The following is a 288,358-nucleotide window of genomic DNA, read 5'->3' as shown; positions in this document are numbered from 1 at the left end:
GGCTGCAAACGTATTCGCCTTTATTTGGTCAATTTTAGACTTTAGATCATCATATAGCTCCAATACAAATTCCTTAATTTCTTGTTTAAAATCATTAAGCATTTGAAAGAAAAATTCCTGTGTTAAAAATTCTCCAGTAGAGGGCGTAGGAGACAAGGGCTGCGATTCCAGTATAGATTCTTTAGATTCTTTAGGCACATTTGTAGAGAGACGCTTCGATTTTGACCTGGGTGCCATTATAATTAAACAAATAAACAGCGCTTTCGCTCCCCTCTGTTTCCAAAAAAAAAAAAAAAATTATTTTGTTAAGGAGCGGTCTGCAGGAAGGTAAAACCGGCTAAGTACATCACCAACGGAGAGAAATCGCCATTTTGAAATCCATTTAAACAAAGAAGCCTCTAAGACGAATGGTGCTGGTATTTACGATAGTAATAAAAGCATAAATCTCACAGGAGTGGGACCCGCCCGTATTAATCCTAGCTTCAAACAACTTTGCTTTGTCCTGGGGGGGGGCTCGCCTGTCTGGGGCTGCAAAAAAGGCAGCTGAGAAGAACTGGCTGGAGATAAAAGCTCCGCTCACGCTGGATCTAATCTCTATCCACAGCCAAAAAAGGGAGAAAGGCTGTGAATTACGAATAGATCCTAGCACACAGAGCTACTTCCTGCCCCTTTCTTAGCCAAAAAGGGGTGATATCTATGATCTTAATTAGATATACAGACCAGATCTCTGAGAGGAGCTCGATTGAGCTCTCCTCGGCAACAGCTCCGCCCCCCGGCTCCCCTTTTTTTACTACCGGTTCTGTGGGCATGGCTTGGTGGGCATGGCTGGGGGGTCATGTGACTGGGCAGTTTGCACGATAGAAGGAAGATAGTAACTAAAATTCAAAACTGTAACAATTAATTGCACATTTATTCAAAATCCAATTTAAAAACCTTTTAAATTAATGTTAATTCAACAAAATTGTTGAATATGATCCAGTGATACCAGGTTTTCAAAGTCTGATAGTCATTTATCAAGAACCTTAGTAACTAGTAACTTAGTAAATTCAGTAAAATTTAGTAACTACTTCACTGTTCAGTAAATTCTTAATGTGATGGATGGGCTTGATGAAGTGATACCAATTTCCCAATGTCTGGTTTTAAGTCACTTAGCAGACTGCTATATTTCCCAACCTTGGCAACTTGAAGATGTCAGGACTTCAACTCCCAGAATTCCCCAGCCAGGGAATACTGGCTGGGGAATTCTGGGAGTGGAAGTCCAGACATCTTCAAGTTGCCAAGGTTGAGAGACACTGCTCTACAAGCATCAGAACTGTTTTCCTCTCCTCTCCTATTATGGTATCAGAGGAGCCTTTTCGATGGCATTAACTCCTGGCTCTAGTTTCCAGTAGTTTTGGGTGATGGTTTGTCTTAAAATACACTTTTAAAAAGTGGCCCGTTTTCTACCAGTTTGCCCCTGGAGTTCATGCAAAACTTGCTTCGTCATCGCCCATTTCGAAATTCCCTTTGGCCATTGCCCCGCTGCCCCCTTCCCACCCAAGGAACACCACCCACCGCCCCCTTTTTTGAGTCGCCAGAGGATTTTAGTTGCCACACGGACATATGGGGATCCCTGGTCCTGGGATCACCCTTCGCCCGCCCACAGAAAAGAGGGCTCCCTGCCTGCGGAACACGGTACTGCCACCTTGGTGCACAGTGCGCGGATCGACGGAGGATGCACTGACTGACTGGCTACTCCGAGGAATGTGTGGTATGCAAGAGGCCAGAAGCAACCATTCGACGGTGCGGGGAGGGGGGAGGACGGGAGCAACCCATGTCTGTGGCGGGCTCAGGGAGCACGCGCAATCCGAGCTGTCGTGATTGGTCCGGGGGGGGGGGGAGAATCCCTGAGCGGCGTGTGCCTAGCCACTGCATGGGAGCGGCTCGGTGTCTTCTGATTTAGTTGTTTCAACTCCCCCCCCCTCTGCTTGGTTGCGCGCTTTCTGTATGTTCTCTCTCTCCCTCCCCCCCTCTCTCGCTGGCGGTGGTTGAGGCTGCTGGTAGTTAGGATCGATTCTGCTGTTGCTTAAGTCACCGTGGTGGACAGCAGCAGCAGCGAGAAGCAGCAGTGGTAGTATTGAGTAGATCAACGAAGAAGGGGCATTTATGGCAGGCTGGCTAGCTGAAGCTGTAGGCTTAGTGTGGCTCCTTCTGTGCCGCCCCCCCTTGCCTCTTAGCGTCCCCCTGCCACCAGCCTTGCCTCTTAGCACCCCCCTAAGTCATCCCACCGCCCTCCCCAGGGGGCGGTACTGCCCACTTTGGGAACCACTGGTTTAGGGCAAGTGATACACGTTTTAAAGATTGGGTGGATGGAAACGCAGGAGCCATGGAAGTGCAAGGAACAAGATATTTATTCAGAAGAAAGATGACAGCGATTCAAAAAGGAGCCGATCGTGCCAAGGAATTTATAGTAAATGTAACACTTGTAGTAACCAATCAAGGGGCCAAGTACTGCACAGCAATTGCTGATGCAGTACCTCGGCCAATCAGGACCCACTGGCTGGTTAGCAACAGTCTATGCTGCGTCCCAGCCAATCAGGGCACAGCATAGACTGTTGCTGGCCCTTTAGGGTAGATTAGAATTAGTCTGGATATACAACACCCCTTCCCCCCAGTTCTGCGCATGCGTCCCTAGTGGAGCATGCGTAGTAGTCCTTAGACCAGGCCTCGTCGTTGTAGAAAGTTGGCGAGCTGGTGAGTCTACTTGGTGGGGGGGGGGGAAAGTCCGACAAGAGTCCAGGCGGCCTTGCTCGGCCCAGGTCAGGAATCTTGTGCCTGTGGGGAGGCTCTCCCTGGGCGGCTGGGTAGATGGCAAGGCAATGAGTGGCTTGGAGGAGTAAAGGCGGTGCGGCCGGAGCTGGACGCGCAGGGGGCGAGGCTTCGGAATGGACAGGCAGCAGGCGGCAAGGGTTTGGGAGGAAACGGCTTCTCGGCTGCTCGAGGCTTCGGAAGCAGCAAGGCTTCGGAGGAAGCGGCGGGTAGAGGCAGACAGCATCAGAAGGCTCTCGCGAAACGGAGCTGGCTTTGGAGCAGAGGCAGGACCCCGTGCGAAGGGAAACTCTCACCGGCGCGCAAAGCAGCGAGGCTGTGAAGGCAGCAGCGGGTAGAGATGTGGCAGGAGAGGATGGGCAGGGGCATGCCGCTGCCCTTCTCCCGAGGAGCCTGTCCCGTCAGCAGTGCCTTCTTTCCCCCCTCTCTCCTGGGGCAGGCAGGCGGTGGCCAGGTGGAGAAGCAGTTGACTCCGGCAGGCTGAGCAGGTAGAACCAGCTTCGGAGGCTCCTGGGTAGGCAGGCAGCTTCGCAGGAAGGCGGGCGGCTGGGTGTTTGTCGGTCTTGTCATCCGTGAGGTGAACGGAAGGCAGCGAGTGAGATGAACGGAAAGGCAGCGACTGCAGGCAGACTTCACAAGAAGGCAGGCAGCGGCGGCAGGCAGCTCTTCGGGAGGCAGAGAGGCTTTGCAGGCAGGCTGGCAGGCAGACTCCACAGCAGAGAGGCAGGCAGACTTCGCAGGCAGGCTGAGTGGCCAGATAGAGAAGCAGTTTGTGCTATAGGAACAGCTGGCTGGATCCGTGAGGTGCACGGAAGGCCCAGCGGCTGCAGGCCCAGGCAGTTCCAGCCGAGGTTGGCTTCCGCAGTCTGTGGCTCGTCCTCGGAGTAGGCGTAGACCGGGGGTCTGTTGCTCGTCCTCCAAGTTGGCGTAGATTGAAGCTTCTCAGTGGCTGGATACTGCTGCAGCTGAGCGCATGCTGGCCTTGGGTTCCGGCAGGTCCTTCACGAGCTCTTCTAACTGTAGGTAGTTCTGGTTGTGCGAGGTAGACCGGGTAGCCTCCCGGAGTTCAGCCAAAGAAAAGTGTTCGCGTGGCTGCGACTGGCTGTTTTTTCTTGTTCCCGGCCCTGCGGGAATCGCGTATCCCATCCTCGTCGCCAGTTTTAAAGATTGGGTGGATGGAAACGCAGGAGCCATGGAAGTGCAAGGAACAAGATATTTATTTAGAAGAAAGATGACAGCGATTCAAAAAGGAGCCGATCGCGCCAAGGAATTTATAGTAAATGTAACACTTGTAGTAACCAATCAAGGGGCCGAGTACTGCACAGCAACTGCTGATGCAGTACCTCGGCCAATCAGGACCCACTGGCTGGTTAGCAACAGTCTATGCTGCATCCCAGCCAATCAGGGTGCAGCATAGACTGTTGCTGGCCCTTTAGGGTAGATTAGAATTAGTCTGGATATACAACACGTAAACAGTCATAGACCCTGTTTGTGCCCTCAATGCTTTACTGGAGGCCTCAAAATTGGCTGCTGTACTAATTAATTGGCACATGTTTAATGTGATGATGAGAGATCAGGTAAAGGATTAAGCCTCAAACTAAATTCACCCATGTTTTAAATACCCGTATTTTTTGGAGTATAAGATCACCTTTTTTTCCTCAAAAAAGAGGCTGAAAATCTGGGTGCGTCTTATACATCAAATACAGCATTTTTTTGCCTCCAGACGCCCCGCCCCTTCACCAAAATGGCTGTGTATAGCCTTATGGAGGCTTTATTTATGGAGGCCCTCTATCTACCTACCTACCTGCCTACTCTCTCTCTCTCCCTTCCTACCTACTGTATTTCTCTCTCTCTATCCCTCTACCTACCTACCTACCTACCTACCTACCTACTCTTTCTCCCTACCTACCTACTGTATTTCTCTCTATATATATCCCTCTACCTATCTACCTACCTACCTACCTACTCTCTCTCTCTCCTTACCTACCTACTGTATTTCTCTCTCTCCCTCTATCTACGTACCTACTCTTCCTGCCTCTTCAAAACCTTGGTGGGTCTTATACTTCGGTGCATCTTATACTCCAAAAAATATGGTACTCCAATGAATGAAAAGAGTAAAAATTAGTTAAGTCAGTATGATACCACCTTGCTGCTTTTGATTTTCAAGTACCTCCCAAACACTTTATAAAAGTACAGCTTATTCCTTGTTTTAGGCAAAGTGAGAGTGATTATAGTTATGATTCAAAACAAAATAGTGGAAAATATATTACTTTTTTATGTTTATTAAACATTTTAGGGAAGGTACATTAACGACACAGCTTAAAAACAGATAAAATTAAAAAACACTGTAAAGCACAAGTATGTAAAGCACAAGTAAACGTGTCTAATATGACATTAATTATAAATAATTGAATATAAAATATCTCTTAAGCTAAAAAATCAAACCTCTAAGGATAAATATCAAGAACCATTGTCAGTATGAATCACCAAATAAAGCTGTATAATAAATTGAATCAAACTGAAAATCTGTTCTGTCTTTAATATCCCATGAAAGTGAAGCATAGACTCTACATTAAAAAAAAACAACACCAAAATTTGGATGGGGCACAAACTGGAATGAATCTGAGTATGTATCACGTTACTTTGAAGATATGAAGTTACTGTGGACATCAAAGCATTTCCCCACAACTTCCTTAATCAAAGACGGAATCAGATCATATTTCCAAAAGAGGCATAAAATATCCTTGCAGCAATTAACATATACACAAAGCTAATTCAATGTTCTTTGCTTTAGTAAAATTTATGTAAAATATATGCTTTAGTAAAATTTATTTATTTATTTAGTAAAATATATGCTTTAGTAAAATTTAATAAGAATATCAAAGGTTGAAATGGGAAATTCAACTTTTAAAATTTGTTTCATTCTAAGTTGACTCATTTCCAAAACTGTTAAGCTTGACAACATTGCCAGTAAACATAAAGAATCCAATCTGCTTATTACATTTCGAGCAACTTTTAGGAAATAATTTACCCTTCTTAACAATCAAATCTGAAATGATAAACCTTTCCAATTTTCTCTAAGAACAATATTTGGAGAAAATTTAATATTCTGCTACCCTTGAAATTCCCACTGGAGTTTTTATTACTTTTTTCCCTTCCATTTACACACTGCCAGGCTTAAAACTCTCAAGGAATCTTTTCCATGTTGCTAAGATCTTTATGGATCTGGAAGATTGGTCTTCCATCTGAATTTGATAAAAAAAAAGGCAAGCATTGCTCAGGGGTGTCCATGGTTCAAAAAGTCAACAGTGTGATTAATGCACTGAGCATTGCCTGGGGTCACTTTATATATTTTACTTGTCTTATGACATATATATGAAGCCCAGTTAAAATTGCAGTAAAAATGATGGAATGCAACAATTTGCCTCCCATTAAGACTGGAACTTCCAATCTTGAATAAAATGTCACTGAATCAGCAAATATATAGAAATAGCTCTGGGTGCAAAAGAGGCAAAATGTTCCCACCTTAGAGGGGGGAATGCTGGACCTACAGTCCCTTCCACCTCCAGCCAGTAAAAGGAAGCAGCAGATGCCATATCCAGAAAATAGTAGTTGCTTTGTCAAAGAAGTCAATAAAGTTTGCCTGGCATGATTTGTTTTTAACAAACGCAGGTTGGCTTCTAATAGCAATAGCACTTAGAGTTATGTATATACTGCTTCACGGTGCTTTTACAGCCCTGTCTAAGTGGTTTACAGAGTCAGCCTATTGCCCACAACAATCTGGCTCCTCATTTTGCCAATGCTACCATTTACCAAGGTATCATTTTACCTTGGAAGGATGGAAGGCTGAGTCAACCTTGACCCGGTGAGGATCAAATTCCTGGCAATGAGCAGAGTCAGCCTGCAGTATGCATTCCACTGTGTCATCACAGCTCTAATAATTCTTCTTCATTTCTGGGTGCTCCAAATCTGCTTGATTATCTTTTCCAGGATTTCCCCAGGTATTGATGTTAGATTGCTTAGTCTGTAGTTTACTGGATCTGCTTTTTCCCCTTCTTGAAGACTGGAACCACATCAGCTTTTTCCAGTCCTCTGGTAGTTTTCCATCTGCCAGCTCCTTCAGAACCTTGAGATGTAATCTATCTGGTCTTGGCAATTTTAACTTGTCTAAAGTGGATAGGTGTTTTCTTATCAGTTCCTTGCATATTTTGCATATCTGTTATAACTCCCACAGTGTTGCTTTTGTAGGTTGGATTATTTTTTCCCTTTGTGTGAAGACTGCTGCAAAACAGAGTGAGGGAAAGAGAATATAAAGTCCCTGGTGTGCAGGGAATAGGAAGAGGAGGAGAAAGTAACCAACAGGCAAGTGTAAGAAATGAATAATCATGGCACTGAGAGCTCCCACCGTCCATCTCAGAGCTGGGGTCAATAGAAAATGGAAGCGCATGAAAAAGGGTGCTTTGCATGGTGGGCTGTGCAGCCCAAGTCCAAAGACGACACAGCAAAATTGAATCATTTTCAGTCCTTTATTATTTTACAACCACTGGATAGAATTTGGTTAAACTAAACCCATCACCTTCTAATCTGCTAGATATATTCTGAGAAATTCTAGGGTGTGGCTCCTAGAAACCTCTTCCTCCCAATCTAGCTCCCAACTGTGCAGTCTCTTAATCTGGGCCTCTCTCTGGGAAAGCTTTGTTGCCAAAACTCAGATCCACTGATGCTGTTGCTGAGCATTCCATCACAGGTGCTCACTCTGAGCACTGGTGCTGATCTTTGGAAGTCACGCATGCCCATGGAATATCTGTCCCTTTGCTTTCTCAGAAGCCATCTGTGGTCTTTTGTTTACTAATGTGCAGGTTGCTCAAGCAGGGAAAGAGCTGGCCTGTAAAACCAAGGTTTTACACTTAGGCAGGAAAAACCAAAGGTAAAAGTACAGGTTAGGCGAAACCTGGCTCAAAAGCAGTCACTGTGAGAGGGGCCTTGGAGTCCTAGTGGATGGTCCTAGTGGATGATCCCTTAAACAGGAGCCAGCAGTGTGTGCCAGCAGCCAAAAAAGCTAATAAAATCCTTGTTGTATAAACAGAGCTATAGAATCAAAATCACATGAAATATTAATATCGTTTTATACATCCTTAGAAAGGTCAACCTGGAATTAAGGGTGAAACTTTCTAACAATGAGGACAATTAACTAGTGGAAAAGCTTGCCTTTAGAATTTGTGGGAGTGCCATCATTGGTGGTTTTAAAGAAAAAAACTGAATAGCCACTATCTGAAATGGTATAGGGTCTTCTGCTTAAGCAGGGGTTGGACTAGAAGACCTCCAAGATCCCTTCCAGCTCTATTCTGATTATATTTAGATGGGATAGTGTCCCCATTCCAACACTAATATCTGTACTAAAATGGCTCAGTGAGCTGAATCCTAAGATTGTGCTGTAGGACTTCTTCTGGTTAAATCTACAATCCTTCCGAATTATCTTTATTTCTCCTGTTGCCATTCAAAGTTACAATGTTGCTGAAAAAAGTGATTTGCAACCAGTCCTCACATTTATAACTGTTACGGTATCCCCACAGTGACATGATCAAAATTTGAGCACTTGGCAACTGGAATGTGTTTATGGTGGTTGCAATGTGCTGGGGTTGGTTGATTGCCATTTGTAACTTTCCCAAGCAAAGTCGACAGAGGAAATCAGATTCTCTTAAACAATTATGTGAGTCACCTAACAATTGCAGCAAAAAAGGTGATAAAATCGATTGCGACTCACTTAACAACTGTCTCACTTAGTGATGGAAGTTCTGGTCCCAATTGTTATCATAAGTCGAGGACTACCAGTCCCTTCATCCTGCCTTAACACAGTCTAATGAGAGATTTTGGTTTTTAACTTGTGATGCTCCTGTTCCTTTCCTCAAGGCTGGCCTTCCTTCCGGGTCTCATTTCCAAAGGAGAAACCAGCTGCAGTGACTTCGCACCCATCTCAGTGTGGCTCCTCCAACCTAAGGTTTGGGGGTTATGGCCACAGATTCCCCACTGCAAAACATCCTCAGTTTCAGCATGACATTGAACTCAAAAATTCAACTCCTTTACAACACACTTTTATCCATGCCAAATTGGCTTTATGGGGAAACCCAACTTTGAAACTTGAGAGAAAGACGGTGATATGGAAAAACTGGGCTATTGACTTTGTTAAAAGATAAATATCATCTATTCTATCAGAGTATAATCCAATGGCAATATTTACAATTACAACATTTATTTTGACTAGAAGCATTTTCAGCTTCAGAGACATCCGAGATACTAGAATAACATTAAATTCTTTAAAAGTTAAAAAATCTATTTGTTTTATAGATATTTGTTATCAATAAACCAATCTAATATGCAAATGTTAAGAAATGGATCAGATAAAGAATTAGAGGTTCCTATATGTGAGTGTCTTAATTTCTATAGCAAGAATGCTAATGCACTCAAATTATGACTTGTACAACAAAAAAAATATTTAAAATTTATTGAACTATATGTCAGGTGTGTCTCAACTTGGTTCCTTAGGAAATAAAAACAACTCAACTCCATTGGTGAAGGGAAGGTTCAGTTTTACTAAGTTCAAGGGGTAATATGAAAGAAATATGAAATATAAAAAAATAAATCTAAATTAAAAAATAAAAATAATCACCATACGAGTTGGGCAGGGCAAATTGTCCCCTTCCTTTCTTTAAGAATGACTTACATAAGAATCCTCCTAAGGTCTCTTCTAAAGTGAGCTGCATATTTATTCATTTATAATTTATTTTTATTTTTTAATTTAGATTTATGTTTTTATATTTCATATTTCTTAACTGCCCATCTCCCTCAGAAAGAGGCTTGACTTCTCCAGACTCCCCACCTGCCATGCTCCAGTTCTCTGCTGCAGCCATAACGCATATGCGAATGAGCCATAACTCGTTACAGAAAAATGTAAATCAGGCTTTCGGAGCCTGAAAAGTATCTGTCTGGTCCTGGCATAAAAAAAGACAATTAATGGTAGTGGAGCTACCTATGGAGCTGAGATGGTGCCGTGGTTAGAATGCAGTGTACAAGATTCAAATTGGATAAAAAGTGTTATGGATTTGACTTTGTTAAAAATTGGAACTGGAAATTTCACTATATGGTAACAATGAACATATTATCATTAAGATTTATAAAATGTTATTGAAATTGAATTTGGAAAATGAACGTGTGAAATATTGTATGATTCACTGAGCAAGGAATTTTGGATATAATGTGATGCTCAAACAATGGGTAAATATGTAGATGAAGGGTCTAAAATTTACATTAAATTATAATTTAAAAGAGAATTTCTATAAGATGATATATTGCTGGTATTTAACACCAGATAAGTTATCTAAAACTTACCTGGTGTTACTTGTCTGGTGATGTACAAAGGTATGTCAAAAGGTATGTATGTTGGAAGTGTAAAAACAAAGAATGGACTTTTTAGCACCTATAGTGGACATGTAATAAAGCAAAAAATAATTGGATTATGGTCCACATTTTAATACAGAAAATCCTGAAAATAGAGATAAAAATGAAACCAGATTTTTCCTCTTGGGTCTAATGGAAAAAAAATTGGAGAAAAAATTTGGAACTTTGTTATTATATGCATTGACAGCAGCAAGACTATTGTATGTGCAAAAATGGAAGGACACTTCGATTCCCACCATGGAATAATGGTTGCAGAAGTTGATTGAGTTGGCAAAACTGATTACCTTGACCAAAGAATCAAGGTAGATACATAACTACTTTTGTTTCCACATGGAAACTACTTCTGAACTTTGTGGTTGATTGGAAAATAATGAAATTTTGATTTTGGGTTTTACAGATTTAATTGATAGATCTTTATAGAAATGACTTGTTCATAATATTATGGAAAAGCAAAAAACTGTGATTTGTTGTTAATGTCTTATTCTTCTATAAGAGACAGAGTTGGAAGTCAATGCTTCTTTTTCTTTCCTTATCCCTCCTCACTTTTCTTCCCCCTTCACCTTCATTGTCCTCTTATTTACTTTTGTATTTTGTATTTTACAATACCTTATAACTTAATAAAATGTGTTTAACAGAATGCAATATTGCAGGCTAACTCACTGCCCACAGCCACAGTTCAATCCTGACCAGCTCAAGGTTGACTCAGCCTTCCATCCTTCTGAGTTCATTCATTTTTTAAAAAATGAAATAATCCCAACACTATTAAACTGTTATTGAATATTTGGATAGAAAGGGAACTCATCAAGTTTGCAGATGACACAAAGTTGGGGGGAATAATCAACACTCCAGAAGATAGACATAAAATGCAGAAGGATCTTGATAGATTTGAACACCGCCTTTATCCAACAAAATGCAATTCAGGAATTAGCGATTACAGTTATTATTTTTTTGAATCAAATAAAGTGGTGCATTATATACACTTCCAGAACATCAGAGAGGAGAAAGGAGAAGACCTGCCAGATACTAAAAGTGAAAGCACTTGGAACAGAAAAGGAGGAAATACTAACAGAAATAGATAAGACCTATAGAATACATACAAGTTACGCGAGGAGACACAATCTACCAAAAGAAGTACATGTTAAGTTAGTGAAGAAATCAATGCGGGATGAAGTATTGCATAGGACAAGGGATGAGGCACTTGGCCTTATTTTGGGGGAAGTCTTATTATTTTTGAGATGCAAGAGGTGGTGAGGGTGGTCACCTCAAGGCTGCTGCTGTGTTGCAATATTTTCAGGGGTGGGCTTATTTTAGCGCATGCTCTCTCACAGCCAGCAATTCAATCCTGATCAGCTCAAGGTTGACTCAGCCTTCCACCCTTCAGAGGTCAGTAAAATGAGGAACCAGATTGTTGGGGAAAATAGGCTGACTCTTTAAACAGCTTAGAGAGGGCTGTAAAGCCCCGTGAAGCAGTACATGTCTAAGTGCTATTGTTATCTTGCAGCTGCATCCCTGCAATGTGCCTATACATTCATAGAGAGCCAGGAGTAGGGACTTTTAGTCTCAGGGAGGAACCCAATGGATGGCAACCTAGGCTCCATCTGCTGAATCTATTAGGTGAAAGGACCTCTCCCCGTCCCCTCTCTGCTCTGCTGGGAAACAGGCACCCCTACTCAGCCTCTTGGTATGGACGATTTTCATGGAAGCAAAGATGTGTTTTCAGTAGCTTCCCTGTGAATGTTCACAGTGATCCAGAGTCTGCAGGCTTCCAGATCAGCCTTTTAAAATCTGGCAGTGGCTTTATCGGACCTGATTTTACTTGCCTTCGTGGTCCTTTAATAAGACTGGCTTGAAGCCTGAAGCTGTCATTTCATAACTGAGCACAAGAAATTATTCTTGCTAAATTCTGAGCTTCACCTTTTGTAGCTGCTGGAAAATGCAGAAGTTCAACAATTCCAAATGGTTAAATTTGTAATGACACATTTTGCTATTAATATTGGATTTATACTTCACTGCAAAGGAAAGCAACAGGCAGGAATGTTTTTGTTAAGGGTATCATGGAAAGTGTTTTGTTCAGCAACCAAAATTGGCTTTAAAGCTTAATCTGCAGCTCTACATACTGGCAATTTGGGATTTGCTCAGTTAACTTCATGCTGTTTTTGGTTTTCTAACCAAATGTTGCGCAATCATGATTAGGCTCCCTTAAAGAATGCATTTTCCCACTTGGTCATTAGGGCTGCAAGCTTCAATTGCTTTAATAGCAGATTAATCAACCAATGACTTTAGTTGATTAATCAGCAGAGGCCATCTTTAATTAAGGCGGTCTAGAACTGTTTTAGCACTGTGTGCTTAGATTAATAGGAGAGGAAACAAATATGAAAAAAAGCCTTTTGTTCAGAAATATAGGCTAGTTTTTGCTTAGGTTGTTTATGATTAATGATTGTAACTATGATTTACATACCTATCACTTTGCTGTTTGCATGTACATTGAGAGCTTCTGTATCAGAGACAAATTCCTTGTGTGTCCAATCACACTTGCCCAATAAAGAATTCTATTCTATTCTATTCCATCTAGAGGATCTGCTTCTTCCTTCCAATTATTAATGGTACACAGGGAGGAAAACTGAATTTAAAATGTGGAAGTTGGACTTTTCAGGCAGAGGTTTTGGGTGATGTTAACCCGATGGGATTCGGGGGAGCAGAGACAGTCTTGTCTGAAATGGTAGAGATTCTCCTGCTTAAGCAGGGGGCTGGACTAGAAGACCCCCAAGGTGCCTTCCAGCTTCTATTCTATTCTATTCTATTCTATTCTGTTCTGTTCTGTTCTGTTCTGTCCTGTCCTGTCCTGTCCTGTCCTATCCTATCCTATCCTATCCTATCCTATTCTATTCCTCTCCACTCCACTCCACCTATTCTATTCTATTCTATTCTATTCTATTCTATTCTATTCTATTCTATTCTACTCTACTCTACTCTACTCTACTCTACTCTACTCCACTCCACTCCTCCACTCCATTCTATATTCTATATTCTATATTCTATATTCTATATTCTATATTCTATATTCTATATTCTATATTCTATATTCTATATTCTATATTCTATATTCTATATTCTATATTCTATATTCTATATTCTATATTCTATATTCTATATTCTATATTCTATTTCATTCTCTATTCCATTCCATTCCATTCCATTCCACTCCACTCCACTCTCTATTCTATTCTATTCTATTCTATTCTATTCTATTCTATTCTATTCTATTCTATTCTATTCTATTCTATTCTATCCCATTCCATTCCATTTCATTCCTTCTATTCTATTCTATTTTATTCCATTCTCTACATTCTCTATTCTATTCTCAGAGAAATCAAACATTGTTGTGATATCCATTAGAACTGCCATATTCCTCCAGGCCTGAGAGCTTTAAAAACAAGGCCTGGGAAGAGCATTACTGAACCAGCCTCCTTGGGTATTTAGTGGAGTTTCTGACGGAGATACTTATGTGGAGATGCCTAATAAATTCTTGGAATTGTCAAGAAATGTCTTGAGTCCGCTTTCTTCAGCATGTCCAATCGAGGCTGGGCTCACAGTTGGCTGGGTCTTATGCTGTAACCACCATAAACAGGGACTCCCTTGGGGAGCCAGTCAAAGCCTCCAAGGAGAACGACTGGGGCTCCACTGTCCTTGACTCACCCCTTCACACACACACACAAACACACTTTGCCAGTTTGTGAGTTTCCTCTGAGCTCAAAGGAGCTGCCTATGGCAAGCCTCTAGGGGTGGGAATCTTTATTTTAATCCTACAAAAACACATTTAGACACACACATTTATTGAAAGCACAGCAAGAACTGGGCAAGTGCTGCCTTGAACAAGGAGGGAGGCAGGATAAAACAGTAGCAACTGCAGTTGGAGTTTCTTCAAGAAAGAGTCCCAAGAGTCAGGGGGGTGGGCATGGCACTTGAAGCTCTTCTGCCACAGATTCTGTAGGTCTACTGCGAGTCCCAGCTCCTCCCATTCTCTTGATAAGAGAAGGCTGCCCACCACAAGCCACCTGGGCTCTGGCAGGATTGGGCACCCAGGCAGTGCCTGTTTAGGCCTGAGAAGCCCACTTCCAGACCAGCCAAGAGGGTGCAGCCTCCTTCTCCAGACTTCTCTGCCCCCATCAGCCCTGCTGTTCTTCCACTGGGGTCCCTTTTGAGCTGAGTCCCTGCTTGGCTTTAGTGCAGCCCTGGAGAGAAGGCTCTGTGCAGGCTGTGCGGTGGGCCGCCTGCTTTTCCTCTCTCAGGAGAACATGGGACCAGCCAGATCCCAGGCTCTCTTCTTCTGTCTCCCCTGCTGCCAAGGCTGCTTCTCTGCTGCCCACGCCCAGTCAGGGGCCAGCATTTCTCCTTCAGTGACCTGCTGTGAGATGGATGGCTCATGTCCGAGATGGGGAAAACAGCTTCTGTTCTTATCAAGCAGTTAATATAAATCTGGCCACTGCCAATTTAATTCATCTAAATGTGCATTAATTCCAAGTCTTATACTCACATAATTCTACATTTGCAATATAGATTTCTGCCCTAGGCACATTCATCCTTCTTGATAGAATAGAGCCATATCGAAGTAAGTAAGTATTACGGTCAAAGACCAGCAATATACATTTGTTTTTACACTATATTAAAAATACTAACATTAAAATATAATTAAAAGTATTTACATTAAAAATGGATAATAACATTATGGACCAAAGATTATTAAAGGTATGTCCAGATAATTGGTACAAGATGGTACTATACTGTAGCCAATTTTTTTCTTATGGACATTGCAGCAGCACAGAACTTTGCCACTGCATACGTGGTAACCAGGTTAGTGTCCTGGAGGAGAAAGCCTAGATAAAAATTGTCTGCCCTTCCTGGCAATCTCTCTAATAAGGGGAGAATATATGCAGACCTACAAGCTCTGTATAGCTCACAGTGTAATAGTACATGTGAATTATCTTCTACTTCTCCTTTACCACATATACAAACGCGTTCGGCTATAGGTGTTCTCTTATACCTGCCCTGGAGGACTGCTGAAGGAAGAATGTTAAATCTGACTCTAAAGAAAGCTATTCTTTGTTTTGGAGAGATCAGGTCATTTAGATATCTTGCCGATTCCCACACACCCTGTTTGATTCTGTCCCTACTGTGGAAAGGCAACCTATTTAGTTCTTCTTGGAACTCCATGTCCCTCATTCTATTGATTACTACTTGCTTTGCTTGCTCAAAGCCTAGGGACATTAAGAATAATGGTGAAAGTCTATAAGAGCCCAGCTTGTGATCAATGGTTCCACCACAAAACCGCGGTAGACTAAAGCGCGCTCGACGAAAGTGCGTACCTGACGTCATCACAGCGCGACGAAAACATTACGCTGTGAGCGGTAAAGTTAAAATTAACGCGAAAACCTTACCCTAACCCCCCCAAACCTAACCCTAACCCTAACCCTAAACTTAACCCTTAACCTAACCCTAAACCTAACCCTAAACCTAAACCTAACCCTTAACCTAACGCCAAACCTAACGCTAACCCTTAACCTAACCCTAACCCTAAACCTAACCCTAACGCTTAACGTAACCCTAAACCTAACCCTAACCCTTAACCTAACCCTAACCCTAACCCTAACCCTAAACCTAATCCTAACCCTTACCTTTACGTGAATCGGCTTGCTTTAAAAGCGCTTTTTAAAGCGCCCTTTTTTCTCCGCGGTCGTATTTGTTGCACTGCTGATGACATCAGGTACGCGCTTTAATTGGGCGCGCTTTAGTGGACCGCGGTTTTGTCATGCCACGGTGATCAATTGCTTGTTTCCAGGGGGAAGGGAAATTGTCAGTCAACACTAGTGGGGACAGTCCTTCTGGAAAGAAATGCATTTTAAGCCAATAAATGACCATCATCTTCCAGGCTCTTATTTGAATTTGAGGCATGCCTGTCTCAATTCTTAACTGGGCATTTGGAGTTCCATTGGGAGCAGCTAAGATGGCTCACAGGAATTTTCTTTGTGCCAATGTTTTGACCTCAAAAAGTTTTAAGGCAGCAGGTACTAACTGACCTCCACCTGTATAAAAGAAATGTTTGATTGCATTTGAGGACCTAATAGCTACTTGCAATGTGTGATCCAGGTGTGCCTTCCATGTCCCTAGTGAGTGGAAAGGTATCTAAATGTTCTAACCTGTTCCAAACTATATCCTTCTATTTGCCAGGAGTATTGGCTTGGTCTTTTAGCAAAAGCTAAAATTTTTGATTTATCGAAGTTAAGGACCAGCTTGTTTTGCCTGCAATAGCCGAGTGTTGCCCTAATTGCTCTCTTCAGTCCTATGGGGGTTTGTGAAATGATAGCGGCATCATCAGCATATAAGAGAATTGGCACTTTGCGTTGTGCTAGGTTAGGAGGATGGAAATCAGGGTTCTGTAAAAGATCAATCAAGGGATTAATATAGAAGTTGAAGAGGGAGGGGGACAGGATGCAACCCTGCCGTACCCCCATTCATATAGAAGAAAATGAATGGTCATTTGACCCCAGAAATATATCCGTGCGCACTCACACTTTCAGTTAGAAGTTGAAACATGTAATGAGACATATGCAGTTTGATATATGTGGTGGGAAATGGGCCTTGTAAACTGCCATTCCTCTGTAAAAGGCTTTGGCGTCCCTTCCTACTGTGTTCATCTAAAATTTTGTTTGTTGCATTTATATTCCACTGCAAATCAATTTTACCGCTGGCAACTGTTATAAGAAAGCAATTTAAAACATCTAAGCTAAAATAAAAATAAACATAAAATCAAATTTCAGTGACAATAGCAATAGCAACCCAAATCATAAAGCCGAAGTCGCCCAGTCTAGTTAGAGCGAAACAGCTTTTGCTTCTTCCTGAATGCAACGGAGGCCTCTGATCAAGAAGCCAGGGCTCCATGACAGTTCAAGAGCCATTTCTTCCTCGATGCTCTAATGGGAGGGTGGCTTTGATCGGAGCAGGTGGGCCTATAGGTGCCGGACTTTTGTAGGTCAAAATCAGCACTTGGGAGCCATGGATAGCCAGTCCCTAGAGCACAAGAGGTTTCCAGAAATAAGTATCGGCACTTGGGCCTTTGCAGCTCCCGAGTGGTTTTCAAAGGAACAAACTGCAGCTTCCAGGTGGCCTCTAAGGGGAACCCAGGCAAAGCCTATGGCATTAGTTTAATTGGGTGGTAATGAAGGCCTCGGTTGTTTCCCACCAGCCAAAGGTAGGCAAGGGCCCCTCTAGCCCAGCTTCCTGCTACTGTGCTGGCAGGAGCCATGACTCCAGAGGGCCCCTGGATTCTAACCCTGCTTTCTGAGGGGCAATGCTTGCCCATCTAGAGTCAACAGAGAAGCCCAATGAACAAAGAGCAATTCAGTCTTTCTTGGGTTCAGATCAATCTGGTCTGCTCCGCTAAGACCAGGACAGCCTCCAACCTTCCCTCTAGCCCAATGGGAAGATGTAAAGTTGTGTGATATCAGGGAACTAATGATACATTCCCCAAACTGTCAGATAACCTGATATGGTGGAATGTAGTCTGGATTTCCAGGAGGGAGGGGTTGCTTTCCAGAAGGCAAAGAGGCAGCAAAGCATGGAAAGTTTGGTAGGGAAGAAGAGACTTAAAATGGCTCCTTCCTGGTGATTCTCAGAGTATATCTGTAGTTATACAAATAGTTTTTTTAGTTTGGCAAGGTTCTGTTTATAGATGAGAAACAATATAGGCAATTACCCAGAAGTAACCCCTTCTTCTTTCCTGGAGGGGGACGACTGACACCTCACTTCGTATAAACCTGAAGGGGTAGGTGAGAGAGGATCAGCCCTTGACCCAGTAAGATGTCATGGCTAAGGGTATCAAAAGCTGCTTAAAGATCTAAAAGCACCAAGAGGGGTGCCCTATCCCATCCAGGTCCAGGAAAAGGTCCTCAGTAAGAGCCACCAGTACTTATACCTGCTTGATCCACTAGAGCAGGTCTTTCCTAAGTTTCTTCCTCTGACCATTAATCCATTAGGGATTCATCCCGCTCTTGCCTATTTCCCAGGCAGCATTTCTTCCCCTGAAGTCATCCACACATCCCATTGTATGTTTAGGCTTAAGACCACTGGATGAGTCTTCTGATGGGGAACACACATGATGAGGCTGCCCAAATATGGGCATGCACCCTGCTCAATCAGGACCCCTCTTCCTCTTTCTCTCATTGTTTCTCTCTCTGCATTTGTTGGAGGCTCTTGCAAACTAAGGAGCCAACTAGAACTGACGAGGAGGAGGAGAGAAATGATCCCACCCAACACTAGTCTTCATTGCCAGGGCCTCATCAGGCATTGGAGAACAGCTAAATTGGCTACATTGTTTAAGTGGCCTCTGGAAACCATTCAGATCCCAAAGGTGCCTGGGACATCTAAATGGTCCATCTGTCCTGCAGAGCTCAAAGGCAGCAGTTGACCTCATGTTTGTCCCACCACTTTTCCAGTATCCTGATTCTCTACTAGAGGCATTGACGCAGAAGCTGAGAAGCCACATGGCTGGAAAGCTGAAGAATTCTCTTGTGCTGAGTAGCCACTGAGCTAGACAACCACCTCCAACCTGGAGCTCTTCAGAGGATTTGGCACTTCAGTTGTCCTAACTACCATCCAGTGTGACCACTTCTCTCCCCCCATTCCATGGGAAATTCTAGGTATTAGAGGGGCCATATTTGGGGAGCACCACTTTGGAGAAAATCTGGCTTAGTCACCTCCAGATCTCTTTCAGTGAACTGATCCCAGGGGATGTCAAAACAAAGAAATAGAAGCGCAAAAGAGACCCCTGTTAGAAACAATGACAAGGGTTGCATTTTTGAGAGAAGAAGAATCAAGCTAAAAGAGAAATCCATCTTCTTGGCCTTCCTTCCAAGCTCATGAGAAACAGAAAGATAAATAATCTGAGGGCCAAAACCAGCAAGGGGAGAAATGAGGGACAGGGCACTAAGTGTGGCCACTTTGTAATCACAGGGCAGGTCCAACCTGCAAAATCAGAATGAAGAAGCAGAATGTTACATAAACTGGGCAAGAGGAAGGACATTAACTTTGAGGTTTTTGCATATATAGCACCAGATTCTAAATCTATGGCATTCCTAGAAGCTGATTGTCTTCCAAATAAGGATTCTTTGGGCCTGCAGTGAAGCATCTTCCTTCCTCAGATCCATTCTATCTCCTTTGAGAGTGCAGAGTTTGAGAGAAGGAATAATTTTGGAGCAACCCGCTTAAAGAGTCAAAATGTACATCATCTAACCATTTATCTACAGAGACCACCCCCACCCCCAGTGCATTTTCCTGGCATCACAACCTTGAACATTTGCCCAGATTCATTCTCATTCCCTTGGTTATGGGCCTTTGGAAAGAAGGGTGGGCTCCTGGGTGGAATTTTGTCAGGAGGGAAATGCAAAAACAGCCAATTCTTTCCAGAAATGTCAACCTCTGCAAAACAGAAGAACAGATCATCATCAGGTCAGAAGAGAAATCAGCTCTGGGAGGAGTGGAGCAGAAGGAGCCGAGGAAGCTTTTTGGGGAAACCTTCCCTTCATGAGGAGAGGCTGAAAGAGCAGGAAATTGCCAAAAGGAATGTATCTGGAAGCTAGAAGGAAGAGTGTGTGTGTTTGAACAGAAGAGCAGCCCCCCATGGATGAAATGATATTTTCAGGAAGGGAGTCATAGCAACTGATCTACATAGTTTCAACAAGAAATGGAAAAAGAATAGATCCCTTGGATCCTTTTGGCCACAGGGTGCTGAGCAGCAGGTGACTAATGAGAGAGCTGCACCTCCCTCGGTCCTCTCTGTCCACTGTAGCAGCTCCAGGAACCTTTGTTCTTCCGTGCTGGTGGGGATGGGGGGAGAGTAGGCTTTGCTGCATTGGAAGTCACAGCAAGCGAAAGGGATCTCCAAGCCCTTCTGGGGTGGCAAAAGCCAAGGGAGGGGGCCATCCTTATATGGAAGGAAGGGGATCTGTGTGGGAGGGGTCTCACATTGCCTCCCCATGCCCAGGGACAGAGCTCTGATGTTCATGTGGAGCTGGGAGACCAATCAATTCAATGGTCCACTTGCAGCAGATGGGCCAGAGATGTGCAAAATGATCCCAGCTTGGAGATGTTAAAGAAGAAATTGAAACTAAAAGTCACCCTCCCAGCATCCTTATGCTGCTCCGTGCTATAATGGCTTCAACAGACAATTATCTAACCTAATATGAAGGCATCAGGTAGAGACCAGAAGATAGTCACTTCTAGTCCCGCCTTAGGCATGAAAAACAGCTAGGTGACTTTGGGCCAGTCCTTCTCTGGAGAAAATAGGAGGAGAATTAGGCATTAGGTAAGTTCACCACCTTCAGTTACTTAAAGAAATAATAAGATAAGATTAAACAGACAAAGAGATAATATTCTAGAACCAGCAAATTACCAACAAATCAAATTTTAAAGGGGCTGGAATTCTCATCAGGAAAAGTGAGAAAAATTCCTTTCCAAAAAAGATGAGGAAGTGTACGTGATAGGAAGAAATATAATGAAAATGTAAATAATACATGTTAGAAAGTAGAGAAAAACCTTTTCTTCTTTCTTTTCTTCTTTCATAGTTGAGAGAAGCTGAATGATGGGAGATTTATGACAGATTGTTTTGATTAGTTGCTTTTAAAATGCTGTTAGTTGCTTTCCTGTGCTTTTGTGGTGCATGTTAGGATAATTTTTACAGACATTTATTCTTCGGGGAATAGGCAAAAAATAAATATTTTAAAAGAAAAGAGAAAAAGGAAAGATGCAGCCTTTCCACATGGCATCTAGCTAAATTTTATTCAATTCACTGTCAGCCTGAAAAGGATATTAGCCAAACTTATTTTTGATGCCATGAGTCATGGTGGAGAGAGAGGGCCCTTCCATCTCTTTGAGAACATTGGCCGGGGAGCCCAGAGGACACTTGCAACTTCTGTCCCACAGTCGACAGCTGGTGGCCTCTCAGGAGGCAAAAGAGTGAACTTGCTGGGCCTTTGGTGTGGTCCAGCAGAGCTCACCCCATATTTTCCTAGTCTGTCAGCTTCTGCTTCGCTTGCTTACTATCAGCTGCCATAGAAACAGGGTGGGTGGGGGCATGGTATTTGGGATGGGAATTATATGGTACTGGAGGAGATATGGAAAAGGGAGTTTTCTTCTCACCATCTTCTGCGTATGCTGGTGGCCGGTGTTTGGATCTGGTCAAGGCCAACCATCCTGCATACCAACCTGATGATGTCTTTTGGAGATGCAACCCACATGATACCTTAGGGAGTTCAGATTGGTCATTGGGGTAGGGTCATTGGAGGGAGGCGGCTGGGTTATCATTTGATATGTACTTGTTTGCACCTTTCTGGCTCAGATCTTGCTTTTCTTTCACTGCTATCTTTTCATAGTTAGTAAAAGTATTTTAATTTTCACGAACAATGGAATTGAGAGTTTTCTTTCTTGGTTATTGATGGAGGCACACCTGACACAGTCAGTAATATCAGCGATACATGCTTAAGAGAAAGTGAGCTTTGGTTTTTTTTTTTCTGTGCCAGTCAGAGCTGTTATTTAAAGATGGCACAAATAGCTTATATAATTTGATCTAGCTGTATCAAAGTAGATAAAACTTTGGATTTTGGCCTAATTCCTACTCAGAGGGAGATGTTTCTTGAATTCAGAGCAAGCAATAGATGAAGCCCTGGTTCTGTCTGTACGACTCTTCCTGGATTCCTGCTCCCAGGATTGCATGACAAACCATCCAGTGGGCGCATGCCCCTCCCGGTCTCCTTTGAGGATGATATTTGCTTCTCTCTGTTGCATGTGGCCTAGTCACTTGGCACATTTGAGAAAGAAGCTGCTTACAAGAGGATGCCATATTTTATTACAGCTTTGCTGTACTTTTCAAGGCCCTGGCATCTCCCTTATCATCAGAAGCTCCATACAGCCAGGCTAGCTTCATACAGACATGGCAACTGAGACGGTTAAATCTCTCCCACCCACCAACCTTGGGATCTGGGGGGGGGGAGGAATTGACAGTTCAGCATGGCAAGATTGAACTTATCAAGCCCTCAACATGTGACAAATTTGAGCCTGTCTGGCCCCATCTTCCTCCCTGCAATGCCTTTCACATCTTCTTCTTGGGCTGGTCGATGAGCCCAGCTTTTAATTTCTATACAGATTCCTCCAAATGAGAGCCCTTGCCCTCCTCTTCCTCTCCTGGTGCAAATTGGGAGAAACCTTGCAAGAGATTGTGCTGCTGAGAGGACCTGCTCTTTCTCTTGGGAGGCTGTTGTCTATCATAGCACTCAATCCCTTTGGATTTATTCCTGCTCAAATGCCCGGGCTACCCATGTGCGCTGCTGCCCTGGGCACTGGCAGGGTCTCCCAAAGGGTCGGGGGGTGTCCAGGAGGGCTCTCTTCACCAGGAAGGGGGGGCTGAGTTCCCCTACCCAGCCGGGCTCCCTCCTCCTCCACCTGGCTCTCCTTCCGCCTCCAGCCAGCCAAGAGCCAAGCGGGGGAGCGTCTGCCGAGGGGCTCACAGGCATCCAGCGCTTTCTTCCGTGGCGCGCAAAGGCTCCGCGTCCCCTTCAAAGCCTGTCGCTCTCCGGCTCCTTAACGAGGGAGGGGCCGTCTGAGGACTCCCCACACCCTCTGCGCGTTCGGCGCACACATCTCCACGCCAGGCGAGGGCGGTGTGACTGGGCCGGGGATGGTGGGAGGAAGCCGGAGTCGGCTTGGCGGGGAGGGAGGGGGGCGCCGCGTTGTTGCCAGACTTCGGGGCTCCCCCCCTCACCCTCTCGCGCCCATGAATGGAGCCGCCTGACTGATGGGGAAGGAGGAGGAGGCACGTTGGCAGCTTGCAGAGACCCAGCGCCGCCGCCGATCGGCCGCCTCTCGCTAGCTCTGCCTCCCCGGAGCCCAGCCAGAAACTTTCCTTGGGCCCAGCGAGAAGACACCCCCGGGGCCCTCCGACCTGCCGCCCTTCCTCGCCGGGGAGACGGCGGCGGCGGCGGGAGCTCTCCGCGGTGCTGGAATGTCCGCGCGGGTCCTCGGCGGCTGGGCGTTCGGAGCGCGGGGCCGGCTGGCGTCGTTCTGATCCGCGGCGCCCCGGGGCCCAGGGCTCCCTCGGCTCCCCCCCCGTCCCATGCGGGGTCTGGAGCTGCGGGGCTGACGGGGCCCCTCTTTCCATGTGGCTGCATCATGGGGTCGCGCCGGAGGAGGATGGCAGATCTGCTCCTGTACATCAACGCCGCCCTCCTGGCTTATTTCAGCTGTGCCAGCCTGTCCTGGGCAGATGCAGGTAAGAGGGCGGGGGGGGGGGAAGCGGGGTCCGCGACCCATGACGGGGAGGGAGGGAGGTCGGCCGGCGGTGGAAAGCAGGTTTCGTTCTGTTCTCGGTGGTTTAATTGCCCAGAACCTCTGGGGCTGCTCCGTCTTTCAACATCTCTCAGCCAACTGCTTCCCTCGCTGGGGCTCCATCTATCTGATCAGTTGAGCGGAGGAGACTCAACAAAGAAGTATTTGTGGGGAGACAGTTGCCGTAGTGAGACAGGACAACACGTTTCACTTGTGGCACTCGCTGCTGCATGTTTCTGGAACAATGAATAATACTCTATTGGGAGTGTACTATTTAAAGATTTTTTTGTAAAAAAAAAGGAAGCAATTTGTGTAATATAGTTTAAGAAGACCTCTTAAGAGTGCACGGAGCCCAAGAAGACGTTACTGGTTGCTGATTGCCGTGAGATTTGGCCTCTGTGCTGAATTCTGTTTATTCAACTGGGCTTGAGAGAAAGGAGCCAATCAGTGGCCCCGGTGACTGTCCTTCTAGTCAGCCAAGTGATTCATTGAGAGATCATATGATGCCATCTCATGTGAAGAAAATCAACTCCCTCGCCTCTCTCAGGAAGGAATTGCCACTCACTGGACCTTCATGGGGCTCAAGTTGTCAGAAAAACCTCAGGTCTAAACAGGATTCCTAAGATGTGGGAGAGACGTGACAGATATAACTGTTAACAGTGATTTCCTCAGAACCAAACAACTTTGGACAGCAGGTAATCGAACCAGAACTAGTGAAGTCGGCATCAGCAGCTGGAGTCAAAGCAGTCTCCCATCACATAAGTGGTTTTCCAGATTATTAGCAACACAGGTCTGTAGCTGGGAAACCCCCTCTGGTCCCCCATCTTTCTCAAAAATGTACCTGTTCTCTATGGGGAGGAGTTATGAAACCAATACAAACATGTAGGTCTTAATAAAATAGGAGCTCCAATTGTTTAAGGAAGTCCTGGGAAGATTGGTGGGGGGCATCCAGCACTAAGAGATCAGAGATGAAGACAAGAAAGAAAGAAAGAAAGAAAGAAAGAAAGAAAGGAAGGAAGGAAGGAAGGAAGGAAGGAAGGAAGGAAGGAAGGAAGGAGTGGAGTGGAGTGGAGTGGAGTTTGGACTCCGGTGACTGGGCACACATTGCAAGGGCTGCTTCACATGGTCACATTGATAACGGACTCAGTGAAAATATGTAAAATGATAAAGCATAATGTTTATTCAAAAATCTGTTAAAAGGAGCCACAGAATTTACCAAGAATATTTACAATATTGGAAACTCAACCATTATTATTCTAGCATTTTCATTGTTGATCTATTGCTATTTGTCAAGCTAAAAAAATCTCTGAGGAAAACAGACATTGTTAAAAAACAATGAACATAGGGTCACATTAAAATTATCAGGATCTCCGAAATCCACAAGTAAATTTGTCCTCACTTTAAAAGCAGATCGACTAGAAATGAAGTTTAACAGACTATGAACTTCCCAGAAAGAGTAATTAAAAGTTGGGGAAGAGAGATGAGGAAAAAAATAAGCTGAAATCCAAGGAGGTTCTGACTTATCAGCCCAGCCAAGAACAGGCTTTCATTTGAGACACAGCAAAGCAGATGGCTCAGGCAGCAGATTCTGGAGCCACAGATAGAAATTCTTTAATTGTTGAACTTATACTACTGATTATTAAGATCTTCTGTCAGTTATTGAAAAAATACTGTCTTTAATCTAGCTTCAAAAACAAAGCTATAAAATTAATGGATTGTAGTTACAATGAACTGATTTCAGTAGACTGGGTTTTTTTTAATGACTAAGTCCAGATCCAATGCATTGACTCAATACACTCAATCCTAAACCTGAAAAGCCCAATTCTTTTCTCCATCGAGCCTTCCAATAAACTATATGAGGTCTCAGTGAGCTGACTTACTTTATACAATATGCTAATATAATGTTAGGCCTCCACAATGGATAGTAAGTTGTGGTTTGATCCATTGAAACCCCATTTTCGACTAGGTAGGAAGATGCAAAGTGTTTGAGGCCAGGCCAGGGTGGGAGAAGGTCATCCCTGAGGTCAGCTGGTTTCAAGCCAAGAAATTTCAACAAGTTAGAACCTCAAATGAAGCCTAGAAATTAACAAAATCAATGTGGTTTCAGAGGAGTCATTTATTGCATTGAAATGAAGAAAATGCTGAGAAATGCCTTACGTCCTTAACATGCTTGCTCAATGGTTCCCCACTAGCCAGATTCATCTCTTGAAAGATGTGGACTGGATCCTCATGGCTCCATGAAGTGAACCCCATGGCTTCCCCTCTGTTTCACTTAGATGCTGCTTTGCTTAAAGCCATGGCAAGATTGATTGTCTTCAAGCTGATTCTGCAGCTGTCGTTTCGATTGCACGTAAAATGCTAATCCATCTGTTCTCTAAGAGAGCCTCTCCTGCTCCTGAGTATGCCTGTTGTGACAATGCAATGTGAGAATTCTAGGATCTAAAGTCTAGCAAAAGTGGAGAGCCTCAGGTTGGAGAAGGTTAGAGTCTGTCTTGTCAGTAGATACAAGCATGCCAATGTGTGGCAATAACATGCAACCGTGCCAGAGGCAAACAATTGATCCTAGAGAGGCACACAAAGAATCTCCAAACCTGACCAAAGAGTTCATAAATGTGACTTGCTCTGGCACTGGCTGGAACTGGGATTCTAAAGCAAGCACGGGATTTGTAGGACTAGCTTTGTGAGGATGAGAGGAGAGACACGAGCCTTCCTGGTTCTCAAGAAAGCCTGAGAAGGGCCCCCTAGCTCCTCAGAGGATCTGCTGCCTCTTTGCCAACTCTGAGAAGCCTCAGTCTAGCTTCTCTCTTCTTGCAATTGATGCAAAGAATGCCAATCCCTTCCAACTCGGCTGTCATACAGACTCTCCTAGTGTGAACTTGCTAGTGGCTTGTAATCATCTGGGCACTGCCTTTAGCCCTGGGCATGTTCACTCACAGACGTTTCCCCCCAATGAGACCTGCAGATTCCATTTAGAGCAGGGCCAGCAGCTGCCCTGGCTGTTTGTTTAACCTTTGCTCCATTTGCTCTGCCCTTAGCTCCCCTCCAGCAGTTTGGAGGCAAAGCTCTCTCAGAGGCTCCTGGACGTCTGAGCCATTGGGGTTCCCTGCGAATTGGCGAAATAGTGCTCCCACAAGACCCTGAAACTTGTGCAGACTTGGGTTACAGATCAATTTATTAACAGGAATTCTTAGTAGCAAACATACAGTTCAATATTAAGATACATCTGACCTTGATCTGTCCATTGTGCGATGTGAAAAAACTATGCTTTTCCATTCCTCTGATGAAGCGGAAGAGAGGATACATGTGTTTAGCCCATTGTTCTCAATTAACACAGAAAACTCTTCAAGGAGTGTCCGGTAATAAATCACTTTTCCCGGGCAGAGTACCCCACTGCCCAATCAGGGAACACAGATGTGTTCACATGTTATGGAACTATATTTCCTACAAGGCAGTTCTGTCTACATTTCCCATAAGGTAGTTGTATCTCCCGTGAGGTACTTTCTTAAAGGAGACAGATGGTAATTCTTACACTAGCTATATACTGTTGGGACAGCAATAATCCCACCTGGGATTATTAATTCCACTACCACTAACTTTAACTAAAGGAAAACAAAGATATGACATAAACAATGCAAACTTGATTATCTAGCTAACTAAGATAAACTTAAGGCGTAGCATAAACAATGCAAACTTGACTATCTACTTAACTAAGAAAATAAAGGCTTAATATCAACATGCAAATTAGATAACTGGGTAGCTGAGTTACACAAAGCTTAATATCAAACATGCAAACAATGATGTAAACACAAGGCATACAAAGCTTGAGGTTCAATCTTCTGGTTCAGTCTTCCGCAGCAACAACACTAGGTCGCTGATTGGTCTGGTATAGAATCTTTTGTTGGAAGTCTGCTGGTTGCGGCCTGGCTCCGACGGCTTCACGATTTGAACTTCCACCTGACGCAGTCCATCGGGGCCGAGTGCACGAGGCTTGGTGCACAAGTCCCATTGGCCATGAGTTCCAGGGCGTGTCCTTGTCTTTTAACAGGACAAGGTCTCCTTCTTCAAGGTTGGGCTCTTTGCACTGCCACTTGTTGCGAACTTGCAGGGAAGGTAAGTACTCTTGCTTCCATTGCTTCCAGAATGTGTTAGCGAGCAGTTGGACTTGCCTCCAGTGTTATCTGTACATGTCTTTGGACACGAAATTCCCTGCCGGTGGCAGCCAGTTGCCTATCTTCTGGGTCAGTAGGGTGGCTGGGGTGAGGATAATTGGATTTTCCGGGTCTGAAAAAACTGGACCCCAAAGGTCAAGAGTTGATGATGGCTGCTACCTCTGCCATGAGGGTGGTGAGAATCTTGTGTATTAGTGTGGGTGTCTTTGCCAACATTGAGTTCATGATTCTGTGGGCTATACCTATCCGTTATTCCCACACTCCCCCCATGTGGGATGCATGGGGAGGATTGAATGTCCATACACAGTTGCGGGTCTTCAGGTAGCCCTCAATTGCTGGGTCTAGGCGTTTGTCTTCTCCTATCTTCAGCTTTTTGCACACCCCTACGAAGTTTGTACCACGTCAGATCTAAACACCTTGATTGATCCTCTGTGTGCTAGAAACCATCTTAGTGCATTGATGAAACAAGAGCTGTTCATAGATTCAATAACTTTGATGTGTATGGCCCTAATGCTGAGACATGTGAAAAGTACTGCCCAACGCTTGTTGTTCGCTTGCCCTTCCCTGGTCCGACGGGCAGACACAAACCAGGGGCCGAAAACGTCTAACCCTACGTTGGTGAAAGGAGTCTCGGTGCTAAGACATTCAGGCTGCAAATCGGCCATCAACTGGCATGGTGCTCCATCTCTTTGTTTACGGCAGCGCAAGCACCTGTGTAAGATGTTAGCTACGAGTCTTTTGGCGCCTACGATCCAGAATCCGACGGCTCTAACGGCTCCTTCTGTGAAGTGCCTACCTTGATGTTGGATGTTTTCGTGGTGATACTGGACTAGCAGCTTAGTTACATGTTGGCAGGCAGGAAGGATGACTGGATGCTTGTGATTTGACATTATTTCAGCTTTGTCTAATCACCCTCCTACCCGCAGTAAGCCGTTGTGGTCAAGAAACGGGTTCAGTTTTAGAAGTGAGCTGGATTTCAGGAGGGGCTTCTTAGCTTGTATGTACTCAAATTCTGGTGATTATGCAACTCGTTGCACACTCCATAGAATGGATCTCTCGGCTTGAACGCGGTTGGCCGGAGAATGAATCTTGTGATGCAGGAAACGGATGATCACTGCCACTCCTGATACGAGAGATTTCCACGTGAAGAAGCACTCGAAGCGAGATAGAGCAAGGGGGCGATTGATGACTAATTTCCACGTCTCTTTTACTGCTGTCGACATACATGTGGCTAGGACGGTGGGCTTCTTGCCCGGTTTGATGAATTTGTCGGGTATATCTGGTCGTACGTTGGTGTCACCATCTGGGTCTTGGAGCTCGTATCGTTCTGGTCCTTGTGGCATTGGAGTGTTAGGCCAAGCCAGGAACTCTGGGCCTCTCCACCAGGTTGAACCTGCCAATTGAGATGCAAGGACAGATCACGTGGTGTGGTCGGCTGGATTCTGATCTGACGGTACATGCCGCCACTGCTCTGGGTTAGAGGAATTTCTGATCCTATCCACTCTATTACTGACATAGACATAGAAGCGTCTATTTCGATTGTGGATGTAACAAAGCACCACTTTGCTGTCTGTGTAGAAGGTGATGGTTTGCAGCTCCAGGTCTATTTCCTTTGTAATTAGATCTGCAACCTCCATGACCAGCATGGCTCCACAGAGTTCCAACCATAGCACGATGTGACCTTGCAATGGTGTTAGTTTCGCCTTTCCCATGATGAAACCAATGTGAACTTCATTCTCCCCACCATAAACCCTGATGTATGCTACGGCTGCTATAACCTTTGTTGATGCGTCTGAGAATATATGCAGTTCTTTCTTCATTGCTGCTGAAGGCGAAATGGGGATGTACATGCGCTGCACCTGTGTACTTTGAAGACAACTCAGGGGGTCATGCCATGTCTCCCATTCTTGTTTCTGCTCTGGCGGAAGTGGCTCATCCCAATCTTTGGTGTTTTGGGTGAGTGCGCGCAGCAGGAACCTCCCCGAATTGTTACGGGTACGGTGAGGCCTAGGGGGTCAAACAGGCTGTTCACAGTTGACAAGACTCCTCTTCTTGTATAAGGGGTCTTCTGGGCGGGGGATTTGAAGGTGAAAATATCCTTCAAGTTCCAACAGAGACTGGGACTACGTTGGATAAAGGGAATGTCCGTGCCGGAGTCAAGTTCTTGCAACCCTTTGGCATGGTCTTCGGGATCGAAGGCTGCTAATACTTCCTCACTGTTGGATGCAATTTTATGCAGTTTAAGATTGTTAGAGCCTAGCACTTGACGTGTTCTTTTCAATAAGTCTGTGGCCTCTGCTGGGGTGGGTACGGATTTTAGGCCGTCATTAACATAAAAGTCCCGTTCTTCGAATCTTTTGGCGTCTGCGCCGTATTGGGCCTCACCTACGCGAGCAGTATGTTGCAGCCCATAGTTGGTGATTGCTGGGGAAGAGCCATTTCCAAAAACGTGCACTCGCATCCTGTATTCCATTACCTGCCATTTGTGTTGTTCATCGCTGAACCATAGGAAACGTAAGTAATTTTGATGGTCTTCCTTGACGAGGAACAAGTAGAACATCTGCTGGATGTCGGCCATGATGGCTGTGGCTTCCTTCCTAAAGCTGATAAGCATGCTGAGTAAACTGTTGACGAGGTCGGGCCCTGTGAGCAGGACTTTGTTCAGAGAGAGGCCTTGGAACTGTGCGCTGGCATTGAAAACTACTCGGATCTGACCTGGCTTTTGTGGGTGGTACAGTCCAAAGAACGGCAGGTACCAGCATTCTTCACCATTCCTCAGGGGTGGAGCACATTCTGCATGTCCGTTCTGGACCATTTTGTTCATGAACTCTACTAAATGGACTTTCATTGCAGGCTTCCTATTCATGAGTCGTCTCAGACTGAAGAGGCGAGAGAGCGCTTGCTCATGGTTGTTTGGGAGCCATTGCCTTGGCATGCGGAAGGGTAGTGGAGCCACCCAACTCTTGGTAGTGTCTTGTTGAAACTCCTTGTTCATGAGCCTCAGAAATTCCTTGTCCTCTATCGACAAGGCCAAATCCTTCTCTTCTTTGCTGGTCTGGAACACTGTTGTTCCTAAAACTGGTTTGATTGAGGAAGTCATGAAGTGGCATGGTTTCAACTGAGATGCTCTCCCATTACTAAGAATGGAGGTCGTGAAGACACTCGCCTAGGTTGGGACCCGTAGCCTATCTACACACACTGTTCCAAAGATGACCCAACCGAGTCTTGTCTTCTGGGCGAATGGGGCACCCATTGGGCTCGCGACTACTTCCTTCAGAAGAAAGGCTGCAGAGGCATCTGCTCCCAGCAGGAGCAGGATTTTGGCTTCAGGATCGGGGGGGGGGAATTGGTTGGCTATGAGTTTCAGGTGAGGTATGTTGTTCGCTAACTCTGGTTGTGATCATTTGTTAGGTCGACCCATTCTAGTAATGGTGGCAATGGGAACTGTCCGCTTCTGTCTAATGCTTCTATGCAGAATTCATTAATTTCCCACCGTGTGCTGGGACCCAGTGCACCCTGATATTGTGAATTCTATCTCTTCGCTTTGGACGTCGAAGAGATAAAAAAATGCTGATCTTGCTAACAACCTGGTGCTTTGCCCGTCCAGAATTACGTACATCTTCACGGTCTGTTCTGGGTGTGTCGCAGGATAGACTTTGGCTAGGCAGATCTTATGGCATGTGCGAGCAGTGGAGGAACCACTACATACTGCGGTACACCTGGCACTTCCACCTGTGTTAGCTTCTGGGTGCGTTTCAGCGTCTTGTGGAGAATTATTGTTTGGAGGAGGGTCAGCCGTTGTTCGATGCATCATCACTGTGGAGTTTGGATGCAGGGTGCGAGGGTGCCTATAACTCTTGCAAAGGTGACATTGCACCTTGGCTGTGCACATTTTGGCTATGTGCTCTGTGGAATTACAACATTTAAAGCATATTTGGCACTCCCTGATTAGAGCTTTGCTCTCTTCCATGGGCTTCATTCGGAACTCTCTACATTCATTCAAAGGGTGGGAAGTTTCATGGAATGGACAGAATGGGACTTGTTGGAGATAATGTTTTTTATTTTCCATTTTTTCATTTTCATACACTCACATATATACTGTGCATAGCCAACGCCATACAACATTAAACAATAATCGCAGCAATTCCTCTTGTCAACAATACCCCCCAAAATAGAAACCCAATATACCTCTTCCACTCTCCATACACCTCTTTCTTCCACCCTCCTCCAACTTTCTATCTTCCCTCCATCATCCCCCTCTAGCCTACTTCCCCTCCCCCTCTACCACTCCTCTCTCCCGATCCACTCCCTCCCTTCCTTCTCACCTTCCCTCCCGCCCTCTCTCCCATCCCTCTCTACCCATCTTTCTTCTATCCCACTCCTCCTCCCCTTGGTGTATTTCCACTATATGTCAATGTACTTAACTTATCCTATTTTTACAGAGAAATTAAAGAAAAACAGTATACATGTGAAGTCACATTACATTGAAATCTAACACATCGTATCTAACCTAGTATATATCCCTCCCTCCCCCCAGCCTCACCCCCAACCCCCCACCTCCTTTCCCCCCCCCCGACTTCCCAGAGCCCGTACACGGTATAGATTTTTAACAAACACAGTCTAAAATATATTGAGAAAAAAGAAATTAAAAAAAAGTTAATATCATCTCTACATTGATCTTAGCTTCTTGCTAAGCTAACTTTGAACAATTTAAACCATTCCTGATCTTAAGCATAGGCTATCTGGAATTTATTAGTCCCGTATTTGTTTTGTATATAGTCAATTCTTTTTTCCAGTCTCGTTTATATCTCTCATTTGAATGATCTTTAAGATATGCCGATATTTTAGCCATCTCGGCTAAATTTGTAACTTTCAATGTCCATTGTTGAGTTGTAGGCAAGTCTTCCTTCTTCCAGTATTGCGCCACCAACAGTCTTGCTGCCGTTATTAGGTGCAGAATCAAGTTAGTCTCTACCACTGTAAAGTCAGTACTTATACCTAGTAAAAATAACTGAGGAGTAAACTTTATCCTTCTTTTAAAGATATTTTGCATAATCCACCATATTTTTATCCAAAATGCCTTAACCTTTTGGCAAGTCCACCATATATGAAAATATGTAGCATCGAGAGAACCACATCTCCAACATTTAGGCTGTAAATTCAGATACATAGAAGCCAGCTTTTTAGGATCTAAATGCCATCTATAGAACATCTTATAAAAATTTTCTCTCAGATTTTGAACTTGTGTAAATTTCACATTTCTTACCCAGATTCTTTCCCATGTATCCAACATTATTGGTTCTTCAACATTTTGAGCCCACTTTATCATGCAATCTTTAACTAATTCTGTTTCCGAATCCATCTGTATTAATACATTATATATCCTCTTTATATGCATTAAGCTTTGATCTCTTATTTGTTTAAACAAATTATCCTCAACTTGGATGAAACCAATTTTTTGATCTATTTTCCACCTGGCCTGTAATTGCCCATACTGGAATCATGTTTGAACTGCCTTCTCCTCTTTTAATACCTCTAAGGATTTTAGTTGTAGTACCCCCCTTTCCAAAATGAGAAGCTGTCTGTAAGTAATTCTATCCTGTTTTTGTGCTATATTCATATTTTCAATTGCATGTCTAGGAATTGCCCACATGGGTATCTTGTCATTTAGTTTATATTGGTATTTTTTCCAGACCCGCAGTAAAGCATTTCTTAAAGTATGACTTTTAAATTTCTTGTCCAATTTTTTGTTGAATAACAGATAAGCATGCCAACGATATACCAGATCGTGTCCCTCAATATTCAATATTCTATCATTAGTTAAATGAGTCCAATCACTAATTACAGATAGCGCCACTGCATCATAATATAGTTTTAGGTTAGGTAGTTTCAAGCCTCCTCTCTCGCGTGCATCTTGCATTATTTTCAGCTTTACCCTCGGCTTCTTTCCTGCCCATACAAATTTGTTGATACCCTTCTGCCATTCTAAAAGATTCGCATCTTTTTTAAGTATAGGTAACATTTGGAAAAGAAATAAAAATTTTGGTAAGATGTTCATTTTCACTGCCGCTATTCTACCCAGCAAAGATAAGTGCAATTTCTCCCATTTTTTCATCTCTACCTGTATACTATGCCAAAGTGGTTCATAATTATACTTATATAGTTTCCCATTTGAAGTTAAAATATTAACTCCAAGATATTTGACCTTTTTTTATTATTATTAAAAAAATTTAATTTTTAATTTGAAACAAGTACAACATCTTTCTTTACATGCTATAAAAAGTGTATCAGTCGGTCACAAATAAACTTTGGTACATCTCCTCCACAGTCAACAAACATAACTCAAGCATTTTAACTCAGATATTCATACATATCACCATCATCATATATCCATTTTCATTTGACTGTAATTATTATTTAAAGATATTGATAATAATAATATTCTTAAACAATACATACCCACACCAGTGGGAAAAGAAAAAATCACAAAAAAAAAAAAAAGAAAACACACACAAAAAAGAGCAAAAAAGACAAAAAGAACAAAAGACAAGGCAGGGAATAAAAAACAAAAAAAACAAAAAACAAAAAAAAGAGAAAAAAAACCGAACACCTTTTTGACTACCTCACATCCTAACATTCCTCCTAATTCTTCCTTTTGTTTAGTATTCATATTTATAGCTAATATTTTTGTTTTTCCTAAGTTTGTTTTAAAACCAGACACTTGACCATATTGATTAATCGTATTCATTAAAACCATACTGGATTCCTGCGGTTGTTCCAATATTATGACCAAATCATCCGCAAAAGCACGCACTCTGTATTCTTGCTGCCTAATCTTAATCCCTTTTAGACCATCCAAGCCCTGTATTTTATTCAACAATACATCCAAAGTTATAATAAACAATAGTGGGGACAAAGGACAGCCCTGTCTTGTACCTTTTCCAATTTGAAAAGGGTCTGTTAAACTTCCATTGACTATGCTTTGTGCTGTTTGCTGTTGGTATATTGCTTTAATTGACCTATCTGCATTTTTTGCAATATCTTCAACAGAAATTGCCAATTAACTCGATCAAAGGCTTTCTCAGCATCCAAAAATATGAACGCAGCAGGAATTTGGTTATTCTTTCCCAAATATTCTAATGCATTAATAATTAATCTAACATTACTTTTCATCTGTCTCCCCTGTATAAAACCTGTTTGGTCAGTGTGTATCAATTGTTGAATAACCAGCATTAACCTATTTGCTAGTATTTTAGTAAAAATTTTATAATCTACATTAAGTAATGAGATAGGTCTATAATTTTTTGGTTGGGTAGTATCTTGATCTTCTTTGGGTATCAAGGATATAAACGCTGTCTTCCAAGATGGAGGCACCTTACCTTCCATTTGAATCTTATTAAATAATTCTCTAAGAGGTTCTACCATTTCTAACTTTAAATTTTTATAGTAAACCGCTGTCAAACCATCTGTACCTAGTGCCTTCCCTAACTTTAACTGCTTAATTACCTGTAAAATTTCCCCTTAGATTATTGGTTGGTTCAATTTTTGCCTGTGCTCTTCTTTAACTTGAGGGTATTTTCTCTTTATCTAAATATCTGTCTATATCTAAACCATTAATTTTATCCCCTTTATACAACTCTGTAAAAAATTCCCGAAATGCCTTTTGAATCTCATCCTGTTGAAACACCTCCTTCCCTCTGTAAGTCAGTTTAGATATATTTCGAGTTTTCCTTTTTTTCCTAATCTGATAAGCTAACCATCTGCCAGGTTTGTTTGCGTTACAAAAAGTATTGTGTTTTGCATATAACAAATTAGTGGCTACCTGGTCAGAGATCAACATGTCAAATTGAGATTTTAACATGGTGATTGCTTCCTTAACCTTTGTATCGCCTGGATTCATTGTTAACTCCAGCTCTTTCCTCTTAATTTCCTCTTTCAATTCTGTTCGTTTTATCCCTTGTTTATATCTATGTGTTTTATTTATATTCATCAGCACTCCTCTCATATATGCTTTGCTTGCATCCCATACGAATTCCATAGGTGTACCCTTATTCATATTAAAAACAAAGTATTCAGATAACAATTTTTTACAATCATTAATATACTTTTCATATTTAAATAAGTTTTCATTCAATCTCCAAGACCTTCTTGCCTGCACTATCCTTCCTAATTCCATCCAAACTGGGTTATGATCCGAAAGGACCCTAGCCGAAATCTTTGTCTTCGTCACCCTAGAAAGCAAATCCCCCCCCTTCCCTTTTTGAGTTGTGAGCCGCCCTGAGTCCCCTTAGGGAAAAGGGCGGCATACAAATGAAATAAAACTCTTAAAACTCTTTAAAAAAAATAATTAGTGATTAGTATAAAATCAATCCTTGAAAGGGATTGATGTCTATCAGAAAAGAAAGTGAAATCATATTCCTCTGCGTTTCTTTCTCGCCAAATATCTCTCAGTTCAAAGTCGTCCATCATGTCAAAAAAAGGTTTGGGTAGCTTTGCTCGCATCTTGGTATTTGGGCGAGAAGTCTTCTTATCTCTCTTAGTGTCTATCACGCCATTCCAGTCACCCAATAGTATACAAGACCTATAGTCCCACTGTACTAATTTGGCATCAAGATTTCTATAGAATCCGTCTTGCTGTTGATTAGGAGCATAAATTCCCAAAAGTAATGTCTTTTTCCCTTCTAGGATTAGATCTAACACGATATATCTTCCAAGGGGATCTGCTTCAATTAGTTCAGCTTTCATGTCTTTTCTTAAGTATACAACTATACCATTTTTCTTTTCCATAGCAGAAGCTACAAAATGTTGACCAAGTTTTGAGTTAATCAGATATTTTTGATCAGTTGATTTGATATGACTTTCTTGCAAACAAATTATATCATTCTTAAACTGTTTAAGATAGTGAAATATTTTCTTTCTCTTCTGTGGAGAATTCAATCCATTGACATTCCATGTTAAGATCTTAGTTGTCATCTTTGGTTAGCTGAAGCTTTTTTAGAGCTTCCTGCATGGCCTGTTCAATCTTTGGCCTAGCTCCTCCCAGTGCTTCCGGACTTGTTGCTGTAGCTCCTTGATCGATGGCCGGTGATTGTTGAGGTTGTTGCCTTTTAGCTTGTTTCTCCATTCGTCTAGTAATCATACGGCTAGGTCTTTGTTCCATAACACCTTGTGCTTCTAGGAGAGAGAGATGCTCCATCTTATCTGATAGTTGTGTAGTTTGCTGTCTGTCCTGTCCTTCTTGTGGTCTTTCTCCAGGTCCAGATGATGCAGGATGTCCAACCTTCAAAATATTATGGTAAAAATCTCGGGCTTTCCATACAGAGTTGAGACAATATCTTTGCCTATCAAATGTAAGTATAATACCAAATGGTGCATCCCATCTGTACTGTATCTGACGGTTTCTAAGTTCTTCGACTAAAAAAGCGTAGTCTCTCCTGGCTCTTAACATTTGAGGTGGTATCTCTTTCAAAACAGTCAGGTCTTGACCGCCAATTTGGAGCTTAGTGTTATAAGACTCTTGTAGTATCATGTTTCTGAGCTCTCTTGTAGTGAAGTATATAACGATGTCTCAAGGAAGCTGTTTCTGCTTTGCCACCCAGGAGTTAACGCGATAAACTTTGTCGATTTGCCAGTCGAGCTTAGTCCCCGGTCTTCCCACCAGACGGTCAAAAGCTTCTGATAGAATCTGTTTCAGGTTCTCCTGTTTCTCTTCACGCAGCCCCCTTACTCTTAATGCCAGTTCCATTTGTCTATACTGTATCATAACAATTTCTTTTTCAGCATTTTCAACTTTTTGTTGCACCACCTCTGTTTTCGATGTCAAGTTGTTATTAGCTTCATTAAGATCCTCTAGACTATCTTCAATTCCGGAAACATGTTCTGTCAATACAGTTACAAGTCCCAGCATTTCAACTTTAATTTTAACAACCCTGGCATCAATTTTATCATACAACTCCTGTTTAAGTTCTTTTATTTCCTCTTTTATTTCTTTTATTTCTTCTTTTCCCTCCTGTTTTATCTCCTGTTTTATCTCCTCTTTAAAGTCTCTAAGTTTATCTTCCATTTTAATTGTCTGAGCGTTGAGAGCCTTGCTTAATTCCCTCAAGAAGAATTCTTTCGTTAGCAAGTCTCCAGCAGGGGGCGTAGGGAGCGGAGGCTGCGACTTTGTGCTAGGTATTGGAGATGTGCTTCTGGGGGTAGAGGGGGGGGGGTTCAAATTAGGATTTGGTTTTGAGGCCATTCCAAGTTTTATCTTCAAGCAGTTAATAAAACTTTACTGGCCGACTGTGCAGCTATGGGAAGAGATGCTGAATTTCTCCCTTTGTTTTGAAGTTTGAGACTTGGCAAGGCTTTACCAAGGATTTCAGAAACTAAGCATTGTGACAAGACAGTTCAGCAGATTCATCACCATTTAAGTATCTCCAGATAAGCAAAATTAATGAGAGAAAGGAAGTCTTGTAAAAATGAAACTAATTAATAAGTTTCTGCTGGCCGATTATGAGGCAGGGTAATAAATCACTCCTCTCTCTTTGAAGTTTTAAAGTTCTGTAGAGTTTAACTAGGAAATTAAGAAAATAATCATTGTTACAGAAGAATCCAGCCGGCTCAGCGCCATTTTAAAAGCCTCTAAGTAATAGATTTTCAGAAGAAGATCTTGTAAAAAAAAAATGAAGCTAGGATTTGGATAAACAATTAATGTCCTCGTAAACGGGCTCAGCTCGTATTAAAATCAAATAAATCAAACTGTGAACTGAGTGGGAGAAATCTTACTTTGCACTGTGCAAGGCAGTTTGAAGTTCCCAGCACGGACGCCGTTCTGCCTCGGGCTGGCCCCCCTCTCTCCGCAGACACAGAAGCTGCAAAAATCGAAGGGCATTTGCCAGCAAAACTGTATCTTCTTCCCTTCTTGCCTGAAGGATAAGAAACCTGTTAGACATCGGGTAGATGATCATCTAAACAGATACGTAACCAGGAATTCGGGAGCAGCTGTGTTAAGCTGCTACCATCAGTAAGCTCCGCCCAGGAAGTCTATGGGACTTTGTTTGTTGTTGATGGTTTAATCGGAGCTGCCCTTGGTAGGAGCACGTCTGGCGTGCTCCTGGTGGAGGTGAAGACTTGGGTTTTGTAGGCCGACGCAAAGGTTCTTTCCCTTGTGTCTTGTGTGGGACTGTTAATCGGTCCATGGTTCGGAACACGTTTTTTGCTCCCTGGGGACACTGGCCTTCCAAAGGCATGAGCTTGGGAATCGGTATACGTCATTGTTTGCTCATGGACAAAATCTGCAAGGACAGCAAAGGGGGGGATCTTGTCTTTGATTGTTCGCCTTGTAACGCGAATAAACTTTGATCCATTCCTCAATTAACGGTTCTGGTAACTTTCGAACGATATGCAGCTGCATCACATACTGGTCGAGGTGTAACATACCATTTAGTTCAGGGTCCTGCTGAGCTAACCTTAGTTGCTTAATGAGTGTGGAGAATGACCACAACTAGTCATGGTTTTGCCAACTGATATTAGGGAAATTGTTGATCTGCTTCAAGAGTGTGCCTTCGGTCATCACAGATGCACCATACCACCTATCAAGTTCTTCCCAAGCCTCTTTACAGACTGTGACTGGATCCTTCAGATAGGTGCGGTAGATACTTGTAACCATTTTTGCAGACTTTGGGCCTAGCCAGGCCATCATATGTATGATCTCTCTGTCTGGCTGCACATTCTCGGCATGAACAGCCCGTAGGAAGATGTGCTTCCATATTCGATAGGGTTGGCCTGGTGTGTCAGAGAACTTCTGTGTTCCTTGAGATCCTAAGTCCACCTTCCTCCGGCAGGACTGCCATTCTACTCCAGTCTTGTCTGCTGGGGGAGATGGTACGGTGTGCTCCAGGACTTTGGTGGGTTCAGGACCAGCGGTCTCCTGTTGGCTGTTGCGATCTGTGGGTGTAGACACGGTTGCCAACAACAGCTGATATTTTCCTTCGGAAAGATTCTGAGTGGCTTCATTTTGCCACGCCGTGGGCAGAGGTTGTTTTTGATGTTGCTTACTCTGTTCATCAATGTTCAAATTGCCTTGCAGTATTGGCTGGAAATCCTTTGCTTCGGCGTTGAGGTTGCTAATTGCGGCTACTTGGTTGAAGATTATTCGCTGTCACTGGGGAATTGTTGTGGGCGCCTTGTGTGCCTGGATTTGTCAGGGTAAATTCTCCCACTCCAAGGGAGGGGTCGAGTGATGCAACTTGAAGAACGTGATCCACCTCATTAGTTTGTTGAAAAGCATAGTTTTTTCACTGTTCTGGATCCGGCGTGCATCCATGCCAGGGCCCAGTCAGCTTTAAACTTCACGCTTTAGGATTGGTGTCTCTCAGATCAATTTATTAACAGGAATTCTTAGTAGCAAACATACAGTTCAATATTAAGATACATCTGACCTTGATCTGTCCATTGTGTGATGTGAAAAAACTATGCTTTTCCATTCCTCTGATGAAGCGGAGGTGAGGATACATGCGTTTAGCCCATTGTTCTCAATTAACATGGAAAACTCTTCAAGGAGCGTCTGGTAATAAATCACTTTTCCCAGGCAGAGTACCCCGCTACCCAATCCGGGAACACAGATGTGGTCACATGTTATGGAACTACATTTCCTACAAGGCAGTTCTGCCTACATTTCCCATAAGGTAGTTGTATCTCCTGTGAGGTACTTTCTTAAAGGAGACAGATCTTAATTCTTACACTAGCTATATACTGTTGGGACAGCACAATAATGGTGATCAAACACATTGAAACATAGATTGGAGAGCAAGAATCCAAAATAGCTATGCAAATTAGAATACATTTGGAATTGAATACAGCAGCATAACTAATTGGTTGTCCTGTAATCCAGTGAAATCAGGATAATGAGGCAAGGCGAATGGGACTCCAAAGACCTTGGTCCCCTAAATTGGGCAAAGGCTGTGCTCTTGGATGTGCTCCTTCCTCTACTAGGTCCACTCTCCTGGGAACTTGTCCTCCTCAGCTGTTCCTGTCTCTTGATATCCCAGGCAACATCCTTGTCTCTTAAATGTTTCTTTGACTTTCATATGGGTAGTTTATGTTCCCAGGGAAAGGGGATTGGGAAAGGGGCGATTTTACTTGTCCAAATGAACACAATTTATCTGCTTCATTTACAATATCTTGTTGAGGCAGATGCCTGCAATTCACACAACTGTAGATAGGCAGATGAGCCCTGAGGCTGCAGATGTATGAAGCTGCCCTTTCAATGGGAAAGGTCTTGCTCTGTTTCTAGGCCTGATTGAGGCAATCAGTCCGATGTCATACCGGACTTTGACATCAGTCCTTCCCATGGTCCTTGTGAAAATAAAATAACCCACATTATTAACTCCTCCTGCTAATTAGCTTATATAATTTGCAACCCAGAGGTCTTGGATGGTCCCATTGCTACAAAGAAATGCTTTATTAATAACAGAGGTCATGGGGTTTTAAGAAATTGCAGATATCCTCCCACCCCCAACCTAAAAGTACCCTGGATGTCCAACTTTTTCCGTCAATTGTGGCCTCCAGTTTAATGAGGTGACGTGGTCTGCCTCTCCAGGCATAGCACATTTCTCTCCCTGGGCCAGACCATATGCTCCGTTTCTTCCTGTTTGCATTAGGAGTCAACACACACACAGCACAATCACCAAAATTAAAGGTGCTCTTGCATTTCACACAACTGTCCTTGAGGATTCAGATTGTGAAACAATGTGGGACTCTGGAAGTGCCAGTGTCTAGGAGACACTGTGGAAGATTTATGAAGGTGCCTTTAATATGGTTGTACATGCCAGTGGGGGGGGGGGCAGAGGAGAGACATGGTACATGCTCAGCTCACACACCAAAGGTGTTTCAAATCACCTGCCTGCTTTCTTTCCTGCTCCTCCCTTCTCCCCCCCCCATTATCCTCAGCTCACCCCAGACAAAGAAGAAATCATGAAAGGAGGCCGGGAGGGAGAGTCTCTGCTTTGTCCTGGTTTTCTTTCTTACATTCCTGGCCCTGTTCCCCCCTGGTTAACCTTCCCCCTCTCCCCTTAGCCATCCTAGATGGGAGAAATGGGAACAGCAGTCCAGCCATGGGGGAGGGCATCCTCTTGAGGGAGGATCCTGAGCCTTATAGATTCGGGCCATTCAAGAGAGTTCAGCAGCCGAAGCACAAGGCCCAGCAGGCATCCCCTCTGTGAAGCCTTCAGAGGTTTACCTGCATAGGCCCTTCCAAAGGCCAGGTCCTGCCTCCCTTCACTGCTTGGTAAGGCTGTTCCAAATGCTCTTGGGAGCGGGGGAGGAAATAGCTTCCACTTGGGAAAGGCCAAGAGGTGCAAGGGGGTCACCTGTCAAGGAGTGAAAATAGGGAGGCTCAGGGACAGCTAGTCCCCCACTTCTTCCTCTTACAGGAGTTTCCCTTCCCACCCCATTCTGTAGTGAAGAGGAGGCAAAAACAGGGCAGGGTCACCTCCCGCCCGGAGCACCTCAGCTGGGCTCTGGGTTACCCCTGCTGCCGCCTCCACCTCCGCCGCTTTGCTACTAGCTCCCGCGGCCTCATGGCTCCTCAAAAGCACGGCAGAGGAGGAAGGGGGAGGGATAACGCGGGGGTCAGCTCAGGTGCTCCGCGTGGAGGGAGAGGCACCACTGCCACGGGCGGCTCATCAAAACAAGTCTGGGGAGGTCCTTTGCGGGTGGCCAGTTCTAACCGCCTGCAAAGGACTTCCCCAGGTTTGCTTTGGTAGAAATCTCTGCGCGGCAGTTAGAAACTGCTGCGCGGGGGTTTCTTGCCACGTGTGCAGCCGCGCAGCCGCACACCTTAGAGGGAACAGTGGTCCAGAGAATCCATATATCCTGGGTGGGCCATTTGTAGAGATCCTGGGTGGCTCTTCATCTCATCCTGGATTAGAAAATGTACTGACCAATGGTAAAGGGCTACAAGAGATGCCTCCCATATCCAGATCACCCCAAAACTGACCTGAAGTATAGATGAGCTCTAACCTACGAACATTTGTATGTTGTCACCACAGAGACCATTCTTTCACAGCTATCCCACACATGGCAACCAGGGCATGGGAACTGAAGCCACTCAGTTGGAAAACTGCCAGCTAGGCCGGAAGGAAAGGTCAAGCTTGTGCCTCTTGAAACTGTGCAAGGACTCTAAGCTAGGCCCGCTCTTGACCCCTCCTTCTAGCTTAGCTGGCAGTTTCCCAACAGCACCCCAAAGTAAGGGGAATCAAGATCAGTCCTGAGCTCAGGCCTAGATCTCAGGCAGCCACTCCAACAGACAGCAGATTGTCAAGTACGCAAACAAAATGCCCACTTTGTACCTACAACTTAGCATTCAGACACTCACACTTCCTCACCTGGAGAGGAGCCAGGTGAGGCTCCTAAGCAAAAGCACTTTGGACACTCTCCATCTCACATTCAATCCCACAAATTTTAGCTGCCATGTCCCGAATATAAATCAATTTGGAACCACCATGCAGGAGATCTTAAAGACCCGGGGGAGGGACTTTTGTCTCCTGGGCTCCCCAGCAAATTGTGCAATAGTCTGAAATCTTAATATACTGTCCTACCTCCTCCTGACTGCATCCCTGTCTATGCATCTCCCTGGACCTCCTGGGACCAACCAAGGTAGAAAGGGAGCCGGAAGTCAAGTTAGTTGAAGGAAAGCATTTCCTATCACCGCAGCTGCTCCTGACAACAATAAGTAATAAAAAGCATATAAGGACTACATCACTCACCTGCTGAACAAGGGAAGGGATTTGTTTTTTAATTATGACGGAATCTTGACACCGTTCTTGGCTAAGGTGACCAGACGTCCCTCTTTTGGCGGGATAGGCATGCTTTGGCACAATTTTTCCCGTGTCCCGTGACGTTTTAAAAAAGTCCCGATCATTTGAGTGGACGAAAGGGCATCGGCAGTGCAGCCAGGACCTGCTGTGCGAGGGCGAGGGAAGAGCAGGGCGGGGCCTGAGGGAAGCCAGAGGGAGGAGGCTCAGAGGGAGGGGAGCCAATATGACGGTGGCTGAGGAGGAGGAGGTCTCACGGCCGCCGCTGCCACCGACGCCAAGGAATTGCAGAATGATAGTGGCTGTGCGCTGGGAGGACAGCCTGCGGGGCTGGAGGCTGCGTGGCAGGTACACGCTGCACACTAACAGGAGTCGCGGGGCGGGCAGCCTCTTCTGAAGCCTGAAGAGGGCAGCCTCTTCCCTCTTCAGGCTTCAGAATTTAAGGAAAGAGAGAGGGAGAGGGAGAGGGAGGGAGGGAGAGAGAGAGAGAGAGAGAGAGAGAGGGAGGGAGTGTGTGCACGGAGGGGAGATTTTCTAAACCCCATTGAATCCAGAGGAGTGGAGAGAGAGAGAAAGAGGGAGTGTGTGCACAGGAGTGGGGATTTTCTAAAAGTCCCATTGAATCCAGAGAAGGGGGGAGAGAGGGGGGGGAGTGTGTGCACAGGAGTGGGGATTTTCTAAAAGTCCCATTGAATCCAGAGGAGGGGAGAGAGAGAGTGGGGGAAGGAGGGAGAGAAAGAGGGAGTGTGTGCACAGGAGTGGGGATTTTCTAAAAGTCACATTGAATCCAGAGGAGGGGAGAGAGAGAGAGAGAGAAAGAGGGAGTGTGTGCACAGGAGTGGGGATTTTCTAAAAGTCCCATTGAATCCAGAGGAGGGGAGAGAGAGAGAGAGAAAGAGGGAGTGTGTGCACAGGAGTGGGGATTTTCTAAACCCCATTGAATCCAGAGAAGGGGAGAGAGAGAGAGAAAGAGGGAGTGTGTGCACAGGAGTGGGGATTTTCTAAAAGTCCCATTGAATCCAGAGGAGGAGTGTGTTTATGTGTGTGTTTGTGTGTGTGTGAGAGACCCGGTTGAGGTGTTTGGGTAATTGTAAATGAACAGAGACAGGATTGATGACCTTTACTATGGGGAACGGCCCCACATATTTGGGTCCCAACTTCTTTGACCTCTGCGTTGTGTGCAGGAACTTTGTCGACAAATAAACCAAATCACCAGTCCGGTATTCTTAGGACTGAGAGCGTTTCTTATCCGCCTGTTTCTTATGGGCCCGATGCGCAGCGTCCAAAGTGGAGAGGGTCAATGGCCAAACACGACTGAGACGCTCACTCCAGTCCGCGACTGACGGAACTTGCGGCTGGTCCTGAGGCAATTCAGGAATAGGAACAAAATCTTGACCGTAAACGACCCGGAAAGGGGTGAAACCCGTGCTGGAATGGACAGAGTTGTTGTAGGCCACCTCAGCGTGTGGTAACAAGTCTACCCAATCATCCTGTTGATAATTGATGAAACAACGTAAATATTGTTCAAGAACAGAATTAGTCCGTTCACAGCCGCCATTAGTCTGAGGATGGTAGGCGGAGCTAAGGCCCTGGGCGGAGCCAATATGTTTGAGAAATTCTTTCCAGAAAACTGATGTGAATTGGACACCTCGATCGGAGATGATACGATCGGGCACTCCATGGCACACTAACAGGAGTCGCGGGGCGGGCTGGGCGAGCAGCCTCGGGTACGCAGCTCGCCTCGCTGCCTGATGGAGGCTGCCCTGCTGCTGGCGCTGCTGCGCCTCTGCTCCGCAGCAAAGATGCCACCGCCACCCCCGCCGGCTCTTCCCGCCTGGACACCCACCGCCTAGGAGCTGCCCGAAAACCTTCCTGCCCACCACTGGCTGCACCGCAGCTGACTCGCCCCGGGTGGGCTGGAAGGCTTTGGGCATCCGGGCGGGAAGACTCCAGGATGACTGAGAATCCCCCCTCGAAATTATTCCGTGTTATTCCAGATAGGATAGAATATTGCCTTTTCCACTTTCTCCACTCCCCCCAATGGCGGTTAAGAATCGGCAAAAATTTGGGGTTTGTGTCTGTGGGAGAAAGAAAAGAAAAGAAAGGAAAAGGAAAGAAAGGAAAAGAAAGGAAAAAAAGAGAAGAAAAGGTCTTTTTCTCTCCCACAGTTGTTTCTGTGGGGCCGCTTGGAGGCGTTTTCCCCACGGCGCGCACGCACGCGCTCCTTTAAAGTTGCGGGGAGAAAGCGAGAGGCAAACCCCACTTCTCTCCAACGTGTCTGAAGCATGTAGGAGAATCGCTGCCCCGTTCAGGTTTCAACTTCGGGGGAGTGACCGAGTGAAGGAGGGGAGGGGAGGGGAGAAAAAGGGGTTTGTTGTAGAGTTGATAAAGCTTTAAGAGTTTGGTGGCGAGAGGATTCTGAATGGATCCCGAATGATCAGGACTCGAAACAGCTCTATTACGTCCTGCTTTTTGTGGGGGAAAGAGAGAGAAAGAGGGAGAGGAAAAAAGTTTTGGGAACAGCCGTAGCCTTCCTCATCTGGATTCTGGAGCGAACCGCGGAGAACAACACAAAAAAAGTGTTGGGTTGGGGTTTTTTTTGGATACTCTGATTTTTGTCTCTCTCGTTACTGTTTTCAATTCAATTCTTTTTTCCCCCAGTTTTTTTTTAAAAACTGAACGCTTCTACCTCTACCCCTCCTTCGCTGTCTGCCCCGAGGAGTTTTGGAGTGGAGGGGAGGAAGAGGGTTTGAGGCCCGGGGATGGAGGTGGTCGCCGCCGAGTCCCCCCGCCCGGGTTCCGGTGGAGAAAAGAGGACGGGGGTGGGGTGGGTGGGTGGGGGGATCGGTTGGCCAAGACGGCATAATCCCCCACTTTCCAAGCTCGCAAAGAGCACAGATCTCTCCAACTCTTTCTTGCTCTAAGTATTTTACACTGAGGTTTTTAGCTCCAGCATCCCTGTTTTTAAAATGCTGAAGATCCATCCTGATCCCTCCAATGATGTTCCAGATAATGAAATATGCACGGCATGTTGTAGTAAAAAAAAAAAGTTGCCAATTATCATGGTTGAAACAGGATCTGAATTGTAGAACTCCAATTTGCTTGGCATAATGTTTAAAGGACTTTGATTTGAAGAAAAGAGATTTCTGAGGAAGAAATGGCTGTGGCTTCAGAGGAACAAGTGGCAGCCTCAAGTTACATGAGCTCGCCATGAGTCATACCTACATGCTTGCAAATTCTTTTACTTATTGCACCAAAGACCCAGCTAGGAAAAATGATAACACATGGAATCCTTTAGTGAATGCTATGCAGCAGTAAGTGTATCAAAAGCATAGATTTACAGGAGCTTAGTAGAAACGTGCTGTAGTACTAATGCAAATCAAAAGCAGAAGAATTTATCCTTGAGGTTCTTTACTATTTTCAGCCTCTTCCCTCTTCAGGCTTCAGAATTTAAGGAAAGAGAGAGGGAGAGGGAGAGGGAGGGAGGGAGAGAGAGAGAGAGAGAGAGAGAGAGGGAGGGAGTGTGTGCACGGAGGGGAGATTTTCTAAACCCCATTGAATCCAGAGGAGTGGAGAGAGAGAGAAAGAGGGAGTGTGTGCACAGGAGTGGGGATTTTCTAAAAGTCCCATTGAATCCAGAGAAGGGGGGAGAGAGGGGGGGAGTGTGTGCACAGGAGTGGGGATTTTCTAAAAGTCCCATTGAATCCAGAGAAGCGGAGAGAGAGAGTGGGGGAAGGAGGGAGAGAAAGAGGGAGTGTGTGCACAGGAGTGGGGATTTTCTAAAAGTCACATTGAATCCAGAGGAGGGGAGAGAGAGAGAGAGAGAAAGAGGGAGTGTGTGCACAGGAGTGGGGATTTTCTAAAAGTCCCATTGAATCCAGAGGAGGGGAGAGGGAGAGAGAGAAAGAGGGAGTGTGTGCACAGGAGTGGGGATTTTCTAAACCCCATTGAATCCAGAGAAGGGGAGAGAGAGAGAGAAAGAGGGAGTGTGTGCACAGGAGTGGGGATTTTCTAAAAGTCCCATTGAATCCAGAGGAGGAGTGTGTTTATGTGTGTGTTTGTGTGTGTGTGAGAGAGAGAGAAAGAGAGAGAGACTATCACTAAGTGTTGTAGCTTATGATTCTTGATGAATGTATTCTATTTTATTTTTTTTATGTACACCGAAGACAAATTCCTTGTGTATCCAATCACACTTGGCTAATAAACTATTCTACTCTACTCTACTCTACTCATTTCTATTTCAATTCTAATAAGGAGTTTAGCTTCTCTCTCTTGAAAATGTAAGCTAGCATAATGCAAGCTAGCTTACATTTTTTTCAAACAGTTCATTTAGTGACCAAAGTTACAATGGCATTGAAAAAAGTGACTGATGACCATTTTTCACACTTAGCTACCATTTTTCACACTTAGCGACCGTTGAAGCATACTCATGGTCACGTGATCAAAATTTTGATGTTTGGCAACAGATTCATATTTATGATGCTTTCAGTGTCCTGGGGTCATGTCTTGTGTGACCTTTTGACAAAATATAAAATTTTTAATCAAGCCGCCCCCCCCCGGTCAATGGTGTCCCTCTTTACCAATCTGAAAATCTGGTCACTTTATTCTTGGCTTCACTCCAGAAATCATTCTCCACTCCAGAAAGCAAGCTTAGGGTAGACCACTGTTCTTATACGCTCTCCTGGGATACATTGTTCACTTTGGGCATGCAGTAAAGCAGTGTCTGAAGCTTGTAGAGTTCCTGTTAATCACTTTTCCATCCTTCCTTCCTCCCTCCCCCCCTCCCTTCCTTCCCCAATTTAGTGTTCTCCCTGTCCAATGGACTTCAGCTCCCTTAAATTGGAGCGAAACCTATGGAACTGCAGGGCAACACATCTGTAGACCCCAGGAGGTTGTAGAAGCTGGCCTGTGGCACAAGGATACACTTTTCTGCTTTGATGGTTTCAACAATAAGGAGTGAGAAGCAGAAGCAGGGAAAGAGAAGCTCTCCCTCCTCCCTTTCTCTGGGCACCTTTTGGCAAAAGGCAGCCAGCTAATTAGGTCGCTTTATTTGCCTGCTTGGAAAATGAAAGTAAAGGAGAGAAAGAAGAACCTCGTTTTGGTAGAGAGGAGGAGGAAGCAGAAAAGGGGGGGGAGTTAATTGGGCAGTTGCTCCTCAGGCAGTCAATGGGGGTGGGCAATCACTGCCCTTGCAGGGACTCCATTAGCAACTCTCTCCGCCACCCACTGCCTCTCATTTCTATTGCCACCTGCTCAAGGCAATTGCCCACATCATCTTTTAGACATTTTTAGAGTTTGGAAATACGATTAAGTTTTGCAATAATACTAGCCCCAAGGCTTTGGTGACCAGTCCTGGCTCTGTTCCCTGAGCCACTATAGAGTTCTGGTGGAATGGAGCGCATTACTCAAAGGTTAATAAAAGGAGAGAGTGAACTATGTGGATTATTTTTAAAAGTGCATCAAGATGTTCTGGAGGAGCAAGACACAAATGGGACTCTGGGGGGTGCAGAGGAGGAGGAAGTGCAATTGCGTTGGGCTAAAGCAACTTTCAAATTCTCAGAGCCCTTTCTCTCTGCTTTGGTCCCTCTGAGAGGCATTTCGCTTAACATTCAGCTGGAATTGTGGCCAAAGACTTGCCACATTTACAAAGAGGCTCAGGAGAGGAGCCTTCTCTATCTGGAGAGTAGGAGTCTTTACTGAAGTTGGATGTTATGAGAGCGACCTTAATTCTGACTTGTTGACTCTCGCAGCTGAGCCACAAAAGGGCCATTCAAGGGCTGTGGTGAAGGGCTTGACCAAGAAAGGGGCAACAGCAGAAAGTTTCTCCTAAATTATTAGACTGTTTAAAAAAATGAAATAATCCCAACATTATTAAACTATTATTGAAAATTTGGATAAAAAGGGAACTCATCAAATTTGCAGATTACTCAAAGCTGGGGGGAATAATCAATACTCTAGAAGACAGATGTAAGATGCAGAAGGATCTTGACAGATCCGAACACGACCTCCATCCAATAAAATGCAATTCAGTGGCAAGAAGAGTAGGGCTTGGAGGAGCTGTGGTGCAGCATTGCATCCTGACTCTGCTCACAGCCAGCAATTCAATCCTAACCAGCTCAAGGTTGACTCAGCCTTCCATCCTTTCGAGTTCAGTAAAATGAGGACCCAGATTGTTGGCTGTCTCTGTAAACCACTTAGAGGGGGCTGTAAAGTACCGTGAAGCGGTATATAAGTCTTAAGTGCTATTGGTATTTACACTTGGGCAAGAAACACCAAATGCACAGGTACAGAATAGGTGATACTCAGAGGCAGTGAGCAGCAGATCCCTGTGAGAGTGGACAACCACTTAAATATGAGCCAACAATGAGCTGCAGTTGCCAAACAAAGCCAATGTAGCCCTAGGCTGAATCAACCAAGGGACAGCATCAAGGCAATGAGAAGTGTAGTACCACTTTACAGCATGCTGAGAAGCCACACTGGGAATATGGTATCAAATTCTGGTCACCTTGATAGAAAAAAGATGTTTAGACCCTGGAAAGTGTCCAGAGAAAAGAAACAAGGATGATAAAGAGTCTAAATGATATGACAAATGGTGGAGCGAACTAGGTATGTGTAGCCTTTTAAAAAGGACTAGGGGTGACAAGATAGCAGTGTTCCAATATTTGAGGGGCTGCCACAAAGAGGACGGGTTCAATCTACTTTCCAAAGCACCAGGCGACAAGATAAGAAACAATGGATGGAAACTCATCAAGGAGAGAAGCAACCTAGAACTAAGGAGGAATTTCCCAATAGTGAGAACAATAAACCAGTGGAATGCTTGTCTCCAGAAGCATTGTGGATGCTCCATCACTGGAAATTTTTAAGAAGAGACTGGACACCACTTGTCTGGAATAGTATGGGGTCTTCTGCTTGGGCTGGGGGTTGGACTAGAGGACCTCCAACTCCAACCCTAACCCAACTGTTATACTGTTATTGTTACTATTTTATTAATCATTAAGGCAAAAAAGCCAGCTGGGCAACTCTGGGCCAATCACCAGGAGACAATGAGTTCTACTCCCACCTTAGGCATGAAAAGTGATTGATGACTTTGAGCCAATCACAAACAGCGGTGAGTTCTAGGCCTGCCTTAAAGCTAAGTGGTGGGCAAGTCATTTTCTCTCAGCCCACCCCACCCCACAGGACTATTGCAGGAAAAATAGGAGGAAGGCGGATGAAGTATTTGGCACTTTGAGCTAAAACAATAAAGACTAGGTATAAATAAATAAGTAAAATATGCATAATCTTGTAGTGATTTTCTGCTTACATTCCTGGGCTCCATGGCAGAAAGCATGTAAGATCCCATCCCAGGGATTTTCTTTGGGAACCTGCACCCAGCTCTTACACAATTGTGTGTGGGTCTGGGAAAAATTCTCCTATCTTTCATGCTTGGGTCTTGTCTCTTGCAAATACATTTCCTGCTCTCTTCCTTGGATAGTTCAGGCTTTGCTCCTTTCCTTTCTCAGAAAGATCCATAGTGGAGATTTCCTCTTGTGGGTTTTGCAAAATGAGGCAACCACTTCAGGCAGGATATTTTGAATGGGTGACCAATGATTGGTTAGATCATGACAGGGATGTGCAGTCAGGGGAGGCAGGGGAGGCAGAGCCTCACCACTGTCATCATGAAAAGAAAAAAAAATGTAAAAGGAAAAAGGCTGAGCTAGTTGCTGCCAGAATCACCATGGCTGACTCTGCTTAGTGCTTAACTGTTTAAAAAAGCCTCTAAAAAAGTGCCCTCTACAGGAGGCGGCAGGAGAACGAGGTGCCTCATCTAGCCTGACTTTATGATCACTCGAGCAGAGCTAAGCAAGGGTTAAAAGCCGAAAAATTCCTGACGTAGATGAGGCACATCATTCTCCTGCCTCCTGTCGAGGGTGTTTTAGAGGGTTTTTAGAGGCTCTGGCAGCAACTAGCTCAAGCTGACCTCAGCTCATGCCTTTTTCCTTTTACATTTTTTTTCCTTTTCATGATGGCAGGCAAGAGCAGAGTTGAAATCCTCTCTGAAACAGCTGGAAAAGGTATGTGTGTGGGTTGAAGGGAGGGGGAGGAATTCAAAAAGTTTGATTGCATGCAGAGCCATGTTGCCTTTTCAAACACACACACACACACACACACACAAACACACACACACCTGGATAAAAGTATATAAGCCCAGCTTCACTGATTACAAGTTTGAAAAGGCAATGTGGCTCCACCTGCAATCAAAGGCTCGGATCGGAAGGCAGCAGGGGAATGGGGGTAGGGTATGGCAGAGGAGCTGCTTTCAAGCCATTGGAAAATATATCCTATCCAACTTCTGTGTTTGTTTGAGAGTGAGTGAGTGAGAGAGGGATCCAACTTCTCTGTGTGCGTGTGTCTATTTGAGAGAGGGGGTGTCAGCATCCCTCCATTATATAATTAGGAAAGAAAGACCAAGAGATTCCATGTGTTGGAAATCAAAAGTACTTTTACTAATTACAAATGGTTAGCGAGCAGTTGCGAAGCGAAGTCTGTTTAATTAGGCGCGAAAGCAATTGATATATAGAATAGTCCATTCCCCACCCCTTGGGATCATAGCCTCAGGCCAATCATAAGTCCTTCAAGTGTCAGGTGTGAGATAACTTCAAAAGGCATCACGAAGATGGAATGTCGGGGCCGTTGGTCCAGGCGGGAAGCACCCACGCATGCGTAGTCCAACCATCCAGTAAATACTAGAACATTCCTCCAGCACATCGAATAACCCCTCCCAAATACCAAACCCTCCCTCCCCGTTTCATGGCAGCTGAAGCAGTAGCAAAGCAGAAGCTGACATCCGGCCGTCCCCCGGAAAAAGGCTGTCAGGCCTATAAAAAAAAAAACGAACAGACAAACAACAAAACAGAAAAAGAAGAAGGGAGGGGGTGAGAGAAAGTTAAGGCTTGTCAGGGTAGGCAGCATAAAACTTCTGAAGCAGCCTGGGAGCACGAACATGGGATTTATCAACCCATTCCGTGTGGGAGGGAGGAAAATGCTTCCAAGCCACCAGGTATTGGATGCGATTACGGCGCTTGCGGGAGTCAAGAATTTCACGAACTTCAAAGTGACGTTCCCCATCGACGAGCAAAGGAGCAGGCGGAGGGTCATCAGGGGGACGCAAGTGGGAAACACGAACAGGTTTTATGAGGTTAATGTGGAACACCGGGTGGACCCGGTTGAGGTGTTTGGGTAATTGTAAATGAACAGAGACAGGATTGATGACCTTTACTATGGGGAACGGCCCCACATATTTGGGTCCCAACTTCTTTGACCTCTGCGTTGTGTGCAGGAACTTTGTCGACAAATAAACCAAATCACCAGTCCGGTATTCTTAGGACTGAGAGCGTTTCTTATCCGCCTGTTTCTTATGGGCCCGATGCGCAGCGTCCAAAGTGGAGAGGGTCAATGGCCAAACACGACTGAGACGCTCACTCCAGTCCGCGACTGACGGAACTTGCGGCTGGTCCTGAGGCAATTCAGGAATAGGAACAAAATCTTGACCGTAAACGACCCGGAAAGGGGTGAAACCCGTGCTGGAATGGACAGAGTTGTTGTAGGCCACCTCAGCGTGTGGTAACAAGTCTACCCAATCATCCTGTTGATAATTGATGAAACAACGTAAATATTGTTCAAGAACAGAATTAGTCCGTTCACAGCCGCCATTAGTCTGAGGATGGTAGGCGGAGCTAAGGCCCTGGGCGGAGCCAATATGTTTGAGAAATTCTTTCCAGAAAACTGATGTGAATTGGACACCTCGATCGGAGATGATACGATCGGGCACTCCATGCAAGCGGTAAATGTGGGAAATGAAGAGTTTAGCCAGCGCCTTAGCAGAAGGAATTTTGTGGCAAGGCACGAAATGAACTTGCTTGGAAAACAAATCTGTGACCACCCAGATGACAGTGTGCCCCTGGCTTTCAGGGAGCTCAACAATAAAGTCCATAGAAATCTCCTTCCAAGGGGCAACTGGGCGAGCGACAGACTGGAGCAGCCCTTGCGGTTTCCCCGGTGGCCGTTTAGCGGTCGCACAAACCGGGCAACTGGCCACATAAAGTTCAATGTCCTTCTTTAAAGAGGGCCACCAGAACTGCCTCTTCACTAGATGCAAAGTTTTCACGAATCCAAAATGACCCGCCAATCTGGAGTCATGTGCGCGACGAAGGACCACCAGGCGTAGGGAGGCGGGGATGTACAATTTGGCGCCGATCCACGGCAGATCGTCCCTCATAGTGCACTCGTCCCGATGGTTCAGGAACCAGTCGTCTTGAGGAAGTGCCAGCTTGAGGTCAGAAAGAAGATCTTGAGGCACATCACTTTTCCCGCGGGCCTGTTGGCGCGTGACCACTGGAGCCGCTAGGAGCGGTTGGACGATGCTCAGTTTAGAGCAATTATATTGAGGCAGTCTGGACAAGGCATCTGCCATGAAATTCTTTCCACCTGGGATATATTTAAGTGTGAAATTAAAACGGTTGAAATATTGGACCCACCGCATTTGTTTGGGGGAGAGACGGCGTGGCGTTCTCAAAGCTTCCAAATTCTTGTGGTCAGTCCACACCTCAAACGGGTGCTTAGCACCCTCCAGGAAATGGCGCCATGTGGTCAGGGCCCAACGGACCGCGAAAGCCTCCTTCTCCCAAACCGCCCAACGTCTCTCTGTGTCTGTGAGCTTCCGGGAGGTGTACGCGCAAGGTTGTAGGTTACCTTGGTCGTTGGCTTGCAACAAGACGGCCCCAATGGCGACGTCGCTGGCGTCAGCCTGGACGAAGAAAGGCCTGTCCAGGTCAGGATGCTTTAGCACCGGCTCAGCGGCAAACAGACGTTTAAGCTTCTCGAAAGCTGCCTGGCATTCCATGGTCCAGTCCAGAGGCTTGTTAGGCTTAGGTTTAGGCTCCCCCTTGGATTTGAGCAAATTAGTTATAGGAAGCACAATTTTAGCAAAAGAAGGAATGAACTGACGGTAGAAATTAGCAAAGCCCAAAATTTTTTGTAATTGTTTACGAGTTTTGGGCGCGTCCCATTCAGTGACCGCCCTTACCTTCTCAGGGTCCATCTCAATGCCGGCAGGAGAGATGCGATATCCAAGGTAGTCAATTTTAGTTTGGTGAAATTCACACTTAGACAATTTGGCATAAAGATCAGCGGCTCGGAGTTTTTTCAAAACAGTGCGCACAAGAGCGACGTGTTGGTCATAAGTGCGAGTATAGATAAGGATATCGTCCAAATATACGATAACTCCTTTGTAGAGGTGGTCATGCAAGATCTCATTGATTAATTGCATGAAGACTGCAGGGGCCCCCTGCAGGCCAAAAGGCATGACCCGGAACTGGAAGCAACCAAGAGGGCAGTTGAAAGCAGTCTTCCATTCGCCTCCCTCCTTTATGCGGACCCTATAATAAGCTTCCCTGAGGTCCAATTTAGTAAAAATGCGGCCCTTCCCCAACTGGGCCAACATGTCCTTCATCAACGGAAGTGGGTAGACATTCTGAGCCGATATCCCGTTCAAGTTTTTAAAATTAACACATAATCTAAGAGAGCCATCTTTCTTTTCACGGAAAAGCACAGGGGCAGCCACTTTGGGGCGAGCTGGTTCAATGAATCCACGTTCCAAATTTTTATCAATGAAAGTCCGCATTTCCTCCATCTCCCTGGGTGACATGGAATATATTTGGGGTTTTGGTAGCTTAACCCCGGGTAAAATGTCAATGGAGCAGTCAGTAGGCCTGTGGGGTGGCAGTTTGTCAGAAGATTTTTCGCTGAAAACCTCCTTAAGGTCCCAATACTCTTTAGGAATTTTTTCCTCTCCATCAATCCTCTCCTGCCCTCTAGCGGCCAGTTCAGGAGTGTCAGTCATAGTTTGCCCAGGAGTGCCCTCCCCCTCCGGAGGCTCCTTTGTGCGAATGCGCAAGCGGCCTGTTCGCCAATTTATGTTTGGGTTCCACTTCCGGAGCCAAGGGAGGCCTAAAATCAGTGGCCTGTCCATGCCAGGCGCAACTACAAAAGAAATTAGTTCAGTGTGGGAACCCATCTTCATCTCCAAGGGTTCCGTAAAAAAATGGGCAGCCCCCCCCCCCCCCGCAATGGATCCATCAATCTGGCAAAACACAATGGGGGTTTTCAAAGTACGCAATTTGAGACCCAATTTTTCCACCATAGCCGGGTTGATCATGGACCGGGAGCAACCCGAATCGAGCAAGGCGTGAAAGGGCGCTGCTTGCCCCTCAGGGGGAACTTTTAACTCTATGGGGATTAGCAGGGGGCCTTTGTTTGAACTCACCCAGTGAGGCGATGTTTCGTCATCGGATTCCTCAGAAGAGGAGGAGTGGGCGGCTGCGTCTGCGTCTCCCTCCAAGGCCTGGCCGAAAAGGGGGGGCCTGGAGTCCACAGAGAAGGCAGCTTCTTTCTTCCTCTTGTCGGAGGCTCTGCCAGACTTCTCCTCTCGTTTGGGTGGGGGTTGGGCGGTGGTGGGCAATTTAGCACGGCAGTCGGGGGCGCGATGCCCCAATTTTCCACAACGGAAGCATGTTACGGGTCTGGAATTCACTGAGGGGGCCCCTCTCCCATCGCCCCTCCCTCTGAACTGGGCTTTGCGGCCTGGAGGGGGGGTGCTTTTTGCAGCTTTCTCCTTCTTCTTTTGTCTTTCCTCCTTGGCACAACGAAGCCTGTTTAAGTCGAGTTCAACGTCAGCTGCGTGTTCAAACCAAGTGGTCAAACGTCTGGGCAGATTGCGATTGACACACTGCTGATAAATGTCTTCATCTAAGCCCAAAGCAAATTTGTCCAAAAGGGCTTCCTCGCCCCACCCTCTCATGAATTGGGAAAGGCGCTGAAAGTCCTGGATATATTGGGCTACAGGCCTATCGTCCTGCTCGAGGGTTATAAATTTCAATTTGCTTCGCTTCTCAGTCAAGGGGTCATCAAAGCGCCGTTTGAAAGCCTCCATAAACCGATTGAAATTCCTTAGGAGGGGGGAAGCAGACATATGCAATGCAGTGGACCAGGCAGCCGCTTCGCCGTCCAAGGATAGGAGAATCATCCTCACCCTCATAGTGTCTGTCTCAAAATCATGGCCATAAATCTCCATGTAATTGAAGACTTGCATAATAAAAGAGGCCAGGTTGGCAGAATCTCCATTGTATCTCACAGGCAGGGGAGGGATTTTGGCCATTCTGTGCCTTCGGGGAGGTGGGGCCCCAGGTCCGGCAAAACCCCCAGCCGCAGGGGGTGAAGCAGGCCGAGGGGGGGGTGAAGCAGCACGTGGGTACTCTCGCTCCCAGCCCCTCCAGTCTTCCTCATCTTCCCCACCTCTTTCCCCAAAGTACCTTTGTCCCCCGTAATCAGGCAAATCTCTCCTCTGGGGTTTTCTTACGGCTCCTGTCTCCAGCGGTTGTTGTCAGGGTTGCCTTCGGGTAACCCCTGCATCCCAGCTTGCCCCTTCCTCTCTTTGCCCTACCAAAGTGGACCATCGTGGGGGTGGGTGGGTCAGGTTGGCTTGATATCTGCAGTTGAAACAAATCTTCATGAAGCGAGAGGTCGGGAGGTCCGGCCTCGTGAAGCGAAAGTTCGGGGGGGCCGGCCTCGCTGGGATCCACATCACAAGCGGCCTCCTCGTCTTCTCTGACCGGCGAAGACATTTACTCCCTTCACGGTAGATGTAGATCTCCTGGAAAGGGTTTTGTGAGACTTCGCTTCTTGTCAGCATCCCTCCATTATATAATTAGGAAAGAAAGACCAAGAGATTCCATGTGTTGGAAATCAAAAGTACTTTTACTAATTACAAATGGTTAGCGAGCAGTTGCGAAGCGAAGTCTGTTTAATTAGGCGCGAAAGCAATTGATATATAGAATAGTCCATTCCCCACCCCTTGGGATCATAGCCTCAAGCCAATCATAAGTCCTTCAAGTGTCAGGTGTGAGATAACTTCAAAAGGCATCACGAAGATGGAATGTCGGGGCCGTTGGTCCAGGCGGGAAGCACCCACGCATGCGTAGTCCAACCATCCAGTAAATACTAGAACATTCCTCCAGCACATCGAATAACCCCTCCCAAATACCAAACCCTCCCTCCCCGTTTCATGGCAGCTGAAGCAGTAGCAAAGCAGAAGCTGACAGGGGGGAGGGAGGGAGAGAGGGGGGAGGGAGGGAGAGAGGGGGGAAGGAGGGGGAGGGAGAAGAAAAAGAATGAAGGAAAACTTTTTCGCAAAGGAGGAAAAACAAATGCTGTCACTTTAAATCGGAACTGAGCATGCCTGGCTGTGGAATTCTGGGAGTTGAAGTCCACAATTTGAAACCCCTGTATCAGTGCCTCACCAGCCATAAACCTCACCACACATCACTGGATCATGAATAGGTTGAAGGATGGCATCAGAGACACAGCCTTTGTGCATGCAATCACAATAGTTGGACCCAATACTTGGTGACATTTTATGAATATTCCTGGCCAGAAGGAGGAGCATTTTCTGGGGTAGTTTGTGCTTTAAACATCCAAATATGACATCTCTGAGTGCTATGAAGCTGGACTAGGCAAGGAGAATCAATGTAATAAATAACTTTGTAGTTGGAAGGGATAACATGAGACTAGTTTTCAGTACTTGCAACATGACATGGGTTTTGTTAGAGCTTCTGTGTAAATGAACCTAGAGAGGCAGATCTCTTCCTGAACAGGTATTTCAGATCCTTTGCAATTAGTTTACATCTACATCAGGACTGTCAAACTCGCAGCCCACAGGCCAGATGTGTCACGCACCAACCACGCCCATGCCCAGTTTAGCAAAGGGGGGAGTCCTGATACATCACGTAATGCCGTGATAACATGGGTATCAAACCTTGATCTACATGGTATTTTAAAAAAAGAATTAAAAGCAAGGGCAGGGCTGACGTCGCTATGACACAACATGCAATCATGGAGCTCCAGGATTCCTGTCGCTCTCTCTGCTTCTGGATGGTTCTTTTTGGACCTAAACCATCCTGTAGCGATGGTGATAGAGAAGGGCCCGTCCTGCTGCTCTCAGGGGCATCGCAAAGCCCCTGATCGATCCAGGAGAAGCTCTTTTTTTCAGATACAAGAGAAGCAGCCACTGAAGCTGCCGAAGGTTGGGATAGACCCCTGAAACGGAAGCAGAACAGGGGAGAGAGAGTGTCGAAATGGTGAGAAAAAATTTACTATTAGGGAAGAGAATACCCAAAAAGACAGAGTTAAATTAAAATTGAACACAGAAGAAAGCAAGCGGCGAATTAAGTCTGGATTAGAACTATTATGTTATCTTTTTCTCTTTAATTTTGTTTCTTTTTATGGATGAATTTTTTACAAATGCCTCTTACTTTTAAATTGGACTGGTCTTTTTTCCCCTTCTTCTATTTTTCCCCATTTTTTGTATTTGTGGATTAAAAATCTCTGTCCTCTTAAGGCTCAGCTGGATCGTAACTTTTAAGCATTTTTTTCTCTTCTTGAGTTCGGAGCTTAAAGCGAGAAGTAAAAGCATGGGGAAAAGAAGTAGCACTGCCATCTAGAGGCTTGGCAACATCTGATATTACAAGGCTATTAGCTTTGTTTACTGAAAGGGACAGTGGGAAAGCACATTTTGTTTACACAGGTGTTTCTTTGAAGCAAAGAGAAATCCTTGACTTGAAAGATTACACTGAATTTGTTTGAAACCTAGCAAAAAGTCTTGGATGTCTTAGTGGCAGTGTTTACAACCTGGAAAAATGGCACAACATGAAGAAGAAAAGGAATTAACATTGCAAATCATTATGCTAGAAATTCAAAAAGTACTAATAAGCACAGAGGGAATTGAAAAGAGACTTGAGATTATAGAACAAAATACAGAAAGAATGGAGGGAAGAGTTGAGAATACTTACAAAATAATGATGAAATTTGAGGACAGAGTTCAAAAAATTGCAGAAAAATATGAACAAAGTGATAAGAAAATTGTTGATACTGACAGCAAATCGAGAGTGGAGAGAAATGATATGTGTAAAATATTGAAAGGAGAGATTGACAAACTGGAACTCTTATCTCAGACTTCAAAACATAGATGAAGAAAGGGGAGAAAATTTGGCAGAAACAATGAGAGTAATTTTGGCAGAAGCACCAGTGGTAACTAAGGGCAAGCTGATGGAAGGAACAGATGGAGGGTTTCAAGTCTTTATAAGATATGCAATGAACAACAAGTTGCCAAGAGAAGTCCACATAAGACTTATCAAGAATACACTTAGAATACAGATTCTACAAATGGCAAGAGATATTGGACTGCACTACTACTGGAAGGATACAGGATGATGAAATGAAATGTAACAATAAAATTAAGTTAAATGTAGTTAAACTTTGAGTATTATGTATAAGACAAAGTAATAATAGTTATAGTCAAATAAATGATTAACAATGACAATAATGCATTTATATATACTAGATTGATAAAATGAAATTTTATATAAACTGCAAGTGAGGACTACGGAGATGATGTTGAAAAGCTTTTTTATAAAAGATAAACAATTCTATGTAGAATGGAATATAAAGATGTAATACCATTGTATGATTTTAGGATGATATAATGAAATGCCATAATATAGATTTACTTTAAACTTCACATAAAAAGGATGTAATAATAGTTATACTCAATGAATGTTTAATGATCATAATAATTGTATACATATATATTAGATGATACTAATAATGGAATGGAATGTGCTGAAATGAGTAAGTTGACATATGAAATTAGAGATCAAGAAGATAAACAATTTTATAGGATGTGGGATTTATTTTACCAACAGTTAGATAAAAAACAAACAAACATGAAACTGAAAATTATTAGAGAATGTTACCAATACTAAAATAATAGAATGACTTAGAATAGGATATAAAAATACTTTATTATTGGATATATTGAAGATGATATAATGAATTATTATAATATAAATGAATCCATATTTAGAATACCTTGTTCAAAATGAAGAAACAATAGTGATAGTTAAATAAATGAAGTACTATAATAATAATAATGTATTCAAATATATTTGATTGACAATATGTGACTTTAGATAAAGTTTAAGTGATGACTATGGAAAGGACACACAAAAACGTTGTAACCAATCGACACACTGTACGTAATTGAAGATGTTTTTATGTTACATGTCTTGTTTATTTATGTTTGTTTAAAAATAAAATTTTTATTTTAAAAAAAGAATTAAAAGCAGTCTCTGAGGCAGAAATATGGATGATAGGTAGGCAGACAGATGTCTAGAAAACACTCTCTGTCTGTCCGTCCGTCTGTCCATCCATCATCAAGGCATTTGAATTTCAGCTAAATGAATGGTTTTTGCCAATATGTCTTAGAGGAACAACCTGATTCCTTGATTAAGGCAAGACATGCAATTTGATGAAAAGCTCAATACCATGGGTGGATTGAGGGGCTCGAGTTCATAGTCTGAGTCTCCACTGAAGAGGAGACTATCGAAAGGGATCTGGTGTCATCTGTTTTGAATCCAGAACTGGAATCCTGTGGGGAAAGGTTGCAAGTAGCCACACTAAGCAAGCAAGAGGCTCCGGGTTAATTGCAGTTTTCTGCTATGCCGACTGTGTCTATTCTGGGTGGAATAAGGGGCTCGAGTTCATAGTCTGAGTCTCCACTGAAGAGGAGACTATCGAAAGGGATCTGGTGTCATCTGATCATAGCTCCATGTAGATGATCTACATTTCCATAAAGGATGATGTTTCATCTCTCTCAACCTCTTCAAGAGCACAAGGGTCTTCCATTCTGCTCAGGCTGCTTGGAGTTGGCTTGCTTCTCTCTTCAGTGGCCCTTCCCCAAGGTGTGCATTTGAGAAGGTACCAAAAAGGTCCTGTTCCCATTCTGTCATCTCACATGAGGAAGAGTGGCAGTGGCGGATTAAGGCTCCCTGGTGCCTTAAGCACTGACAAATCTTGGTGCTTTGCACATACTGTACAAATCTTCATTGGTTTTTTTTTCTTTCTCAACTTTGTGGTGCCCCCTTTGGGCCTAGTGCCCATATCAGGTGCTTCGTCTGCTTAATGGTTAACACACCACTGAAGAATGGGCCCTGTCGTTAATGGAAGCAGGAGGAGAGGGAAGGGGTGGGGTGGGGGGAAATCAGGGGGAGGAACTCAGAGAAAGAAGTTGAGGAAGAGTGAGGTGTGTGTGTAATCATCTGGCCTTGAACCCAGCAAACCCAAGCTCTGAGGGAGTCAGCCCCCCCCCCACTTTGGATCCTAAGAAAATGAACCATATAAGAGATGTAAAGCATAAGGAAAAAACAGACCTAACAAATCTCTCTCTCTCTCTCTCTCTCTCTCTCTCACACACACACACACACACACACACAGAGAGAGAGAGAGAGAGAGAGAGAGAGCTCTGCCTACTTAGGCTCTACTTTTGGGGAAGGGGTTGTCTCGGAAGTGTCCTCTCCCCAAACCTAAGAGTCCTTGAGTCCTTCAGGCTCGATCTGTTAAGGCTGCTTTACGGGGGATCAGCAGTTGGGCAGAGGGCGAGGGCGGTGCCTTTGAACACCCCCCTCCTTCGTTTTCCCTTCCCCCCTCCGTCCAGCAGTGATTCGGGGCCCAAATGTAAGGTGACCAGATGTCCCACTTTCAGTGTGACAGGCATGCTTTTCTACAATTTGTCCCACACCCCACGCAGTTTTCAAAAAGTCCCACTTTTATAGCTCACTCGCTCTCCCCCTCTGCTATCGCTCGCTCCCCCGCCCATCCACACTAAGTCTAAGGCAGCGCTTTCAGTGGGGTGCTTGCTGGGAGGAATCTCTCCTGTCCTCCCAGCTCCCTTTCACCCGCAGCAGAGATCGGGCGGGCGAGAGGAAGCGCTCTAGGCAGGGAGGTGCATGCCAGGAGGAGAGGAGAGATTCCTCCCAGCATGCACCCGACTGATTAAAGCGCTTTCAGTGGGGTGCGTGCTGAGAGGAATCTCTCCTGTCCTCCCAGCTCCCTTTCGCCCGCAGCAGAGATCGGGCAGGCAAGAGGAAGCGCTTTAGGCAGGGAGGTGTGTGCCAGGAGGAGAGGAGAGATTCCTCCCAGCACGTACCCCACTGAAAGCGCTATAATCAGTTTTCCTAAACCCCATTGAATCTAGAGGAGGGAAGAGAGAGAGAGAGAGAGAGAAAGAGGGAGTGTGTGAGGAGGGGGGATTTTCTAAACCCCATTGAATCCAGAGGAGGGAAGAGAGAGAGAGAGAGAGAGAGAGAGAGAGAGGGAGTGTGTGAGGAGGGGGGATTTCCTAAACCCCATTGAATCTAGAGGAGGGAAGAGAGAGAGAGAGAAAGAGGGAGTGTGTGAGGAGGGGGGATTTCCTAAACCCCATTGAACCTAGAGGAGGGAAGAGAGAGATAGTTTGAGTTTGAGTTTATTGGTCTTGTATGCCGCCCACTCCCGAAGGACTCCGGGCGGCTCCGAAGGACTCCGGGTGGCGAGAGAGAGAGAGGGGGGGGAGTGTGTGAGGAGGGGGGATTTCCTAAACCCCATTGAATCTAGAGGAGGGAAGAGAGAGAGAGAGAGAGAGAGAGAGAGAGAGAGAGAGAGAGAGAGAGTGAGGAGGGGGTGCAGCATTGCCACGCTGGCAGGCCGCTCATGTTTCTTGGCCGAATAGCAATTCCTGACCGTTAGGCCAGAGAGTCCCTGGTATGATGTTTCTCCATCCTTGTGTATGTGTTCCAGGCAGCCGAAACTGCCCTGCACACACACACGGTGATGGATTCCAACATCTTCTCTGTTTTTGTTTTAAAAGGCATCGTCTCCCTCTTCGTCACTGGGCATGCAGAAGGGATCTTTTCCCATGAAAGGGGTTGACTGTTCATGTGGCTCCATGTGGTTGACGATGTGAATTTCCTTCTGTGAGGCCAACCTAGAGGGTACACATAGCTAATAAAGAGGGTACACATTGAATACAGCAACACAACAGTACCAGCAGAGCAATAAGGGTTATAATGGTCTTGACAACATTTCCCAACCAGCTAAAATTAGGTAGCCAAGAGGTCAGCCAATCCCACCAAGAGTCCGAGGCCTTATAAGTTTGTCTAGCTATTTTAACAATATCATGTAATTTTTCCACACTGGTTTCAATTTCTCCGGACTGGTTCAAATAATGACAACAAGTAGCATTCAACCAAATGCATAGGCCTCCTTCCTTGCTTAACAAGTAATCCAAAGCTAATCTATGTTGAGTTAAAATCCCGGCTAAAGAGTCAACTTCCGCCTGCAGGGCTTGTAGTCCAGATATCGTGGTGTTAGCTAGGACTTCCATTTGGGCAGATAAAATACGCAATTGTTTAACGTTCCATGCGACACCCAAGAGTGGTAGGGCTATAGCGGCAAACCTTTCACCTTCTGTCAGATAGGTATTGTTAGGATCATAACCTAAAGCTGCATCGATTGCTTTCTTCTGTCTGGCCCATCCAAATTGTTTTTCCCAGGCACTATCGGGTTGTGACATGGGATGTGCTGATATTCCAGCAGGTGCCAGAGTTCCAATAGTGCAAGTACCATTCCATACAGGGGGCAACACTTTCCCGGCCCAGTGACCACAAACCCAATACAGGCCAGGTGGTAACCCATACAAATAATACCCATTATGGCCCCAGATTTGTTCCTGTATTCTGTTAAAGGCAACCATACCTCTTTTGTTAGAGTATAAGTCTATAATTATACTATCTTCTTTTCTACACTTAAAATGCTCAGGTAATGATAAATTTGAGCAATTGTAGCCAGTTTCCGCAATTTTAAAGGTAGCATTGCAGTGGGGATAATCCCCGACAGAAAAGCGTGTAAAAGGGATTTTGCTTGTTGATACCTCCAATAGTTACTGCTTGGTAGCCTTCATGCAAAACATTCCACCATGTAATACAAATGGGGGCAAGAGGGGGCAAAACCCGATGAGTCAAAATATACTGGGCAGAATCGTAAGGAATATGTGCATGATCACTTGGTGTATCATAAAGCACAGTGACATTCCAGCCTGTGAGGTTTAAGGTTCCAGTAACTAGAATGGGCCAGCCCTGTGCATTAGAGGAAGGGCCGTGTGTACAAACCCAGCAATCAGACAGATTATTAATATGGGTAAGATTATGTATAAGGAGATGAAACTCATTTACATGCCAATCCACCGTGCGTTTGGGCCGACGATGTGGGGTGGAGGCATCCTCTGCCCCAGCAGGAACTGCCCCACATTCCCCAGCTCAAATAAGCAAAAACAAAATGACCATCAATAAAGCAAATATAACCATGTGATATGAAAACGCTCTGCAGTCCACGGGCTTGGAAACTTCCTCCCACCATGATCGATAGTGGGGGGACTTGCAGCGAAACACAGGGCAGCCAGTTGGAGGAGAATAGGGTGGAGGGTGCCCTGCCCTGTTTTCCAGGTCAGAGACAGAGACAGCCTCAAGCTGTGGTTCCTGCTGGTTGGTCATGATCAGGCTGCTCCAGCGCTTGTGTTGGTGGTTTGGGCAAATATGGTCTTACGTGCCTTCCTGGGACCCAAAGTACTTTGTCTTTTAGTTGGACTGCGGCGTAGTCCCTTCCCCAGGTAATCAGGTCAGCAGGTCCTCGCCACGTCAAGTCAGGCAAGCAGCGATAGTAGACAGGTGGTTGAGGAGTGTCCGCAGAAGGTGGAGCTGCAAAATGAGGAGTTGCTGCTGAGGAAGGTGGCTGACCGGTGAGATTTAAAAAGTTTAATGTATATAGACAAAGATTAAGAATGTTTTGCAAAGCCGGGAGGCTAGGGCGTCCTTTCCCCTTTGTTTCAATGTAGCGATCAAGGGCATGCTTAAGAGTCTGATTGGCGCGCTCAACCATAGCCTGTCCTTGGCTGTTATATGGAATGCCGAATTTATGCACAATGTCCCATTGTTTACAAAAGGCAGCAAAGGCCGCACTAGTGTAAGCGGGCCCATTGTCTGTTTTTATTTCTGTTGGGCGTCCCAGCGATGCAAAGGTTCGAATGCAGTGATTGATGACATGTTTTGTGGCTTCGCCCCTTTGTGGGGTAGCAAACAGGAAGCCAGAGTACGTATCTATAATTACATGTAGATACTTCCATGGAGCAAAGGATGGATATTGAGTAACATCCATTTGCCAGATTTGACAACATTCCGTCCCTCTGGAGTTAACTCCCATTGGGAGGGAATGTGACTGCCGGCTAAAAGTAGGGCACTGTTGAATGATTGCAGATGCCTCAGCCGATGTAAGGCCAAATTGTTTTATGAGCGCTTTTTTATTCTGATGAAAGTATGAGTGGCTGTCCCAAGGGGAGACAGCAGAACAAACATCGACATGGGGCGGGGGAGCTGATGCCGCAGTGTCAGCAACATCATTGCCCTCCTGGAGAGGCCCAGGGAAAGGCTGATGACTTCGGATATGGGAGACATGAAAAAAATGACAGCGAGAGGAAACAAGACCTTGTAAAGTGAGGAACAAAGACAAAAGTTGTGAATCAATAGAAGGAGAGAGATATGATTCGTACAAAGAGGTGATAATCTGAGCCACGTAGAGGCTATCAAGAATTAAATTAAACGGTTGTTTGTCAAATAATTGAAAGGCCAAGATGGAAGCAGCTAATTCAGCTCTCTGAGCAGATTTTTGTGGCTCTGTTAGCTCATTTCCCCTTTAGCAACTGCGTCCCGGAGGGAAGCCGCGACTGCACCAGGTTGCGGGGGGGTTACGCCCATCGGCTCCTCCGGTGAGGCCAGCGTGGGTGCAGAGGCTACCAAAACAGTAGTATCTTCTGACAAGGACAATTTGGGGTTCGTTTGATATGGTGGCGGCGGGCCTGGTCAACCTGTGATGGCTTTCTCATGAATTTGCAAACATTCCATAACAATCCGCCATGTGGCGAGGAGTTTCGCCGGAGCCCTTGGGGGCTCGTGCATATAAGTGCCTAATTTAATCCATGTGGACGTCCGAATTGAACCCTTTTCCGGATAAGCCGGGCAGTGTTCATAAATATATTTTAGTAAAGCAATTAATTCAGTTTTTGTTGGCAGGGGCAAATTTTTTCCATTATTTTTAAGTACAAAATTTGAGGACTTGGCTAATTCTCTAAGTTTGTGGAGGTGCGCAACCTGAGGCTTAGAAAATCCTGTCCCCATACTCACGAATGAGGGAGGGTGCTTCGTCCGCGGACGACTGGCCCTGGTTTGCAGAGACTTCTTCCAGTCGAGTGAGTAAGGGGGTGCCAAGAGACGTGTTCGATCCACAAATCACGTCGGGGTCACCAGTTGCGGCGTTGCCACGCTGGTGGGTCGCTCATGTTTCTTGGCCAAATTGAAAGGAAAACACCAGGCTGAGTTCCTTGGCATGAGGGGCCTCGAATGTGCTTCTGGGGCCTCTTTTATTGAAAAAGTTAGTTACAGCGTCATCAAAAGGGGCGTATCAAAAAGCATATATAATCACATGGTACAAATAATCCAATAGAAAGTCACAGCATTTTACAAACCAATGAATAGAAAGTTACAGCATGGCATAGGGTGGGGAGAGGGAGGAGAAGGGGCAGGTATGGGCATAGCTTGCTCACATAGTTCACGTTACATGAGTTTGCATAGCAATTCCTGACCGTTAGGCCAGAGAGTCCCTGGTACGATGTTTCTCCATCCTTGTGTATGTGTTCCAGGCAGCCAAAACTGCCCTGCACACACACACGGTGATGGATTCCAACAAGGGGGGATTTCCTAAACCCCATTGAATCCAGAGGAGGGAAGAGAGAGAGAGAGAGGGAGTGTGTGAGGAGGGGGGATTTCCTAAACCCCATTGAATCTAGAGGAGGGAAGAGAGAGGGGGGAGTATGTGAGGAGGGGGATTTCCTAAACCCCATTGAATCCAGAGGAGGGAAGAGAGAGAGAGAGAAAGAGGGAGTGTGTGAGGAGGGGGGATTTCCTAAACCCCATTGAATCTAGAGGAGGAAAGAGAGAGAGAGAGAGAGAAAGAGGGAGTGTGTGAGGAGGAGGGATTTCCTAAATCCCATTGAATCCAGAGGAGGGGAGAGAGAGGGGGGGATTTTCTAAACCCCATTGAATCCAGAGAAGGGGAGAGAGAGAGAAAGAGAAAGATGGAGTGTGTGCACAGGAGGGGGGATTTTCTAAAAGTCCCATTGAATCCAGAGGAGGATTGTGTGTATGTTTGTGTGTGTGTGAGAGAGAGAGAGACTATCTCTAAGTGTTGTAGCTTATGATTCTTGATGAATGTATTCTATTTCTTTTTATGTACACCGAAGACAAATTCCTTGTGTGTCCAATCACACTTGGCTAATAAACTATTCTACTCTACTCTACTCTACTCTACTCTACTCTACTCTACTCTACTCTACTCATTTTTATTTCAATTCTAATAAGGAGTTTAGCTTCTCTCTCTTGAAAATGTAAGCTAGCATAATGCAAGCTAGCTTTAGCTTTCAAACAGTTCATTTAGTGACCAAAGTTACAATGGCATTGAAAAAAGTGACTGATGACCATTTTTCACACTTAGCGGCCATTTTTCACATTTAGCGACCGTTGAAGCGTCCTCATGGTCACGTGATCAAAATTTTGATGTTTGGCAACAGATTCATATTTATGATGCTTTCAATGTCCTGGGGTCATGTAATCGCCTTGTGTGACCTTTTGACAAAATATAAAATTTTTAATCAAGCCCCCCCCCACCCCCGGTCAATGGTGTCCCTCTTTACCAATCTGAAAATCTGGTCACCTTACCCAAATGGCGCGGTGTGTTTTTAAAACAGGTGAGGGGAATCGGAGCGAGCGAGTGCAAAGAAAAGAGCGGAGGGTGAGGGGAGAAGCCGCCTTTCAGGTGCCTGCTGCTCCAGGGCAGAGTCGGGGGCTCTTCCGCGCTGGAGGAGGGAAGGCAGCGAGGAGGAGGCCTTGGAAGGGCCATGGGGGGGGGGTGTCTGCTCACCCTCCCACGTGGTCTCTTCCGCCCCAAAGGTCCGGGGCAGCAAGCGGTGGCCTGGGCGGCCTCTTCCTGTGCCCGGTCCTTCGAGCCGATGTTCTTTGCCCGTGAAACTCCCTGCGACCTACTGCTGTCTCTCAACCTCGGCCGCTTGAGGATGTGCGGCCTTCAACTCCCAGAATTGCCCAGCCGGGATGGTTTCCAGATGGACCCGCTCCAGGGGGAGGAGAGGGAGCCTGCGATGATTGCTCCTTGGGGGACCCGGCCTGCCACAGTCAGTGGCCTCCCTTTGCGGCGCTAAAGGGCTGGCGGTGGGGAGCTGGGAGTCGAGTCAAAGGATGCTCTGAAGGAGGGAGGGAGATGTTAAATGATGACCTCTGGGCCACACAATCGGTAGACAAAGGGCTTTTCTCCCTATAGGAAAGATTTCCAAGAATGTGATTCATACTCCCAAGGGATTGACTGGCTGGCTTCTCTCAAGTGCTCCTACCTAAAATATATATATGAATTGGGGAATTCCTATTGCAAATAGAAGCGTCCTTGGCTTACAACCACAACTGGGTCAAGTGCTTCCATTGCTAAGCAAGGCAGCTGTTAAATGAGTCATGCCTGATTTTACAACCTTTTTTGACAGGATTGTTAAGTGAATCATGTGGCTGCTAACTAAACCAGGCTCTCCCCATTGACTTGGCTTGTTGGAAGCTGTCTGGGAAGGTCAGAAACAGTGATCACTTGACCCTGGGACCAGTGGTGAAATTCAATTTTTTTTACTATTGGTTCTGTGGGCATGGCTTGGTGGGAGTGGCAGGGGAAGGATACTGCAAAATCCCCATTCCCTCCCCACTCTGGGGCCAGCCTGAGGTTGTATTTGCCAGTTCTCTGAACTACTCAAAATTTCCACTACTGGTTCTCCAGAACCTGTCAGAACCTGTTGAATTTTACCCCTGCCTGGGACCCTGCAACCATCCTAAATACATATCTGTTGCCAAGTGCCCAAATTTTGATCACATTATTATGAGGAATACTGTGATGGTCATAAGTGTGAGGACTGGTTGTAAGTCACATTTTTCAGTGCTGTTGTAGCTCTGAAAGGTTGCTAAATGAATAATTGTAAGTCAAGGATTTACAAGATTTGAAGCTTTAGGACAGGAAAAATCTGAACTGTTTAGGATTAATGCAAATGTCAGAAGTCTTAGTAATGTTGTCAAGGGCAAACTGCCACCACCTGGACTCTGCCTTCAGAGCCTGATAATTTGTCTCTGTCTGAAGGCTGCAATCCTATGTCAGCTGATTATCACCTCAAATCATATACCCTGACATCCAGGAGAAGTTTTCTTTATCATTTTAGTTCTGAAGCAGAATTGAGAAAGCTGTAGTTGAAGAGGATCACTGGAGTCACAGAGCAATCCCCACTCAGGGCAAGGATCCCTGGGAAGGCCCTCCAGGTCTGCCCATCTGGTTTGCCCATCGGGTGCGCATTCTGGTTTGAATGTGCACCATTTCTTTTGGGAGTTGGCTCCCTTGTCAAGCTGCTCGCCTGCTTAACAAGCATTTTCTAACATACAAGCAAGACATGATAAAAGTCACATGCTTTACTACTTTTCAGAATTTTTCCCCTCTGCCTCCTCTAATAAATATCCATTACTATGATATTTTTCTTGCATAGACCAGAATAATTGAGTTGGAAGGGACCTTGGAGGTCTTCTATTCCATCTCTGCACAAGCTGGAGACCTCATACCATTCCAGACAAGTGGTGTCCAATCTTTTCTTAAAAATCTCCACTGATGAAACACCCACAACTTCTGGTGGCAAGATGTTCCACTGGCTGATTCTCACTGTCAGAAAATTTCTCCTTAGTTCTAGGTTGATTAGTTTACAGGCATTGCTTCGTGTTCTGCCTTCTGGAAAATTGGAAAATAAGTTGGAAAATAGGTCAACCCTGTTCTTTGTGGCAGCCCCTCAAATATTGAAAGGCTCTCATTTGGTTTGGTTGGCTTTGGTTGGTTGGTTTATTAGATTTATATGCCGCCCTTCTCCCAAGGTTTCAGGGCGGCGTACAACATTTAAAAAAACACATATTACAAAAGTTAAAAAGAATTAAATAGAATATCCCAAACAAACCCAATTAGAATTAACAATGACATTTTTAAGAAAATTCAATTAAAATTAACAATGATCAATAATTTATTTTGTTTTGTTCAGGCCAGGCTGGCATGTTGGAAGGACCGGAGGTCGGGGATTATACGAAGCTCCGGGGGCAGCTCATTCCAGAGGGAAGACGCTCCCACAGAGAAGGCTCTCCCCCTGGGGGTCGCTAGCCGACACTGTCTGGCCGACGGCACCCTGAGGAGGCCAACCCTGTGGGATCGCACTGGATGGTGGGAGGCAGTAGGTGGTCTCGCAGGTATCATGGGCCTAAGCCATCGAGCGCTTTAAAGGTCATAATTAGTACCTTGAATCGCACCCGGAAGACAACTGGCAACCAGTGCAGGCTGCCTAAAAGGGGTGTAACATGGGAGCACCTAGGTGCCACCATGATAACCCACGCAGCCGCATTCTGGATCAGTTGAAGCCTCCGGGTGCTCTTCAAGGGCAGCCCCATGTAGAGAGCGTTACAGTAGTCCAGGCGAGAAAGGACGAGGGCATGAATGACTGTGCACAGAGCATCCTGATCCAGGAAGGGGCGCAACTGACATACCAGGCGAACCTGGTAAAAGGCTCCTCTGGTCACGGCCGTCAGGTGTTCTTCTAAACTAAGCCGCGTATCCAGGAGGACGCCCAGATTGCTAAAATTTCTCCCCCTATCATCAAAGATGGAACAAGATGTACAAACGGGATGACGGAAACCACAGCAACTCCGTCTTGGAGGGATTGAGTTTGAGCCTGTTCCTCCCCATCCAGATCCGCACAGCCTCCAGGCATCGGGACATCATGTCGAGGGCATTGTTTGGGTAGTTTGGGGTAGAGATGAAAAGTTGGGTATCATCAGCATATTGATGATACCGTACCCCAAAACCACGGATGATCTCACCCAGTGGTTTCATATATACGTTGAACAGGAGGGGTGAGAGAACCGACCCCTGGGACACACCACAAGTGACGCGCCTCAGGGTCGATCCCTGCCCTCCAGTCAACACAAACTGCGACCGATCCAACAGGTAGGAGGAGAACCACCGTAAAATGGTGCTCCCCACTCCCAACCTCCCCAAGTCGTCGCAGTAGGATACCATGGTCGATGGTATCGAAAGCCTCTGAGAGGTATAATAGGACCAGGACAGAGGAGCAGCCCCTTGTTTTGCCTTGAGACTGGAGGTTCAGCAGCGGGAGGGGCTCTTCTCTGACATGCACCAAGTGCTCTCAGGGTGTAGCGCTATAAGAACACAACAGTGACATCCTTGAGGAAGTGGACAGGATCCTAGGGAATAGGCATGCAAGCACCTGTGTTTTAGCCATGTCCCTCCTGGCTTCTGAAAGTTTCCTGGGAGGCAACAAGTTGGTGGACTCCAGTGGTGATTAATGCTTCCCTACAGGGCCATTGCTGGATTCCAGTCTCTTGGATAATTGTCTCCAACCTTCCCTTGTTGGGGAAGGTCCAGGAGTTTCTGGATGAAACAGATTATCGAGACCCCTACCAGTCAGGATTCAGGCCTGGATATGGGACAGAAACGGCATTGGTTGCGGGATGGATATTGCATCCATCCTTGCTGTATTTGACCTCTTCGCAGCTTTCAATACCATCGACCATGGTATCCTTCTGGAGCAGTTTTGGGGGATGGGGGTGGGGGGGCTCTGTGCTATCCTGGTTTACTCCTTCTTCTGTGGCCGCTCTCACTCGGTGTTAATAGGAGGCAAGAGATCAAGCCCGTGCCCACTGCTTTGTGGTGTCCTGCTGGGCTCGGTACTCTCTTCACTCCTATTCAACATCTACATGAAGCTGTTGGGTGAGATCATCTGTCACCATGGACTGAGGTTTCACCAATATGCTATAAAACTCAGTTGTATATCTCAGCTGTGGTGAATTAAGCAATGTTGTGTCCTTCCTCTTGCAGTGCCTGGAGGCTGTTAGGGGCTGGATTGTTAGAGGCAACGGGTTGAAACGAAACCCTTCAAGACCAAGTGGCTCTGGGTTTGGGGTTCTTTGGCCCATGGACAATTGCCACCTTTGATCTTGGATGGGGTGGCACTACCCCAAACAGACCCTCTGCATAATCTGGGGGTTCTCCTGGACTCACGACTCCTGCTCAAAGAGCAGGTTGCAGTCTTGGCCAGGAGGGCCTTTGCACAACTGCAGGTTGTGCGCCAATTACAGCCTTTCCTGGACCAACAGTCCCTGCTCACAGTCACTCATGCCCTAGTCACTTCCCATCTTGACTATTGCAATGTGCTCTACATGAGGCTGCCCCTGAAAAGCATGAAACTCCAGTTGATGCAAAATTCAGCAGCCTGCATGGCTTTGGGCAGACTTTGGTGTGCACATATATTGCATCTCCTCCGGGATCTGCATTGGTTGCCTGTTTGCTTCTGGGTGCAATTCAAGGTGCTGGCTGTCACCTTTAAAGCCCTTCATGGGACGAGGGACCAGGTGATCTGAGGGACCGCCTCTTGCCGGTCACATCTACCTGACCCATCAGAGTGGGGAGGCAGGGAATGTTGTGGGTCCCATCCCTGAGGGAGATGCACCTGGTGGGATCCAGAAGGAGGGTCTTCTCCATGATAGCTCCTTCTCTCTGTGTGAAACATCATCCCTCCAGAAATTAGATTCTTTTGGAAGGCCCTGAAGATATGGCTCTGCCAGGGGGTCTGGGGAACCCAAAGTGAGATGGAGCCTATTAAATGAATGGTATGAATATGTGTTGTCACTGTGGTGGGGGTTATTTTTTATTATTTTTATTTTCTATTATTTTTATTTTTAGTTCTTTTATATTGTTCTTTTATGTCCTGTAAGCCACCTTGCGTTGCCATGTGTGAGTAGGCAGCAAATATACATTTTCCAAATAAATAAAAAATTTCACTAACCAACATTGAGGCTGAGTGAATGTGGCCTTAAGGACTCTGGTAAGGAGGTGGTTGAAACAATGCATGAGCTCCTTTAGAAAAATCATTGTTCATGTCTGCAACCATAACATATTCAAAAATTACATAAATCTAATATTTTGCAAGAAGACAAAAGGTGGCCATCTGTCTTGGGTTACAGAATCTAGAATAACAAATTGGAAGAAACTGTGGAGGTCTTCTAGTCCAACCCCTGCATATGGCATGAGACTTTATAATATTCTAGACAAATGGCTGTCCAATCTCTCCTTGAAAACTTCCCACAAGTTCTGAAGGCAAAGTCCTTCCACTGGTTTATTATTCTGGCAGTGTCAGATCCCTAAAAGTGATACTGCCATTCAATTGGGAGGAGGGGAGCCTTGGAGTTAAATCATTAGCTACATCTGAAACAACTGAGTTTTACAACTTTACAACTGGTTTCCTGTCACCGGGAAACTGAAGGTCCCAGCATCTCTGGAGGGATGTTTATGAGATAACTTATTTTGATGTCTAACTAGAGACAACCATGGGAACGTGTGTTTTATTGACTCCCAGGGCAGAAAAGGAAGCATCTTCACACTTGTGTATTGGTCAGAATCTGAATTCGGACAAAGGGGAGGGGTCATTATCAACTTAATTCCATTTGCATGGCCTAAAGGTTTCCAGATGCTGCTTTGCTTCTAATGGTTTCCATCCTGCTTGATTAAAGGTTCCTTTTGAAATAATCTGTTTCAAGAGTCTTTACTTTCTCAAGTTAGGAGAGGAGCCATTACAGGCAGGAAACTTCTTAGTTCTAGGTCGCTTCTCTCCTTGATTAGTTTCTAACCAGGGCTGCTTGTGAGCATGATGGCTCCTGTTCTGTGCTTATGGAATGGGGATTCAGCCACCAGGAAGAGCTTTTGGTTGGCAAAGGTGAGAGGCAACGTGATAGAAGCCACGGATTAGCTGGAGGCAGGGATGCCCCGGCTTACTCTAAATACCAAGGAAGATATTAGCTTCCAAATCGCAAATAGCTTTTCTTTAAACCATCTTAGTGAGTGATCATCCTGGATTCCTATACAACAGCAGCAGCAGCTATATATATATATTCTCTTGCTAAACAAAGTAATTGTTAAGTGAATTGCATCACATTTTGCAAGACAAAATAGTTGCAAACCTATTTTGCCATGGCTGTTAAGCATATCACTGCAGTTATTAAGTGAATCACATGGTCACTAAGTAGATCTGGCTGCCCCCATTGACTTGCTTGTCAGAAGCCAGCTAGGAAGGTTGGGATTCCGGGGGAGATATTAAGCCATTCCATTGGGGGGTCCACCATTTCTACTGTTTGTGGGAGAGGAAGATATGGTGGGGGCCGAGGGCCAAATTATGTTTGGGGGATGCGGGTCTGCTGTTTAAGAGCGATCGCGCATTCCAACCCTCATCACCCTTCTCACACCCCTGGGTGCTCGGGATTACAGGACCCTGGTCTCCGGCTGGTGTCGCTTAACGCCAGCTCCGTGGTACATAAGGCTCCCCTCATTTACAATCTCATACAAGAGGGTGGAGCGGACCTGGCGTGCATTACGGAGACCTGGTTGGGCCATGAGGGGGGTGTTCCCCTTAGTGAATTATGCCCACCAGGCTTCCGGGCATTTCACCAGCCAAGAGCCCAGGACAGGGGTGGAGGGGTGGCGGTGGTTATTAGGGAAAGTCTCAGACCTCAGGAGGTCACTGTGCCTCAGATAGATGGGTGTGAGTCCCTTTTTGTGAAATGGGGCCTTGGCGTTCAGGTGGGCCTTTTTGTTACATACCTGTCTCCCTGCTACGTTTCATCGGCCCTGCCGGAGCTGCTGAATGTGTTAGCTGGATTGGCGGTTGATTTCCCCAGGCTTATGATCCTGGGGGATTTCAATCTGCCTTCCATTGGCGAGACATCTGAGTCAGCTGGTTTCCATGACGGCTATGGACCTAACTCAGTTAATTCAAGACCCCACCCATAATGGGGGGACGCATGCTCGACCTGATTTTTGTCTCTGGGCAGTGGATGAATGATCTAGATTTAGGGGATATTTCTATCCAACCTTTGTCATGGTCGGATCATTTCCTCATCAGGCTTGACTTCCATACTGCTACCCTTCACCGCAGGGAGGCGGAACCGACTAGATGGTTCCATCCCAGGCGACTGATGGACACTGAAAGGTTCCTGATGGAGCTTGGGACTTTTCCTGAATCCCTTGCTCACAACTTGACCGAAGCCCTAGTTGAAGCCTGGGATAGAGCGGCCACGGGGGCTTTGGATTGTGTTGTGCCTTTGCGGCCTCTGACCCGGTGTCAATCCCGGGTAGCTCCCTGGTTTACCGAAGAGCTCCGGGAGATGACACGCCGGAAAAGACGCCTAGAGAGTGGTTGGAGGGCCAGCTTTGTAGCGAAGGTTGTTGAGAATGCGGTAGCACGTCAGCTTCCCCAGTCCCTGGATGAAGCTGTCTACCTGGATCCATTTCAGTCGGGTTTCAGGCCCGGATACAGCACGGAGACAGCATTGGTCACATTGGTCGATGATCTCTGGCGGGCCCGGGACAGGGGCTGTCCTGGTCCTATTAGACCTCTCAGAGGCTTTTGATACCATCGACCATGGTATCCTACTGCCACGACTCGAGGGGTTAGGAGTGGGGGGCACTGTTTTACAGTGGTTCTCCTCCTACCTGTCGGATCGGCGCAGTTTGTGTTGACTGGAGGGCATGGATCGACCCCGAGGCGCGTCACTTGTGGTGTGCCCCAGGGGTCGGTTCTCTCACCCCTCCTGTTCAACATATATATGAAACCACTGGGTGAGATCATCCGTGGTTTTGGGGTACGGTATCATCAATATGCTGATGATACCCAACTTTTCATCTCTACCCCAAACCACCCAAACGATGCCCTCGACGTGACATCCCGATGTCTGGAGGTTGTGCGGATCTAGATGGGGAGGAACAGGCTCAAGCTCAATCCCTCCAAGACGGAGTGGCTGTGGTTTCCGTCATCCCGATTTGTGTATCTTGTTCCATCTTTGATGATAGGGGGAGAAATTTTAGCCCCCTCAGAGAGGGCCCGCAATCTGGGCGTCCTCCTGGATACGCGGCTTAGTTTAGAAGAACACCTGACGGCCGTGACCAGGGGGGCTTTTTACCAGGTTCGCCTGGTACATCAGTTGTGCCCCTTTCTGGATCGGGATGCTCTGTGCACAGTCACCCATGCCCTCGTCCTTTCTCGCCTGGACTATACTGTAATGCTCTCTACATGGGGCTGCCCTTCAAGAGCACCCGGAAGCTTCAACTGGTCCAGAATGCGGCTGCACGGGTTGTCATGGGGGCACCCAGGTACTCCCATGTTACACCCCTTTTAGGCGGCCTGCACTGGTTGCCGGTTGTCTTCCGGGTGTGATTCAAGGTACTAATTATGACCTTTAAAGCACTCCATGGCTTAGGCCCAGGGTACCTGCGAGACCACCTACTGCCACCGGTAGCCTCCCATCATCCAGTGCGATCCCACAGAGTTGGCCTCCTCAGGGTGCCATCGGCCAGACAGTGTCGACTGGTGACCCCTAGGGGGAGAGCCTTCTCTGTGGGAGCGCCTTCCCTCTGGAATGAGCTGCCCCCGGAGCTTCGTATAATCCCCGACCTCCGGTCCTTCCGACGTGCCCTAAAAAGTTGGCTTTTCCAGTAAGCCAGCCTGGCCTGAACAAAACAAATCAAAGTATTGATTATTGTTAATTTTAATTTGAATTCTTTCAAAAAATGTGTCATTGTTAATTTTAATTGGGTTTGGGGATATCCTATTTAATTTCTTTTTAACTTTTGTAGTATGTGTTTCTTTTAAAGTTGTACGCTGCCCTGAGTCCTTGGGAGAAGGGCGGCATATAAATCGAATAAACCTCAAACCTCAAACCTCAAATGGCGATCACAGGTGGCCCCCGTGGACTCTGCAGCTGTCAGACGTTCATGTGGGTTGCCAAGTGCCCAATCTTGCTCCGGTGGCTGTGGGGAAACTGCAAAGGTTGCCGGTGGAAGGAGCAGCCCTAGGAACATTTTCTGTGCAACTGTATCTCGGAATGGTTGCTAATGTGATTCAATGTAAGCCGAGGGCTGCCTGTTCCCTATCCTCACCCTGCCTCCTTGCAGACAGCCCCTCCGCTCCGGTCAACGTCACAGTGAAGCTCCTGAAGGCCAACTCAGCTGTGGTGACCTGGGATGTTTTGGAAGAAGAAGTGGTCATCGGCTTTGCAATTTCGCAGCAGGTAAGCTTCTCCCGAGTTTCCTCTTCGTTCTTGGGATGAATTTGGAATTCACCTTAACTGTCTTCAGCAGTCCTCACAAGATGATGGGAAAGGAGGATAGGCCAAGAAGTCCCAGATCTCTGATGGTGGAAGTACTGTTTGTTACGGCTCATGCTAGTTCAAAGGGCCATATTGATTTTTAGGTTTTTATCTGTATTAAAGGAAGTTGAAAGTTATTTTTTTTCTTTTGCTCTGCACTCCTGAATTTTGCTTTTTCCTTACTCTTCCACCTTTCTTTTTAATTCTCCTTTCTTTGCTTTTTTTGTATTTTATACTTTGGAAGTTTAATAATATTTTTCAGAGAAAGGAAAAGGAAAAGCCAGATTTCTCATTGAACATAATTAGGTTGAGGCAGTTCTTCTTGTGCCTGAAAAGCAATATACCCAAGGATCTGGGAGATCCTTGGGGCTCTCTGAGCTTGGTTGCTTTCTTGTAGATGCTTCATTACCCAACTAGGTAACATCTATAGAGCACTGGTGATGTTATCTGGTTGGTAATGAAATGTCTGCAAGAAAATGACCAACCTTAGAGAGCACTGTTTGTTTCAGAGCCTTTCTCTCATCGTTTAGGTCTGGGGACAAATTTTGGAGCTACGACTTCTAGGGCAGTGTTTCTCAACCTTGACTAAAACATGTGGACTTCAATTCCTAAAATTCCCATGGGTGGCTGGAGAATTCTGGGAATTGAAGTCCACAAGTCTTAAAGCTGACAAGATGAAGAATCCCTGCTGTAGGCACGAGAGGAAAGACATCTTCTCTCTGGCTCCTTACATGGGATTGGGAGATGCAACCAGCCATCAGTTGGGAATCTTTCCCACCCTTTCCACAGCCTGTTTGTCATCTTCTCTCTGCAGAAGAAGGATGTACGGATGCTGCGTTTCATCCAGGAAGTGAACACTACCACCCGCTCGTGCTCCCTCTGGGACCTGGAGGAGGACACCGAGTACATTGTGCACGTCCAGTCCATCAGCATCCAAGGCCAGAGTCCAGCCAGTGAGCCCATCCACTTCAAGACCCCACGAGAGGCAGAGAAATTGGCTTCAAAGAATAAAGGCAAGCAGAAGTGGGGCTGAGGTAGGGCAAGCTTGGCAAAGTTGTGGTCAACCAAGAGGAAGCCAGGAGGAGCCTCAAGCAATACACACCTCACTTTTGTTCATCTTCTTAAGAATTCTGCATGTGTCCATATTTCATATATTTTGACCTATATTTAATGATCTTTCCATTAGCATATTCAATCAGTTAGCAACTCAGATTAATTATCATGTAAAAGAGTAAATCACATATCTCTACTTTATATTCTCCGCATAACAATTTCTAAATATCTGATTTCTTCCTAGTAAGACTTTTATCCCAAATTCTAAATTGCTTTTTCTTTCTACTGGGTTTTTTCTTCTTCTCCACCCACTGCTGCATCTTTTGGCATATCCTCTGTCTCCCTGCCTTCTCTTCCTCTTTCATCTTATCACTCCTTTTTTCTTCTCTTTCTTCTCTATTCCTGTCTCTTCCCTTTTCTTAAGGTGACCAGATTTTCAGATTGGTAAAGAGGGACACCTTTGACCGGGGGGGGGGGGCTTGATTAAAAATTTTATACGGAGAAACAATATAACACAAAATAGTATTGTAATATTTTTTTTATTTCAACATAACTACAATTTACAAATATAAATTGTAACTGTTGCCAAACATCAAAATTTTGATCGCGTGACCATGAAGATGCTGCAACGGTCGCTAAGTGTGATAATGGTCGCTAAGTGTGAAAATGGTCATCAGTCACTTTTTCAATGCCATTGTAATTTTGGTCACTAAGCCCATTATACAACCTTTCTTGCCACCGTTCTTAAGTGAATAACTGCAGCTGATAAGTTAGTAACATAAGTGAATCTGGTTTCCCCATTTGACTTTGTCAAAAGGTGATTACATGACCCCAGGACACTGAAACCATCATAAATACGAATCTGTTGCCAAACATCAAAATTTTGATCGTGTGACCATGAGGATGCTGCAACAGTCGCTAAGTGTGAAAATGGTTGCTAAGTGTGAAAAATGGTCATCAGTCACTTTTTTCAATGCCATTGTAACGTTGGTCACTAAGCCCATTATACCACCTTTCTTGCCACAGTTCTTAAGTGAATAACTGTAGCTGGTATTTTGTATTTTGGATAGAATCTTTTTTTAAATAGCCTAAGACAATTTAAAAAAAGAATCCACACAGAATAAATTGAAGTAAAACATTTCAAACTATTCTTTCTATGCACAATATATTTCAAAGTATTGTGCATAGAATTTTTAAAAATGGTTTCACTTCAATTTATTTTGGATAGAATCTTTTTTTAAATAGTCTAAGACAATTTAAAAAAAGAATCCACACAGAATAAATTATTAAAAATCCTAGGCACAATAAATATTATTTTAAAATACATTAAAAAATAAAAGAAAAAACCCAGCTCACTTACCAGCAGGCACAAGTGAGCACCCCAAGTCAATCCAGAATGATGTAGATGTTTATACAAAGAACTGAGCAAATTAAAATTGTGAAATTAGTCAGGGAAATATTTTTCAAAGAAACTTTGCCACCATTTTTTCCACACGAGCCGCCTCCAACCTCCGTGCCCCTCCACTCTGGAAAATCCAGGAAGGAACACTCGCTATCTCTCTAGCCAAGTATTTCCTGGAGCTCTATGGTACTTGGTCATTTTTTCTTATAAAATGAGGTAAAAGGGGCCGGGGGGGGGGTCCATTTTCTTGCTTTAATGTTTTAATATCTTCAATGAAAGTACTGAGACAGAGAGAGGGATTAGACAGGGTGTCTTTTGTCTTGCCCCGGTTAGGATTTTTAAGCAAATTCACTGGGCTTTCAACATGAAGCCAGAAAATCGGGACTTTTTAAAAACGCCCTGGGACACGGGACAAATTCTTAGAAATCGGGACTGTCCCGCTGAAATCGGGACGTCTGGCCACCTTATTGTTGGGACATATCCCCCCTTTTCAATTTTCCCTATGCCACTGTCAAATCCAGTCTGCTTTTTATTTTTCTTTGTTTCTACCATTTAATTACCGTGCCCCTCTTCTTCCCTCATTTCCTGCCTCTCCTCAGTTTCTAACTTCAAGATTCTATTTAGACTTAATTTTAATGATTTATGCAAGGAGGGGCTGCATTCCACAGGAGCAATTGACGGCCAAGTGGGTTGGTTAGGAGAAAGAGAGCCAAGATGGCGCCTCCCCATGCTCAGATTATATCTTATATGCTTTAGTTTGGCAAAATTGATGTTGCGCCCCAGAACCAAGAAAAATACCTATTTCCAAGCACTTTCCTTTATTGTTTCTCACCTATAGACAGAAATATCACTAAACTAAAGCAACTACTCGCATCATTATTTAAATATACTCTGACATTTTCTAGGGAGGGTCTATCGCAACCCTCTTTTTCCCAACCAAACTTCAACTTCACTGGGCCTCTGAAATGTAGTCCCTTCCTCCTGGCAATCCAGACTATATTTCACCACAGCTGTCCACATGTAGCCCTCATCATTCCCTGCCAAGTAAATAATTATGGATGTTGTAGTCTTCTGCATGATCTGAATGGTTAATATGACTGGAGAATTCTGGGAATTGACATCCATGCATCTTAAAATTGCCAAGGTTGGGAACTCCTGGAATTCCAGGAGAACAAAAAGCATCAAGCGCAGAGATGGAGTGAACATCTCTGAAGGGTCTCCCTCTCTCCCTGGCTAGGCTGCATCCACAAACTTCCTGCAACTACCCTAGAAGGTTTTGAGGCCTACATTTATTTTCTCAACAGCCCTTGGCTTAGCCCTTGTTTAGGGGAGATGAGAGGCATGGTAGCCTCTCAGAGGCATGGTAGCCCCAGAGAAAGTCAACAAATCCAGGACTTCAAGCCCTAGGTGTGGGCTGAGCTGCTGTCACTCGCCTCAGCTCCTGTCCACTTAGAATGCAAATGTAAGTAGATAAACAGGTACCATTCTGGTGCGACTAATGGCAGAAGCAAGAAATCTGCCCAGATGCAAGGCGAAAACTGGTGGAGAAAGAAGCCCTGGAAAACAATGATGCCCCCACAGAACCCCCTTAGCTCTGTGTGTGAAACTAGGTGCACTCTTGATAACGTGCAAGTGGAAACTGAACCAACTAATAGTCTTAGGCAGCCAAACCATTACTCTGTATAATGTTGTAGATTCCTGGCTTAATGTATCAACACCGCACACTCAATCAATCAATCAAGACAAAATCCCTGTGGGTAAATGACCTTCTCCTCTGCTCTGCTTTCTTCCTCTCTATGCAGATGAAGTAACGATGAAGGAAATGGGAGACAAAAATCAACAGCTGCGAGCCGGCGAAATCCTGATTATCGTGGTCGTCTTGTTCATGTGGGCAGGTTGGTGGGAATCCCTGCAAGCATGTGAAAGGCGAGGCAGAGGGACTCTGGGTCTCAGTCGGGGGCAGCTGGGCATGGTCTGGTCCTGAAGATACGTAGTGATGTGCAGATGTGATGACCATCTGAATGGGTTAGAAAAAGTTCTACATGCTCTTCTGTTCCAAAGGAAGCAGAGTAGAACATAACCAGGGATGTAGTGAACTCATGCAAAATATCATTTTTCATAAATGTGAAGCACTTATGAATATCAATAAAAAATTTCCACAGAAAATGGGCAAAGGAAAGGATTCAGATAATGATAAGGTGGCTCTGACTGCTGGATTCACCTTGCTAGACCGAAGCAGAGCATCATCTGGAGGTCCTGCTAGACTCACAATTCCTGCCTGAGATGTAGGTGACAGTTGTGGCTAGAGGGGCCTCTCAACAGCATTATGTGGTGCACCCGTTGCCACCCTTTTTGGGCTGTGAGGCTACTCACAGCCACTCCTGCTCTGGTCACCTCCAGGATGGACAACTGTGACATGCCATACTTGGGCTGCCCAGAAGCATCAGCCGGTACAGAATGTGGCAATTATGTGTGACCCCTTAGAGGGTGCACATTACACCTCTGTTCCATGAGCCTCATTGGTTGCCAGGTTGCTTCTGGGTCCCATTCAAGGTGATGGATGTCATCTTTAAAGCTCTACATGGAATGGGACTTAATTGAGAGCAATCTCCCCGGTGACTGCAACCTTCTGCCACCAGGTCCAGTTAATGGGGAAGGCTGTAGGTCCCATCCCCAAAGGAGCTTCATATGCGGGGATCTAGGTGGCATGTTTTTGTGCTGTGGCTCTTTGCCCCTTCATTGCCCCCCTCCCCAAGCTGAGTTTCTCAATTAGTCTTCCAGAAGGATCTTAATGTTTTTTTTCATCGGCCGTCTGGATCCCACAGGGAGGCTTCTACGCCACCAGAGTCACATCTTTGTAATTTTTATTAAAGAAGTTTTTTTACAAGGTTAAAAGATAAATAGAAAACAATATAGGAAAAAATAAAATATACAAATGGATAAGTTTTGAAAACAATAGAAAGTGAAAAGAAAGAACTTATTATAATGATATTTCGCTGCTGATAAGCAATTCTAATAGGGGAACAAATGAAAACTGGTATATATAGGCAGCAATGTTTTGTTGAACAATGAAGGAATAAGATCTCTGTTTGAAGGTATGAAATGCAAGGTTAACAATGAATAGAAGTATACTCTCTGGGGAAAAATAATGCTAATGTTAACTGAATATATATTGTAGAATGAAAATGAGGCCTTTAGTTATATTAGATGAAATATTTGAGACGGTAAATATTATTTGAAGATGCAGATCTTAAAACACTTGTAACCAAACGACATGCTGTATGTGATGGTTTTTTTTTTCTTTTTCTTTTTTTTTCTTTTTCCCCTTTTTGGGTTTTTTCGCCTTTTTTTTTAAAACCCTAGGTTATTGTGGTGTCTATTAAATATATAACAGAGAGATACGGGGTGTGTGTATGGGGGGAAACGTAGTAGGGATGCACCTGTGATCAAATGACATACTGTATGGGATGATGTTGTTTTTTTTCCCCTTTTTTTTGTGTGTGGGTTTTTTCCCCCCTCTGCCTTTCTTTTTCCGTTGTTGTGTGATTGTGTTGTCTATGTAACAAAAATAAAAAATAAATAAATAAATAAAAAGTGAAAAGAAAGAAAATGAAAAAAATAAGCTACTTCCGATATTTTTCACAGCAGTTATAGACCTTCTTGAAACAGTTGCTTCCCTTCTGAATCACATAACATTGTAACTTCTCCCCATATTCAACCTTATTAATTGGCAAATCCAGAAATCCAGGTCATTTTTATCATTTTCAGCAAAAAGTTTATAAAGCATTTCCAGTCTTTTATAAAAGTAGCTGTTATACCCTCCCAGAGTCACATCCTTGCAAGATAGGTAGATGTATAAATATGCTACATAAATAATGTGTTTAGTTTTTGGTTGGTATCACTTTCTGCCACTGCTAAGTTAATAACAAAAGAGGAAGACTAAAGGGGATGAAGTAATAATTGGGATCCTAAGAGCCGCTGGGACCAGGCGTTCTGGGTGGAAATGGGTGGACTCTCTGACTGGGTTGACCCTCCTGCTCCTGCTCACTTCCAGTGCATGAGGCTACCAGTTTTAATAGGAAACAAATGCTCTCTGGTAACCAATGTAAGTAAAAACACCACACAGGATATGAAACTTAGAAAAATTAGAGAAATTTTGCTCCCACCTCAGGGGAAGTCATGTAAAATTTTGCACGCAGCAAAGTGATACAAAGTAAATGTAATACGGCATACATCTCAATTATCAAGGTTCTACTTTTAGGCAAGATAAACCAAATACACAGGCATAGAGTAGATGGTACCTGGCTCAATAGTAGTAACTTTGAGAGGGATCTTGGAGTCCTTATGGACAACCACTTAAATATGAGCCAGCCGTGTGCTGCAGCTGCCAAAAAAGCCAATGCAATCCTAGGCTGCATCAACACAGGGATGGAATCAAGATCACGTGAAGTGTTAATACTGTTTTACAAGGCCTTGGTAGGCCCACACCTGGGACACTGCATCCAGTTTTGGTCACCACCATTGCAGAGAAGAGCAACAAAGATGATTAGTAGAGTCTAGGACAATTCAAATAGAAATAGAACAGAGTTGGAAGGGGCCTTGGAGGTCAACTAGTCCAACCCCCTGCTTAGGCAGGAGACCCTATACCACTTCAGACAAATGGTTTCCAATCCCTTCTTAAAAACTTCCAGTGTTGGAGCATTCACAACTTCTGGAGGCAAGTTGTTCCACTGATTGATTGTTCTCACTGTCAGGAAATTTCTTCTTAGTTCTAGGTTGCTTCTCTCCTTGATTAGTTTCCATCCATTATTTCTTGTCTTGCCTTCTGGTGCTTTAGAGACTCTTCTTTGTGGCAACCGCTGAGATATAAGAGCACTGCTATCATGTCTCCCCTAGTCCTTCTTTTCATTAAACTAGATATACCCAATTTCTGTTACCGTTTTTTATATGTTTTAGCCTCCAGTTCCCTAATCATCCTTGTTGCTCTTCTCTGCACTCTTTCTAGAGTCTTAACATCTTTTTTACATTGTGGCAACCAAAACTGATGCAGTGTTCCAAGTGTAGCCTTATCAAGGCCTTATAAAGTGGTATTCATACTTCACGTGATCTTGATTCTCTCCCTCTATTTATGCAGCCTAGGGTTGTATTGGCTTTTTTGATGGCTGCAGCACACTGCTGGGCCATATTTAAGTGGTGCTCCAGAAGGACTCCAAGATCCCTCTTGCAGTTACCACTATTACTACTATTGACTGAGGTACAACATACAGTGTACCTGTGCATTTTGTTTTTTCTGCCTAAATGTAGAACCTTACTTTTTTCACCATTGAATTTCATGTTGTTAGATAGCATCCAATATTCAAGTTTGTCATGATCCTTCTGTATCTTAAGCCTGTCTGCTGAAGTGTTGGCTATTCCTGCTATCTTGGTGTCATCTGCAAATCTGATGAGTTCCCCACCTATCCCTTGATCCAAATTATTGATGAAGATGTCTTCCTAAAACAGAGCCTTGGGGTACTCCACTGCATACTTCTCTCCATGTAGATGCAGTTCCATTGAGGACTACATGCTGAGTGCGGTTGGTCAAGCAGTTACGAATCCATCTGGTAGTGATGCTGTCTAACCCACATTTTTCTATCTTATCAAATAGTAGATTATGGTCTACTTTATCAAATGCCTTACGCACTCACAAACTCACTTCAGCTAACTCGCTGCAGCCAACTCACCATGGACAATTCACTGTGGGACATCCACATGGGATAATTCCACATGATAAATGTTATCCCCCACTGTTTCTTCTACATTATTTTCATTTTTGTCAATGAAAATATTGTCAAAGAAACAGTGGCAGATAATATTTATTGTGTTGAGCTATCCAGCGTGGAATTGTCCCATGGCGAGTTATCCTATGGCAAGTTGGAAATAGCAAGCTGCCCCACAGGAAGTTGGATGCAGCAAGATAACACCAACAAGTTGGCTGTGGCAAGTTGTCCCATTCCAGATTAAGGGACTAGTTGCTAAAACAAAGAACAAACAGTTGCAGGAACTGAGTATGTCTAATTTAACTAAGAGAAGGACCAGCAGGGCGATAGGATATCAGTGTTCCAATATTTCGGGGGTTACCACAAAGAAGAGGGAGGAGGGTCAACCTATTTTGCAAAGCACCAGAAGGCAAGATAAGCAATGGATGGAAACTAATCAAGGTAAGAACTAATCTAGAATTGAACAGGAATTTACTGACAGTGAGCACAATCAATTGGTGGAAAGGCTTGCCTTCAGAAGTTGTGGGTGTGCCATCAACGGAGGTTTTCAAGAAAAGATTAGACAGCAATTTCTCCAGAATGGTACAGGGTCTTCTGGTCAAACAGGGGGTTGGACTAGAAGACTTCCAACATTCCTTCTAACTGTTATTCTCTTATTAAGCAAGTTCCACAACAGTTAAGCAAATTCATTGTCAGGAACGGGCATTTTTTGCCAGAAACTGGCAAAAAAATAAGTCATGGAAAATGGGGCCCAGTATGATCATGTGGTCATGGGGGGAGGGGCAACTATCCAAACTTTGAATCCAGGTTGTAAGTAGCAAGTGGTGGGATTCAAATAATTTAACAACTGGTTCTCTGCCCAAATGACAATAATACAAGAGACTCCTGTCCCAAAGGTGATTTTTCAAGAGGCAACTAGACTCTCTGGAAACCAAGAAAGTCCAGTTGCCTCTTGAAAAAAGGACCTTTGGGACAACATGACCTGGATGACTGAAGAATCCTCATAGACAAGAGATTCTTGTGCTCAGTGAGCTGACAAAGCATCCAGGAAACAATCCTTAGATCCATTTGCACTACTTAAAGATACCAGCTGGTCTCACTGACCTCACAAAATATCCTAAGGAAATCATCCAAATTTAAGGAAAGATCACATGCCCCTAGAAAGGCAGTAAAAAAATCAGTGCCAAGCTTGCATCCTGCCTCTTGGAAGTACACCCCAAATGGATGGTACCAGGAACAACTAAAGCAGTGTAAAAAGCTTAAAACAACCCTTCCCCTTCAAGTCCTTAAAACCAGCAAAGAAAAAAAACAAAACTCTGGAGAAGCAACAGAAAGCCTGGGCATACTGCCAAGAACCATTAGCTGTTACAATGTAATAAGGCAGTTTCTGTAAGCAGGACAATAAAGATAAGGATTATGTTAGAAACACCACTATAATGTTTCCTTCCTACCTTCCTGACAGTTGCCCTGTAAAGTGGGGGAAAACCAATGTCCGAACTGCTCAAAAAGTTAGCAAATGGTTCTCCCAAATAGATGCGAACCGGCTGAATCCCACCACTATAGTCCTTATACTAAAACACTTGCTTAAATAAGATTTAGAAACAAACCACAATTGTTGGGCCCACAGAACATCCTTCCAGGGTGAAGTGCAGCTTAGAAGTATGATATTTGGACTGACTAATTGGATTCACATTAAAAAATACAGTATTTTGCATAGTCTCTGACCATGGCTGCTTGTTTTATAGCATCTCCACTTGATTGCTCTAGTTCTGTGATGGGGTTAGCAGCTTTGTTGCCAGGATTATGCAAAGCCATCCCACCTCTCGAGGGAACAGGGCTGTCAGAATATCTCACAAACTTTCTGTTGAAGCCTCAGCATCTCTCCTGGGTCAATAGCCAGAGGACTAGGAAGAGTGAGGCTAACTCAATGAATTGAGGCTTTCTACATCTTTTTGCTGCATCTAAGGATCATTCAGATTTCTGCAGCCCAGATACAGCTGCTCTAAGGAGGAAGGGAACTCTGAGATCCCAAGCCAAAGAGGCTGAAGGACAACACAGAGTAGAAGGAGGGACTCTTGCTAACCCAGTAACACATCCTTTGGCATCAAATAGGCTCCCACTCGGCCTGATTTTAATATTTTTTAGCATTCTACAAAACAAAAATAAACTTCTCCCCCTAGAACATCTGACCCCCACCCCCAGAACATTTATAGAAGAGAAACATGGCCAGCTACAGTTCAATGCTTGCCATGGAGACATACTCCCCTGTACAGAAAAAGGAAAAAATAAAGGTAAACCAAGGTGACATCGTACGTCTAAAGAAAGTGCCAAGCAGCAACTCACTGTTTTCCTTCTGGCCATGCCATGCCAGAAGGAAAACAGTTTTGTGTGCGTTTTTGTGACATTTGTGGATTACAAAGAGTTTTCACAGTATTTGGCTAAAGCAGGCTTTGCAATTTGTGATCCAGAGTCTTGTGGAATTTGCCGGTGTCACAGCATTCTCTGTGAACAAAAGCCTCCTCTGAAGCCATAATATGGTTTATTATATTACAACATATAGAACAGACCAGTTGTGTTGCTGCTAACCTGTATTTAGCACATGGTGTGAATTCCATCATAAGAACAAGGAGCCAAAGCTGCTAGCCACATATTGTAGCTTAGTGTCAGGCTAGGGACATCATCTTCCTCAACTACTAAGAGGATCAGGGGAAAATCAATGGGCCTTGCTGATTGTGTGTGTGTGTGTGTGTGTGTGTGTGTGTGTGTGTGAGAGAGAGAGAGAGAGAGAGAGAGAGAGAGAGAGAGAGAGAGAGAGAGAGAGATACCTATTCTTCTCTTTGAGTTTTATTAAACATTTCTATGCAGTTTCTTGAGAGACCCTGTGGGGAAAGCAAAGAAAATCCATCTTGGGACGGTTTTTGTTCCACTGGAAAATTGACCAGAAGATATTATACAATAGAGGATACCTGGCTAAGACTAAGTTGTGAACATGACAACAGAAAGAATTAAAGGGGACAAAGAAAAGACCAACCCCACTCCCATCCTGCCTTTCTGCAAAGCAGTGAGCAGCAAAAAGGAATCGGTGTCTTTTGTGAAGGAACGTTGCTTCCAACCGATTTGATTCCCAACAGAAGCCTGGAGTAAAGAATAAGCATTGCGCTAACGGACAATGTAGGGCTTGATTTTGGCCATTAAAAGAGTTCCTTGCAGCTATGAGGCTGTGCCTTGTGTCCAAGTTTTAAAGTGTCCAAATCCAAAAAGGAGATTCCGAATGGAGTCCATCTGCCTCCCATGTGGGAAAAGCATTGGCCATGCATGGCAGTGACCGCTGTGGGTAAGCAGGAGGCTGCCTGTGGAACTGGGCAGGGCAACTGAAACCAGCTTGATCGGATTATTAGAAGAGGTGTTAAAGAGGCTTTACCCTAGTCAGCACAGATCATTATAGTCCAGTTGATCCTGACACATAGGCTCCTAACCAGGGCTTCTCAATCTTGGCTGCTTGAAGATGTGTGAACTTGACTCCCAGAATTTTCCAGCCAGCATGGTTGGCTGAGGAATTCTGGGAGTTGAAGTCCACACATCTTCAAGTGGCCAAGGTTGAGAAACATTGCTCTTGATATTAGATCCTTCCTCAGGTGCTACGACAAACTGGTCAAGAGGATTAAAACCAATGAGGTGAAAGGCTCAGCCACTCAAAAGCTGGCCTAAGACCACAAAAGACTTGTGAATAGACAAGCGATGTGTCAATGCTAAAGACGCAGAGCAATGTTCCCTCTAATTTTTTTTTCAGTGTGAGCAGAAAAGTATAGTGTTTGAGCGGCATATTTTCATGCCTGAGCACCTGAATTTTTTTCACAGATGTCACCTAAGACAACAACGAAATCAGTATTATTTGAAACTCAAAGTTATGTTTATTCAAGGTACCCGCTTAATTAAAAGTGTTATATAATATCAGTATCACTTAACAACGCTCCTGCTTAGCAACCAAAATGCTGGCTCACAAAGTCTGGCATTTGAAGCACGCAAGTCTTAAAGCTATTGTTACAAGATCCTTGCACCCCTAACCCTTTAGAAAAAAAATCCCAGGGGTCTTCAAACCTGACAGCTTTAAGACTTGTGGACTTCAACTCCCAGAATTCCTCCTCCAGTCATGTTGTGGTGACGTCATCTGCGTGGATCTGCTCCATCTTTGGGTTTTTTCACAGGGGGCAGGGCTGCCGCTGAAGATGCTGACGAGCCCCCGCCGCCACTAGAATAACTGCTGTTGCCTCCTCCTCCTCCTCCAACAGTGCCACCACATTTGCTGCCCAGCGCTGCAGCTGAGGTGAAGCTGCCAAAGTTCCCGCTAGTGCCCCCGCCCATTGCAGTGGCGGCGGTGCCTCCCCCTCCACTCGGAGCACTTCAGCTGGGCTCCAGGTTACCCCTGCCACTGCCTCCACCTCCGCCGCCTTCCTACTAGCCCCCGCGGCCTCATGGCTCCTCAAAAGCATGGCAGAGGAGGAAGGGGGAGGGATAACGCGGGGGCCAGGTCAGGTGCTCCGCGTGGAGGGAGAGGCACCACTGCCACGGGCGGGGGTGCTGACGGGAGCTTTGGCGGCTTCACCTCAGCCGCAGCGTTGGGCAGCAAATCTGGCAGTGCTGCTGGAGGAGGAGGCGGCAGCAGATATTCTGGTGGCGGCGGGGGCTTTGGGGGTTCACTTCAGCCACAGAGTTGGGCGCAAGCGGCTAGGATTTGCCACCCACAAAGGATCTCCCCGGGCTTGCTTTGCTGAACACGGGGCGACTGATGCTAGTTTGAGTGGCTGCGGCCAGCGCAAACTACCGTCAGTCACTCCGTGCTCATCAAAACAAGCCCGGGGAGATCCTTTGTGGGTGGCAAATCCTAGCCGCTTGCGCCCAACTCTGTGGCTGAAGTGAACCCCCAAAGCCCCCGCCGCCACCAGAATATCTGCTGCCGCCTCCTCCTCCTCCAGCAGCACTGCCAGATTTGCTGCCCAACGCTGGGGGAGGAGCCTGTCACCGACGGGAGCTCAACGGAGCTCCTCTCAGAGATCTGGTCTGTATATCTAAATAAGATCAAAGATATCACCCCTTTTTGGCAAGAAAGGGGCAGGGAGAAGCCCAGTGGCTAGGGTCTATTCGTAGTTCACAGCCTTCTTCCTTTTTTTTTGGCTGTGGATGGAGATTAGATCCAGCGTTAGCTGAGCCCTTATCTCCAGCCAGTTCTTCTCAGCTGCCTTTTTTGCAGCCCTAGACAGGAGACTCCCCCCCTCAGGACAAAGCAAAGTTGTTTGAAGTTATGATTAATACGAGCGGGTCCCACCCCTGAGAGGTTTTACTTTTATTACTATCTTAAACACCAGCCTCGTTTGTCCTAGAGGCTTCTTTGTTTAAACGCATTACAAAATGGCGATTTTTCTCCGTTGGTGACTGATAGGGGATGTACTCAGCCGGCTTTACCTTCCTGCAGACTATTCCTCATTAACTACCCAAAATCTACAAACAAAATTTTTTTTGGGAAATTGAGGGGAGCGAGAGCGCTGTTTATTTGTTTATCTCTTTACTCATGATGGCTCCCAGGTCAAAGCCGAAGCGTTTTTCTACGAATGTGCTTAAAGAATCTGTTACAAAATCGCTGCCCTTGTCTCCTACGCCCTCTACTGGAGATTTCTTAACACAGGAATTTTTTTTTCAAATGCTTAATGACTTTAAACAGGAAATTAAAGAATTTGTATTGGAGTTATATGATAACTTAAAGACTAAGATTGCCCAAATGAAGGCGAATACGTTTGTAGCCGTGTCTGCTCTGACAGATTACACCGCTGAAATGGAGAATAAATTGGAAAGTTTGGAGGAGGCTAATTCTAATTTGACTACTAACATGCAAACATTACAACAAAAAATTAGAGATACTCAAGAACAGCTCGTTATGATAAATTTTAACAGGAAGGCATTTGCAATAAGAGTCAGAGGATTGCGTGAAAAGGAGCGAGAGAATTTGAAACAGACTTTTGTTGAGGCCTTCAGCCATGCGGTGGGAAGTCAGGGATTTAATTTTGATTGGCAGATTCGGAAAATCTATCGCCAGAATTCGTTGGTAGCAGAACAGCGACAGCTCCCGAGGGACATAATCATATATTTCTCCGCAAAAGAATCCAGAAATGCGATCATACAAAAGTTTTACAACAATAGGTTGCGAGTTGATGGGCAGGATTTGATTGTCTTCAAAGAAATACCATCCCAGATGTTAAAAGCAAGAAGAGACTATACTTTTCTAACTGAAGAGCTTAGAAAACACCAGATTCAGTATAAATGGGAAGCACCAGCTGGAATCACGGTCACATTTGAGAATCAAAGATTTCGTCTCAATTCTGTTTCGGAAGCTCAAGATTTCTACTATAAGACTTTGAAGGCGGGACTTCCTGACTCACTCGGAAAAGAGGAAAGACAAGGCGGAGGGGAAGGCAAGCAGCAGACCACATGGCTGCAAGACAGAGGGTGTAGCTCTCCCCCTCCTGGAGAAGCAGAAGAGCGGAGATCGAGGATTTAGCTATGTCTTCAAAATATTTGTTTGGTTTAAGATACGGTAATCCTGTTTAGACCCAACAATTTGCAAGATATTCAGTCTCTAGACTACTATGTTTTCCTGTTAGACATTTCAAAATATTTCTCAAAGTTGTGGATTAAATGGGGGTTTGCGATCTCTCTCCGGTTGAAAAAGTGGAATTGGATACAGGTGGTGTGATATTGGGACTGAATTACGTGGAGCGGATGTTGAACACACTTCACGGGACTTATATGTTTGAACTTTAACTTAAATTGTCCAGGACTTTAAAGTGAAGAGAGTGGAGATGGTAATTTTACTGAATTCTGGTTTGGGAGGAAGGGAGCCGGGTAACGCGGGGTAGGTGGAGGGGTAGCGAAAGCTTGATCAGATTACTTTGAGTTAAAAGGCAAACTGACTCTTGTGTAAATTATTATTCGAAAATAAGGTTAAGAAAGATTAGTTGGAGTGACTACAGGAAGTTGTGGTAAATATCAGAGAAGCAAGGGATGAGGGTAAAATTCATGCGGAATAATCTACGTTGTTTAAACTCTATTAGAAGGGAAAGCTTGGTGAGATTATCTCGAGACAGAATGTAAACTGATTCTTGGGTAAATTATTATTTGAATAGGTGGAATGATCCACGCTGTTTAAATCCTACTAGAAAGGAAAGTTTGGTGAGATCATTTTGAGCTAGATCGAAAACTGATGTCTGCATAAATTTGCATAAATTTTTATTTGAATATAAGGTTAAGGAAGATGAACTGGGGAGTCTACAGGAAGTTCGGGTAAATAACAAAGAAGCAAGAGACGAGAATAAAATATATATAGAATGATTTATACTGCTTAAACATTAATAAAGATGGGGGGCTGAGCTTAATACAAAAAGTTTTTTCTTTTTTCTTTTTTCTTTTTTTTTTCTTTTCTTTTCCTTTTTATAATTTGTAATTTTTTTTGTATCAATTTTTTTCTTATATTACTTTTATTCTTAATTCATAGGATCACAAGATACTTTAGAAGGGGTTTGACAGAGGACAATGCCAGGTGTGGGCCCTGGGAAGTCGGGGGGGACTAGGGAGGGGGACTTATGGGGGGTGGGTGGGTGGGTGGTAATATAGTTTCAATAAGAAGAAGAATGCACTTGTATACGGTTGTCTTTTCTTTTTTTTCTTTCTTTATATTTTTTTCCTTGGTTTTTTTTTTCTTTCTCTTTTTATCATATTTTGTTTCCTATTTTCTATCTTTATAGTTCAATATTAATAAATAAGAGTTGAATAAAGGAATACACCAAGGGGAGAGGTAGAAGGAAAGAAGAGGGAGGAGCAAGGAGGGAGTGAGAGGGGAATGTAAGGAGGGTGTAAGAAGGAAGGTTTGAGGGGAAAGGGAAGTAGGAAAGGGGAGTGTTAGAGGGAGGAAAGGAAAGTTGGAGGGGGAAGATGGGGTGTATGGAGGTTGGAAGTGTCAGGTGGGGTTTTGTCTTATGCTGAATGATGATGAATCGTGTTTTCTTTTTTCTTTTTTCTTTTCTTTTATTTCTTTTCTTATAGCAAATATCCAGTATATAAGTGATTGTAAAATTGAATGTGAAAATGAATAAAAAATATATTAAAAAAAAAAAAAAACAAGTCTGGGGAGGTCTTTTGCGGGCGGCCAGTTCTAGCCGCCTGCAAAGGACTTCCCCGCGTTTGCTTTGCTGAACACGGAGCGACTGACAGTAATGAGCAGTGCAGCTGGCGCCTAGGAGGTCCTAGGAGACCAGCTGTGCCGCATAAGCTCCTGCCGCCGTCCCCGCGCCTGTGCTAACCCTAGATTTTTTGAGGCCCCTGCGCAGCAGTTAGAAACTGCTGCACGGGGTTTTCTTGCCAAGTGCATGGCCCCGCACCCACACACCTTAGAGGCAACAGTGACGCAGGGGGCTTGAGAAGGTTAGTTTGAGTGCTATATGGTATGGAAAAAGAAATGGAAAATCTACATTTATGGAATGGACCTACGAGGACACATCTGACTGATCTGGGAACTCAACTGGCCTAATTAATTCTGAATCCTAATGCAAGAAGAAGAGTACAGCACAGATCAGAACAACCTAACCAGGACACAAATCATGAAGCTACACTAGTACTGTCAACATATCTTCTTCATGTTCAAAAGGAAAATGCATGAGCAAATAAAAGGGATGCCCATTGGATCCCCACTATCAGGAGTCATTGTAGAAACTGTCCTGCATGAACTAGAACATCATACATTTCAAAATCATACTACTAAGTGTTGGTGCCACTATATGGATAACACATTTGTCTTCAAAAGAAATGCTCTGAAAGACAATGCAATTGCCATTTGTAGATGTGCTTGTCAACAGGCAGGAAGACAGAAGCCTAGAAACCATGGTTTATTACAAGGCCACCAACATTTCAAAATCTGCCTCTGCCTCCCAGCATCCCAGAGTCCTCTGGGATTGGGCGGCCTAGAAATTTTACAAACAAACAAACAAATAAATCCATCTGGTATTCATCTGGCTAATGTCCTTGCAGCAAACAGAAAACAGCCTGGTCAATTTCAGGATGTTATCGGAACCCCAAGACGTGGCTTGTCAGGGCTCTGCTCCATTGCGCCCACCACTGACCAACTGAGCTGAGCTGCTGCTGCCGCCAGGGAACTCTGGAGCCTTCGCTGCCGAGCAGCTGATTGGTGATTGGATTTGCCTCCTGGAATACTGCCGATCAGCTGTTCTTGAGGGTGGGGATCACCCTGACTGCGGCCCATTTGCCGCTGCCACAGCCTGTTCGCTGCTGTGGCCTGTTCACCGTGGCCTGTTCACCATGGCCCATTCACTGCCGCCGTGACCTGTTTGCCACAGCCCATTTGCCGCCATCATGGCCTGTTCACCGTAGCCCGTTCATAGTTGCTGTGACCCATTTGATGTGGCACATTCGCCAATTGGTGGCGAACAGGCAGTGACACATGGGCTGTGGCGGCAGGGATAGGCGGCAGCGATCCCAGCCATCTAGAACAGCAATATTCACTATATAAGACGCATACACATTTACCACCAAGGTTGAGGAAGACTGCTCCAAGAGCTCACTTTATCCTTGGTGATTTCTTCCTTTTATTTCCAGAGCAATTGCTCACAAGGTAGATGGGGTTGAGAATGAGAGAATGACCCATAATCAGCCAATGAGGCTCCATGACTGAAGGTGGGATTCCACCTGCCTCTTTCCAATAAACCATGTTATCCCCTTGGCCCTCAGTTCGTCCAGTTCTCTAGATTTTGACACTAAAAGAGAAGGAAAGCAGCTCTGTTTAAATGCATGAGTGGACCTGCCCCATTCTCAGTTGCTTTTGTGGCCCTGCAGAACCTGTGACGTTTAGAGAGTGCAAAGCAGCACTCTGCAGAGAAGTCACCCGGGGCAGTTCTCCCTCCTTCCCTCCCTCCCCCAGGAGGATGGTTGGAGGTGCTTGTGGGACCTTCAGGAAATGCTGATCTGTGACCTCTTTTCTTCCCTCAGGGGTGATTGCCCTGTTCTGCAGGCAGTACGACATCATCAAAGACAACGAACCAAACAACAATAAGGAGAAAGCCAAGAACACATCAGAAAACAGCACCCCAGAACACCAGAGTGGGGGCCTCCTGCGTAGTAAGGTGAGGAGGAGGGTGGGGAGGGAAGGGCATAAGCAAGGCAACTGGCATTTCCCAATAGAGCCTCTGGAAAACTCAATTTCCATCCTCCTGCCCTCCATCATCCTTCATAGAAAGAGGGCTGGAGCCAGGCGTGGGCTACAGCCAAAGGCAACATTTATAGGGGAAGAGTCCCAAAGCACCCCGAGGCTTTCCCCACTGGCATCCTGAGCAGCCTTTGCTGTGGCCATAAGAAGAACCTCCAGCATACGGAAGTATTTCCTTTCTGAATTCTTCTCTGTGGCTTGTTTTGCAGGCCAGAAAGGTGGCATAAATCATAAAGTGAGGCTAGGCCAATTCCATTGGAGACATGTGTGAGTCACTAATCATGAAAAGCTCCCATTCTGCTGTATTATACACCCCATGAAACCCTTTTTATAGTATACAATTAATATTTTAATAAATGCAAGATGTCCAAATGCTGCTCCTAACCATTGCAATTATCCAAGAAAACAGAACAACAAAATGTGTCGCCTGGAGAACCATCCTAACTGTTCTAGAAAATCTTAGCCTCTTGTTTAATTATCCCAGGGAAAAGCTGGTCCCATGATAACTCAATTTCCTTTTTTGTTTAAATAAAATTTTTATTTTCAAACAAACACAAACACATAAGACATATAACATAAAAACCTATTCAACTGCATACAGTGTATCAATTGGTTACAAGGTCTTTCCGCGTCCTTTCCATAGTCATCACTTGAGCTTTATCAAAATTCACATATTGTCAATCAAATATCTTTGTATACATTATGATTATACTTCATTTGTTTGCTTATCACTATTGTTTCTCCATTTTAAACAAGGTATTCTAAATATGTATCAATTTATATTATAATGATTCATTATATCATCTTCAATATATCCAATAATAAATAATTTTATATCCTATTCTAAATCATTCTATTATTTTAGCATTGATAACATTCTCTAATAATTTTCAATTCCATGTTTTTTCCATTATTAGTATCATCAATTCAATATACATGTATACAAATTGTTATAATTGTTAAACATCCATTGTTAAACATCCATTAAGCATAGCTATTATAACATTCTTTATATATGAAACATGTTAAATTTGAAGCAAATTTATATTATGGCATTTCATTACATCATCCTGAAATCATCCAATGATTTATATTCTATTCTATATAGAATTATTTATCTTTTATAAAAAGGTTTTTCAACATCATCTCCATCATCCTCACTTACAGTTTGTATAAAATTTCATATTATCAATCTAGTATATGTAAATGCTTTATTATCATTATTAATCATTTATTTGGCTATAGCTATTATTACTTTGTCTTATACATAGTACTCAAAATTTAAATACATTTAACTAAATTTTATTGTGACATTTCATTTCATCATCCTGTATCCTTCCAGAAATAGTGCAGTCCAATATCTCTTGACATTTGTAGAATCTGTATTCTAAGTGTATTCTTGATAAGTCTTATGTGGACTTCTCTTGACAACTTGTTATTTATTGCATATCTTATAAAGATTCGAAACCCTCTATCTGTTCCTTTCATCAGCTTGACTTTTGTTATCGCTGGTGCTTCTGCTGAAATTACTCTTATTGTTTCTGCCAAAATTTCTCCCCTTTCTTCATCTATATTTTGACATCTGAGATAGAGTTCCAGTTCATCGAACTCTCCTTTCCGTATTTCGCACTTATCATTTCCATCCACTCTTGATTTGCTGTCAGTGTCAACAATGTTCTTATCACTTTCATATGTCTCTGTGGTTTTTTGAACTCTGTCCTCAAATTTCATCATTGTTTTCTAAGTATTCTCAACTCTTCCCTCTGTACTTTCTATATTTTGATCTATAATTTCAAGTCTCTTTTCAATTCTCTCTGTGATTATTAAGACTTTTTGACTTTCTAGTATAATTCTTTGCAATATTAGTCCCTTTTTCTTCTTCATATTGGGCCATTTTTCCAGGGTATAGACACTGCCACTAAAACATCCAAGGCTTTTGCTAGGTTTCAAACAAATTGAGTAAAGTTTTTCAGGTCAACGCTTTCTCTTTCCTTCAAAGAAACACCTGTATAGCCACTGACCCTTTCAGTAAACAAAGCCAATAGTTTTGTATTATCAGATGTTACCAAGCCTCTAGCCTCTAGATGGCAATGTTACATTCTTTCCCTCTGTTTTTGCCTCTCTTTCTAAACTCCGAACTCCGGAACAGAAGAAAAAAAAGTTTGAAGATTACGATCCGGCCGAGCCTTGTAAAGAAAGAAACTTTTAATCCACAAATACAAAAAATGGAAGAAGTATAGAGGAAGAAGGGAAAAATAGGACCAATCCAGTTTAAAAGTAAGAGGCATTTGTAAAAAGTCCATCCATAGAAAACAAAAAAATTAAAGTGAAAAAGATAACACGATAGTTTCAAACCAGTGTTAATTCGCCGCTTACTTCCATTTTCTTCAATTTTATTTTAACTAAGTCTTTTGGGTTTTCTCTTCTCTAATAAGGACTTTTCTCACCATTTCGACACAGTCCCTCCTGTTCTGCTTCTGTTTCAGGGGACTGTTCCAACCTTCTACAGCCATTTTGACTGCTTCTCTTGTAGCCGGCAAAAACAGCTTTCTCCTGGATTGATCAGGGACTTTGTGATTTCCCTGAGATCAGCAGGACCTGCTCTTCTCTATCACCATTCCTTCAGAATGGTTTAGATTCAAAAGGATCATCCAGCAGCAGAGATATTGACAGCAATCCTGAAGCCCCAAGATTGCATGTCGTGTCATTGCGACATCAAGACCCACCCTCCGATAACTCCATTTCCAAAGTGGGACTTATGTCAACTTACCCTCTGCCATGTGCACCAGCTTTCTCTGCCCCACCCAGCCATGAAAGGCTGCACAGGGGATGAAGAAAGGACGATGTGCCCGCTACTGCTGGGTTCCCTCGTGGCAGTTCCTGGCCAGGCCCTGGCAGGAGACCCTTGGTTGCAGGGCAGCAGATTCTGCAATGCTAAGAGAGAAGAAGGGGGCTTTGGCCTTCTGGCCTGAGCAAGCGGTGGTAGCAGTTCAGCAGGCCTGGTTGGGCACTGGTGTAACTGCGAGAAAGAAACCACTGGTCCACAGCACCCATTATAAAGTCTTGAGGAAGGAGGATAGGAGCAGGAGGTACATTTTTACAAATAAATCCACCTATGGTGTGACAATAAGTAAGCACATGTTGGCTGTGCATTCACCAAAATAGGCATTATCTACCAGCTGCAGCTCAGCAGCATTTTGAAGACTGCAGAAATATTTGACTTAAAAACTACAGAACTGAAGTGACTTACAACCAGTCCTCATACTTACGACATTCCCAATTGCAGTTGCTAAACAAGGACATCTTGTGCAAATGTCCTGCATTTTTCTATCTAGGCAACCCTCTCAATAAAAGGAATCAGCTGCACTAAAAGCTCTTCAGTTTGGCAGTTAAAAATGAATAAATAAAATGTCAGGTGTTCCAAGGTTCACTACAAAGTTTAATATGGGGGAGCTGATTCATTTTGATTCCTCCTTTGATATTGGAGGAGCTGGAGTTTCCCATAGCAGGAAGGCCAACAACCTGGCACTGAGCCAAGCCAAACATTAAATGATGGGGGACCCAATTCAGGAAGTTGCACTCTGGATTGGCAGAGGCCATCTACTTCATCCCTGGATGGCCTGATCCAGCCATCTGGGACAGAGACTGCTAGATCCAAGTCAGGGGACCTCTGTGAGTGTTCTTTATGCACACTCAAGACATCTCCCTAAGCGTCTAGCTTTAAGGTGTATTCAGGTACCTGGATATAGCCCTTACACTAAATCCTCCCATCAATCTATTTTGGAAGAAGAGACCCTGAACAATGAGAGTTGGGCCTCTTTCTAGCCATGCATTCAACTGACGTAACACTTTTGGTAGACACGTTCTAGTTCAGGAGTGTCCAACACTGGCAACTTTAAGACCTGGACTTCAACTCCCAGAATTCCCCAGCAAGTCTTAAAGTTGCTGAGGTTGGATACCCCTGAGCTAGACTGTCCTAAGGCACAATGTCTTGACATTCATCATTGTATTTCTTTTCTCTCTTCCAGTTTCCAAAAAACAAGCCCTCAGTGAACATCATTGAAGCATGACTGCTGATGGAAAGGGCTGCACTTCTTTTCACCTTCTTCTCTTCATTTTCTCCAAGATCTGGCAGCCAAGAGGTGAAATACTATTAGACTTCCTGCTCAACTGGCTCAGTTAGAACCTCCCCATTTTTGTAGTGGGAAAAAGAAAGTCTGACAAAACTTTGCAAAATGAAGAAAAAGACTCTGCAAGGAAAATAGCCTAATGGGAATGTTTCCATGAAACTGTCCAAAAACCCAGGGCCAGTCTTCAATAAGGACTAGCTTAGATCCCCAACTCCATGCCTTTCAGATGTACTGAGTGATAACTCCCCTAATCTCCAGCAGGTATATGACCTTTGTGGCTGGGGATTATGGGAGATGAAATCCACACATTTGAAGGGGACCTGAATAGGGAAAACTGAATTACCTTTGCTGCTGGAGAGAATAAGATGTTATATGTCTTTTCCTTGTCCTACATCCAACTCCTGGAAAATAGTTCATCTTGTTGCTATTTTGCTTTTTGGCTACTGAGGTTAAATTTTTAAGGAGGACATGCTATCCTGTATTTCAGGCATCACTGCCTTAGTCTCTCCTTCTGGTGGTAATATTGGAGACACTTTTCCTTGGACTAAACAAAACATTTGGCTTCACGATGAGTTCCATTGCAGGCATCTTGTTCTTTGTACATCAAGCACTTATAATCGTTTGGAGGCATTCAATGTTCTTTCTTTAAAACAAAACAAAAGCAAATCAGAAGCACATGACATTTTCCACCTGGGTTCTCAGGGCTCCATTAGCTGCTGTTGCTGCTTTCAGATTATTTGAGCAGTTGTGTAAATCATTTTATTCTCACAATTTGTGGGATAATCAACAAAGAATGCAAAAAAGATAAAGATAAAAATGTTCCAGGTTTACAGAACAATGAAGTTTGACAGCACCATAGAGAAGAACTGAACACATGCTGTTTTGCCTCTTAAATAGGGAAAGTATAATACCCCACCTCTGTTGCAAATATATGGATTTTATATCCCCTTAATTTTTTCAAAAATGTCTTTAGAATTATAGTATAGTGTAGTTCTGAAAATTATACAATCTGATGATCCACCAAATCAGGTTAAAGAGAGGAGGGTCTCATTTACCATTGTGTTTCTTAGGAGAATAGCCAAAGGGGTGTTTCATGGGAATCCATAATAAGCACTTCCTGTTTGGCCCCAACAGTTAATACTCTATTTTGCACACTCAGAGTATCAGTTAGCAGTTTTATGAAACAATCCAAGATAAGGGCAGTAAGTGTCTGCCATTAAATGTTTTAATATCCCCTTTGGGGGAGGGTCATGATCACAATTCATGCCCTATTAATTGTCCTTTTGAAAAACAAAGCATTTGCATTTACCTGTTTTAAACTTACTGTTTTCTTGGCTGGACCTTAATTTTAGGGCAAGTAAAAAAAGTAATCAATTACTTGGTCAGAAAACTGGAACTGAGGCCTTACCAGTGATGTGTGGTGAGGTTTATGGCTGGTGAGGCAGCCCTCTCCCCCAATATCCCACAGTCTGAAGCGTTTTCTTTCTTTCGCTTGCCTGAGCTCTGACAGGCGGGTGAAAGAAAGTGCTTTAGACAGTGGGGTGTCGGTGGAGAGAAGAGAGCATTCTCTGCTCTCCCCCGATACCCCACTGTCTAAAGTGCTTTCTTTCTTTTGCCCGCCTGAGCTCTGACAGGCGGGCGAAAGAAAGCAGCAGCTGGGCAAAAGAAAGTGGCAGCCAGGCAAAAGAAAGCGGCAGCCCGCCAGCTCAGGCAGGATAGCTGGTGGGCTGCCACTTTCTTTTGCCCGGCTGCCGCTTTCTTTTGTCCGCCTCTGTGTCTGTGGCTGCTGCCTCTGTGTCCACAGCAAAAGACCCGCCTCTGCTGACGGGCTGCTGTGGACACAGAGACCGGCAAAAGAAAGTGGCAGCCGGGCAAAAGAAAGCGGCAGCCAACCAGCAGAGGCAGGCAAAAGACCCGCCTCTGCTGGCGGGCTGCTGCGGACATAGAGGCGAGCGAGCTGGCGTGCTGCCCTCCCTGCCTCTCCTACCCCCTTCCCTCTCTTTACTCAAACAAACTCTCTCTCAAATTGAGAGTTTGTTTGAGTGAAGAAACACACACACATACACACACACACACACACAAAGTTGCACCAGGAGGATTAATTTTGAATTCCTCCCCCTCCCTCTGACTCACATACCTTTTCCAGCTGTTTCACAGAGGATTTCAACTCTGCTCTTGCCTGCCATCATGAAAATGTAAAAATGTAAAAGGAAAAAGGCAAGAGCTGCTGAGGTCAGGCTGGGCTAGTTGCCAGAGTCCCCATGGATAACTCTGCTTAACTGTTTAAAAAAGCCTCTAAAAAACGCCCTCTACAGGAGGAGGCAAGAGAACTACGTGCCTCATCTACATAACGTTATCATTATAGTTTATTAAACTTGTATGCAACCCTATTCCCGGGGGGACTCAGGGCAGCTAACAACCATAAGGAATGGGGACAATATAAAGAAAACAGCAAGACAAAAAACAAAATACAGAAAACAGCATTAAAAACTCGCAACAGCCATGCAATTCGAGTGGGGCTGGGAACTCATCAGCCCCAGGCCTGTTGGAACAGCCAGGTCTTAACGGCTTTGCGGAAAGCCTGAAGGGTGGTGAGGGTACGAATCTCCACGGGGAGATTGTTCCAGAGGGCCGGAGCTGCCACAGAGAAGGCCCTCCTCCGGGTGGTCGACAGTCGACATTGGCTAGCTGATGGAACCCGGAGGAGGCCTAATCTGTGGGATCTAATTGGTCATAGGGAGGTAATTGGCAGGAGGCGGTCTCTCAAGTACCCAAGTCCGATACCATGTAGGGCTTTAAAAGTAACGACTAGCACCTTGAAGCGCGTCCGGAGTCCAATAAGCAGCCAGGGCAGCTCGCGGAGGATAGGTGTAACGTGGGTGTACCGGGGTGCACCCACAATCGCTCACGCGGCTGCATTCTGGACAATCTGTAGTCTCCGAATGCTCTTAAAGGGCTGCCCCATGTAGAGCGCATTACAGTAGTCATAAGGAATTTTTCAGCTTTTAACCCTTGCTTAACTCTGCTCGAGTGATCATAAAGTCAGACTAGATGAGGCCCATGGTTCTCCTGCCTCCTCCTGTAGAGGGCACTTTTTAGAGGCTTTTTTAAACAGTTAAGCACTAAGCAGAGTCATCCATTGTGATTCTGGCAGCAACTACCTCAGCCTTTTTCCTTTTACATTTTTTTTCTTTTCATGATGACAGTGGTGAGGCTCTGCCTCCCCTGCCTGCACGTCACTGGGCCTTACCTAGCCAGTTCCCTGATTCCTCAGACAGATCCCCCTTTCTAGTGAGATCTGATGCGAAGCATCCATAATTGTGTGCCAAGCAGTTGCAATCTGGTCCATGAAAAGGGTTAGCCCTTGCAGGATCTCCAATTTAATATTAAGAGCATTGCATCTGAGTAGCTGGCACCAATAAGAGTTCTTGCATTCCTGAAATCATTCCCCAACTGTGTTTGAATGCTCAGTTGGGGGAAGAAAAGATCCCAGTTTAAGGGCCTCTGACAACTCACCACAGCCATCTCACCATGGGACAACTCGCTGTGGGACAAGAATTACATTCATATCAAAGATATGGTGAAACAGAATCATTAAATAAAGGATGCACAAGGAGGGACAGAATGAAATATGAATGGCAAAAATTAAAATAATTTTTATTTATTTTAAAATAATTAAATAGAATTGTTAAATTATCCCACAGCGTATTGGCGGTGGCAAGTTGTTCTATTCCCCTGATTAATGCAGGGTGAGAAGGAGACTTTATAACTGGGAGGTCACTGTATTGTACTGCATTGTATTCCTTCGTTTTACTTCCAACAATGCTAATCTTTATTTCATCAAATAATGTTATAGAGTTTGATTTCTATTTTTTTCCCCTTTTAAATTTTTTTTTTCAAAATGTTAACAAACCTCTTTTGTAAATCTAAAATAAGAAAATAATCCAGAAAATTTTTCCAATAAACCCCTTAGTTTATTGTTTGTACTTGCCTTTTAATTATTACATCAGCCAGTTTCTTTTGTATGATCAGTATATCTTATTCCATATCATTCTTGTAGCCTGTCATTTGTTACATTGACTTTCAACTCAGCCTTGATCTTGTCAGGTAAAACTTGTTCTTCTTCTATAACATCTTTTAGATAGCTTTCCATAGAGGCAGGTGTCACTGGTGACACTATTAATCTATGAATCCATTCTTCAAAAATATCCTTCAGTGTCTCTAATGTTAGCATGTGGCTCTAGTCTGTAATTATTAGTTGAGTTTATGTGTTCTTTAATTGTAATATTTAGTTCCCTCTAATGCCTAATTATATAATATATATTTATATTCACAAATAAAAAGCATTTCCCCACAATTTTAATTCCAAAATGTCAAATTTATCTGGACCCTTAGCCTATTTATAACTTTCTAAAATCAACATTTAATCTCCTGTTTGCTGTTTATCATCCTTCCCAAAATACATTCTTAAATTTGTGCTTAAAAATCTCTTTTGCCCATAATTTATTTAGTATCATCTATTAAATTTCTACACAGTCCATTTAATCATCTAAGTGACTTTAGGGGGGTTACAACAATTGCAGGGAAACTTAGTAGGTGCTGTCAAACTAGTCAATGCAAAGGTTCTTAATAGCTGAAAAGTAGGTAGATTTAGTGTCCTTTCAAAGGTGGCAACCATGGTTTGAACAGGTTGGCTCATATCTCCGGGCTCTAGGGAAGGGACGGCTATCTTGTGATCTCCTCACAAGCATTTGTGGACAATCCCAGGTCCAGAGGATCCTTTTTTAGAGAGATACATAGAGCTGGCCCACTCAGGGCTCTCTGTTCCTCATGGTGGTCGTGTCAACACCACGTTTCATGGATCTCTCTTCAGTCTCCCATTTCTTTCTCTGGATGTCCCAACGTGGCTCTTTTTAGGCTTCTCTAATCTTTCCTTTGAACTTTCTTATATGGATTTCCCCAAGTAAATTGCTCCGATACACCACACAGAAGAGGGTATAGTGCTAGATAGTCATCAGTAGAGATGGTTTCATGATAACCTTTGAAATATCTTCATCATGACAGCATTTCAGCTATGGGAGTTACATCCAAAGGGTCCTAATGAGCCTCTTCAAAGCAGCATCACTTTTGTAGGTAACTAAAATAGAGAGTCAAGCTTGAGACATAGCTTTCCCTACTCCTCATGCTCCTATGCTGGCCATGTTGGATGGCCCTTCAGAGTTGCAATTCCAAGATGCCTGGAGAGCACCAGATTGAGGGAGTTCCCTTTGAAAGGAGGTCCTACTATATCAAATTCCAAACAAGGTACCAGCATTTACGGGGCAACCCATTACAGCTATTTGCAAGATAAGATCCCACTCCACGCTTTGCTCTGTTCAGCACTCACCAAAAAGGAGGCTTGGAACAAGATGTTTGGCTTGGGACATAGTTGTTACCTGTGATAACAATTTAAGCAATAAACCATATTTTTAAAAATACATTGAAAGGGTGATATCATTTGAATGGAAATGTGTATCAGTTATTAAAAAGATCACTTATCTGCAAGCTGGACTTTGGAAAGCATATTATAGCAGGGCTTAAATAACTATAGGGGAAGGAATTATTCTTAGCAATTATTCTAAACCTAATGTCTGAATTAATAATATGCATCAAAATGCTACTTTTGAGCCCTTTTTCACATATGGCATGTATAATGGAGTTCTTGTACCATTTCAGCTGGCAGATCAGGTGGGGAAGGAAATTAATGTCAATGAAGAACCTACAGGGTTAGCTGCATGTTAATTGGGGCACTTCCTTGAGTAGCTCAGGCCTCACAAGCTTGGAATTGTTTCCATTAGGCTACAATATCCTCTTTCCCTCCCTCCCTCTCCCGCCCTCTCTCTCACCCCCCCCCTCTCCACCTCAACTATGGACAAGCAACAACCAAAGAGATCCAAGAGGGCAGATTCATAGATTGCACTAAGCTGCAAATCATTTAGCTGGCTTCACTTAGTTTTGGAAGGACAGGATAGGATAGGAGATAGGATAGGAAATAGGATAGGAGATAGGATAGGACAGGACAGCTTAGCTTTATTGGCCAAGTGTGATTGAAGACACAAGGAATTTGTCTCCAGTGCATGAGCTCTCAGTGTACAGATAATCCTCAACTTATGAACACAATTGAGCCCAAAATTTATGTTGCTAAGTGAAACATTTATTAAGTGAGTTTTGCCCAGTTTTAAGATCTTTCTTGCCACAGTTGTTAAATGAATCACTGCAATTAAGTTAGTAACCCATCTGGCTTCCCCATTGATTTTGCCCGTCAGAAGGTCAGAAAAGATCATTTTTAGTGCCATTGTAACTTTGAATGGTCATTAAATGAACCATTGTAAGTCGAGGACTGTATCAGTTGGAGCAGCATTAAGGCCCAATAAAGAGGTCCATTTATTTCCAGTTCAAGGCAGTCTGTATCCCCATGCAACACTCACAGGATATGCTAATCAAGAACATTCCTGCCATTTTTTCCAGGTGCAAATCAACAGATGCATGTGTGGTTATAAGCAGGAAATCTTTTCCCCCCAGGCCAGAGAGAAACAAGGGTTTGGTTTTCTCCTTATAGCTACACAAATAACTTTTTTGGCACCATTGTAACTTCAAACAGTCATTAAATGAACTGTTGTAAGTTGAGGACTACCTGTACATACAAACAAGTATGTAATATAATCCAATAGTAGAAGGTAGTAGGAAAGATGAGAATGGCAGTTGGATTTATCTGAACTGCATGTTTAGAAGAAAGGTGTGGGAGGAGTAACCAATGGGTATTAACCCAGCCCTCTTGCCTAGGAGACTGAGGTAATCTTTTGAGGCCACACCTACGGTCCTCCTCTGACCTCCCCAGATTAACCGATGTATCGTAGCAGAACACCTGAAAGGATGGACAGACAAGAACAGCACAACACACATCCTTCCTATCTGCTATAGCTTGACCCTGGAACTCACTCTGGCCCCCTAGGCACTGGGCGCCCTGCATGGGGGGGGGGGAAGTGACTGCTCCCACACCTTTCTTCTAAACATGCAGTTCAGGTAAGTCCAACTGCCAGTTTCTGCAGTGAAGGTATGGGAGGAGTAACCAATGGGACATACCAAAGCTAGATGTCCTGGGAGGGATTAGATAGGCCTGAGCCCCCCGGAGAGTCCAGGACTCCCTGTAATACCCTCCTGCCGAAGGCGGCCTCCGCGGAGGCGTAAGCATCTAGCCGGTAATGCCTAATGAAAGGTGAGGGAGAAGACGAGGCGGCAGCCCGGCAGATCTCCTATTTGGGTGCCTAGGTGGACCAGATTGCTGAGGTGGCCGCACTTCTGGTGGAGTGCGCTGTGATGCCCTCTGGGACCTGGAGTCCCCGTGCCCTGTAGGCCTGAGAAATGGCCGCTCTAATCCACCTGCTGATGGTGGCCGGAGATACCTTGGCCCCCCGGGTGGACAGCTGGTAGGACACGAAGAGGGCCTCCGAACGCCTGAAGGGGGCCGTGCGCTTCAGGTAAATGCGCAAAGCTCTGCTGACGTCCAATTTCTGCCAGGATCTCTCCCTCTCCCCGGAGGGTTGGGGACAGAAATCCGGCAGAACTATCTCTAGGGCCCTGTGAAACGGGGAGTTGACCTTGGGCATGAACGCGGGGTCCAGTCTGAGGATGACCCGGTTCTCTAGGAAGGTGCAGAGATCCGCTCTGCTGGAGAGAGCGTTGATCTCAGACACTCTCCTGGCTGAGGTGATGGCAACCAGGAAAACAACCTTAAGAGTCAGAAACTGAAGGGAAACCACCCTCAAAGGTTCAAACAGTGCCTTCGTCAAGGCCTGGAGGACCGTGGGCAGGTCCCAGGTGGGGAATCGATGGACCACTGGGGGTTTCAGATTCGATGCCCCCTTGAGGAAGCACCTTAGGACCGGATGCTGGGACAAGGGGGGGAGCGTTCACCCCCCCTCCCCCCAGGAGCGTAGATAGGGCGGAGACCTGTCTTCTGAGGGTGCTGGTTGCCAGATCCTTCTCGTGTCCCTCTTGGAGGAAATCCAGAACCTGTGGGACAGAGGCCGAAGCTGGGCGGAGACCTTTAGCTTGGCACCAGTCCACGAAGGCCACCCAGGAGGCATTGTAAATGCAAGTGGTGGACTGTCTCCACTGTTCTGATGACGCTCTCGGAAAATTGGGCCTCTCTTAGTTGCTCCCGCTCAATCACCAGACGGTCAGATGAAGCCACTCCGGATCTGGATGCTCCAGGGACCTCTGGTGCAGAGACACCTCCCCCGCTGGGATCCTCCAATGAGGAGCTGCGGACAGATCCACTAGGTCTGCCAGCCAGGGGCGGCGCGGCCAGAAGGGAGCCACCAGGATCACCTCCGCTCCCTCTTTCACCACCCTCCTCAGGACCCCGGGGATGAGGGGAAGGGGAGGAAAGGCGTAGAGAAGACCTGGTGGCCATCTGCATCGAAGGGCGTCCGTGTCCATGGCTCCCTTGGTCGGGAACCTCGCTATGAATTCTGGCAGCTGGGCGTTCTGTGGGGTCGCGAAGAGATCCACCGTCGGATGTCCAAACCTCTCACAGATCTGTTGGAAGATTGAGGGATGGAGCTGCCACTCCCCGTTGTCGATCGTCTCCCTGCTGAACCAATCTGCCTGTTGGTTCTCTGTTCCGGAGATGTGCTCCGCTCTGATGGATTGCAGATGTCTTTCTGCCCAGTTCCCCAGTCGCAGGGCCTCGTCGCGAAGGGCCTTGGAATGGGTGCCGCCCTGTCTGTTCACATGGGCCTTGGTCGCCACGTTGTCCGTCAGGACTAGGACGTGATGCCTGGTCACCATGTTCTTGAAGTGATGAAGGGCCAGGTGGATGGCCCTGAGCTCCAACCAGTTGATGTTGTTGCGCAGGTCTGTTGGAGTCCAGCGGCCCTGGGCAATCTGGTTCTCCAGGTGGGCCCCCCAGCTGAAGAGACTTGCGTCTGTGGTGAGGATTCTTCTTGCTGGTTCCCTGAAGAGGCATCCCCTGTTCAAGGCTGGGGACAGCCACCAACGAAACGATAGCAGCACTTGGGGTGAAACCCGAATCTTGAAGCTGGCATCGCTCGTCCCGGCTCTCTGGTGAGGGAGTAGGAACCACTGGAGCTCCCTGGTGTGTAGTCGAGCCCACGGCACGATCCTTATGCATGAGATGAATTTCCCCAGGAGCCTGGAAAGAAGAACTACAGGGACAGAGCGTAACTTGCGAACTTCATGGACCATTTTAATAATGCTGTCCTTTCGATCTTGGGACAGGAAGACCTCCCCAGCCACTGAATCTATAATGGAACCTAGGTGCTGGAGCCTGGTGGAAGGGACCAGGTGGCTCTTCTCCAGATTAATGGAGAATCCCAGGGCCGTGAGGGTGTCAATGGTGGTCCCCAAGTCCTGTTTGGCAGACTCTGGAGACCTAGCTAGGACGAGGATGTCGTCTAAATAACAGAACAAAAGGACGGGGGGGGAGCGCAGGTGGCCTGCGGCTGCAGCTAGCACCTTGGTGAATGTCCTGGGGGTTGAGGCCAGCCCAAAGGGGAGAGCCCTGTACTGAAAGTGGTTGCCCTCGTGGGAAAATCTAAGGAATTTGCGGTGTTCCGGGGCGATTCTGATGTGCAGGTATGCTCTGTGAAATCAATAGAGGCTAGGAAGTCACCCGGACGGATGCCGTCCAAGATGGACTTTAAGGAGGCCATCTTAAACTTGCAGTAGACCACCCTGGAATTGAGGAGTTTAAGATCCAGGATGGCTCTCCACCCCCCTGAACTCTTGGGGACAAGGAAGAGGTTTGAGTAGAATCCGGAGCCCTGCTCCCCCTCTGGGACCCTTTCAATGGCCCTGATGTCTAGCAGATGCTTGATGGCCTTGGCCTTAAGGGCCCCTTTGGTCGGATCTGTCGAGGAGGCGAAGGTGCGGAACCTACTAGGGGAGAGAGAGCGAAACTCCAGCTGCAGCCCGAGCCTTACAATCTGGAGGACCCACTCATCTGAGGTGACATGTTCCCAAGCATCCGCGAAAAGGGAGAGGCGACCGCCAATAGGGTGATCCGGGGATGGATCACTTGAACCTGCGGAAGGGGCGACCGCCTCCTCCTCGAAACGTCCGCTTGCCCTGCTGCTGGCCTCTGAACCTGTCTCTATGGAATTGCCTATCCCCCTGCCTGTGGAACCTGGGGTTCTGGTACCTCTGGTTCTGGTTCTCCACGTCAGGCGGCCTGTACGAGGTTCTCCTGGGATATGGCGCATGACGGAAGTCTGAGCATCTGGTCATCGTTGGAAAGACCTTCCACTTGTTCTTATCCTCCACCAGGATAGGATCCAGCGCCATTCCAAACAGCTTCTCCCCGGTGTAGTCTGCCCCTGTTAGGTGCCACTTCATCTGGGACTCTGCCTGCCAGTGGCGTAACCACAGCAGGCGCCTAGATGCCACTGAGGAAGACATTGCCCAGGACGCATACTTAACTGCGTCCAGAGTGGCATCTGCCGAGAACTGCGTGGCTGCTAGAATCTTGGAGATGTCCTGCAGCAAACGAACTTCTGAGGCCGGAGTCCTGTCCCTCAGCTGCTCCAACCGCAGCACCGTGGACCTGTTGAAGAAAGAAGCCGAAGTGGCTGCCCTAATGGCCCAGGTTATAGCCTGGAATGTCTTGCGCAGAACGATGTCTGCCTTCTTGTCCTCTGCCTTGAGGCAGCTGGCGGTGTCTCCTGTGATCACTGCTGACGCTGAGGCTAGGGTGGCCACCGGATTGTTCACCTCAGGTACCTGGAGAGCTTGAGCAAAGATCTGGTTAAGGTTATAGAATTTCCTCTCATTTCCCCCTGGAGTGGGAAATGACCCTGGCTTCACCCACTCGGACTTGAGCACCTCCAGAAACATCTCTGGCGTGGGAATCTCCTCCTTAGCCACGGGAGGTCTATGGAAGGGCCCCTTCTTCTTTTTACTCTTACCAGTGCCAGTCATTTCAGCCACAGGCTTAGGATCTGTGGGAGGGTCAAGATCTGCTGTGCCAGTTGCCTTGCGGAGCAGGGAACTAAATAAGGAGGGGGGGAAAAGGCCTGCAACGGTGGATTCGTCCTCTGCCTGGGGTTCTTCATCCTCAGAGACCCCACCTCCTTCAACTCTCCCTCCTCCAAGTCGGAAGCCTAGCTAGCAGTGGAGGGGGAGGGAGACCTGGCTTCTCTGGCAGCCAAAGTGCTGGGGCGCTCCTGATGGCCCCTGGGAGGCTCCTGGGGGGCCCTGCTCCTGGAGTTCTGAGGCTGCTGGTTTAACCCAGAAGGGGTTAAACCAGCAGCCTCAGAAGGGGCCAAAGCCCTAGCTAGCAGGCCCTGAAAGCTATTGGTGAGCTCAGGTAAGGCAGGCTGGAGCTCTGGAGGCTGGGGATATTCCCTGGGTTCAAGGGATAGAGGAGCCAAGCGAGGCCTGGCTGGACTGGGAGCCCTGCGCCCAAATGGATCCGCCCTCGACTCCGCTGGGAGTGCAGGCAAAAGGGGAGGGGGCGATAGGGAACTGTGCCCTCTAGCTGAGCCCCTTGGGGGACCAGTGGATGCTGCCCGGCCCTCAACACAGGCTGGAGGCCTGCAGGGAGATCGGGATCTGGAGAGGGAAGGGCTGATGGTCACCCTGAAACTTCTGGCTGAGGCCCTGGTCATCCTGGCCTCCTTCCTGAGGGCTGCCTTCTTAGAGGCCCTGGCTTTGTCCCTTCTCGCTGGGGATCTCCCCCTGGGAACCGGGGAAATTCCCCCAGAGGTCCCCTTGTCTGGATCCACACCCCCTGGGGCTCTGGGCCTAGCATCCCTGCTCCAAGTCACCTCCGCCATTACTCACAGTTGCGGTGATCACCAACCTCCACCTTTCTGCAGCCTGCTTTAAAAGGTCGGATACAGTCTTCTGGGCTTGAATCCGTTTTCCTCGTTCTTCTGCCGCTGATCTGCGGCCTGGACTGCTGGCAGGCACCGCTCTGGAGCACTCCCTGGATCACCGGCGGAGTAGATCCTAAAGGAAGCCTCTTCTGGCTTCACTGGTGCCTTTTGAGCACTTTCGGCGTCCGTAGGAGAACACCGATCACACGCTCACCCACGTGCTCAAGATGGCGGCGGCAAGATGGCGACCGCCGACCTGCGGTCCGAGCCTCCTCCTGGAGCTGGGGAGCGTTGGGGCGATCTCCGAGGGATCCTCTGGCCTCGCTGGTCCTCTTCTGCCCCTTCTGAGGCCGCGCGGTCGCTCCTATCGCCTCTGCGGAGTAGAGGCTTCCTCCCCCTCTTACGCGACTGTACGGTTGCTTGGGGCACACGCACGCACACTGAGTCTTCAAAGTGAAGGGAGAGTCAGAGTAACGCTTCTTTCAGGCCGGAGACTGAGGTTAATCTGGGGAGGTCAGAGGAAGACCATAGGTGTGGCCTCAAAAGATTACCTCAGTCTCCTAGGCAAGAGGGCTGGGTTAATACCCATTGATTACTCCTCCCACACCTTCACTTCGGAAATGGATAACGGTAATATAGCCCTACTACATGGGTAAATATCTTTAGACGGTGAGAATTAGGTGTTCAACAGAATGATGGCAGAAGGGGGGAAACTGTCAGGGTTCCAGATAGCATCCTCAATCAAATAAGAATCCGAAGCTAGATATTCCTCAAAGTTCCAATTTATTAAAGAAGCCATGCTGGCACATCTGGGAAAACCCGAATCTGAAAGCTTCCAGGTTTTCCCCACCCAGTTGAAAGTTCAAGACCCTGCCCAGCACCAACATGTCCATCACATGGCCCAATCAGTCACTGTCACAAAGGAAGATTGCTCCCATCCATGTCAGTCCAGGTGCAGGGACAAAACGACCTTGACTCTCTGAGAAAGAATGTTATTATGGCTACATATCTCCCATGCTCCATACAATCTCCCCTCCCAGATTCCCACAGTAGAACCTTTGAATATGTAGCAGGCTTGAGGCACAAAAGGAAAAGATGGCTTCTGTCAGGCCAAGCCTAACACTGTCTTTGTATCTGGTTGTTTTGGCAGGCCATGCCCTGTAGCGGGGAAGTTGAGCCAGTTTATGTCCAGGAGGTGAGGGGTCTGCAGATATTTCCTCAGCCTTTTTTTTTTTGATCCATGCAGATCCTCAATGGAAAGCAGGCTAAGTGCATCAGTTGTGGTTTCTATATCCATTTATGACTTAGTTTGACCATGAAGATACCTAATTAGCACTGAATTAACACTGAATATAAGGGCACATTTTTTTTTGGGGGGGGGGCTAAATTCTAGGCTCTGGGTTGCTCCTGGAAATATCTGAGACGTGCCTACTTTCATTGTCAAATCCTGAGTAGCAAGAACCTGGACATTTGGCCCTAATTTCTTCAGGGTGATTCAGTGGCACTTCCTTTAAAGGAAGAAGCCTTTTTTTAGATAATTAAGGCTGAGGGATTTTGGGAGGTGAAGTCTACACATCTTAAAGTGGCTGAGATTGAGAAACACTGATCTAGATATCTCCCCAAGCTTTCCCAATACTTCTCCTTGGCTCAGAATTCCTCCACCCATTTCCCACTTTTATCTTAGCTTAACCCTTAAACATGTTCTCTTGATTAAACAACAAGCAAATGAAAGCTAAGTTAAAACTTCATTGCTGCATAGAAACATTTTTTCAGAAGTAGCCAATAATAAAGAGAGGATAACAACCATTTCATAATGTTGTAAAACTTCCCTTCCCCAGATACCTTTACCCTTAAAGGAGGATTCATTTTTAATTGCAAATATTCAGCATTTGCTAAGCCTAGAATCCTGAGATGTCCTCCAGCCAACTGTGCAGCCATTTTCAATTTGGGTTGGGTTCAAAGTTAGAAGCAAGGAGCAAAAAGAGGCATGGAAAAACAGCTGGATGTGTATATAATCCTTGTGGTTTTCTTGGCATGGTTTTCCAGAAACGGTTTGCCATTACATTCTTCCTAGAGCTGAGAGAGAATGACTGGCTCAATGTCCTTCAGCTGAGCTTGCACTTAAAAGAGAAGTGAAACTCAGAATGTCTTCGTTTCTAGCTTGGGTCCTTTAACCACTACACCAAACTAGCTCTCAGATGTACCTTTACTCTTAAGAAACTACAGTAATAGCACTGGATTTGTTAAAATGTGGAGAGGTTTGGAGGCAGAATACTCAACACTGGATTAAACTATGATTAATATTAAGCCTGATTAGATCAGATTCAGTTTCTTAGGTTACATGGAAAAAGTGCAAAGGAGAGCCATTAAAGGCCTGGAGACAAAACCATATGAACAGTAGTTGCAGAAATTGAGTATGGCAAGCAAGTCTAGAGAAAAGGAAGACTAGGGATAACATGATAGCAGTATTCCAGGATTTGAGGGGGCTACCATAAAGAAGAGGGGATCAACTTGTTTTCCAAAGTCTCTGAAGGCAAGACAAGAAGCAATGGATGGAAACTAATCAAGGAGAGAAGCAATCTGGAATTAAGGGTGAAACTTCCTAACAATGAGGACAATTAACCAGTGGAACAGCTTGCCTCCAGAAGTTATGGGAGCTCCATCACTGGAGGTTTTTAAGAAGAGACTAGGCAGCCACTTATCTGAAATGGTCTAGGCTCTAGGGTCTTCTGCTTGAGCAGTGAGTTGGACTAGAAGACCTTCAAAGTCCCTTCCAGCTCTATTCTGATTGAGTACCCTTCACTTGGCCATTTCAAGTTTGAAACCTTACCACAAATTAGAGTTCTGTTCTATGTTTTACATTCTATTCTCTCCAAAGATTTTTAGCTTCTACTAAGAAGGACTGCAATAGAAAGGGACCCTCTGTCAATTGTTCTCCCAGCCCCCTCCCCCTTTGAACAGGAGCAGGATTTCCAGGGCCTCATGCAGCCAATGCAGAGGTGTAGAGAAATAACAAAATGGAGTTTGCAAAATCCCTGCCCACACTTAGCAGCACCCCCCCCCCACTTTTCCCAGCCTCATTGGAAGAGAAAATGGGGAGGCAAAGTCTTTGCAGCTCGGTCAGCCTCCACACAGGCCTCCTGCCAGCATCAAGGGGAAAGAAGCTAGTGCTGCACTTTCTGTCATTAGCTCCTGTAATTGCACATTTCAAGGAGCCTTACATGCTATTAGAGAACAACAACCAGGGATAAATAATGCTAGCCCAAAGCAACTCCTGGGCTTCCAAGCTATAAAAAACCTGCCCCCGGACTCACTAGGGCAACCAATCTAAAGAAGCAGTTATGCATTATGAGCACACACTAGTAAAGAAAGAGCCATATATTACATAACTGGGAAGGAAGGTTTTGGAGGGTCAGATCAAAATACAAGAGGGCTGCAACCAGCCTCTGCATTATTTAAAAAAGGTCTATGCTGAACTGCATTAAATAAGCTTTTATAAGGTCAGCAGGCAAAACATTTAGCTCACGACAAAAATACACTCACAAAATGGGAATATTTTTCCTCCTCTAAAATACTTGTAACAATTGAATGGCTTCAAAAAGTTGATACACCGAACTGGTAAAATAATTTCACAAGTGAGAAATCAAATATTTCAACCTTGAATGATTTTCCAATTAGGCATAACAACTAATCCTACATTAAAATTGTGCTGCTACTTGTAAATGTAACAAATATAAAACAAGAAATGTACTTGAACAATAGAACAACAGAGTTGGAGGTCTTTAGTCCAATCACCTGCTCAGGAAACCCTACACCATTCTGGACAAATGGTTGTTCAGTGTCTCTACTTTAAAGCCTCTGATGATGATGCACCCACAACTTTTGGAGGCAAGCCATTCCACAGATTTATTGTTCTGTCAGGAAATTTCTCCTTAATTCTAGCTTGCTTCTCTCCTTGATTAGTTTCCATCCATTGCTTGAAAACTCCATTGCTTGGCTCACAAAGTACCCTAGCAGCAACATCTACAAACAGGATTATTTTCAAATTTCAGATACTTGGTCATTGGTGCTCAGTTGGACAAAGAGACAACATTTAAGTTCCTGCTTCAAAAAAGCCGATCCACAGGTTCTTGATGGCCAAACTGTACTTACAAGGACAGAGAGAACATGAATACCACACATTACACTATAATGACGTTGCCTGGTTTACAAGTTAGAGATTTGTGTAAAACCAGACAATTCTAATTTATTTATGTCAGTGTGCTATGTGAACAGAGTTATTATGTGATTCTGGTTTTGGCATTCAAACATCAAACCCTAACTGTGCTTAACTTATAATTAGAACACTTATTTCCCACAGTTGATGCCACATTGATTGCAGCACCACTGTTTCATAAATTATTTTTCAAGTTGATGCTTATCCACAGAGGATTAAAACATCCATGACACTATCTAAACTGCTTCATAGGAGAGACCTGTGGAAAAGGATGTATGCAGCCCTAGGCAAGCAACATTTGTTTACAAAAAATTCCAATATTAGCAAGAATAAAAACAAACAAAAACTTACTATCCTTTAATAAAATCAGTTGCTGCAATTATCTTATTCATCTGCAAAGTCCAACTGGTTTATACTTCGTTTCATCTTATGTTGTAAGAAGCCAAGTTTTAGTATCTGCTCTCTTGCAGTTCAGCTTTATCTACCAGCAAATTCTTTTAGCAAGTCCAGTACAAAAGAAAGGGCCAGTCATCAATTGAAAGTCACATGGAAATTTCCATGTGACTTTCTGAAGCTATGAATAATGAACCTTCAGTGGACTTTGTAGATCAGAGGCTGAATGAAAAGTAATGCCATCAAAAGTTGCCAACAGATGGCAGCATTGATGCACTAGCAGCTCTGACATGTTCTTTAGCAACTGTTTTTTTTTTTTTCATTTTACCTCATAGGAAGTTGTGAGAAAAGAGTGTTTTGCTGTTGTTTGTAAAGTAAAAGTAGTGAACTCAGTGCACTTTCAGCAACACACCACGACAGAATTTTTGATTGACAAAAAAGTCCCTACCCTTGAATCTCAACACTGAATGCAACTTATGGTAATGACATGAGTACTGCATGTCCCTCGGGTAAAAAAAATGTAACAATGGTGAATCTGGAACACTGGATTTGTGAGATTGTTAGTTGGTCCTACCTGAACTGCATGTGTCAAGGGTGGGCATGGGAGCAGTCACTGTGTGGGGTATTGTTACGGCCCAATTGCCTGGAGACTGAGGAAATCTGAGGTCACATCCCCTGTTCCTCCTGGAGACTCCCCAGATTAACCGATGGTTCGGAAGAAAGACCTGGAAGGGAAGAGAAGAAAACAAAACCAACGGCAGCTTCTCTTCCTGAAACGTGAATGATCTGTGAATGCCACTCAGGCCCGGCGCTGGCACCTGACGGGCAGGAAGTAACTGCTCCCACACCCACCCTTGAGACATGCAGTTCAGGTAGGACCAACTGACAGTCTCCAACGTGGGGCGTGGGAGGAGTCACTGTGTGGGACATACCCAAGCTAGATGTCCATGGGAGGGATTATTGGGCCTCAGTTTCCCGAGTGTCCAGGACACCCTGAAGAACCCACCTCCCGAAGGATGCCTCGGCCGAGGCATAGGTATCTAGCCGGTAATGTTTGATGAATGGTGATGGAGATGGCCAGCCTAATCCACCTGCTGATGGTGGTAGGCGAGACCTTGGCGCCTTTGGCAGACGTGTGGTAGGAGACAAAGAGTGCCTCCGACCATCTGAAGGGGGCTGTGCGCTTTAGGTAAATGCCCAGGGCCCTTCTTACGTCTAGGCGATGCCAGGACTTCTCCCTCTCAGAGAAAGGGTGAGGGCAGAAGTCTGGGAGAATGATCTCTTGTCCCCTGTGGAAGGGGGAATTGACCTTGGGCATGAAAGCCGGGTCAAGTCTGAGGACGACTCTGTTATTGTGGAAAGTACAGAGGTCAGCCCTAGAAGAAAGAGCGTTAAGCTCAGAAACCGTCCTGGCCAAGGTGATGGCCACAAGGAAGACAACCTTGAGGGTGAGAAGTTGAAGGGTAACTTCCCTAAGGGGTTCAAAGGGTGGTTCCAGGAGTGCCTGGAGAACCGTGGGAACTTCCCAGGTGGGAAACCGGTGGACCACCGGAGGCCAGAGGTTGGCCGCTGCCCTAAGGAATCTCTTGATGACTGGAACCTGGGAGAGGGACTGTGAGCCCTCCAATCAGAGGATGGTGGCTAGAGCCAATACCTGTCTGTGTAGGGTGTTGTGAGCCAAACCTTTATCCAAGCCATCCTGGAGGAAGTCCAGGACCTGAGGGACGGAGGCTGATGAAGGCTCTACCTGCCTGGGTTGGCACCAGACGGCGAAGGCGGCCCATGTCGCATCGTAGATACAGGTAGTGGATCTCCTTCTGGAAGCCTCCAGGGTGCTGATGACTCTAGAAGAGATCTGGGACACCCTCAATTGTTCCCGCTCAAGCGCCAGGCGGTTAGATTGAGCCACTCCGGGTCTGGGTGGATCAGACTCCCCTGGTGCAGCTCTACCCTCTCCTGTGGGAGACGCCAAGGGGGAAGGACTGACAACTCCACCAGATCCGCGAACCAGGGTCGCCGTGGCCAGTGAGGGGCTACCAGGATGATATCTGCCCTCTCTGCCACTAGCTTCCTCACGACCCCTGGTATGAGAGGGAGCGGGGGGAAGGCATACAGGAGGCCTGCTGGCCACCTGCAACGTAGTGAGTCGGTGTCCACCGCCCCCCGTGTAGGAAACCGGGATATGAACTTCGGAACCTGTGTGTTCGATGGAGTGGCGAAGAGGTCCACCATCGGATGACCGAGCCTCTGGCTGATCTGGGCAAAGGTTCTGGGATAAAGTTGCCACTCCCCGTGGTCCACCGTCTCCCTGCTGAGCCAGTCTGCCTGTTGGTTGTCCACTCCGGAGATGTGCTCTGCTCAAATCGACAGGAGGTTCTGCTCCGTCCAGCACCCCAGGCGTTTTGCCTCATCGCAAAGAGCCACGGAGTGAGTGCCCCCTTGCTTGTTGATGTGAGCTTTTGCCGCCACGTTGTCTGTGAGAACCAGTACGTGCTTCCCGGTGACCATCAGCTTGAACCGGTGCAGGGCTAGGTGGATTGCCCTTAGCTCCAGCCAGTTGATGTTCCTCCACAAGTCCGTCGGTGTCCACCAGCCCTGGGCCAGCTGGGACTGTAGGTGGGCACCCCAGCCGAACAGACTTGCGTCCGTGGTGAGGACCAGCCTGTCCGGTTCCCTGAACAGAGACCCCTTCTCCAGAGAGGAAGGCTTCCACCAGCGAAGGGAGAGCAGTACCTGTGGGGTCACTAGGACCTTGAAGCTGGCGTCGGATGTTCCGTTCCTCTGGTGGGGAAGTAGGAACCACTGCAGGTCTCTGGCGTGGAGGCGAGCCCAGGGGACGATCCCGATGCAGGAGATGAGCTTCCCGAGGAGCCTGGAGAGAAGTGCTACGGGAACAGATCGGAGCCTGCGAATCTCCTGGACCAATTCCATGATGCTGTCCCCGCGCTCCTGGGATAGGAAGACCCTACCCTCCAGTGAATCTATAATGGTACCCAGATGTTGGAGCCTGGTGGAGGGAGTTAGGTGGCTCTTCTCGAAATTAATCAAGAACCCCAGGGATGACAAGGTACTGATGGTGGTAGCTAAATCCCTCTCTGCACGGGGAGCTGAGGGGGCTAGGACTAGGATGTCATCTTGATGCAGCATGCACCCACCAGTGGTTGGCCAGGTTAGGTGGTCTTAATAGAATGGACCTTATAAATTCATTTTAGTTTGGCTTTTATTCTAGTGCCCTGGAGTCCCAAAGTTGACTTTTAGCTGGAGTGAACTTTTCTCTCCAACTTCCTCATAAGTATTACAAATAGGGCTGAACAGTGTGGCAAGACCCTGTAAAGGAGGGGCACAGGAAGCCAGACGTGGGGGAGAGATAGAACAGAGAAGTTGCAGAAAACTGTTGGTACGAAATCAGCTTTCCTGTTTTTGATACTTTTGTATGAATATCTGCTTTTGTATTTTTCCAAGATGTACTTCCCTGTTCTGAACAGGGGCTTTTACGTTTTGTATGAATACGCCTCTTTAAACGCCTTCTGATTGACAAAGTTTGATTAAAGCTATAAAATCACTGCCCTGGGCGTAGCCCGGACAGTTCAGATTTTGGTGTGTGAACACGCTGAACTCGATGCATCCAATAAACCTGTTTCTCTTCCTTCGTGGTATCAAGTCCTGGTCTTTCATAAGTAGATTACAAACCTCAATTTGCTGCAACATTTTTGGCGAGCCAGCCAGGAGTTGAGGGGTCTTTGGGACCCTCTGGAACGTCCACCCCGGTGTCAGAGCTCATCTTGTCAGGGGGAACCTCCCTGGCGCCAACGGACCCTTGATCCGAGGGACTTCCCAGCGACAGAGGGCTCTGGCAGCAGCGGTTGGCAATTCCAAGAACCACCAGAGAAGGACCAGAGACCAGGCATCTAAAGGCATCAAAAGGCATCTAAAGGCTGGCCAGAGTCGCAGGAGGGAAGCCAAGTACATGAGGCAAGTACTGTGGAAACCCTATTTAGGCCCGGACTCCTTGTTGAGCCGGAGGTGAGGCCTGATCTCCCTCACTAGGTGGAAGGTTTTGGGGAGGATTGTCTAGTGTATGTTTGTGTGTGTGTGTGATTGAGGGGGGGCTACTGCATTTCCCTACGATAGCCGTGTCCATCCGGTATCTTGGGTCAGAAGCCTATGTGGGGTGATTGCTAAATCTTTGTTGTCTGGTACCCTGGGAGGAGTTGGGGGGGCAGCAGTGTTCCCTTGACCCCCTTACAATGTATGTAAAATCATTTTAAAGAAGGGTATATGACTCAGGACTATGGCATTGAGTGGAGCAGGCATGAGCTTAAAAAGTGAATCTGAATGGCCCATTTTTGGTTTTGGGTGGCCCAACAAAGGCACTTTTGATCTCAACATAGCTTTGAATGTCCATAGGTTAGTGTTTGATCCTGATCAAACAGGATCCGTATATTGATGTGTAGTACAATTTGTTGAGGAGACAGCTTGGCTAAAAATTAAAACAAAAACAAAAACAAATGCAAAGACCAACAGTGTATTCTTATGGTTGTTCGGGTTGCACACCCCAAATGTCCCAAGCAGAGACCACCAATCCTAGCTAGTGCCCCAGAAGAGTTGCCAGAAGAGGAAGAGGATCATCACGACCCTCACTCCGACCATGCCAAGGGGGGGGCTACACCTAGTAACTCAAGAGACTTGAGGGCATCAACAAGCCGAGCATCTGTGGAGTGGATAGAATGAGGGCTGGACTTTGTGACCTCTATGATGTAAGAAGAAAGTCCTGACAGAGGAACAGGGGATGGGGACCCTCTGAGCTCACCAGAATTTTTGGAGAAGAAGGAAGAGGAGATAGAGCAGTCTGAAGAGAGGGAGAAGATTAGAATTGTAGTGTCTAACATTCTAAAACCTGATTTCCCTGCTCACACCAATCTGGCTGACTTTACTGAGCAATGCTTCCCTTCAAGGGACCTGAGATGGAGCCCCTATGACCCCCACCAGCTGACTCGGCTACGTAATCATCAACAGTTAATTGTAAGGGCTGTCCAGCTGGAAGGAAAGCCAGCCACCAATATGTCTAAACTCTGTCGAAAGCCCCGAGGTTTTTTTTATGCTAACCACTAACCTTCCTGAAAATGCTCGGATGCTGGCTATGGCCTTTATTTCTCAGTCAGCCCCTGACATCCGACACAAGCTGCAGAAGCTGGAAGGGGCACTGGGGAAGCCCCTCAAAGAGCTTATGGAAGTAGCTAGAAAAACTTTCGTCAATAGGGACTTGTTGGAGGAAAAGAAAAAAAATCAAAAGATGCAGAAAAAAAGCAGAAGTGCTCGCGGCAGCAATTAGGGAGGGGGACAGGGCCCCACCCTTGGGACAGAACCGATGTGCCATCTGTTACGAACATGGCCACTGGAAAAGGGGAGTGCCCCAACTGGAATTGGGCTCCACCCCCTGAGGAAAGGGAAGATGACCACCCTAGGATCCCCCCCCCTACCAAGCTGCCCTAGGAGACGTGAATCTCACAGGAGACCCTTCAATGGCATGCAGAGGTGAAATGGTTTTCAGTCATTGATTCGAAGGATGCTTTCTTTGAAATCCCCATCCATCAGAAAAGTCAGCATTTGTTTGCCTTCGAATGCCCAGTCACAGGCAGATAGCAGCAATATGCTTGGACAAGTTTGCATCAAGGCTTTGAAAAAACTCCCCCACCTTATTTGGAACTGCATTAGCCATGGATTTGGAACTTTTAGACATTGCCCCACCTGATGTGGTTTTGCAAGATGTAGCTGACTTGTTGGTCACAGGCCGGATGGAGGAAACCTGTCATGCCAATGCAGCAGCCCTACTGCTCCTCCTAAAGGAGAAAGGCTACGAGGCCTCTCGGACCAAAGCCCAATTAGTCCAATTGGAAGTTAGGTATTTGGGCTACGACATCCAGCAGGGACAAAGAACTTTGGGCCATGAGAGGAAGGAAGCCATTTGCCAATTGCCAGCCCCACGAAATAGGAAGGAATTAAGGAGCTTTTGGGGGGCAGCAGAATTTTGTCGCATTTGGATTCTCAATTTCACATTGTTAGCAAAGCCACTCTATGAAGCTACCAAGGGGAATGGAAAAGGAACCCTTGAGGTGGGAGGAAGAGGAACAGAATAGCTTTTTGGAATTGAAGCATGCTGTGACTCAGGCTCCTAGTTTCCTGACTTGACAGGCCTTTTCAGTTGTTTGTGGACACTAAGCAGAATATGGCCTTGGGGTACTGACCCAAAAGTTGGGAACATGGTATCGTCCGGTTGCATATTTGTCCAAGCAGCTGGATCAGGTGGCCAAAGGGTGGCCAGCCTGTCTCAAGGCTGTGACAGGAACTGCCCTACTTACCCAGGAAGCCAATAAGCTCATCTTTGGACAACAATTAGACATCTACACCCCGCATGCTCTTCGGGCTGTCCTAGACCAGAAAGGTCATTTGTGGCTTACCAATCCACGAATGTTGAAATACCAGGGGCTTATTACACATAACCCCCTCATCAAGTTTGTCCAATCTATGCTTTGAATCCAGCAACCTTATTGCCTGAACCAGACTCTGAAATCACCCATGATTGTTTACAAACAATTGAAGAAACCTATGCCAGTCGCCCAGATTTGAGGGATGAGCCCCTGTCCAACCCAGATGCAACTCTTTTTACAGATGGAACCAGCTTTCTACAAGAGGGCATGCGGAAAAGCAGCTTATGCTGTAGTCACCCTTGATGATGTGTGGGAAGCCATGCCCCTACCACCAGAAACCAGTGCCCACTTGGCAGGACTACATGCCCTCACAAGGCTTTGGAATTGGCACGAGATCTACGAGTCATCATTTACACAGACTCCAAATAGGCCTTCCTAACCGTCCACGCCCATGGAGCTTTATATAAGGAAAAAGGCACAGCTGGAGGAAAGGACATCAGATATGACCCCAAATTATGTGTTTGTTGGACAGTGTGTGGGCCCCCAAGCAAGTTGCCATTATGCATGTATGGTGTCATCAGAAAGGGGTTTCAACAGCTGAAAAAGGAAACAACAAAGCTGATCAAGTTGCCAGAGCAGCAGCCTTGGATCCCCCTTCTCTACAAGCCACATGCCTCACTCTGTGGACAACGGCCTGGGAAGAACAACCCCCATCGTATAGTCACTCAGGAACCCAACAAGCTGAAGCAATAGGGGTGGAACTACTAGATGGGTGGTGGGTTCTGCCGGACAAAAAAAGGTGTTTGTTTCCCAGCAGTTGGCATGGGATGCTGTCTCCTCCCTGCATAAGCATTTGCACTTAGGAAAAAACGGCTTTTAAAAAAAAAAAGGCCTTGGCTCAGGTAGGTCTATATCTACAATTTGTCTAGCCTGGCAGCTGCTGTTTGCTCTCAATGTCAGGTATGTGCTGCTAATAACCCACGTCAAGGCCCAGTTCAGGTGGGAGGGTCAAGAGGGTAGATCACACCATAAGCGATAAGTTGGCCAAAATTTGTCAGGAAACCCATCTCAAATGGCCGGATGCCCACAGCATGGCGTTGCTGGCAAAGAGGTGCGCTCCCACCAAGGAGTTGGGTGTCTCGCCATTTGAGTTGTTGTATAGGAGGGTTCCTAATTTGCTTGGCCCACAGGTGTTGCTCACCCCCAAGTTGCAGACATGGTGAAGCTCAAACAGTTACAAGCCCTGAATGCCATAGTCCATCAATTACAAAAATATGTTCTGTCTTGTCGTTCTCATGGAATTGTAACTCCAGTCCACAACTTCCACCCAGGACAAGAAGTCTGGGTGAAGGACTGGTAGAAGGAACTATTGGGCCCCAAATGGTGTGGGCCATATGCTGTTGTTGTTTTTTCTCCCCTTGTTGTTAAGGTAGCTGAAATTAGGCCTTGGATTCACTGGACCCGTTTTAAATTGGCTGCGAAAGCTTATTGGAAGGCCTCCAGTGACCCCGCGGAGCCTCTGTGCCTCATGTTCCAGAAGCACCAGGAGGAACGCCACCTCTTCTGCGGACACACGGGAAGCTGTCGCTTTACGAACAGGTGAAGAACCAGCGCCCTCTGCAGGTGTCGCTCCAGGTGCTGTCGACACCCATCGCACAGGCAACGTACCGCGTCTACTGTGGAAACTCCGCCCCGTCCAACGCCCAGGCACAACCATGGAGACTGACTAGCGCCTACGCCAAGCTGCGTGCATTAGGAGAGACCTGATGCCAGCAGTTCTGATCATGGTTTTTCTCCTATTCATTTCTCTTCTCATTGACTCTCTTTATCTCTATCAGGCAATCCTGGCCAGAGCAAAGGGCGAGGCCGATTGGGGGTGTGGGAGGTTCCGAATGATTACGAGGACCCAACCCCCTCTCCTGCTCCATCCTTTCCTATAGAGGGGAATGAGGATAATGAGGGTACTCCCCAACAAACGGAAGGTAGGCCCCTCACCTCTACAAATGACTCCCCTGCACTGGTAACTTCTGAGCCAATGCTAGAGGAAATGGTTCAGGGCCTTTCCCCCTTTGCAAAGACTGTTTTTATCAGGGTGAACAGGGACTGCATTTTGTGTATAATGAACGCTGGTTATTAAATTGCCATCCGGAGGAGGGGCTATCCCCCTGTTCAGAGGAGACAGGGAACTATTGGCAGTGCCGAGTGAACCCCAACTTGGGCACCAAACAAACGATACAATTTGACCATTAGGTGCCATCGCAAAAAAGCCCATTCAGAGACCCTTCCCAGACCCCTTTCCAGAAAGGACAAGGGCTCAGGTGAAGTGCCCCCCCCCTTGATTTCAGTCTGAAAAATGGAATATGACATAACTTATGATCAGATTCCCATAATAGTGGAGATAACTTGTCAGCTTATTGGGGATGTAGGGAATCAGTGGTTTCTACAATGGTGGTCAGAGGATGAGAACCTGTCAAGCATGATTGCACAAGATCTGAGTAAGTACTGGCGCATAGGTATAACGTGCAACACTAGTGCTAAAGCCAGTTGCCTGGAGGTCTGGATAACCCAATCAAACTACTTGGAAACATATCAATGCCATGCGGGGACACTTGACAAGAACCTCAGCAGAACAGCTATAGCCACCCTAAACACACAGGGAAAGGGAATGGTGGTTCTGGAGCCACTACTACAACAGGGTAGGAACCCCCGTCCCACACGCACCCCTCAGGAGGGTGGGAGGGGCGGCCCACAAGGGAAGGAAAAGGGAGCCCCAAGCGAACCCAGGGCCACAAGGGAGGCCATTGCCCCCTCTCCATTGGAATGCACTCAATGTCTGCAGGGTCCACAGAAGGACAAAATGGGAAAAAAGCCACAAACCCTATCTGGCACTTGGGAAGCCCCGGAGAACATGTATTGGATTCGTGGCACATTGGCCTACCAAGTCCTCCCTGTGTTCTTGGATGGATAAAACTTTCGTTCTTTCTGTTGCCCATCCAATCACGACAGGTGCTAGGGGTCCTGGTGTATGACTCAGTAGGCCCCATCCGTCAGAAGAGGGAGGTGGACACAGCCTTCTCTAACTTTCCCTGTAAGGAACTGGCTGAATACGAGAAATCCGACATGTGGAGCTCAGAGAGAATCGTATGCACCTATGGGAGGGCCACTTGGGCAGAGGATGGATCTTGGGGTTACTGCACCCCAATCTACATGATCAATCAATCATGCACTTGCAGGCAGTATTGGACCTGGCTGGGGAGAGGATTGACAAATCTTTAAATATCCTCTCCACTGCCACTGACAAACTCTGTACTGCAGTGTACCAAAATCGATTGGCTCTTGATTACTTCCACGCAAGGGAAGGAGGGTCTGTGGGCCCCACTAGTGTTGGGAGTGGGGATCTGGCTAGCCTCTGGAGGAGGCTCCAGATCTGCTGTGGCCCTAGCCTTGCACAGAAGGGAACTGAATGACGAGAGGGAAAACAACCCTTCTGAGGGAGATGGATCCTCATGTTCTGAAAACCCCAAATCCTTCTGCTCCTCCCCCGCTGACTGGCAGTGGAAGGTGATGAGGCTCGGGGGTCCCTGGGGGGTGGAGAGTCTGGCCTGGCTGTGTGATCCCGTGGGTCCCCACGGGTAGACCAGGGACTGGCTACCTGAAACTGGTGCTGCATGCCTGAGGAAATGCCATCTGCAATCGCCTTAGCCAGCACAATCTGGAATCCCTCTGGCAGTTCTGGATAGGCAGGGGAAAGGGTAGGAGGTTCCCTGTAGTCCCTGCGTTCTGGGGCCTGAGGGGCCAAATGGTGCCTGGAAGAGCCCCCTGTCCTGCGCCCAAAGGGGTCCCCCATTGGTCCTGGAGACTGGGAAAGAGATAGAGGGGGAGACAAGGGGCTGTGTTCCTTTGAGTGCCTCGCTGGACCTGGGGATCCAGGTTCTGGGGAGAGAGAAGGGGGCCTGCAGAGAGAGCGAGATCTAGCTGGGGAGGGGCTGATGCAATCCCTAGCCCTCCTGCTGGTCGCCCTGGTAGATGGGGCCTCCTGCCTAGGCCTCTCCCTTCCAGAGGATTTGGAAGAACACTTCCTAGGGGGTGATCTCCCCCTGGGCCTGGGGCCTACCCCCTTGGAGGTTCCCTCGCCCGGATCAGCAGGCCCTAGAGAGCTGGGAGCCCTAGCTCCCTTGCTCCTTCTTTCTTCGATGTAAGCTGCCCGGAGTCCTCTGGGATTGGGCGGCCTATAAATCAATTTAATAAATAAATAAATACATAAATCCACCATCGCAGTACTCACTGTGAATCTTTCTCTCTCTCTCTACCTCCACAAGGCCTCTGCTTGCCGATCCGGTGCTCCTCTGGGTCAATCAGAGGCTGCTGCACCACCTGCGCTGGGCCTCTACCGATGGACGAAGGAATCGGGCCCAAAGAAATTTTCCTCTGCGGTGCTGGTGAGCTGGGAGACTGCAACAGTCTCCTTAGTGCTCTGCGCGCGTGCGCCCACAAATCCAAGATGGCGACCGCCGACCATGCAGTCCGTGCCTAGAGCGGTTCCTGCTGAGCTGCTCCTTCCTCTTCTCGCTGCCCTCAGTTTTCGTAGCTCCGATGGCTTCCTCTTCACCTCTGGAGGGCAGCTGCTGCCAGGCCTGGCTTCTTGCACCCCCCCCTTCACCGGGAGCCGGTGCTGCAGGGCCTGCAAATCTGCACGAGTGCAGATTGCGCCTAGGCAGGCAGGAAAGGGTGCGAAATTCGAGGTAGGAGAGATGGAAAAAATATTTAAAAGTAGAATAAGGCTGTAGGAAAATCCTGTGGATGCTGCAAAAGGGGGAAAAAGTCTACAAAAAAATCCTAACTAACACTATTCACTGGACAGTCACTGAATAGCTCCTGTTAGGCTGAAGACTGAGGTTAATCTGGGGAGTCTCCAGGAGGAACAGGGAGTGTGACCTCAGATTTCCTCAGTCTCCAGGCAATTGGGCCGTAACAATACCCCACACAGTGACTCCTCCCACGCCCCACCTTGGAGACCAGAAATTATCTGTGAGAGCAACTGATGAGTTTCACATGAAAAAGGTTGATAAACTGATTATAAATAATCAGACCATGCTAAAAGAAATTATCAAGTCTGGTGTTCTACAAAAATATGTAGGTGACATTAGTGATGTTCTTTGATAATGGAAGGTTGTGCAAAATGAGTTCTTCATATGCTGACAGGACAAATAAAAGCTGCAAGTGTTTAAATTTTCCAAAAATCATTACACAAAACGAAAGGTCTTTGCAGTAATGTGACATCATCATTATGAGCTAGAAACAAAGCATCAGCCTGTGGGATAGTATCACAAAACTTTACCTGCAAAAAACAATCGATTTTGGCTTTAGCAGGAAGGCTAATAATTAACCTTTTGAGACACAAATGGATTTATTTGGATTTCTCTGAACCTGGCACCACTATTAGAAAGCTACATTCCAACTCTCAAAAGCTGGAAACCCAATTAAGCAGAGCTTTGAAGCACAAGAAGGGAATTTGCTACTAAGTAATACCAGGGCCCTCAGACCTCACAAGCCACCCAGGAAGTAATTGTGAAGTTGGATCCCACCATCCAGACTGGGCACCATGTGAATTCCACCTTCTATTTGAAGAAATACTGAAGAGATGTTTGTGTCAAGTTTCCCAAAGATGCCCTAATTGATTCATGAGTCTCGAGCCAAATTTCAAAAGAAAAACTAGTCATTTATTAGAAGCATTTATTTTGGCAAGACCTTTTGTTCAGTCAGATCTGAGCCTTATTTAAATTATAGCTGAACTTTACCCGTTCCTGCCCTCCCCTCAGTCTGTGTCATAAATCACATTCCCTAATGAGGTGCACCCCTCCCAGGCCTGCTGTGGTAACTAAGATCTAGACAAAAGTATGTGTGGAATGTGCTCCCCCCCACTTCCTCATCATGGCAACTTTATGAGTTGACAGTTTGACTCAAATGAAGACATGGAAAAGACTGACAGGAAGTGGCTGAAGAGATCAAGTTTGTTCTTTCATGATGGCTTAGAAGCTTGTCCACTGTTTGCAAATGTGTAACAAATGATGGTAATCAAGTGGAAACAGGTGACCAAAGGACTCAGTTCAAGGATTATTTTCCTGATTTATTTATCAAAATATTCCTATTAAATTTCTGAAGGTAGAGGTATTACTTTTCATTCAGCTGTTGTTTTTGCATCCTCAAGGCTTTTGGTAATAAAAGCTGATCTCCGCCTGAGCCTTTTTATCCGCGTGACATGATGGCAGCAGAGGAGGTTTTAATTTGTTGACTTCTGGATTGTGGCCCCAGCATTATTTCAGTTAGGTGTATCCCACCTTTCTTATTTTTTACAAAGGACTCAAGATGGTGAACATATTCAACATACCTTCCTTCTATTATTTTCACCACAGCAACAACTCTGGGAGGTGGGCTGGGCTGAGAAAGAGTAATTGGTCAAAAGTCAACCAGTTGGTTTTTCTGCCTGAAGCAGGATTGGAACTCATGGATTAAGTCTACTCAGTTTACCTATAATGAGTACTTGATTCATAACTCAGGGCCATATGATTCAGAAGCAGCTTGCAACAAAGATGTTAAAACAAAATTGTAAGGTACTTTTCTCTGTTAACAAAAAAGAAATAGTAACAAAAACTAAGAAAAGACAATTACCAACCAATCAATGTTCATCTTCCGTTTCACTTTCATGAAAGTGTTTCACTGTTCTAATGGCTTTAATCCTAATACGCAATAAAGATTATTATTTAACCTATCTCCCAGATAGACTAGCAATTTCAAGCCGAGCCATGAATCCGGAGCTGACAATTCACCAGAATATCTATGGAGATTCTCAGTCATCCAGATCGTGGTTGTCCCAAGTGTTTTTTTTCAAGAGGCAACTGAACTTTCTGGTTTCTCTTTGGAGACTTTTTATTTCTCATCCAAGAAGCTTCTTCATTTATTATTTATTATTCATCAGGATAATAAATTGTTTACTATCATAAAATAAGAAGCAAATATAATTTCAGGGAGATTCAATAGAAAAGTTGCATTCTCAAATTTTTAACTTGTAGTGGTTAAGGATTCAGTTGGACTGTTGGAGAGAGATTCTGAGTCAATACAAGTTTTACTTTTTAAAATTATTATTGCATTTCCGGGAGTGTAATGAAACTGCTATCCCCAGTCCCCCTACTCTATTCAACCATTACCGGTTGTTATAATAACCTTCTGTTTCTGATGATGGTTGCCATCATCAGAGAAGGATCTGATGCAGCAGATTTGAAATACTGACATCCTTCAGTCTAGCTGACGGATTTTCACTTGTCCCCACCTCCCCCACTTTGCCTCCGCAACATCCACAGGATGAGCTGCCTGCTTGTAATCCGTACTGTGCAGAGACCTCCTCCGCTCTGTTTGGAATACTTGGAGGTACCTGCCTGCCTAGAAATACCCTCTGAACCTCTGGCTACACTTGAGAGGAAGTGCCCCAATCAAGGACCCACCTCCACTCAGTGCCTACTTGTACTGTGCTGGAGTTGGACTACATGAACTCCAAGGTTCCTTGGGGGCATTTCTCCTTTAGGACAATTGGTGGTGGCCCAGCCTTCTTGCTTCCCTATGCCTAGGAGTTTCCCACATGCTCCAGGGTCTTGTCGCTGAGCAGGCCTTGGAGAAATTAGGAGGGAAGCTATGCAAATGCGGCAGTCCTTGGGAAAAGGCCAAACAGATTCCCTGCCTTTTGCAGAAGGGAGACCCACATCTGAAATTAAAAGGGATTCTCTATCCAAATGATGAGAAGTGGAACAGCCGGTCTCCTGGAGTCATGAAGGCTCCATCCCTGGAGGGTTTCAAATGTCTCAGATAGTCACCTGGTAGTTGGGGTGGGCAGCAAATATGTTTAATAAATAAAAATAGTGAGAGCTGGGCAGGGGGTTGGACTCGATGGTCTTGAAGTCATTTCCAACCCTAGGATGCTGTAAGGAAAATGGATCCTCCTTGCCTCCCTCAGAGTTGGAGCTTCTAAGCAGTTAGAGGGCAAGTGTAGTTAACCTTGGATAATCTGAAACAAGCAGCTTGTTAAGCTTCTTAAAGAGAATAATCAAGAAAACCTGAAGATTTTTTCAGAAGCCTTTGATCAATTAGTAGGTCATCCAAGAAGGGCCTATGACTGGCAAATAGACAAAATATACCGCGTTAACTCATGGATTGCCAGACAGAAACAACTCCCAAGAGACATTGTAGTCTACTTTGCCAGAAGGAATATGAGGAACCTGATACTACAAGAGTCCTATAAAACCAAGTTGCAGATTGTGGGCCAGGAGGTGATAGTTTTGAAGGAAATCCCACCCAAAATGCTGAGATCCAGGAAAGACTATGCATTCCTAGTGGACGAACTCAAAAACCGCCAGCTACAATACAGATGGGAAGCTCCAGCCAGATTAGTGGTCAATTACCTGGGACAAAGACACCGTCTTAACTCAGTTTGGATGGCCAGAGATTTTTACAGCAATGTACTAAAGGCTGGTCATCCCTCATCTCCAGGATCTAGAGAAAGGGAGCAAGCAGGAGAGGCCAGACAGCAAGGTACCCAAGGATCATTGGAGGTGGCCCAAGTTCTGAATCCTCTGGCGGAGTTAGAAGGAGCCAAGGAGCAAAGACAAACCCGAGAGGCTACCAGATGTAAGGAACAAGAACTTAAGATGCAACAAGCCCAGCCAACGGCTCAAGAAACCATAAATATTAGCTCAGAAGTGGTGGGAGGAGCCAGGCCGAAAATCAAATTACAGGATTTCCAGGTGGCTCTTAAAAAGCTTCAGGGTGCTAAAGATGACAATTAAATTTTTAACTTGGAATGTTAATGGCTTAAATTCACCACAGAAAAGGAAAAACAATAAACCACTATTTGAAACAATTCAAAAATGATGTAATTTGCCTGCAAGAAACACATATTACAACAAATGGCCAGAAATATTTGATGAATGCAAGACTTGGACAACATTTTGTGGCCTCCACCTCGCAGAAGAAAAATGGTATACATATCTAAGAAAGGACATGAAGGCTGAACTAATTGAAGCAGACTCTCAAGGAAGATATATTGCAATAGAACTATTATTAGAAGGGAAAAAGATACTCTTAATGGGAGTATATGCCCCTAATCAACAACAAGACAAATTCTACAAGATGCTCCATACCAAGTTAATACAATGGGACAATAGATCCTGCATATTAATGGGTGACTGGGAGTTTTGGATACCAAGAAAAATAAGAAGGGTCTTTTGCAAAATATCCAAGCACATGCAAAATTACCTAAGTCTTTCTTCGATATGATGGATGATTTGGAGCTAAGAGATATTTGGCGAGAAAGGAATGCTAAAGAACAGGACTTTACATTCTTTTCTGATAGACATCAATCTTTTTCTAGGATTGACTTTATACTAACTACAAATGATTTGCTTTCTAAGATAAAGAAGACGAAGATATGTTCCAGAGCCTTAACAGATCATAACCCGGACTGGATGGAATTGGAATATGGGAAGGAATCTAGAAGGTATTGGAAGTTAAATGAAAATTTATTTAGATATGAGAAAAATGTCAATGAATGTAAAAAATTGCTGAGAGAATATTTTGTTTTTAATATGAATAAGGATACATCTATGGAAATGGTGTGGGATGCAAGCAAAGCGTATATGAGAGGAGTCCTAATAAATTTAAATGTTACATAGACGTAGACGGGGGGGGGGGGAGAAAGGAACTAGAGGAAGAGATAAAGAAGAAAGAGCAGAAGTTAATATCCAACCCAGATGACAAGAAGACAAAAAAGGCAATTACCATATTACGATTTAATATGTTGATCAGGTGGCTACTAATTTATATGCTAAACATAATACTTTTTGCAATGCAAACAAACCAGGCAGATGGTTAGCATATATGATGAGGCAGAAACAAAAATCCCGTACTATACAAAAAATATATTATAAAGGCAAAGAAGTTCATCAACAGGATATGATCCAAAAGGCCTTCTTAGAATTTTACACAGGACTGTACATGGGTGATAAAATACAAGGTTTAGATATAGATAGATACTTGGACAAAGAAAACATACCTATAGTTAAAGATGAACAAAGGGACAGATTGAACCAACCAATAACTTCGGAGGAAATCCTCCAGGTAATTAAACACTTAAAAGCTGGGAAAGCACCCGACACAGATGGCTTGACAGCGGTTTACTATAAAAATTTACAATTAGAAATGGTAGAACCTCTTAAGGAATTATTTAACAGAATCCAAATGGAAGGAAAGGTACCTCCATCTTGGAGAACAGCTTTTATATCCTTGATTCCCAAAGAAGATCAAGATCTTAGCCAGCCAAAAAATTATAGGCCTATATCATTACTCAACACAGATTACAATTTTTTTGCTAAAATATTAGCAAACAGGTTGATGTTAGCTATACAGCAACTGATTCACAAAGATCAAACTGGTTTCATACAAGGGAGACAAATGAGAAGTAATGTAAGACAAATTGTTAATATAGTGGAGTATCTGGGAAAGAATAACCAAGTCCTCGCAGCACTTATATTTCTGGATGCAGAGAAAGCATTTGATCGAGTGAATTGGCAATTTCTAATGAAAATAATGCAAAAGATGCAAATTGGAGAGTATTTTATACAATCTATCAAGGCAATATACCAGGAACAAACAGCAAAAATTATAGTTAATGGAAGCTTAACAGAATCTTTTAAAATTGAAAAAGGTACAAGACAGGGTTGCCCCCTATCGCCATTACTGTTTATTTTAACCCTGGAGTTATTGCTGAATAAAATACAGGGGTCAGATGATTTACAGGGAATTAAGATTAGGCATCACGAATATAGATTACGAGCATTTGCGGACAACTCGGTTGTAACTTTAACCCAACCAGGGAAATCTACTAAGGCCTTAATGAATATGATTAATCAATATGGTCAAGTATCTGGGTTTAAAATAAATCTAGGGAAAACAAAGATGTTAGTTAAAAATATGAACACTAACCAAAGAGAAGAATTAGAAAGAGTAACAGGATGGAGATAGTAAAAAAGGTTAAATATCTAGGAGTTATATTACAACTTCAAATGGGAAATTATATAAGTACAATTATGAACCATTATGGCACAGAATACAGGTAGAGATGAAAAATTGGGAAAAACTACAATTGCCTTTGTTGGGTAGGATAGCAGCAGTAAAAATGAATGTTCTGCCCAAGTTTTTATTTCTTTTTCAAATGATACCAATACTTTAAAAAGATGCAAATTTGTTTGAATGGCAGAAGGGTATTAATAAATTTGTCTGGGCAGGGAAGAAACCGAGAATAAAACTTAAAATAATGCAAGATGTAAGTGAGAGGAGGCTTGAAAATGCCAAATTTAAAATTATATTACAAAGCAGTAGTTTTATCAATAATTAGTGATTGGATGAACTCAACAGAGGATAGAATACTGAACATCGAAGGGCATGATTTGGTATACGGTTGGCATGCTTATTTGATATATAATAAGAAGGTGGATAAGACTTTCAAAAGTCGTATTTTAAGGAATGCCCTATTGCGTGTCTGGAAAAAATATCAACATAAATTAATGATAAGATCCCTATGTGGGCAATTCCCAGACATGCAATAGAGCAGTGTTTTTCAACCTTTTTTGTGCAAAGGCACACTTTTTCATGGAAAAAATCACGAGGCACACCACCATTAGAAAATGTTAAAAAAATTTAACTCTGTGCCTATATTGACTATATATAAAGTAATTCTCCCACGGCACACCTTACACTATGTCACGGCACACTAGTGTGCCACGGCACAGTGGTTGAAAAACAATGCAATAGAGAATATAAGCATAGCACAAAATCAGGATGTAATCACATACATACAGCTTCTTACTATAGAAAGAGGTGTATTACAGCTAAAACCTCTGAATGTATTAAAAGAGGAAAAGGTAATCCAAACATGGTTTCAGTATGGACAGCTATAGGCCAGATGGAAAAAAAGACCAGAAAATTAGTATTACGCAAAATGAGGACAATCTAGTAAAACAAATTAGCGATCAAAGTCAAATGCATATAAAAAGGTTATATAATATATTGATAGAAATAGATTCTGAAACAGAATTAGTTAAAGACTGTATGATAAAGTGGGCACAAAATTTTGAAGAACCAATAATGATGGATACCTGGGGAAAGATATGGGTAAGAAATGTAAAATTTACGCAAGCCCAAAATCTGAGGGAGAATTTCTACAAGATGTTTTATAGATGGCATTTAGATCCCAAAAAATTGGCTTGTATGTATCTGAACCTACAACCTAAATGCTGGAGATGTGATTGTGCTGATGCTACATATTATCATATATGGTGTACTTGTAAAAAGGTCAAAGCATTTTGGATAAAAATATGGTGGATTATGCAAGATATATTTAAAAAGAAGATAAAGTTTACCGCTCAGTTATTCTTGTTAGGTATAACTACTGATTGTACGATTATAGAGACTAATTTGATTCTGAACCTAACAACGGCAGCAAGACTGTTGGTGGCACAATACTGGAAGAAGGAAGATTTGCCTACTATTCAAGAATGGATGTTAAAAGTAACAAACTTAGCAGAGATCGCTAAAATATCAGCATATCTCAAGGATCACTCAGACGAGAAATATAAGATGGAGTGGAGAAGATGGATTGATTATATTCAAAATAAATATGAGACTAAGAAACTCCAGATAGCTTATGACTGAATGAGCAAGGAATGATATAAGTTGTTTAGAGTTAGATTAACAATAGGGGAGTTAAAGTACAAGTGAGGGATGATGCTAAAGTCTGTTAGTTTATTTTAGAATATGGTTATTAAAGATTTATACCCTGTATTTGCTCTGGGAGATTGCAGGGGGGAGGAGGTGGGTTCTGGGGGGGGGGGGGGGGAGGGGAGATAAATATTTGTAAAACCTTTTTAAAACTTTTAATTAAAAAGAAAAAAGAAATGGGTCCAGTTAGAGCCATCTCTTCCGTCCAGCATTAGGATCACATTAGCTGGACATTAGCATCAGTCCAGCATCAGTGATGACAGTAGGGACCCCCTAAAGGTGCCTGGCTGCAGGCACTCCTCCGCAGAGGTGCTCCTCAGAGCCAGCCTGTGGCTCACAGATGCGCCTCTCTGGGTCATTCACCAACCAAGATCAACAACACAAGTTAAAAATAAGACCCATTCCTTTTAACTTGATTCTATATGTAAATCAGAACTTGGGATGTGGAGAAGTAACTTTTACTTACAAATGAACTGCCTAAAAATGGTGATGTTCTCCTTTCTCAAGTTGACAAACGCTGAAGCTGCGCGATGTTCTCAGGAGCAACGAAAACAGCTGGGTAGTAGAAACGTGTGGCTCCAGCCATCCGACACTAAAGAATGCCATTCAACATTTTTAGCAACAGCCGTCTGGTCTATAAGTCTGAGTCGTCCCTAAGTCGGACATTCTTAACCAAGGACAACCTGTAGTGCAAGGATGCAGCATCATCCCTCCCCACCCCAGAAAGGCAGCTTGCCTTCTTGGCGTGCAGAGCCTGAGGGGAAGGCCCTGGGCCCTCCAGGAGAGAAGGGAGTTCCATTTGGCCCCCCAGGAATCCGCTGCTGCCAAGGGGCAAGCTTTCTGGTCTCCCATCATTTTGAAAAATGCAAAACAGCAGATACCTCAAGCACATGCCTTGAAAGCCACTGTTTAGGAACAAAAAAACGTGACCGCCAGCAAGGCACTTCCATATGTCCTCCTCCTGGATTCTCACCTCCATCAGGAACAGAAACAAGTCGATCATCAGCTGGATCTGTTGCAACTGGGACTGCAACAGTATTAGTCTCCCTGCTGAGATGCCTTAAAAGTTCCTAAGGAAAAGGGCGTTGGTACTTACCTGATACGCCTCTTCTCATAGTGGGGGGAGGAGTATCCAGAATGGGTTTGACTTTGTCCTCTCATGATTGGGTGAGTCAGATAAGCTCTTTGGCTAACGCCCCCTGGGCAGCAGGTCTCCCAGATTTGACGAAGAGCTCCATCCGACTCGTTGCACCATTCACTCCAGACTCTTAATTCAGTTCTTAGCTTTTATCGTCTTCAACATCCATATTTATATTTCATAAAACTGTGAACATAAAACTTAGTCATACAAACATAGTCAGGGGGGGACTGGATACTCCTCTCCCCACTATGAGAAGAGGCGTATCAGGTAAGTACCAACGCCCTTTCTCCATAGTGAGGGGGGAGGAGTATCCAGAATGGGACGTACCAAAGCCTGCACGTCCCTAGGGAGGGAGACCCAAGAGGCCCCATGTCACCCGCTCATGCCAGTTGAGGCGTGGGCCCCGCCCTGTGAACCGCCTGCAATGCCCTGCGCCCAAAGAGGCTTCTGCTGAGGCAAAAGAGTCCAGTTTATAGTTCCTAGCAAAGGGAGAGGGGAAAGCCCACGTGGCTGCCCTGCAGATTCCGGCCAGGGGTGTCTGCGTCGCCCAGGCCCTGGCTGCGCTCCGCGTGGTGAGCTGTGATGTGATTGGTGTCTGTAAGCCCTGCGATTGGTATGCAGTGGCAACGCAGGCTCGCAACCACCTACCTAATGTGGTGGAAGTCACCCTGTTACCCAGGCCCCTATTTGGAAGGAGACAAACAGGGCTTCGGATTTCCTGTCTGGCCTGGTTCTCCTGAGGTAATCTTCAGAGCCCTCCTTATGCCCAGAGAGAACCACTTCTTTCCTAACAGGTGGGAAGTGTCTGGACAGAGGTTGGGCAAATCAGTTCCTGGGTTTGATGAAAGCAGGGGCCCACCCTGGGGATGAAGGACGTAACCCCACTCTGTCTTGGTGGAAGAAGCAGAGATCCTCCCCGGAGGACAGAGCTTGCAGTTCGTATATCTGCCTGGCGGAGGGGATGGCCACCAGAAAGGCCACCGTGAGAATAAGGAACTTAAGGGAAATTGTTCATAACGGCTCAAATGGAGCGCCTATTGGAGCGTTCCCTACCCTGTGTAAGTCCCAGGAATGGAACCTGAATGCTGTGTGCGGATTGGGGTTGGAAGCTCCCTTGAGGAATTGCCTGACCATAGGATGGTAAGTCAGGCTCTGGTTCCTGCCACGCAGGAGAACTGGTGAGATGGCTGAAACCTGTCTCCTAATTGTGTTAGAAGCTAACCCTCTATCCCGGCCTGCCTGGAGGAGGTCCAGAATCTGAGGCACTGAGGCCTGGCTAGGATTGTGCCCCAGGAGATTACACCATGAGGCAGAGGCCTGCCACATGGAGTCATAGATACGCTCTGTGAAGAGTATGCGGGCAGTCTGGATAGTCTGGATAGTCTGCATCACCCTGGGGGGAAGAGGTCTTTCCCCAGGGTGCTCCGCTCACGAGCTAAGCAGTCAGCTGGAGCCATTGAAGGTCTGGGTGCTCCAGCGACTCCTGGTTAAGGGATATCCCCTCCTGGGGGATTATCCATGGCCTCTCCGCTGAAGCAACTGGAGATCTGTAACCACAGCCTCCGGGGCCAGTGAGGCGCCAAAAGAACCCCTTCCGCCCCCTCCCGAAGGGTTTCCCATATGACTCTGGGAATCCAACAAGGTATACCGACAACCCCTGGTCCGGGGGCTTTGCAGATCATCCGCCCCTTCTGCCCCCCCCCATGTCTGGTACCTGGAGAAGACCCTCAGGAGCTGAGCGTTGAGGGGCGTGGCGAATAAGTCAATCTCCGGGTGTCCGAAGCACTCTGCCAGCTCCTTGAAGATTGCTGGCTGCAGCTTCCGCTCCAAATTGTCCCCTTGGTCCGGTTGAGCCAGACGGCTCTGATGAACCCACCCCTGCTATATGTTCTGCCCTCAGCGAATGTTGTCTAAATTCATAGGCTATCTGAGGTGCTTCTGCGATCTCTCATAGTCGGGCATCCCATTCTGAGTTTGTGGTGGGTTCTGGCATGGGGACCAGCCTGTCTGACCCTTTTTTTTCCCCCGGCCATAAGGGTGCTATGATTCTATGGCTAGGATTAGCGCAGAGATATTCAGAATGTAAACACAGACGGAGTTTAATGGGCGGCCATTAGAGTGTGTGTAAAGATGGAGTGAGGGGAGCTAAGGCTCACAATAAAGGCCTGCCACAAAGGTAAATTAATAATAATAACAACAAGAACCACAACCACAATAATAATAATGAAATAGAATAAAATACAAAGGGGGGCATCTTCCCGCCTGATAAAACCAAGAAAGATTAAGGAAACGATTGGTCCCTTGCTGGGAGAAGTGGCCCGAAGGTGACAAGCAGCAGGGGTAAAGCCGAACTATTTAACTCGTGCTTGGCATCTGTCTTTACCCGAAGGGATAAACAATCCAACCTATCAAGAACAGCATCCCAAATTCAGATTAGGAACCCAAGATGAGATAGGGAAGAAATGGTAGCCTGTCTATCTTAGGCAAGGTCCAATTCCCAGGACCGGGTGGGTTACACCCAGGGGACTGAAGGAGCTGGCGGACAAACTCTCCAAACAACTGAAACTATATCTATCAGAGATCCTGGAGTACCGGAGAGCCACTATAGAATTGCTGATGTGATTCCCCCCCTTCAGAAAGGAAGAAAAACCGTCTCGAGAGCCCAAGGCCAACATGGGTTTGTCAAAAACAGATCATACCAGACTGGCCATATTGCCTTCTTAGATTACGGTGACAACCCTAGTGGACCATAGGAATGCCATTGATATAGTTAACTTGGACTTCAGCAAGTCCTGATAAGGTAGGCCATAACCTACTATTAGATAAAGTAGAAGAATGTGGGTTAGACCTAGTCACCCCAGGTGCCTTGGTAACTGGTGCACCCACCTGTACTCCTCAATGGAACTGCCTCTTCATGGAGGGAAGAGTGCAGGGAGTCTCCCAAGGTTCAGTGTTGAGCCCAGTACTCTTCAACATCTTCATCAGTGATTTGAATGAGGGTGTTAGGTGTGTAAGCTAACATTTGGGATAGCAAACTATATGCCATGATAGTAGTACTGTTTCTTTAAGAACTGCTGTTATCTCAAGCGGTCATAAGAAGGAGCCGGAATGACTGTTAGCTCTCTGTTTGTTAAAGGCTGATTTGGGGGGGGGGGTGTCATCAGGTTAGCAGATGACCCCAGGCTGGCCGGAATAGCCAACACTTCAGAATACAGGCTAAAGATACAGAAGGATCTTGATACCCTTGAACATTGGGCACTACCTAGGAAAATGGGATTCAATGAAGTAAGGTTCTACCTTTAGGCAATGAAGGTGAAGTGCACAGGTACAGGATACCTTGCTCCACAGTAGTAACTGTGAAGGGGATCTTGGGAGTCCTAGTGGACAACCCTTTTAATGTGAGTCAGCAGTGTGCAACAGCTGCCAGAAGAGCAACCCAGTTTTTGGCATCATAAACAGAGGAATAGAATCAAGCTCCCATGAAGTGTTAATCCCACTTTATAAGGTCTTGGGAGGCCACACTTGGGATTCTGCACTCAGTTTGGTCCCCATGATGTAGAAGAGATGTGGAGACTCTTAAGGAGAGTGCAGAGAAGGCAACAGGGGATCAGGGTACTGGAGACTAAAGCCTATGAAGAACGGTTGCAGGAACTGGGTAGGTCTAGTCTACTGGAAGGACGGACTAGGGGAGACGTGATAGCAGTGTTCCAATATCTCTGGGATTGCCACAGAGAAGAGGCTGCCCGACTATCCTCTAAGGCACTTGAGTGCAGAACAAGAAGCAATGGGTGGAAACTAAACCAGGAGAGAAGCAACTTAGAGCTGAGGAGAAATTTCATGACAGTTAGAACAATTAATCAGTGGAACAACCTGCCTCCAGACATTGTGAGAGCCCCAACAGTGGAAGTTTTTTAAGGAGCTGTTGGGTGGCAATGACAATAGCAATAGCAGTTAGATTTATATACCGCTTCATAGGGCTTTCAGCCCTCTCTAGGTGGTTTACAGAGTCAGCCTAATCAACCATAGGAAGCCATTTGTCTGAAATGGTATAGGATATCCTGCCTGGGCAGGGGATTGGGCTAGAAAGCCTGCAGGTCCCTTCCCATTCTGCTATTGTATTGCATAGTATTGTATTGTATTGCATTAGCCGTTTGCCTAGTCACCCCCACCCTTGGAAGGTCTTCAGTAACCTGATTGGGGGCTCCATTGGGAGTTGCACTTTAGCAGCTGGGCTGAATATTCCTCCCCCCCCCCCTGCGTTTTTCCAGGCTGCAGGGGGCTGCTGGCTTGGGATTAACAAAACAAAACACAGCTTGCTACTGATGCCCATCAGTCTCTTGCCCCTCCCGTTCTGTCTCCTAATTAAAGGAGAGTTTTCTTAAGGGGGAATCAAGAAATAACCACGACAAACACAGCTTGCTACTGATGCCCATCAGTCTCTTGCCCCTCCCGCTCTGTCTCCTAATTAAAGGAGAGTTTTCTTAAGGGGGAATCAAGAATTAACCACGACAAACACAGCTTGCTACTGATGCCCATCAGTCTCTTGCCCCTCCCGCTCTGTCTCTTAATTAAAGGAGAATGTTCTTATGGAGGAAGCCTTCTCCTGTTACTTGGCAGCCAGAAAGGGTGGGGGGGGGTTCTTCCTGCAAGCCTTGTGGCAGCTGCCTCTGTGATTCAACAAGGAGGTAGGCTTGGGGGGGATTGATCCACCGCCTGCCTCTTTAACTCCTTGATAGGCCTCCTTTTGGCCCTTGCTGCCTCCCTCGCTCTTGGCTAATGCCTCTGCGATCGTCTCTCACCTTTCTAAGGTCTCCTCAAGTGGTGGTTGTTGTCCTGCCGGCCTCCTGAGCTGCTGGGGGCCGCCATCTTGGACCACGTGGCTTCAAGATGGCCCCCGGCTCCAAATTCAAAAGGCTCCTCTTTGCTGGAGCACATGGAAATGGCTTTTGCCTTTGCAGGCTTGCCATGCGGCTGCCGCTCATCTCCCGCAGCTGTTTTAGAGCCTTTCCAGCTCTCCCCTTGTCCACTGGTGATAGCTGCCAGCACAGGTTTTCCTTTTTAAAAACCCTCGTGGCTGAGGGGAGCGGGGGAGCGCTTCTGCTCCTGAGGAGCCTTTGCATCAAGGGCTGCCTCTAGGAGGCATGTGTGCCCGGTTCTCCTGCTTGCCCGGCAACGGTCCTCACAGAGTGACTCCATCTCACTCAATGGCCAGGGCAGCGTGCCGCCCCAGAGGGCTTGTGGCAATCCAGTCGTTGCAGGAGGAGGCTGTGTGCGATGAAGGGAGGCAGGATTCGCCGGGTCCAAGTTTATTTTCTTTAATCCTTTGTAAATTACTGGAGGTCTAGAGAGGTGCAACCTTTCCCTTGATTGGGATGAGTCAAATCTGGGAGACCTGCTGGCCAGGGGGCGTTACCCAAAGAGCTTATCTGACTCACCCAATCATGAGAGGACAAAGTCAAACCCATTCTGGATACTCCTCCCCCCTCACTATGGAGAATGGGAGAAGCTGCTTCCTCAGAGGTCGCAGCTCTGAGTTGTGGGCTATCCCTATGAAGTAGTCCTGGAAGCGTCTAGTGGAAGGAAGGGCTGTGCTTTTTTACAACCCCAACTCTTGACCTTGATCGTGGTCGTAAGTCGATGACTACCTGCACTGATTCAGAGTTGCTCACAACATTGCCCATTAGTAACAGAACCAAGCAGGTGGTGGTTCCCCAGAGTTAGACAAACAGCGGTTAGGATTTTCCCACTCAATGTTTTATGGCCATGCTGGGAAAGAAAACCTTGGGAAACTGGTGGCTTATTTATAGCTTGGCTAAGATGCAGCTTAGCAATACAACCATGTATTTCTTATTATCATGATCCAGAAAAGAAAAGGAAGTCACTTGTGCAGAATAATTGGAAATATAGCATTATAGGATACATGGGATTGAAAAGCCACACCGTCCTCAAAATAGACTATTTCAGTGTTGATTTCCAAATAATAATGCAAATTAAATCTAGACAGTCTTTATCCATTCTTCATAACCAGCTTAACCCCAATATTTTTGCATATACAGGACACATTCAAACAGGCCATTTCCCCAAAATTTTGCTGAAATGTGAGAAAAGTAAGGCCAAAAGCTGTTTACTTTTTAAATTCTTCTGAACTCTACGAGAGAATGGTGAAGCCAACTAGTTTGGCCTAGTGTTTAGTAAGGAATGAGGCTCAAACCTCTGAGACTGTAATTTCTAATTCCACCTTAGGCCAAAAAGGAGCTGAGGACCTTAGGCCAGGGCCTCTTGCAGCCTCCGAAGGCAAATCACTTCTGAAAAAGGTAGCCAAAAAATCTTCAGTGATTAGTGTCCAGACAGTCACCAGGAGTCAACAATGACTCAAGGTAAAAAGCAAAAAGAAAGGAAGGCGGTTTTCTTCTGCCAAGTGCCATGAGCTGCAGAACAAGAGAGCTCTTGGTCCCCACAGAGTGGTGGATTAGAGCCACAGCAGGGACTCTCCATCAAAGGCTTAGTTTAGAAAGAGGATCCTCCACTTTTGAAAGACAGAAGCAGAAAGCTAAATCTTATGTCACAAGATGCTGCCATTTTTGCTGTTTTTTTCTAGAACCAGAGCAAAGAATTGTTTTCCCGAAGGCTCTGTGCTTGTTTTTTCTCATCTATATCAACCTGGAGAACAGATATGGAGGACTTCTGTTATTTCTGTCCTTCACTAATGTTTCCTATAAGAGCACAAGGGTTTAAGAAAGGACAGGGTTTGGCCTCAGTTGTACAGATGGCTAAAGCACAGAAAAACAAGAAATGCCTGGTTTTTTAATGCAAAATACCGCATTATTGTATATAAGCATCTGCCCAAGGCTGCTGAGCCTCTGTTTCTACGTAACAATAACATTCAAAACTGCCCTAAATATATATTAATCATTACTTTGATTTAGGACATGTTCATCTCACTTGCAATAGCTGGCTTTTGCTATTAAAGGGAATGATGAAGGCTTCTACATTTTAAGCAATCCTCTAAAGCCTACCGTGTTTCCCAAAAAAATAAAACAAGGTCTTATTTTCTTTTGACTCCCGAAGTAAGCTCTTGGCCTTATTTTCGGGGAGGTCTGATTATTTTTGAGGTGCAGGAGGCAGAGAGCGTGGTCACCTCATGGCTGCTGTTGTGCTGTAATATTTTTGGGGAGGGCTTATTTTAGATCATGAGCTCAAAAGCCTGATTGGGCTTATTATCCGGGGAGGTCTTATTTTCGTGGAAGCAGGGTATTATACATACGAGCATTTCAAGAAGGGGTGAATAATTTTCCAATTCATCAAATGCTGCTTCCTTCCTTTATTGGTAGCCTCAAACCTTAGCAGCTGAATGTGTGAGTGGCCTCCATTATGTATCTGAAGGAATATGAGATATTTGCCCATGGAATCTGAATTGGTATCATTGTTCTTCATTGTCAATGTGTAACGATAAAGTCAGAGTGCCTAGACTTTCCATCAAATTTTAAAAACAGAATAGTAGACAATTAATCTGGACACAATCACGCAGTAAGCACAGAAGGGGAAAAAGGATAATAGGTCCCAGAATTTTAAAACAAGCAAAACATATACAAGGTGCAATATGAAATAGAGTAGTAAAAACACAACATTTCTAAAATATTCAGCAGTGAAAAAGATCTAGGACAAAGTGAACAAATATTTGTAATAAAAATAAATACATTAAATTGGCCTTCATATTAATAACACACACAAACACTAATTAAATTGAATTGCCAGTACGAACAACTTTGAATAAAATCTCCCCTAGCTTAGGATTGGGCTGCGCTCAAAGTGATCAGGAATGCCATCAAACCGGCCAAAGTTGCTCCTGCTGTGCTCAACCCACTGGTTGAGACTGAATCTCTGAGTTTTGCTGTGACTCCGTTTGCTGTAGTTCCTGTTTAGGGAGGGCATTTTACAAAAAAAGGAAGAAAGAAAAAAACATCAGTGCAAAACTTGGAGACAAAAAAGCAGCAACCCAATCCTGGAAACAGTCCCACCTCCCCTTTTCTTGATGAAGCTTTCCACACAAATACTGGGAGCCCCGTCCTCACTTTTCAACCTGGGACACTGATAAACGGAGCATGGAAACTATGGACCGGATCCCCTTCCTAGCCTGCCTTCTGTTTCCTTTTAGGCCTTAGAGCGTCTGCTTTCTCTTTCTTGACCTGACCCAGTCCCATTTCAGAAACTGCAGCCTCCACGCCACAGCCATTGTCAAACCCACGGAGGCACATTTCTCAAGAAATTTGTATTATTTTATTAGAAATGTGTTAGATTATCTTTCAACAAAACTACCATGTTGAGCAGAATTCAAAGAACTATCATTGCTTTAGAAAGGTTTTCTTTGCTGTTCTGAGTCTTCATGACTGATAGAACTAATGCTCAACTTATGACCGGTTCCTTAGTGACTATACAAAATTATAGTGAATCCTCCCCAAAGGTATTTACAACCTGGTTCTGAAGTTATGGCACACACACCACGGTCATATGACTGCATTTTGGACCCTTGGCAATAAGCCTACATTTTATGGCTGTCTGCATGTGAATGCAATTTACAAAGTTTTTGCTGAAAACTGGTGTTTGCTTCCAGTTTTTGGATGAATTTGCTTAATGACTGCCACATTCACCTAACCATCACCGCAAAAAGGTCGTAATCAGGTCAATCAGGAGGGTGACCTACTTTATGACCGTCATGACATACAACTGTAATGGGCAGCTTCATTACAATCATAAGTCAAGGACTGCTTGTCCTGTAGTTCAGGAGAGGAGAAGAATGTTCAGGCAGATCAAATTCTGCTGCCTGTTTCTAAAGATGTTTAGCTAGCATGTCAAGGAATTGTTCTACCCTGGGCATTAACCTTCCTCTTCCTCCCCTGGATTTTTTTCAGATTTAAAGGCAACGCTTAGAGTCAAATAGATGCTTCAAGACATTATCTTTTTAAAATAATTACTTTTATAATGATTTCTCACATTATAAAAATATTCTTTTTTCAGTTCTATAATTTTATCCCCAATTTGTTTTATTCAATTATTGTTCACCTCAGCGAAATAAATGCTCAAAAAGAGCATTTGTATCTTTAATCAATACACATCCAGAAATCTCACTGTTATTCAACTACACTGTGATCTTTGTCACCCAAATATCAGTACGTGTAAGTAAGGATATTTTGCCAACCTGATAAGATAGTAAATTCTAGTTCCTCAAAATTGAAATAATACCTATTTTTACATGCTATGAGATCTGCAAAGCTGCTTCCCAGGAAAACTTGCCACTGAGTTCTGCCTGTTCTCTCAGAGGCATCGTACCTTACGGTCAAGTCTGTTGGGTGGTTGTAACTGGATTCAGACGCGACTGTATTTACCAGCGTGTGCAACTCCTGGACGGGGTCTGAAATTCAGTAGAACAGAACATTAATCAAAACATCACAGTTAGGAGGAAGATTCTGATACTAACAACATTTTGGAATCTATTTTTCGCTAATGAAAGAAAGAAAGAAAGAAAGAAAGAAAGAAAGAAGGAAGGAAGGAAGGAAGGAAGGAAGGAAGGAAGGAAGGAGGGAAGGAAGGAAGGAAACGAAACAGCATACAGCAAAAGATACCGAGGCTTTGGGGACTGCATTTGCTCAGTGCCAAGAAAATTCCAAGTGCTAATTGATAAAGGAGAGATTCTTAATATCAGTTTTTTTCCTGTCCACTTTATCCTTTAACCAGCAGTCCAACACTATTTAACCTTAATCAGTCCAACATTTTCTAAGCTACCATTTTTCACTAACTAGCTAGACCAAAACAATTCATCTAACAGGATATTTTAAGAAAGGTCAATCCTCTAGTCATAGAGACTAAAAGAATCTCAAATCAGCATCTCAAGACAACTAGCAATAGTCCATAGAACTGTGGTGGCACAGTGGGTAGAATGCAGTACTGCAGGCTAACTCACTGCCAAGAGTTTGATCCTGACCAGCTCAAGGTTGACTCAGCCCTCCATCTTTTTGAGGTCAGTAAAATGAGGGCCCAGATTATTGGGGCAAAAGGGTGACTCTGTAAACCACTTAGAGAGGGCTGTAAAGCACTGTGAAGTGGTATATAAGTGCTATTGCTAATAGGTTGCAGCAGCTGTTTTTGAAAAACCTTTACTAATGGTAAGTAAGTAAGAGGCAGGGAAATGAAGAAGCAAACAATTTTTCTGTTCCCTAGAATAGACATTATGTTGGCTAGGAAATATGGGACCTGTTGTGACTCAGCAGAAACCTGTGAGTTGTTTCGGGATGCAGGATAATGAGCAGCTGTTGCTCGTTAGGGTCTTCTCTTGCAGATAAAAGACTGATGGTGCCACGCCTTAGTTGCAGAAGTCAACGTCATTCGTCTGTTCGTGAGTTCAGTTCCGTGATTCAAAGAGGCACTTGGATAACTGATTTGCTTTCTGTAAACCTGGTTTGCTGTAAGAGTTTTGTTTTTGCATTTGCTGTGTAACTTTTTGCCAGAGACTTTATCTATGTTTATTTTGGGCTCGCAGCCAGCTTGAGCCGGGACTGATAAAGATATTTCCTTTGAAGTTCTGTCTGACTGTCATTTGTGAACGAGCGAAGAGGGGGGGTCAGAACAGGGACCATAGCTCAACATCAACATATCTGGAAAACAAAACCCGTTCCTGGATCATTTCTCTTAATTCTCTGCTCAATTATTCATTCTGCGAATAAAAGGTTCCAAAGACCTTTGGAAGCCTAATTTGCAGGTCTTAGAGCATTCCTTTCCTTTCAGCCATATTTAAACTTAGCAAGAATATTATTATTCAGAAAGAGAAAGGGAGGGGGGAAACAGAAAATGTATTTTATTGAAAACTTTAAAAAATATGTGGGAAATTTCACCCATCATAAAGAAGGTACCATTAGCATCACCTGGCAAGCTAATGGCTGGGATGGATCCATATTTCCGGCCTGTCTCAAAATAGATTTGCTAAATGCCGCTGCTAGCCAGCCTTTATTTGTACTATGCCACTTTATGAAACTACACTGAGCTTGCACAGCTGGTGTCAAGGCTCCTTCACTTAATAACCAAGAAAGAAACCACTCAACTCCATTTTGTAGAATTAAGAGTACTTTTACTGATTATAAGTAATGAGAAGTTAAGCAAAGCTGGATCTGAGCAAAAACGCGCGAAAGCATTAGATATCAATACATGATTCATCCCCCCCCCCCTTGGTACCCCAGTCCATAGTCCAATCGTATATCTCCACAGCTGTCAGGTGGGAGACATCTTCAAAACTCATCATCAGGTTGGTATGCCAGACAGTTGGCCTTGGCGGGAAACTCCCCTCCTTCCACATGCGCCAACGAATGGTGTGAGCAACTCCCAATTAACAGTCCTCCTGTATAGATTATTTCCCCACCCAATTACCATGCCCTCCCTCCCCGTTTCAATGGCAGCCGAAAAGCAAGCAGCAAAACAGAGGCTGACAGTTGGATTGCTATCTGACCCCCTCTTCCCTTGTTTTGCTTGGTTAGGATGCTGGCTTATCTAAGTGAAATAGGAACAAAAACCCATGAAATGTTTGTTATTTTTAAAAATGGATTGACACAACAGACTAGCCAGCCATGTTTTGTCCAAGCATATATGTATGTATGTATGTATGTATGTATGTATGTATGTATGTATGTATGTATATGTGTGTGTATATGTATATATATATACGTATGTATAAGTGTGTGTGTGTGTGTGTGTGTGTGTGTGTGTGTGTGTTGTATTTGTGCTGATAAATATTAGGGCATACCGGGGGTTGTAACTCTAAATATTTCTGAGGTTTTCGCGGGTGTTAGTATGTAGGTCTTTGGTTATTCGGGTTTTCTCCCGCGTAAAATTGGAGGTGTCTTGGCGACGTTTCGGTGAAGTCTCATTTGTCATCTTCAGGTTTCGTGCTTCCAGGAGCAATGTGAGATCTGCACACACTCTCACACCACCACCCAGCCCAGATCAACTCCGTAGCCAAGACACTCATCTCCAGAACAAAACGCTTAGCTGATGAACAACACCTAAAAACCGAACTACACACTCTCACTAACGTACTGACATCCAATGGATTCCAAAGAAATAAGATCACCAACCTAATCCAAAAAGAAACCCCCACTAAAATCCAAGACAGAGAACAAGAAAACGGAAAAGCCCTCCTCCCATACATAAAAGGCACCACAGACAGAATCAGCAAAATCCTCCACAAACACAACATCAAGACAGCATTCTGCACAAACTGAGAAGTATCCACCATCCTAAGAAACCCCAAAGACAAAATTGAGTTAGAAAACCAAAGCGTATATGAAATCCCATGCCCCACCTGCCCCACCACATACATCGGACAAACTAACAGAAGAATAAGTGCACGCACTGAAGAACACAAAAATGCAATAAGAAAAGAGGAACCAACTTCTTCCCTGGTCCAACAACTTAAAGCCACAGGACATAAAATTGACTTTAAAAAGACCAGAACTATTGCCAAGGCTGAACATTTTAACAACAGAATAATCAGAGAAGCCATCGAGATAGAAAAACGGCCACATAGCATGAACAGGCGGGACGATACCTCCCGCCCACCAGCCATTTGGAAGCCTGCCCTTATTGATAAATGAGTCCCTAACATGATGAATGACACCAGGCCCACACTCAGAAGGACCAGAAGCCAGACTGCAACTGCACCATCAGCCACTTTAAACCCCCTTCTATCCTTTTTTTTTTCGAAGAGAACTTTTTTATTTTTCTTTTAAAAAAAAACACAAATATGTCATCATTTGTCAATCATTAAGACATTGAAGTACAATTTTTTTTGTTGTGTGTACCCCTCCCTCCCTCCACCCCCCCACCCCCCCTCCTCCTTCCCCCCCCCGACTTCCCAGAACCCGTACACGGTATGGATTTTTAACTAACACGGTCTAAAATCTATTGAGAAAAAAGAAATAAAGAAATTAATGACATTCTAGATTGACCTTAGCTTCTTCTTACTGAACTGACTTTTAACAGTTTAAATCATTTCTGATCTTAAGCATAGGCTAACTGGAATTTCTTAGTCCCGTATTTATTTGTATATAGTCAATCCATTTTTTCCAGTCTCGTTTATATATCTCATTTGAATGATCTTTGAGATATGCCGATATTTTAGCCATTTCAGCTAAGTTTGTTACTTTCAATGTCCATTCTTGGATTGTAGGCAAGTCTTCCTTCTTCCAATATTGCGCCACCAACAGTCTTGCTGCAGTTATCAGGTGCAGAATCAAATTGGTCTCTACCACTGTAAAGTCAGTACATATACCTAGTAAAAATAACTGAGGACTAAACTTTATCCTTCTTTTAAAAACATTTTGCATGACCCACCATATTTTTATCCAAAATGCCTTAACCTTTTGGCAGGTCCACCATATATGATAATATGTAGCATCGAGAGAGCCACACCTCCAACATTTAGGCTGTACATTCGGATACATAGAAGCCAACTTTTTAGGATCTAAATGCCATCTATAGAACATCTTGTAAAAATTTTCTCTCAGATTTTGAGCTTGTGTAAATTTCACATTTCTTACCCAGATTCTTTCCCATGTATCCAACATTATTGGTTCCTCAATATTTTGAGCCCATTTTATCATACAATCTTTAACTAATTCTGTTTCCGAATCCATCTGTATTAATACATTATATATCCTCTTTATATGCATTAAGCTTTGATCTCTTATTTGTTTAAACAGATTATCCTCAACTTGAATAAAACCAATTTTTTGATCTATTTTCCACCTAGCCTGTAATTGCCCATACTGGAACCATGTTTGAACTACCTTCTCCTCTTTTAATACCTCTAAAGATTTTAATTGTAATACCCCCCTTTCCGAGGTAAGAAGCTGTCTGTAAGTAATTCTGTCCTGTTTTTGTGCTGTATTCATATTTTCAATTGCATGTCTAGGAATTGCCCACATGGGTATCTTGTCATTTAATTTATATTGGTATTTCTTCCAAACCCGCAATAAAGCATTTCTTAAAATATGACTTTTAAAGTTCTTATCCAATTTTTTGTTGAATAACAGGTAAGCATGCCAACCAAATACCAGATCGTGTCCCTCAATGTTCAATATTCTATCATTGGTTAAATGAATCCAATCACTAACTGCACCATCAGCCACTTTAAACCCCCTTCTATCCTTACATGAAACACAAACCCCCAACCAATCAGAACACACCTCCACCCAATCAGAACACAGCCAAACTCCCACCCAATCAGCTCAAACCCCCACTGGCAGTTAAAAGGAAGAAACAGCCGAGATCTCACATTGCTCCTGGAAGCACGAAGCCTGAAGATGACGAATGAGACTTCGTCGAAACGTCGCCAAGACACCTCCAATTTTACGCGGGAGAAAACCCGAATAACCAAAGATAGACAGACACAGACACACAGACAGACATATAAACTGAGTCAATGTAATAACACTGATCATCTCTTTCAAATGCAACTAAGTGCTGAAAAGGAGCTTACAGAAAACAGTATTAAATAGATGTAAATAAACATTAACGTGTGAAAATTCTCAGTTGGCAGTAGAAAAAGTGGAAAATCAAAATGTAATTAAACAACAGTCCAAACAGTGACCAAAATGCTACAAGTCTGATACCGTCTCCCTAAAGATAAGCCTAGCACTCTACACAAAGTCACTCCTTCTCACCCAAATGGAAGAGCATCTTCTCCCACCCACCAAGATTGAAATGGCCGTAATCCTGTCTGCATTTTGTAGGGCTCTGCAACGACCATTCTGGGTGGGAGAGAAGGTTTACCTCTCCACAAAATATTTGAGATTAAAACTGCCTAGCAAGAAACTGGGGCCAAAGTTTATGGGACCATTCCCCATAGTAAAGATCATCAACCCAGTCACAGTGCAATTGAAACTGCCTCAATTGCTGGGGAAGATACACCTGGCGTTTAATAGTAGCCTCTTAAAACCGGTGATCAGATCCACTCTGAGACCACTAGCAATAGCAATAGCAGTTAGACTTATATACCGCTTCATCCCCTCTAAGCGGTTTACAGAGTCAGCATATTGCCCCCAACAACAATCCGGGTCCTCATTTTACCCACCTCGGAAGGATGGAAGCCTGAGTCAACCCTGAGCCAGTGAGATTTGAACAGCCGAACTGCAGAACTGCAGTCAGCTGAAGTAGCCTGCAGTGCTGCATTTAACCACTGCGCTACCTCGGCTCTCACTACCCCGGGAGCCCCTGGTCCTGTGGTCATAGGAGGCCAAACCCATTATGAAGTTCAACGAGTCCTTGATTCGAGGTGGCACAGGAGATAACTCCAATACTTAATCGTGGAAGGGCTAAAATTCCATGCAGAAAATCCTGTATGCGCCTTGCGCGGAAGCACTGAAGGGTTTAAAGACAGGTAAGAAGCGCGGGCAGGTGGGTGGGCCCTCTGGAGCACCATACTGGAATGGTACCCGGTGCTCCAGGCAGGCTTCAGAATGCCCGTACCAGGGCATACCGCCTGCAATCCACCTGTCAACTTGTAAAGCGTTGCCATGACTATTATCATGTTGGCATTGGAGGAAGGATTCCATGCATACCTTCGGCCAGAGTCAGATCTCATATTTCTACAACCTTGTTGGTGAATGTGATTTATGACACAGAGGGGAGGGGACATAGGGGTAAAGTTCAAACGCAATTAAGCGGATATCAGTTTTGGCTCCACAGAACAACATGCCAGAATGTTGATCCTCATCAATGAATGGATTTCTAGACAAGCTGACAGTCAGCTGACCCAGCAAGCCAAGGATGCACCCCGACAAAGGGACAGATTGAATGCCAAAACTAAAATTGGGCTCACCATGTGCCCGCTCCCCCTGCAGAAGCCAGCTGCTAGCTAGTCCAAGCAAAATCTGAAGCAAAGCCAGAGTCTGGCCTGATGGTTTAGACACACAAAGTTCTTGGCATTACCGTCTCCTATTCTGCGGGACAAACTGGCAGTTGCTTTAAGCCAAATAAAGCTTAAAAGGGTTCTGACAAGACTCCAGATAATTTGCACAAGTTTCAGATCATGTGCACCATCACTGTAAGGTGCTCCTGTGGCACATGGACAAGCCAGCAGTAAAATTCTGCTGAAGCTATTATTGGCATATATTGATCCATAATAAACCTGTAATGAGAAATTAAGAGTGGCCAACTTAAAACTAGAGCCCAAGCATTTTGAAAATCCTTTCAAACTATGCATTATTTAAAATTATGAATAACTGTTTTATTTCCAATGAAAAGGCTTTATTTTATAAAGTTGAAATGTTGTATCATAGCTTTATATGATAAATTAAAATGTAATCATTTAAAATGTGGTATATTTCTTCTGTACAATTAACTCCAATGAAATCATTAAGTTTTATTCGTGGTAATTAGGGTCACACAAATTCATCTATCATTTTAGGGTTTCATCAAAGCTTGAGAATTCTTAAGATTAAGGTAAAAAGTATACACCAATGAAAAAAATATTCTCAAAGGAAAACTTAGAATATGGAATTCATAGTGTAAAATATCTCCATTTTGACGAGATAAACGTTTCCTCTCCAGTCATACCGAACTCTGAGAAAAGCCACCTTAGCTAATACATTAGGGTGTACCTGCAAGCATCACATAAACTGCTCGTGAGCGGTTTGGTGGCACAATGGTTAAACTGCAGTATTGCAGGCAAACTCTGCCCACAGCCAGGAGGTCGATCCTGACCGGTTCAACATTGACTCAGCCTTCCATCCTTCTGAGGTGGGTAAAATAAGGACCCAGATTGTTGGGGGCAAAAGGCTGACACTGTAAACTGTTTAGAGAAGGCTGTAAAGCGGTATATAAGTCTAAGTGCTATTGCTATGAGCAACTCTGACACGGAAGTATTAGTGCGCCCCATATTAGACAGAAATACACAATGGAAAAACAGAATCCTTTTTCTTTCACTTACACCAGTTTTCTCAATATATACCTGGCAAATATTCCAGGAGTGATACATCTGTTAGTACTACATGTGTGAAAAATTGGAAAAATTAAAAGTACTGTATTGTTATTTTCCTGAAAGGACCACAACCACTTGCAAATAAGCCATTACAATAAACTCAACTTCTTCCATTGAAACTCAAGTTCTTAGGCACTCAGGAGAAGCAAACTGCTATCCCCAACATGAGACACACCCTTTATGCCCTCCCCTCGTTCTTAAGCCACGATCGTAACCTGGCCTGTATTGTAACAAATCAGCTGGCACAGGGCATGCGTTAGACAGTGTGTTCAACCAGCACCCTGCCTTAAGACCCCAACGTCCAATGCTTATTCAGCCTTAGGACCCAAACTCCTGCCTGTTTCCACAAATTTAGCACACCATTTTGAGACCTTTGGGATTGAAGCAATAATTATACAACGTATAACAATTATTATTTATAAAAGTAAAATAAATAATAATTATACCAATTTTGTAAACTATGCTCTACAATAATTGTCTACAATAATATGCAGTCAAATCATGTGGTAGTTTTGTATGCTGTCAACCTGAACTACGTTTTACCAATAGATCAAACTTCAAACTTCAATAGATTTTGTAACAAAGCTCTTGTTTGGATGACAAAGTAATCTAAAGCAGATCACCAACCGGTGGTCTGTGAGAAAATTTTGGTGGTCCGCAGTGCACCCAGGTGGAGGAGCTGCTCTGGGATAACCAATGGGCCAGTCCTGTGACTAGAGCTCTGAAATATGTGACTGGCCAGGCAGCCTGTGGTGGAGTTGAAAATCTCCACCTCTACGTGCAACTTGCAACTTTGCAGGTGGTGGACAAGCAAGGAGTAGTGCTGTTGTGGCAAGTGGGGTGGCGGCACAGGCAGACCGAAGCAATGGGTATCGACAACCTGCAGTTCTTTGGTCCCTCGCTGTGGCTTCCTGTTAGCTAAACCCATCCCTGGCTGGCCCAGCCCGTCGAACTCCCCTCCCAGTCACTACTCGCCTGGCCTGAGAAGGGAAGGGAAAAGGGGGCGGGGATGGAGATTTACTCCATATTCCAGAATGAGAGCCAAGTTTCATCTCTTGCTGGGTCTCGTGGGCATTTCTTCCAGCCCTTGTTGGTGCTCCGTGCACCTTGGTGGCACAGGGAGACACGCGACTTCCCCTCAGCCCCAAGACACTGGCCTGACCCAGCCATTTCTCTTTGCTGCTGCTGGCACCTCCATAGCCTGTCCATTGCTCTTACAGCACAGTTACAGTATAGGTGGTACCTTGCTCAACAGTAGTAACTGTGAAAGGGATCTTGGAGTCCTAATGGACAACCATTTAAATATGAGCCAGCCATGTGCAGCAGCTGCCAAAAAAGCCAACACAGTTCTAAACTGCATAAACAGAGGGATAGAATCAAGATCACATGAAGTGTTAATACCACTTTATAATGCCTTGGTAAGGCCACACTTGGAATACTGCATCTAGTTTTGGTCACCACGATGTAGAAAAGATGTGGAGACTCTAGAAAGAGTGCCGAGAAGAGCAACAATGATGATAAGGGTACTGGAGACTAAAACATATGAAGAACAGTTGCAGGAACTGGGTATGTCTAGTTTGATGAAAAGAAGGACTAGGGGAGACATGATAGCAGTGTTCCAATATCTCAGGGGTGGCCACAAAGAAGAGGGGGGTCAAACTATTCTCCAAGGCACCTGAGGGTAGAACAAGAAGCAATGGGTGGAAATTAATCAAGGAGAGAAGCAACTTAGAACTGAAGAGAAATTTCCTGACAGTTAGAACAATTAATCAGTGGAACAGCTTGCCTCCAGAAGTTGTGAATGCCCCAACACTGGAAGTCTTTAAGAAGAAGTTGGATAGCCATTTGTCTGAAACGGTATAGGATTTCCTGCCTAGACAGGGGGTTGGACTAGAGGACCTCCAAGGTTCCTTCCAACTCTGCTATTGTATTGTATAGTTAAATTTAGCGCACTTCAGTGGGGAAACAGCATCCCCTCCTCCTCCTGGAGCCCATTATGACGTGGAGCGTGAGCTGCAGCCGGATGGGGTCAGTGTCTCAGGGCGGAGAGCAGGTCATGCGATTCCCCGAGGCATGAAGGTGCATCCAGCACCAACAAAGGCTGAAGAAGCACCCGCGAGACCCAGAGAGCACCGGAGAATCAGAATGAGAGATATGACAGAGACAGACAAGACAGACAGAGGGGGAGTGATTAGAGAGAGAGAGGAGAGAAAGAGAGATGACCGAGAGAGGGGGGAGTGATTGGAGAGAGATGAAAGAGAGAGACAGTGGGGAAGAGATGAGAGTGAGAGAGCAAGAAACAGATGAGTTCTGTTTTCTGTGGGAAATGGGTCCAAATTGAGTATTTAAGGTTACAGAAACAGGTGGCGAAGCTAAGTGCCTGAAGGATCCCATCCCATCACTGGGAGTCCAAGCGCTTCCATGGCACACTAGGTTCATATTAATGGCTTGTGGGATTTAAAATTAAAATTATGAATTTAGTGGTCCCTGAGATCTGAAAGGTTGCTGACCCCTGATATAAAGACTAAATGACTGTACTCTCACACAACATGCTGAAACTTGGTCGGAACAAACTTTGGTGTATTGCATGAATCCAGCATGTTGCTTAGTTTACATTTCAATGTATGTTGCAAGTTAATTCATTTATAAAGCTAGGTATGTTCTGCGAATTCAAATTAAAAGGAAAATTCCTTCTGGAACTCTATTAGAAGATTTCTAAGCTTCCACACAAACCTCCATGCACCTGACCCTCATCTCTGGCCTGGATGAAATGGAAGCAAGAAAGGAAGGCTTTTCTGGAACAAATCCCACTCATCCCAGTGGAAAGGATAGCCAAGAAGCCTGGAATGTGCCCATCTCCATAATAACGTTATGATGTTTCCACCACCCACAACTCACCTTTTACCTTTGCACTTACCTATGAGAGACGGGACAGAGGTAGCATGGTTAAGTACGGCATTAACGTATCTTGCTTTTCTTGACTCAAGGTCTGCTTCTTGAATTAATATCCGTTTAGGCTTTACAGGACTAGAAGAGGAGGGAAAAAATAACAATCTGCAATTGTACCACAAATGATCTTCTAGGAAAGAGCAAATTACTAGGAAAGTTTTGAAAGCTAAAGCAAGATATAATTGTACAGAAGATGTTTTCTGCTACTTTCAGACAAGCAAAAATAAAGATTTTACTTCCAAATTTTAAAAATTTGTACAATGTCACAAGACATTGCATTAAACATATTTCTAGATAACAAATAATGGAGTGAATGCCTACTCCATTTTCAGTCAAAAATTCAATTTTAACATTTGCTCCCAGTGTAACTTGTCAATAAACTATAAAATGGGGAAAGGAAACATACCAATATACCATCTGCTCAATGAAGAAAGGAAAATGATAACAGACAATAAAGAAAGGCAGTAGCAATGCTTTGTTCAAGCTTCTGCAACAAAAGCTCTGTGTTCCACCATGAAATTGTGAAGCATCAGGATTAAAGCTCAAGTTTGACAGAAACATGGTCAGGAAATATATCTTTACTTGAATTTAATAGTCCAGGATATGAACAGCATTCCTGCCTGGATACTAACTGATATAGTTTATTTAAAAAAAAAAACACTGCCAATTCCAAAAGGACAAAAGATGGTGTACAAAAAAATGAAAATGAAGTAACAGTAATATAGAAATAAAAAACAATCTTTAGAACGGCCCAAATACACCATATTTTTTACAAAATAAGACCCTTTTTCTGTTGACTGTTTTTAAGAATTCTCAAGTTCAGTAGTGACACAGCCATCCACATTTCTAGTGGAGCTTGTTCCATAGGATAAAGTGATGCTGACTCTGTAAACTGCTTAGAGGCTGTCTAAGCACTATTGCTATTTCCTGCTTTCCCATGAAGCTTATATCCCTATTGAATCTATGTGCAATAGATGGGAAAGATCTATACGTATATCATGCAGTAGATGTTGGATGCCAAGCTACTCAGATGTTGGTAACCTCAACTAATGACTGGTCATTTTAAGTTACGAAGGCTTGGAAAGACTGCTTTACACTCTGTAAAGCAATTCTGGATTCTGTAAAACATTGTGTAGGTCACATACACACACCATCGATCACAAGATCATGATCTGGATGCTGGGCAACCTATTCACACTGAAGATCGGTTGCCAAGGACCCTGAGATCATGTGATCACAATCTTCTCTGCCAGCTTCCCTGGAAAATCAGTAGGGAAATCAACAGGGAAGATTGCAAGCTGCTGCCGGCTGCCAAAAGATTTCCCTTCCACCTCATGAGTGAGGGGCAGGAATAAGTGAAGCTGCAAAAAGATACAATCTTGAGATCGGAGCTTTGTTTCTCCAGCCCATACATGGTGGGAACCTCCTGCCCTTTAGGCAGGGACCTCACTTCAGCTCCATTTGCCTAACAACCAGCATGGTTACTTAAGAACTGTAACTGGGAGAACCAGGACTGGAGTCAGAGAAAAATGGTCTCGTGGGTATCTTGCTTGAGAACCACTTTGCTAAACAACTGTGATTCCAGTCCCAATTGTGGATTTAAGTTGAGGTCTTCCGTATTTGAATCACCAAACCCTTGTATTTGTTAATTACTAGAAGTTAACATGGATTTTCAAGAACAAATCTTATCAAACTATTCTTAATTCCTCTTTTGAATGGTTAATTGCCTTGATTATAGAATGCTGAATAATTTAGCCTGACTTCAGCAAAATATCTGATAAAAATACATCATGAGATTTTGATTATTTAGTTAAAAATAGGCAACAGCATGACATTTCATCCATCATCATCATTCTATCCACTGCAAGATGAGGGCCTCTTCCGCCTGTTTCCAACCAATGTGATCCTGAGCTTTCTTTTGCCAATTGGGCTCACAATACTTGCTGATATTGTCGATCCATCTCGTTTTAGGTCTCTTTCATGGATGCTTTTGATCAAGTGGGATCCATTCTATGACTGCCTTGGTCCACCTGCCATCTGTTCTTCTTGCTAGGCGACCAGCCCGTTTCCATTTCAATTCTTTGACTCTATTGACGATATCATACACTTTGGTTTGTTCTCTAATCCATGTGCAGGACTTTTTATCTTGTCTTGTGATGCTGAGCATCTATCCTTCTTTACGCCACTCATAGGTTTTGTATCAATTGTGAGATTAGTGTCCATGTTTCACTGGCATGTTAGAGCAGGTAGTACATACTGATCAAAAACTTTTATCTTCAAGCATAGGGGGAGGTTGTTCTTGAAAATTATGTTAAACATTTAACACACCATTCAATTTCCTTTATTGTATCACCTTTTATTGAGATCCATTGGTCAAGGTATATGTAGTGGTCTACTACATTTAGTTTCTACAGGTATAAAAAAATTATTTCTTTGGTGAATTTGTTAAACATAATCTGGCTCTTTTTTCAATTTCTCCTGCTTTGTGCAGATCTTGCATGTGTCTTTGTAGTCTTCTCTGTCATGTGAAAACACTAAAGAGTCTAATTTGTCTCCATTGTTGAATAGAACTGGAAGGGACCTGAGGTCTTCTAGTCCAGCCCCCTGCTTAAGCAGGAGATCCTATGCCATTTCAGACAAGTAACTGTCCAGTCTCTTCTTAGGAACCTCCAATTGCTGAAGGCAAGCTGTTCCACTGGTTAATTGTTCTGTAAGAAAGTTTCTCCTTAATTCCAGGTTGCTCCTCTCCTTGATTAGTTTCCACCTATTGCTTTTGTCCTGCCTTCTGCAGCTTTGGAAAAAAAGTTGACACCCTCTTCTTTGTGGCAACCCCTCAAATACTGGAAGACTGCTATCATGTCCCACCTAATCCTTTCATTTTTCTAGACTAGCCAAACCCAAATCCAGTAAGTGTTCTTCATATATTTTTGTCTCCAGGCCTTTAACCATCTTTGTTGCACTTCTTTGCAACTTTTTTCAAAGTCTCAACATCTTTTTTGTAATGTGGTGACCAAAACTGGATGCAGTATTTCAGGTGTGGCCTTACTAAGGTTTTATAAACCGCTATTAATATTTCACATGATTTTGATTGTATGCCTCTGTTTATATAACAAAGGATGGTATTCGTTTTGGCTGCCACTGCACACTGCTGACTCATGCTTAAGTGATAGTCTACTAGGACTCCAAGGTCCCTCTCAGCGTTATTGTTTTTGAGACAGGTTTTACCTAATCTGTACTTGTACCTGTTTTTCCTGTCTAGGTGTAAAACCTTGCTTTTCTCCACATTAAATTTCATTTTGTTGGATAGGGCCCATTGTTCAAGTCCGTCAAGATCATTTTGGATCCTGAGCTTGTCTTCTGGGGTGTTGGCTATTCCTGCCAGCTTAGTGTCATCTGCAAATTTGATGAGTTCCTCTTCTATTCCCTCATCTAAGTCATTTATGAAGATATTGAAGAGTACTGGGCCCAAAACAAAACCTTGTGGTACCTCACTGCTTACTTACTTCCATGTAGATGTAGCACCATTGACTACTCGTTGAGTACGGTTTGTCAGCCAATTACAAATCCATCTGGTGCTGCTGGTGATGGTCTAACCTACATTTTTTTAGCTTACCAAGAAGTAGGTTGTTGTATAGTCAAATGCCTTGCTGAAGTCTAAATATTCTATGTACACATCAGTTCGCTGATCTACTAATTTAATCACTTCGTTAAAAAATGAAATATGATTGGTTTGGCATGATCTGTTTTTTAAAAATCCGTGCTGGCTTTTAGTTATTATTTTGTTTCTAGATATTTGCAGATCTGTTTTTTGATTATTTTTCGAGTATCTTCTCAGGTATTGATGTTAGGCTGATTGGTCTGTAGTTTTCTGGGTGTGTTTCCTTTGCCATCACCATCCATCTCTTAGTTCTTCTCCTAGTCTTCACATGCTCAATTCTGTATCAGTTCAAAACAACCAGAGCTGAGGGCAAGGATTTTTCTTATCTGATCACTTGTCTGAATAGCGTCTTCCCCAAGACCGACTTTCACTTGGCATCCATCTCCAATGCATGAAGCCACCAGTGACCTCCCCCTTGTTCACAGGGATTGGTGAGCACTTCTCTATTTAGAACTGATTCTGAAAGTTAGGATTGCTACCACATGAGGCATTCCTTGGTAGAAGAAACATGACAGCTAGTAGTACCTCCGTTACTCACTACGGTTATATTGATAAGGAAACACAGCAGTTGGGCTCTGACATCCATGGTGAGTAATGTACCAAAAAACCCCACACCCTATTCTCCATTGGGATTCTTCAAATATTGTCTACAGAATTGTTAAGGCCCAGATTACATGTTTTATCTTTTTTTTTAAAAAGGTCAATATTGAACAGGTTCTGATATATATTATACAGATAGAGCAGGGATCCCCAACTCCTGGTCCATGGACTGGCACCAGTCCATGGCATGCCAGCAACCGGGCCATGCAAAAAAACCCAAAGCCTCATCCACAGGATGAAGGCAGCATGTAAAACCACACCCACTCTGGTCCACAGAAAAAGCTCTCTCCAAGGAACCAGTCTCTGGTGCCCAGAAGATATGGGGCCACTAAGCTAGAGGATAACATTATGCAGTCTGATATTTTCCTTGGACTGAAGCTCTTGAAGAATGGCTGTTGTGGGCTGTACCTTGACTTCACACAGAAAATGGAGTCTTCCACGTTGCTCAGAGGTTGACAAACTGAAGGGTGTAGCTTCCTCTTTGCTTCTTTAGCCACTTCCTGCCTGTGAATAGGCAGAAATAGGGAGGAACAAAATCCGTTAGATGGACTTGTGGAAGAAGTTACTAACTCCTTACGAACAAAGTAGGTTGTTTTTTTTGCATCACTCTGATCATGTATGGTTTCGCTTTGGAACAAACGTAATGGTGGAGGGAGTAAAATGACTGCCTCGTTTGCACGTTTACATAATAAGGGTGCAACCAAACCCGTCCTGTTTCTCAACTGCCCATTGGGCATCATTGGGCCAGTTCATATCGTCTTAAACATATCTTGAGGCTGTGCCAAAAATATCAAAATACCTGCACATCCAACTTCCTCAAACCCTCCTGCCACCATTCCATTGAGAGCAAAAGCAGACATGGTGGGTTTGTCCCCATTGAGACCTTGGGAGTTCAGCGTTTCCAGGTCAGTCCTCCAAACTTCCATCCTGGAACCGCTGATGGCTAATAGCCACTTGGCTGTTGTGTATTACCTTACCAGCCACTTGGATGAGTGACCTCTTCTATCACTTTGGCAGCATTTGCCCCACCACCAATTTGTCTCTCTTTTCTGTCATCATCATCACATCTCAATGCATGAATAAATATTCTTTCAGTCTGCTGAGCAGAAGCCACTTGATATTACTCAATGCCTAGCTTGACAAGGTCCAGGCAGGCGAGATTAGCATCATATACTCTAGAAGACCGCATGTAAGACTGAAGAGAAGGGCTTCCCTCTGACAAAGGAATATACCAGTAAAGGAAGCCAGGCGTGTCCAACCCCTGGCCTGCATGCGACCCTGGACAGCTAGTAGTATGCTCCAAGATCCTAAACTTTTAACATCATAATTAATATACATAAAATATGTTATATATTTTATAGGTAGTTCAAGAGAATTCCTTTTCACTCAATGAGGCTCAGGCTACCCAAAAGATTGTATACTCCTGCTTTCTAGCTAGAAGAGATGGAGCTATCTCCTTCTATTCCCTTCCATTTCTGGTGACAGAGAACAGCCTTATCGCTGATCTAAGCAGATTATCTACAGCAGCATCAGATGGCCAACAATGCACTTTCATACCATCCACAATTTGTAAAAAATAACAATCCGTGCTATGAGTAAGTAACACTGCCTAGCATCAGATATATGCCAGTTATCTTGAATAGCTTAAATGTTGGTTTTGAGAAAGTACCAGCTTTTAGCCCTCTGCAGGATGAAGACGCTCAACTGTTAAAGAAAAATCTTGTGCCATATTTCAAACAGTAAACATTGTTATATCCATGGAAAAGAAAACTGGCATTTTGGGGAGTATGGGGAAAAGGAAAATAAGGAAAATGAAATTTAAAAGAAAACAAAAATATGTTAACTGCTTCCAAATCACAGGAAAAGAAGGACATTAACCTGGACATGGAATCTGTCTTCCACAGTAAACGTTTAGTGCCTGCTACCATCTAGTGGGAAGCAAAGGGATAGAAAACAAGCCCATCGTATATCACGCATACAAGATTCCCAAATGAATTTCCACGTTCTGAAGATTAATCCGCTCAATTCATAACCTGCAGAAAGCAGGGAAAACAATATACCGTACATGCCAAACTCCACATGATTTGAGAAAGCACGCCTAACAGCAGATCACTGGAAGAAGGGGAAGGTATTCTGACCTATTTGTTTTTTTAACATCAGGAGCTTCCACACAATCCTTTCTTTGGCCATTGACACGAGTGGACACTGCATGCAAGTCAATGGTATCTAATTCTTTTTCAGGTAGTGGGTTGCTTGTATTCTTGCCTCTGAGCTGCTTGTAACTTAGGGAAGTCTGTCTCTCTAAGGAGGACTGTTCAACCACTGCACCAAATGATTCATGTTCAGCCACTAGTTGGCTTCCTACTGGCAAATCATTTGCCACTGTCTTTATTGTGTCATTATCTATTTTTCCAGGCAGACCTCTCTCCGGATTCAAAGAAGCTGTTACGTCTGAATCAACTTCTGGAATCCTAAAACCATTGTATTTTGCACCAAACTCTGCTTGATTTTGAGAGCTCTTATTCAAGTATTTTTCCAAATCATTTGTGAAAAGAGCCACCTCACTTGAGCTGGCTGAAGAACCGGTCTGAGGAAGAGGTTTTGTGCTTTCAACCTCATCCAGAGCCCTTGGAGGCTGTGCAGATTCAGGACAAGCTAAAAGGCTACCACTCTTCACATCCTCACATCTATTTACTTCAATTGCTACAAAACAGGGGGAGGTTTCCCGATCCTCTGCTATAAGCTCATCCTCAGCTTCACGAGAGAGTCCAGTGGGAGAATCTGGCTTTTCCTCATCAGAACGAGCCAGGATGGCATCATCCAAGTCATTATCCAAGTATCCACTGCTGCTCAGGAAAGAGCCTGGAGAAGCTGCTCTTCCATTGCTGAGAGAATGTGCCTGAGAGGATGAGCACCTGCAGGTCATACGGCATTGTCTTTTCGTGTCTCCTGCGCCGCCTTCTTCACACTCCTCTTCTAAATGCCTCTTGCTCCTGGAACCTAAAGCATCGGAGAAAACAACTTTAAGAAACTACTACTGAAGCACAGAATGCTACTTGATCCAGTTCTGCTTTTCTGACCACTATATTTTAAGGATCCCACCCTCCGCTCTCCAGGTTAAAAACTAAGGAAGGATAACCTTATAACCAAAGCCCTGTTTCAATCAAAGTAGTCTTGAACTGCCTGGAATCTCAGTTTTAAGAAAGTTCAAGCATCGCTTTCCTCCACTTCCCCCGAGACTGCACACACTTGGAAGGAGGCTTCATCATGCAAATTAAAAGTCAAGCCAATTGCCCATGGCTTATAATTCTTGCACTAGAGCTGGGGTGGTCTAGTGCAAGCACCCCTGCTCTAGGGCTGGACCAGCATTGTAGTTCTCCTCCATGGGCCGGTGAGGAAGATGAGACAGACACCCCCTGCAGCATCCTGCTGGCCAAATCAGGTGCTGCCAGGAGAGACCCCGCAGGCTGGTCCTTTGCTATTTCCAGGCCGGCCCCACAGGCCACATTTAAGCCCCCCTGCACTACAGTAAGCTAACCTCACTGAGCTGCAGACTTCCTTTACCATTTCAATGAACAGCTAGCCCAACAGGGAGTGGAGATGACTTCCTTAGGCTTCACCTGCAGCTCAGATTCTGATAATGACAGTACCAAGATTTAGGAAAACAGAATAAAGCAGCCCACTGACACAAAGATTAAGTTGTAAGGGGTAAGGAAACTGCTACTTTAACCCTTCATATATCAGGACTTCCTGTATTTTTTAAAAGAAGTGTAACACTTCGCTGTATTTAAAGGAGAACCAGTTTGGGGTAGTGGTTAAGGCACCAGGCTAGAAACAGGAGAATGAGTCCCAGCTGGGTTACTTTGGGAAAGCCATTCCTCATCATAGCCTGAGGAAGGAGGCAACGGGAGCCACTTCTGAAAAATCTCGTTAAGAAAACTGCATAGTCACATCCAGGCACTCATCAGGAGTTGATATTAATTCAAAGGTATAAAGAAGTTTTAAAAAATAGAGCTATATTTTTTAAAGTTCTTTTGAAAGAAGAAATTTTATATGATTTATTGATATTAGCAACAATTTAATACCATATGGATATTTTAAAGGCTGTATTGGTACAAGTATGCTAATCATGTTTAATCTTAGTTTTGCAAATAACCAAGTTATATGAACCCTGATATTGTGGCTACATTATGGCTTACTGTGCTGTATTAACCTCTACATTATTTGTGATATATTCAATTACAGATAGTTCTCGATTTATGACTACAATTGAGCCCAAAATTTCTGTTAAGCAATGTTGTTAATTTTGCCCCATTTTACCACCTTTCTCGCCACAGTTAAGTGAATCACTTCGATTGTTAAAGTTGGTAACACGGTTCTATCCAGGGAAGTTCTTTTAATAATGGGGTAGGAGTGTGCACTTAAAAGACCTGGAAATTGGACAAGATTGGGCTGCTCTTCCCAAGAATGTTTATTTGAGTAATCAAAATCCCCCCTTTAAAGCAGCAAAATATTATATTCCTCCACCACCACCACCCCCACCACCCCCCAAAGGGTCCAAATGGCACTAACCTTAGCAACGCACTTCCCAGTTTTGGAGGGCCAATGCAAAAAAAATACTGTATGAGCTGAGACTGTGTCTCTGTGGACAAGAGACCAGTGAAACTATACTTCACGTCTTGCTATACTGAATCTTCTATAAGGACTCACAGATTCAATTTATAACACATCACCTAACAAAATACCCAGAAAATACTGATATTTTTTGTGTGCAACTACTGCTATTGTATCATTATAGTTTCTTTGAATGTGACCAAATTTTCCATGTTGTATGTAAAATTAGACTAACTTTAATTGCCCATTGATAATCCACCACCAATTGCAATACATTATTCTGCCTGCCTCTTATTTTTGTTTTTAATATTTTTAATGCTTTTGTTTGTGATATTGCTCCATGATCAATAAAAAAGATTGTTGTTGCAGTAAATACAGTTGTTTAATGAATCTGGCTTCCCCATTGACTTTGCTCGTCATAAGTTTGCAAAGAGTGATCACATGACTCTATGACACTGCAGCCATCATAACTATGAGTCAGTTGCCAAGCAGCTGAATTTTGATCAGTTGAGCATGGGGATGCTGCAAGTTATGTGAAAAATGGTCATCAGTTATGGTTAACATAACAGAATAACAGAGTTGGAAGGGACCTTGGAGGTCTTCTAATTCCACCCACTGCTCAGGCAGAAAATCCTATACCTCTGATGGTGAACCGGAAGTGGCACGCAGTCATCTCTCCGGACACACCAGCAGTCGCCCATTGCTCTTCCAGGTTCTGGTATGCACATGTGTGCCTGTTGGTCTTCGCGCATGCGGGAGCGCTGGAAACTGGAAGAGCAGCTCCCTGGCATGCATGCGCACATCGGGAAGTTGAGCTTCCGTTTCCAGCACACACACGTCCCAGCCAGCTGGTCTTCGCATGCGCATGCATGCCAGAAACTGGAACACCGGGTGACCAGTGCGTGCACACACGAACATTGTAACCTCTCTCCATATTCAATCTTATTAATTGGCAAATCCAGAAATCCAGGTCATTTTTATCATTTTCAGCAAAATGTTTATAAAGCATTTCCAGTCTTTTATAAAAGTAGCTGTTATACCCTCCCAGAGTCACATCCTTGCAAGATAGGTAGATGCATAAATATGCTAAATAAATAAAATGTTTAGTTTTTGCTTGGCATCACTTTCTGCCACTGCTAAGTTAATAACAAAAGAGGAAGACTAAAGGGGATGAAGTATATGGGCAAAAATAATTGGGATCCTAAGAGCCGCTGGGACCAGGCGTTCTGGGTGGAAATGGTTGGACCCTCTGACTGGGTTGACCCTCCTGCTCCTGCTCACTTCCAGTGCATGAGGCTACCAGTTTTAATAGGAAACAAATGCTCTCTGGTAACCAATGTAAGTAAAAACACCACACAGGATATGAAACTTGGAAAAATTAGAGAATTTTTGCTTCCACCTCAGGGGAAGTCATGTAAAACTTTGCACGCAGCAAAGTAATACAAAGTAAATATAATACGGCATGCATACTTCTCAATTATCAAGGTTCTACTTTTAGGCAAGATAAACCAAATACACAGGCATAGAGTAGATGGTACCTGGCTCAATAGTAGTAACTTTGAGAGAGATCTTGGAGTCCTTATGGACAACCATTTAAATATGAGCCAGCCGTGTGCTGCAGCTGCCAAAAAAGCCAATGCAATCCTAGGCTGCATCAACAGGGATGAAATCAAGATCATGTGAAGTGTTAATACTGTTTTATAAGGCCTTGGTAGGCCCACACCTGGAACACTGCATCCAGTTTTGGTCACTATCATTGCAGAGAAGAGCAACAAAGATGATTAGGAGAGTCTAGGACAACTCAAATAGAAATAGAACAGAGTTGGAAGGGGCCTTGGACGTCAAGTAGTCTAACCCCCTGCTTAGACAGGAGACCCTATACCACTTCAGACAAATGGTTTCCAATCTCTTCTTAAAAACTTCCAGTGTTGGAGCATTCACAACTTCTGGAGGCAAGTTGTTCCACTGGTTTCTCAGTCAGGAAATTTCTCGGTTGGTTTTCTCTTTTAGAGTTTGTATCCATTGCTTCTTGTCCTGTCTTCTGGTGTCTTGAAGAATAGTTTGACTCCATCTTCTTTGTGGCAACCTCTGAGATAGCGGAACACTGCTATCATGTCACCCCAGTCCTTCTTTTCACTAGCAACCGTTCTTTATATGTTTCGTCCAAAGTCCCCTATTAAAAAATTCCTTTTTCCGGTGCTGTTGTAACCTCAAATGGTCACTAAATGAACTGTTGTAAGTCAAAGACTACTTGTAATGTGATCCATAAAATAGGAAAAGTATTCTCAGCATCAAAGTCCTTATTTTCTGGGAGTTATAACTATTCTAAAGGGAAGATAGTTTCTATTCAACAGTGACTTGTTTGCACCAACAAGTTTCAAAACCAACATTCAATAAAATAAACTGTTTATGTCATCAAGTTATGCTTCTAACAAAACAAGACACTTTCAGGGTCTACTTGGAGAGTTAAGATATTGTGAATTGCCATTGGGTGGTTAGGTAATAATATAATGGCAGCCATAGTGGGCATAGTTAACACCTCTGTAAGCCAAAAAGCAAATGAGCCTGATCACCATTGTAGCTTCCTGGGATGCTGTCTACATTGTAGCCATTTGCTTCTGGTATACTTTCAAAAATGCTGCCACCATCTTCTAGGAACATCAGGGAATATGCCAGAGATATTTGTGATACCAGAAGTTCAAATTTTCCTGAATGAATTCATATTTAATCTTTGGAAATTTATGTATGTATGTACCTATCTAATATACATATACATATATACTGAAACAGTATATATGTATATGTACATACTGAAACAGTATGTATGTATGTATGTATGTATGTATGTATGTATGTATGTATGTATGTATGGATAGATAGCTTTCTGTCCATTCACAAGTGGGCTATTTTAAATTTTACTGATCTTTTTAAAGTTACTATGTTTATAATTTTCCTTTTGATTATCTGATTAGGGAAATATAATTGTGGCAGAACAAATGCTAGGCATAAACTTTTAAAAGTAAAGACATCTGTTAAAAAAAGTAGGTGAGGTGAATTTATAGTGACGCTGAAGATAATTCCTCCTTAAGGAGAACCTCAACTCTTAGCTCATGGGGGATCTAAATCAATGACCTCCACATCTCTTCTATCAAGAACCTAAAGCTCTGTAAAAAAAAACTTGAAAAATGCATTTTGATATTTAAAAGGCAGGTTCAGTAATGCTCGAATAAACGATTTTTTCTGAGTTTGTTAATAAATATCCTCATTTAAATATTTTAACCCATAGATGGCGCCCCCGCCCCCATTACGGAACCGATTTAAGAGGCCACTCAAAGGCCTCCTCGTCCCAGTCCGTTTCTTCTGCAGACTCTTCCCTTCCGCTCATTCCCCGGGAACAGTCGGGCCCCAAATCAGAAAAATCCGCCGCTCCTACACTCCCCCCGCCCCCTTCCTTTCGCTTTCTCTTTCGGCCTCCCGTGTTACTATGGTTACCCCCCCATCGCGCGCTTTCCGCGACGGCCCCCTCCGGCCATCCCAAAAACCCCGGAAGCCCCTCCCCAGGCAGGGCCCTCCCCTCCTGCAAGGGGAAAGGCCGCAGGAAAGCTGCTCCCACCGAGCCCAACCCCATAGCGAGCCACCACGAAGCCCTCCCGGCCGACGGCCGCATCGCCCGCAACCCGGCTGCTCTGTACAAGAGGCGGCAGAGGCCCAGGCGCGGCCCCCTTCCGTCGCCCCCAACAGCAGCCGCTCCAGGGACTCACCCGCCGCCATCTTCGCTGGAGAGGCGCTGGCCACGCCCCCTCGCCACGCCGCGCCGATCCGCCTTTGAGTGTCGCGCGGAAGAGGCGCCGGGCCGAGGGGAGGATCGCCGAGCGACCCAGGCGCCAGGCCGAGCGGAGGAGCGCCGAGTGGCAGCCGGTGTGACGCGTGGAGAGTCGCCCGGCGGGAACGCAGCTCGCAGACCGGCCAGCGCCAGGTGCGCTGCCTTCCCTGTCGGCCTCACCAGGCGTCCGGCGTCCCACCTGCTTTCCCCGAAGGCGCCCGTGTCACCCCGCGTCTCGCTGGCGAGAGTTAGAGGGAGGGAGGGGGGTTGTGGGGCGCGGAGTGTGCCCCGGGCTCCCCTGGCCTCGCCTGCTTCCCTCTCTGGTCTTCCCGCTTGAGAAAGGCGCCGGGCGGGCGGGGGCTGCGCTGTGGCTGCGGGGAGGGGCTCCCCTTCCTCCCCCGGTCCCTTCCTGGCAATCAGGGCCGCTTCGTTGGGTTTCAGGCTCGGGAGGCCGCCGAGTGAATCAGCAGCTGGCGGGGAGTCACCATGGGGGACGAGCTGACAGCCCAGGAGAAGCTTCACCTCATCACCCGGAATTTGCAGGTATTTGGCTGGGGGATTGGGTGAATGGAGAAGGGGCGGAGGAAATCAGCCCTTGGACTGGATTCCCTCTCGGCCCTGAGCATGGAGAGGCCCCAAGCGCTGCCCTGGTAGAAGCTCAAGTCGTCCGTTCCTTCCTTCGATTTCTATAGCCGCCCATCTAGTCAATGGCTCTGGGTGGCCGGTTTCAAAAGTATAAAAACTAAACAATAAAAACGGCCAAAATAAATATGCACGGCAGCCAAGGTATTTAGCCACTTAACAGTAACTGTTAACGTGATCCTATGGTAGTGATTTCATTTGGAAATATAGATACACCAAATACTGTTGGTGTAATGTTTTAATTTTTTGAAGCTTCTGAAAAATAGATAATAGGCAGGATGGGACCTCCTCTTTCAGCTACAATTTTGAATTCCCAGGGGAACAAAATTTGAAGTGATTTAGGTAGACACAAAATGAGGGAAACTGCAGCCTCAAAGGATTAGCCATATTGTTAGATTCTTTTATTGTGCCTTTCCCCCCTAAACACTATTTCAACTATAGACTTGCAACCACAATTGAGAACAGAATTTCGCTTTAAGTGAGGCCATTGGTTTTTTTTATAAAGATTTTTTATTTTTGTTACATAGACAACATATACACACAACAATAGAGAAACAAAAACAAAAAAGAAAGAAGAAAAAAACACACACACACAAAAAAAAAACCCCATTATCGCATACAGCATGTCGTCTGGTTACAGGTGTTTTAACATTTATCATTCTTATACATTTATTATTTCATTTAATAGGTTATAATTTAGTATCATTTCTTATTCCCCTACCTGTGGCAATCCATCCCAACTACATTTCCCCCCCCACACACACACACCGTATCTCTCTGTTATATATATATTTAATATACACAACAATAATAAAACACACACACACACAAAAGAAAAAAAAACACAAAAAGAAAAAAAAACCATCATTACATATAGCATGTCGTTTGGTTACAGGTGTTTTAACATCCACATCCTCGAATAATATTTACCATCTCAGACTTTTCATCTAGTATAACTAAATACCTCACTTTCATTCTACAATATATATTCAGTTACCATTAGTATTATTTTTTCCCAGAAAATATACTTATGTTCATTATTATCCTTGTACTTCATACTTTAAGTGAGGCCATTGTTAAGTGACTCGTGTCCAATTTTACAACCTTTTTTACTATGGCTTAAGTGAATCATGGTAGTTATTAAGTGAATTGTGGAGTCATGTCAATCAGACTTTCCCCCTTGACTTTGCTTGCTGGAAGCCAACTGAAAAGGTCAGAAATGGTGATCACGTGATTTCAGGACACTACAGTTGTTGTAAATACTTGCTGATTGCCAAGCACCAAAATTTGAATCTCACGACTGTGGGGGTGCTGCATTGGTTAAAACCAACAAGGACTGGTTATAAGTCACATTTTTCAATTGAGACCATTTTTGTGGTTGTTAAGCAGAGTGATTGATAAATGAGTCACATCCAATCTTATGACTTTTTGGCCATGATTGTTATGAATCTAGCTTTTCCTATTGACTTTGCTTGCCAGATGCCAGCTGGGAAGGCCAGAAATGGCAATCATATGACCCCAGGATGCTGCAACTGTCAGAAATACATGCTGGATGCCAAGCAACCAAATTTTGATTATGTGACTTTGGGAATGCTGGGTCGCTTGTAAGTGTGAAGATTGATTATAAGGTCACATTTTTCAGTGCTGTTGTAACTTTAGTCAATAAATAAATAAAGGACTACTTGTACAAATCAGTATTTTAACAGTTGGGATGGGGATGAGGAAGCATTTTTGTTTGTGATGGTGTTTGGCATTTGGGAAGTTGAAAAGCCAGGTTGGATCATCCAGCGATCTTCAGTATGTCCTCCTAAGTCACTCTGTGGTGGTCAGTTATTCCTCTGTAAGAATATTGTCCTGACAGCAGTTTCCCAGGCATTCAGGGAGCCTCCATCCTATCCAAGGGCTCCATAACAGAGAAATAGAGGCATTCCTCAACAAACAAGCTGCTTTGGAAAAGTGGTATAAATAGCATTTTGAAATTGACCAAGAAGCCATCTGTGTAAGGAAGGACATGCAGGGAAAATGTGGTGCAGGATAGAGGGGAAGAAGAAGTTGGAGAATGTTGATGAGGGCCAGGAGTGTTTGGTAGAAGATGCCAAAGCAGCTAAAGGTTCAGTGGCTAACTAGAGCAGCTTTGGCTGGAGATTTTGGGAGGGGGGGGGGAGGATCAAGATCAGAACTTTCAGGTGGATGCAGCAGCAGCTGGAGAAGATCAGACAGAGCCCATAGGAAAGACTCGGGAGAATATATGTAGTCCTTGACTGACAACAGTTCATTTAGTGACCATTCAAAGTTCAAAGTTACAATGATACTGAAAAAAGTGATATGATTTTTCATACTTAGAATCATTGCAGCATCCCCAGAGTCACATGATCTAAGTTCGGCGCTTGGCAACTGGCATGTATTATGATGATTGCAGTGTCCTAGGATCATGTGATCACCTGTGACTTTCTGACAAAACCAATGGAGAAGCTAGATTCATTTAACAACCCTCTTACTAACTGAACAATGCAATGATTCACTTAACCAGGGTGGCAACAAAGGTTGTAAAGTGGGGGAAAACTTAAACGTCTCACTTAGCAACAGACATTTTGGGTTCAATTGTGGTCGTAAGTCAAAGACTGCCTGTAAAGTCACAGTGTGAGCTTAAGGCTCCTCCTCTTTTTCCCTCTCCTTCCTGTGTTTTGAAAATGCTTAGAGCATTGGCAAGATTCACGCTTCTGAATTACATGAGACTCATTTTCAGGTAGGTTATCAGAAAGACTATATTACTCAGCCAGCACTGTAAATATTTGAGGACAGACCCTCTCAGTCACACTAGAAATCTGTGTTGTAATCGAAAAAAGATGAGTGCAGAATGCAGAAATGGACAGTGTCAGGGCAGCCTCCCTCAGTAACCAAGAAAGAAACCACTCAACTCCATTTTGCAGAATTAAGAGTACTTTTACTGGTTATGAGTAGATAGCAGCTAAGCAAAGCAAGATCTGAGGCAAAAGCACACGTAATCATAGATATCAATATGTGACCCAACTCCCTCCCCCTGGTGACCCCATCCCATAGTCCAATCCGCACACCTCACAGGTGTCATGTGGATTTCATCTTCAAAAAGCATCATCAGGTTGGTATGCTGGACAGTTGGCCTTGGCAGCAAATCCACTATCCGCAGCATGCGCAGTAGATGGTGAGAACAAACTCCCTTTTTACAATCACTCCTGTACAGAAAACTTCCCCTCCCAAATACCATACCTCCCCCTCCCCGTTTCAATGGCAGCCGAAAGCAAGTAGCGAAGCAGAGGCTGACAGACAGTCTTTCCTGATATTGCTGCTTGTCTGCGGCAGGGCTGATCAGATAATGGCTGCAGTGATGAGGTCTCACTTCTTGCTCTCTGCAGGGGCCAGAGAAGGTGGTGGGAACTCTGGCTGAAGTGGGGAGGTGAAGTAAATAATGGCTAGCTATGAAGCCCGGAAGGGGAGGAAACAATGGAGACCTGAACTCCTTCCCAAATCTCTGAAGTGCTTATCTCAAGAGAGAGCATTTAATTTGTCAAGACTGGCAGCAACAAAGAAACTTCTCTGAGGAGCTCAAGATGTCCCTCTGCTTCCTTGTGCCTGGCAGGCAAGAGCCACCACCGGATCCCTTGGGCTTCCACAGGGAGCTTTAGTTATTTCTTGTGCAAGTCTTGGGGTTTTGTGGATGCTGGCCTTGGGAAGACTTCTGCTGCAGTCAAGGCATTTAATCTTGACTTTTGCAGTAGACCTTCTGAACAATCCTTTTGTTTGCAGGAGGTTCTTGGAGAGGATAAATTGAAAGCCATCCTGAGAGAGCGAGAGCTGAAGATTTACTGGGGAACAGCCACGACGGGCAAGCCTCACATCGCCTACTTTGTGCCCATGTCCAAGATCGCAGACTTCCTCAAGGCTGGCTGTGAGGTTGAGCCAACTCTGCCTTTGTTTTGGATCCTTAGCGGGGAGTCCCGTGGTTGCTGCCGCCACACCTTGAAGGGCCTGGGGAATATTGGTGACCCCTCGAGAGGGAGAAATGTGCAAAGCTGGCTGGGGAATTCTGGGAGTTGAAGTCCATCCACTTTAAAGCTGCCAAGATTAAAAAAACACTGCCCCATGTGACTCTTAAGTCACTAGATAAATCACACCAGGATGTATCTCTAGGGTGGAAAGGGAAGAAGAGGCAGAAGATAAAGGAATGTCTTCTGACTCCCATTGACTTAGTGGGCACAGTCATTTCATTTCCTTCAACCAAACTATTTAAACTGTGGCCCAAAACTCACAACTGCATGGGAATCCTACATTCTAGGGAATTAACTCCGAAATCACTTCCTGTCCTCAGGATTTTTATTCATTAGGTAGAATTTGCTGCAGTTGGTAATGATAGTGATCATTGGGTGGCTATATAGGGTAGATGGGATTGTGATTTTTTTAGGTTCTGGGAAAGGTTGAGCCTTTAAAAATTCTCAGTCCAGTTGGTGGCAGTGGAAGTGGCACTCTGCAGTGGGAGGTTGGTAGACTCTGCAGGGCTTTGAAGGTGAACAGTCCTCAACTCTGAATCCTCTCTGTTTTCTCTCTGGGGATTTGGACGAAAGAAGAAGGTTAGCCTTCCCTCAATTTTTCAGTACAAGGGAATCGTGTGAAAACCAGAACTGCCCAGAGTGGGTGGGATCTTTACCTACTTTGGGGGGTAGTTTAAGAAAGATGCCTCAGAGTTGTGCAGCTCTCTTCAAATCCTCGCATCCTCCAATCAGGCTGCGTTTTCATTCTGGCTTTGGCTTTAAGGGTAGGGGGATTTTCTAACTTCACAGACTCCCCCTCCCCCCCCCCCACACACAGACATGACCCGGGCAAGGGAAGAGGCATCATCTCCCCTTGCCTCACCAAAAAGACAGCAGCCATATGACACCCACCCACCCCTTCTCTCAGGTGACCATTCTGTTCGCTGATCTCCATGCCTACCTAGACAACATGAAGGCTCCTTGGGAACTTCTGGAATTGCGTACTCAGTATTACGAGGGGGTCATTAAGGCAATGCTGGAGAGCATCGGTGTGCCTCTGGAGAAGCTCCGTTTCGTCCGAGGGACTGACTACCAGCTCAGCAAGTAAGTTGAGTGGGCCGTGTTCACCCTCTTTCTGTCCTGGGAAAGATAGAATCTGATGCCAAAGGCAGATTTTTTTAAATTACTATTTAATATACTTGTATGCCCCTTGGCTCCCAATGACTCTGAACTATTTATAACAAAAATCAATAAAGCCTAAAAGGTGGAAGAAAGATACCAAGTGTGACAGAGAGGTGGCCTGGATTGGGAAGAGTCTTTCCCCCTCACCAAGGGCCTGGGTGGGGCCATCCAGTTGAGGGGAAACTCATTTCGGAGGGCAGGTGCTTCAACATGCTTCAGCAGGTGTTTCACCAGCTGCTTCAAAGGCGCATTTCAGGTTCCCAACAGATGATATTGTTTGATGAAATCCAGATGTGGCAACCCTGTTGGACCAACTGGCTGGGTTGATATGATGGGAAACAGGCGGGGTCCCTCAGGCAGAAGGCTCCCTGCCACTGTTTAGGGGACAACTGGCATCTTGGATCTCACCCAGAAGAAACTGGTAGCCTGTGCAGTTGGTGAAGCAGAGAGGCGTGCCCTGTACTGCTTATGGCACTCCAATGGTTTTTTGTTCTTGTTACTATATTCTTTTTGTTACTACAGTTCTATTTTAATTATACTTTATTTTTTTAAATTATTGATAGTTCTTTCTTGTTCTTTTAATGGTGTGCACTGCCCTAAGTCAAAACTATGAGATGGCAACTGTATAAAGTTATTTAATTAATATTGGACCTGTTGAGACTTCTGAATAGTCTTCAAGAGCAGCCCCACATACTTTACATTTGAGTAGTCAAATTGACCTCAGGAGATGGACTGGAGCTCTACCCCAGATTTCAAAGTATAGAAGAAGAAAAGACTATTACTGTAACGCGCTCTACATGGGGCTGCCCTTGAAGAGTGTTCGAAGACTTCAGTTAGTCCAGAATGCAGCCGCGCGAGCAATTGTGGGTGCACCCAGGTACACCCACGTCACACCTATCCTCCGCAAGCTGCACTGGCTACCCATTAGTCTCCGGACCCGCTTCAAGGTGCTGGTCGTTACCTATAAAGCCCTACATGGCATCGGACCTGGGTACCTGAGAGACGATTAGATCTCACAGGTTAGGTCTCCTCCGGATTCCATCTGCCAGCCAATGTCGGCTGGCGACTCCCTGGGGGAGAGCCTTCTCTGTTGCAGCTCCAGCCATCTGGAATGATCTCCCCGTGGAGATCCGGACCCTTACTACCCTCCCGGCCTTCCGCAAAGCCACCAAGTCCTGGCTGCTCCAGCAGGTGGGGGGGCTTGTGAAACATCCAGCCCCACGGAAACTGTGAATGTTGCATTTTTTAAAGTGTTGTCTCTGTCTATTTATCCCCCTTCCCTTGTCTATTGTGAGCCGCCCGGAGTCCTTCGGGAGTAGGCGGCATACAAGACAAATAAACTAAACTAAACTAAACTAAGAGAGAAGAATTGATGGAACTAAGGAGAGAAATCTTGTCAGAAGCACTAGTGATAACCAAAGATAAGCTGATCGAAGAAGCAGATGGAGGGTTTTGAGCTTATACAAGATATGCAATAAGCAATAAGTTGCGAACAGAAGTCCGTACAAAACTTACTAAGGAAATAACCAGAATACTAATACCACAAATGTCAAGAGACATAAAACTGCACTATTACTGGAAAGACACAGGTTGATGTAATGAAAGCTTATAATAAGAAAATTAAGTCAAATTAAATTTAGAGCGTTATGTATAAAATGAAGTGACAATGGATATAGTTACATGATTGATAATGATAATGCATATATATGTATTGATTTGATATAAATTACAAATGGTGACTACGAAAGGAGGTTTAGAAACTCTGTTATTGAATATAACCAATTTTTATTGAGAACATGTTATAAAGATGTAATGTTACTGGATGATATTGGGAAGAGCTAATGGAATGCCATTATGTAGTTTTGCTTTAAATCTGGAATATTTTATATAAAAGGATGTAAAAACAATTATAATCAAATAAAGGCTGAGATATGATGATAGTAATATATATAAATATATTTGATTTAAAATATGATTTGATATGAATTGTAGGTGATGACTGTGGAAGGGATGCAGGGAAGTTTTTGTAACCAATCAACACACTCTCTACAACTTGTAATGGAAGATGGTTTTGTGGGGTTTTGTGTGTGTGTGTTTGTCCGTTTGTGTTTATTCAAAAATAAAAACAATTCTTTATAAAAAAAATAATTATTATTTGCCTAGTATGAATCTGGACCATAATAGCATTTTTTTAAAAAAAATCAATCTTTGTAAATGTTGCTACATATTTCAGTTGATCTACATTGATAAGAAATTCAATATAAAACTATGTGATTCTTATCAGGCTAAAATAATATAGTGTGTAATTTTCCATGTCATTTTGTAAATTTTATAATTAAGATGAGATCATTTTTTGATCTACATTTATTGTAGCATTTTATTGATCTACAAACAGATTGATTATGTGATGGACTGTTTTTACATTGATGTTAAATATTCTCATTTCCCCCCAACATTCTGCTAATTTTTCAAGAGCGAAGAGGGAACAACAGGTGCACAGGGGCATCCTTGTTGGTGCCTTTGCTTGTTTGAAGAATTAAATTCAGGTATCCTCAACTTACAGCCATTCATTTAGCAGCCATTTGAAGTTGCAACAACATTGAAAAGGTGACTTACAATGGTCCTTGCACTTATGACCGTTGCAGCATGCCCACAGTCACCTGACCAAAACGCAGCCACTTGGCAACTGGCATGTATTTCTGATGGTTGCAGCATCCCGGGATCACGTGATCATCATTGGCAACCTTCCCAGGTGGCTTCTAACAAGCAGAGTTAATGGGGGAAGCCAGATTCGCTTAATGACCATTTGATTCGCTTATCATCTTGCAGTGATTCTCTAAACAGTCATGGCCAAAAAGGTGGTAAAATTATTCGCTTAACCACCACCTTGCTTAAGAGTGGCAATTCTGGTCTCAGTTGTAGTTGTAAGTTGAGGACTACCTGCATGCTATTTCTTATGCCAATGAATGTAAGGATTAGCTGCCCATTCAATAAAGGTCAATGTATCCTATACTAACTTCTGCAGTCCCAAGACCATTTGCAAAGGAAGAGCATTTTATCCCGCTTATGGCTTACCTTCTTTCTACCTAGGGAATACACTCTGGATGTCTATCGACTGTCCTCTGTGGTCACCCAGCATGATGCCAAGAAAGCTGGCGCAGAAGTGGTGAAACAAGTGGAACATCCTCTCCTCAGTGGTCTTCTCTACCCTGGGCTGCAGGTAGAGAGACATCCATAAGTTTTTATCTTTAGTCAAGTGTTTATCTTTTTTTAAAAAACACAATCTGAGTTTATTATAGTAGGTGTGCAGGGCCAAGTTTGTGTGGAACAATAGGAGGAGCGGAAGCACTCTGGTTTTAAGTTATTAGAAGTGATTTAGCCTTGGATTCCCCCAATCTCAATGTTTGAGGAGCCACACACCTTTTTGAGGTATATTTGCAAATTAATTCCCAAGCTGAGTTTCATTTGCAAACGTTCCACAGACTAAAAACAACAGGCTGCAGAAAAACTAGGACGTTAATTGTGGCTGAACAAAGAAACATGTTCCTTTGTGGTTAGCTTCTGGAGCTCGTTGCCTCTCAGTTATGACCCTTGCACATGTTACCTTCTGAAGGAAAAATGGGGGACACTCTTGTTAGTCAGTAGGTTCCTAAGAAGTCCTTTTTTCTTGCTCTTGCTGCAGGCACTGGATGAAGAGTACCTGAAAGTTGACGCACAGTTTGGAGGAGTGGATCAGAGAAAAATCTTCACTTTTGCAGAAAAGGTGAAAGCAGAGGCCTGCCTCTTCCCAAATACGCTAGCCAAGACTCTGTTGCCTTTGGTTGTAACCATGCGGTATCCCATGGCTGGACCGAGATATTTTCCAGGAGCTCTTGCCTCCAAGTAAGGGATGATCACAACTCCTGGGATACTCTTCCTGCCCAGGGAGAGACTGAATGTGGCCCACCAGAGGTGCCAGTTTCAGTCAGAAAGGGACACTTCTCTCCAGGTGTGGTGGAACCACTGGCTGAAGGGGAGGGAGCCCCTCGAGTGGGAGGAAAGAGACAATCCAGCTTAGACTGTTCAGGGGATGAAACCTCTGAGGTCAGACCCTTCGGTCTCCATTGGCCATTTCTCCTGCCAGGAAAGGCAGGCCGTCTTCTAAGATAGGTGCTCACTTGGACCGATCCGCAAGCGTTTCTCGTTGCTTGGCCTGTGACGCCACTTCAACCCCCTTCTTGGAGGAGTCGTTTGTATCTCTTCATCCACTAAGCCATGTCTCTTCCTCTCAGCCCCCTGAATTGTTTATGTGTGACACGTGTGTGTGTTTTTTTCTCTCTGCTGTAGTATCTCCCATCCCTGGGCTACACAAAACGCATCCACCTGATGAACCCCATGGTGCCTGGATTGACGGGCAGCAAAATGAGCTCTTCGGAAGAGGTGGGTCCCCAACACCCATGCCTGTGGGTGAGAGAGAGCTCCACTTTCAGGCATTGGAGTTGTGCTCATAGAATAGGTGATTAATCAAGCTGGGTGTACAGGAAGGGGATTCATAAATCAGATAACATTAGATAAGTATATTAAAGAAACAAAATGGAGAAAAGAATATAACAAGGCCGAGAGTGGGCCTTGATCGGATTTCTTGGAGCGAGTTCCAGCCTGTTACTCCTGAGGAAGTGGACAAGGCCATGGGAACTGTGAGTACCTCCACCTGTTTACTGGACCCGTGTCCCTCCTGGCTGGTTTCGACCAGCAGGGAGGTGACACGAGGCTGGCTCCAGAGGATTGTTAATATCTCTCTTCAGGAGGGATCTTTCCCACTGCCCCTAAAGGATGCGGTGGTAAGACCCCTCCTTAAGAAGCCTTCTCTGGATCCAGCTATTCTTAAAAACCACCGTCCAGTCTCCAACCTTCCTTTCGTAGGGAAGGTTGTTGAGAAGGTGGTGGCCTTTCAGCTCTGACGGACCTTGGATGAAGCTGATTATCTAGATCCCTTTTAGTCGGGTTTCAGGCCTGGTTACTCCACCGAAACTGCTTTGGTCGCGCTGACCGATGATCGCTGGCGGTCCAGGGATAGAGGACATTCCTCTATCCTGGTGCTTCTTGACCTCTCAGCAGCCTTGGATACCATCGACCATGGTATCCTTCTGCGATGATTGGGAGAGGTGGGAGTGGGAGGCACCGTGTTACGGTGGTTCTCCTCTTACCTCTCGGATAGGTCGCAGTCAGTGTTGGTTGGAGGACAGAGGTCGGCCCCTAAAATATGGGGTGCCGCAGGGCTCGGTCCTGTCTCCCCTCCTATTTAACATCTACATGAAGCCGCGGGGTGAGATCATTCGTCGGCACGGGATCAAATATCATCAATACGCGTACGATCCCCAGTTGTATCTGTCCACCCCGTGCCAACTCAGCGAAGCAGTAGAAGTGATGTGCCAGTGCCTGGAGGCTGTTAGGGTCTGGATGGGAATGAACAAGCTGGCACTCAATCCAGACAAGACCGAGTGGCTATTGATGTTGCCCCCCAAGAATGGACCAGATATTCCATCTCTTAGCCTGGGGGGGGGGGCGAAACCCTTCGCCCCTCAGAGAGGATCCGCAACTTGGGCGTCCTCCTGGATCCTCAGCTGACATTAGAATACCACCTGTCGGCTGTGACCAGGGGGGCTTTTGCCCAGGTTCGCCTGGTGCACCAGTTGCGGCCCTATCTGGACTGGGAGGCACTTCAAATGGTCACTCATGCTCTCGTCACCTCTAGGCTTGATTACTGTAATGCGCTTTACTTGGGGCTGCCCCTGAAGAGTGTTCGGAGACTACAATTGGTCCAGAATGCGGCCGCGCGAGCGATATCGGGTGTACCTAGGTACACCCATGTTACACCTATCCTCCGCAAGCTGCACTGGCTTCCCATCGGTCTCCGAACGCGATTCAAGGTGCTGGTCGTTACCTTTAAAGCCCTACATGGCTTGGGACCTGGATACCTACGGGATCACCTCCTGCCACATACTTCCCAATGACCTATAAGATCTCACAGATTGAGCCTCCTTCGGGTACCGTCGACCGGGCAATGCCGGTTAGCGACTACTCGGGGGAGGTCTTTCTCTGTAGCTGCCCCGACCCTGTGGAATGATCTTCCCGCAGAGATCCGGACCCTTCCCACTCTCTCGGCCTTCCGTAAATCCACTAAAACCTGGCTGTTCCGGCAGGACTGGGGCTGTTGACGCCACAATACGGTCCAGCGCCACTTAGAATGGAGTGCATGGTGTGTTTTTAAATCTATCTTTTTTTCTCTTCTTTTTTATTTATTTTTATTGTTAGCTGCCCGGAGTCCTACGGGATTGGGCAGCATACAAATGTTATTAAACTTAAACTTAAACTATAACACTTGAAAGAATGAAGAAGAAACCAATGTCCAAAACCATGTTTCAGCAAAAGGGGGAGATGATTTTGTTAATCTCAAATGAAGAGCCTCAATTTTCCAAGGCAAAGAAAAGTTAACCTCTTGGCATGAATACATTTGATGAATTTTAGGTAGCAGTGGAATCCACCTGGTTCAATGGCTGCTTTTTAAATCCATTGTATCAACTCTGTGGCAGGAATAGACCTGCAGCACAACCTGGCAGGAAGATGCTTGGGATTCTAGCCGATTATTTTCCAGGGCGCTGCTCAGGAGAGTCCAAGCAAGGGTTAAATACAGCCAAACTACCCAGAGCTGAATTGAAACTTTAAGCCACGCGTCTGGTGCTGATTATCCCCAGATTTTTCAATTCAGCTAGACCAGTAGGATGCACTTTAAGTTTCTCTGCATTTAGTTTATTTGCTTGGACTCTCTTGAACATTTATTGTGAGTATTTTCAGTTTAGGGGGTGATCAGGCTGAGTGAGTGTAATTAGATTTCTTTAATTCATTTCTAATTCGCTCTTCAGTTCTCCGGTGTCCTGCTTAACTCTGGCACCATGGGGAACGCAGGCAGCTGTGGACCCTCGCTGGGGAGGGGGAAAAGCCCTGCTGAGGCTCCTGTGGTTGGCGTCGGTGCCTTTGGTGGCCGGCGTGCAGGTGCAGTGCCTCAGCGCTCTGGATGGTTTGGTGGCTACTTTTAAAGTAATTCGATCTTCCGGTCGCCATTTTGGGAGCTATTTGCAGTTTCAGTTTCTGATTTCAACCTTGTGGCAGCTGTCTGCAGCCTGATTCACAGCAGGTGCTGCGAGGAGCCACTCTGTGTCTGGCCTGGCTGGCAATTAGGTGTATCCTTTTCACCTGAGCGGCAAGGATTGGGGCCGCTGGTCACAAGGCTCATTCCTGCAGTGCTGGAAGGTGTTAACGCTCACACTTTATTCCACCTGCTGGATATTGCTGCTGCGATCCCTTCACGTCTCTTCAGAGCGTCTGTTGGTTTGCAGGGCTTTTGCAAGGTGGTGAGTGGAGGTAGTCCCTGGTTATCTTGGCCCACAGTTACTAATGGCTGAGCAGGCTCCCGAGGATTCCACCCAGGCAGGGGGTTCCTCCAGGGTTTTCTCCAGGCAGGCTCGTGTGGCTGCCAGGGAGGCCATCAGGGGCTCCAAACCATACTCCAGGCCAGCCCCTAAGCAGGGATCAGGGCCAGGCAAGGATGCATTACGCCGTCAAAAGGCCCTTGAAAAGCAATTCTCCAAGGCCCAGCACCAAACGCAGTCCTCCCAATTGGTGTCTCCTGAGGAGCCCACCATGGAGGTTCCTCCGGCCCAGCCAAAGCCTGTTTCATACAGCGAGGATTAGGGCCGGGAGTTTTCCCCCACAGCTTCCATGTCTAGGGCAGTATCTCCAGGGGCCTCGATGGTAGATCAGGCTAGCCCTAACCTCTCCATTAGATAATTAGGAAAGAAGACCACGAGACTCCGTGGGTAGAAATCAAGTGTACTTTTACTAATTATAAATGATTAAAGGCATAGCGAAGCGAAGACTGATTATTTAGGCGCGAAAGCGATTGATATATAAAATAACCCATTCCCTACCCCTTGGCATCACAGTTACAGTCCAGTCATAATTCTCCCAAGTGTCAGGTGTGAGATAACTTCAAAAGGCATCATGAAGATGGAATGTCGGTGCCGTTAGTCCTGGCGGGAATCTCCTACGCATCCGTAGTCCGACAGGCAGCCGAGCTCCAGAACCTTCCTCCAGCACAATTAGTAACCCCTCCCAAATACCATGCCCTCCCTCCCTGTTTCATGGCAGCCAAAGCAACAGCAAAGCAGAGGTTGACATCCGGCCGTCCTCCGGAAAAAGGCGTTCAGGCCTGGAAAACGAGAAAACACAAACAAACAGACGAACAACAAAAACAGAAGAGAAAAAGAGGGCGGGGGAGAGAAAGTCAAGGCTTGTCAGGATAAGCAGAATAAAACTGTCGAAGCAGTCGGGGAGCACGGACATGGGACTTGTCCACCCACTTGGTATGAGATGGAGGAAAATGCTTCCAAGCCACTAGGTACTGTATCAGATTCCGCCGCCGTCGAGAGTCTAATATTTCTCGGACCTCAAAATGTTGTTCACCATCAATCAACAGGGGGGCAGGCGGTGGGTCCACAGGCGGACGTAAAGATGAGAAACGAACGGGTTTAATGAGGTTAACGTGGAAAACTGGATAAACCCGGTTGAGATGCTTGGGTAGCTGCAAACGAACCGAAACAGGATTGATGACTTTGATGATGGGAAATGGCCCCACGTACTTAGGCCCCAACTTCTTAGACTTTTGTGTAGTTTGAAGGAACTTCGTGGATAAATAAACCTGGTCACCCACTTTGTACTGATAAGGTTGCGCACGCTTCTTATCAGCCTGTTTCTTATGAGTGCGATGTGCAGCATCCAAAGTACTGTGCCAAAGGCCAAATATGGCTCAATCGCTCACTCCACTCAGACAGAAGAAACTTGTGGTTGCTCAAGGGGAACCTCAGGAATAGGAACAAAGTCCTGATCAAAAACAACACGAAAAGGAGTGAATCCAGTGCTGCTATGGACAGAATTATTATAAGCCACTTCAGCGTGCGGCAACAAGTCCACCCAATCATCTTGCTGATAATTGATGAAACAACGTAAATATTGTTCCAGAACAGAATTAGTCCTCTCACAAGCCCCATTAGTCTGAGGGTGGTGGGCGGAGCTTAGGCCCTGGGCGGAGCCAATGCGCTTAAGAAACTCCTTCCAGAAAACAGAAGTGAATTGGACACCTCTATCAGAAACTATGCGATCAGGTACCCCATGCAAACGGTAAATGTGAGAAATGAAGAGCTTAGCAAGTGCCTTCGCAGAAGGAATCTTGTGACACGGAATTAAATGAACTTGTTTGGAAAATAAGTCAGTAACCACCCATATGACAGTGTGCCCCTGGCTCTCAGGAAGTTCGACAATAAAGTCCATAGAAATTTCCTTCCAAGGGGCGACAGGGCGGGCTACAGATTGGAGTAGACCTTGCGGCTTCCCTGGTGGTCGTTTAGCAGCTGCACAGACCGGACAACTGGCAACATAAAGTTCAATGTCTTTCTTCAAAGAGGGCCACCAAAACTGCCTCTTCACCAAATGCAGCGTCTTCACAAAGCCAAAGTGACCCGCCAACTTGGAATCATGAGCCCGTTGGAGAACAATGAGACGAAGAGAGGCAGGGACGTAAAGCTTCGCCCCAATCCACGGTAAATCGTCCCTCATTGTGCATTCACCCCGATGCTTTTGGAACCAGTCATCCTGGGGAAGGGCCTGCTTGAGGTCAGAAAGGAAATCTTGAGGCACTTCTACTTTCGAGCACGCCTGCTGCCGAGTGACAACCAGAGCAGCAAGGCTGGATGCAGGAACCACAGGTTGAACAATACTCAGCTTAGAGCAGTTGTACTGAGGGAGTCTGGACAAAGCATCAGCCATGAAATTCTTCCCTCCTGGGATGTACTTGAGTGTGAAATTGAATCGATTGAAATGCTGAGCCCAGCGCATCTGCTTAGGGGAGAGGCGCCTCGGAGTCCTCAAAGCTTCTAAGTTCTTATGGTCAGTCCACACCTCAAAGGGGTGCTTAGCGCCCTCCAGAAAGTGGCATCACGTGGCCAAAGCCCAACGCACAGCAAATGCTTCTTTCTCCCAGATTGCCCAACGCCTTTCTGTGTCCGTGAGCTTACGGGAGGTGTATGCGCACAGTTGTAAATTACCTTGGTCGTTGGTCTGAAGCAAGACGGCCCCAACTGCCACGTCGCTGGCATCAGCTTGAACGACAAAAGGCTTGTCCATGTCCGGATGCTTCAGAACCGGTTCCACAGCAAAGAGGCATTTCAACTTCTCAAAAGCAGCCTGGCACTCCATGGTCCAATCCAGCGGCTTGCTAGGCTTAGGCTTAGGCCCACCTTTGGACTTCAACAAATTAGTGATGGGAAGCGCAATTTTGGCAAAAGAAGGGATGAACTGACGATAGAAATTGGCAAAACCCAAAAATTTCTGCAATTGTCTACGTGTACGGGGCGCCTCCCACTCAGTGACCGCCTTCACCTTAGCGGGGTCCATCTCAATACCAGCGGGGGAGATACGATACCCAAGGTAATCAATCTTCTCCTGGTGAAATTCACACTTGGACAACTTGGCATAAAGCTAAGCGGCCCGGAGCTTTTTCAGGACAGTGCGGACCAACGTGACGTGTTCGTCATAAGTTTGAGTGTAAATAAGGATATCATCTAAATACACGATAACGCCCTTGTAAAGGTGGTCATGCAAAATTTCATTAATTAATTGCATGAAGACTGCAGGTGCCCCCTGCAGGCCAAAGGGCATCACCCAAAACTGGAAACAACCGAGGGGGCAGTTGAAAGCCGTCTTCCACTCATCCCCCTCCTTTATGCGGACCCTATAGTACGCTTCCCTGAGGTCCAATTTAGTGAAAATGCGGCCCTTTCCCAGTTGGGCCAGCATGTCCTTCATCAGTGGCAATGGGTATAGGTTTTGAGCTGAGATACAATTCAGGTTTTTGAAATTAACACACAATCTCAGGGAGCCATCTTTCTTCTCTCTGAACAACACGGGTGCAGCCACCTTGGGTCGTGCTGGCTCAATGAAACCCCTTTTCAGGTTTTTATCAATGAATTTCCTCATTTCCTCCATTTCCCTTGGAGACATTGAATATATTTGGGGCTTTGGAAGCTTTACCCCCGGCAAAATATCGATGGAGCAATCAATAGGTCTGTGGGGTGGAAGCTTATCTGAAGATTTTTCACTAAAAACTCCTTTCAGGTCCCAATACACTTTCGGAATCTTTTCTTCCCCCTCAATTCTCTCCTGGCCCCTGGCGGCCAACGCGGGGCTGGAGCCAGCAGGCTCTGGGGTATCGCCCTCCCCGTTTGGAGCTGTGCTGGTGCGAATGCGCAGCCACCCCTCCCTCCAATTAATGCGAGGGTTCCATTTACGAAGGCAGGGGAGTCCCAAAATAAGGGGTCTGTCCATTCCAGGAGCCACAATAAAAGAGATCAATTCTACATGGGTTCCCATTTTCATATCTAGAGGTTCAGTGTAGAAATGGGCTGGGCCACCCCCTGCAATGGATCCATCGATTTGGCAAAACACTATAGGGGTTTTCAAAGTCCTTAATTTCAGGCCCAGTTTTTCAACCATTGCAGGATTAATCATACATCTCGAACAGCCCGAGTCAAGGAGGGCAGGAAGCTGTTCTGTCTCCCCATCAGGAGGTACTCTTAGTTCTATTGGGATCAACATGGGGCCTTTATTTGAACTCACCCAACGAGGCGAGGCGTCGTCATCGGAGTCATCAGAGGAGCTGGGGGTGTCGTCAGCTTCTTCCTCCACCTCCTGCCTGAAGCTCTGGGGATTGTTGTCAGCAGCGAAAGTAGCCTCTTTCTTCCTCCCAGGGGCCTTGCTCGTCTTCCCCTCCCTCTTGGCAGGGGGCGGGGCGGTTGCAGGAAGTTTAACGCGACAATCTGTGGCATGGTGGCCCCCCCATCCACAACAGAAGCACGTGAACGGCTTGGCCTTGCCGGCGGAGCTTCCCTTTCCTTCACCCCTGATGCGGAACGGGGCCTTTTGAGCTGGGGGGGGGGGTGATCTCTTTGCTCTCTCCTCTCTCGCTCGTTGAAGTCTAATCAAGTCAAGCTCAACATCTGCTCCATTTTCATACCAAGCTGTAAGTCGCTTGGGAAGGTGTCTGTTAACGCATTGTTGGTAAATGTCCTCATTTAATCCTAACGCAAACTGATCAAGAAGCACATCTTCAGACCAGCCTCTCATATAACAAGAAAGCTGTTGAAACTCCTGAATATATTCAGCCACCGGTCTATCTCCCTGTTTGAGGGCCATAAATTTCACCTTCCCCCGTTTCTCAATTAGGGGGTCATCAAATCTCCTTTTGAACGCAGTCATAAAGGCATCAAAATTCCTCAGGAGGGGGGAATTGCTTTGGTGTAAGCTGACCATCCATTCGGCCGCCTCTTCCTCCAAAGAAAGTAAAACCATTTGCACTTTCATCTCATCTGTTTCTAAATTGGGCCCATAAATTTCCATATAGTTCCAAATTTGTATAACAAAGAGACCCAGTTTCTTGGAATTCCTGTCATATTTTACAGGCAAGGGAGGGACTTTTGCCATTCTGCGTCTTAGGGGGGGGGGGCTGCTCTGGCAGCAGCCCTGGCTGGGGGGGGGGAAGCTGTTTCTGGGTTTGTTTGGTCCCATCCTCCCTCGGCCTCTTCACCCTCCCTAAATTTTTGCATAGAGTACCTTTGTTCAAACTCTTCCATTTGTTCTCTTTCCCGGGGCTTCCGTTCGGTCAAAGTTTCTTCCCAGTCGGCTGCTTTTCTTTTTTGTTTTCTCCTAGCAACTCCAGCATCCAAACTTTCGCTATCTTCTTTTTGCCCCACACCTAGGGACCATCGAGGGGGAACCGCAGGGTCCGCTATTCCTAGGCCAGCCATCCTCCCAGGTAAAGATGGGTTAGGTCTCAGGACCGTCAGTCCTTTCGGGACGGGTTGCCAACCGTATTACTCCAGACGCCCCTTTCGGGGGGGGGGGGAATCTGGCTCCTGCCCTTTCAGAAAGTATAAGTGACTATCGGGAATCAGCTCCCATAGGAGGGCGGCTCCAATTATTTCACGCCCAGTGGGAGCAGGTCACGTCAGACCAGTGGGTATTACAAATGATCCGATTGGGTCTCACCCTAGAATTCCTCTCTCTTCCTTCTTGTCATTTCATCAGGTGTCCCGTTCCCTCGTGCCCTGTCAAAAGATCCCTCATGGAACAGGAAATAAGACATCTCAGGGAGATCAGGACTATAGAGCCGGTACCTCCTGATCAGGAGGGGACAGGATTCTATTCCATCCTGTTTCTGATCCCCAAAAACTCCAGAGGGTGGAGGGGGATCCTAGATTTAAAACAGCTAAATTATCATGTCACCTATCGGAGGTTCAAGATACAGTCCCTCTAGTCAATCCTGGGCTGTATCAGGCCGGGAGACATCTTAACCTCCATAGACCTAAAAGAGGCCTACCTCCACGTACCCATCCGCAAAGCCCACCGCAGATACCTGAGGTTCACTTACGCCGATCAGCACTACCAGTATCGGGCCATGCCGTTCGGCCTGTCATCAGCCCCCAGGATGTTCACCAAGGTCCTCGCAGCAGTGGCGGCGTTCCTCAGGTTGCGACCAGTAAGGCTGCACTGCTATTTAGACGATGTGCTCATCCAGTCATCATCCCCCCAGCAGGCGGTCGAGGATCTGCAGTACACTATGCAGGTTCTCCGGAGTCACGGCTTTTCCATCAACTTGGAAAAGAGCCATCTTCGCCCCACCACCAGGCTTCAGCATCTAGGGGCCATCATCAACACCGTCGCCTGCCAAGTCATCCTATCACCAGAGAGGGTGGAAAGCCTCAGGGAGATGGCCATACAGGTACGGCGGTCTCCTCGTGCCAAGATCATGTGCTGTCACAGCTCCTGGGCAAGATGATATCGTGCCTATCCATCATTCCGTGGGCACGTCTTCACTCTCATCTCCTCCAGTGGCTCCTGCTGCCCTATCAAAGGACCAATGAGAGCAGCTCACCGAGGCTCGTTCCGGTCTCCGTGGAGGTGCGTCACTCGCTCAGATGGTGGTTGTCTCCTGCCCTGAAGAAGGGGTCTCCGTTCAAGGAGCCGACCCGGCTCACCATTACGACAGATGCCAGTCTGTACGGTTGGGGGGGGCACTTCTGCAACCAGATAGCTCGGGGCAGGTGGTCCTTGACTGAGGCATCGCACAGCATCAACTGGTTGGAGCTGAGGTCGGTCCAGTTGGCCCTGCTTCAATTTCAGACAGGCATTCAGGGTCATCACGTGCGGGTGCTGACGGACAACATCGCGACGAAGGAGCACATCAACCACCAGGGGGGCACGCAGTCCAGGTCCTTGATGTTGGAACCAGACGACCTAGGTCAGTGGGTGGAGCTTCATCTGCTGTCCGTACAGGCGGAGCACTCTGGCACTGTGAACACCCAGGCGGACTGGCTAAGCAGGGCGACTGTCGATCACTTGGAGTAGTGCCTGCACCCGCAGCTGTTCCACAGCATAGTTCAGAGGTTCGGTTGCCCCCAGGTGGACCTGTTCGCAACAGCGGCCAACTCTCATCTTCCCAGGTTCTTCATGGTTCCACGACCCAAGGGCCGAGGAGGTAAACGCTCTTCACTGCCCTTGGCCGAAGGAACTACTCTACGCCTTTCCCCCATTGCCTCTTCTTCCCAGTCATCAGGAAGATCCTGGCGGAGGCAGCTGAGATCCTTCTGGTGGCCCCCTTTCGGCCCAGTAGGACCTGGTTTGCCCATCTGGTGAGTCTGTCCGTCCAAGATCTGTGGCGGATTCCTCCACACGAAAGATCTCTCTGCCAGGGGGCCCTTCTTCATCCAGAGCCCCAGTGGCTACAACTAGCCATTTGGCACGTGAGAGGGATCCATGACTCGGATTTACGACGCCACCTGGAGGGCCTTTGTTTCCTGGTGTTCTTCCAGGGGTGCTACAGCTTCTTCCGCTTCGATTCCTGTCATTCTGGACTTTCTGCAGGACAGCCTTCATAAGGGTTTGGCGCATAACACTCTTCGTCATCAGGTTGCCGCACTCTCCACCATCCTGGCCCCTGAGGGTCACCTTTCTCTCGGCCGTCACCCCACCATTTGCAGTTTTCTCAGGGGGGCGACTAACCTGAGTCCCCCGATGGTTCACAGATACCCGACTTGGGACCTTAATGTGGTCTTGTGGACTCTGGTCGAACCACAGTTCGAGCCCCTCCGTTTGGCCAGCTTGAAACATCTGACCTTTAAGACTGTTTTTCTCATTGCCATCACCTCGGCTAGACGTATCTCTGAGCTGGCTGCCTTGTCTGTCCGTGAGGATTTATGCTTGTTTCACCAAGACAGGGTGATCCTTTGGCTGGACCCTTCTTTCATGCCTAAAATTAATTCCTGGTTCCACCGGGCCCAAGAAGTCATCCTCCCTGACTTCTGCCCACATCCGAGGCATCCTCGCGAGGAGCGCTGGCACAAGCTGGATGTTCGCAGGACGCCACGCAGATACATCAAGCGTACGGCCAGTTTTTGATGCTCTGAGTTGTTGTTTGTATCCTTCCAGCTGTCATCTCAGGGCAAGAAGGTCTCCTCGTCTACGATTGGCAGTTGGCTTAGGGCCTGCACAGCTCTCACCCATGTTCTGCAGTCTCGACCGGTAGCCAGTCGCATCATGGCGCATTCAACCAGAAGTGCTGCCACCACCAAGGCCTGGGCGACGCGGGCTCCCATTAAGGAGATTTGCAGAGCGGCCACATGGACTTCCTTATCTCCGTTTTTGCGGAATTATAAGTTAGACAAGTTTGCTTCAGCGGAAGGGGCTTTTGGGAGGCATGTTCTGCAGAGTATTCATTCCAGCGAAGAGACCCTGTCTGCTTCTGCTTCCCGCCCTAGTAACAGTTAGCTTGGGCATGTCCCTTGCTTGGACTCTCCTGAGCAGCGCCCAGGAAAAGGACCATTGACTTACCTGAAGGGTCATTTTCAGGGTGCTGCGAAGGAGAGACCACCCTATCCTGGGGTCTGGCTCCGCTGTTATTGCATTTGTTTCCTTGGATGTTCCAGTTGGACTTGTTCCAGTTGTGTTTCTTGTTGATCCAATGTTGAACTTCTCTGCGCGCAACAGTTCCACGTCTTCATTGAAAAATCTGAGGATAATCAGCACCAGAGGCATGGCTTAAAGTTTCAATTCAGCTCTGGGCAGTTTGGCTGTATTTAACCCTTGCTTGGACTCTCCTTTGCAGCACCCTGAAAATGACCCTTCAGGTAAGTCAATGGTCCTTCTCATGCTCAGTGAAACTTTAACAAAAAGAAAAGGTTGGGGAGTGATATTCAAGAATTCAATGAATATCAAGGGGTAGACATTATACATGTGGTATTAACTCCAATCCAGGGTTTCTAATCCTTGGGAATTTTAAAATGGGAGGACCCAGAATTCCCAGGCCAGCATGCATTCATGTTGGGGAATGCATTAATGATGGCTGCAGAAGTCTGGGAGTTAAAGTCCATCCATCTTAAAGTTGCCAAGGTTGAGAAATATACCCTATTGAAACCCTATCATGGTTCCTCTTTATTTAAAATAATCCTTCAAGTTGTGTCTGAACAGTAATGTCTGACCATCTTCTCTTTTTCTTCCTTCTAGGAGTCTAAGATTGATCTCTTGGATCGAAAAGAGGATGTGAAAAAGAAGCTTAAGAAGGCTTTTTGCGAGCCAGGGAATGTGGAGAACAATGGGGTCTTGTCCTTCATCAAGCACGTGCTCTTCCCCCTTAGATCAGGTGAGGCTCCCAAGTGGCCAAAGGCAAGAGGGTTAGCACTGGCCTTGTAGGGGAAGGAGGAGACAAGGGAACTCAGAGGCTGTTTTCCTCCTACCCAATTCATGCCTTTCTACCAGCTGAAATAGGAATCCTAAGCAGTGGGGAAAATGGATGGATGTGCCTGGCAGGATCCTGAAGCCAGGGTGATGGGGGTGTTCTTTACAGTGGCAAAAGAAGTCAGTGGTGGGCCAAGCAAGGGAACTCTGTGGGAGAGTCCATCTGCCATGTCGCTAATTCAGTCAAAATCTACCTTCTTGTCATTTGGGCTCTTAGTATAGTTCTTACTGTGGGCATAACAGAAATGAAGGATCAATAGGAGAGAATGTTTGTTGTCCAGGGCTGAGCTGTGGGGTCCTTGGTGCTCCCTGAGCTTGATGGTTTTCTTGCAGAATTCATGACCAAATTAGGTAACCTCCTGAGTGCTGATGAAGTTACCTAGTTTGGGTAATGAAACATCTATAAGAAAACAAATTCAGGGAACACCAAGGACCCCACGGGAAGGTGAGTCTTCTTGCTCTTCTAGTGCTTCAGGAAGTGCTGTTACAGGCTAATTGTAGCTCCTCTGTCCAGGCCAAACAGGTTCTTCCCTCCTACCCCACTGAAATTATTTTCCATTCCACTGTCTGTCTTGGTTCCTTTTGTGATTTGTGATTTTGATCTTCATCAAAAGTGAACAGCCTAGATTGGTCCCAGTCCTCCAGGTGAAGTTTGACCTAATTCCCAGGGCTCTAAAATGAACTTTGAACCTGGATGAAGAACCTGTTTGGCCTGGAGTCAGGTGGGCATCAAGTGAGATCTTTGTAGGTCGTTGTGATGCCTTATCCTAGCCAAAAGAATATTTGAGGATGCTCGGTACTAAATGTGGCCTGATATGTATGGCTGTGCTCTTGTTTAACAGACATCTTCACTTTTTTGCAGAGTTTGTGATCCTTAGAGATGAGAAGTGGGGAGGCATTAAAACTTACACAAGCTATGGAGATCTCGAGAAGGATTTTGCTCAGCAGGTAATATGTCGAATGGCTCCTCCAGGGTCCGAAAGGCTGGGGCTGCTTGCTTTGCTTTTGCAAACCCCGGGTTCCTCCCTTGCCTTCGGGCAGAAAAGTTGTGTAATTTCCTAGCTGTAATTTACTCTCAGGCAATTGGAGAAAAACTTTATGTCATTCTTCATACGTAGTAGAGCTGGACCCAACTCACAGAGATGGATGACTTAAAATTATATTTCATCTCCTTTATATACTAAGAATATATGCAAGGCAGATTAACACCAACCCTGATGTTTTCTTATAGTTTTCATCAGGTTGGTGTAGAACAACATGGGGCCAGTTTGCATCTAATAAATTGAAATCCTTTAGAATTCTATCTTATCAGAAATAAGCAGATAAATTATGCATATTGCTCAGTATCCCCATCTCAATAAATCAGGGGGAATCTGGTTTATTCAGTTGCAAATCATTCTGGCCCCTTCATTCTCCAATTTCCTATTACAAAAAGTGGGAGAAAGATTGAAAGTCTGGAATCTGATTTTGGACACACAAAAACAGTTCAGTGGAGTGGAGCGGAGCGTCTACTAATCAAGGATCTCTGTTGAGTTAAAGTTGGGTTTCTTGCAGATTTATGTACTTTGTACTTTCCCTCGGGAATAGGGCGGCATACAAATGGAATAAACATTTTAAACATTTCAAACATCACCACATAAATGACATTATGGAAACAGTGGAAACCTGCAGCAAAGAAATGTGAACTGCTGCACCCAGAGTCCCTTGTACCCAGTTTTTATAAGTTCTCTGTGTTTCTCAATATTACTATGTTGCAATAAAGATAATCCTCACTTAATAACTACTCACTTAGCAACTATTGCAACAGATCTCTTGCTGTTCACAGCCAGATTTCAGAGTTCAGACAAGCCTCCCGTCCCCCCAAATCTCGTGATTGCATTTTAGGTTTTTGCTAACTGGCTCGCATTTATGACCACTTGCAGTGTCTCATGGTCATAAGACTGTGATTTTTGGTGCGCTTTGCCAGTTACTTCCAGTTTCCTGCAAAAAATGCCAGTTGTGGAAAATGGGTTTGCTTAATGATCGCCACAAAAAAAGTTTGTAAAATTCCAGCTTCAATTATGGTCATAACTTGAGGACTATCTGTGAAACTATTAACTAATCATTTTGAGTCCTGAACATTCTGCAGTGAGCTCCTTCGTGAGTGCAGGGAGTTGAGTAACTGAAGAAGAGCCAAGGAGTGTTCCCTATCTGGCTTACTCAGTCCCAGCAAGCCATAATTCCAAAGTAGTAGTAGGAGTAGGAGTAGCGGTGGTGCAGTGGTTAGAGTGCAGTACTGCAGGGTTATTTTTGCTGACTGCCAGCTGCCAGCAATTTGGCAGTTCAGATCTCACCAGGCTCAAGGTAGACTCAGCCTTCCAAGGTCAATAAAATAAGGACTCAGATTGTTGAGGGCAAGAGGCTGACTGTAAAACTGCTTAGAGAGGGCTGTAAAGTGGTATATAAGTCTTAAGTGCTATTGCTATTATTGCTGAATCAGATAAATACTTTTCCTGTGGAATACTCTACTTTTTAAATTCTTCTCTATATTATTATCATTAAGCTGACAACGGGGTTCAAGACCTGTGTGCTATGTATGGGGTGAGCTCCCGTTCCTTGCCTCAGCTCTTGCCCAATAGCAGTTCGAAAGCAGGGAAATGTGATTAGAGCGTTAGAGTGTCTCGTCATGCTGGCCCCTATTAGAGGCATGGAAGTGTCTCCAGACAACGCTGCTCCTTGGGCTAAGTAATAGTGGAGCCTTGGCATCCGAGTGTCTGCCACCCTTAGTTCAGGATGGGTTCTTCCCCCCCGCTCCCATCAGGCCCAGTTTGCAACCTAGGGGTTCTCCTGGAGTCACTGTCAGGCATGGCCCGGAGGGCTTTTGCACAGCTGCAACCTTTCCTGCATCAGGACTCCCTGCGCTCAGTTACTCAAGCCTTGGTCATCCCTCCTCTGGACTGCTCCAGTGGGCTCTACATGGCGCAACCCTCGAAGTCCGTTGGGGAGCTCCAGCCAGTGCAAAGGGCGGCAGTGAGCACATGCGAGAGTGAGCTTGCATTGATGATACAAGCATTCTCACAATCCGATGGACCACTTCACGAATCTCTAATTCCTAGGCTGCTTTGGCAATGAGACACACACACACTGCAGACTGGGTGAAAATGGCAAGTCTCTATTCTTTTAGAGCGCCCCTTTATTAGGAAAGTTCAAAGAAAGCTAGTCAGCAGTTTAATACAAACAAAGGATCTCACAGTATGTTACAAATCACTTCTTGATTACACATTCTGGCAGAAAGGGCAGGGAGGAGGGACAAAAGGTACTCTTTGATAAGGGAGGTAGGAATTGTAAATCATACAGAGAGCTACATTAGGCATATGGGAATGACTGATTTGTTACACGAGGCGGCAAGAGGATGCAAGGCTAATTCTGTGTGTTTATATCTCAGATAATAGAGGCCTCTCATTTCTGTGTGTATCTGTGTATTGCTATTCACATAGACACTCGAAATGAATTCGGCTTCCTTATCTAAAAGCTTTCCCAGGACTGTTTTCTCCATATGGCTTTTGGCAAATGTTCACTGGGATCAATTGATCCAGATAGATATTGATCCAGATAGATATTGAGATATTCTATCCTATCCTATTGATCCCAGCTAATTTCACCCAGCCAATTATGGGATAATTTCCCACATCTCCTCCTTTTTTATTTTTTAAATGGAAGCAATTGCCATGGGTTGTTTCTTTCTCACAAATCCCCCTTCCATTGGATATCCAGGGATTATTAATTCTGATGTATTGACACTTATTAATAATGCGTGATGCTTCTGGATAGTCGCGTCCGCAATACTCTGCATAGTGGATCTCAATAACGGTATTATGCATGGCAACATAGTTAATCCCAAAAATATCATCCCAATAAAAAATAAACCTTGCTTCCAATTGTTAAAAATACCTCCAAGCCAACCGTCAGTGTCCAATATGCCTTTCCAAGTTTGTACAGGAACATGTGCAGTTTGTATCATAGTTCGAGTTATTTTTTCTATCACAATTCCAGAATCATCAATTTGTATACAACAATTACTAAGATTAAATTTACCACACACTCCGCCTTCGGCAGCGAGCAAATAGTCTAAGGCTAAACGATTTTGCATAATATAAGTTCTTGACAATACACTTTCTTTTGCAAGCTTAGTTAATGCCAATGCAGTTTCATTTGTAATTATTTCTAATACAGCTTGTAATCTAATAATGCGATTTATCATATATATCGGCGTTCTATATCCCCACGATCCATCTTGTGCCCATGTCGCAGGATCATAGTATGCAATAATTCTCTCAGGGGGCCACTCATCATCCTTCCAGTTACCTATTTTTATCCCTTTAGCAAGATCTATTGTACGTTTACGTCTTTCAAGAGTATCATATACAGGGACTCCCAATTTTTGTTTTTTCTCTATAGGCATTAGGAAGAATGAAGGTTGAATCGCCCCCAAGATGCATGACCCATACCACCCCGCGGGTAACATATTATAGGCAAAATTACCACATATCCAATATAACCCATCAGGTGAATTCCACACAATAGTATCATTTTCAGGGTCTGAAAGTCCTCGTAACTTAGTTACTTCCAGCAATGAGTTTTCAGGTTTGGTCATATTAGTTTGTGAAACCCAAGTGTTATTTTCCCACTCATTAGAACATTTTAAAAATCCCATAGGTTTATTTCTTTTAGTCTGATTATTTTTATTTCTAGTATAACATATGTGACCTATTATATGAGAGGTAACTTGCCAGGTTTCATTGAAGTTGTTATTAAAGGTGAAGTTCCCTTTCCATACATGCCATGGCCAGCGATCTCCCATAGTGGTTCCTCCACATACAAAACAATTTTTTAACATAAGTTCTGTAGCAACTTCTTGAGCCAAATTAATAAACATATTTTTTGCTTTTGGAGGTGTAGGTAGATCGTTAAGTTTAGCAATCTCCTGCTCATAACTCCAAAAAAACTTTACAGGTTGATTTGTCAATTTTGTTGCTTCAGTCTTTACAATAATATATCCATAAGGATCCTTTCCTGCTTTATCTATACCAATACCATAATGATAGTATCGGGTACCTAAAGTACCTGCTACCTGCGCAGAAAGGCAGAGTGGTGTGCAGTGATGGGATTGACAATCAGTAGTGACTGGAGTAATAGAAAGATAGAAATTGTTAGGTCCATAGCCACTTGTATACCAATATACACTCGGTTGGGTATAGCCTCCATGTGCTGAAAGTGTCGAGCGAGTGAATAAATATCTATGGTTTTGGATGTATGATTGTTCCCACGACTGTCCTCCACAGGTTACCCCTGCGGATCCTGTTCCTTGCCCTATATCAATTGCTAAACATGTATCAAAACAAACAGTAATGGGTGCCATTCCCTTTGAAACATTATGGGCTATGTACCCTGATAATCTTTGTGCTGTAAGAAATTGATGTTTTAAACTAGATCCTCCTTTATAGCCATAAACATAGATGCTACTTATTATAGGTCATAACATTGTATCCCATTTGGTGTATAGCACTGATTGTATTGTGTATTGTTATGTGTGCATGGTGGTATTAAGGTTCCATTGCATTCAGGTTTCATAGTATAATATATTAAGGTCATGGAAATTGTTTTGCCTTGTTTGGTTTTTTGTAAACAGGCTGTGCAAATGTCCTCTTTTATCTCTCTTTTTGTAAGGTGGCGAGAGCTGTCTCCTCCTATCTCTTGTTGATAACTCAATAACGTTAAGAACCACTCACTAACTGGGGGAAATTTTATACTTGCTCTTGAAGTTACTTCTGTTTTTATCATTTTATTAGGTAACCCTTTTTGGTATTGTGTGCATTGATACCAACCTATAGAATTCTCTGTGATTCTTACTTTAATGTGTGATAAACAGCCGTTCTCTTTCGGGTGTGAAATACCTCTCACATTTTGGATTGCCTTTTTGAATTTTGCAGGCAAAAATTGCCATGTAATTAAACACGCTGCAGCTGGATTTTTCAAATAACAAGTTAAGGTAACTTGTGTATTGGCTTCTCCGTATGTATTGTGAGGGTAGATGCATATCCCTTGAGAATTGCAGTTTTCCCCATTGGAGTATGGAATGATCGCTCTTTTTGAGTGGTTGTGTGTGAAAGGAATTTCTTGAATATCCTCCACTATTCCCTTCTTATTTTTGCGTTCATATTCACATGCCCCCCATATAATTAAAAGCACAATTCCCATCCCCAACATCATTAGCAAAAGGTGCAACAGAAAATGCTTACAAGACATCGGAGGAGCCCAAAAATCCCAAAATCCCATTTCCTGTCCAGGCGAAGGTCCTCTGAAAAATGGGCATCGGGGCTGATGTACTCTGGGAACATATGACCGGCCAACGACCTGTTCCGGACGGATTTTCATCTTGAGTACTAGATATCAAAAGAGGGGTCAATAGATCTTACGTGATAATCGTTAGAAAAGGGATTGTCAATAGTTAGTTGTACTGTTGGTGTGATACGGAGTTCAGTGTGAGAAGGATTGGTATAGGAAAAATTTTCCTCAAGATACTGTTCAATTATCACAATGTCACACGGGATCCTGCAGTCAACGCACAGCTCACAGGAATAACAGTGGGAGCAGCAGCAATTCTAGTCGTCTGTTGTTTGAAACAAAAGGGATAGGCTTGCTTCGGGATCCTTTTTATCATCTGTCTTCACTGGTCTCTCATGAAACGGTCGTATGCATCTTCCAGGAACCCACAACACTCTGTCCGGGAGTTGCACAGCAGCGTATCCACGTCCCCAAGTAACGAGCTCCACTGGGCCCTTCCACTGAGGGTCTGGTAATTGTCTGTAATAAACAAGAGGGCGGGGAGAGACTACGCTATGCTGAAAATGTCTTTCCCCGGCTGTGGAAGCTATGGGTGAGCCTGTAAGATTTAAAAAATTCTGTGTGTATAAGGCTTTACTCAAACGGTTTTGGATTTCAGGCAGCCCTATCTTAAAGGGGCCTTGCTGTTTATCAAGCATCATTTTTAGTGTTAAATTTGCTCTTTCTACAATTCCTTGTCCTTGGGAATTGTATGGGATGCCAAATTTATGGACAATTTTCCATTGATCACAAAAGGTAGCGAATGCAGCGCTACTGTATGCGGGTCCATTATCTGTTTTAATCTCCAGGGGGCTTCCTAAAACTGAAAAAGAGCGCATACAATGGTTGATCACTTGTTTGGTTGTTTCCCCCCGCTGTGGGCTTGCAAAAATAAAACCTGAAAAGGTATCCACTGTGACATGAATATATTTCCAGGGTGCGAAAGAAGGGTATTGTGTAACGTCCATTTGCCATATCTCACATCGTTTAATTCCTCGGGGGTTAACTCCCATAGGAATTGCGTTACCTTGCCTGCTACAGGTTGAGCACTGCTGGATAATCGCTACAGCCTCAGTTTTTGAAATTCCAAACATCTTCACTAAGGCTTTTGCATTTTGATGAAAATACTCATGGCTTTCCCATGGAGTTGCAAATCCAACAAAACTTTCCCTAGCGGCTTTGTCTGCATAATCATTTCCCTCTGTTAGTATTCCAGGAAGTGACTGGTGACTCCTAATATGAGCCACAAAATATTGAAATTTTCTATCCATAATTAATTGCTGTAACTGTAAAAACATATCTAACAATTGCTTATCTAGGGCTGGTGAAAGATAGGCATCAAACAAATTATTAATCACTTGGTAAACATACAATGAATCCACAATTAAATTAAATGTTTGGTCTTTTAATTTCTCAAATGCTAATATGGATGCAGCCAACTCAGAACGCTGTGCTGAACTCTGAGGGTGCGTGTGGTAAGTTATCCACTGTCCTGAGATTTGATACACACATGCACCCCTGTTCTTAGTTCCGTCAGCAAAAACTGTAACTGCATTTTTAATTGGCAGTTTACTTTGTAAGGAAGTCAATTGTAAATGTTGTAGATTCAGTAACAAAAACCTATAATCTGTGGGATAGTGGTATTTAATTGTCCCTAAATAGTCACTTAAGGCCAATTGAAGTGCATCTGATATTTGAAAATATTTTTCCCACCAAGGTAGTGGATATGGAACGTAAAAAGTTTCTGGATCCGTAAAAAGTTTCTGGATCCGTTCCCAGTACAGCTCGAGCTCTCTCTCTTAACTTTATAATTATCTGGGATAACAATAGAGGTTTTGTTGAAACTGTTCTCCCCGGGCTGTTTGCTAAGTGTATCCATTCAATCACTAACACTTTTTTCTGTTGTGTTTGCAACAAACACCCTGTGGGCAAGTTTTTGGTATTGAAAATAGCAGCTGAGATAGGAACGTGTGAAACCATCCTGTCCACCCAAGTCTTTGTTAGGGCTGCCTCAATGACCTGAATACACAGTTTTTCTTTGTCCCCTATGGTTAGTATAACAGCAGGCTCCTTTCCTCCTGCCAGCAATGCAAATAAGGGTTGTAATTGACTCGTAGTTAATCCCATGTAGGGACGTGCCCAGTTAATTGAACCCAAATATTGTTGTAACTGCACCAAACTACATTTATCCATTTCAGGTAGTTTTGGAATTACTGGTGAGGCATGAGATGTCATGATTCTATGTCCCAAATATAAATATGGTGGCATAGTTTGAATTTTTTCTGAAGCAATTTTAAATCCTTTATCATTAAATACTTGTGAATGTGCATCCTGTGCATTCTTTTCTATTGCTAGCAAGATATCATCCATGTAGTGGTAGAATAGGATACCTTTATACTTGGCTCTAAAATGTTTTAAAATATTATTAATGTAATATTGACAAAGCGTTGGGCTATTTAGCATTCCCTGGGGTAAAACTTTCCACTGATACCTTACTGTTGGCTCACTATAATTTAGTACAGGAATTGTAAATGCAAATAATCTTAAAGCATAATTTTGAGGAATGATATTAGGATTTGGTAATCCGCATTGCAGGGGTCCCATGGGACAAATCACTTCATTTATCTTTCTTAAATCTTGAAGCATTCTCCACTTCCCTGATTTTTTCTTAATTAAAAATACAGGAGTATTATAAGGGTTATTTGACAATTCTATTTTTTTATCTAATAACAACTGTTGCACAATTTCTTTTAAGGCTTCTAATTTAACAATGGGGAGGGGCCACTGTTCAATCCAAATTGGGTCATTGTTTTTTAATGTTAGCTTCATTAAAGGGTCCATTTCATTTATTCTTAATACAAAACATTCATTACCATCAGTTCAAAAAGCTATATGTAAGCCAATGAGCTCTATTTTCTTACTGTCTCTCTCCCTCTAGGTCTGAAAGCAGTTACACACACACGCTTCTCTCTCCCCCCTTCTCCTGTTTCCTTCCAAGGAAAGACTCAGGGGGAAAAAGGGGGGGGGAGAATGGCTGGGCTAACCTCTCACAAACTCTCCTTTGTTCTCACTCTGCCTTCTCTCAACAAGCTTGGAAATGATAACACGCAAACATACACACATACCATTAAACAATCTTTGCAACTTACTGTTTCTTTATATGAAAGAAATCAAAGTACGTGCATACCAACTTTTACCATTTAACATGTATTAACACTGCAATCAAACTGCTTGTGTAAATTAACTTCACATGCAAAATCCTTTGTCATGCATTCTTCAAACAGCGAGGAATTTCAGAGAGCAGTTTAAATCCTAACTACTCTTCTCACTCTCACGGCTTTAAGCCAAAGCCCATTTACAAACTTCAAACATCAATTTAATTCAATTCTCCTCTTTCTCTTTACCTCTGTTCACTTTCTTTTTCTTTCTCTATCTCTCTCTCACTCTTTTTTCACTCTTTCTCTACCTTACTCCAAAGTTAGGGTTGCCCCAAACTGAGACAACAAATCTCTCCCCCACAAATTAACATGCAATTTTAAAACAACCGGTACGTGCCTTAATTACAGAACCTGGGATGGACACCTAAGAATTTTTTTAACAGACATTACATAAAAGTAATCAAGTCCAATTACCTAGGTCTTCCCATTCAGTCAGGCTTTACCTCATTACTTACTAAATTTCTTACTTTTCTTTTAAAAGACAACTATTACAGCTGCAACAATTTTCATCTGATGGTGGCCAGAAAGTCAGCAAATTTGTTACAAAATTGAACACTTTAAATTCCCTGTCTTTTGGATTGAAAATATCTTATCTACAATTACCTTGAGGGTGCACAAAAACTTAGGCACACATTCATGCACTCACAAAAACATTTTTTTTTTTCCATTCCAATTCAGATCTGACACGGGCTTTTGTAATTAGAGCTGCAAAGAGTGCAGGTTTCTGAGAAATGAAACATCTGTGAAAAAGTTTCAGGTGCTCAGGCAGAAAAGTGTGCTTAAAGCAATCAGAAGAAAAATTAGATGAGTAAGTAAGAAAGGGAGTAACAAGAACTCCTTGAGACATGAAATGAAATAGAGGTAGCCGGAATCACCGGAAGAAATAGGAAGAGCCAGGCAGATTCACTTGCCAAGAGATTGAAATAAGAAGGAAAATAAGAAGCAGCCTTTTGTGTGGGGCTAGCCGAATGCCCCAAAATTAATCTCCCGAAGTGTAATGTTGAGGAACTTCAAAGGCTAAAGATAACAAAGGCATGCATACAAGGGAAAAGAAAGCCTTGGATTCAGAGTGAGAGTGTGAATTTAGCAAAGAGGTTTTCAAATATAGCAGGGGGGTGTCTGTTCCCCCCATCACGGCTTGTTCATGAGTTTTTAAACATTCCGCGACGATCTGCCAAGTGGAAAGTATTTTTGCTGCTGAGTACCATTCATTTGGCAATAAAACATAATTTTCAGACAAACTCTGCAATAAACCTTGCACATATGGAGACAAATCTTTTAAAACACTAGATGGCAAGGGAGTGAACACAGGGTTTTGTCCTGCAAAATCAACAGGAAAGGTGGCTAACATTTTCAAGTCGTCCAACTTCACATCGTCCCCACTTCTCTTTTTTTGCATTCCTGCAGTGAGGGGACCGAGTGAGTACTCAGTACTTTTTAAAACTGGATAAATATTAGATTTTTCTTCCTGAGGAGCCTGTTGTTTGATCTCCTCTTTTATCTTTTCTACAATCTCTGATGTGATTTCCTCTTTTACCTTTTCTACAATCTCTGTTGTTACTTCTTCATATTTAGGAGGGATATCAGATTTTTCTGGGGTGTTGGATTTTTCTTCTTGAGGAGTTTGCTTTAAAATCTCCTCTTTGCTTTCCCTTTTCTCTCCCCCTATAGCCTTTGTTGTTATTTCCTCATACTTGGGAGGGGCAGTGGGGTTTAAAGATGCTAATTCATCTGCCTGCTTTTTGGAAAGCGTGAATGTGTCTCCGTTATCCTTTAATATAATTTTGTGAGCTCCAACTATTTGTCTAATTTCCTTAAGGTGAGCGATCTGCTCTTTAGACAAATGTCCAATTTCCTTAAGGCGAACCACCTGTTCTTTAGATAAATCTGTCCCCATACTTACGGATTGGCCTGGGTAAGAGATGGGGGTGTTGGGCACGCGATGAGTCCGTTCGACCTGTCCGGGCCTCCCTGCGTCGCACCTCGACTGATTCCTGGCGTTGTGAAATGGATCACGTCGGAGGTCACCACTTGCGAGAGTGAGCTTGCATTGATGATACAAGCATTCTCACAATCCGATGGACCACTTCACGAATCTCTAATTCCTAGGCTGCTTTGGCAATGAGACACACACACACTGCAGACTGGGTGAAAATGGCAAGTCTCTATTCTTTTAGAGCGCCCCTTTATTAGGAAAGTTCAAAGAAAGCTAGTCAGCAGTTTAATACAAACAAAGGATCTCACAGTATGTTACAAATCACTTCTTGATTACACATTCTGGCAGAAAGGGCAGGGAGGAGGGACAAAAGGTACTCTTTGATAAGGGAGGTAGGAATTGTAAATCATACAGAGAGCTACATTAGGCATATGGGAATGACTGATTTGTTACACGAGGCGGCAAGAGGATGCAAGGCTAATTCTGTGTGTTTATATCTCAGATAATAGAGGCCTCTCATTTCTGTGTGTATCTGTGTATTGCTATTCACATAGACACTCGAAATGAATTCGGCTTCCTTATCTAAAAGCTTTCCCAGGACTGTTTTCTCCATATGGCTTTTGGCAAATGTTCACTGGGATCAATTGATCCAGATAGATATTGATCCAGATAGATATTGAGATATTCTATCCTATCCTATTGATCCCAGCTAATTTCACCCAGCCAATTATGGGATAATTTCCCACAAGCACAACCTTTGGGGCCCCTAGGATGGCCATCTCCCACCTCTGCTCCATGAACCCCACTGGCTCCCGGTCTGCTTCCAGGGGCAGTTCAGACTGTGGCTTCTGACCTTTCAAGCCCTCAAGGGTAAAATCAGAACCACTCGGCCCCCTAAGACAAGCCCGTCCCACTTGTGCCAGCAGAGAACGCCTACTTTGGATCCTGCCAGTCAAAGAAGTCTGACTAGCGGGATCCAGAAGAAGAGCCTTCCCTGCCACAGCGCCGCCCTGTGGAACATCCTGCCCTCTAAAGCAAGACCCCTCCTCCTCTCCTTCCGCAACAGCCTGAAGACCTGGCCCTGCCAGTTGGCCTGGGGACCCAGGAAGGCGTTCCATGCTGGAGGGGGCTGCTGGGTTGATGACAGAATCCACCTCCTCCTCTCCCCACCCCCCCGGCTCTCTGCTCTCCACCCGTCCATCTTTTGGTGCTATTATTATACTTCTGTTTACATGCCTTTCATTTTTCTTCCTTTTTATTAATGTAAGCCACCTATATTTAACAAATAAATAAAATTACTAGACTTCTGGCAGGGGCCCTTGAATATGAAGATGCCCATTTCTCTTTTGTCAAGTGAATTCTTCATGGTCTGTGCTGTTCAGAAGGGAGGCAACCCTACTCAGGGGCAGTAGGGGTGGCACACATCTGGGTGTGGCTCAGGGAGACGGGGTCCAAGAAAGACTAATACATCCTGCTGCTTTGATCTTGTGGTCAGGTTGTCCATCCGGGAGACTTGAAGAACTCCATAGAGGTGGCCTTGAATAAGCTCCTGGATCCTATCAGAGAGAAGTTCAGCAGCTCACAAATGAAGAAACTCGCCAGCTGCGCATATCCTGATCCCTCCACAGCAAGTAAGGGCCATGGGAAGGGGGGGGCACACTCCATCTGGGCTGGCCTGCCATGTGCCTAGTGGGCAAGATACAAACTGAGGTTGGGGCTTAGAGGCACCTCTCAAACCTCCCACATTTTCTCTATTTTTCTGTGCATTCTCCATTTCTTTGCATACACAATTTGCACACACACACCAGTCTGCATGGAACAGCTCATCTGCTTTTGCCCTGAACTACATTGCTTGCATTTTGCATCTCTGGCCTTTGCTGGCTGGGATTGTACAACATATGTGAACAATAATAAGATAGCTGTATATAATAATAGCTTTATTTATTTATTGCTCATTTGAAATCAGAAAATCAAAAGCAAGAATGAAAGCAAATCAAGGAAAAGCAACTGAGATTAAAAATAATTTGCATTTATCCTTAATCTTAGGTCTTTTGAAGTTCTTTACTGTGTTCATTTTTCAGACAAAGGTGTCCTCCACTGACCCAAAGCAAGATGTGCTTACAGTTTTGCAATAATAAACTTAATGGCAACAGGAATTCAATCAATTTATATATTGTGTCAGTGTATAGATGTTGGGAATAATGTACAATGTACCAACGTCAGGGTTCATAGTAGAATATTATTCATTGGATAGAATCTCCCTTTTTTCCAAAGCTTTTGGTCAAAAGAATGTTTCTGCCAAAGATTGTAAGATGTGCCAATTTTCTGCAAACCTTCCAGCTCAAGCCAACAGGGTTACAGATTAAAGTAGCATGCTATAAGAGAGCAAAAATTATATATTTAAACCTGGCTCTAATATCTAGGTATTCTATTAACCCAAGCTTTGTGGAAAAGATTAGGAAATTTGCTAGGAAAAGTTGTCATTTAGAAAATGATTCATTTCAATCATTATTTTGCACCAAATCTTTAAATTCTTGAATCAACTAGAATTGCACAACTTGGTAAACTAGAAAAATGTGGGGTAGGCAGCATCAGCACCAGATAGATTTGTAGCTGGCTGACAAACCATACTCAATGAGTAGTTCTTTTCTTTGGAAAAGTTTTATTGTTTTAATTAAACAAAAAAAGAATAATCTTTCGTTACATCTTGTAGAAAGCGTGTCGATTGGTTACAAATACATTTTGTGTGTTTCTTCCACAATCATTACATATACTTCATTCAAATTGAATTGTACATTTTAAATCAATTTTTTTAATGTATTTTGCTATCACTGTACCATAATTCTCATTTAATTACAATTATTTAAACGTGCTTTTTATTTAAAATCATTTGTATTTAAAGACACAACCACCTATTGGCATTCATTCGCAATTTCAATAAACCTCCAGTAACATTACACCTTTATAACATATTCTGGAACAAAGTCAGTTAGTAAGATATCTAAGCATTCCCCCCCTTCCCCCTCCCCCCAACTCACAGTTTAAAGCTTATATCCAATTTGCTTTCACTAGTACATATGTATGTATGTATGTATGTATGTATGTACTAGCGAACATAGTGAACACACTCATATATATCATTAAACATCTATTAACATTTCCTTGTTATTGTAGTTAACTAAAAATTATTTACTATTTATATCATCTCTCCTCTCATCAGGCCCAAAAGAAATTATGCCTTTATAGCAAGCTCTAAACAAGAATTTATTAATAAAGTTTATAGGACTTTTCCCTAAGTCCCAAATTACAATTTATATCCAAGTTATTTTTAGTAATTAAGGTTATCATTTCATTATTATTATCGTAGTTAATTATATGTTAACAAGATGAACATTTAATAAGAATCTAAAACAATCTACAAAATGCTAACATTCCTACTTATTAATTACCAAAAATATCCATTAACATTTCCTTGTTATTGTGGTTAACGAAATAATTATTTACTATTTATATTACATCTCCTCTCTTCAGACCCAAATTAATTATATCTTTATAACAAGATCTAAACAAAAATTCATTAATAAAATTTATAGGTCTTTTCACCAAGTCCCAATTTACAATTTATAGCCAGGTACTAATCAAGGTTATCATTTCATTATTGTTGTCGTAGTTAATTATATGTTAATGAATAAACATTCAATGATAATCTAAAACAGTCTACAAAATACTGAAATCCCTACTTATTAATCATCAAAAATTAGCTAACTTTTTGTCGTCAACTTTCATCATCAACCTGTATCTTTCCAGTAGCAAAACAGTCTTATCTCTCTTGCCAGTTGTGTCAATTCTCTTTTCAGCTCCTTTATAAAGTTTTTATAAACTTCTCTCTGCACTTTATTGCTTAAAAGATCTCTCAAATAGTCTCGTTGCCCTTGAATTGTTATTAACATTAGCTTGTCTTTGGTTGTCAAACTTATTTCGGAATAGGTTTCTCTTCTTAACTCCATCATTATCACCCCTTTTTTTCTCCTGTATCTTGAAATCTGGGATAAAGCTCCAAATTGTCAAGTTCCTTTCTTTCCGCTTTCACCCATATTCGTTCCATTAAGAAGTTCATCTATTGTCTTGTTTTTATCTTCTATATTTTCATTCTCTTCTTTAATTTTTGGGGCTCCAACCCCATCATCTTTTGCTGTGATAAACAATAGTCTATCCAACTTCTTCTCAAATCTCCCAAATCCTTCTAAAATATTTTGAATTCCAGCCAGGATGTTTTGAAATTTTAAGGTTTCCTCATCGGGATATTGATCCATTTCCCCCCCAAAAAAAATGAAGTAGAAAAAAAGAGTTTGATAGCCACTGCCACTCTAGCCTTCCAAGCTTCTTTTGTGCATATATACATATTTTTATTTTAAGTCTTAAGCACAAGTTCTTTTATACTCTTCAAATGAGAATGGTTCTTATCTTTTTCTTTCCTTTTCCTTCTCTTGCCAAAATATTTTCCAAGAGCACCTGCAAAAAGCAATTCATGCCCTTGACTCTTTATCAGCTTTTGTAAGCAAGTTGCAAACCCTTCAGTTACAAAGTCAGTAAGATCAAATAGGAATGAACAAAGGGTACATTGTTTCAAAGAAAGAACTTCAAACTCTGGCTTCTGAATGGCAGATTACACTTTTTCATACTTTTCTCAATTTTATGGAAAACAAAAATCTTTAATTGTCTTTGGTGGAATTTAATAACAAATAGAAGGGAGAATTTGTTAAAATAAAAAAGAGAGTTTTAATTTAAGCCAAAGAATAAGGTGGTAAAAAATAAAGGAAAAAAAATCAATCCATTCACTTCAAGCGGAGAAACAGGAAACGTTACAATCACTTCAATCAACAAAATAACGTTACAAGAAAGAACAAAAACTTTCCAAGACAGTCCAATAAGAATTAAATTCACCGCTTTATTCTTTTACTTAGAGGACTAATTTATCTTTTTTAAAAAAAGTTTCTTTGGGCAATCTTTCTCAGAGTAAAAAAAAAAATCTCACCTGATAGACTCACTTTCACTTCCTTTCGGAGCCGTCTCCAATTTCGTCAGCCTGGGAGCTGCCTGTTTGCCACCGGCTTGAAGCGCTTCCCTTGGGTCAATCAGGGACTTTGCGGTGTCCCTGAGACCAGCAAGGCTTTGTCCTCCTAATCACTGTCTCTCTTGGGACGGTTTAGGTCCTGCTGGACCGTCCAGTGGCAAAAGTGTCAATGGCGGTCTCGGACAGTCGAGACCTCATGTTGGTTGTCGCGACGTTGGCTCCTCCTTCACTCAATGAGTAGTTCTTAATGGTACTACATCCACATGGAGACAAGTAAGCAGTGAGGTACCACAAGGTTTTGTTTTGGGCCCAGTACTCTTCAATATCTTCATAAATGACTTAGATGAGGGAATAGGGGAACTCGTCAAATTAGCAGATGACACTAAGCTGGCAGGAATAGCCAACACCCCAAAAGACCAACTCAGGATCCAAAATGATCTTGACAGACTTGAACAATGAGCCCTATCCAACAAAATGAAATTTAATGTGGAGAAAAGCAAGATTTTACACCTAGGCAGGAAAAACAGGTACAAGTACAGATTAGACGAAACCTGGCTCAAAAGCAGTCACTGTGAGAGGGACCCTAGTGGATGATCCCTTAAGCAGGAGCCAGCCGTGTATGGCAAAAGCCAAAAAAGCTAATGCAATCCTTGGCTGTATAAGCAGTGTCATAGAACCAAAATCACGTGAAGTATTAGAACCACTTTATAAAGCCTTAGTAAAGCCTCACCTCCACTTTCTCCTGCCTGCTATTTACTTACAGAATCTGCCGTGAAAGGCTCCACAAAGAACTCTGACTCTGAGGAAGTCGTCCCATCCCGAGTGGATCTCCGGGTTGGCAAAGTGCTCAGTGTGGAAAAGGTAAGGTGCTTTTGGTGCCCCCCTTTATGGGTGCTGTTAGAGTTACGTCTGTCCCACTGGGAGCCCTTGTTTAAACCCCCTCGGCTGGTCCCTGATGCTCCTGTCTGATGCTTACAGCATCCCGATGCCGATGCTCTGTACGTGGAGAAGATTGACCTGGGGGAGGCTGAACCTCGTACAGTGGTTAGTGGTCTGGTGGCATTTGTGCCCAAAGAAGAGCTGCAGGACAGGCTGGTGGTGCTGGTGTGCAATATGAAGCCCCAGAAGATGCGGGGAGTTGAGTCCCAGGCCATGCTGCTCTGCGCTTTCAGGTGGGCAAAGGAAGACGGGGGGCCAGGTGGAAGAGCTGGGGCGTAGGTGGCGCCTCTTCCCAGAAGCCTCTTGCTCATGTTCTCCCATGGATGCCTTCTTTCTCCATCACCACCTCAGTTCTGGAGATCCCTGCCAAGTGGAACCCTTGGACCCCCCAGCCGGCTCCTGTCCTGGACAACGAGTGTTTGTAGAAGGCTTTGAGAATGGCCAACCGGACGATGAGCTGAAGCCCAAGAAGAAAGTATTTGAGAAGTTGCAGGTAAGTGGAGAAGCTCCGTCTTGCTGCAGGTATGGCCAGAGTCCTAAGCAGCATCCAACTTGGGGCTCAGCAACTCAAATGACCCCCCTTGCCCAGGTGTGCAGCTGCTAAAAAAGCCAACACAGTCCTAGGATGCATCAACAGAGAGACAGAATCAAGATCAGCTGAAGTGTTAGGGTTTATACTGCACTTGTAAGACTACAGCTGGAATATTGCATCCAGGTTTGGTCCCCACAATATAACAAAGATGTTGACACCCTGGAAAGTGTGCAGAGAAGAGCAACAAAGATGATGATGGGGCTGGAAGCTAAGTTACACAATAAACGGTTAAGGGAACTAGATGTATCTAGCCCAACATGGAGAAAGACTAAGGGCGACATGATAAGGGTCTTCCAGTTCTTGAGGACAGTCACAGAGAAGAAGAGGTCAACTTATTCTCCAAGGCACCTGAAGGCAGGACAGGAAGCCATGGGTGGAAGCTGGTCAGAGGGAGATCCAACCTGGAACTCAGGAGAAATTTCCTGCTCTGAGAACAATTAATCAGTGGGAAAACTTGCTTCCTGGAGTGGTGGGTGCTCCATTGCTGGAGGTCTTCAAGAAAAGATTGGACTGTTCATTTTTCTGAAATAGAATAAGGTGTCCTGCCTTGGGCAGAGGTCTCAACTTGAAGACCTCCAAAATCCCTTCTAGTCCTAGGATTATGTGATTATATATATATATTCACTCCATGCTAGGTGCTTTGCTGATTCTTTACTTAAGGAAATTTAGGAGAATAGCTGCATGCATCACAGCAGCTTAGAAGGCCTCTCCGGCTTAATGTGGCCTCTGGAGTCCTTCCAGCAGCTGCCATCAATATGCAGCTTTAATGGAATTGTAGAAGAGAAGGAAGATGACCTTGGTGAAGTTATGCCTCCTCCACCACCAAGGCAACAAGCGGGAAACAATTTAAGTCTCGATGAATATTTGGAAGGTCAGACAGACCCTAAAGAAAGTTATTTTGAGTTTCTTTCTCACAGCTGCTTAAATCTCTGGACCACAGTCACTTCTCTAGGCCCCTCCTTAAATGGCTCTTTTCCCGCCTTCCCCAAGATCTCCTGGAATTCTTTGGCGCATTTCTGCAATCGATTTTCCCCAAAAGTTGGGCCAAGACAAGCCCACTTGCCTCCATCACTCCATGGGCTTCAAGGGCCGAGGGGGATTTTGAGCTTAATCCTCCCATCCTAACCAAACGATACACCACCCACAGGTTGCAACTTGGTGTTTTTGCCAGGACAGGCTGCCTACACGATGGCCGGCCCTTGTGCTGCTGTTGCTGGCCCTTTTTAGGCCTCTCCCTCCCCAGCACAGCATCCAGTGGCTACAAAAGCTGAGCAGAGGCAGCCAGCTGTGGTGGGGAGTCTTCCTCTCTGAAAATAAGCAGCCTAAAGAAGATAGAAGGAGACTGTTCTCCGGCAGGAGGAGGAGGAGTAGCAATGGGAAAGAGTGGAGAGGAGCGCAGTGAGCACTAGCCTATGGGTGCTTGTGTGTGTTGCCTAGGGATTTCTGTTGTTGTGCTGGATTTTTTATTCCGGAGCCCACTGACTTAGTAAAAGACTCAGGTAGAAAGAAGTCTGTAGAGATTATATTCCTTGCAGACAGCTGGTCATTTGCATCCTTTTAGAGTGTCGTTGATGCACTTGGGGGTAATATAAATCCTTCCATTCCCCACTGTGTTGTCAGAGCTGAAGAAGCTTCTTGGATGAGAAGCAAAATGTCTTCAAAAGACAAAACAAGAAAGTCCAGTTGCCACCTGAAAAAAAGCACCTTTGGGGCGACCCAGGTAGAAGAACCCCTGGCAGCCCTGGACCTTTTAAGCAAACGTACTTCGGAACAGCCAGCCTTTGATGATGAAGCTTCTCTCTTTCTCCCCAGGCCGACCTCCAGATTTCTGAGAACTTTGTGGCCCAGTGGAAGGGGAAGAACCTTATGACTACTCTGGGGAACCTGACGTGCAAATCTCTGAAAGGGGGCATCATTCGCTAGAGCCCCAGCCTGCCCCTCTCCTGTCCCCCCCACACCCCCCATCTCCTGCCCATCTCTCTTCTTCCTCTGTGCTTCCATCCGTGATCTTTTTGCAGCTGCACTTGACCCAAGAAATCAGGAACTGGTTGGGCCTCCGGACTTCTGTCCCCTGGAGAAGAAACGCCTTTCCAGCTGTGACAGGGCCTTGGGATCCCTTCTCTCCCAACGCCCTCGAGATCGGTCTGAGTTGCTTCTGTTCACTGACTGGTGAAGGTGACCAAAGCTGCTTCTTGTCAAATCCGGCAGAACGAGACCCTTCCCCAACCCCCCCTCGAGTCTGATCTTCCCCCCCAACGGCCACAACAGCCTTCCGTCCAGGTGAACGGGGAGGCCTCGCTGCTTCTCCTCTGCTGCTTCCCTTGAGTTCGGATGGGGGCTGGGGAAGAAGGGCTCCCTCGGAGGAGCAGACCAGTTAGGCCTGTCCTGTCCTGCCACATTGTTGTGATTGCCTCGAAATACAGTGCTCCCTTTTCTTGGCTGCTTCTGTAAAACTGGTTGCCAGACCTGGGCATCCCCGGCTGTCAACGATCAGTGGTGCTCCAGAAATTAAAACTTGATTTGGTTTCTGGGCAAAAGACAGAAAAGGATTTTGTTTCTTCTAAAATGTTTGCACAAACCGTACTAAGAAAATAATTTTGTTAGCCACACAAGGTCAAATCCAGAAATAAGCCAGAAGCGGTTTGCAGAAACAGGCAGGCCAAAGGCCTGAGTATTTGGGACCTGACAGGTGGGTTCTCACCAGTTCAGCTGAACACGCACCCAAACAGGTTCTATCTCCAGGGCAGCCATCTTGATTTTCTGTTCTGCACGTGCACAGAACAATCTTCATTGAAAAAATGTAATTTTCCCCCTCTTTTAACGTGCACATGCACAGACCTTTTTAGTGCGCGTCTGGCGTGGGTGCTTGCTTCACTCATGCACGCAAAAATTTTTGGGTGCCGAACTGGTGGTAATGCCAGCAGGAACCCACCCTTGGGACCCAGCATCAGTGATACTTAAAGCATTTGAATACCGGTAGTCCTCAACTTACGACTCTAATAGGGGCCTGCTCATTACCATTTGCAAACCATGACGGTTATAACCTGGTTACTTTTTTTTTTTGCAATTCCGGTTTTCAACAAAAACAATTGCAGTCATGTGACTGCGGGACGAAACACATGGCAATAAATGTGGCCTAGTTGCCTGGTACCTGAAATGCGGTCACAGGGCTGTTGGAAATGGATGGTAAGTACCTTGGGAGGGGGGGGGGAATCTCTTGTAGCTTTGAATGGCCACTAAGCGTCTGGTCATAAGTCAAGGACTACCTGTATGTGCTTCCCTTTTTGTGGAAAGCAATGCTCCCCACAGCTGGGAAGGTGAATAAGCTGAAGCCATAAGAGGGAGGAACTTATGCCCACCTCTTCGCTTCTCTGCTGTTTTCTGCCTGTGCAGCCAGCCTTCCTTCACCCCTCGCACGGACCAACTGGATCCATTCCCTAGCCCACTTTACTGGCTCACTTTTTTATACCCACAGGCAGGTAAACGCTCTTGCACTCGTAACTTCTGTAAAAAGGTGTTCCTCCTCCGCCTACTCATCCTAAGAGAAAGGCTGTTACTTCAGGGGGAAGGAGCAGCCTCAGCAAGCGGCAGTCTCAGCCCATGCAGGCCATCCCCTAGTTTAGCCCACCCCCGGTTTCACTCTGTCCACCCGTGGCCTTGCCATTTTTCCAGAGCTTCTGCCACCTCAGCCTGCAGCAACTCCTTTCTAGTGCACTGGAGTGCCTAGAGGCCCATAGCCTCGATTGGCCCTTTGGCCAGGCCTACCTTGCGTGCAGCCGTCTCTGCCAACACACTGGTCAGTTTTGGCATTTTTGGACAGGGCCGCAAGCATCTTTTAACTCAGTGTGCTAAAATATTTTCCTGGCAGACCAACCTGCTGTCCATGTTCTGCCACTAAGAAGTCTAGTGGAGGGTTGTCAAACTCAAGGCCCACAGGCCAAAGGTGGGTTGCTACCGGTTCACACTGGTTTGGGAGAACCAGTAGTGGAAATTGCAACTGGGTTGCCAAACCGGTAGGGATGGCAGGCTGGCCACACCCCCAAACCAGTTCCCTGGTCACTGCCGCATGTTTTTGTGACATTTTTAATGTTCTGCGCATGCGTAGACCTATTTACAGGCAACTGCGCATGCACTCAGAGTGCATGTCAGGTGCGAACCAAACCAGCAGTAACATTGGCAGAAACCCACCCCTGCAGCAGGCCACATCTGGCCCGCAGGGTGTTTAATTCTGGCCTGCAGAGCAGTTGTGGAAACCGTGAAGGACCATCCCACAGTGCCACTGCCAGCAAAAATGGAGGTTCGGAGGCCACACACCACCACAGGCCCCGTTTTCAGCCTGGACAGCCTCCAGCCCTCTGTCAGCAAAAATGGAAGCTGAAGGGCCATGTCCCCCCCAGCTCAATTTTCGCTGGCAGAGGGTTTTGGGAGGCCCTCTTCATCCCGTCTGAAAATGAGGCTTGGGGGGGGGGCGAGCACATGCCCCCAGCTCTGTTTTCAGTGGCAAACGGTTAGCAGAACAAAAAACAAAACAAGGAGAAATGTTTCCCCATTGCACTTGCACATCAAAGAAGGGACAAGAAAGAGAAAGAAAAAGAAGGAAAGTGGGAAGAGAGCAAGGAAGGAAAAATAAGGAAGGGAAAAAGGGGGAAGGAAGGAAGTCCTGTCTTAGCACTTGGCCACCAGCAGACGTTGAGGCTCCTCTGGAGGAGAAGGGTTTGGCGCTCCATGGTCTTGCCTTCCTCCGCTGGAGACAGTCGCCCAGCCCCACCCAGGCCACCACAGGCGCCCCTGACATGAGTAATGTTGAGCTGGCCACGCCCATCCCAGCCATGTCACACCTCCCCCCCCCTTCCCCATGTCAAAGTCAACCTTGATTAGGGCTGAAATTGAGTTTGACACCCCTTGTCTAACATACAGCTACGGAAACTGCATATTAAAAAAGAGAAAGGCTCAAAGCTTTTGAACCGTGATTTGAAATTCGTTGTTTGGACTGTTATGCTCTGCAGCAGGTATTCTTAGAGCAGCGTTTCTCAACTTTAAAACTGAGTTTTAAGACTTGGGAGTTGTGGACTTCACCTCCCAGCATTCCCTAACCAGCGCATCCTAGAATAGAGGTCTTCAAACAGAGTTTGAGCAGAGCTGCCTGGAGAATGCTGGGAGTTGAAGTCCACAACTCCCAAGTCTTAAAATTTCCAAGTTTGAAGACCACAGTCCTAAAGCAATTTAGGCTGCTGGGTCCTATGAGGGGATTCTCAGGAAGGGGAAGGTGGGGGCTGTGGGTGAGTGGGATGCTCAGTCGGAGAAGAACCTGGCTGAAGTGGATAGATGGTGAGGAGGATATCAGGAAATCCAGAGTTCTCCCTTCGGACTCCTACTCGGCTCGGCATTTATCCAGAGACACCAGGAGTTGAGACTTGAGTCAATGATACGTAATCCTTTTGTTTTGAGGAAATGCAGAGCTTTCTTGTTAATCTCGAATTGGTATAAACCTTTTGAGTTTTCAGTATATTGGGATGAATTATATTCATTCTGTTAAGTAATTCGAGTGGCTGTGATCCCTAACTATCGGAGCCGGAACACATGGCTCTTTTGGTACAGGCAATCATCAACTTATGATTATAACAGAGCCCAGTTTCTGTTGCTAAGCAAGACAGTTACGTGAATTTTGCCTCATTTTACAACCTTTCTTGCCATAGCTGTTAAGTAGATTTTTTTAAAGTAGCTGTTAACCAATTTCCTTGTACACGTGATGTATAATGACGATCGCTGCACTTTAGTAGCACATTTGTTAAGGGAATCCGTCTTCCCCACTAACCTTGCTGGTCAGAAGATTGCAAAAGGAGATCCCATAACCCCGAGGACACTGCAATGGTCGTAAATAGGAGTCAGTTGCCAAGCGCCTGAACTTTGATTACATGACCACAGGGATGCGGCAACTCTTATGAAAGTCATAAATCCCCTTTTCAGCACCTTTGTAACTTCAGTCACTAAATGAACTATTTGTAAGTCAAGGACTAGCCGCCCTGAGGCAGTTTGCATTTCCTTCCAAGTGAAGGAACTCTGACTCCATTTGTCCTTGCCTTCTCGGGAGAGAGGAACCGACCAAAGGTCACCCAGGCAGGGCTGGACCTGCAGCTCTCTCTTGGTCTTCAGGGCCTAAATTCTGCCTTTGCTGGTGCAACAATGAAAAGCCCACATCAGGAGTCCTTCTGCAGAGGTGGAAAGGCTTAAGTTGGTGACAGGTATTTTAACCCACGTTTCCAAGTATGCAAAAGTTGACATCATCGATCATTAGAGGTTTTGCTATGATGGGTAGTACTTTGCAGTTGATCTGTTGAAACAGCATGATTATGCCGTGTCCCTTGGAAGCCCCTTACCCATTAATTTTCAGAATGTCGCCCTTCTCAAAAAAAGGCTTCAGCAAGGCTTGCGTCCCCCAGATCAGGCTGAGGTTTGGGGAAGAAGGGCCCTTTGCAAACACACATTAGCCTTAAAATTAAACCCTCCAAAACTGGCAATTGTGTCCATTTTGGGGAGTTTCTAAGCAGCAAGATGGCTGTCTTGAGCCTTTGAAACTAAGACAGCTCCCTGTTCAGTTAAAATAACCATTGTTCAGAAAAGACCAAACAGAGATTCAGTGCTCTCTGGCATCCTTCAAAGGGGCTGGAAGGAAACTGGGCCTGGAGGAGCCGCTTGAGCCCATTTTGCCTGCGGGGCCCCTCCAGTAGCCTTTGGTGGGGGAGGGAAGCGTCCAAAAGTCCCAACCACACTTGGGCCCTGCCCTTCTGCAGGAATGGCACACACAACGGGTTTTTAAAAGAGCAGCATTTGTACCATAATGCCCACCATCTTCACTTTTTTGATCCCCTTCCTCTCACAGCCTTGCAACCTGATGGTGCTGGCATCTCGTGGCCCTTGGCACCCACTCTTCCTTTCTCCCCATCCGAGGTACCCAACATGCCCTTCCTCCCCTCACATCACAGGAAAGAAGAGTCAGCAAGCAAGCTTTTAATCAGTCATTTTACAAATGCACATTAATCTTTTTTTAAAACAGAATTGACCATTTTTTTTTAAAAAAGCAACCTGTCCATTTCCCCACCACAGTGAAAATCAAATCAACAGACTCCAAGGTTTTCCAAGGTGGAGAGAGTAGCTCCGGCTGTCCAAGAAGAGAAAAAGCAAAGCCAAAGGGGAGGGGGATTGGGTGGGTGGGTGGGTGAGAGACAAAACCAGGCAGAGCTTTTTGGTCTCCTTTGAGGCTGTAAGCCCCTTCCCCCTGCTGGCTCTCCAGAGAGCAGCCAAAGGCAAGATGGTGCTGCAACCACCTTCTCCATCTTTCTCCCCTCTGCCCTTGGCATGTCGGCCGAAGAAGAGAGCTCCGGATTTGCACCAGCAACGTCCCTGGTGCAAACTTAAAACCCTGACCTCCTTGAGGATGGTGGCAAGCCTCCCACAGGGTGCCCCGGGAATGAGGGCCTGGGGGGGAGCATTTGCCACTGCAGGCACGTGTGGTTGTTTGGGAAGGAAAGGAGGGCACTAGTCTCGGTGCCCCCTTCGCCCTTCTACAAAGGGTCCCCCCGAGTCAGCACCATTTGCTACCATCTCAGTTGACCAGGTTGACTCTTGATGCAGCTAATCATTACTTAGAAAACTATGCCCAGCCGTTCCTGACATTCTGGCAGGAGGTCACAAAACAACCCTGGTCCAGAGCTGCTTCTGCCGAGCTCTCCGTAATTCCCATCCTCCCCAGTCAGTATGGCTCAACCATGGGCGTTGCAAGTGATCTGGATGCTGGAGGGCTCCTGGGATGCTGGAGCTGTCCTCAGTACCACAAAGACCTCCAGAATCAGCCACTGCTGGCCATGCTTGGTGGAGGAGAGAAGCCCCAAGGACACCGCAGACCCTCCTGGCCAGATCAGGACACCCTGAGTCACACACACACCCGAGGGTTTCTGCATCCAGGTTTCCCCTTCAGTCTGGATGGAATCCCCCCGCCACCACCTCCCCAGCTCCTAGGAAGAGCTGCCTGTCTACATGCCCAACCCAGCCCCTCCACAGAAGGGTGTGTAAATCAGATCCAATGACTCTGCAGCTCTGTGCCCATTGGGGGGGGGGCAAGTTCACCACAAATAAAACACAAGTGGAGGCGCCCTGTGACATTATCCCTTGGATTTCTTGGTGGGAGGGCCTAACGTGGTCCCCCACCCAAATTTTCCAGTGGATCCTGTCATCATGACTGGAATGTTTTGGTGCAAAATGCAGTGGTTTTTTTTTGCTCTTTTGGCAGTGGAGAGCTACATTCTAGACAGTTGCCAGTGCCTGCCAAGCCTCAACTGTGTGCCTCACTTGTGTCAGGTGCCTGCTAACTACTCCTGTCCCTTGCAAGACAACTCTGAGATTCTCCCACTGCCACTGGGGGTGGGTGGGTATGAGGAGGCGCTTCCCTAAGGCGGCATTCATGGCACAGTTAGGGACAGGGAGAAAATGCATGTCTTTTGGTGGTTGCACCATCTTCCAGGCTGTCATTTGTGCTTTAGTGTGTAGGCAAGAGGGGTTCCCTATAGGCACCCCCTACCCGGAATCAGCCACTTACAGCAGCCAGAATCTGCCCACAGGAGCCCAGAGCAAAAGTACCAGCAGGGCCTCTCCTGGGACCCGGCACCATCCAGGAAGACTCAGCAGGAATTTCCCACCATGGCTGTCCTCCTCAGATCCCTCTGTGATCTGAGCAAGTGCTTCCATGCCACACGGGGGTGCAAGCGCAGGCCACATTCTCTCTCCTCCACTCCCCAAATGCACACTCAACAGCAACAACAATGCAACCCATTAAAAAGGCATCTTCGGGGGGAGGAGGGGGGACTGCAACAAGCTGATCCAGTTTTGATCGTCTTCCCTGCAGATACTGAGGTGTCCTCATCTTATGCTACCTTAAGCTGTTTTCTCACACCAAACCGGGGAGAGGGAGGAATTCAACATCACCAAACCAAGCAGGACCAAAGCAAGGTTTGAATCCCAGGAGAGACAGGAGGGTGGAAAGGGATGTGCCCCTTTGTCCCCAGGTTTAAAAGAGCCACATTGCTGAGGACATCCAAGCCAATCCCACTGTTGCATAAATATCAAGGCCAAGGGAGACGAAGGTGTTGTTTTCTTCGGCGCCATCAAAGCTTCTCTTCTGGCCCCAAGAGGTCCCTGAGAATATTTTTCTTTTTAAATCCCTGTATCTTATGGGCAAATGCACCTCGCAGGGTCCTCCTTCAGACCACCTCCTCTTTTGTTTCTGCAATGAGAAAGTTGGGTTACTTTCATTTCCCAGACGTTGCATGAGAGTTTGCAGCAGAGTTCAAGAGCCCTGAACCAAGCCTGCCCCTCCCAATTTTTGTTACTGTTATTGTTGGTGACTGACATAGCTGCCCATTTCACGTAAAACAAGGACACGCCTGGCAGCTGGTGGGCACCAGGGCAGGGGCTGTGATGGTCCAGACCAAATGGCAGTTGAGGTACCTGCAAGGAGCTTTAGGGACGTCCTATGTAAGCTCTGCAATGGGCAGGAAAGGCAGTCAAACCCCCAGGAGAGGCTGCTGCCTTGAGATGGAATCCCTTCTCCTCCTCCACTCTTCTGCGGATTTTATCATCAGGAAGATTTGCCTGATACAGGGAGTCCCTACTTCATGATGGCAACTGACACCCACATTTCCACCTCTAGCTGGTCATAAAAGCACAACCTTGTGTGATCAGGCTTAAGTGACGGCAGTTCAAGTAGCCCCCGATTACTGTCACAACTTGAGACTTCCATTAACTTTGCTTGGGGAAGGTTGCAAAAAGAGATTGAATTGCTGCAGAACACTGCAACTGTCAGAACTTAGAGGACCGGTTGTAAGGACCACTTTGTTCAGCAAGTCTGGACCACCTTTATTGAAACAAAGTCTAAGAGCTGCAAGTTGCTACTCAGGATTTAATTGTGAGAGGGACCTTGGAGTCCTAATGGACGATCACTTAAACATGAGCCAGCCGTGGGCAGCAGCTGCCAAAAAAGCTAATGCAATCCTTGGTAGTATAAACAGGCATAGAATCAAAATCATGAGAAGTATTAGTACCACTTTATAAAGCCTTAGTAAGGCCACACCTGGAATCCTGCATCCAGTTTTGGTCACCAGATTACAAAAAAGGTGGTGATACTTTGGAAAAAGTGCAAAGAAGAGCAAGAAGATGATTAAAGGCCCCGAGACAAAAACATATGTAGAACAGTTGTGGATTTGGGTCTGGCTAGCCTAGAGAAAAGAGAAGCTACAGCTGGATATGAATCAAGGAGAGAAGCAACCTGGAATTAAGGAGAAACTTCCTGACAGTGAGGACAATTAACCAGTGGAACAGCCTGCCTCCAAGTGTGGGTGCTTCATCCTTTGAGATTTTTTTTAAAAGGACGGGACAGCCACTTGTCTGACCTCCAGGGTCCCTTCCAGCTCTATTCTGATTCTAATTTCTGTGGACATGTGGAAAAAGACTTGACTCTCTGAGTCCCATTCATGGACCTGGATGCTGACCTCAGTCTGTGTCTGAAAGTGTTTTGGCTACTGTGCAAAGCCCCAAAGTGGCTTCTTTGGACTACATGGGAATTCCTCAGTTGACTCCAGTCCTTATGGCCAAGCAGCCATTCCATGCTTGGACCAACCCACAGCGTAGCAGGGCCTGTGGGACTCAGGCGTCCTGGGGAGGGACAATCTGTGGCTGTGGAACCATCTGCTCAGCCTCTTTTAACAGCCACTTTTGGTTGTTCTTGGTCTGGATGTAGAGACAACCCCCTTGGCTTCCTGACTGAGGGGCAAATGGCTCCAAGGAAGGTGACCTTCTGCTTGATCCTTCCCTCAACCCAGACCCCACCCTGACTCTGCAAGCATCATTGGTGCAGGGGTCTGAATTGGGGGGGGGGTGCTTCACTCCTATGATGCATTACAGACAAACCCACGTATTTTCTTGGCAGCAATAGGGTTTGCCACTGCCTTATTCTGGGATCTTTTCCCAACCGACTTACACTCTTGGCAACTCTTGATGGCATCTTCTCCAAATTATGAGGAGCCTCCACTGGGCTTCCCAAGTCCTCTTTGGCAGTGAATTTCAAGGGATATAAAGTCTCCAATTGGACAAGTGACAGGAAAGCCTTTGAGGAGACCTTCCTGGGCGTGAGAGGGCTCCTGTCTCCCCTAGGCGTTTCCCTCCCTTTTCGAGTTGTAAGCCGCCCTGAGTCCCCCCAGGGAAAAGGGCGGCATATAAATAAATTACTCTAAACTCTAAACTCTCTAGGCAGCCCACGGGCAGCACAAAATGACTGGGGATGGTGCCGGAGTAGACAATACCCACCTCCAGGGCCATTTCAACAGGAAGGGAGGAAAGCCCAATCCCCCAAAGCCTGGCATGCCCTGAAGCAACGGCAGCCAGTTCCCAAATCCCAGGAGCAACTGGCTTAAAGTTGGCAGGAGAGCTGCCACATGGACCCTGAGGCCTTCTGAAGAAGCAGAAGTCCCACTGCAAATCCCGGGGAAAGGCCTCCCTCTAGCCTCTGGGACTGCTGCTCCACCCAACCCCCCTCCCCCCTGCAACGGGAAGGGCCCCCCGTAGGATCGTGGGTCTCCCATCTGCTCACCTTCTGCTCTGGGGCTCCTCCGCAACTTGTCTTCTGGCCCAGGTGGGGGGCTGCCATGGCCAGACTCCAGGGGAGCGGTCCGGTTTTCAGACCCCACCTTCTTAGTCCACTCCTCGACTGCCGGCTCCTCGGCTCCAGAGGACTTTGGGCTTTGGGGGGAGGGCCTGCACCTTGGCCGAAGAGAAGGCTTCTTGGCAATGGGAGGGGGGATCCTCTGGGCCTTGGGGGCCTTGGCCAAGTCCTGCGGATGCAGCCCCGCGGCCGCTGTGGATCGCTGGCTGGAGACAGTCATCAATTCGGCCACCAAGTTTTTCTGCAGGCTGTCCTGGGCCTCTGACGAGGATGCCGTCTCGATGACCAGCTTTTTGGGGCTCTTGGCAAAGATGAAGCTAGCGGTGGAGGCGGGAGATTTGTGGAGTGGGGACACTGGGCCGTTGCTAGCTGGGGCAGCAGGGATGCCTGGCAGCGCCGCCCGGCTCCCAGTCTTCCTCTCAGCCATTCCGAGACTCCTGGGTTCCCTGGAAGTTAAGGTGGAGGCCTTGAGGCGCACAGCCTCATGCAGGGGGTTGATCCCCTCTTTTGAAGCTGGCTGCCCCCCCCTCAGGGACAGGGACTTGCGGAGGGGCTTCTGGGGGGCTGAGGGGCCGGTCTTCCCATCTGTAGCCACGTTTGTTCTGCTGGACTCTGTGGGAGTCACGGAGCCCCCGGCTGGACTGACCCCGGGGCTGTGGGCATCCATGTCGACTGAGCGCAGGCGGACCATCTGCAGTAGGGATGGTGTAACAATGGGCAGGCTGGCATCCTCCTTGGGCACCGAGGTGGCCTTGCCGCGCATGGCGGACTCCTTCTTGAGGTCAGGGTGGGAACCGGTGGGTGGCTTCTTCATCGGGGGGGACAGACTGGAGGGCACTGCAACCCCTGAGCCAGTGGGGTGCCTGGAGCTCAGCTGAGGACCAGACAGTTCTCCGCTTGGAGAATCCTTGGGAAGTGGGAAGGGCTCCATGCTTGGGGTCGGCAGGGGCAGAATTCCTGGCTGCAGGAAATTTGCGGAGACTGCTGTGGGGAAGGAGGGAGGCCTTCCGTCTTCCTGCCCTGCAGGGGTGGCTGTTTGGGACTGGGGAGGGGCCTCTGCACCCCCTGCGTCCAAAAGCTCCACCTGCAAGACTGGGGGCGGCGGCAGGAAGCAGGCCTCGTCTGGAGGAGGGAAATCAGCCATGGACAGATCCTGCTCGTCCAGCAGGGGCGGGGGCGGAGGGAGCCACAAGGGGTCTGAGGAAGCCCCTGCCTCCACCTCGGAGGGGACCAGCACAGCTCCAGGAACCTCAGCACTCATCTCAGCTCTCTTCACAGGGGGCGGAGGGGGGTGGTAGGCCGGCGGAGGGGAGGGTGGGGGTGAGCTCTCCTTGTGGAGAGGGCTGGGCTGCTGGGGGGTTTGGCTGCTGGGGGGTGAGGCAGCTGCTGTCCCTTCCTTGTTCTTTGGCTCGGTGGGGGGTGGGGAGAAGGGGGCGGGGACCTTCGGGTGCGGAGGGATGACCAAGTGGTCCACATAACGTGGGGCAGCAGGAGAGGAGGCTGGTAGGGAGGCGGGAGTGGGCGGGGCTGTCCCTTCGGGGGCGTGGTCAGAGGCCAAGGAGGAGAGGGAGGTCAGGGAGGAGGAGGAGAGGGAGGGTCCCGGGGATTGCAGGGAGCAGATGCGCTCCGGCTTCCTCGGTTGCAGCTTCTTCTTCCCCGGGGACACGGTATGGGGGAGGGGGCTTTTGGGGTGCAGCGTGGGCGTGCCACTCTGGCTGGAGTAGCCACTCGATGGAGACATGGTGCGGCCAAAGCGGTGGGGAGAGCCAGGCTCTGGGGCCTCACTCCTGTCTGCCTCCCGCAGTTGGCTGACCCTCACTGGGCTCCGGGAACAGATGTCCGGTGAGCAGGTCAGACTGCTGGACTGCAGGCTGCTGGTCCCGCCCAGGTGGATGGGGGAGAAGACATCATCCTCGTTGGCCAGGCTGGGGCACTGGGCACCTTCCCGGTGGGGCCTCCGCTCTGGCTTGGGAGGCAGCCCCATTCCTCGGGGCGCCCCTTCAGCTTCCAGCTGCTGAGCCTTCTGGTGCAAGGAATAGGTCCTCTGGGGGGGCAAGGGGGCCACCTTCATCTTCCGGAGCGAGACACTCCGGGTTGAGGAGCGGTCACTGCGCACGCTTGCATCATCTGAGCCCTCGGCCAGGCTGCTGGTGCTGTAAGCGGGTGAGGCTCGGCCACTGCTCCCTCCTGGCCGCACCCCGAGCAGGCTGGGAGAGGCCGGGGAGGTCCTGGCCTGTCTGGAACTGGCAGGGCTGGAAGGACCAAGCCAGCTTGGCCTGCCTGTGGGGGCGTTCTTGCCGCTCAGCCCTGCCTCATCCTTCTGGCCACTGGGGCTCTTGTGGGAGGAGATGGTGGACGCGTTGGAGACGATGGTTTCCGTGGACTGTGAGTGGCTCCAGTTGTCGCTGGAGGAGGAGTGCTCACGGCTGCGGGGGGTGGCAGGGAAGTGACCTGTGGAGCGCACTGAGAGGGCCGGGCTGGCACTGGCCAGGCTGCAGCGGCTGAGGGTGCGCACCCGGTTGCGGGACAGAGCAATGACATCCACCATAGGCGGCAAGATGGCGTTGGGAATAATCTTTGAGAGGTAGGTGCCCTGTGGCGAGATCGACATGACTGGGCTCAGCAGCTCGGGGGAACTGGGCTGGGTGGTCACCCAGGGAACGGCCAGGGACTTGGGCCTGGCCACAGGAGACATTTTGTCCACCGTCTTGTGGCCCAGCACAGAGTCGTCGTAGTAGACGCGGCTGATGTGCTGCTGGAGGGCAGCCTCTGAGGCTTGGGCCTCGAGAGCCTGGAGGGAGATGCGGGCCCCCCGCTCCCAAGGGGTGGTGGCTAGAGGCTTCCCATCGATGGTGGGGATCTGGATGGCAGGGCCGGGCAACTGACTCCCATTCACCAAGGGTTGCGTGGTCGGGCCGGCTCTGACGGCAATGCTGCCAGGACGTTTCGTGGAGTCACGCCCATCGCTCAGGCCTGTGGAGAGAAAGACAAATGGGCACCAATGCAAGACAGAACTGAGGAAGGCTCGACTCCCATCCCAGGAATGCTCTGCTGGCCTCTTCTCGCTCAATATAGGAGGGACCCACCTCAGTCCACAGGTCACAGCTGGTCTTGACTTGGCATAGCAAGAGCCTTTTTACTGCTTAACAGCCCTCTCAAAGCGGTTGACGGAGGCGGGGAATTGCATCACCACACTCTATGCATGTTGCATAAATCCAGCCAGAATAGATGCCAGCTCTGCTTTTGACTTTGGCTCAGTGCGAATCCGGCCCTGGTTATGCACAACTGAGCCCAAAGGGGAACTCTGGGACACAATCTCCAGAACATCTCCATCCTTCCAGGAGTCCCCAGGATGCATGGATCCTCAGGGCCAACAAATTGTCTGGTCCACACTAAATACAAGGGCTGCTTGGTGACCTTATTCCCATGAAACAATAGCCCAGTTCATAGCCTATGCTTAGAAAGGGTTTCCGTGACAAGGTGAGCCACAGACTGCTCAGCCCCAATTTAGCTGTGCCAAGCATTCTCTGTGCAAAACCCCTTGCCCACCCACCCCCACGCAACCACCCTCCCCCTCTTGGCTGATCTGAGAGGAGAGGGCATCCTGCTTGCGGGGGGGGGGGTTGACCACTCTGAGGGACCCTTGGAAAAGAGCTGGTCCAAACCATCAACAGGAGGATCAAACAGCAGGGATCTTATGGGAAAGCCAAGCAGGAAAAATGCCCACAAAAATGGGGTTGATGTTCAGGCTTTTCTTAAAGAAGAATCTGGACCAAAAATCCTGCTGCATCTTAAGCCAAATGCAATCCTGCAGGAGGAAGTCCAGAATTTTCCATTGTAGGAGAAGGTTTTGCTTCCATTATGGAATTTATATTTTGTGATGAAGAGAAATTCTCCCAAATGAATGAAGCTTAAAGCAGCATCTACATTAAGGTGGAAACTCTCAGGGCCAGTAAGGAAACGCTGCAGGCCTTCAAAACCAACAAAAATGGCAGCGCCTATTTGGCCTCCCAAGCAGCCCAGATTGGGGCCCTGCTCGACAGCACTCAGCTCAGCTTCGGGAGACGCTACCTGACACAAGGGGGGGGGGGCTCCCCAGAACAAACGCTTGAGCCACCAACTTGGAGGGAGACTGGTTAAAACTGCTTCCCCTCTGTAAGATTACAAGTAGTCCTGGACTTATGATGGGTGACTTAGCGAACAGGCAAAGTTACAACAGAGCTTCCAGGGTTCTCACAGCCTGATTCTGAAGTTTTGACAGCCACTTGCACCCACTCCAAAGTCATATGACCTTGTTTGATGCACTTGGCAACCGGCCTGTCCTCATAGCCATTAGCATCATCCCTTGCACACTGCCTTTTAAGAGGTTTTTGCCAAAAGTGGCATTTACTTCTGGTTTTCAGCAAAATTGGCCCATAGTGAATAACTGGACTGCTTAACAACTGCCACAGAAAAGGTTGGTCACATTGGCGACCTGCTTTATGACTGTCATGACTTATGTCTGTAACAGGCAGGCTCCGTTGTGGTTCCTAAGCTGAGGACTGCCTATCATCCCCCCCCCCGCCCCCAGTGCTCGGTTGCAATCCCTGTTCCCTCTGGGACTCAAGGGGGCAGATCCCTCTCCAGGGCACCAGCTAAGCCAGCAGTTCGTGCCCCTGGATCAGCCGGTTCCCTTTTCTGCCCTTTCTGCACCTGAGGGCTCTGGGAGCCTTGGGGAGTTTCCTCTCCAAACTCCCCCAACCAGGCTCCAGCTAGCACAGAGAAGGCAGGCGGCTGCTGATGGATGACACTGCCCTCTGGCCCTCCGGGTGCAAGTCTCCCCCTCCACCCGGCTGTCTTGTGCCTGGCCAGCCGCTTACCCAGCTCTTGCTGCACATGCTGGGGTAGCCCCAGGACTGTGGTCCTCCGCTCCCTCCGCCTCTTTTCTCCCTTCCCAGATGATGTCAGAAAGGAGTCATGTGGTCGGAAGGTGGAGCCTGGAAGGGGCCAAGAGGGGAGGACAAATGGAGGGAGGCAAGCAAACAAACAAACAAACAGAAGGGAAAACTTCATCAAACTTCAGCAGCAAAGTCTCGGAAGTCCCCACCAGTATTTCTGCCAACATATAAAATTAAACTAAATAGATGCCCTAGGACTTCACACTTATTTTCCTTACAAGTAAAATGCAAAGATTACCAAACCTGGGTCCAAAGGGGCAAAGAATTCAGACTTTTCCTCTTGTAAGTGATTTCATAGACTCATAGATTGACAGGGCTGAAGGGGACTTTGGAAGTCCCAGGCCCTGTCCAAGGCAGGAGGCCTTCTTTATTTATTACATTTATTAGCCGTCCATCTTACCACAGGGTAACTTCAAGGGTTGGAAGAGGCTATCAGATCTCCCTTTAATCCCATTGAGGCTCACAGAGGAGACAAAATGGGGCCCTGCCTGCCTGATCTCCCAACCAGATGCAGGGGTTCAACAATCACAGAAGGCAGAGCCTGTGAGGGTGTCCCACTTCCTGCTCAGTGAAGAAATCAAACTGAAGCATTCCTAGGTCAGTGAACTTCCTCACCAAAAGGGAGACCACCAACTCTCTGCGTCAATGTTCCATGGCTGAACTTCTCTTTCAAACTTTAATCCAAACAGAATCTGCCTTTCTATATCCTGAGGCCGTTATTCTCTCCTCTACACTCTGGAAAATAGATAAACACAATTCTTGACCACCTTCTGCAGATGCACTGGTGTGTGAGAAAGGCCTTGGAAGATGGGAAGAAGAAAGGCTACCCGGGGAAGGGTCAGAGAGATACCAGAGTCCACAGGGTAGAGCAAGAGCTCAGAAGGACCCTCACTCACTTCTCAGGCTGTAAAGGAAAGAGTGGGAGATTTGTACCTACAGCTTGATAGATTGATGTCAGCCTGCCCAGGTAGACCAGACAGGAAACAGGACTAGATAAGCACATTCTACTTTCCTGTAAAGGAACTACATTAAAAGAACCTTACAAGCCTGGAAGTGCGATTCTCCTGCCATCACCTTTACAGCCGGAGAATCTCCTTTACAGTCCCCTTTGGAGCATCCTTCTTGCCCATTGAGTAGCCACAGGCTCTGCCCTCTCTTAGCTGACCATTCCCAGGCAGCCTCTCTTGGCCCCACATGGCTTCCTCTTTTGTCTTCTGGGGTTAAAGGCCCCAATTCCTTCCCTCCCTCTTCCTGGGGCAGCTTCCACTTCCACAGAGCTGTGATGGAGAGGCTGCTGCAACTGAGCTTTCCGCCAGCCCCTTCTGTCTTCCAGACGGCAAGCTACCCTCATCTCCCTGGCTCAGCATCTGACCCCTTTGACCCCAGAGCCTGGGCCCCTCTTCCCTGCTCCAAGATGGCTCTGCTGGGTGCTACCTTTTCTCTGGATCATCTCAGAGCGGACCGACATGGCGTCTTCGGAGGCATCTTCTGTGGTGCACGAGGAGGCCTGGCTTTGGATGGAAATGTCATCACCCTCAGTGGACTGGGAAGACTGCTCGTCAAAAGGAAGGACAAAAAAGTGGACAGAGTTTTTAAATACGAATATAGTGTTTTACATATACAAATATAATCAGAGAAAGCAAGAAAATAATTTTAAAATCAAACTGAAAATAAAGATGGTTTATAAACACTCTGATCAAAAATTGAAAAATGTTGATGGAAATCCATATTAAAATGTCTTCTATCAGTTTGGATATAAGCATGTCTTAAGGTTAAGGTTTCCCAACCTTGACAACTTCAAGTTGGGTAGACGTCAATTCCCCAGCCATCATTCCACCTATCTTAAAGTTAAATAGCATACTGGGCAGGGGATTATGGGAGCTGAAGTCTACACCAATTAAAGGTTGGGAAACTCTGTCCCAAGGTTTCTCTTCCACCAGTGAAACTTTCTGAATGCGCCAGAGGGGGGAGCTGTCCAAAGGCCCTTCTGCGCCCCCCCACCCCCCACAGAGACAGGGGGCAAGAATCTTGGCAGCTGAAAAGCAGGACAAAATTTGTCCACCAGATGCCTCTCTTCTTTCTTGCCTTCACCAAAGAAAGAATGACAAGAGGAAGCCAGTTCCAGCCCCAGGCAAAAGCATTCAATTTGCCCACTAGGTGGCACTAGTTGGCTGTCATCCCCTTATTGATAATACAGGAAAACCAGCCTGCAGGTGTTCTTACCTGCTGCTTTCAAGGGCACAAATCCTTCAGATTCAAAGGCCATAAAAATGGTGCAAATGACAATTAGACTCCCTTGGTTTTGCATACAGGCAGTCCTAGATGGTTACTTAGCAATTGTTCAATTACGACAGACCAACTTGGGGCTATTTACAACCCAAATTCATATTCGGCCCACCATAGAGTCACACGACTGATTCTCTTTGATTTGACCCATTTATAGCCATTTGCAACTTCCTACAGTCCCATGACAGCATTTTACGGCAGTTTTGCTCAAGATTGGCATTTACTTCTGGTTTTCAGCAAAACTGTCATATCAGGTCCATTTTAAAGTGACCAACCTGATTTTATGACCTTTTTGTGCCGCGGTTGTTAAGTGAACGCTACAGTTGTAAGCAGTTTACAGAATTCAGGCATCAGCCACAATGAGGAACCTGCTCAGTTACACTTTGGCTCTCCTGCCCTCCAAGAGGGGCTCTGAAGACCCACTTTGCCTTGCACAGGGCTGCAAGTTTCCAACGAATCAAGAGATCTTTTTGAAATCTGGAGTGGTGGTGAAGATGCTGGACTACAGGCTGCGTTCTCACCTTTTCAGCCCAAAAGCCAGCTGGGTGACTCTCGACCCACCTCACAGGGTTGTTCTTCTGGGGAAAAGAGGGAGGAGGAAAGAGGAGGGGGTCTGTTCCCCACCTTGAGTTATATGTTAAAAGGGAAGGAAATAATAATGTTGCAGCTGGAGCTGCAGTCATTTCAGTGAATTAAGAAGCACCACATTATGGTTTCTGGTAAACAGATTTCTTCCCAAGCTATAAACCTGGAGAGGAGCAACTTGTGCGAGTCAGAAATGTTCCCCTGGGAGTCCTGACTGCACAATCCAAGCTCATCCCTTTTATTCAATGCAGGGCAAGAGGGCCATGCAGCCCTCTTGACTATTTTGAACCTCCATGTGTGCCACAGCTATGAGGGAAGCCCTTCCTGCCTTCATCCATACACCCACTCAGGGATTTTTGTTTTTGCTTTTAATCATTTTTATTGAAAATACTTAGAAATAATGACAATAAAAGACAATAAACCCAGAAAGGAAAATAAAGAACAGAAAGTGCAATAGAAAAGAAAAAAGGAAAGAGGAAAAAATAAGTAAAAAAGAAAGGAAATACTTGAAGAAGTGACTTCCTACAAGTAGAAAGCAAAGTTAATAATTCTTCAGCCCTTATAAGGATCTTTTTCCTTATCCATACACGAAATCCATAAAAACCTTAACATTCCAGTCCTGGTATCAGCAAAAAGTCCATAAAGAGTTTACAGAGCTTTATTGTTTTAACCTTGGCCAATCAAATCAACTTTGTACTCCTTCCTTTTGCTTCTAGCAATCTTGGTCTTCTTTCATTCATTCAAATGTTGTTCATTTCATCATTCTTCAGTTTTTCTTTCTCTTCTTTGAGGCTTAAGCAAATCTCTTTTGTAAATCCAGTAAGGGGATCATTATCCAGGTTATTTTCTTGCCTTTGGGGGCTTGATGGAAAGTCAACAGCCCAGGTCGACCCCTGAGCACTGTGCGACAGGCTGAGAACCCATTGAGGACTATCTGTGAAACTATTAACTAACCATTCTGAGTCCTGCACATTCTTGGTAAGTGCAGGGAGTTGAGTAACTGAAGAAGAGCAAGGAGAATTCCCTATCTGGCTTACTCAGTGCCAGCAAACCAGAATTCCAAATAATGATAATGATGATAATTAGTATTATTAGTATTATTTGTTGTTTGGTATTATTTGAATCAGACAAATAGTTTTCTGTGGAACAAATACTCCACTTTTAAAAATCTTCTCTATATAATTATCATGAAGCTGATAGTTCAGGTTCGAGACCTGAGCACTGGGAAATGGGGTGAGCTCCTGTCCAATAGCAATTTGAAAGCATGCAAGTGCGAGTAGATAAATAGGTACCACTTCGCAGAGAAGGTAACAGCAATTGGTGTACCTTTGGCATGTAGCCATACTGGCCACATGACCAGGAGAAATGTCTTTAGACAATGCTGGCTCCCTCGGCCAATAAACTGAGATGAGCCCCAGACCTTAAGAGTCGGACACAAGTGGATAGGAAAACCTTTACCTTTTTCTTGCCTTATCATTTGTATTTCGACTTTAACTGTCATCTGTGTCTTATAATCCATATTTTAAAATTTTTGTCCAATGTTTCAACAATCTCTTTATAGTTTAACATTTCTGCATCAGATCATGTTTGTTTCATCTCTTTATCGGTAGATCTTCCAAGATATTCTACTTCACACTTGTCATTGCTCCTTTAACATCATTTGGACAACGTCTATCACTGAAGCAGAAATCATGGCTGACATTGTGGCTTCTGGTTTTTGTTCCCCTTCAAAAATCTCCTGGAGTATGTCATATCATTTCCCGTCATTCTGTCTCAGTACTGACCAAAGAAAGAAGATCTTCTTTCTCCTTGTATATTCAGAATCTTTAGTTCCCACTATTGTAGCATCCAATTTCTAAAATCATAAAAGTCTCAAATTTCTGTTATGCCTTAAAGTAGGGTAAATAATTTAGCTTCCATTTGGGTGCTGCTTATTTATATAATTATTTCCAAAATCTTACACCAAAATCTTAATATTCAAAATTTGTCTGGTCCTTTAATATATTTACAATTATTTTGAATTAAAATCTTGGTTAGCTTTTTGCAACTTCTTTCAACTTCTTTAATTTCTTAAGCTTATAGTTAATTTTTCTTTTGTTGTGCAGTGAAGATAAACTCACCAGGTATTTTTAAAGAACTCTACTAGCCTTAAGATAGTTAAACAGGTAATTTCTGAAAGTGATAGAAACAGAAGTGAGAAGCTGACTGAAGAGGGCGATGACTTCCCTTCATCTCCTGGGGGAAACCCCTCTCCTGCCATCCCCTCACAAGGAACAGCTGTCTGGAGCACAAGTGGACGATATCCTGCCTTCTTCTTATCCAGAGAGGTTTCATGGTCCTTCTCTGCTCAGAGTCTTGGTTTAAAGCACCATCACCAGCTTCCCTCATTCCTCATCCAGAAGGCCCCAGACTCCTGGAGGGTTTCTTTTCATCCCCCTTTTTTCTCTTAGTTTGCTGTAAATCTTAATATGTTTTATTTTGATGTTGCTATATTTGTAAAATATTAATTGAAGATTATTAGCTTCAATTCAAAATGTTTTGGGGTAACTTAGACTATGGAGGAGAAAGAAAGGAGAAAGAAGTATTATATCCATATTAGTTACAATTTTGGATTTCAATGTTACTGAGCATAAGATTATTTGACTTTTTCATCCAGAATTTTATACTACATGGGGGGGGGGGAATCACTACTGAATGCATTGAAGTATTTGTCATACAATAAAGGTTTGGGTCTTGGGCTAATCACATAGGATTAAACTCTCCATTGTATTATTACTTAGGGTTTTTTGTACATGTTGTTAACAAAAGAGGAAAAATAGACAAACAAAGCAAATTTAACAATTCTTGGAGTTTTAACACCTTCCAAAAAGAGGCACCTGGATGGGAGCAGCAGCCGAGGGAGGCCCTGGGGCTCTCTGCAGGGACAAAGTGCAGCTGGCTGAAGGCAAGGTAAATATTCCCAGGGATGCAGCAGGGAGGGGAAGACACCCCCTCCCCCAAAGGTCAAGCACAGCACTCGGGTGGCTTTGGTGGGAGAGAGCGTGTCCCAAGACCCCCGTGCCCCTGCCTCCTCCCTCATCAGCCAGGCAAGGTCAATATCGAGGGGCAGAGAAGAGCTTCCCGGCTGACTTTCCAAGTGGCTGTGTTGGCAGGGCATGCTAGGCCCAAAGAATAGGGGGGCCCTAGGAGGGGAGCTGTAGCCCAGCAAACCTGGGAGGGTGCAAGAAGGGTGCAGCAGCTGCTGCACAGGGAGTGCACAATACAGTGAGACAACGGGGGGGGGGAAGGGGGGAGGGCAGGCAGATGGCTTACCTGGGTACTGATGGTCTCACTGTGGTCCCAGATCTTCCTGGTCTTCTTCTGCTTCTCTAAAAGGCAACAGGACAGGCACAGCCATGGATCAGCTCGAGAGGGCCTGGGAGCCCCCCAACCATGAACTGGGGAGTCTGATTGCAGAGATGGTGACACTAGAAGCTCCCTTGAGTTGTAAGCTCCCAACCACTGGTGTTCAGAAGCTGCATTCGGGGCCAGCATGAAGGTGCCAGAGGTCACTGGCTCTTTAAAGAGTTGAGCCCACCAGCCCTGGACTCCGCTCTGGATCTGCCACCGGCCCATCTGCTCTGCGCAGCTGCAGAGGATTCGGCTTGTTTGGCCTCCGTTGGGGGCAGAACCATCAGCAGATAAATGTTTCATCTAAAGCAAATATCTTTCTCTCTCCCTCCCTCTGTTTGTGTGTTTGTGTGCGTGTAGGTGTAGGTGTAGGTCCCCACGCACAACACTCACAGAACCGGATATCCCCAATGTAAACCTAAAAAACTCTGTTGTGAAGGCCGTGGAGCCTGTATTTCTTTCCACGGGTTCTCGCTGAGCTGCATGAAAGACGATGCGTATTTCGAGCCTTGTTTCAAAGGAGAAGAGAATTTCTCATGGCTGAAGTTCCGGCCTTTCCTTCGTTACAAGGAGTTTTCCATTGCACAATCCCCACACGGGGTCTGCAGTCTGCCTGGCTTCTCCCACTTCAATTCAAACCCCCAGGAACAGCCTCTTCTCCCTCTTTTTTCAAACTGTGAAGGGGGGGCTACAAGGAGGGACACACACCCATAGGAGCCCCCTCTGCTCCCTCTGGAAACAAAGCCAGCTCAAAACAATGTGTTCCATTTTGGCACCACTCAATTCCAAAGCAAGTTGGGGCAGCTCACAATGTTAAACAAAATGCAGAAGAGAATAAAAATGCAGTAAGTGAAATCAGGAATAGGGATGAGCAGAATGGAAACCCAATTCACATCAAGTGTCTATAAATAAGAAGAAGACATCTAAGAGAGGGGGATCCACCCACCTTCCCCCAGGCCTGGGACACAGCCAGGCCTCTAAGACTTTCCGGGGAGGCACCCCTACCCCCCGGTCTCAGTGCACATGCCCCCCACAGCCCCAGCCGCCTGGTCCTGAGCCTGGCTGGTCTGGGTGGAAAAACAGAATCCGCAGCATCGCAGACTGGGGACACCTGGACGCCCAAAGTAGCTGACTTTGTCCAGCAGTCTCATGCGGAGGCTGAGTAAAAGGGGAGACACCTCCCAAAGTGGAGGCCTATGGGGGGGGGGGCATCCTCTCCCTCCACATCCACACGGACGACAGCAGGGCTGCGAGGAAGGAAGAGCCCCTGTAATCCGGCCAGCCCTGCATTCCCAGCCCCCGGAGCTGGTCCAGGGATTGACGGGCCCTGGAAAATCAAGGAGCCTGGGGAGGGAGGCACCCCTGCTTCTCCTGGTTCCACTACCCACAAGGAAGATCCAGGCTGTCTCTGTGCTGAATCCTGGCCTGAAATCCAACTGAAATGGGTCTGATGCAGCCTCCAAGGTCCTCTACAGCCAAGTCACCTTCACAACAACCTTCCCTAAAAAGGAAGTTTAGACGGGAGGTCTCTAAAACAGTCCAGAGGCATCTCGTGAGAAGAGAATTCATCACCACCTCCTTGAAGGCAGAAGAAGGCCTTTCCCTGACTCACAAAGAGGCCGACGCTCCTCCCAGGTGTTGGACCCAACGACTGGTCATCCTCCTGAGGCTCCTGGGCCCATCGAGCAGGAGGCTGAACTAAGAGCAGAGAGAACTTTCCCCCCTTCCTCAGTCCCTGACACAGATTCACCCAGATCATTCCACCAGATCAAGCCCCTTACAACTCCCTCAGATACACCCGGTTGGAATCCCACTCAGGGCATATCTATAGGTAGTCTTTGGGCTACAACTACTTATCCAGCAATTCTTCAAACTTATGACAGCGTTAAACAAGAGGGACTTGCAACCAGTGCTTATGGTTGCTGACATTGCAGTACACAATCACAATTCACGTACTTGGCAACCAGCTCACAATTAATGATGGTCACACAATAATCATTTGTGACCTTCCCTGTTGGCTTCCAACAAGCAAAATAGTTGGGAGAAGCCAACAAGTTGCTTTTGCCACTTTTTTGCCCACCTGTCTGCCTCCATAATGCATACCTGCCTGTAGCTCTAGCTTGCCTGCCCGCCTCTTCCCCCTGGTCCTTGCTTAATGATGACGACCAGGTTGCCACCTCTAAGCAATAAAGTCACAGGATATCCCACTTTACAATCAATGGCTCTCCAAGCAAAGCCCTGGAGAGCTTCCATCTCAAGCCAGGACCTTCTGCTTTCCTCAAAACCCACCATTCTGTGGCTTCCCCCCTCGGTGCCATCGCAACATCCCCTTGTGATTCCACTTAGGGAAGGAAGAACCATTTCAGAGTTGAGGGATGTCATCTCCTCCGTCACTGCTCAAATTGCACCAAATTACATGGTCTAATTTAGACCTTGGAGCATCTGCCCCCCCTCCTTTTCCCCATTTCATTTCATGTGCATTTATATTTTGGGAGGAAAAATATATGCCTAGTTTTATATGAAATTTGCATGCTGCACTTCTCCTGTAAAAAGGTATTATTTTTACTAATCCTATGAATTTTATCCCAAGAGATCAGTGAAATTTTTGAACTGGGAAGTCAAGAGTTGGCCACAGATTTTCCACAATGGCATGTTCAGACTTTCAAATTAAACCAAATTATCCTGGGACTGCTTAATTTGGGGGGATTCTGGCATTCTTAATGGGGGATATTCAAAGATTTCACAGGAAAATGCTGAAATTTGGGAGTTTTCAGAATCTCCTGCTTGAGCTGTGTGGGGCGATGCTGCCAGAATCTCACATGATATAAAGCCCTTTTTAAACTGCAAAGGGGCAGCCAGGGGCTCATGGGATAAGCCTGATGAGCCACCAAGGAAAACTACAATTCTAATCTCCTTCCTTCGGGCTCACCAAGAACTGAAATTAAAAGGAAGGAGATTCCAGCTGGATTTTCGGAGGTATTTCCCTACTGGAGACAGGGCTGGGTTCCCCGGCTGCTGCTTGCCCACCTGTTGGGGTGGCTTAATAGATTCCTGCACTGAACCTGATTGACCCATAAGGGACCCCTGAATCCACAAACTTTGTCTTCTTCATTCACACATTCAAATATGGGTGCACAGACAGCAGCTGAGTTTTCAGCACAACTTTTCTCAATCTCATATCAACCGGGACTTTCCATCCCATCCCACATCTTGAGGGCATCAGGCTGGGAGAGGCTGGCCAGCACCACCTGCAAAGCTGCTGGCTTTGAGATGGGATGCTAAGCAAGGAAAACTGTCCCATCCGTGTGGGGCGAGACCTACAGACCAACAAGCAGCTCCAAAGTCAACCCCCAGAAGGCCTTGCCGGCCCCTCCTGGCCACCAACCCAGTCAGCCTACCTAGGTTCTGCAAAGACTTGAGCCCCGCCTGGGCCTGGACGTGCAGTTCCTCCAGGTGTGGCGGGCGGCTGCTGGGGAAGAACACATTGTCCGGCTGGTCTTCTACAGCCTTGTACTGGACGCTCAGCCGCTTCTCCTCATTCTCCGCCTTGGCAGCAGCACCTGGAGACACAGAGGGGAAAAGAAGAGTCCTCAGACTGAGAGGAAAACGAGGGTCCATTTCCCTTCCACACACACACAGAGCAGGAAATGGAAGGCAGGAAATCTCCACACCCCCAACCCTTTCTTGATCTGATGGGCAGCAGCCCTGCACAGTGGCAGAAGGGAGGGCCCTTCCCATCAAGGGCTGCCCAATTTTTGGCTGATGAATCCAGGCCCTGAACTACAAGTGCCCCCCACCCCATAAAACCCCCTCCTAGACTGAGAAAGGGTCCAGTTCTTTTCGAAAGACCCTCTTTGCTTTCTCTCAGGGAGTATCACCAGGTTGCTGCATTCATCCTGGAGAGAAGGATGGAGTGTTTTCTCTTCAGCTCAGTTGCCCTTTTGCAAACCAGGACTAGCAGCCATCATTGACAAGGCAAGCGGCATGGACTGTTATTAACCCTTTTTCCCAAGAGATCAGTGAAATTTTTGGTTAAGTTATTAACCCTTATTAACAATTTTCCTGAAGTCGGTGTCTTCCAGATGTGATAGACTGCACTAAATGCCATTATTATGATCCAACATCTCTGGAGAGACAACTGGGCAAGGTTGAGCTGTATAATAGTTCACAAAGGCTGTCCCAAACTTTATATTGTCACCACAGGAATCAACAACTGCCAGTTCTGAACTGTGTGGCTTAACATCTTTTGATGCTTGAAAATGCATCTGTTACGACAGATTTTAATTATTGTGGATCCTACCAACATCCCTGGAATGCAGGGTGCTTCCAGCAGTATTGAACTATGCCGCATAAGCTTCACAACTCCACCCAAAAGAACTTTGATTGAATCGAGCAATGTTTACGCTGCACAAGAATAGGCCTCTTAATACAGCTGAACGTATTTTTCATAGATTCATTGTGGTTTATTTCTGTCCACCTAGGATAGTGTTTCTCAACCTTGGCAATGCTACAATGCGTGAACTTAAACTGCCAGAATTCTCCAGCCAACCTGCCTGGGCTCCAACCTGAGAATCCCTAGTATATGGGAGCTGAAGCCCAGATACTGTATGCTGGCTGGGGGATTCTGGGAGTTGGAATCCACATATCTTTAAGTTGCCGAGATTGGGAAACGCTGCTGTAGCCTGAGAAGCCACCGTGCAGCTCAACCAAGCAGGGGTCTCCCGACCAGCCCTGCCTCACTTCACAGCCCCCCCCAACACTTCTCTTTTCCTTCCACCCCTCAGCGAGGAGCTCAGGCGGCTCCCATTCACAGCCTACATTTTTAAAGTCTGTGCAAGGAAGAGGTGAAAGTGCCCAGGGCAGAGTCACATGACTGATACCACACCTATTGCAGCACCTGGCACATACCAACCTTGCAATCCAGCTTAAAGGGCAGCACTTTATTTTATTGTGGATTTACCAATCACAGAACCCAGCCACTCCCAGAACCGAAAGAGGGGGATAGGGTGGGGGCAGAAGGCGAGTCTGAGCAAAATCGGATCCATTTTACTTGCACGCCTTCATTTTCAAGCAGAAACCCCTGGCTCAGCGGCGGCAGCATCTCTCACTGGGAGAGACGGCCATGCAGGATTTCATTTGGGGTTTTTTCCTGGGAATGCTCAAGTGGAGCCACACAACACACTTACTCTGGTTACTGAATCAATATATCCTCTAGACCTACACCATACATTAATCTTAACCCAATCAAATGAGCAAGCTTCACGCAACATGCCAAACCACAAAAGACCAGTGTTAAAACTTAGCCTAAACTAAGCACTCGACTTTTAACTTGGCTGAGCAGCCCCAAATCCTCAGCACCAGCATTGCTCTCCTGCCGGTGCTTAAGCTGTGGACAAACAAACTTCCTTCTAGCATAGCAAGGTGACGTGTCCAAAGACATCCTCTCCACTTGGACTGGCAGAAGCTAATGACTGCCCAGCCGTCCGGCTGTTTATTGGAGCCATTTCTTCAGGGGGGAGCTGCAGATATAAATGCACCACTTTGCCACAGGCCTAAGTCTTTACGGGGTCTCTCCATATGGGGCCCTAACATAGAAGCAGCCCTGTACCAACACTAAACTGAAGCCCAGTGGACGATATAACCTCCCTGGGAAATGAACGAGCTCTACCTGGGGTGCCAAACCTTAAGACAAGGGCTCTAATCCTTTGCTACTCATAAGGCAAATACGGCCCCTCCCCAATCAGCACCTGCTGGGAAATTCAGTGTTGCTCTGGATGAAACTAACAGAATTATGACTGGATGCTTTAACCCTTCCTCTCTAGGTAAGATCTACCGCCATTGCCCTGTCTGCCGTTCAGAGAGAATCAGCCACACACAAAAACAGACTCAAGACAACACCCTCTCTACGGCCTACAACCAGCATGGAACCGACGGAGGGGCTGGCAGCCGGTCTGACCAAAGCTGGGAAGTATGGAAATCATTGCACAGGCTGTGCACGGGTACAAGAAGCTCCAGAGATGCTCTGAAGAAATGGGGCTACCCGGTGGCTTGTGGCCTTTGCGATTATGGTGACACGCAGAAGACAACAGCATGACAGAACGCAGTTAATGTCGCTAGTTTCTGGCCAAGATCTGTTTAACTTATACATATTTTAATCTTGCATATTATATTTTGAATTTTATGTCTTATAGCATGCCTTATGTCAATTGTGATGCTTCTGATAGAAACAAACAAACAATGAGCCACTCAGTGAAGTCAGAATGATGGTTGATCTACTGACTCCAAAGCTGGAGGCACCTCTAAAAGTAAACTAGTGATCAACCGCTGACACCATGCATGGCAGAAAGCAGCAGGCCCCCCCCCTGCTCATGCCCCTCCCCAGGCAAGCTGGGTCTGGCTATATAAATTATTACATAATACATGAATCTGTATCTGATCTGCAGCAAGCGACGGTTGATGTACATTGTTTATCAAGATCCGAATTAGCTGTTCCTTTCATGAAGGTACAAGCAAGAGGTGTTTTGATCACGCATCCCCTCTCTCCCTGGGATTGTTTCCGTTTCTATATTATTTTCTATGCCTCTTTCTTGCAAACACAAAAACAAATCAAAATTGATACTGCAATGCTAATAGTATTTATGTACACTTATTTCTTGTTACTTGCTTTGATGCAATCAAATAAAACACCTGGGGAGGGAAGCCAAAAACTAGACCTGCACTTCCCCCACCCTCTGCACCTCTGATCGGTCCATTTGATATTGAAGGTGCCACACTGTGTTTGGGTAAATTGGGTTCCCTGCTCAAGGAATAGAAATCCAGCTAAAATAGAAAGAGATGCAAAGGAAGGAGTCATAGTATGAAACCAGGGGCTTTGAAGCCCAAGAAATCCCTGTGGCATCCAGGCACTGTGCCATCATACACCCAGACCTCCAAGGAATTACCAGCCCATTTTTGCCACCCACTTAGCTCTTAATAGCTGTTTAGATATTATTTAAAGCACATCCTCCTTTTCAATCTGTTCTTTTCGGAGTGCTTAGACAATGGATCCTCCTGGGTGGGTTGAGATTTCACAAACCTCCCTTTGTCTCACTTGGAGTGGATGACAAGGCTGGAGAAGTACTGTATATACTCGAGTATAAGCCTAGTTTTTCAGCCCACTTTTTGGGCTGAAAAAAGCCGCCTCGGCTTATACTCGAGTCAGTGAAAAATTTGCCCGAAATGGAGGAGAAAAGGGGGCGGGGCCATGCCGCTGGGTGACACTCGTGAATGGCCCAGTGCCCCTGTGAGTTTCCCCTCCCTCTGTGTCAGTTTGCCGCGCAGCGCGCACTGCACCATCCCCCCTCCTCACGTTCTAATGTAATGCAGGGCTGTCTTACGATTCCCCTTCCTCCCCCTCCTGCCGCTCTGCAACGATGTCCCACCTCCTCCTTGTTATGGCAAGCAGCCACATAGCGATGTCCCACCTCCTCTGGTACAGTGATCCAATGATAGGAATCACTGTGCCGTGTGTCATAGGAGGCGGGACATCGCTCCCGCGGCTGCATGGGACATCATCATCACAGCGGGACATCAGCATCATGAGGTGAGTGAAGTATTTCATTGAATACACCGCTAGTTTACTGTTTTTCTTTGAAATAAATATTCAAAAACATTATTGGTATCTATTTTTATTTTTGAAATTTACCGGTAGCTGCTGCATTTCCCACCCTAGGCTTATACTCGAGTCAATAACTTTTCCAGTTTTTTGTGGTAAAATTAGGTGCCTCGGCTTATATTCGGGTCGGCCTATACTCGAGTATATACGGTAAACTGGGGCCATCTTTGTGGTTGTGGCTGTTCAGTCTTGTGTCTGATTCCTTGCAACCCCATGGACCACAGAAGGCCAGGCCCCCACTGCCCCCCACTGTCTCCCAGGCATAACCAATCATGACTTTGCCAATGGGTCCTGAGGTCTGGGAATTCTGGGAGCAAAATGGAGCAATCTGCTGCAGGGCCCAAAGGCAATCAAGGACACAGATGAACGGCCTTTGCCAGCATCCCCTGTTCTGACCCCAAACCTCTAACAGGAGGAGCCCCTTAATCTGGTTCTCCCAAATCTTGTCCAGCAGGAGATCGGCTCTCAAGTCTTTCCACTAGGTACGTCTGGACCCGCAAGTAAGCACTCAGCCTCCAGCAGGGCAGGTAGTCCTCAGCCTACAACCATCCTTCTAGCACTCATTTGATGTTCACGGGTTATGGAAACCAGTGATCTACAATGAGTCCTCGCACTTATGACTATTGCAGTATCCCCATGGTAACGTGATCCCCATTTATGATCTTTCCAGCCAGCTTCCAATACACAAAGTCAATAGTGGAAGCCTGATTCACTTAACAGTGGGTTGTAAAATTGGGTGCAACTCACTTACTTGCTTAGCAATGGAAATGCTAGTCCCAATTGTGGTTGTAAGTGAAGGACTCACTATATAAGGTAGACTGCTTCTGAACACAAAGCCAGGAAAAGCAGCTCCACAGTCCTGTTCATGCATACACTTGCAAGGCTAGCAATTAAGACAACTTAAATGTCTTTGAGGATTGGAGCATCAATTGTAAAGTCCAGAAATCATGTACTTCTTGGGCTGCATCTGTTTGTGGACCTTTCCCCAAAAAAACCCAAGTTAGATTTAGATTGCAGCCACCAACAAGAACCGTTTAAAACTATGGCACAAGTCCCTGCCAGTCTGAACCCCAGGAAGGTCGTCTCCCACAAGGCTGCCAAGTGCTGATTTGGCTTCCACTTGGTTTCCACCACTCTCCTCTTCCCTCTCCACAATCTGGTTCGCATTTTACAAAATCAATGTTGATGGAGTTTCCCTTCCGAAACATCCTTGCAGAAGCATCCTTGCTCATTTCTCCTTCTTCTTAGGATAAACAGCCTGGAGCCAAGCAGGCAAGCAAGCCTCCCCCACCCCACCCTCGCCCTCCTTCTGTCTCTGGAAGCCAAGGCAATTTGGGAATCAGAGGGACCCTCATCCTTCTCAGAAGACAAAACAGCACTATTTTGGGTATGAATTTAACTTTATAATGTATTATTCAGCCTCCTCCAACCTGGAACCCTTCAGCTGGATTGGACTAGAATTCACATCACCCATAGGCATTTGGTACAAACCACAATCATCTGAAAATGGCAAAACGTGCATCACAAGGCCACCTTTGGTGCTTAATATCCTGCTTGGGCACAAGTAGATACGTGTGTTTTGTGTGGCAATGTCACACTGCACACCATAGCCTACCTCCCTGCCTGCCCCAGTTGGGGGCGGGGGGTGGGTGGGATGATGGAGTTGTGACCTCCGGCCATGGGAGTTTAGCACAGGAATCAATCCTTGAAAGATGGCAATCAGATAGCAAAAGGTTTTTGTACTCTCCCTTACTGCAAGTTCTTAGAAAGCAGGAAGGCCCCTTTCCCACCTAGGGAATCAAATCCCAGGGCCTGGGAAGCACCCTGGTCACCACTGCAACCACTCTTCAGTGTCAACCTTTGGAGAAGAGCCAACTGGGTCTTCAGCTATTCCAGCACCTGGTGGAATGTCTGCTAGGATCAGCTCCTTCCTGGCTAATTTTGAAGTCCACGCAGGGGGTTCTTCTCAGGCCCAACTCAGAATTCCAATTACCATAACACCAAAGACCATCTGGCACTGCCTTGAGGTACAGTGGACTCACTGTACCCATCCTTCTGTTATTTTGGGAAGATCTTTCAAGGGCCACTTGTGAAATTCACCGGACTTGGATCTTATGCAATGTGCTCCCTGAGCTGCCCAAACGACAGGACCCCCTTCTCATACTCCAGAAGGTTTTTATTCATCAGGCATCCATCTCTATGCAAATGCTGGGGGGGGGGGGGCATGCTTGTTTTACCTAGTGGGTGGGATATGACATTTTTTGTTTTTCATAGTCATGTACAATCTCAGAATTACATGATTGGGGCAGTTAATGAACATGTTAAATAAAGCAATTTCTTCCTTCACACTTTCCTTCTTTCAATACATAAATGCATGGAGCTGTATTTAGCTAATTATGGGATGAAAAACCAAATTAACCACGACTTCTTTCAGGATGATGTGGCACCGACTGCTGAAACAACTTATCAAGTGGACTGAGCTGCTGAGCTTGGAAGTGGGGGAGGGTTTCTACGAGGTTGGATGTCTAAAATAATATCTCGTATCTTAAAAGTAAACCCGACACAGAATTTCACTGAGTTTGCAAAACATTTCCCGGTAAGTTTCATACATGGATTTATATCACCTCCAAAATGTAGATTTCTCTTTATGTACATTTTAATGTTATATAAATATGTACATAAATATGTTCTATGTTCTACATTTTTATATTTCAAATTTAGAAGATTTTAAAAATCAGGAGTGACTTCTGGTAGTATGAATAGAACGCATGGCAGTTTATAATTATAGTTTACAATCTTTTTATTTTTTTACTAAATATTGTTACAATCCATTAATGAAATTCTGAAAAACTAAAAAGAATTATGATTAACAAGGCTACAACCTTCCAGGAAGCTTCATCAGTTCTATACTCCTACCCAGATGAGTACAGATGACCTTGAAAAGCTCAGGCCACCAAAAATCCCCAGACTGCAAAGTTAAAAAACATCCCACAGGACAGCAATGGGAAACCACTGTGGCTGTCATTAAATCTATAGTTGCAAAACAAACTATGTTTATGTATCCACAAAATCCCCGGGAACCCAGCTTAATTGGAAAGAGATTTTACATCTACCGATCCTCAGTTTCCGACCATGGAAACCTAAAGGTGCGTGGACTTCATCTCCCAGAGTTCCTCAGGTAGCAAAGACGGTAAGGGACCCCTGGGAATTGAAGTCCGCACCTCTTTAGGTCGCGAAGGTCGACAAACGCAGCCCGGTCAGCTTCCCCCGGTCCAGAGCCCCCCGGGATGCCGGCTGGGCTGCAGCTTCTCTCGCCCAGACGGACTTCGGGACTGGCCAAATCCCTCCTGGCCTTTGAGCGAGGAAGATGCTGGGCAGCCCCGGACCCGCCGGAGCTTCCACCTTCGGGCTGCGCTTCCGGAGGTCGGCACCCGCCTCCAGGCCCCTCTCCCCCAAGCTTCAAGGCGCCAACCCAGCCAGGCTCCCTTCTCACGGCAGCCTCCGGCTCACTTCCGTGGCTCGAAGCGGAGCGCCGGAGCCACGCGGGCCGTCCAGGCCTTCGCCGCCCTCCCGGACGAAGTAGGGAAAAGGCATCCACTCTTCTCCACCCCCCAGTAGGAAAAACGCCCGACTCATCCTGGGCTCCAGCAAACGGGGAGGAGCAGTCGGGGGGGGGGAGAAAGCCCCTTCGCTGAGGCCACCCTCTTCGCCTGGGATGCCGCCGAGCAACAAGGGGGTGGCGAGCAGTGAGGCTGGCTGGGCTGGGCGGCGCAAGGCGAGGGCAGCTGGGGCGGGGGCGCTCTGGGCAGGGAGAAGGGCCAGGAGGGGACAAAGGCTCCCGGGCGTCTCTGCTGGCTTCGATCCCCTTCGGGGGGGGGGCGAGATCCCGGAACCCCAAGTGCGCCGCAGCCCTTCCCCCCGCGCGGCGCCAGCGCTGCGCCCGATCCCCTCACGCGCAGCCTCCCTCCATTGCCCAGCCTGCTGCTCCCCCGGACAGCGGTGGGGCGGGGAGCGGTGGCGGCAGAGGCTCACCCTTCTTCTTGAAGAGCGCCAGCAGCGAAGGGAGGTTCCTCCCCAGCAAGACCACCATCCCGCCGCTCCGGCCGGCGGGAGCGCAAGGCGGCTGCTGGACTCGCGTCCTTCTCCTCGTGCCGCCGCCGCCGCCCTCCCTCCCTCCCGGAGCAGGAGGAGGGGCCAGCCGCATGGGTTGGGGGGGGTCTCCGTGCTCGAGGTCAGCGCCGGGGCGACGAGGGGAGGGACTTCGCGCGCAGCCCCCCCCCCCCCCAATCCCTGCCGCCCGCATCCCTACCCGGCGCCGCCCGCGGAGCTCTCCGGCTAAGCTGAAATCCTCCACTTGCCCCGGCTGAGCGGCGAGGACGGGCGACGGAGGCGCGGTTGTATAGCAGGGTGTCCCCCGCTCCGGGCGGTCGCTTTGGCCCAACCTGCTAATCCTGGGTAGGCTTCTATTTACTCTGGGAAATGGTTCCCTGGAGGAATCCGGCTAATCGTGTTGGGGAAGACGGCGACCACAACAACAACAGGTCCGTGTTAATGAAGAGAGCCGCTTGATTAGGATAAAGGCCGATATTGTGCCATGAGCTGCTGCCCACCAGCCGGTTCCTGACCTACCCATTGAACGGTCTGGGACCTCCAGGCAGGCGTCATTAGGTGGCCCAGTTGGCACAACATTCTGAACCTACTAAGAACTACTGTATTACTATGAAGACCTGGTCCCAATCCAGATGGTCCTCGACATACAAGTGCTCCTCCACCAATGGTTCAAAATTACTGTGGTGGCACTGAAAAAAGTGACAAGACCAGGCCTCCTGCATGTATGACTCTTGCAGCATCCCTGGGGTCATGTGGTCAAAACTTGGATGCTTGGCAACTGGCATGTATTTGTTTATCTACGTCCTGACTTTATTGTTTCTGGGAAAGATATTTCATTTGTACATATTTAAATTTTAAATTTGATGTTATATAGTATGCCTCATTTTAATTGTGATGCTTCTGAGACAAATAAACAAATCTTTATTATAATTGAAGGCCATTTTTGACTTTCCTAGCTGGCTTCTGACCAGCCAGGTGAATGGGTGGAGCTGGATTGGCTTAAGAATCAATTGTTCACTTAACAACTGTAGTGATTCACTTAAAAACCATGGCAATAAAGATTATGAAAATCAAGCAGACTTTCAACAACTACTTTGCTTAGAAACAAAAATTCTATGAATCCAGCCAAAGACGCAGTCTGAGATTGATCTCCGGGGAAGATGGCTACCCCAAATGGATCATTGATCTTATGTGGGGTTTTCCAGGACACTTGAGGTGTTATCTAACCTTGAGGTAGGGGAGGGCCATGGTGAGCAGCACCAGTGTGTAGCTCTGGCAGGACAGTCCTCTGGCTGGATTGGATAAAACTGCAACATTGGAAATGGCTTTTCTCTCCCCCCCCCACCTCTGATTTGAGTCAAATCTGCCTGCAACAAAAGGGAGACGGGGGAATGGATGTGGTTTGTGGGAGCCACCTCTGGACAGCAGAGTCTGCAACACCAATGGCCAGGGGAGGGGCCAGATGGTGCTCCTCCTCCTCCTTAATGCTAGCCTGGCAGAATATAGCAGCAAAGTGTTTAGTTGATTTATATCTTTCATTCAGGGCTACCAAACCTTATAAATAGGATTCCCTATTTGGTTCAGTCCCCACCACAAGACTCCTGCGAGGTAGGCTGGGCTGAGGGAGAAGGACTGGCCCAAGGGAGCAGCTTCTGTGCTGTATAAACTAGAACTGGCTCTCCCTACTCTGAGATTCTGTGCCAATCAGGCAGTTCCCCTACAGCCTATTGTGATTCAGGTCACAGTTCCGTCAATGAGCAGCCAGGCTCCCCCAATTCCTGTCCTATCCTGACGTCCATGCCCCCCACAGTCCACATACCCCATAGCAGGGCCTGGGATTACGTGGACCTTCACTCCCAAGCAGGGTCCCTCCACCACCACCCAGGCAGGACCAGCCTTGAGACAAGGCCCAGAGAAGAGAGCTTGGGGGGGAGGGGGAGGAAAGTGAGGGTTTAAAGTGCACAGCTGAACTGCCATCATGCCTTCTTTGACTCCCCCTGCAGATACACTTTAAGACATGTGGACCAGCTCCCAGCATTCCCCAGCTGGCATCTTAAGAGTAGCCCGGGTTAAAAATCATTATTCTAGTGGCTTCCTGCACAATCAAAAACCTCCCATGTCTGGACATGGGATCTTCTGCATATGTACAGAATATAAGTCTTTCAGTAAATGGGTCTCCTTTCATCAGCAATTAAGAACTGGAATGCTCAATGGCTATGGAGAGTCTCAATCATCCAGTTCATGGTTGTCCCAAAGGTGCTTTTTCCAAATGGAAGCCGGATTTTCTTGCTTTTGTCCTTGAAAATGTTTCCTTCTCATCTGAGAAGCTTGCTCAGTTCTGACTGACTGTCAGGGAATGGAATGATTCAAGTGAGTCTGAGGATAGGATAAAGGCCCAAATGACCCTCAGAGTATTCACAGGTGTAAATTTTTCCATTCTCTGACTGAAGAAGCTTTTTGGATGAGAAACAAAACACCAAGAAAGTCCAGTTGCCTTTGGGGGGGGGGGGGAAAGTGTCACCTGAAATGCCCGCCCCCCGCAAAATGCACAGCAGCCCTCCTCCTCTTGCCCCATTCATTGCCCTCCATCTGAATATTCATCAGGCTCTTAGAAAGAGGGGCACCAGGTAGGTCAGCCACGCCATTTGGCAGGTGGCAGAAGGGCTCCAGCCCTCCTCTGGCCTTTTCTGTGGCAGCCTCCAACCCACAGAGGACTCTGCTTCCTGAAGCCTGGCAGACCTCAACCCTCCCAGCCTTCCATAAAGCTTTTGATTTCTCCACAAAGTGCTGGGATGACCAACTGACCAGGTTTTTGTCGTTTTTAATGTGCTTAATTTTATAGCTTTGTCATGATTTTTATGTTGTTTTTAATTTTTTGATTGGGGATTGCCTAGGATTGGTTGCAAGACGGGTGGCTGTGTTATAAATAAATAAATAAACTCCAAGAATTTGCCAGCCCTTCAGGTCTGCTTCTGAGAAGCCAAAGAATTGCAATCCAAAACACCTGCAGGTGCAAGGATGTGGAAGGCTGCTCTTTAAAAGTCTCCAGAATTGTGGCAACAACATGCACCAGTGCCAGCCACGTGCTTCTCCCGGGAAGCGTGGTTGCCATGCCGCCTCCTTTATCCACAAGTGCCATCTGAAGGGAAAGCAGTCAGGCCAAGCACATGCCATTGGCCAAACTCTCATACCCTTCGCCAATTCCAGGGCGTCACAAAACTCTCCTGGCTTGGAGCCACAGCAGGGTCTGAGCTACCAAGAAAAATGAAACGTCCCTACAGCAAACCCAGGACAGGTGGACTCAGGTGAGGGGACGCCAGGCCCAATGTCAGACAAGGAATGTTTGGGCCAGGAAGGGAAAGGCAATCTGCACGTAGTATCAATCTTCCTCCCTCTCCTCTCCAAAGCTGCTAAAGAAAAGGAGCCACACACTCCTTGGGTTCATGGCTGGGCAGGGGGCTCCAGCTCGCTCTCTCTCTCTCTCTCTCTCTCTCTCTCTTATGATCCAACCTACCTTACCTTGCAGGGGTGTGGGAATAAAAAGGGGAGGAACACCATATAAGGGGCTGATTAGCACCCTAAAAGCCCTCTTCCTGCCTGTTAATTAACTTAATGTTTTAATTAATTAATGTTAATTAATTAACATTGATTTTTAAGCACCCTTGCCGCTTCTTAAATTTTCTAGCTGTTCTTATGTTTTAATATTTTTATTGGTTCCCTGCCCAGAGGGAAATGGGCAGTTTCAAAATGTGATAAATTAGATCAGAGATAGATGGATGGAGGGATGGATGGATGGATGGAGGGATGGAAGATAGATAGATGGATGGATGGGAAGATAGCTAGGAAGATAGATAGATGGATGGAAGCTAGATAAGAAGATAGATAGGAATATAGATAGATTAATGGAAGATAGATAGATGGAAAATATGAAGATAGATGGATGGAAGATAGATAGGAAGATGGATGGAAGGGTGGATGGATGAGATAGATGATAGATAGATAGATGGATGGATGGATAGATAGATAGATAGATAGATAGATAGATAGATAGATAGATAGATAGATAGATAGATAGATATAGATAGATAGATATAGATAGATAGATAGATAGATAGATAGATAGATAGATAGATAGAAGATAGGATGGATGGATGGAAGGAAGGAAGATAGGAAGATAGATGGATGGAAGATAGATAGAAAGAAAGAAAGATAGATAGATAGATAGATAGATAGATAGATAGATAGATAGATAATATGAAGATAGATGGATGGAAGATAGATAGATAGGAAGATGGATGGATGGAAGGGTGGATGGATGGATGGATGGATGGATGGATGGATGGATGGAAGGATGGATGGATGGATGGATGGATGGAAGATAGGAAGATAGATGGATGGAAGATAGAAAGCTAGATGGATGGAAGGAAGGTAGATAGATAGATAGATAGATAGATAGATAGATAGATAGATAGATAGATAGATAGATAGATAGATAGATAGATGCTCTGGAGCCTGGAAAAGTGGGGTATAAAACAAAGTATCAACTCTTCCCCCCCCTCAAAGTCTCTTGTTTGCCGTTGTATGTTTCAAGGTACCCAAGTCGGGCCTGTGAAGTCTCCCTCTTCAGCAGCTGCCCTCAGGTTTGACTCCCATTAAGAAAGGGAAGTCTCCCCTCTGGTCCAGCCCCCCCCCCCACTGCTTCACAGCCCTGTCCCGATTGCTTTCTTGTCAACCCCCGGAGTGGGGGTCCCACTCAGGATCTTGTTTCTTCAAATCACAGAGGCTCAAGAAGGCAGAACTTCCAGAGGTGGCTGAGAGGTGAAATGGGGAGGGGGGGCGCATGGAGCTTACAATCAAACTCTTCCACGGCTTCTTTAAAGTTATTTAAAGAGGGGGAACAATCAGTCGGTGGAACAGCTTCCCTCCAGAAATTACAGGTACTCCATCACTGGAGGTTTTCAAGAACAGATTGTACAAACATTGGTCCCAAATGGTATAGGGTCTCCTGCTAGTGTTGGGGGTTGGACTAGAAGACCTCCAAGGTCCCTTACAACTCTGTTATTCTGTTAATTCTACAATTGAACAGTCATACCAGAAATCCTAACCACATTTCCTGACAGTGAGAGCAATCAACCAATTGATTGGTTCCCTACAGAGGTTCTGGATGCTCCATCACTGGGGGCTTTCAAAAAGAGACTGGACAGTCCTTGTCTGAAATGGTATAGGGTCTCCTGCTTGTACAGGGGGTTAGACTAGAAAACCTCCAAGGTCCCTTTTATCTTTGTTATTCTCTATTCTATGATGTGAGAGAAAGTGGTTTGGACAGGAAGAAGATTGGTCACAGAGGGACATGTTTCCCTTCATTCATTTCCTCAGTGGAAAAAGCAGCATTTTAAAGTACACTGTAATATTTTCAGTTGTAGCAACAGAGAGAATGGCTGGAAACAAGGCCTTGAGTCTTGTCCCCCTTACTTCCTCCTTCACCATTCCTAAAAGGGACCACAGAGCAATGAAAGGAGGGTTGTACACTGTCCCCTTATTTATTCAATTTAGGTGCAGAAGATAGCAAGGAAAATCCTAGGCCTGAAGAAATTGGAATTAAAATTGCTGGGAGGAACAATAACTTGTCAGATGCAAGCAACCAGAGGTGGATTCAGCAGGTTCTGACCAGTTCTGGAGAACCGATAGCAGAAATTTTGAGTAGTTTGGAAAACCGGAAAATACCACCTCTGGCTGGCCCCACCCCCATCTATTTTCTGCCTCCCGAAACCCAACTGATTGGGAGGGAATGGTGATTTTGCAGTATCCTTCCCCTGCCACGCCCCCCAAGCCATGCCATGCCACGCCCACCAAGCCACGGCCATAGAACCAGGTAATACAATTTTTTGAATCCCACCACTGAACCAGAGCCACTCATGAATAATGAAAACCAGTCTATCATCCATGTTAGAAGAATCTCCCAGTGTTTGCTTTTCCCTGGGAACAACCAGAGAAGGCTTCATGGACCTGGGTCAGGTCAAGCTTACGGTGCTTGTGGATGTGCAAGGCCTCCAGACCAGGCCCTTGCTTGACTCCTCTTTTCAGCCTAGCTGGCAGTTTCCCAACACAACTTCAAAAATAGCTGGATAGCTGGAAGCTCAATATTTAAAAAACTGAATATTATGTCTGCAGGCAGAGCTAGCCCAGCATAAACAGATAAGGAGGAAGTTGGAATGGTAACCGATTTATCTTCCGAAGCTCAAAAAAATAAATCATAGGGATAGAAATTGTGACCATGAAATACGGCTATTTCTGCAGCCTGGGAAGAATAAATACCACAAATCTAGACAAACTATTAAAGTGCAAAAACATCAGGTTGGTAACATTGGTACATATTATCAAAACTACACTTTTCCATTTGTAACATCCATATGGCTAAGAATTTGGATCTTCAGAAAACCAGAATGAAGAATTGATGACTTGGAACCGGGGCTCCTGACAAAATATTGCCAATAATTATTTGAAGAACATCCCGAGTGCTCAGAGAAGAATCTCTAATAATGAAGCTAAAGTTTAAATGTTTTGGCAAATTGGTTTGGCGTCCACAGATTGCGGGGTGTGAGACAGCCAGCGCCCTCATTTCAAGGAGAGAAAGGCCAGAGGTCATCAGAACAAGGACTCCCAGGAGGAGGGACCCCCCCCCCAAGCACAAAGCTTCTCAACCTCAGATGTGTGGACTTCCAAGTTCTAGAACCCCCGCCTCCCCCACCCGGCTAGCACCGTTGAATTCTGGGAGTTGAAGTTCAACACATCTTAAAGTTGGTGAGGTTGAGAAGCCCCGCCTAGCAACTCATCCCCTAAGGCTCTCTGCCCGCTGACTACCTCCCCAACCCATCTGGGCTCCAGACCGGTGCCAGGCCCACTGCCAGTAATTATGGGAAGCCTGCAGGGCAGTAGTATCTGTCACATGCGTGAGGCAAACAACAGGTCTTCTTCCGCCTCCTTCTTCTAGTGCCACAAAAGCTGCTCTCTTATTTATCTCCTTTACCGGAAGCCTCCAAGAAATGCGCCAGGACACAGTTAAAATTTAAGCAGGGAGTCAGCACATTCAGGCCTAGGAGCAGCCATTCAACTGTGAACAATGATTAACCAGCAGCCTTCAAACATGGCATTAGGCTGGAATCTCGCTCCTCGCAAGGCTGAGCTAAAATGCCAGGACATCTGGCACAGACAGTGGGCAGAGGCTGTATCTTCAAAAACTGCAGAGGGGGGCATTTCAACATCACAATGAAGGGCGAGGATTGCAAAACCAATTTTTAGATAAAAGAACTGAGCTGAAAGGTTCTGGGAGGTTTGATGCTGCTTTTCATGGAAGAGAGAAGGAGGAAGGGGGAGGGAGAAGAGAAATATTTCTTATCACAATGCATGTGTGAGCAAGCCTATGCAAGAATGCCTATGTCAGGCCTACTTTTATTGTGGTTGTTTATGGTTATTGTCTAGAGGTAATTTTGCCTCTATCTTTTTGCCTCTTTTTTTAGCATTTCCATTTTCTCACTCCTTGGCTGGTGTACTTTGTCTGGGTGTGAGGGAGACATATAAACTTCCTCAGAATTAATTTATGCAACTAATGAATAGCTACATCTATGTCATTTGGGTTGTTTTTAATGAACCACAGTTGTGGGCTTTGCTGCCACAGTCTAAAAATGCTCTTTGAAAGCTGCTTTCTCCATATCTGCCAATATTTTATACAGACAGTGATGGCTTTGGGTGCAACCAGTCGCTGAGTGATGGGGCTGGTGGCTCTCGAAAAGCACTGTGTGCTTTTGAATAAGAACAGCTTAGGAAGAGCTCCGTTAATTCAAAGCAAAACAATTTGAGGTCAAGGAGTAGATCCAAGAGCAACTTTGGATCAAGTCAACATGACTCTAGCACCCCATTCAACCTTCTCCTCTCTCACTTGCCATTTTTGAATCAAACAGGTTTTGGAGGTTACTTACAAGTAGTCCTTGACTTATGATACTTGATTGGTTGAGCCCATAATTTAAATTGTGATGGTTGCAAAGCAGGTCATCATGTGCCCAATTTTACGACCTCATTTAAGCTAATGTGGTGATTGTAAAGCTAAACCATGGTTCATTATGAGGAACTAAGAGGTAACAAAATATTGTCAGTTGTGATCATGTAATCACAAGGCAAACAGGCATAAACATGTGCTGGATGCTAAACACCCAATATGTGGTCATGTGATTGCATAGGAGGCCTGGACATTAGAATTTCAAATCCGGATCGTAAGTCCCTTTTTCTGGGTCACTTTAACTTCGAACGTCTTAAGTCAAAACTGTAGTAGTACTTCAGTCCAGTCCACCTTGGCTGTTGTTTCCTAGGCTGGAACCTTTGTCCCATTTCTTGTCCACCTGCTTCTGTCTACACTTCTTCAAAACCTTTGGCTCCTAATCAGATGCAGAGCAGCCTTTTGGGCACAAAGGAACATCCCCTCCATCCCAGCATCCAGTTGTCACCCCCTGCCAGAGCAATCACCAGCCTGGATCAGGATCTGCCAGAAGTCCCTTCCCAACAGGACGGTTGAGAGGAAAGAAGAGGAATTTGATGGAAACGTGCAAGATCCCTGACCTAGGCAAAAGAGGCCTTAAGGAGTCTTTAAGGGAAAAATGATATTCAGAAGCCCTGATTCACTGGGGTGAGGTGGGGAGCAAAGATGTAGGACAACGTCCCTAACCTTTCCACTCCAAGGACACACAGTGGCAGGAGCAGGATGGTTTTGTGCATGCAACTTAATCTGGCACATGTGCAAATGGAGTTTCACATGCTCGGCCACCACTTGCATGGACTAGGGCTTGGGGACCCCTGATGTAGGAGATGACCAGGTGGAGCCCGAGGGAGGCGTTAGCGTTAGGGTTCCTGCCCACCAGAGAGCCAAGTTCAGTCCCCTCAGAGACTCTTATCTACCATCAATTTGCATTGAGCCGTTTAGTTCGGATTTAGCATGGAATAAATCGGTTCTCATTTTGGACCTAACCCTGCCTTCTGATCTCTTGTGCCTGGCAGGAGGAGAAGCGGAAAACCGCAAGATGTGGTCATTGTAGACAATCTCAACCTCTTCTGCTTGCCTGCTCTGCTCTACCCAGTAGGGCTCTCAAAGGCATTCTCACCCATTGCCAGGCACCGCTGGCATCAGCTGAGCCTCCCACGTGACTCAAGAACGGAAGAAGGAAGAGTCCGGAGCTGCCTCTCCAAAGCCTGGAGAAATCCAAAGGGCAGCGAGGAAGCCCATCCGCTCGCCTTTCATTGAGGGCCAACTCAGCAGAGTGCAAGGGCCCCCCATCCTACGGCCCCTTCCCAGGACTGAGGGTGCTTTCTAAAGATCAGCCGGTCTCTGCTTCGACTGCCATGATCTTTTCTCCCTGCCTTTGAGCAGGGGGGGGGGGGCAGGGGTATTGATGGCCCTTCCTCTCACACGGCCCAAACCTCTTCTATGTTTTCAAAGAGCTGCAAATGGAGGCAGGGGTTCTTGCTGCTGCCGCCACCTCCTCCTCCTCTTCTCAGTCCCAAAGGGAACCGTTGCCCAAGCACGACGGGGCAAGTTGTGGCCGTGCGTGATCAGCCAACTAGGCATGTCTGCACAGGAGAAGGCATTTCGCAGGGTTTCCCTTCAGAGGCCGAGACTCTGCCAGAAACTTCATCCCAATTTTCAAGGCTTCTTCAGGCACCCCGAGAGAGGCGGGTTTTGCAGGAAGTCCCTCGCAGCACAAACATCGAGGCGCCTGATGCCACTTGATGGGAGGAGACTGGGAGCCCCCCCCCCCCCCCGGAATTTGACAAAGCTGTTCAAGCGTGCAGTCACAAAATGGCTGCTCCTGGAGAAGAGGCTGGGCAAACTGGGAAGGGAACGGCCTCAGCTTCCTACTTTCTCCTCTTTCTTGGGGGGGGGGGCGCATTGGCCTGTTTCCAGAGAAAGTACTGAGTTGCAGTGCCCCCCCTCCCAATTCCTGAAAAACTGGGGCAAGGATCCCAGAAAAATGCCTCTTTTAGATCTCTCCGTTGTGCATTTTTACTGACTGGATCATAATAAAGAGCCTGTCTGCCCACAATCCATTGTCTGGCCAGTTCTGAACAAAAGTGGGCGACTTCTAGATCTATGTGTCCATCAGTTGATTTCCTGCATCAGGTGGTGATCAAACATCCAGTAACCAGTTTTACTGATGCAGAATCCAGAAAGTTAACGTTGCATGGGCCATTCTAGGCTGCAAAAGAAGCTATGCAATTTCAGTCTAACAAAAGAGATCATCAAAATTGTTTCTAAATAATTGTGGCTAAATTATTACCAGTAAGGAGAAATCAGCGTAAAAGGCCTGTGCTTGTTTCTCTTCCTCAGTTGGTTTCATTTTTGAAAAGTCTCTTCTCCTTGCTTCCTTTATATACTGCAGTATACCGCGGTTCCACCACAAAACCGCAGTAGACTAAAGCGCGTGACTAAAGCGCGGTGACAAAACCGCACCGTCAAAACCGCACGCCAACAGCGCGCCAACAACAGCATGCCGACAGAAGCGCGCTGTAACATAACCCTAAAAATAACCCTAAACCTAACCCTAAACCTACCCTAAACCTAACCCTAAACCTAACCCTAAACCTTACGTTAAGTTAAATCGCGCTTCTGTCGGCGCGCTGTTGTCGGCGTGCTGTTGTCGGCGCGCTTTTGACATCGCGGTTTTAGCGCCGCGGTGTTGTCGGCGCGCTTTTGACGTTCGCGGTTATGTCGTGCCACGGTATACCGCAAATACTTCTTTGCAGTATTCCCCCCCAAAAAACCTTTTACACACACACACACACACACACACACACAGCGCCACTTTTTTACTTCTGGAAAATTTTCCCTCTTACAGGCCGGACATGCTCAGAGGCACCCTTTTCTTTGCTCTGCTCTCTCACAAACCAAAGATGTGTTGGTTGCCTGGGTTACATTTAAAACTGAGCAGCTCCTGCCAATATCTGTGGCAGGCAGAAGCCTTGCATCTCAACAGACGGCTGGAGATCCTGGTCTCAAAGTTCCTAGCTGGGCGCCTTAGCCACGGCACAGACTGGCCTCTGGAATCTCAACTGGGGCCCTGGCAGCATTCAAAAGACAGAGACGGAGGAAAACCTGCCCATTCATGATGGTCAGTGAGAACCGAGGAGAACTCTGCAGGGAACGCAAAGAGGTGTGTCCGTTTCCATGGCAATGCCTGCCGGATAAAGCGTGTGGGGCACAGCCCAGGGTGGTGCCCAAGAACAGAACGGAGCGTCTGGCTGCAAAGGCCGAGAGCCACGTGGAGGCAGGATCAGGTTCTCCTTGCCCCAAGGCAAGTAGAGGAGCCCCATCCCCGTCCCCTCCGCCCACAGGATCCCTTCTCCCGGGTTTCCCTCTGCACTGCGGTGCCCCCACCCCCATGGTCCTTCCCACATTGCTGCCCAGGGCCTGGAGGCCCCCTGGCACCAGCAGGAGGCTGAGGCCTCGGGGCCTGTTCAGCCCTGCCCATCTCTGCAGCCAGCAGGTCCGACAGTGAGATTAGGGAGGGAGGAACGGTGGGCATTTCCCTCGCTTGGGAAGGCAGAGGCAGTCGGTGTCCGTGCCCTCTCTCCAAGAAAGGGAGACCTGCCTGGGCTGGGGAAGAGACGCAAGAAGAGCCCCTCCTTGCAGCCAGGGAGGTGGAAAGGGCTGCCGGATGAAGGGCAAAGGTGTGGGTGAGAGAGGATCCCTCCAGACAGCCTCCTGCCACTCTTCCGCATCCAGAGTCATTTGACAGTGAGATGGGCGGCATATACAATACATAAACATAATCAGATCATGAGCCTCAAACTCAACAAGGTTACTAATTGCACAGGGCAGTTCTCCACTCATCTGAGCGAAGCTTCCGGTGACAAGAGAACAAAGTTCTTTAGGGCTCTTCTCCCTTTCCCTTCATTCTCAGACTGAGCTTGTGGGGTCAGTTGGAAGAAGAGGCTGCTCGGGGGGCTTCGGTACAGCAGCCTCCATGTGCAAATGTGTGCCCTCTGGCAATGGGGGGCAATCAGCCACAGCACTTCTGGAGGGCACCGGTTTTGGGAATGCTGCCAATCTTTATGCCCCACACTTGGAGAGAGGCGAGAGAGGGGCACGGCTCAGTAAGGCCCAGCATGGTGCCCAGGCTTCCCTCTTGGGCAACTGCCCTCTTTTGCTCTCAGGGCGCAGCACCTGTTTCTTCAAGCCAAGATCCCCATTTTCCTGCTTCCTGAACCCTGAATGCCAGGGCTGTCCCTCCCCCCTTTCCTCTCTGCTGGCAGAATGTGGCTGGACAGCCCCAACGCGAACAGGGCACCCACCCCACCCCATTTGTTGGGTGCCTGAAAAATGCTGAAGCAACACAATGCACATTCCTTTGCTTTGTGGTCTCCCGTCGGTTGCCATGGAGCTGGGCAGGGGCTGTTCCCCCCTCCGTTCCCTGAGGTTTACCCCCGCAGCTCGGGGCACCTGATCAGAGGCTCTTTTGACATGGGATGCTGAGAGGCTTCGAAGGTTGGGCTCTTCTCCAGAGACCCACTCTGACAGGTGCAACATGCTACCCCAGGAGATACCCACTTGCACCCCCGTGTGCTAAATAATGAGTTTGGGCCCAGATGTCTTCTAAGGCTGCAGAAAGAGGGGCAAGCAAATCAGGTGTTACCTTTAATCTACATGCACTCTCATTAATCTGATTACTGCCCAGTCATGTGTTGAAAGATTTCCCCCTTCAGTAACACTGAACTTTAGCGTTTGAGAGGAGCACGAAAGGGGTGCCTACAACCCTGGACTTAGCATCTTGGGGGGAATTCAACCACCTTGGTTTATAAACCATGGATCATGGTGTATGTTGTAGCCTATCGGCCACCGGCTCCTCCAACAGCTGAATCAGAGGAAGAGGAGGCGGCATGGGAGTCAGGGTCAACATCAAGGCAACCTGAGAGCTCCAAGGGGAAGAGGGAATGGAGTGTCAGAGAGAGAGAGAGAGAGAGAGAGGGAGGGAGGGAGTGAGGGAGGGAGCGAGAGAGAGAGGGGGGAGAGGCGGAACCTCAGTTGTCCATCAGCCCTCAGTTGGAGAGTTAACAGCCCCCAGGTCTGGAAGTCTGGATGAGGAAGAGAAGGAACAGCTGGGTCCAGTGCCTGATACCCGGATATGCAGAAGGCAGAGAAGAGGAGAGCAGTGGAGATCTATGGGCCAGTCCTTAGGACGGAAGAGCCACTGCTGCTAGCTCTGAGGATCAAAGGCAGGGGGTGAATAGATGTGGCAGACAACCATTCATCTCCCTGCTGGACGGACATTAGCCTGCGGTGAGAGAGAAATGTTTTGCTGGCACTCCTAATAATGGAATAATTAACTACTGAGGGTTTGTTGCATTTGGAGAGCTGGGTCAGAACAGCTTAGCACAGGGGTGGCCCAACCTTTTTGGCTACTGGACACAACTGGACGTGACGTTATGGGCATCAGCACTGCCTTTGTAAGAGGGGGCATAATGTGCCCATGCACAAAATGGCTGCTGTGGAAGCCCAGGCCCTTCCCACATGGGGTACCAACCCAGAGAGGCGGCATACTTGGGGCCAGAGAATTCACTGATTAAACTGAATCCCCCAAAGCCAGTAGAGAGAACCCTGGTCGCTCCCTCTTCCTCAGAGTAATCCCAAGAAAAACTTTGCTCTGCAGCTGCCCATATGCCAGCCAAGCTGACTGGGGAAAGAGAAGTTCAAATTCAACATGTCTGGAGGATTTTCCAGGAGGGGAAATTGAGGCAAATGTCAAGGCAGAGCAGACGTTGAGTTGGAAAAAAGCCCAGATGTCCTCCAGGTGCCACCTGGGCAGCCTCAGCATGGATGCTGTGACATCATGCCAGCCTTAGTGCACGCAATGTCTCACAATATTGTGTGATATCACTGTGGCACAGCTGCTAGTCTTTTGCAAAGCTGCATTTTGGGTCAGAAATTTTATTTGGGCTGCAAGGACACAATATGCTTACCCAAAACCAGTTAACCAGATGCCTTTGTGGCTTGATGCAATGTGTGAACCCAGGAAAGAAAAGGGTGGAGAACCCAGCCAAAGGATCTAATTTCTCAACAGACTTGAACACAGGGCCATAACTAGCAAAATGAAATTCAAGGGAGAGAAAACGAAGCTTTTACCCTTGGACAAGAGAAACCAAAGGCACAGGTACAGGTCAGCCGGTTCACCCAAATTGGTAGTGGAAATGGTGGGTGCGCTTGCCCACCCATCCCGGCTCTATGCTGTCCTATTTAGGCACATTTTTGAGGCCGGGTGCATGTGCGGAAGGCGCACGAGCAAAGGCCATGCACGGAAGGCTGGGTGCATGCGTGGAAGGAGTGCGTGTGGGGCGAACCGGTGGTAACAAAATATGAAACCCACGGCTGTTATAGACAATGTGGTACCCAGCTCAACAGTAGTAACTGTGGCAGGGATCTTGGAGTTTGTCCTAATGGACAATCTCTTAAATAGGAGCCAGTGATGTGCAGCAGCTGCCAAAAAAGCCAATGCAATCCTAGGCTGCATTTAATACAGGAATGGTATCAAGGTCACGTGAAGTGTTAATATCGCTTTATACTGCTTTGGTAAGATCATTTTTGGAATGCTATGTCCAGTTTTGGTCACTACAATGAAAAAAGAAAGAGCACAGAAACAAAGACTAGACTAGAGGCTTAAAAAACAAATTCCCAAAAGGAACTGGGTATGTCTAGTCTAACAAAGAGGTGACAAGATAGCAGTGTTGCAATATTTGAGGGGCTGCCATAAAAAAGAGTGAGTCAAACTATTCTCCAAAGCACCAGATGGCAAGACAAGAATCAATGAATGGAAACTAATCAAGGAGAGAAGCAATCTAGAAACTAAGGAGGAATTTCTTGACAGTGAGAACAATAAGTCAATGGACTGGCTTCCCTCCAGAAGTTGTGGATGCTCCATCACTGGAGGCTTTCAAGAGACTGGGCAGCCCCTTGTCCGGAATGGTATAGTGTCTCCTGCTTGGACAAGCAGTTGGACTAGAAGACCTCCAAGATCCCTTCAAACTCTGTTATTCTCTTACTCTGTTATTATTGGTCCATCTACCACATGACAGCCAAGGATTCTTCCTTCCTTCTTTCAGGTACCAAATGGGAAAACCTACAAACCTCACTCACAGGGAAGTCCTTCCCTTCCCTGTAACAACTTTCCCAGCTGTACAAAAAATGGAATGGCTTCCACTTCATCTGTCTTAAAAGGCATCCCTGTCCATCCCTTTCTCCTTGTGTGCTATGTCTTTCGTCTCTTCATTTTTAGTTGCAAATGTTTATAAACCAGCTTTTGGCTAAAGAGGGGGATAAATATGTATTAAATAAACAAAATGCACTGAACTTTGCAGCATAAATGAAGAGGCAATTCTCGGCTGCCAGGAAGCTTACAAAACTGAACCCCCCTATCTCAATTCGTCCACAGAAGCTTTGTGTAAGAGGATAAGGGGCTATTTTGGCAGGACTGCCTGTTTTCAAACAGTTTTTAAATAGCCCCTGAAGTCTCTGAGCACGAGAGGAATGCATTTGCTTCAGCCCAGCAGCACCTCTAACCACACAGATTTATGTTGAACGAATGGACTTCCTTCCAGGTCATGGGGTGCAACTTCCAGGGAGATAAATCTCCCTCTGCCCCCCCCCCATCTCAATTGGTATCTGAAAAAGAATCAGGCTCTTTTAAAAGTACAAACTATGAAACAAACGCAAAACCTCTGCATTTCTGCCATTTGGAAAAAACACAACTGTAGGTTAAAAAAAACCTTCCCCTGGTCAGGTGCCCCCAGAAGGTGTGGGTCTTCAGTTTCCATTGGCTGGGAGTCCTGGCTAGGCGTTGTAGGGATGAGGTCCCAAACACCTGGAAAACATCAGGCTGAGGGAGGGGTTTGAATAGGAGCCATTCCCCACATTACAGCCCTGGGAGCTTTTCCAACATATCAGCCTTCACTTGCTTAACGTCCCTACAATTCCCACCCTGTTTATGCCAAGAGGGGAGTCCCACAGTGGACAGGGATGTCCATGGAGGATGGTCATCATAGTCCAGATGGATCGCCCCTGAACAAAACTCTTTCTCCTGGGGCTTTCTTGGGACCATTGTGGCCACCAGCTTGGCTAACTATCAGTCCCCTGCAGACACTCCTGGTGGGCAGAAGGGGAGAGTGAGGCCACTGCTGCCATGATGTCCTTGTTGCAGGCCAGCAAGATCAGCAGCCAAGGAAGCTGGAAGGAACCAAGGAAGTCAACCTCCCAAAGCTGCTGTGGGTGTCTACTGCCTGCCTATGAATCAGTCAGTCACTTGACTCACCCTCTGCAACCCCCACCAAAGCCACAGCCACATCCAGACTCTTGGGGAGCCTTTGCTTTTAAGCTGGGCATCACTGCAGATCCCTAACAGGAGCCCAGCGGGAGGGAGGGAACTAAATGGAAAGAAGCCAAAAAGGGCCTGTGTGGCCCTCTTAGCTTTTCTATTCAGGGGATGAGACCTTCACAAGCCAGCTTGTGTTACAGGAACCAGGCTAGAAACCAGGAGACTGTGAGTTCTAGTCCCGTCTTAGGCATGAAGCCACCTGGATGACCTTGGACCAGTCACTCTCAGCCCTAGGAACCGACACTGTGGATGGTTGGGGAATTCTGGGAGTTGAAGTCTATATATCTTAGAGCTGTCAAAGTTGAGGAACACTGCAAGTCACATCTGAAAAACCTTGTCAAGAAAACTGTGGGGATTTGTCCAGGCAGCCTAAGAGAATTGGATGTGGAAGAAGGGGGGGGGGGACCCCATCACTAACATCAGCTTTGATGTGAGAGGAAGATGAAAGTCCTCGGTTTGTTTCTTAGTTGCAGGGGAGCCCAGCAGTGGGGACAACCCTGTCTGGCCCAGAATTAAGTCAGGTTGGTCAAGTTGGCAGGGCTGGCACTCCTTTGGATTCTGCCTCCAAGAGAGATACTGGAAGTATGCAGGAACACCCCCCATTGCGCCCGTCCTCAAAGGTTTTGCCTTTGGAGAAAACGGTGCCACCAGAAGCCACCTGATTTTTGCATTCCAACCCCTGAAGTCATGCTTGATTGAAGGGCAAATGTCAGCTAGGTAACAGTTCTGATCTGATGTGAGTGGGGAAACTACATACTGTAAAGGGCAGGCAGAGTTAGTGTTTGGATGGGGCACCATCCTGAAATCCAAGAGATATAGGCAAGACTGATACAGGGGGAAGGCAATGTAAAGCCTTTCTATGTTGCTACCAATTAAACTGTACAGAGACTGAGTCCTCCAGCAGCAGGGGCTGCGGCACATTCAGAAGGAAGCTAGGAAGACAAACAACTTCTGTCACACAGACAATAATTCTCAGCCTTGGCAACTTTTAAGATGTGTGGACCTCAACTCCCAGAATTTCCCAGCCAGCGTAGTTGACTGAGGAATTCTGGGAGTTGACATCCACATATCTTAAAGTGGCCGAGTTGCAGAAACACTGTTTTAAAGCACAAGATATTTTCTCTTTATCGATGGACCGATTTGAAGATCTCCTTCTCCCACCAGATTATGCTGGAACTTTATGAAATAAAGGAAAACAAACTGTGCCTGTTTCTAGCCAAGATTCTGGAGCCATGCAGGAGGTCAGATGCTAACTAAATGGGATGTGTGGAGGAGAGGCAGGAGGGAATGAAATCAAAGCAGCAGCTGCAACTGTGCAATGAAAACTCCATCTAAAAAAGGGAGGAACCTTGCACAGTTGCTGATGCCATCTTGACTTTTTGGACTTCCTGTGCGCCCCTCCCTCCCCCAACACTTCTAAGCAGGAGTTAATATTCCTATTGTTGTTGCTGTTGTTTGGAAAATCATTTCATTTGAGTTGTGGCATCAAGAGTAAAGCTGAATTTGATTTCAGCAACATTAAATAAATATGTAGAATAAGGTTATGACAGTTATGATGCAGTGCTTAAAGGTGCTGAATTTCAAGCTGGGAGATCCTCCATTCTAATCCTGCCCTAGAAGCCATCTGGGGGGACTTGGGCTCTCTCACTGGAAGGAGGTGGCACATCCAAATATCTTGCACAGAAAACAGCAGAGACTTGTCTGAGCACCCACCAGAAGTCAAAATTGACTTGAAAGCTCAAATGGAAGGGGTCTGTCCTCCAATCACCTTAAGGCATATGTGGTGTGAAGTGGGGAGACGGCTCTTCTCTCCCCTGGGCTTCATTTTCAGGATCCTTGACATAGAGCAGCATTTCCCAACTTCTGGCAACTTTAAGACCTGTGGACTTCAACTCCCAGAATCCCCCAGCCAGCTTGGCAACCACTAAGCTTCGAGGTTCCCTGTTCATGGAATTTACATGCTGAGAGCATTTTCACCAACCTGTCACCCTTTTGCTCCTGGGCATCTGGAGGCGGAAGAAATTGGAAACTGGAACTCTGTCACCTGTTTCAGGACTAAGCACCCAATTCTTGTTAAACCCTGTAGAGCCTTTCCAAAATTTTTCCTACTTCCTTTCTTTTCTTTCCCTGGCAGGCCACATTCATTAAGCTCAGTTGCTTCCTGTGGCCTGGGAGGGAGGCTTTGGAATCTGGCCCCACCTCTGTGGTCATTTCATCTGCTGCTTTACACAACCAGCCCTGTCCCAACCACATTCAAAACCATGTTTTGGAGGGCAGACTCCTGCAGTCTGAATTCCTACATGGCTATGGCTGCATTCACACAACTTTCATCCATTGTCTGCATTTGCACAATGCACTGGACTGTAAAGTAACCAACCAGACTGAAGTTGGAGAGAATACTAGCCCACAAAAACCAACTAAAAACCAACCAAGATTAAAAAGAACCACTGGCAGCGAGTTGAGCAAATAGAGCAACTGGGCTTGTATCTGAGTTTTAAGTGTGGTGTGTAGAACACTGCTACTAAGTCAGAAGGTAGCTGGTGTTTGTTTTGTAAACGTGAGCAGTGTCTGAATCTTTATTTATGACTTATTATTATTTCATATTGTTACTATTACATATGAACTCAGGCAGCTGTCGTTTCTCAATTTGTTAAGCAAAGTGTAACTGCCTAATTTAGGAACCCAATCACTAAGTGAAGGTTTTATCAGAATGGAGAAAAACTGTAGGGAAAGCTTTACCCTCAAAGTTTTAGTAAATCAGGTTCCTTTCAAAGATCAGAAGAAGAAAAACTGATCAGAATATAAATTCTATTAGCCAGAAGTGCAGGACTTAATCTGACTCATGTTTAGCTGCAGATTGATTGCCACAGCGAAGGACAACCACTACAGACCAAACTGGGGGAAATTAGCAGATTAATTCTTGTCCAGACACAGTTGCAGTGAAATGTTTACATTTGTTGGTTCTCTTTTCCTGTAGGGGCTTCTTTTAGCCACTGGGCAGATAAAGAGTTTGGCAAGGGGTAAACCTGCAAAGCTGGCTGGCTACCTTGTGGGGAAAACTCCCAAGCCCACCCCACTTAACTGTGCAAACTGGCACAACCAGTTGGGGTCTCTTTTGCCTCCGCTCACACCAATCTCCATGCTAGTCTTGTAGAAAGAAATGTGGGTGACACTGAATTTGCATTTGCACCCAACCTCTCTGGAACAGGGGGCTGCTGGTGATCCATTTCCCCCACAGCAGGCCAACCCAACTTTACACCAGTATGACACCCACATTTGGATCAATCCTTATTTAACGAACAGGGTGTTGGTACCATTCCAAAGTCTGAATAAAGATCAAACAACTACCTTATTAAATAAAATTCATGTTAAGGAACTGACTGACACAGGATGGGGGTATTAACCGGCCTTAACCCAAGCTAAACACACTCCTGTTTTGTGGGGAAGGTTCGTGTGTAAGGGAAACACTGGTTTCTCTTAATCAGCAGCAGCACACAATTATAACACTGCAAAATAACTCCCTAACCCCCTCCCAAAGCACGCAGTCCTAGCACGGGGCCATCAGTAGAGCAAACCTAGAACAAAATTTGGGTCCCTCATCTCTGGTGGTTCATTGGGCCAACCAACCAAGCTGGGAGAAAAAAACACTCACAAGCTTCGTGTTCCAAAGGTTCCGCATTTCTCACACCCAAAAAGCTTAGTGCTAATTAGGAGGATCTCAACAGCTGTGAAACAAGTAGCCAGCCAGTTGGGGGCTGCCTTCCCTTTTATTCATCATGATTTGCACCCATAAAATATAATCCACACGGATGGAATGAAATAACAACAATTAAAGCAATTTCTTGTCATCAACATACTCCATTATGCCAGGGCAGGGCACATAAGCACCTGCAGTGTAAAGTACAGAGCAGGGCAGAAGTCACAAAACACCGGGAAGATACAATTAGGCCAAGGCAGCAGGCACTCGCTGCCTTTCCTTCTGACTTCAGGTAACCTGCAAATCCAGCTGCTGAATGGAGGGAATGCATCATACACATTGTGATGTCACCTGCATGGTGCAAAAGGTGCAAATTACACAATTTGATGTTGACAATAGAATCAAAATTATTAACCAGTCAATCAGTCGCATAACATGGTGCACCCAATGTCCTGCTGGGCTTCATAAACCATAGTCTATGCCGAAGTCCATATAAACACAGCCAAACTCTGGCATCTTTTATCAAGTAGAGGAGTGTTTCTCCACCTGGCAACCTGAAGATGTAGGGGTTCAACTCCCAGAATTTCACAGCCAACGGGAGAATTCTGAAAGTTGAGTCCATACATCTCCACTTGCCAAGATTGAGAAACATTAAACAAGGCAAGGCTAGTGGGGCACCCTCCCTCCGAGGGTTTCATGCTCTTCAGACACACAAAGATGAGACCCAACCCATGGCACACAGCAGGCCCAGCAAACCCAGCAGCCCTGTATGGGGAATCCCAAATTCACCAATTAGAAACCAAATCACTTCCCAGACCTTCTGCAGGCACCAGCACAACTGCTTGACGTTTCCACAAAAGGGTGATGGGGGGGGGGGGTTGAAGCTGCAGCTGCAAGGAGGATTAAGGCAGCGTCCCCTCCCCCACTGCCTGGGCTCTCCGGGGCTCCCGGTGTTGCCCAAACTTTCTGGGCTTTGCAGCTCCCAAGGAGAGCCCTTGCCCTTCAGCGGGAGGCAGAGAGCAGGCGCAGAGGGCAGCTCCGGCCGGGGATCCCCGAAAGGCAGAATCGCCGCGGGGCTCAAGCGGAACCGCAATGCAGCGTCTGGCAAGAGGGCCTCTGAGCGCGTGCCGAGCGCCGCCCCGTCACCCCGCTGCCGCCTGTGTACCGGCCGGGAGCCTGGGAGGCGAGGGTTGCCTCCGGGGGAAGGCGGGAGGAGCCGCCTGGAATCCCTGGACGGCGCCCTTCGTCGGGCTCTGCCGGGAGGCTTCCGCCCCGCGAACAGCTGCCCCGCCTGCAACCGCCACCCCACCTGTCCGGCCCTACCTGTCCTTGCCCAGTGGGCGCGGGCGAAGCTCCAGAAGGCCCAGGGCCGGGCGCCGGGAGCGCTGCGCTTGCGGGACGCGTTGCCCATGGCCGCCTCGGCCGCCCCCCACCCCCACCCCGCCCGGCTGCGGACAGAAGGGGGAGAGGAGGGGGGGCGCTACATGAAAGCGCGGGAGCCCCGAGCGCCTCCCTGCTCCAGCGGAGCCTGGGCGGCCGCTCAGCTACCCCCGGCGCTGCCTCGCCACCTGCCCGCGGAACCAATGGAGGGACCGGGGAGGAGCCCGAAGCTTCCCCGCCGCCCCGCTCCCTTGTCAGGTGGCTTCTCCGGGGCCGCTGCTCCTGTGTTCGGCCCCCCCGGGACCAAACCGCTCAGCTGGGTCCTGGGCTGGGAATCAGGAGACGGTTTATGGCAGTCGCCCCCACCCGCCGGTTTTGCCAAATAATAGTTTCTGGAATCCCTGCCCATTGGCCAAGTTGGCTGAGTCTCATGGGATTTAGAGTCCAACTACACATGGACTCGGTTTGCATCCATTTGGACCAGGACTTCGTGGTCACAAGAAATAGGGATTATTTCTTTAGACACACAGTGTCCAGATGTGAAGACTTCCTTGGTTCACACCTGAACACAGGAAGGGAGCAACATAGCTACAGATATTCACTGCCATAGCAAAGAGCAATGCGGTTTCATTAACCTGGGTTCAGAGACTAGCATGTTACCTGAGCCTAGAGATTTTTCCCACCCATTCAGAAATTAAATTATACTTGTGCAATCAAATTGTGTATTGTTATCCTGGCACTAGAGGATTATGATGGATGGATCTAAGCACCAGGCATCCTAAAGAGTCTTAAGCTGTAAACATCTTCATCAATGAAGCACATTCCCATCCATCATTCTGACCTCCTGAAGGGCCTCGCCCATTTTCTATGAATGCGACTGTTTCATGAACTAAATTTGAATCAGAAATCCTTACAGATAGTCCTTGATGTACAACCATTCATTTAGTGACAGTTCAAAGTTACAATGAGCCACGGTGGTGCAGTGGTTAGAGTGCAGTAGTGCAGGCTACTTCTACAATTTAGTAGTTCAAACCTCACCAGGCTCCAGGTTGACTCAGCCTTCCATCCTTCTGAGATGGAACAGAAATTTTGGGCTCAGTTGTGGTCATAAGTCAAGAACTACCTGTCATTGGCAAACATTAAAAAACTCAATCCATCACAACCTTTTTCTCTTTGAGTGTTCGGGCCATCCCTGACTCCTGGCTTCCAAGCAGGGGCATCCCTAGAGCCTTCTTGAGCAACACACCTCAAACAAAGGCAAGGGGGATCTTGATGTTTTTGATACATGTGGCTCCTGCCTTGCTTCCAAGTGCCGAAGTAATTTGGAAATGTTCTTGGAAGGGAGTGAATGGCTCTGGGGGCAGGGTGATATTTTTATCTTTAAAAAAGGAAAATGGTGCATTAGGCTTAATAGAGACTTAATGAACCTATTTTGCTTCTCATTTTTGCTTTTTCAAAAATTCAAAAACCACACAACCAATTTTGGTCACGTCATCCAGAGGCCACAAAAAAGCGGCTGATTAGGAAAGCTGCCTGCCCCTCTATTAAGAACGGGAGAGAGGGGGAAAGAGATTAATTTTGGTGGCCCTTCTCTATCTAGAAAAATTGCAGGAATTCCCATTCACTTTAGGTGCAGCCAAGAAGATGATGGTGTAGCGGCCGGCATTGACCTCCGTGGAGATATGGCCAAGCAAAGAGAAACTCTGGTTCCTTGGCTGACCTTCTGCAAAGTTTTCTCCTTGAAGCTACTCTGCTGTACAGGAAGCCCTTGAATTACAACCATTGGAAGAAACAACAGCACTGAAAAAATTGGCTAATAAGCAGCACTTACAATGTTGCAGCATCCCCAGGTGGTCAAAATGTGTGTGCTTGGCATGTGTTTACGGTCATTGCAGTGTCCCAGGCTATGTGGCCCATTGGCAAACTTCCCAGATGGCTTCTAACAAGCAAAATCAACGGAAGTTGGATTCGTTTAACAACTCCCTGATTCACTTAACAACTGCAGCAATTCACTTCACAATCATGGCAAAAGTCATAAAATGGGGTGCGACCCACTTTAACTATTGCCTTGCTCAACGATGGAAATTCTTCACCCCACTTGTGGTCAGAGGTCAAGGACCACCTGTACCGTACAGCAAGCAGAATGTCCATCACAGACACAAGGGCCATTCCGTCTCCTCCTCAATCTCCTGGCCTGCAAGCACTCGCCTTTTGCCTCCAAACAAGCTTCCCTCAGTGCACCATGCTTTACAAGAGCACCCCCTAAAAATACTTAACTATATACTTTCGAAGAAGCAGCACATTTTCAAAGAGTTTTATTTGTAAGTCAATGTGAAGTGCAGGGGGGAAATTCTCCCAAGGATTTGAAGCCTTCAGAGCCTTGTTGGAAGCCTCCCCTGTGTGGGGAGGCTTTCATTGCTTCCCTGACCCACTGCATGCAGTGACCCACTATGAAGACAGGCATATTTTCCAGGAAACCCAGCAATCCCCTAGCCAGTTTGGGCCAATCCTGTTAGATCCCAGAAGCAAATCCTACTAGGGGTCAAGAAGAACAAAGTCTTCCACTGAGATCCACTTTTGGCTCTACCCAGCGTTTTGGAACAGAGAGAAAATATGGAAAGCCTTGAGTTGCCCCAGAGGTGGATCCAGCTCAGAAAGCTGTCTGAAGCCGCTCCTGCTCAGAGTGGACTTAAGCTCCCACCCTGGCTGAGAGCTGAAAAGGGAAAGGCAGGGAAGCTGATTAAGTGAAAGTCTTGAGTCAAGTTATGGGTCATTGCAAGTTTGCTGGGGAAGGCAGCTTCAGGAGCAGCCGCATCGGTTTACAAAGGAGCATTGCAGCCTCTGAGAGCAAAGCCCTTCCTTCCTCTGAAGGGAACAAAGGCTTACCTGCTGCTGAAACAAAAACAGGAGGTTAAGATCTGAAATCATTAACAGAAATGAGCCAGGAAGCTCCCAGCTCTTTCCTGCTGAAACCTGATTTTGCCCCTCCACCCCCACTCTGCTCCCCCAGGGCACCTGCCTCCTCCTTCCTCCTCTTGCAACCCAGAGCAATGGAAAAAGAGACCGGTGTGTCCTGTGTCCCTTTCACGGGATCCACCCCGGGGTGAGGTTGCCTAAGATGACACTCTCACAAATTGCCCCTGGATTCCTCACGTGCAAAAGCAGCCTACAGAAACTCCAGCACTGGTTGGACGAGTCCCGTCTGCTGCCGACGTGGGTGTTTGCTCAGTTCTTAGTCTTCCTCCTTCTCAAAGACCAAACTGTCTTAAGAAGGAAGCCTCCTTAAGCCCAGAAACCTGACTCCACAACCATCCTGAGCTCTAAAAAAATCAGGTGTTGTTGTTGCACAAGGACCTCCTCTCCCACCTTCGGGTGGAAAAGACACACGTCTCTTTGTTAGCCAAGCAACTCTGCCTTTTCCAGCAGAAGCCAGGTGCAAAGTTCTTACGAGTCTCCCTCTCAGAAATGTCATTCTCAGCTCTCATAATCCTGCAAACTAACCACAATATTTCCCAACAATGAGTCCCTGGAAACCAGTTTTGCAATCCAGCTCAGGGTGCCAACAATATCCTTCAACCAATTAATGAGCATGCGCACACACACACACACACACACACACACACACACACACGGGGGCGGAGGCTGCAGCCTTTTTCCTTCTTGGGAGGTACCAGCCTTCTCCAACCTGATCCCTCACATATGCTGGCCTACAAACCCATGATTCCCAGACAGCCATTGAGGCTGGAGATTACAGATATTATCATCAGTCATGAGCTAATGAGAAGGTGTCCATGAGGACAGATACATTTTCCCTTGCAGGAGCGGACAGGACCAGACCAGGATCTTTCCTTAGCCAAGACCTCCCTGCTCACCCGGAGCCTCCTCTGCTCTCCCATCTGCTGTGGGGCAAAGCCAGAGGTCAAGAGTCGCAGCATGGAGGGAAGGCGCTGGCTGTGCTCAGTGGGAAGAGTTCTAAAGCTAGCAGCATGGGAGGCGGGGGGGGGGGGTTGGGATTGACTGCTTTATGCAACATCAGGAAGCTTGGCTTTTACAAGCCAGGATGCATTATGTCTCCGCATGTCTCTGAAGTCAAACGATAGCTTGTGCATTTTGAATAATGGCAGATTGAGGGCGATGGTTTAAAAAAGGGCAACTGTTTGGAGGAAGAGATGTCTGTTGTCTTGCCCTTGTTTTTAACAATGGCCATGATCTGCTAAGCCCCAGGAGCCCCCCAGAAACATCAGCTGCCCCCCTTGCCCACCCCAGAATGTCCACAGGAAAGTCATCAACGGGGAGAATAGCATCACATAGGATGTGACTGATTTAGTTGCAACATGATATCATGATCTGATGAGGCAAAAGTGCCTCGTTCCCATCATGACATAACGCAGCCTGTATAATGGAGGCCCTCCACCCCACCACCCCACCCCCAGCCAGGCTGCCCAACTCAGCTCATTCGCTCCATCTGCAATGCAGCAGGCTCCTGAAAGGCTCTTCTTCACCTAGAGTTGTGTGAGTGTGTTAGGGAATGTCAGGGGATGATGGGCTGGTTCCACCACAAAACCGCGATGCCCTTATCCGCGCCGACATAAGTGCGGAGGCAAATCCGCGGCGTCCGAAGCGCTAAGAAAAAAACGACCCTACCGCCGCGACAACAGCGCAGTGACAGAAGGGTCCAGCAGCAGCAGCCCGTGGGAAGGGGTTTTCTTCTGGGTAGATAAATTCAGGTTGGGCAATGAAATATCTTTTCTTCCTGCGGTATGAAACAGGCTGATAATTTTTCCTTTCCTGAAACTGTTAGAGCCTCTCCCTGCCTATACAAAGGTTGATCCCAACATTTCAACTGTTCAGTCTTTGTGCCAACATCTACCTGGCTGAGTTCCTCTCCTCTGTTTATGAGACTGCATAAATTATGCCATTTGCAGTCTCTTCCTTCTCAAGCAAGCCTCTCCAATTAACCCTTTACGAGGCAGAATTGGCACTTTGGATCTTTTACTGAAAAAAATAACTGGGTTTTTCAGATGGTAATGGTCTTAACTGCATCGTCTCCAGATCTGGAGGATCACAGAATTGCATCTGTGAGACGGCAGCTCTACACAATTTATATATTTATCAAATAAATAAGCAATGTATGACTGACACTCCCTCCCCCCCTCCATGTCTCTGTTCAACTGGGAGACCCACTGCTACCTAAGTCCCCCTTTCCCAGTCTGTGCCACCCTGTAGGGCAGGAAGGAAGAAGCGGTGTGCTATACATCTGGAGGCACCATGGGGAGAGAGGGTCAAAAAAGCCAGAAAGTGGCAGGCCTACTGGATACAGGTGCTTACAGGGCACAGTCAAAGTCAAAATGGCAGCCACAATGGTGTGGGTGAAGTGTGGCCCATTTCATCTGCTCCCTACAGATGCCCCTAAAGGCAGAGAAGAGAAACGTCCTGCTAATCTCAAGTCTCCTTGGGTGATGATGCCCAGCCACATCTGGCTTTCCAGAGTGGGTGGTCTCAGATACCTGCAGGGCATGTTTGGCGTGTGATGGATGGAGCAGCTCCTGGACGACCTTAGGGCATGTCATTCGCCAGCCACCCAGCGGGACAATCTGACCAATGATATTGTAAGCTGTCAAAAGGGGTAAATGGGCCCTGTTGAGCCCCAACCACCAGGACATCTAACATGTACTCCATCCCACATGCATGGAAAGGTTCCAGGTAATCTGCTTTCTGGCATCTTCTGCACCTGATTCCTCCTCTCCCTCCAGATGACCTTCCCTGTAGTTGGGGATCCAACTCACAGTCCCCGGTGCCTCCTTCTTCCCTCACCCCCTCCCAGAAAGAGGCTACCCTTTCAAATTGAAATGTCAGAGACTTACTAGAGTTACTTCATGAAATTACAAATTGACTTAAAGGAAGCTGAGAATTTCAAGAAAACAGGAGGAGGTATTAGAAGAAAACAGGAATTAGAATATTATTGATGGGCCTTAAGGACGAGTGTGAGGAAGAAAGAATATAAAATGGATTTATCTGATCATAGTTAAAAATGAGTTTTGTTTCTGGCAATGTTTGTGGTTATCCAAATTGTATATTTTTCATTTTGGAAATGCCTTATGGTGTAATGGATTCATTTTCAATATGTAAATAAAGTTTTATTCTTTTGATTATTACGTAATAGTTTTAAATTCTTTTTTGCATTGCTTAATTGTTAGGAGAGGGTTGAAGAGAGGTGGAATAAATGGAAAGCGGGACATACATTATTAGATATTTTTGTTAATTCCTTTTTCCTTTTAAGGGGGGGTTATGCCTTTAAATACTGTTTTCTTGTCTTCTATATTTTGCATTATCTGTTTAATATAATCCTTGATAAAATTATCCAAAGAGAAACTTTGCGACCTTCCAGATCTGGCTCCTCAAATACTCTCCATGGGAACCACGAGGGGTGGTGGTGGTGGGAGTCAGGCCTGAGCAGACCCCTCTCTATTTCCTCAAGAGTTCAGTGTGAATGAAACCAGGCAGTGGTGATTTAAACAAACCATGATTTAACTGTGGTGTTGACATGTTAGGAGCAGAACAAGCCAGCAGAGGCATTTGGAGGGAGGGAGGGGGCACTCTTTGGATTGATTAAAATCAAATGGCAAAGGGATCCAAGAGACGTATAGGATTCCTTGCAAAGTTGTAAAGCAGAGTGGAAGGAACCGGAAGGCCAAAGTACAAATCTCTACAAATCCTGTTGGCTTAAGACTTGGGAGGCCGGTTCAGTTCTAACTCCAGCCAGGAAGACGTCGGCTTCAGCACCTCCTGCTCAGCTTCACCTGCCTCAAAAGGCTGTTGGGAAGATAAAGCAAAGGAAGATTCCCACTAGAGCCCCTTGAGGTCCAGAGGAAAGGCTGAACAAAACAGTCACACACTGTTGGGGTGTAAAGTTGATACCCCCTCCCCCATTCCTTGCAGTGGAATCCTCTCCCCCCCCCCAATCGCTTGCCACCCTCACGGGGACATCATTCTCCACTGGCAGTACCTGCGTGGCAGAATCCTTGGTTCCTGCCTGTCCTTAAACAAGCCGCTATCTGCCCAGAGGACACAATCACGCGCGACCACTTTCCCTTTTATAGTGCTTTCTCTCCATTGTCAGCAATGCTGTAAAGCAATTCCAGAGGTTGGTCCCCGGCCCTCTTGAGTGCAACCAGCAAACGTCTCTCCCTCCCTCTCTCTCACACACACACTCCAGTAAGAGTGAGCCCTCCCATCCAGGCCCCACTGGGCCCCTCAAGGCTGCTGCAGCTGTCGAACTATCTTTGCGGCCCAGTGCCGAAAGAGTTGAAGAGGGTGCGGCCCGTCTGCACTCAGCATTTTGGAAGCCGTGAATAAGACGTGCCGGGAGACGGCGGTGATTTTATCCAGCAGAAGCCTGTTGGAGTCATCATGATCTGGCAAGCGAAGAACTTCATGTCTCCTTGGTAATCCAGAGAGAAGCTCACATGTACAGCTCCTTGCCTTCACGTGCTTCAGAGGGACTCCACCCTCAAGGGCGTCTCAAAGGGAAGGAACCCTGGTTGTCAGAATCTGCCCCTTGGCCACTTCCTCCACCATGCCCGGATTCTCACACTCCAGTGCTGTTCTCTGCACCTCTTTCCCACGTCTCTCCAGGAGTTGCTGGAGAGACTTTCCAACAGCCCCGGCTCTGTTTCCCTTCAAAGTAAAAAGGCCCTTAAAGGTCTTAGGGCTGGGAAGGATTCCCCAGGGGAGAAGCATTCATGCTAGGAACTGGTGGGTTGCTACTGGTTTTACTACCGGTTGGCTTCTCGCATATGCATGCACAGTTCAATGTAAATTGTTCTTCATGCATGTGCAAAACAATTTATAGTGAACTGTGCACACGTGGTCACTAGAAAACAACAGGGCAGCAACATCAGTAGCGGAGAGGGAACTGGTTCGGGGGGCGTGGCAAGCCTGGGTCGCTGCTGGTTCTGTGACCCAAGCAAAAATACTGTTACCGGTTTAGCCGAACCGGGCTGAACTGGGCTGAACCCACCTGATGCTGGGGGAGCAGCCCCTCTTCTCCCACTCACAGGATGGCAGGTATGGGGAAAACAGGAGGAAGAAGGAGAGTTGATTATCTTTTGTCACCTTGAGTTATTTGTAAGAAAAATAATCAAAGGGTAGAATAAATAAATAAAATGAATGTTGTTTGTACATCGCACTTTCTTCCAAAATGAGGCCAAAGTAAATATATTTTGAAAAACAGTTGAGCTGGCAGATTAATCCGCTTTCAGGAGCTTCCGCAGGAGAATATCAGTAAAAAGGATGCAGGGCTCTGATCACAAGGTCACGTCCGCCATTTTGACTTTTTTGACACACTCATGTACCCCGTGGACACCCTGCCTTGGTTTAACTTGATCTCACTTGATCTGTCCCAACAGATGAACCGGAGATCTCAAAATGGGCAGGTTTCCTTACCCCCCTAAGCAGCTTCTTGGGATTACCTTGCTGGAGGGAGGGAGAGGGAGAGGGAGAGGGGGAGGGGGAGGGGGGAGGGGGGAGGGGGGAGGGAGAGGGAGAGGGAGAGGGAGAGGGAGAGAGAGAGAGAGAGAGAGAGAGAGAGAGAGAGAGAGAGAGAACACCTTCGGGGAATCCAGTTGAGCCCATCTACCCTACAGCCAACTCCATCCTGTGCTGCCTTTACAGAAGAGACCCAACTACCAGGGAAGCAGCCCCAATGGCCTTAGGAGTCAAGAGGCCTGTCCTTGCTCAGGGCTACTTCATCTTCACCCATGCAAGTTGCAGCTCCCTCTCTTTATCCAGTCTTCTTCTGACTAACAAGTGGAACTTCAAAAAGCCAAAGTCCTCGACTTACAGCAGTTCACTTAGTGACCATTCAAAGTTACAACAGCACTAAAAAAAGTGACTGTTTTTCACACTTACAACTGTTCTTGACACCCCCATACACACGTGATCAAAATTGGCAACAGATATTTATGATAGTTGCAGCATCCCGAGGTCACATGATCCCCTTTTGCAACCTTCTCGCAAGCAAAGACAACAGGGAAGCCAGGTTCACTTAACAACTATGTTACTAACCTAACAAATGCAATGTTTCACTTAATAACTGCAGCAAGAAAAGTCGTAAAATGGGGCAAAACTCACTTAACAAATCCCAAAGGTTGCCTCTTGAAAAAAGCACCTTTGGGACAACTGTGACTGGATGACTGAGAATCTCCATAGTCACAAGAGCAAATTGTTGAGAGCCTTCTCAGTTGCTGCTCCGACATTATGGAACAACCTCCCCGTGGAGATCCGTACCCTCACCACAGTCCAGGCCTTCCGCACAGCCCTTAAGAACTGGCTATCCCGTCAGGCCTGGGGATAGGATTACTCTCACCCCGCCCGAATGTTGAGTGAATGTTGTGTTTTTATGACCAATTTTCTTTTAATCACGGTTCCTTTTTTTTAAGTCTTGTCTTGCACTCCCTTCCCTTCACTGTTGTAAGCCGCCCTGAGTCCCCTCAGGGAAAAGGGCGGCATATAAATTTCCAATAAAATCAAATCAAAATCAAATCCCCGGACAGATGGTGGCGCAGTGGTTAAATGCAGCACTGCAGGCTACTGCTAGATCAGCAGTTCAGCGGTTCAAATCTCACCGGCTCAGGGTTGACTCAGCCTTCCATCCTTCCGAGGTGGGTAAAATGAGGACCCAGATTGTTGGGGGCAATATGCTGACTCTCTGTAAACCGCTTAGAGAGGGCTGAAAGCCCTATGAAGCGGTATATAAGTCTACTGCTATTGCTATTGCTATGGTGAACAACCATGGCCAACAGACTTTCTGTCCCTTCAGCTGTGAGGAAAGGTATATTTTTCTATAGACTATACAAAGTTTTGCCAACCAGTTTTACCTCACAGCATGGGGTTTCCTTCCAAGATACATAAAGTTTCCAAAACAGATGTCCACCTCCTGCAACTATAATTTCAGGCGTGTGTTGAGACCCTCAACTCTAGAAACTGGCATTATGGCAAATCAGGCTCATCTCCTCATTCGTACTAGGAAAATAGCACTGATTTAGGTCCCAAAGTTGTGGAAGGGGGTGCAAATATTTCCGGATTGAAAAACCACTCACCAATGGCTGATGGTTTTTGAAAAAGAACACTGCCCTGTACCTGAAATTAAAAGATGTCATCGGCCTTTGCCATCTCCCAAATGTTCTTCTGAGGCTCTTTCAGAGAAAGGCGCATTAGCATATTCGCAGAGCTCCATTCCAAAACACTTTCCATGCAGTCTGGGGGGCGAGGGGCCATCTTTTACTATCTTGCCAGCAAGAGACAAAGGAGTTTGAAAACCTACAGGGAGTCCTCGACTTACAAACATTCATTTAGCGATTGTTCAAAGTTACAATGGCAGTGAAAAAAGTGACTTAAACCAATCCTCACACATATGACCTTCACAGCCTCCCTGCAATCATGTGGTCATGATTCAGGTGCTTGGCAACCAGCATGTAATGCCAACAGTTTCAGCGTTACAGAGTTATGTGATCACCAGTTGCAACTTTCTCAGCCTGCTTCCAACAAAGAAAGACAATGGGAGAAGCCAGATTCGCTTAACAACTCAGCAAAAAAGGTTGTAAAATCAAGCAGTCACCAAAATCAGCCTTCCCCACCTGCTGCCTTCTAAATACAATGGACCACAGCTCTGATCATTCTCCCAACCCCTGTAAGAGATTGACTTCTCTAAAGAACACCAGTATGGGATAGGATTCTCTAACTCAGTGTTTATCAATCCGGGCAACTTTAAGATGGGTGGACTTCAACCCCAGAATCCTCTAACCATCATGGCTGGCTGGAGAATTATGGGAGTGAAGTCTGTACATCTCAGTGGCCAAGGTTGAGACAGACTTATCTAACTGTGGACAGCACTCCTAATACCTCTTCTCTGCCTTTTAGATGGCCCTGGGATCCCCCCCCCCCCCGTGAGTTCCCTGGAATTGGGCAGCCAGGCTGAGGTCTGTACCTAGAGCAGCACTCAATTCCACACACACACCCTTGACACATCTGATGCCAAGAGGAGGGGGAAAATGCCTCCCATGAGCCTATCACTTGGATTTCCCAGGCTATGCCTGGCGGATTTTGCTTTCACGGATCCGCAATCTTGGATCTCTGGTGGCCTCTGATTTTCCTGGTGGGGGGAGGGATTAAGCATGATTCAACTTAAAGCAAGGCATAGGACCAATATTAATTCAGTTGGAAAGAACACAGACCACAGAATCCTGGAAGGGACCTCAGAGATCTTCTAGTCCGACCACCCTGCATAAGGCAGGAGATCTTATATCATTCTGGTCAGATGATCTGTGTAAGTTTTGCATTTTTAAAAGGCAGCAACCATACTAGAATTAGTTTACCTCTGCAGAAGTATAAAAAGCCTCATGACATCTTAAACATTAAGCAAGTATATTTGGCATCTGGTTGCATGGGTGACAATGTGCTTTGTCAGTATATGCCAAAATAAATGGATTCCAGTTTTGTTGTTATTTCCCCGGAGTATCTAGCTAACATATTAAAAAATGACATTATTCTCATGTTATCACTTGCTCCCCGTTCTCCTCCGAGGATCTTCAGGCCAAGGAAACTTTTTGGCCAGTTCCTGAGTCGGATCCACAAGGTCCAGCTGCCCACCTGGCATCGTGCCCCCAGTCTAATGTTCCATTCCATCTGTGTGACACACACCCTTGCACTCCCCTTTGGCGTCACTCGGCCGCGAACCCAGTGATCCAGGCAGCAGGAAATGATAAGCTCTCTCAAAGGGCGGCTTCAGCTAAGCATGTCCCAAAGGCTTCCCAAGTGGGCTACAGCATGTGTGCTATAGGTTGGCTGGTCCAGGACTTTCTCAACTCTGCTCAGGACCAACTGCATGGACCAACCAGCCACTCCACACACATTCCTTTCTACCCCTCAATCCAAAGTCCTAAGGGAGAACAGCAGCCTTCCTTCCCCAGCAAGATGACCGGGTCAGCGTTGGACCCGGTTTGCATCATGTGTTGCAAAGCTTCCTCCCTCGTTGGGGGGATCTGGAGCTGCACCCGGGTTCTCCCAGGATCCCTGACCCGAGGACTCGAAGGAACGGCCGCCGAGAAGCCTGGGCCTTGGCAGGAAAGGCATTTGCAAAGGGGAATTAGAGGCCCACATCTGGCACGGCCGGCAGGAACCGGCCGGCTGCAGCCCAACCCCAGAACAAGACCGCCTGTCCAAACTGCACACGGCGCGCCCAACCGGGGTTGCCGCCGGATGGTTTAGTGCCCTTTGCCCACCTGAGCAGCCCCGGGCCTTTCCCTCACCTCAGAGACCGCAAAGAAGCGGGGCTCCGCCTCCCCCGCCTGCTCTGCTCCGAGGGGCGCCGGCCGAGGGAAGGCAGCCGGACGGGCAGGTGGCGTCAAGGCTGAAGCGGCTTCGGCTCCGGGAGAGGCGAGGACGGAGCCCGCAACGGAGGAAGGAGCAACAGGCTGGCGCTGCAACTTCGGGGGACGAGAGCTGGCTGGGTGCGCGGCTTCAGCCCCTCCGCTCCGCAGCCCTCGCGGGAGGGCAGAGTCCGGCGGGACCCCGAAAGAGCCCCCGCTTCACCGCCCCCTCCCCTCCCCCAGGCTACGAGCCGCCCCCGCTGCCCCCCCCCGCCTCTGGGCCCGGCCTCACCTTTGCCCTGGCGCCGCTCCTCTCGCTTCTTGCCCTCCGCAGGGGGCGCTCCGGGCTGCTCGCCCGCCGCCGCCTTCTTCCGCCGGCCCCGCAGCCAGCTGAAGGCCCGGCGCAGGCTGGACGAGCCGGACTTGGGCTTCTTCTTCTTGGGCGGGGGGGCGCCGGGACTCTTCTCCACGGGGGCCGCCGCAGGTGCGCTCTTGGCCGACATCTCGGGGCGGGGGAGGCGGCGGCCGGCCGGGGTGCGGCGGGGGCGAGCTCTGGGGTGGCGCGGCCCCGCCTCTCCCTCGGCCGGGCTCAGTGGCCGTGGGCAGCCGGCACCGGGACCCCCATCCGAAGCCCCGCCCGCTTCGGCGCCTTGCCTCAGGAGCGTGCGGGGGCCCGGCTGCTGCTGCGCCGCGATGCCCCCGCCGCCCGCTCAAGTTTGCCCGAGCAGAGCGGGTGTCACCCGGTGGGGCCGCTGTGAGTCCTTCTCCCGCGGTGGGCGATGCCGGATCGGAGAGACGCGAAGAAGAGGCGCTGCAATCGCCGCCGCCGGGGAAAGTTTCGGCCGGACCGGAGGGCGTGTGGGGAGGCCGGGCGGGGCCTGCGGAGCGCAGCGGGGTGTGGAAAGCTCCCCCTCCGACACTCCGCCTCCGCCGCGCTTCGCTCCGAAGATCCCCCTGCAGCCGCCGCCGTTCCAACCTCGCGATCGGCCGGCCGCGTCTTCGGCTCGCGAGGGGCTCCCCCTGCCGAGGTGAGAGAGCCGCGCGGTGGGGCCGGGCCGGCGCGGGGAGTTCTGGCCAGGGCGGGCCGGTTCCTGCCAGCGGGAAGGGAACCTCGGCCGGCTTCGGCCCTGGAATGACGGAGAGCGCGGGCAGAGTTCGGCGGGGCGCCTCTTGGCCGTCGATGCGGACTCCACGGGCCGATCGTGGCAACTTCCCCCCTCCCGGGCTCTCCGGCCGCCCGATCCTCACGGGGCGAAGCAAGCGGTGGATCTGCCGGTCCAGCTTCCCGAAGGGGGCTGGTCCCGAAGGGCCAGAGTCTGGGGCAACGGTCGTGCCCCCGGGCTGGCAAAAGTGCCCCTTGCTGGAGACGCCTCAGTTGCAGCTTGGGCCATTGGGGGGGGGGGGAAATCTGTCAGCGCCTGGACCGAGGAGCAACTGCCGGTTGGAGCCTCTGGCCGGGAACTTTCGGACCCTCCAGCACCCCCGGCCCAGTCTTCCCTTCCTTCTCCTCCCCCACCGCAGATGCTTCCCTGACGGGGCCAGTTCGTGATCCAGGGAGCTTCGGGCAGCCTTTGCCAGCCCCGCCTGAGACCAGGCCCAGTGACCCTTCGTTCCCGCCTTTCTCCCCTGCCCCCCCCTCAGGCGGGAAGACCCTTCTCCCGAGCCACGCGTGTGCCTGAGCGCCTGGTTTTGTCGGGCAGATGCAGAACTTCCATTTCACCCAGGCCCTGAAAGAAGAGGCGGGCTGTGAGTTGCCGCTGGGGACCGTAATGGAGGAGGGAGGGAGGCAGGAGAGCCAGGAGTCAAACTAGACGTGACTCAGCTTCTCTGCCTGGAGAGCCTCGCTGTGCTCCTCCTCCTCCCTCCGAGGCTCCTCTCCTGCCTTGGAGCAGCATCTTGGCAAGAGGCAGGCAAGGACAGCAGGCTGACCTGGCCTCCCAGCAGGCTGCCTTCTCTGTGGTGGGCTTACCCCCTGCTCCTGCCTGGCAAAATGGGCATCTTTGGGCCGCCTGTGAGATCCGGGCATGGGGCAAGGATAGGAAAGTAGCAAGACCAACCCCAGGTCTGACAAGAGAGTACAAGTATTCCTTGACTTACAACCATAATTGGGACCGGACCTTCCATTGCTAAGCAAGATGGTTGAAATAACAGAGTTGAAAGAGACCTTGGAGGTCTTCTAGTCCAGCCCCCTGCTCAAGCAGAAGACCCAAGATCATTCAAGACAAATGGCTGCCCAGTATCTTCTTAAAAACCTCCAGTGATGGAGCACCCACAACTTCTGAAGGCAATTTGTTTCACTGGTTAATTGTTCTCACTGACAGGAAATTCCTCCTTAGTTCTAGGTTGCTTCTCTGCTTGATTAGTTTCCATCTATTGCTTCTTGTTCTGCCTACCTTCTGAAAGCACCTGAGCTTTGGGGAACAGGTTGAGCTGGCCTCCTCTTTGTGGCAGCCCCTCAGATACTGGAAGACTGCTATCATATTTCCGCTGGTCCTACTTTTCACCAGACTAGACCTACCCAATTCCTGCAATCGTTCTTTGTAAGTTTTAGCCTCCAGACCTTTGAGTCATATCCGATTTTACCTTCTTTGCCACAGTCGTTAAGCAAATTGCTGCAGTGGTCATTAAGCAAACTTGGCTCCCCCTTCCTTGCATTCCATTTTCGGAAACCAGCTGAAAGGTCACAAGTGGTGATCAAATGATCCTGGGCATTATAATTGTTGCAAGTACCCAAATTTTAATCACTGCACTAATTGTCAGTACAAGGACTGGTTTTAAATAACTTTTTCAGTGTCCTTGTTGATAAAGGAACAGTTGTAAATTGAGGACTACCTGCAATGGCAAGGCCAGTTCTGATACTAACAGGGGAGGGGTGACACTTGCAAGACTCTTAAGAGAATCATAAATGGGGTAAAAAATTTTTTATAAAATTTCAATTTAAGATGACATCCCGTGAATGTAGGATCTCCTGCTACTAATATTAAGTAGGGGGCCCACTGGGTTGCATCTCTCCCACCCCCAGGATAGTCTCCTCTTTTTCAGAAGCCTTTTATTCCTTGCAGTGTGAACTTTGCTGAAGAATCATACATCTATAATCCCATTTAATATACATCAGAGTGAAAGAATGGCTGCTCTTAAGAGTCCAATCCATAATTCTTACAAGGGTCCAGAGCCAAAGCAATCAAAGTTTCTTGTAGATCCCTCAAAAATATTTCCTGAACCGGAAGCTTTGGGTGTGCAATGGATTGTGACATTGTGTGCATAAAGTGCCCCCTATTCCTCCCCAAGGAAATGTCAATCAGAGGGGTCTGGCCAGGCCATTTATTTTGCAGGGCCCATAACTGCCCCCCTGACCTCAAAGCTCCAAAGATCAAGACAGAGGGAGGCAGTTTGTAGTTTCTGCAATCATGGAACATAGAACAGAGAAAAAACAAGTTGGAAGGGACCTTGAAGGTCTTCTAGTCCAACCCCTTGTTCAGACAGGAGACTCTATACCATCCCAGTGAAATGGTTGTCCACTCTATTCTTGAAAACATGGTGGCTGAAACGTCAATGAAGATTCTTAGTCATCCAGGTAGAGTTGTCTGGAAGTTGAGTCATGGCAACTGGACTTCTTGTTTCAAATGTTTCAGTCAGACTGAGGAAGCTACCTGGATAAGCAGCAAAACAGTTCAAACCAAACCCAGAAAAGAAATCCAGTTGCTATGATTCAGCTTCCAGACTCCACTGATGGAGCACCCACAAAATACTGGACTATTGCTTTCCCCGTAGTCTTTCTTTTCTCTAAACTAGACATGCCCAGTTCCTGCAACCGTTCTTAATATGTTTTACCCTCAAGCTCCCTAATCATCTTTGTTACTCTTCTCTGCACTCTTTCTAGAGTCTCAATATGGATTCCAGCAGGCCTGGGGCTGATGAGTTCCCAGCCCCACTCGAATTGTTGTGGCTGTTGAGGAGTTTTAATCTGTTTTTTTGTAATTGTTTTGTCTTGTTTGTTTTTTTATATTACCCCCTCCCCTATGAGTTTGTTAGCCGCCCTGAGTCCCCCCAGGGAATAGGGCGGCATACAAGTTTAATAAACCATAACCAAACCATAACCATAACATCTTTTTTATAATATGGGGACCAAAACTGTATGCAGTATTGCAAGTATGGCCTTAGCAACGCCTTATAAAGTGGTATTAACACTTCACATGATCTTGATTCTATCCCGCTATTGATGCAACCCAGGACTGTGTTGGCCTTTTTGGCAACTGAAGCCACTGCTGGCCCATATTTAAGTAGTTGTCCACTAGGATTTTAAGTTCTTAATTTTCCAGCAAAATAGAGCATTTCCAGATTTCCTTTGAGCCAAGCCTTGTCAATTTTTAAACCCCCTGGCTGTTTCCTTCTGCTCTGAAGGATCATATCTGGAGTTGGGCAATGTCCATTTCTTTCTTTCTTTTTTTGTATCCTGCCTTTATCATGTTTACAGATAACTCAAGGCTGTGAACATATCCAATACTTTCCTTCTATTTTCCTGACAACAACAACCCTCTGAGGCAGATTGGGCTGAGAGAGAGTGAACTTTTTTACTCTTCCTACAGATCACCTTCCATGAAGTTAAAAGGTTCCAGTGCCTAAAATCCTGGGGACCCTGGACAGTCGTTCTAGCCAGACCCTGACAGGCAGCAGTGCAGCTTTGCTGTTCAGAGGCCCAGTGGGCAACCTTTAATATTGCTTGACTTCCAAGATACTTAGGGTGACCAGACGTCCCGCATTTGGCGGGACAGGCATGCCTTCTCATAATTTTACCCGTGTCCAGGGTCATTCCCAAAAGATCCCGCTTAATTTTGGCGCCTTCTTCGACTCGCTCCCCCACCCATCCGCTGCCGCTCGCATGGGCGGGGTAGCGTAGCGAGTGAGCGGGCAGATGGGCGGGGGAGCGAGCTCGCCTTTCCAGCCCCACTTCCGGACAAGCCGTGGGAAAGCCTCCGCGAAAAGAGCCACCTGGGGCTGCCGCTTCTTCTCCGAACTCAGAGTAAGTGACGGGCGGGGCGGGGCGAGTGAGCGGGCGGATGGTGGTGGGATCGCCACCCGCTGCACTGCAGCTGACTCGCCCCAAGCCGGGCAGGCTGGGAGGCTTTGGGCGTCCGGGCGGGAAGAGCGCGGAGGAAGGCAGAGCGGCGCTCGACGCGACTCTGCTACTTCTGCGGGGCGGAGCAAGGGAGCGCAAGCAGCGGATCCTGGGCTCATATGCAGACTGAGCTCTGCAGGCACAGGAGCGCTGGAAAAGTGCTCCACTCATGCACCCACCGGGACGGAGCATGCTCACTCGCTCGCTCCAGCCCTGCCTGCCGGCACACTAAAGTGCCAGCATGACTTTGAAGGGCTGGCTTGCCTTCCACGTTGGCCCGCACGGAAGGCAAGCCAGCCCTTCAAAGTCATGCCGGCAGTTTAGAACTCGGCCGCCATTCATCAAAACATGTTTCGCTGAATGGCGGCCGAGGGGCACGCTAAAGTGCCGGCATGACTTTGAAGGGCTGGCTTGCCCTACACGTCGGCCCGCGCGGAAGGCAAGCCAGCCCTTCAAAGTCATGCCAGCAGTTTAGAACTCAGCCGCCATTCAGCGAAACATGTGTCGCTGAATGGCGGCCGAGCCCTGCCGGCAGCCCTCCGGGCCGGCCGGCCATTCAGCGCTCGCACCCAGCGCTCGCACGCCCACAGGACGGCGCCGGGGAGGAGAGGAACTGCGCAGGTCCCGCCGCTCATGGTACGGGCGAGGGTTGGCCGGCTGGGAGTGGGGGTGGCTGTTGCCGAGGCCTCCAGCCTTGCAATCCTGGGTGGGGAAGGCGAAGGTTCGCTTCGGAGCTGCAGAAGACCGTTGCTGCACCGGGAGGCCTCCGCCCCGGGGATCCCCCGCTCCACCCATTCGGATTACCCCCAAACCCAAAGGAGCCTGGGCGCAGGGGTGCAGGCCAGGGAAGATGGGGTTTGGGGGCTCGGAGGAGGAAGGGGCGCTCTCCCCCTCCATTCGTCTGTCCCGCTGCAGAGCTCCTCCCGGGGGAGGGGGAGGCGGCGAGTGCGCTGATCCCCGTTTGCAAGACCAGCCCTCCACCTTTTCCCGTTGGGAAGAGGGGGGTGGGAGACAAGAAGGGGGCAGGCTGGCCTTGCTGCTTGCATTTCCCCTATTCCCCCCCTCCCAATATAGGTGCAGAGAAAGAGCCAGGCTTCAGAAAGGAAAGGATATTTTTAATAATTTTCTTTGTCTGAATATGATTTCCCATTGAGGAAAAGGGGAGTTTTAATTCCCCACCAGTAAAAAAAAACCATTTAGTCTTTGAAGGGCGCTTGTGTGACATCTGCCTAGGATCCCACCTCACACACCTCCTCTTTCAGAAAGAGCTTGGTGCACCTAGGATCCCTCACATCACACACCTCCTCCCAGCTTGGGAGATGGTGGGTTCTCCTGCTTTCTGAGCTTGGTGCAGCAAGGATCACACTATCCTACTATTTTATTTTTCTTTATGTACACTGAGAGCATATTTACCAAAGACAAATTCCTTGTGTGTCCAATCACACTTGGCTAATAAACTATTCTATTCTACTTTACTCTACTCTACTCATTTCTATTTCAATTCCAATAAGGAGTTTAGCTTCTCTCTCTTGAAAATATAAGCTAGCATAAGGCATTATAATGCAAGCTAGCCTTAACTTTCAAACAGTTCATTTAGTGACTAAAGTTACAATGGCAATGAAAAAAGTGACTGATAACCATTTTTCACACTTAGCGACCATTTTCACACTTAGCAACCGTTGCAGTATCCTCATGGTCATGTGATCAAAATTTTGATGTTTGGCAACAGATTCGTATTTATGATGGTTTCAGTGTCCTGGAGTGACCTTTTGACAAAATATAAAATTTTTAATCAAGCCCCCCCCCTCCGGTCAATGCTGTCCCTCTTTACCAATCTGAAAATGTGGTCACCTTAAAGATACTGGTATGGTAGCCATCAGCCTCCATGGGTAATTTTGGGCCTAGTTTGGGTCTGGGAGTCTTGTATTTGTTTTCAGCTTGCTTTGCAACAGGAGGAAGGAGAGAAAGAAGAACTGCAGCCCCACCAACTTGTTCCTACATTTCCATTCCACCATCTTGGGATCAGGGAGCACTGGAGCAATACTTCTCAAAATGAGCAACTTTATTATGAGTGGACTTCAATTCCCAGAATTCCCCAGCCAGCAATTCTGGCTAAGAATTGCTAAAGTTTCTAAGGTTGCAAAACGCAACACTGGAGGGAAGGTAAAGACCACACTCATTCCTTCAGCTTCATTTTTAAAGAGACTTGCTGGGTTGATTGTCTTTGACAGGGAGATGAGCTCCAGCTGAGAGCAATGCTACCTTTGCTATGGAAAGGTTGTACTCAAGCTACCTCTCCTCCTCACACACACACACTTCTCCTTCCAGCTCCTACAGCAGCAAGTTGTTGAAGGCTTGTTGCTGGCTGCTTGGAGGAACCAGGTGAGAAAATGCTACCCTCCCATCTGTTAATTTTTACCCCAGAAGTATGTCAGAATGCCCGCTGCATTCATTTCTTGTCTGAGCATGTAAGGGCTGGAAGTGCCCAGACAGGACTGCAAAACTACCGGAGCGTTTTTGCCTTCCAAAGTGAGTCATAATTGGTGGCTCCAAGAAACCACATTTAGTTTCTGGAGGCCACATTAACTCCAAGTAACCAAAAGCAATTAGGCTGACCCAGGCAACTGGCAGCAGGAAAAATCTCTTGGATTTGCAGTCTTGACCCAGGAACTCAGCAGGACTTCAAGTAAAACTTCTACTTTATTCTGTTTCTTGGGGTTCTGCTTGCTGGCCTTGTGTTTCTACCCAAAGCAAGAATCAAAGCAACTAATAAATGGTTTTATGTATAAAAATAAAACCATTTTAAAAGCACAGTTTAAAAATAACAGAGCAAGCCTGTTCTTGAGAAATAATTCTATAATTAAACATTATGGAAAGATATTCGAGGCTACGAGGTGATTTGGGAGCCATTTTCTCAAACCAAAGAAAATGGAGACCAAGTTATTCTTTCAACACTGGGCTCAATCCAAAATATTGCAGTTCAGTGGTGAGAAAAATAAGGTCCAGCACTTAGGCAAGACACCAAATGCACAGGCATAGAATAGGATGTACCTGGCTCAGCATTAGTCATTGTGAGAGGGATCTATGAGTCCTAGTGGACAACCTCTTAAATATGAGCCAGCAGTGTGTTGCAGCCGCCATAAAGTCAACACAATTCTAGCTGCATTAACAGAGATCACATGATGTATTAGTACCACTATGCATGACCACTGTTTTGCTCATGATTGAGTTGGACAACCCTGCCGTATATGAAGGCAGAAGTTAAAGAGATGCTCGTTTTTAATTTTGCTGATAAACAGCAATAGTGTTAGCCTTTTTTCTTGCCCTCAAGCTTTGGGCAGGGTTGGTCTTCAGTCGGCGTAATTTCCAATTTTCCTGCCTTTCAGCCATGGATAAGGTGACCAGATTTTCAGATTGGTAAAGAGGGACACCATTGACCGGCGGCGGGGGGGGGAGGGTGCTTGATTAAAAATTTTATATTTTGTCAAAAGGTCACCCCAGGAAATTGAAACCAGCATAAATACGAATCTGTTGCCAAACAAAATTTTGATCACGTGACCATGAGGATGCTGCAACGGTCGCTAAGTGTGAAAAATGGTCGCAACGGTCGCTAAGTGTGAAAAATGGTCATCAGTCACTTTTTTCATTGCCATTGTAACTTTGGTCACTAAATGTTTTACCCCTCCTCGAGACACCTCACTTCTTCCTTCATTCCTCTTGCTTATCTACCTTCACCTTATCCGTCTTCTGCTCTTTCCCTCTCTTCCTTCCTTTCTCCTTCCATCCTCTCTTCTTTCCTCACTCACTCCCTTCCTCCTTTTCTCTTCCTTCCT

The 288,358-nt window shown here is 46.1% G+C and overlaps 4 protein-coding genes across 7 annotated transcripts; 2 read left to right on the top strand and 2 right to left on the bottom strand.

Moving 5' to 3' along the window:
• Positions 1 to 72,213: 72,213 nt before the first annotated feature.
• Positions 72,214 to 100,446, top strand: FNDC5 (fibronectin type III domain containing 5). Its single transcript, XM_032227782.1, has 6 exons — positions 72,214 to 72,277; positions 77,705 to 77,820; positions 78,713 to 78,911; positions 82,156 to 82,248; positions 96,160 to 96,293; positions 100,405 to 100,446. Exons 1-6 carry the CDS (start codon positions 72,214 to 72,216, stop codon positions 100,444 to 100,446), a joined length of 648 nt encoding a protein of 215 aa, XP_032083673.1.
• A 44,492-nt stretch (positions 100,447 to 144,938) lies between these two features.
• S100PBP (S100P binding protein) lies at positions 144,939 to 170,061 on the bottom strand. Of its 2 annotated transcripts, XM_032227281.1 has the most exons (6): positions 169,994 to 170,061; positions 163,757 to 164,618; positions 162,027 to 162,122; positions 157,329 to 157,438; positions 146,713 to 146,794; positions 144,939 to 145,300 (listed from the first exon to the last, which is right to left on the bottom strand). In XM_032227281.1, the coding sequence occupies exons 1-6, from the start codon at positions 170,001 to 170,003 to the stop codon at positions 145,168 to 145,170; spliced, it is 1,293 nt and encodes a 430-aa protein (XP_032083172.1). In that variant the 5' UTR covers positions 170,004 to 170,061; the 3' UTR covers positions 144,939 to 145,167. The 2 variants fall into 2 exon arrangements, with proteins under 2 accessions (XP_032083172.1, XP_032083173.1); XM_032227282.1 differs by lacking the exon at positions 162,027 to 162,122.
• Positions 170,062 to 170,119: 58 nt separating this feature from the next.
• Positions 170,120 to 212,960, top strand: YARS1 (tyrosyl-tRNA synthetase 1). The gene is made up of 14 exons (XM_032227280.1): positions 170,120 to 170,208; positions 170,497 to 170,598; positions 174,481 to 174,627; positions 175,630 to 175,805; positions 178,974 to 179,103; positions 179,566 to 179,646; positions 180,210 to 180,302; positions 192,534 to 192,669; positions 193,627 to 193,712; positions 205,777 to 205,912; positions 210,119 to 210,216; positions 210,334 to 210,527; positions 210,646 to 210,787; positions 212,699 to 212,960. Exons 2-14 carry the CDS (start codon positions 170,542 to 170,544, stop codon positions 212,807 to 212,809), a joined length of 1,587 nt encoding a protein of 528 aa, XP_032083171.1. The 5' UTR covers positions 170,120 to 170,208; positions 170,497 to 170,541; the 3' UTR covers positions 212,810 to 212,960.
• Positions 212,961 to 217,878: 4,918 nt separating this feature from the next.
• Positions 217,879 to 280,381, bottom strand: KIAA1522 (KIAA1522 ortholog). Of its 3 annotated transcripts, none has more exons than XM_032228167.1 (7): positions 279,702 to 280,381; positions 237,193 to 237,354; positions 233,717 to 233,772; positions 228,968 to 229,085; positions 227,456 to 227,572; positions 222,525 to 225,569; positions 217,879 to 220,163 (listed from the first exon to the last, which is right to left on the bottom strand). In XM_032228167.1, exons 1-7 carry the CDS (start codon positions 279,910 to 279,912, stop codon positions 220,141 to 220,143), a joined length of 3,732 nt encoding a protein of 1,243 aa, XP_032084058.1. In that variant the 5' UTR covers positions 279,913 to 280,381; the 3' UTR covers positions 217,879 to 220,140. The 3 variants fall into 3 exon arrangements, with proteins under 3 accessions (XP_032084058.1, XP_032084060.1, XP_032084059.1); XM_032228169.1 differs by lacking the exon at positions 279,702 to 280,381 and adding an exon at positions 266,985 to 267,219; XM_032228168.1 differs by lacking the exon at positions 279,702 to 280,381 and adding an exon at positions 245,481 to 245,612.
• Positions 280,382 to 288,358: the final 7,977 nt, after the last annotated feature.

The sequence above is a fragment of the Thamnophis elegans genome, chromosome 12 (assembly GCF_009769535.1).
Source record: "Thamnophis elegans isolate rThaEle1 chromosome 12, rThaEle1.pri, whole genome shotgun sequence".
Lineage (NCBI taxonomy): Eukaryota > Metazoa > Chordata > Lepidosauria > Squamata > Colubridae > Thamnophis > Thamnophis elegans.
The sequence above is the reverse complement of the archived record's forward strand: the minus strand, read 5'-3'. Positions and strand labels throughout refer to the sequence as shown.

Coding starts and splice junctions, on each gene's coding strand:
- KIAA1522 (XM_032228167.1), bottom strand. CDS start 279,912: ATGTCGGCCAAGAGCGCACCTGCGGCGGCCCCCGTGGAGAAGAGTCCC. Junction 233,773..237,192: donor CAAGTCTTTGCAGAACCTAG/GTAGGCTGACTG, acceptor GTTGCCTTTTAG/AGAAGCAGAAGAAGACCAGG. Junction 229,086..233,716: donor GTGAGACCATCAGTACCCAG/GTAAGCCATCTG, acceptor TTTGACGAGCAG/TCTTCCCAGTCCACTGAGGG.
- YARS1 (XM_032227280.1), top strand. CDS start 170,542: ATGGGGGACGAGCTGACAGCCCAGGAGAAGCTTCACCTCATCACCCGG. Junction 205,913..210,118: donor TCCTGATCCCTCCACAGCAA/GTAAGGGCCATG, acceptor ATTTACTTACAG/AATCTGCCGTGAAAGGCTCC. Junction 210,788..212,698: donor AAGTATTTGAGAAGTTGCAG/GTAAGTGGAGAA, acceptor CTTTCTCCCCAG/GCCGACCTCCAGATTTCTGA.
- FNDC5 (XM_032227782.1), top strand. CDS start 72,214: ATGGATATTGCATCCATCCTTGCTGTATTTGACCTCTTCGCAGCTTTC. Junction 78,912..82,155: donor ATTGGCTTCAAAGAATAAAG/GCAAGCAGAAGT, acceptor CTCTCTATGCAG/ATGAAGTAACGATGAAGGAA. Junction 96,294..100,404: donor GGGGCCTCCTGCGTAGTAAG/GTGAGGAGGAGG, acceptor TCTCTCTTCCAG/TTTCCAAAAAACAAGCCCTC.
- S100PBP (XM_032227281.1), bottom strand. Junction 162,123..163,756: donor GATGTTAAAAAAACAAATAG/GTCAGAATACCT, acceptor GCCTATTCACAG/GCAGGAAGTGGCTAAAGAAG. Junction 157,439..162,026: donor ATTTTCTGTGTGAAGTCAAG/GTACAGCCCACA, acceptor CTCCTCTTCTAG/TCCTGTAAAGCCTAAACGGA.